The sequence below is a fragment of the Pinus tabuliformis genome, chromosome 3_2 (assembly GCF_031772625.1).
Source record: "Pinus tabuliformis cultivar Carrire ecotype Pingquan chromosome 3_2, CPIR1, whole genome shotgun sequence".
NCBI lineage: Eukaryota > Viridiplantae > Streptophyta > Pinopsida > Pinales > Pinaceae > Pinus > Pinus tabuliformis.
The window spans coordinates 133,307,674-133,596,031 of NC_142302.1; the positions used below are offsets into that span (position 1 = coordinate 133,307,674).

At 38.0% G+C, this 288,358-nt stretch overlaps 2 protein-coding genes across 2 annotated transcripts; both read right to left on the reverse strand.

Annotated features, from left to right (window-relative positions):
- Window positions 1-60,824: 60,824 nt before the first annotated feature.
- Window positions 60,825-61,250, reverse strand: LOC149180184 (uncharacterized). Its single transcript, XM_089413791.1, has one exon. It carries the CDS (start codon window positions 61,248-61,250, stop codon window positions 60,825-60,827), a length of 426 nt encoding a protein of 141 aa, XP_089269917.1.
- A 37,114-nt stretch (window positions 61,251-98,364) lies between these two features.
- On the reverse strand, window positions 98,365-231,032 carry LOC149180185 (uncharacterized). Its single transcript, XM_089415942.1, has 3 exons — window positions 230,523-231,032; window positions 225,622-230,399; window positions 98,365-98,859 (listed from the first exon to the last, which is right to left on the reverse strand). Exon 2 carries the CDS (start codon window positions 230,212-230,214, stop codon window positions 225,658-225,660), a length of 4,557 nt encoding a protein of 1,518 aa, XP_089272068.1. The 5' UTR covers window positions 230,215-230,399; window positions 230,523-231,032; the 3' UTR covers window positions 98,365-98,859; window positions 225,622-225,657.
- Between the last annotated feature and the right edge of the window lie 57,326 nt (window positions 231,033-288,358).

Below are 288,358 nucleotides of genomic sequence, written 5' to 3' on the forward strand. Positions count from 1 at the left end.
GAAATTCGAAAATAAGTAGGAAACTCAGCGGAGGACGATAGATTAAGCCGATTGTGGAAGCAGAGGATGTATTCTTTGAGTGAACATGATGCAAGTGCAAGTTGACTAACGGTCTTTGAATTTAAGCCGAGCGCTCAGTGATGTCTGCGTGATTTTTGGAGTGAGGTGGCACATACGTGGGCTGGCTTATGCGACTGTTTTGCAATCATGAACTGCAGTGGTCACTATTTGTTCTCTGCTTGAAATCTCATCGATTCAGCTGCACTGGAGTTAGACTGCCCATACTGTCCGTTTTTTGACTTTCACGTGCATGGCTGACCCATGCATGTTGCGTGACTTGCTAGAGAACTGGACATCAAGTGAACCTTCCTAAATTTGTGGCTTAATTCCATCACTCCATTCGTTCATGCAGTTCTTGAATTAGATTCATGCAATAGAGGAATAGGTTTTGTCACGTACCTGAAGCCAAACGGTTGCTTGTGAAGTTCCTTGCTGCTGCATGCTCTGATTCTGCTGCTGCATGCTTGGATCCTTTGATTGCTTGAGGCTTGGCTAATGATTTTTGATTGATTTTCCTTGTGCAGGTGTCCTCTGGCCGGATCTGAGCTGCATGCAATCGTTTCCACGTTCAACTCTGCCCGTTCAAGCTGCTGCTGCTGCATGGTCACAAAACCAGAACTTCTTTTTGCCATTTCTCCCAAACGGTAGATCGGATTGATCTGAAACTCGGTGAGCATGTTCCTATCATCGTTATGCATCTCCCATAGCAAAATCGTGATCAATGGATGCACAGATTTCGAGAAAAATGGAAAATGGCTGAAGATTTCAGAGCTCGATTTCTCGGAAACCGTGCATCGGAATCGGCTAAAACTGCTTGGGTAGGCTACTATCACCCATGTGCATCTCCCCATGAAACAGGTTTTGAAACGGATGCACGGATATGGAGAAAATGCAAAAATGGCTGATGGTGATGGAGGCTGATTTCTTGGAAACCGTGCACCGAAATTGGCTGAAACTGCTCAAGCATGTTGCCATCACCCTTGTACAATTCCCCATAAAACGGTTTGTCAAATGGATGCATGGTTTTCAAGTTATGGCAAAAACAAATTTTGTTCTATGTGTTTTTGCTTCAAGGCACTTTGCATGTGTTTGCATGGAAGGGAAAACTGAGCTTGGGCTGTGATGCAGGTATGGAGATGATGGAGGAGGAGTTGGAAGATTGCATGAGGGCTTCTGAACCCTTGAGGAAGCTACAATGTTCGCCAAACCACTTTTTGAAATCCATGTCTAGTTTCCCACAATTTCTACAGGAAGTTCCTGTAGAAGCACAATGAGAAGCACAAGGAGGTGGAAAAAAATGATGGATGAAGGCAAGGGATGGACACACAAGTGCTTGTAGGCCTAATCAACAGATTCCCACCATTAGATTCACTTTTGAAATTGGATTTGGCTCGTCCAAAGGTTCTACAAGATGTTTCCTGTAGAAATACAGAGCTTCCTGTAGAAGGCACAAGAACTCCTTTGTCTTTTTCTGAGTGATCCTCCTGACCTGCAATGTCATTACTGCAACATGAAATTATTCAATGGAGATTAGCTTTATTTTTCTTTTTCTTTTTCTCTTTTTTTTTTGAAAAACAACTAGGGCGCCTCATGGAGGTTTTCACCCTAATTGCCTGCCTTGGGCGCCTCCAAGGGAGGTTTTCACCCAAAGATCTTTTTCTCTTTTCTCTTTTTTTTCCAACCCATTGACCGCCTCATGGAGGTTTTCAATCAATGAGCCAATCTAAGGCGCCTCCGAGGAGGTTTTCACCTTAGATTTCTATTTTCCTCTTTTTTCATTTTTTCTTTTTCTTTTTTCTTTTTTATTTTTTCTTTTTTCTTTTTTCTTTTTTTTTCTTTTTTCTACCCTACCCTACTTGAAAAACAAAATCATTCTCAAGTATAAGAATACTTCCAATGGAGCCATGTGCACATCGAGATTAGAGAAAAAATGATGTGAAGGCTCGAAATGCATGCTTTGATAGGTATCAAGATCTCAGAGACCAAATGATCTGATCTTGAAGGGATCAAACATAGCTGAGGAAGAGAGTACTGCTGCAACTTAGTGACTATCTGGAACCATGTCTCAATATAGCTTTGATATCCTTGGTCCTTTTGCTGATCTGGATCATTCTTCATGTCACCTTCTATCATGATTTTCTTATCTTCCTCTTCTTTCTGATCTTTCTCTTGAGTACATGGAGGATTTGATGGTAACCATGAAGGAACTCTCTCGATCTCTGATTCTGATCTCTTCTCTTCATCAAGTGCAATCAATGGTTCTTTGATCTCCTCTTTTGAATATTCTTTTGCTGGATGTGATCCTTCAATGCTTTCAAGATGATCTCTTTTTTGCAATGCTTTTCCTGAGCTATGGTGAAGATCATTGAGCTCAAAAGGAGTCATTTGCACATGTTGTGCCTCAACTTTGCACTTGTGTTGAGCTGCTCCAATGTGTGGGTTTGGAAACGGTGGTATGGGTAGTTGAGTGGAGGTGTGTAATTGAGATGGATGTGGATGGGGTTGTGGTTGGGTAGGCATTTGGGGTTGCCTTGGTGGAGGAGGAGGCGATGGTTGTGGATGAGCAGGTGGTGGAGGACAATGAGTGGGATGAGAGTTGTATTGGGGCCTCCACTCCTGATAAGGTGCATTCCACTGAGGCTGTGGCTGAGCATAAGAGTGAAACGAATGAGCAGCTGGTTGGGCATAATATGGATCTGTGAAGGAACAAGGAGGAGGTGTGATCCAGGAAGGATGAGCAAGGGGACCCCAAGAAGGCATGAAAGTGGCTTGATAAGGGTCATAATAGGCCTCGGGTGTCCCTTGCAGTTCCTGTTGGTAAGATCTAGGTCCATGCGGCCAACTTTGGTTCATGTAATAGAGTGACTCAGTGGCTCCTTTGGCTCTCTGATATGCAGCTTTGAATCTGGGTAAGGAAGGGCACTGATCTGTAGGATGGTATTCTTCACAGACAAAACACACTTCTATGGAGTACAATGGACATTCATTCCTAGGATGCTTTCTAGTGCACCTAGGACAAAAGATGACCAAACCCCTCTTGGCTTCCTCTTGCTTCTATTGGATCCGCAAGGTATCCAGTTGCATGGCAAGAAACTGCCTCATATCACTCTTGAAATCTTTGATCTGATTTTCAAATTCATCTTTGGACAAGATGTTGCTCCCAACATTTCTGCTTGTAGCCATTTGCTCCAGAGGAATGTTTTCTTCTTCTTCTCCCCTAGAGGTTCTTCAAATATGTCTTGATGTCCACCCAGGGGTTCTTCAATCACAGCCATCGAAGAAGAGAGAAGGCTGTGTGAAGCAGTGGGGGTGTTTTGCAATCATTTTTCTAACTTATCTCTACTCCTACAAGGCATGAAATGAAATCTTTTTGCTTGATTTTTGCTTTTTTCTACTTCTACTTGCAAAACTGAAATAGATTGAACTGCAACTAACTATCTTGCTAAAATGAAAATGCGGAATTGAAATGAAAGCAGGAAAGGAATAATCTATTTTGCTCAAATGAAATTGCAGGAATGAAAAGCTAGTCTACACTTGCGGAATTGAAATGCTAATCTACGCTTGCAGAAATGAAATTGCAGAATGGAAATGCTAATCTATGAAAGCAGGAAAGGCTAATCTATGAAAGCAGGAAATACTAATCTATGAAAGCAGGAAATGCTAATCTATGAAAGCAGGAAATGCTAGTCTATGAAAGCAGGAAATGCTAATCTACTTTTGCATAAATGAAATTGCATAATGGAAATGAAATAAACTACTTAGCAGAAGGTTGTAGTAGAAAATAGAAGAATAGCAACAATCACCAATACTCTGCCGCTTCCCCGGCAACGGCGCCAAAAAGATGGTGGGCTCCAGTATTGTAGCAATAATGCTACAACTCCTGGGGCTCCCTATCTCTAATTTTATCAACCCGGTAGTTCGTACAAACTTGGAAGCGACGGTGCTGTATGCACAAGTACTAGCTCTTGTCGCAGCTGTCACTTAGTCAGCTGGCACAAGTCCGCTAGGGCTCAAGCCAACTTCTATATGCTCTTCAGAAGAAGCTTTCTAAATGATGGACGAAGGCTATCTCGAGGGAAATTGATCTACTTTGCAAAAGTGAACTGAAAGCCAACCAAAACATGAAACCCTAGTAAACCCTAATTTGACTAGTTTGACCTCTATGATGCAATAGTGAAAGTGCAAATGTCTAAAAAGGATGCCATTACCTCTAATGATGTAAAATGCATGAACTCAAACTACTTCTATGAAAAAGAACATTGTTTTTGTATTTTTGCTTAAGTGGATGGAGTGATTATGACTTTGTTTCTTATTAGGGTTTGGCTGTGCAGAGGTGGTGCGAAGGGAGAGAAAGCTTGGGAAAGGTCAGGATGGTTGGGAGAGGTCCCAGAGGGTCTCTAACATCTTCCCACAGAAGTCTACAACGTTTGAATGCTCAGCAACCGAGTTTGCAGGCTTCTACAGGATGTCTGCAGGGGATCCTACAGGAAGTCTCGGGATTTCTACAGGAAGGTCTGTGGTTGGAGTTTTGGGTGATGGAGGAGTGGAGGAAGTGTATGGGTGAATAGGTAGGATGGAAATGAGGCTTGTGATGGCTCAGGAACAGAGAACTAAAGTGGAGAAAGAGTGCATGCATGGATCTATAATTAAAATAACCATGTGGCAGCTTGCATGAAAGCATAAGACTGCGTTTTTTGGTGGTTGGTACAGACTGCACCCCAATCTCTAAACAGAGATGGCAGCGAGTGCACTATCAACCCTTTTTTGACTCTAATGAATTACAAACCTCCTACTCTAATCTAAACAACTAAAAACACTTGAACTGTAAACTAACTCAATCACATAAAAGAAATCAAATCAGCAGACTGTAAATTCTAAATGCATACCAAAACAAGGAAATAAAGTGCTGAAAGGACACAAGTAACAATACAAGGAAGGGGAGGTCTATTGCTCTCAGGTTGGGCCCTAACCTGAGAGCTATAGCTCCCTTAAAAACTCCGAATTGAATCCAAAGATACCTGCCTTTATTGAATAATCATGAGTCTAACATCATGCCAAAACTGGCTTACAAAAAGACTAACTGGCTAACCAAATTGACTAACTAGCTAACCCCAAAATGACTAATTGAAATGAGGTCTTGAGCCCTCTTATTTATACAATTTGAGGACCCAATAGTCCTCCTAAATTTAGGGACTTGGCTGCCCAAGACTTGTAGTTAACAGCAGTCCAACTTGACTTGCTTGGCTGCCCTTGAGCTGATTGATTCGGTGGCCCTTGAACTCCGAGCTGATGGTGGAGAATTCGAGGTAAGGGCCCATAAATGAGGGGGACACCTTCCTACAAATCCTCTAGCTTGTTCTCCCACGAATTTGGCTGCCAAGTGCTCATTAAGACCTTCAATTTTGTCTCCAAGTTGACCAAAAAGGCTACACAAAGCACCCATTAGACTTGTTGGCATAATGACTAACCAAATTCACTCTATTAACATAAAAATAATCAAAAACATGCAATAAACAAATGAGAATGGTGGACTAAGCCAAATTAGGAGGTTGAATGAGCCCAAATAATTGTACATTTTTGGGGCTCATCAGAAACTTCCATTCTTTCCTTCGCACTACTGGATTGATGATACTTTCAGAAATATTGGCAATGCCTTAGGCAAATACATCAATTATGCCAAGCCACAAAAAGGGTTCTTTTCCTATGCTAGGATTTGTGTCAAGGTAGATCTAGATAAGGGGTTTCCAGCAACAATATTTCTAAAATTGGATAATTGGTCCCATATCCAAGAGGTAGACTATGATCAACTCTCTTTTAAATGAAAAGTACACCATGAATATGGCCACTTCACAAGGAGTTGCAAAAAGAAGCAAGAGGAGTAACAAAAGTAAGGGGAGGAAGGAGATCAATGGAAACAACAAAAAAGTAGATGTCTAGCCAAACATTAGAATAATCCTCTAAAGCAACCAGTTTAGAACGAGAATAAAGGGAAAGGACCAACTTCCCCTAAATTCTCTAACTAAGGAAGCGAGGAAGGAACCAATAAGGGAAAAAACGAGATCAATAAAAACTATGAAGCTCTAAACTTGATAACAAAAGAGGGAGAAATCCTTGTCGATAGCCCCATAGTGCAAGAGAATACCCAAAAACTAGATCTAGTCATGAACCATAGAAATTCGACAACAACATGATGTCATTAAAAGGTGGTCCAATTCAAGTGCAAGAATCAATCAATTCTTCTTCAAACGATGAAGAATACCTCTCCCCAAAAATCATTAAAATGGGACATTCCATTCCAAGTTCCACCGATGAGAAGTCTAAGGTATAAAAGGAAAAAGGGGAAGAAAAGCTATAAAGAAATCTTTGGTCAAAGGGTCAACAAATAAGTTAGATAGGAAAAGATAGAAAAATATAAGGAAATGGGTACAAAGGAAATTCTAGATCCAAAACTTAAAGGATATAGAAATGATGAAATTCAACCCCTAACTAAAGGGCAACCCACACAACAAGCAATGAAGGTACTCTCCTAGAATTGCAAGGGATTTGGATCCACAAAAATGATGGAGGAAGTGAAATATTTAATTAAGAAAGAAAGGCCCTTAGCTTTCCTACTCTAGAAGACAAAAATGGAGGATCAAAACATCCTTCATAATCATCATAACATTTGGAATTGAAGAGTGATTTTCTCAGTTAGTGCCAGAGGAGATTTAGGTAGTGTCTAGAACAATCATCACTCAGACTACTAGATCATTGTTCGACCACACATTGGTTGGCTGCTAGGTTTCTTCATCTCCCTTCAAAGAAGGTATTCTTTGTAGTCAACATTTATATGCATGTTCATTTCAAAGAAAAACAAGAGTTTTGGAACTCTTTGCTAGCCCTTGGGGACACCATATTTGGTTCAAAGTGCACCTTGGGAGGAGACTTCAGTGCAACTATTCATTAATGGGAAAAGAAAGGAGGATCCTAGGTGAGAGATCATTTATAAAATCTCATTCAGAATCTAAATTTGTTAGATATAAAACCATCCACTAACAAATTGTAATGTCCACAACTACTTAAGCGACATAATATGGGGTTTTTCTAGCCTAATAAAGTTCTTGTAGGCTAAGGCAGGGGAAAAATTTAACCAAGGGAACATGATTTCCTCGGAAAAAACATTATGAATGTTAAAGTGGTGAAAAAGGGATCATATCTTAGGTTAATGAATAGTCACCTTAAATTTATAAAGTGAAAAGTTCCTAAAGTGACTTTATAAAATAAAAAAGGTCAAATGGTGGCAAAAGTGGTCACTAAATTATAAAAAGGGAAAAGTGAGGAGTCTCTCCTCATTCTATCACTTGTCATTTGAGGAAAAGAGATTTTTGGAGATTTTTTGGAGAAGAGCTTAGGGTTTGAGAAACCCTAGTCATCATTGTTAGCTTCAGTGTTAAAACTATACACCCTAGTTGGTCTAGAGAGTGGAATCACTCAGATTTCTCCTTTGTGCTATAAAGAAGAAGGAGATTTGTGGAAGATAATGGAGGTAAATGGTGCTATCAGTTGATTTTATCTTTTAATATAGATTTTTCTATCTCATTTTACAGGTTGAGATGTACCAACGAAGATACCAAGCTTCTAAGCCATTTTGTTAAGCAAAAGAGTCTCTATGGAGGTTGTATTATCTCTCAAACTAGCGAGTCTTATTCTGAATGATGGGTCTAGTTTTCTAAGTTTGTTGAGCCACGTTTCTCCACCATAGAGGACACATTTCATAGTGACGAGGACTATCATTTCTCCACGTAGTGACTGTATTTTATTAGTAAAGGAAGGGGGGTCGAAACACCTGATATCGCAGGACATGTTCCTAGTTATTTGAAGGGGTTGAGACAACCACTCAAGGGAACTAATATTCCTCTTTATCTGGTTGAGTTCTATATGTTGTTGGGTCTATGTGAGGGAAATAGTATCAAAGAGAAAGGTATCATCCTTATATTAAAGAGCAGGTTTAATCTTATCTATGGTGCCATTGGTAGCTAAGTACAAGTTTATCCTTAGAATGTGTCTGCATGCCAATTGTTGGAAGTGTCATTTATATATATACCAAACTTCATTTCTAGGTTGTGTGCTTCTTAGTGAGGTTAAGTCTAGTCTCATCTCCTTACTTGGTGGTTGTTGAGCACTCATTTCAGAGCCACATACAAAGGGGTGTCATTAATATTGCTGAAAAGGGATGTTGTCATATAACCTGAGGAAAAAAATCAGGTTCCTTTCACTTATTCTATTTTATTGGCCCTTTTATTATTCCCTTAATTAATGATATTTCACTATGTAGTTCTGAACTGAGTATCTTGGTGTAAAAGGCCAATTTTATTATGATATTGTGCATATTGAATGATATATGTATTGATGAGTATAATATGTGAATGTATAATTGTCTCGAGGCATGTTCATGAGTACATATATTTGGCATTAAAAGCATATCTAAAACCAAGAACCGAGAAACTACACCCATTAGAGAAATTTTGAGGTAAAAAATGGGCCTCAAAACAAAAATGTAAAACAAAAATAAAGTTTATAAGAACCAATAGGATTCAATATGATGATGTCAACCATGGGGGATGATTCACCATTTTTTGAGTACAAAGATATAAAAATAAATAAAAATAAAAACTACTTTTTCAACTCATATTTTCAACTTATCTCTTTATTATTTTACTCAAATTTCAAGTGGGAGAACTCATTGGATGCGGAATTTGATTTTGCACCTAAGGAGTACACATGTTGCATACTTGCGATGGACCCTACGACACAAAAATGTGAAATACATGGAAAATGTGATTACAATCACATTTTTTCATGTATTTTACATTTTTCCTATAGTAGGGTCCATCGAAAGTATGTAACATGGGTACTCCTCGGATGAAAAAATAAATTTTGCATCCAACGAATGCTCCCACTCAAAATTTGAGTAAAATCATGGGGAGATAAGTTGAAAAAGTAGTTTTTTCTTTTTTCCCTCCAAAACTTGATGACGTACTCTAATCTTATTTTTTTTTATTTCCACTATTAGTTTATAATATTCCTTAGGAGGCCCATTTTATACCTCAAAATTTCTCTAATGTACAACAATACCTCATCAAACTATTTGACGAGATACTTCACTCAAAAACTATACAAAACTTTGAAAAATATAGTGGGAATTTTGGGTAATTTACAAGAGGGAATCTTATAGTGGTATCAAAGCATGTGCTTGGATAATTGTGGGGTCTAAGGGAACATTATTGGTGATTTCATGATTTCAGAAGTCAATCATTTCAGTGGGGTAACCTATAGAAGGAGCTATCAAGGCAGAGATCCCACTCCCATTTGGGAATTAGAAGAGTCTCTAGAGAAGAGAAGAAAGTAAGAAGAAACCCCTAGAAGGGGAAAGGGGTAGAGGAGGCACCTAAAAAAGAAGATTCAAACATGGGGGATAAGGACACTCAAGCATTCATCAACTTTCTTAGTGCACTGAATGATTTGGCTATGTGCTAAAAGGAGATGGTGGATCTGATGGGCAGGATAGCAAACAAAGGGACTTCCATTGAGAAGGATTTTGTTAATGGAGAGGAGTCTAATAGAGCTGAGGGAATCCATTCGCATACTACCATGTAGAATGATTCACACTTATACAACAGAACACCTAGACCTTACATGCCTTAGTTCATACATGAGACAACAAAAGACTAGGAAAAGAAGATGAGTCAAGGGATCCCTTATGTAGATTATTTGGAGTATAGAGCATTGGGACATGAGTTTCAAACTTCTGTGAGTCTCACAAAATTATTCTACCTCCAAATAAAAATCAAGCCTAACGCATCTCAAAAGGCTTTGACGCAGAATCACAAACTACAAAAGACACTGGGGAAGGTAAACATTCCTTGCTATGATGGGCCATCTAAATGCTCAGTCGAGTCATGGGTATAGAAGTTGGATACATAATTCCAACTACATCATATGACAGAGGATGAGGCCATTAAGTTGGCCACATTGCACTTGGACGGTGAAGCCCACAAGTGGTGGTACAATGGGTTGGTGACATTGGGTCATACTAGCAAGAGCAATTTGACAAGAAGTATCTAGAGCTTCACTTCGGAGTTGGCCCAACTCTGGTAGATAGGTAGTCTGGAGGCATATATCTTAGAGTTTCAGAGATTAGAGGTTATGGTCACAAACATTTTGGAGGCTCGATTGGTGATGTTATTTATGTAGGGGCTATCTAAGACTCTATGTGGTTGGGTTAAAGGCTATCAACCTGCCACTCTTCGTGGTACATTTAAATAGAGTTAGGGACATGTAGGATGTTGTTCCTAAGAGCATATTCCCTCCTAATCCTTCCTTTCCCCAAAAGAGCAAATAAGTCAAACCTTTTCAAAAGAAGAGCACCAGGAAACCGAAGTTGGATGAGGAGACTTAGAAGGAGTTTTGAAAGAATAAGCTTTGTTTCAGCTGTTAGGAGCCTTGGGCACCAGGGCATAAGTGTGAAGGAAAGGAAAAAGTGGGTAAGGCCCATTATATTGAGGTGTATTCAGAGAGTGAAATCGATGATGAGGATGAAGATACAACACTAGAGTAGGCTAGGGAACAAGGAAACCAGACATTCGAGGGTGAGACTTCACAGGATGGCGGAAAAGTCCCTATTATTTCATCCATGTCAGGATTCCCCCGGGTATCATACTTTTAGAGTCAAATGGGTTTTGGCAGGGCACAAGGTGATAATATTGATTAATGGTGGGCCTTCTCATAACTTCATAGATGCATCCATGGTTGATCAGAGAGAGATTATGAAAGAGGAGTTATATAGCTTCCCATTGGCCATACCAAGTGGCCATTAGATGGAATGCACCATATATGTTCCCAAACTAAAGCTAACCATGGGGAATCTTACACAAATTTACCTATAGCAATAAAAGAATTGGTCTACACCACCTCACTGCTTGTTTAGATAGATTCTTATTATCAATTTTAATTTTTATTTTTATGTCTCAAAATATATTAGTATGTTCCAAAATTTCCCTTGGAATAGAGTCAGACCAAGGGCCAGTTACTCTTGAAATCACATAAATATTGATTTTGGATTGATCCCCTTTCACTATCGCCAATTTGGGGAAAATCGTCTAGCTTTGGTGAGCTTGTAAAGGTGGTTTAGAGTAAGTGGGTAAGGGGTAGCCTAGTAACAATATGGGAGCAAAAGATCAAGCGCCTTAAGGGGGTGTTAAAGAAGTGGGCCCGCGATCAACAATCACAATGAAATACAATGAGTCAGGAGCATGATTTTTTTTTGGAAATAATGCAGTACAAAAAGGAAATTGGCCTAGTAACAAAGGATCTGCTGCAAGAAGAAAAGGAATATTTTGTAGTTAAACATAAAGCACTCAAGGAGGAAGAAGAGATTTGGAGATTAAAGTCCAAGAGTATTTGGTTGAAGGCCAAAGATATGAACACCAAATTCTTCGATAAACAAGCGAAAATTAGAGTTTGAAAAAATAATATCAAAGAGATAATAACACAATGAAGTAAAGTCTTAGAGTTTTCTTAGCTCAAGGAGGAAGCAATTCATCATTTTAGCGATTTGTATAGTACCTAAGGACCAGGTGACATTAAAGAGAAATGGTGGAGCATTATCTGGACTTAGTATCTCAAGAGGATAATTCGGCTTTGATAAAATAACCCAATGAAGAATAAATTTGCTAGGATGTATTCTCCTTCAATGTGGATAAAGCTACAAGATTGGATGGATTCTCAACACATTTCTACAGAATTGTGGGTTATAATTTTAAGGATAATTGTATGGGTGGAGGAATCAACTCTTCATTTTTAGCTCTGATTCCAAAAGAATTAAACTCAACTTCCTTTACAAGATTCTGACCTATATCTCTACGCAATGTGTCATATAAGGTAATTTCAAAGAGTTTGGCCAATAGAATAAATCCCCTCCTACCTAAAATTATCTCAGGAAATCAAGAAGGCTTTGTACGAAAATGGAAAATATTGGATAATGTTATCTTGGTTCAAGAGGCGATTAACTATAGCCAGAATCGAGGAGACAATGGCATGATCATTAAACTTGATATGGCTAATGCATTTGAAAAAGTCATGAATTTTTATTCAAGGTAATGGCCAAATTTGAATTTGATGCTAAATTCATTGGAAAGATCTCTTTATGCATTAAAGTGACTTAATTTACTCCCTTGGTCAATGGAAGTGATGCTAAATTCATTGGAAAGATCTCTTTATGCATTAAAGTGACTTAATTCGCTCCCTTGGTCAATGGAAGGATGGTTAGATTTTTTAGAGCCTCCCCATGGCCTTTTCCAGGCGTTAATTTTTTCAATGTTCTATGTTGTAACAATCACTTTTAACAATTTATTCTTTCAGTAGCAATCACTTTTCTAATTAATTTCAATCACCCAATAACAGTAAGCAATTGTAGATGGAACAATAACCAATATGCACAACAAAAGACAACCAAGATCAATGAGAGACAAAGATTTAGGTCAAAGACCAAGGAAAAACCCCACAAAGGGGGAAACCTAACCAAATTATTCTTCTATTAGATGTTCATCAAATGTTCAGTAGAGATACATAGTCTAAGTACATCAAACCCTATTCAAAGGGAAAATCCTTGAACAAACAAGTCAATAATCCAATATCCAATAAAAAATGAGCATAAAAGTCAAATATGGCCAAAGTACCAGTCTTGTAATTTTGGCCCTGTCAAAGTCAAAGTCAACAACAATCAACATAGCCCTAACCAATCAAAGTCAACGGTCCAAAGTTCTCAGAAAATTTTAGTCAAAGCAGTAATAAATTTGACCTCTTTTGCTCAGTTAAACCCAATCCAAATAGTCTTCAAATCTGCTTCAAAAAATGGTCAATGTCAACAATTGACCTGTGGTTAACCCTTGCCTCAGATTTGTGGCCATTACTGGTCAAAGTTCCCATAAAAGTTCAGTCCTCTTCGCCCTAAATTCGGCCTTCCAAAACACATCCAAAAACTAAGTCAAGCCAAGTCAAATCACCCCAAGTCAATGCTAGTCAAAGGTGCCAAAACAAAAATTCAACACAATCAACTAGATTCCCTCTCTCTCCTTCACACGTGTGAACTTGGACCTTGCAAATTCAGATCATATCGAACCAAATGAAGAATATTGTTGTGTGATGATGATGCACCCAAGTGATTCCATCTTAGGTGTATTTATATGTGGTTTAGGTGGACGAATTACTCCTTTAGGTTGACTTGTACTTTTTGAGTTGACTTGGTCCAACAACAAATATAATATATTTTTCAAAATTCAATTTTTTTTTCCAAGGGCAAGTGGGGTCACCTTAAGGGATGTTGGGCTTTTCCAAGGAGGGAATTTCTCCCTCATCTGTTGATTTTCAACACTAGGTATGCCCATTATCTTCTTTTTTTTATAAATTATAATAACAGAATCTCTTAGCCCTAGATTAGAATATGAAAAAAGTTGTGAAAGCCTTTTAGGAATAAGATTTCTAAGAGGTATAAAAAGCATCAACCACTCCTAATTTGCAGATGATATGCTCTTATTGAGGGTGTTTCCACAATAATAGCCAAAATATTTAAAAGAGTTATGGACTCCTTTCTTGAGGCCTAGGGATGTCCAAAAAAACTCTTGGAAATCCTAGATTTATGCATGGAATATCTCATTATGAAGCAAAGGAAAATAGGAAGAATAATGGGCTTTCAACCTATTGAAACATGGAAGGGAATTCAGGTCCCATCTACTTAAAATCACACGCCCCTTAAGCATGGTAGGGAGTTACAACAAAATTTAAAGGGAAATTTGCCTCCTAGGGTGTTCGATGGTTGAATCTTGTTGGGTGGATAGTTTTTATCAAAGTAGTACTCTTTTCTTTTCCAATCTACCAATTCTCAACCCATATCACTCCATAAAGGATTCTTGAGGTTTTGGCAAAACAAATTCATAATTTCCTATGGGAAGGTGGTAAAGCAAGCACAAAAAAACTCCACCTACTCAAATGGTCTATGGTGAAGGCTCCCAAAATTCATAGTGGATTGGGTATTCGAGATCTGAAGCTAATGAACAAGGTAACAAGAGAAAAATTAGTTTGGTGATTTATTACCGAAGAATAAGATTGGTGGAAATTTGTTCTCAAAGAAAAATATATTCAAGGAGATAGAGAAAGAAGCTTGGACTCAATTTAGGTTTTCCTCGATTTGGAAATTAATTGTATCAACATCCCCCATCATTCATGCAAGGTTGTATTGGAAGCCTATAAATGGGAAACAAATTAATTTTTGGACTGATAAAATCATGAATCAGTGACCCTTTGATCAATTCCCGAATCTTCTTCCCTTAAGAGAATATCTCTACTCTCAAAGGAAATTTACTTTAGTGTATATTTCCAACTGGGATGAGGATGGTAACTAGAGTGGTTGGAACCTTAGAAACATTCCTCAATGTCTTTAGCACTTGGATAATTAACTTTGTGAAAGGTTGATTGGGTGTGCACTATGGAGGACAAAATATATGGATCAAAATGGATGGAACACTTCAATTTACCATATGAAGGAAGGATATACAATGGTGTTATTTCAGTCCTGAGTACCTCCAAAGATCAACACTTTGGAAAAAATATGGAAGAACAATGTTAAACCAAAGGTAAACTCCTTATGTTGGCTCATTGCTCACAAGAAAATATTAACAGTTGAAAATATTAAAAAGAGAGGCATTCATGGCCCCTCAAGATGCCCCCTTTGTGAGAATCAAGTAGAAGATATCTCTCATATTTTTTTTGAAGTGTGACTATACAAAAATGGTTTGGATGGAAGCAATCGTTCCACTCTACCATAGGATAAAATGGCCCTGTACAGTGCAAGAATTCTTCTCTTCTTGGGATAAAAAGTACAATGGAAGATCTTTATAGAAATCACTCTTCAAACTTTACTAGGAAGCCCAACCTAAATTTCTCTGTTATAAAGTATGGTTATCTAGGAATAATGCAATTTTTAATAATAAAAATATCCCTCTGCACAACGCATGATTAAAGAAAACCATTGTGTGCTAAGTTTGGAGCTCAAGTGCAAGTGAAACACTCCTCACAATGGGCCTTGGAACAAGGAGAATGGGTGACTCAACAAGTTTATTGCCTTGGACACGAACCTGCAAATCATAGGAGGGAATTAACAAATGATTGATTAAAATTGGAAGAATAAGGTGATAGAGGCATAATTAACAAGTTAGAATACTATGTGTCAAGGATGGATTCTTCATTTTGACATGACATCCAAGAGAAATCTAGGTGGCAGGAGGGGGAGGGGTTCTCTATAGCCCCAGGGAAGATAAAGCGTTCAAGTATTTGTGGGGTCTTAGACACATGAAAAACAACTAAGCAGAGATATATGGAATCTATCAAGAACTCTTGATAGCTAGAGACAATCAAGTAAATGACCTTACGATCTTGGGACACTCTATCTTGATCCTGAATTATCTAGTTAAAGGCTCCTCTTCAAAGGATAAATATCTAGAAAATGTTATGAAAAGAGTGAAGAAAATTGTAGAATAAATTCATAATAAAGCATATTTCCACATCCTTCGATAACAAATAATGAAGCCGACAAGTGCACCAATGAAGGATGCAAATTGGAGTTGCGAGAGTTAAGGATTAATGACCAAATTTGGCCTTTCATTACTCCTTAATGAGAACCAATAAAAAATAAAAAAATAAAAAAATAAAATAAAAAATAAAAATAAAAAAAATATCCTTCCCAAAGGATTAATCAAGAAAAATAAAAATGTGGAGGCACCCAAGCAACCCCATGGTAATCAACAAGGAGATCAAGTATGCAATGAGGCCAAGCATCACACTATTACATAAGTCACATATCATGAATCTTAATTTGGAAATCACTAGAAGTACAAAGTTCCATGTCGTCACTCTACGATGCCTCATAGTTAGTATCATATCATAGAAAAGAGCTAGTATGAATCGAAATGGAGATAAGACCCACAAAGGTGTAATATTATATTTCTTGAGGTTTATATGTGATCACCCCCCATGGTTATTGGCATTGAATCTCAAAAGTGGAAATTGAATTGGGCTACAAGGGAATGATCATCGGTTGGGAAAATCTCCATGTCAAGCAATATAATATCTAAGGTCATGGACCATAGTCTCAATATTCAAGTATTTCTCATATTTCTGTTAAGCAAAGAACCTCCTAGGGATTTATCAATCCATCGTATCCTTGCAGGATATCATTGGAACCATTCTTGTGAAATTTGTGGAGGTAATTGGTTTCTCATGTATAAATTATGGGGAATTTATGGGAGACATTGGGAGAAGAAATTTTGTGGTAACTCAAGTGGGTACATAATGAAGTTATGTGCCAACAAAATGGCAAATTATAAGGTTGTGAAGTCAATTAACATGGAGAAGGGTTGTAAATATAGAACTTTGATTGGCCAACTTGCTCACCAAGTTGGTGCCATCTAGTTGGATCTAATGACTCTCAACTTGAAATTAAAAGATCACGAGAAAACAATATCAAATGATTTTGATGACATTTAAAGCTTGAAATTTTGTGCAAGTTGCCATGAATATGAGATGGATGCATTGCGAAGGGAAATAGAGACACTCAAAGATCAAATAAAGAACCTAACACAATGCTACAATGATGTAGCAAGCTCAAGCCCCGAGTCAACCGTTAAATGTCCATATTTAAATGAGCCTCCACAAGATTGTAGCAGGTTCATTGTAATTAACGACTTTAGTATCAATCAATGATAGTCTATGTTGCAATTTTTTTTTTTGTTGGCGTAATTCTATAGGATATGCACCTACAAAACCCCAAATTTTGTAGCCAAGAAGTCTCCTCCTCATAATAGTCATGAATTCCTTCTAGAAAGGAGAAAGTAACTGGAAATTTTGATAGCCATGGTTTTTAAATGTTTGCTGTATTTGATGCAAACCAGGTGCATACTTATACAATACAAATTATCTTTTTGGTTTTAAAAAAAATATAATATTTGCAACAAAATTCACATAAAAATATGAAGCATTTAAATTTTCCTCGTCTTTCATTCATCAAAACACATATGTATGGATTTAAAAGGTTGAGGATTTCTCGATATAACTATAATGTACATTAAGCTTTAGAGATATTCTACAATCACATTTTGTGCCCTTGTGCTGGGATGAGGTGGGTTTCATAGACTTCTTACACAATCTTCTTCCTCCTTTACTGAAAAAGGGTGTATCTTAACAAATTGTTTTCATAAAAACTACATGAAAACATGCTTAATTACTTTTCAAAATTCCCCTAATCTCAACTCTTTGAGTTGTACCGAAAATTTCTATGGACTTATCTCAACAAATGCTAACATTTTAGTCATAATTCCTAAACGTTTTTACTCTAAAGAGGTGTAATCTACTCCTTTCACAACTAGGATCAACTTGCATACTTTTATATTTTCCAAATGTTTTGGAGCATATTTAGTGGGGGATGGGATTCCAACATTAAGGATGCTGGAGGGAAGTTAATTCCTCCTTCTACCATGAATAGAGGGGTTGTTTCTTGTTAGATAAAAACCAAAGTCGTTGAGGGTAGAGTAAACATTTTCCTCAAAGAAATTATTGAATTAACCTTCATCTTATATCTTAATTTTTCTGTTGCAAGGAGATCATGGTTGTAGGTCCAATACCCTTAAAGCATCCCTATTTGGGCTTCTATTTCCTTGTTTTGAATAGTTGAAAGCAATGTACCTTAGGGAAGCCCTTGGTTTGTTTTACCCCAAATATCTTGCTTATAGTGGGGGTGATTTGGTGGTGGGGGATGTCCAACTTCCTTATTTGGCCAACATAAAAAAACAGTGTTCTCAAAGAGTGGTTCGTAGGACCATGGAGACACATCTTAGTCCACTAATGCATTTATCAAAAGTCATTTGCACAAATCTAGTTCTACACATATTCTAGTGAAGGATTACAATGACGAGGGAGAAGTTCATGATACCCCAAAACCATAGTCCTCCATGAAAGATCCACTTCCTCACCTCTCATAGCTAGGATTAACTTCCTTACTTTTGTATTTTCCTTATGTGTGGGAGCATATTTAGTGGGGGAGTGGGATTCTAGCATCAAGGACATTGAAGAGAAGTCAATTCCTCTTGTTGCCATGATTAGAGGGGTCGTTACTTCTTGTTAGATCAAAACCAAAGTTGTTGAAGGTAGATTAAACAGTGTCCTCAAAGAAATTGAATTAACCTTCACCCTATATATTAATTTGTCTTTTGTGAGGGGATCATGGTTGTAGGCCCAATACCCTTCAAGCATCTCCATTTGGGCTTGCATTCCCTCAATGTTTTGAATAGTTGGAAGCTATGCAACTTGGGGAAGCCCTTGTTGCTTTTTACCTCAAATATATTTATTATAATGGGGGTGAGGTTGGGGGGGGGGGGTTGCCCAACTTCCTTATATGGACAACATAAAAAAGCAATGTTCTCAAAGAGTACCTCTTGGGACCACGAAGATTCATCTCATTCCATTAATGCCTTTATCAAGAGTCCTTTGCACAGATCTAGTTTTTAACATATACTCTAGAGAAGGATGACAATTGTGAGGGAGAGGTTCGTCCTACCCCAAAACCATAGTGCTATATGAAAGATCCACTTCCTCACCTCTCTATGTGAAAACAACATGGTCAAAAAAATATTGGTACACAATCTAAATGTGTAATCTCCACCCTAATTATATATCGATGAATTCATGAATGAATTGTAAGAATTTACAGGGTAAGTTCCATAGAAAGAATACCAAAAGGACACCGCTCACAACTTGATCTCAAATCAATACACCAGTATTTTTGACGTGGTTAAAACCCTCAGAGTGCAAGGAGGGAAACAGTCCACAGCCTGTCCCAACGTGGGTACTACAGGCAATTTATTAATCAAAGAATGAAAATTTACATAAGCTTCTCTCATGCACGGATTACCCGAACAATGACCCTCCATGCGCTTTAAATAGAACTCATGGACCAATCGGGTGTCAAGCCACGGATCAAGTGTCGGTAATACCGAGGTGAGAGTGAACCGTCGGATCACTACATATCGTGACCGTCGGATTGTAAGTTACAAAATGTACAACGGTAAAGAAACACACTTTACCTAACTCTAACCTAACTCTATACTAGACCAAGTTGAACTTAACTATATCCTATGTGTCGGAATATCCTAACATCCCCCCTTAAGAACAACTTGGGATAGGATTGAAGGATTTACAAATATGACACAATAGGAGAAGGAAGGAGGCACTAGAGCCTATCCCCCCTTAGTGACAACTTCCTGAACTCCAAGCATATATCGAAGTTTAGTGAACTTCGCCTCTGTGAGAGCCTTTGTGAAGATGTCTGCAACCTGATCATCTGTTGGACAATATTGCACTTCAAGAACATGGTCATGAATGAGCTTTCTGATGAAGTGCATGTGTAGTTCAATGTGTTTGCTGCGCTGATGCTGGACTGGATCTTTGCATAGCTGAATGGCACTTTGATTATCACACCAAAGTGTGGTTGGATGCTGCTACTCAAAGCCAAACTCTGATAGGATCTGACGAAGCCACAAGGCTTCCTTACTAGCTTCCACGGCACCACGATACTCTGCTTCTGCTGACGAAAGAGAAATGGCAGCCTGTTTCTTACAAGCCCATGTAATAGGTCCTGAACCAAGAGTGAAGACATAACCGGCAGTAGACTTCCGATCATCAGGGTCACCAGCCCAATCAGAATCAGTGAAACCAACTAACAGAGGAGCTGCTTTGGCACTGTAATGAATCCCAAACTGTACTGTACCTCGAACATAACGAAGTATTCTTTTAGCTACTTTCCAATGACTTTCACGGGGGTTTTGCATAAAACGAGCAACAAGGCCAACAGCAAAGGAAAGATCAGGACGAGTATGGGTTAAATACAAGAGTTTTCCGACAAGTTGACGGTATAAGGTAGCATCAACTTCAGGAGAAGTACAAGAGACTGAAAGTTTGACTCCAGACTGAAAGGGAGAAGGGGCTGGCTTACAGTCTTCCATGTGAAAATGACGAAGAATATCACAAGCATACTTGGACTGGGAAAGGAAAATACCCTCTTGGGATTGCAAGACTTGAAGACCGAGAAAATAGTGTAAATGTCCTAAGTCTGTCATTTCAAATTTCTTTTTAAGGCTGGACTTCACATGGTTTATAAGGTTGGGATCACTACCAGTAAGAATAAGATCATCAACATAAAGAACAAGGATGATAAGAGAGTTGCCCACTTTCTTGGTGTAGACAGTATTGTCAGAATGACACCTAGAAAAGCCAGATTCTAAAAGAAAGTTATCCATTTTGGCATACCAAGCCCGAGGAGCTTGCTTGAGGCCATAAAGGGATTTCTTAAGTCGACAAACAAGGCTGGAGTCTATTTGTATGAAGCCAATGGGTTGTTCCATATAGATTTCTTCCTGCAAGTCCCCATGCAAGAAGGCAGATTTAACGTCCATCTGATGGACTTCCCATTTTAAAGAGGCAGCAAGGGAAAGAACAAGGCAGATAGAGTTCATTTTGGCAACAGGGGAGAAGGTTTCAGTGTAGTCAATGCCTTCAACCTGTGAAAAGCCCTTAGCAATGAGATGAGCTTTATGTTTATCAACTTTCCCATCTGGTCCATACTTGGTTCTGTAAACCCATTTACATCTAACAAGTTTGCGTCCCTTTGGTAGAGGAACAAGATCCCATGTATCATTTGTCATTAATGAGTGATATTCTTCATTCATAGCTGCTTCCCAATGTGGATGGCCTGAAGCTTCTGCAAAAGTGTCAGGATCATGATTTACTGGAGCTTGAGCCAGTAAAGAAGAGGCTCTTTCAAACTGAGAACGTGTACGTCGCTGATCTGTAGGATCACCGGCAAGATCACCTGCTGCATCCCGAGTAGCACGGACCCATCTTGGAAGTTGAGGATCCTGAGAAGGTGGGGGAGGATTATCATCCTCGCTTTCATCATCTGAAGAAGAAAGGTTTTCAAAAGTAGAAGAGATAGGAAGAGGTGGCACATCCGCCGGACTAGGCTCGCAGGCCGATTTATTTTCATCAAATTTTACATCTCTTCTAATGATAACATTTTTGGACTTAAATGGAATAAGTCTATAACCTTTTACATCTTCAGAATATCCAACAAAAGTACATTTCTCACTCTTAGGTTCTAAAGCTTTATGCTTTTCATCTGGAATATGGGCCCATGCTTCACTTCCAAACACACGAAAGTGACTTACATCTGGTTTAATGGAACTCCAAGCTTCTTCTGGAGTGATATTCTCTAGAACCTTAGTAGGAGTGCGATTGATTATATAATTTGCACAATTAATTGCTTCGGCCCAAAAACTAAGACTGAGTCCTTTAGATTGCAGCATACAATTAGCCATTTCCTTTAAGGTGCGATTTTTCCTTTCAGCTACACCATTTTGTTGTGGAGTGTATGGAACAGTATGTTGCATTTGAATTCCATTTTCGGTGCAAAAGTTGATGAATGTGTTTTTAACATATTCTCCACCATTATCAGTTCTTAGCTTAAGAATTTGATGTCCAGATTGTTTTTCAACAAAGGCTTTGAAGGCCAAAAAAGTGTTAAATACTTCGCTCTTGAGTTTTAAGAAGTATACCCAAGTACGTCTGGAGAAATCATCAATGAAAGTTAAGAAGTACTTGCAGCCAGAGAATGAAGCAACAGGAAGAGGACCACATAAATCACTGTGCACAAGCTGTAAAGGGGCTGAGGCGTGCCAAGAGGCACGTTTGTCAAAACTGTCCCGATGATGTTTTCCGAGTACACATCCGGAACAAACACCATCTCTGCAAGATACCATAGGAAGACCTGTCACCATATTTTCTTTACATAGATGCTGAAGGGAGCGATAGTTTAAGTGACCAAATCGCTCATGCCAAAGTTTGCTCACTTCATCATTATGAGCAACAAATACTGAGGGAAGATTGGATGACCCAAAGTTGTGAAACTTATACAACCTTTTGGAATCATCAGCAAGACCAGTAGCTAGAATCTGTTTAGGATCTTTTAGATCCTTGATTACAACATCATGAGGTGAAAATTCAACAATTTTACCTTCACCTGAGTGAGTTATCTGATAGACAGATAGAAGGTTGCAGGATAAGGTTGGAACACATAATACATCATTAAACTGACCATTGTCTAGATGAACAGTTCCAGTCCCTACAACATTAAGAGATCTATCATCACCAATATATATATTTTTGGTGTTACAATCATTTAAAGAAGAAAACATGGCTTGGTTTTTGGCCATGTGACAAGAGGCTCCAGAATCAATGAGCCACTCATGAGAATGAGAAGAAGAAGAAGATACATTTAATGCATAACCAGACTGAGATGATTGACAATGAGATGCAGAAAGTGCCATTCCGGAAGTTGAAGTTGAAGTAGGCTCCACATGGATGTTATGTTTCTTCATTGCGGCTTCCAAGGCTTCCATCTTCTTAAAGCATTTAGATTCTAAGTGGCCATCTCGATTACAAAAGTTACAATGTCTATCAGTCTTCTTCCATTTGTTTTTATTGGTCTTATCATTTTGCTGAAATGATCTTTCATTTTGAGGCTGAGATGGTTTAAGACCATTCTTTTGAGGATATGACTTCTTAGGATTCTTTGAATTTGGTTGCTGTTGGGCGGCTAACGCTTTCGTGGAAGAGTTTTCAAGATTAAGAAGACCAAGGTGTAAGAGTTTTTCTTGTTCTCTTATTAAGGAATCACAAAAGGAGTCAAAGGAAGGGGCCTTGTAGTCTTGTCCTTGACAAATGAAAGCTTCCCTTGTAGAATGGAAAGTGGAAACAAATACAGAGTAGGCTGGTCCCAACTTAGTAAGGATGGAATAAATAAGGTTACCATCTTCTTTCTTAACTTTAACACCTTCCAAGAGATATCTAAGGGTCTTGAATTTGGACAAGAAATCTTCAATGCAAGAAAAATTATTAGGATCCAAAGTAAGCAGCTCATTTTCAAGTTGATGGGCTCTAATTTCATTTTTAATCCCAAAAACTTTAGCAAGTTTTTCTAATGCTTCATGAGGAGTCTCAAGTCCTGCAATGTGGAATCTAAGATCAGGAGAAATAGACATCCCTATCAAACCACGTGCTTGATCTTGTCTATTTTCCCATTTTGCCGCCTTGTCTTCATCTTTTGGTTTCTTCTCTTGGTTTGTGGCTATTCTGAAGAGACCTTTACTCCTAAGTAAATCTTCCATGTATTCTACCCATTGGAAGTAGTTAGTGCTGTCAAGAATGACTTGGCATGGACTTTCCATTTTAAAAAAAAACTGAAGCTGAAGATGCTGAAAGTAAGTGTTCCAACGGATAGATCTCGAAAAAATAGACGGTTTTAAAAAAAACGGCTCTGAAAAAGGCTTCCGGATGAAGAAGTTATGGCTTTTTGAAAAACAAATTGTTGACGTTGCCGGCAAAGTGCGCGAATGTGCGGGAATGAAAAAATCCGCCCCCACAAAATGGAGACTTGAACCCAAGACCTCTACTCTCTTAAAATAGCTTTGAACCAATTGATCTATACAAAAAATTTGAGAGAGAGAGAGAGAGAGAGGGGGGGGGGGGGGGGGTCCTTGGTTTGCGTGCTTGCCTTGAGAAAGCTCTTTTTCCCTACAAAACACAAAACACAAAACCCAACACGAATATGCAAAGAAAAACGAACCTTGCGGCTCGAAGTTAGCTTTAGCCAAAAAACTAGAAATTTTTAAAAAAAATCTCAAAGTTAGCTTTAGCCGAAAAACTAAATATTTTTCTCAATGTTTCTGATTTTCCGAGATCACACTAAGGTGCAGGGAAAAGAGCATACGCATGAGAAAAATCCTTCCTTTCTGTTTCTGATTTGCCCAGATCGCACAGAGTCGCAGGGCAAAGAGCATACGCAGAAACGAAAGGTATAGATCCGGTTAAAAAAAAAAGGCTAAATAAACTGAGACCGAAATAAGCAGAGAGAAAATAACAGTAAACTGCAAAAGAAACACTGTATACCTCCCGATCTGAAAAATGACGCAGCTGGGGCTACCGGAAACCTTTTCGCGTGAAACGAAAGGGGTTCCTCACTGGAACAGATGCTCCGAACGCAACAGAGCAGTCCTCTCGGCCCGAAAGCAGTCAGAAACAACAGATATAGGAAACGATAGCCGCATGCAGTTCTACTGGCTTCAGATTTGGATCACCAACGGACGCGGCCCTCAAATAGCTCTGATACCATGTAAGAATTTACAGGGTAAGTTCCACAGAAAGAATACCAAAAGGACACCGCTCACAACTTGATCTCAAATCAATACACCAGTATTTTTGACGTGGTTAAAACCCTCAGAGTGCAAGGAGGGAAACAGTCCACGGCCTGTCCCAACGTGGGTACTACAGGCAATTTATTAATCAAAGAATGAAAATTTACATAAGCTTCTCTCATGCACGGATTACCCGAACAATGACCCTCCATGCGCTTTAAATAGAACTCATGGACCAATCGGGTGTCAAGCCACGGATCAAGTGTCGGTAATACCGAGGTGAGAGTGAACCGTCGGATCACTACATATCGTGACCGTCGGATTGTAAGTTACAAAATGTACAACGGTAAAGAAACACACTTTACCTAACTCTAACCTAACTCTATACTAGACCAAGTTGAACTTAACTATATCCTATGTGTCGGAATATCCTAACATGAATCAACTAATGGTCATGGACCATTAAAATAAAAACCAAAGTCATCTTCATCCATAAATCTATATTTATGCAAATCCTATCTATTAGGAGGATGTGGATTAGTTGGGTGTCTGTGTTCTCCACAAAATAATATGCTTTGAACGCTCCTTAAAAATTGATGCATGGAACATTTCCTTGATTTTGTTGAGCAAAGCCTCTATTATCCTTCAACCTTATGGGTGAAGTACAAAAATTCATTAGGATGCCTTTAAAGCTTATGTTGAGAGCAACCAGAGTAACAGTGGTAACACCTTCTCAATGAAATGGGGTTGAATCTACTTAAACTAATCTACAAAATGTCTCTAGATTTAAGACCTAGGTTTACTCAACTTAAATCCTCCATTCTCTAGGTGGCCTAGGGCTCAAAGCATAGATAGAGTAAACATTAGTTGCCCCTTCTCATACATTTAACATTGGTGAAACCCATTTCATTCTTTTAGAATTATTGTTTTTATTTTAAATTTCCTCTTAAAATACACAATTCATAACAATATTCGCAGGTATGATATTTTTTGTTGTATAAATACAAACTAAATTTGTTTAATACTATTTTCATTTTTTATAATTGCACTGAGATGTTTGAGTCGAGAGACACTCTACAACCCAGTATATGAGAGATATTGTCACATAACCTTACATTAAACAAATTTAAAAAATATATGTCAGCTAATTAATGAAAAATAAAGAATAATATTGAATATATTGGTTTAATTAATTTTTCTAACAAAAACACATATACACAATAATATTATTGATCACAAAAGGAAATAAAGCTTAGACACAATTCAAATAAAGCAAAAAGAGTATAATGTCCAAGAGGATAAAACAAAGTTATAAAATTTTAGATAATTTAAACTACGCCAGATCCATCTTAACCGTGGATTTATCAAGTGTCAAGAGATTTGAGTGCAAATCTACAGAATGCAAAACTTGAGAAAAAGTTTGCACATGGAGAGATTTGATCCCTCTTGACACTTAATAAAATTGGATTTAAAATAGATCTACATTGATATTTAATAAATAAACTTTATATCATTATAATTTTGCAAGACATAATTATATAATATTTAATTATAACATTTAATGTTCAAAAATATTATTAAAAAACAATAAATAAATATAATAAAACAATGATATCAATTTTCTACATAAACATTATAAACTAATATAATAATGAAATGATAAGTGTTTTTAGGAGATAAGATTTTGTGTTGTTTACCAGGAATCAATTTTGATAACTCCAACTCACTTTCATAATTAGATTATACAAAGCAAGGAATATAGTAACCATCAAATTTATTTTTTCACAATAAAACTCAATTTCACACACTAATAATAATATACAAAATGTAACTTTACATAATAATAATATACAAAATATGAGAAACTTGGTAAACTCAAATTCACATAGTAATAATATATCAAATGTGAGAAACTTGGCAGTTCACATAGTAATAATACACCATATGTGAGAAACTTGGCATAGTATATGTAGCACAAAATAAAATAAATAAATAAATAAAAATTGAAAAACTTGATAATAATAATATACCAAATGTGAGAAACTTGGTAAACTCAAGTTCACACAATAATAATGTACCCTAAAATAAGAAAAGAAAGAAAGCAAGCTAGCATTCATATTTAGAAACTTGGTATGGTTTATACATATGAAAGCTATTTCATGCCTGGAGAAAGCTATTTCATTACTAATGATACCTGGGAGAAAAACTATTAATCAAACCCTTATGACCTATTCCATTACTTGGAGCAGCTTTGGGTAGACATTATGCTAAAACCCTTTTGATTTAACCTGAGAAAGGACAAACATCTCAAAACTCTAACCAAACTCCTTTCAAGATTGACCTATTCCATCACTTGTAGCAGCTTTGGGTAAACGTTTTGTTAGAACCCTTTTTTGAGAAAGGAAAAACATTTCAAAACTTTACCCAAACTTCTTTGAAGGTTGTCTTAATCCTTGAAGCGCGCCCTGGTTTTTAGGGCGTATAAAACTAAAATGCAGGAAAAAATTCAAACATTGTAAAAGAAAAGTACTTGATTGCAAGTTCATGGAATCGAGGTTTCCATCCTCACAATGAAACATTAAGCTAGTGAAATCTGGAAGGTTCAATTGATGTAGTTGATATTTCTTCCCAAAAGTTAATTCTCGGCCGTTTTAACTCTTCAGAAAATTAAATTTGATTTACCAAGGTGGTCCTGGTTTTTTAAGGGAGGGCTGGGGCTTTTTCAGGAATGCTAAGGCAAGGGTTTTGATCTGCCAAGTATTTCCAGCCGAAGGGTTTTGATCTGCCAAGTATTTCCAGCCGAAGGGTTTTGATTTGCCACAACATCTCTGGAATTGCTACACCTGGGAGGAAATAAGTATCGCCCTAGCGTAATTCATATGCATCTCCTAAAAAATCCTGGAAGAAACAGCGACACGTAAAGATTTGTGTGATTTTGGGCTTGGACAAACTAGTACCAGATAGGATTGTCTTGGAGTATGATGGAGGTCCATGGTGTATCGACAATTAGACTATACAGGTGCCTCAAGTTTAAATGTAACTTGCTTTTTGTTTCAGCGAAGGCATCTAGACAGGAACTTCCCAAAAGCCCCAAATCCAGAACCTCATCAATGCCTGGACAAGGATAGATTTATGAAACAAACGAAGCGAACCAAATGTGTTGGCTATACCCTGGTAATGGAGAAAAAGAAATATGGGGGCAGAAACAAGCAAAATGACCTTCTAAGTAGAATGTCCAGGGGAACCTCAGCGAAGAATTTCAGGAAGGTTGGTAAAGCCTGGCGCGTCCTAAAAAGCTAAAACGCCTTACATGATAGAGCCCAAGGAAGCTTCCGCTAGGAAAACCATAGAAGCCTTGGGCAAGAATCCATTGGATTTTGTAGCTTTAAAGATTGGCTCTGCAATGCTCTGTCAGGAAAAGAGGAATGAAATAATTCAAGTCAAATCTGGAAATAAAGAGGAGGCAACAGTGACATAAGAACTGACTTGGATCGAGAAATGCAATGAAGAGAAATGCAATGAAGTGCTGAAAAGCTAAAACAACAACCAAGTCTGAAGAAGTAGGCAGAGCTGGGTTCGGTATTTGCTATTTTGTGGGATGCTGCAAAGATGAATATTTATCACATTTTCAGTTCTCAATTTTGGATTCATTATAGAGTCCATAGTTATGTGGCCAGTGTATATTTTCTCTGTACAAGATGTCTACAACGCTCCTGATCCGATTCTGAAGAAGAGATGTTGGGAATTGTTGGAAGCGTTTCAATCCATTTGGAGGAAGAAAAATGGTTGTTTACAGAGATTTCAATGCAACTCTTATACATTCAGAGAAAAACAGAGGCTTAAGAGTCAATTCGGCCAACCTAGAGTTTGTGGACTTCGTTTCAACTGACCATCTTTGGCATCCAACTTCTACGAGGGGTGGCTTTGCTTGGACTGATTGAAAGGTGGAGAGGAATCACAATGCAGAAGGGACTGAGAGATTTCTTGCAAATTCCCAGTGGTTTTCAGGTAACTTTTATTTTAATCCTAATCCCCAAGAATTCCAAATCTAATTATAGAATGGTATTAGGAAATATGGTTACATCTAACCTTCCAAGTTTTTGCCTTTGATATTTGCAAACATGTAGATATCTCATCCTAACTTCAAAGACAGAGTAGAGGAATGGTGGAATAAACATATTCAGTTTGGATAAAAGAATGTTTGTAATGGCCCAAAGAATTAAACGTTTGAAGGACAAAATGAGTTATTAAAATAGAGAAGCTTCTGTGGCATGTTTAAGACTAAAAAAGCCATAGGGAAAAATATGGATGAATTGAAAATAGATATCCAGGCTAAGGATTGTCAAAGGACCTTCTCAAAGGCTCGACTCTGAGGACCTTGACAAAGTTCACAGAGAGGAGCAGATTCTCTCAAAGTATAAATATAGGGTAACCCTAGTTGAAGAAAGGTGACAAGAACACTCAATTTTTTCATTACAAATAGACTAGTCGATAAAATGAAATGCCTCTTACTCTCAAATGGAAGACTCTTTAAGGATTAGAAGAAAATTAGAAAGATTAATTGATTCGGAAGAGGAACAAGAGGAATTGAAATTAGAAGAAGTTCAGTTAGCACTTTTCTCAACGAAGAAGAACAAAGCTCTTGGTTTGGTTGGCTTCTGGACTTATATTTTCTAGGAATGATGTGACATCATCAAGGGGGGTCCTGGAGAGTGGTGGAAGAATCAAGAAGATCTGAGAGATTCCTCGGAGATTTTGACAACGCCTTTTATTCCAAGAATCCAAAGATATAAAATGCTAACTTCCTGGATGGCTTTAGGCAAATTGTTCTGTAATATAGTCTATAAGGTGATCTCAAAGGTGGTGGCAAATTCACTGAAAACTATTCTCGTTGTCTCATCTAGAAACCCAAAGACGTTTTAAAGGGAAGTATACTTTGGATGGCATCACAATAACGCATAAATTTATTCACACATTGGTTTCCAGGAAAAAGGAAGGCATGTTAATCAAACTAGATATGGCCAAATCTTAGGATAGGCTTAACTGAAACTTCTTAAACAGAGTTGTCCAAAAGTTTTGATTCTCAATGGATTGGAGGCATTAGGTGAAAGCGAAAGCGAGTTCCTCGTCTAAATTTTTAGTTTTGATCGATGGCTCCCCAACAAACTTCTTTAAAGCTCACATGGGCCTTCTTTGAGGAGACCTTTATCTCTATCACTTTACTATCATGGACAAATATTTGGGTAATAGCGTTTGGATATGCTAAAAACGTGGGGCAATATCAAGGGCTAACAGTGTCCTCACATTCTCTTCCCATCTCCCACCTGCAACTCATAGATGATACCCCATTATGTTACTCACCATCAGTTGGGAAACCTCTCCATCATGAAGGCGACCAAATAAAGTCAAGCGTATTATTCTATGAAAGAGCCTCTTCAGAGAAGATTAATGTTCAGAAATCTAAGATTCATTTCTTTAATGTCAACCTAGGTAAAACAAGGAATTGTCAACCTTTTAGTATATGATAAAGGACCTCTTCCATGTAAGTATTCTGGAATCCCCTTATTCTTGGGTCAGGCAATATGCATTATACATAAAACATAAACAAGTTGTCACAATGGAAAGGGTAATGGATCTCTGTTGGAGGAAAACTGACTTTTAAAATCAATCCTCCAAGCTCTGACAAATAATCCCTTCTCAATCCTGAAAGTTCATGTGGGTATCCTAGTCTCAGTGAATTAATTCTCTTTGGCAAGGCACAGAAGTGCTTTCTTAGAGAACTGTTTGCTTACCCATGTTTTAGGGTGGAGCTGGATTTAGATTGGCCAGTGGGGCCAACTCTGCTCTCGGAGGTTTGGAGACTTTTTTCTGAGCACTCTAAAATGTGGAGCATTCTGAGAGAAATTATGGAGACTAAGTGCAGTATCACAACTCCAGACCTAATCAAAAGGCTATGCAATCTGGTATCCGAAAAAAGGCAAACGTAGAGGTTGTCAAATGGAACTTATTAGAGATGGATCATTTTTTTTTTTCTGAATGAAGTCTAGATAAGGAGTGCACCCCTTTCAGAGGTGGTTGGTTGGGCAGCTCTTCAAGAAGCATTCCAACAGGGTTGGGATTCGGGAAAGAAAACTTTGCAACAACGAGATAGATCCAGGAGAAGGGGTACTACAGCAAAGGATTTGGAAGGAAGTCAAGGAAGTTGGCACTGAGATACATCCAAAGTCATAAATGAACTTGCAGACCTACTGGCTAGAGTTACTATCTCCCATGGAGAAGGAATTGATTCCTAGAGTTAGTATCTCCCATGGAGAAGGAATTGATTCCTTGAAATGGAATGAATATGTTTAAGGGGCACACTCGGACAAAGCAGGATAAGAATCCATAATAAGATGGGGAAAAAGGAAAGATAGATAGGTTTTCTAACAAGATCCGGATCAAAGGAGGTTGAATGAAGACTAAATCTTTTCTCTACTTCGTGGCTAGGAATAACATTTTCACTGGGGATAATAGATGAAAAGATGCATTCAAGGCCCCTCTAGGTGTGTGTTGTGTAAAGAGGAGGAATGGGCTAACCATGTCCTTTTGAATTGCCCCAACGCTTGGAGGTCTATGGTGGAATTCTCCAGCGTTTAGATTTCTAGTTTGTGGCTAGGAATTTTCACTGGGGATCGGTGATGAAAAGAGGGGCATTCAAGGCCCCTCTAGGTGTGTGTTGTGTAAAGAGGAGGAATGGGACGACCATGTGCTTTTGAATTGCCACAATGCTTGGAGGTCTATTGTGGAATTCTTTGGCTTTTAGATTTAGGATAGTCTTAGCAGGAATAATTTTTTTCAGTCAGTGGCAAGTAGGCCTCATCCCTTGAAAACAGAAGCATTGTCTTGCTTATGGAGGATATCACATTCAATGGTTTCTTTGAAAATATCGTACAATAGAATTTTCAGGAGTATAGAACTCCCAACTCACAGGATTATTCAAAAAAGTATTTGCTTTGATAGCCACTATAGCAGTGTTATTCATTCAAAGAGAACCCTTTTTCCTCAGAAGTAGCCATTCTCATTAGGTGGTGTGCGCAAATTCCTTGATAAAAAGATTAATGGAAGTGTTACAACATATATTGCACGAGGTTCCATCTTGTTATTTCCATCACATTGATCAAGATTTGCTACCGATACTCTTGAGCATTGGCCTGACTTGGGGGTACATCTTCATGGAGCCCCTTTCTATTCATTGCATTAGATCACTTGATGGAGATCATTGGTTGTGGGATCTCCTTGGTTGGATGGTGATTGTATTGGTTGCATGGTGGTCTTCTCATATGTGCTTGCCTTGTTGATCACCCCTTGGTTGCACTTTTGATGGACGTGGAACATACTATCTCATTATGGTGGCTTGGTATATATGCTTATCTTGAATCTGGATGACGGTTCTAGCCCGCAAGGGTTTAGATGATGATGGTTAGGAGACATGTTTCATGACCGTTGAAGTTTCCTAGTGACTTTTGCATGATCATGTGGTATTATTTGATGGCACTAGGAGGGGGTGTTCTACATGGTCCTTACATGTTGGTTGTGTGATGGGGGACACATTTGATGGTTAGCCTTTTTATTTTTCCCCTTTCTCTTATGAGGTTTGCTACGATGGGATGATTCATGTGGCCTATATGGGATTTTCTTGGTTAATTTAACATTATAATGTGACATTTATTGGAGATCACTTGGGGGGAATGTGTGTTATATTTCTTGAAACCAGGTCTGATTCTACACCCAATAAAATTATACTAAGAAAAGAAATAAAAACTATCTTTCAGATCTGAATTTTATGACATCAAATACACTGGGTTCTTAATTCAACATGCATAGTGTTGACTTTTGAAGCTTAAACCCCTTGTTGGCTTTACAGAGTCTTTCGTCAAAGAATCTTCTTCATTTGTCAATGAGTTAAAGAACATAAAGTTTGACCCTGGTGACATTCGTGTTAGTTTGATGTGTTTTCCCTTTACACTTGCATCCCTATTAAGGAGGCCATTGAGGTCATCAATCGCCTCACTGAACCTGATACCACTCGATTAGTAGTGTAATGTTCCCAAATTTTGTGAATGCAAAATTCACTAAAGAGTTTTGCCAATTTTTGGTGATATTAAATAAAAAGGAGAAAATATTATTTTGTGGGAGAAAAGTGGAAATTATTATTTTAATGAAGAATGGCGGCAAAGTAATATTTTATTAGTGGAAGGTGGGGACCACCAAGGGAGAGGACTAACAATTATAAATAGAGCTTGGAGGCCTCCATTTGGTATCTTTGATCATTTGACAATTCAACATTAGTTCTCTTGAGTTGCTTAGCCAAGACAACTGTGCTATTCAGCACAAGGAATTTCCGAGCGGGAATTCCACCCTCATTTCGGAGAACTTTGAGTGTCTCCCTAGTGAGGCAATTTGGGGAGCTCAATTCAGAGTTTCCATTGGGCATATTTGCAAGTTATTTCAGCTGGTACGTTTTTCTTCCAGGGTGCAGAAGTGGTTCAAATTGCTTGTGGGGAGATCAATTACGAAGAAGTAGAACACCGAAGGATTTGCAGGGGTTTTCCCCTAATTTAGTCAGAGGTTTTGTGGTGATTAGCAGGGCTGAGTTGAGAGAATTCTTGGGGCAGAAATTCTACATTTTTGGAAGTGCATAGGGGTTGGAGGAATAGAGGTTGAGGAGAGATAAAGGTCGAAGATTGGAGGTATTCCTCAAGGGAGAATTTAGCGAAAGTTGGGAGAGATTTCCAGTGGTAGATTTGGGCTTAATTTAGCAATTTTAGTTTTGTGGGGCGTTTTTTGGCCAAATTGGGCAATTTGCACTTATTGGGGGTCACCGGGGATTGGTGGATTGAGCCAAAACCCTTTCTGGGTTTTTTTGGGTTTATTGAGAGGAGTCTATGGCTAATTTTACAGAATTTTGAGGGCGATATTCAAACTTGAAATCCTAATTCTTATAGCGAGGCGAATTGCTAATTAGCTGAGGAATTTGCACCTTTTGTGGGTTCGACTTTGGCTTGGAGATAGGCCAAATCCTTTCTAGGTTTTTCTGGGTTTTTGGTGGAGAGCTCAAGATTAGTTTGGCAAAATTTTCTGAGCACTTTGGAGGCTCAAACAGGGGTTTCTTTCAGCCAACGATTGCAGAATTTCCAAGGCCAGCACAGAACATTGAGGAGAGGCCTTTCCTCTACATCTGGGTAGCATCTTTCTCACATGGGATTGTTTAGCTTGCTTTGGCAAGCTCAAGTGCACACATTTCATGTATTGTACTCTTCTCCATATATAATAAAATGGTTGAATTTTGGTGCAATTTCGGTGAAAATTGTGGGTGTTTGATTGCTGTTTAAATATTTCGGTGTTGTATGGTATTTTACTTTGTTTATCACTATTATTTCCTTTTTTAAACATTACAGTGGCATCAGAGCCATGATCTTGGCCAACTGTGGGGTAGCCATCTAGGTCATGGAAGATTTGGGCATGTATGCACAGTGACGGGTTAAACCATAGATAACTTATCGCTCAAAGAAGATTTAGTATGCAGGAATTCTGGGGTGGAATCCATTGGAATGATGAGAGATTGGCCTAGTTGAGGAAGGTGTCGAACCAAATCCATTTTCATCCTTACAGCAGAGACACTAGTGGTGCGTAGGCCGTGGGGGTGCAACCATTTACATTGTGTGGGGAAAGCCAACAAAATCAGGGCATCAGATCTCCTCAAAAGGAGCAGACGAGACAGGGATAGTTAGAGGGTGAGACCAAGGGGCCCTTTTGTTGGTGGAGACCTGGCTTTAGATATCAGGAACCTAAGGAGGAGGTTGTTTTGGGCACAATAGAGTGTGAGGAGCATGTCGATGTGTCCAGTGTGATGCAGGAGTCACCCTTGTTGGAGATTCCTTTGATAGCTCTGGCTGACACATTGGGGGAGAGAGTAGAGCACACACCCATAGGGCCTTCCATTGACAAGGTGCCAAGAGACACGAAGGTGTCCACGATTGAGGAGGTGCCATCTGTTGTTGAGGTATCCATTGATGAGGTATCCGGGGTTGTGATTAAGTACTCAGGTGATAGTAGCGCAACATAGGTTGATGAGATGTCGGGAGATATATCCACCATTGATGAGGAGCCGATAGGTACAGAGGCATCTATATCTATGCCAGAGTTATCGAACGACAATCACCTGTAGCTGATTGGCGAGCATGTCTTGCGTGTTGGATTGTCTATGGAGGAGCAGTTGGAGGCTCATGTTGAGTCCATGATGTAGGAGAATGTGCAACCATCCTTTGGGCTAGCCATTGATGAGGGGCAGCACAGAGACTGCACGTTGGGATTTCAGCACAGTTTGTTTCAGAGGCACATTGACAGGATCTACAACGTTATTAGTCCACCCTTATGCATTGGATTGAGGGAGGCAGCGTTGTCTAGACATACCCTAGAGGATGGTCAGGTTAGCAAGACTAAGCGACATGAGCTGAGTATGCCACTGCATCAACTTGGAGGGCTTGTTTCTTCCACAGGGGATTGTACATTCGATCCCTCCTTTGGGATTGGGTGGTGAGAGGTACTGAGTTGGTGCCCAATGGAGCAGGTTAGGCGATTGGATACATCCATGGCCACATTTTAGCAGAGACCATGGATTAACATAGGGACTCGAGGACCAAACTGTTGTTGGGATCCAGGTGGGATTTTCCATCACATCATATAGTTGTTAAGTGATGGTAGTAGTTGCGTGATGGATTTGACGTTTGGGCGCACACACATTTTCAAATCTCCATCAGAGCCTAGACAACACTAGTGACAAGATGGTTTGACAGGGGAGTAGACCAATTTCATGAGTTGTCTTGGCATATTGATTGTGCATGGAGTCACAGGGTGATTAGCTTACTCTGACAAGCGCTGGTAGGAGGAGGTGGCATTGGCAGACCACTGGACAGGGCATTACATGGAGACGATGCTCTCTCATTAGTATATTGGACAGTGGAGCTATTGAGGATAGGCACAATAATGTCATTCCCGTTGGCATGTGAGGAGTCAGACCAATCAGTTCTTTCAAGGAAGATGGGGAGATGTAGCCCACATCATGGAGGGATTACTAGCAAAGTGGTGGATGTGTTGGCGCATGCAGGATGGCATATGATACAGGGTGGTACGACAGTAGGCAGTGGTACCCATGGGTGCATAAGGATATGCCGCAGAGTCCATTCTTTTGCAGAGGGATGCGATCTGATGCATACAAACCCAATTTTAGAACCTAGCATCTAGTGTTGTATAGAGGTATGCAGTGATGAGTAGTGGTCTGCAGAGGAGCATGGAGATGTGTGGTTGTTTGATGTAGCAGGTTGGTTTGCATTAAGCGACTCACATCACATCGAGTACATGTGGGGAGAGTTAGGTACAGTGACACAAGTAGGTTACGAGACAATACAGGATGGTACAACAGTAGCACGGGGTATCCAGTGGTGTACAAGGATAGGCTGCAGGGTACAGTGCCAGGTCGAGGACTACAAGGATACTCGGTGGGATGCAGGGGCATATGGTGTTGCACAACGAGGTCTTGGAGGGTTGCCTCCAAGGAGACTTATGGACAGAGACACCGGGCATACCTTTGGGTGTAGTTCACCCAGGATCGACAGGGATGCAGATGAGCGATACTCGATGGTATCCATGGGGACTCACATGCCTGTCCCTCTTATACATCACTTATAGGCACAAACAATTTGGCTATTGTCCTTTGACACTTTGGGCGCGAGCAGCAGGGGACAAGGACCTCACCCGAGATATTGGTATGACACTCAACGCACTAGGGGAGAGACTTCTTAGTGGTGGTATTGGGTCGGTGCACGAGTTGACAACCACAAGTTGGGGGATGAGGTGATCATCTGCAGGGGTGGCATATCGTTCATCAGTGAGCTTACGCCTAGGGAGCAGGTCACGAGAGAGACATGTGTCACTCTCTGCACAGGGCATGTCAGGACCATGCATGAGCAGAGGATACCGTGTACGATTGAGGCAACTTTCCAGTATGTGTCTGACAAACATTGTATTGGCACATTATCGAGAGGGTGGATGGCAGACTCAGTGGTGATGGTTGGCATGAGCGGGATGGGTCTACATACACTAAGTCGATTGCGAGTATCAAATACCCATCTATTGGTTGCCTTCAAGGGGTAGTTATTTGGCACATGTGGCTTCCAACAGTCATCAGTACTACATAGTGGCAGGCACATGGCAGTTTAGCATGCATCATATTAGTTCATGATATATGGGGCCTATATGTCTGTTTCATGCAGGGATTAGGGACGAAGAATAGACAAATTCCAGCAGTTGTTAGAGGTATGTCGCAACAGGTTTGGCTATGGGATCTAGGGATCGAGTTGATTGATAGGACACTCCATTCTATGATGAGTAGGTTCATGGGAGAGTGATCTAGTTCACCTTGGGTGTGACGTATGGGAGATTGTTGAAACCTCCATTGTATGGTGAGGTAGATTTATCTTGTTGCTGTTTAGGATTGAGATTAACAGTGGATGGGTAGACATTGACATCATGGAGATCCTTGGGTAGGATAAGCTTGGCCTTCACAGATATCCCACCATCAGGTTTCGGGAGGGGAGGATACAGTCTGAGCATGATGGGAAGTTTGTCATAGTTAGAGTGGTGCAACGTTAGCATGGTGGCACCCTTCTGAGACTAGCATGGGATCCGGGTATAACAGGATTTGGCGGTTCATCTACCCTCAGGGGTGAGCTGCTTTCTACAAGGGGGAGATCATTCAGATATTCCATTGGAATCTGGTGATTTGTTGTTGACATGGGGATCGTCACTAGTATGGTAGGATGTTCAACAACGAGGAGTGGTTCAGTGGCACATTTGGGACCCTGGCATTGGCTAGGCCAACGTTTGGAGCAACAAGATATTGCTTGAGGACAAGCAATTTTTGGCAGGGAGGATTGTAATGTTCCCAATTTTTGTGAGTGCAAAATTCACTAAGGAGTTTTGCCAATTTTTGGTGATATTAAATAAAAAGGAGAAAATATTATTTTGTGGGAGAAAAGTGGAAATTATTATTTTAATGAAGAATGGCAGCAAAGTAATATTTTATTAGCGAAGGTGGGGACCACCAAGGGAGAGGACTAGCAATTATAAATAGAGCTTGGAGGCCTCCATTTGGTATCTTTGATCATTTGACATATCAACATTAGTTCTCTTGAGCTGCTTAGCCAAGACAACCATGTTGTTCAGCACAAGGACTTTCCGAGCGGGAATTCCGCCCTCATTTTGGAGAACTTCAAGTGTCTCCCTAGTGAGGCAATTTGGGGAGCTCAATTCAGAGTTTCTATTGGGCATATTTGCAAGTTATTTCAGCTGGTACGTTTTTCTTCCAGGGTGTAGAATTGGTTCAAATTGCTTGTGGGGAGATCAATTATGAAGAAGTATAACACCAAAGGATTTGCAGGGGTTTTCGCCTAACTTAGCCAGAGATTTTGTAGTGATTAGCAGGGCTGAGTAGAGAGAATTCTTGGGGCCGAAATTCTACATTTCTGGAAGTGCACAGGGGTTGGAGGAATAGAGGTTGAGGAGAGATAAAGGTTAGAGATTGGAGGTATTCCTCAGGGGAGAATTTAGTCAAAGTTGGGAGAGATTTCCAATGGTGGATTTGGGCTTAATTCGGCAGTATCAGTTTTGTGGGGCGTTTTCTGGCCAAATTGGGCAATTTACACTTATTGGGGGTCACTGGGGATTGGTGGATTTAGCCAAAACCCTTTTTGGGTTTTTGTGGGTTTATTGAGAGGACTCTATGGCTAATTTTACAGAATTTTTCGGGCGATATTCAAACCTGAAATCCTAATTCTTATAGCAGGGCGAATTGCTAGTTAATTGAGGAATTTGCACCATTTTGTGGGTTCAACTTTGGCTTGGAGATAGGCCAAACCCTTTCTGGGTTTTTCTGGGTTTTTGGTGGAGAGCTCAAGATTAATTTGGTGGAATTTTCTAAGCACTTTGGAGGCTCAAACAGGGGTTTCTTTCAGCCAATAGTTGTAGAATTTCCAGGGCCAACACAGAACATTGAGGAGAAGCCTTTCCTCTGCATCCGGGTAGCATCTTTCTCACCTGGGATTGTTTAGCTTGCTTTGGCAAGCCCAGGTGCACACATTTCATGCATTGTACTCTTCTCCATATATAATAAAATGGTTGAATTTTGGTGCAGTTTTGGTGTAAATTGTGGGTGTTTGATTGTTGTTTAAATATTTCGGTGTTGTATGGTATTTTACTTTGTTTATCACTATTATTTCCTTTTTGGAACATTACAAGTAGAGATGTGCCTTACTTCTACTTTTTTCTGCTTTGAAGGGGAATTCTATGAACAGACATGCGGGGTTGCCATGGGCTACCCCCTGTCCCCAGTTGTTGCTAATATTTTCATGGAAGACTTTGAATCCAAGGATTTGGCATCAACCAGTCTCTTGCCCAAGCTATGGAAAAGATTTGTGGACGACACTTGTGTCATATGGCCTCATGGAAAAGATGAGTTAGATCAGTTTTTCCAGCATCTCAACAATCAATCTTCCTCCATAATGTTTACTATGGAGCAGGAAGTTGATCGGTGGCTGCCTTTCCTTGATGTTTTCATTTCAAATAAAGATGATGGTTCTTTCTCCCACTAGGTGTTTCGAAAGAAAAGTTATACTCATCAGTATTTTCATGCCAACTCTCATCATTTCCTTGCTCAGAAGTTGGGTGTTCTCAACACGCTTGCTACTCGTGCGCTAAGAATCTCGGATGAAAAGAACCTGGATAAAGAGAAAGCCCATCTCCTTAATGTTTTTGTTAATAATGGGTATAGTAGGCACCAAGGTTTGAAATCTTTCCTTAAAGCTAACAGAGGTCCCAAGGTTAAGAAAGACCCTAAAGATCGAATCTCAGGGGTGCATCTCCCTTTCATCCAGGGGACCACTGACAAGATTGCGAGAATCCTTAGGAAGCATAATGTTCCTTCAACCTTTAGACCCCTTAACACCATTCGTAGCTCCCTAAGATCTGTAAAAGTCCCTGTTGACCCCAAGGACATGAAAGGTGTTTATGTTATTCCATGTTCTTATGGGACCCCCTACGTTGGTGAAATTGGGCACTCCAGTAATTATAGGATTCATGAGAACGCAGCCAACATCAAGCATGGGAGGACCTGGTCTTCAGCCTTGGCAGAGCACACGGAGAAGACTAAACATCATATATGTATTGAGGAGGCCAAGGTTATTGCTAAGATTGCTCCTTTTCATCATCATAAGTTTAGGGAGGCCATAGAAATTGAAGGGAGGCTGAGCAATCTCAACAGGGATGATGACTAGAAGATGAGCAGTTGTTGGATCCGTGCCCTTTCCTCTTAACGCCCCCCCTCCCTGTCTCCCCTTTTTTACCCCTCTTCGTCCTTTTTTGTTTTCTTTTCTGGTTTTATTCCCTCGTCTTCTGGATTGTTTTTCCCCTTTCTAGTGATTTGTTGTTTTTTGTTTGGTACTCATTACCTTTATTTATTCATTAATTTATTAATACTTGATTCATATAAGTTACTTATATTTCATTTGGTTTTAAATTGAAAATAAGAGGATAATAAAACTTACCTATTATTTATTTATTTTCTTAGTTTAAGTTCTAATAATTTTACTTTTTACTTAGTTTTTATTAATCTAGATATATAAATAAATAAGTTTAGTATTATAAGCATTTATATTTAGAAAACAAATCAAATAATTAATTGATAAACATTTAATTTTAATCCTTATTTATCCAATAATATATTTCTTTCATTTAAATGAAAATAAATAATTTTAATAAATGAATTAACTAATTAATTTATTAACTAGTAAACATTTATATATAATTTTATCTCAATTTATCCCATGATACCTCATATATCAGTGTTAATATGAATTTATATATTTTTATTTAGTTTTAAAACAAAATAATACATATTTGGTTACATATAAATTAGACTGAGTAATTAAATTAACTAATTAATTATTTAATTAATAATAATAATAATAATAATTATCCTATAATATTATAAGTTTATTTAGTTTTAAATTATAAATATAAAAAAGAGTATATTAAATTACTTATTAGGTTTAATAGTTCTTAGTTCATAATTTTTTTTAATTATAAGTAGATATATTTAGTTACATATAGATTTAAATTAAATTAAATAGATCTAACAAATTAACTAATTAATTAATTAATTAACTAAATTTCCCTAACTCTTGGTCCAGTCAAATATAGTTGTTGCCCAGTCAATTGTAACTGTTTCCTTTGGTCAATAGTAGCTGTTTCTTTCTAGCCGTTTGAATGATCGGTCTCTGTATTTAACTTGTTGCCTTGATCTGGTTCTTCATCTTGTCCTGACGATGAACCACACTTGTTGGTTTGAAACGAGTCGAAAAATGAATTTTGATGTGATTATCGCCGAAAACCTATCTCAAAAACTTGATATGGATCACAGAAGCCTTAATTCAATAATTCAAATAATCCTTTTAAAAGAAATTAAAATTATTATTTTTTAGCTCATATAGACTCCAAAGAGATAGGTCAGCCCCACCAATTGAATGGATGTGACCCTTGGTCAAACCCACTTGATTTGACCACTATAAATACCATTTGACCTCCCTCATTTTGACATCAATTCGAATCACACAAATCATCCTCTCTTTGTTCACACATGCAAAGGAGAGAGAGGAGAAAAAGACAGAAGTTTGACCGGCGTTGATCGAGTTTTCTGAGACTTTGAACAAGTCTGTAATGGGTAGTTTGACCACATTATGAGGCAGTTGACTGAGCTCTGTTATGGGCAATTTGAACAAGTTAATGTGCTGACCAGGTTTGACCTGTGGGATTTATGTGGTTTGTTTGACCTAATTTGACTTATGAATATCAGATTGTAACATTGTTAAACTGAAGAATTTCTCCTAGAAAAGATTGTTGGGTTTTCTTGTTGAATTTCCACGATAATCGAGAATCTGGTTTTGATCTTTGAATCTCAAACACAAACACACCCAAATGCCACAACAATACTACTTTGCACAACAGAAAACAATAGCAGTGAATCAACATGTACACAAGACACAATTTTTCAACCCAACTTCATTATATTAATAGTCTTTAGTAGAATAGTTTAGGGCTCCCGTACTAGGGATAATGGCCCTTGATACAAGACAACTAGGTCTTGGTATCAACAACAATTATGATAACCAATCAACCCTAAACAAAGTACAACTGACCTACTTCTATCAGTGCGCATCCACAGTCCTTTCGGTCCACGTACCTTGAACACTTTTGCTGGTCCTTTTGCTTCCCAACCTGCAACTCCTTAATCTGCCTCTATTAGTCAACACAACTCCTTTAGGTCACTGAACATAGTACCAAACACTTCTACCCTCCAACTCTTTCCTTTGTCCTTCAAGGTTTGCAACACATTAGGTCTTCTCTCTGCTGCCCACTTTTGTCACACTATTGCTCCAAGATGACAAGTCTAGGGCAATGGAGGCTGCCCACTTTCCACTGAAGATGTCCTTCTCAATACAGTGAACCAGGGTTGGTTCATTAGCCCTCTTGGTTGCCCTTTAGTTCTTCAAAATGCCAAACCTTAGGCTCCAATAACCCTACCTCTCCTATCAGTCTTGTAGTCCTTCACAAGGACTGAACTTAGGGAACTATAGACACCTTCTAACAACCCTCCAACTGTACTTAAGATGCCCAACAATTATGTACCAAACCTGGACCTCCAATCCTACACCCTTTTCTCCTTGAAGACGTCCTACCTGCTCTCTAATTTACTTAAGATCTGAGAAAATAATTTCTGAGGTACTTTGGGCTTGGCTAGGGCATCCCGTAGCAACTTCAAATCACATAGAAAACTCTCCCAAAAAACCTAATTCCCTATGTTGATGCTCCAGAAGAATGTGGCCGAGTTCTGGTAGCCTACTAGGCTACTCAACCTCCCAAAATAGGGTTTCATCCACCGGCACTAACACAGAAAATTCTTGGCCCTTATCATGGAGAGACTCCTCCTATCTTTGTTGAGAATCTTCCCTCACAAACTCAGCCAAATCTCCTCCTTGTACCTTTACCAAACCATGAGACATAAAGACAAAAATGTCACCTTCTTTCTGCTCCTATTGAGCTTGGCTACCTGAGGTATTTGGACTCCTTGCTCTGTCTTCTCTTGAGAAAAGATGTGATGTTGGATGTGCCAAATGAGGCCTCATTCGATTTGATTTATATGCTTCCTTAGGTTCAACGACTAGCCCTTTCTAGGGTACCTCTACAAGCCAATCGACGTGATTATTTTTGTCATTTAGCACATACACATAAATAAATAAAAAAATATTTCTCTCATTTGACAAAGCCTCCCTTGATTGTCTTAGCAGCCCCTTGCTCCATTAAGGGTGCCACACATGCTACAAGGGTCCAATCAAAAAAATAATTCATGGTTTTGGGTGCAAATCCCACTACTTGGGTACTTAGCCCACAAAGAGCTTTTGTGGTGCCAACTCACACAAGCCTAGTGCCCAAGGCTGTGGAGTACCTCCCAAGCTACAAAACTCAATATTTCTCCCTAGTTTGGGTCTCCCAAGTGAAAAATGTGTGTCTCTTTGTGTGTTTGGTTGTCTCTGTATGATCTTATTGTCATTATTGCATTATTGTTGAGAGTTTCCATGTATAATTTGCTTAATGATGTATGTGACATAAGACAACTTGATTAAAGAAATCATTGGAAAGTAATTATCAGTTTAGAAGATTTGATTTCTCTTTGAAAACTCAACATGGAATCATAACCTAGGTGAAAGCGCAGCCATCAAGTCTAGATCACAAAACATGAATCACAGAAGAAAGGTTGGATATAGTTTGGACTGTTGAACAAAAAGATTGAACATAATTCAAGAATGCTGACCAAGGGCATCAGTGTAGTTTATAATGTTCAAGAAGGGAGGGTTGAAGCCCTAGAAGGAGGCAAGAAGCCTCAGTTCTATCATAGGAGGAGGCCAAAAGGCATCAGGCAATGAACAGAGGGCCGAAAAAGCCTTAGTGCAAGTTGCAAAAGGCCGAAAAGGCCTCAGTCCGAGTTGCAAATGGCAAAAAGGCCCCAGGACTAGGCCGCAGCCTGCCTGAGGTAGGCCACAAGCAAAAAAGGGAGGCTGAAAGGCCTCAAAGGCTTTAACAATGGGTCTGAAGTGCCTCGGATAATTGAGAGGCCATCAAGCTAAGATTTGAAGGACTGATTTCATGATGTCTCCATGGGCAGAACTCAGGAGCCAGAGGAGGTTGAGGAGAAAGCCTCCTACTTTTACATAAAGAATAAATTTGAGTGAAAAGGAGGATCAAATTCATTTGGAAGTGCTCAAACCTTTGATAAGAATGAACATTGATCACAATTTTACCCTTGCCTTGGGATTCTAGGAATTGGCCTAGATCAAGTTGTTTCATTGATTGAAAGGGTTTTGGTTAAACTTTTTTTAGTGTGTTTTGTGGAAACCTTCCTTGAAAGTTGATTTGACTGGCAATGTGAATCTTGAGAAGCATCTTAGATTTTTCATACATGATCATACTTCTAGGACACTCAAGATGAAAAACTCTTAAAAATTTATGGTATAGGAAAATAGATGGAAATTAAAGAGTAGGATAGTGAATTGGAAGAAAAGAAGAATGAAGAGATTTGCATGTTTTTAAGTTCAATGAGCAATGCTTAGACCTTACTGAAATACCAAATTCAAACAAGTCCTTCCACTTTACTTAAAGAACTCTTCATGGCATTGACAAGTGTTTGTCATTTTCTCTCAAATTCACAGGTGATAAATATTCTTCAAAGATTCGAGATGGTAAATTTGCACATGACAAGTTTGTTGGACTTGCAAAGGGTTTCGATGAAACTTGAAAGTATTAGGGTTTGTAAACCCTAGAAAAAGACTTGAAGGTTATAATTTAGAGAGCCCTAGGGTTTGTGGACAAAACCCTAGAGCTAGACCTAAAGTGTTGAAAATCGATGAATTTGTTGAATGAAGAAACCCTAGCTCATATAATTCATGCAAGGAAGGAAAGGAAAGCTACATGCATTAGTAGTTGATGATGAGGACGAGGATGAGCATTTCTAGCTTGATGAGATTGTAGATGGATTTCAGTGATTTCTACAAGAAGGCAAGGGTCAAGAGGGAGTTGAGAATTCTCCACAATCCTCAGATAAAAATATAAGTACTTCATATCTTACTTCCTTGTTTATTATTACTTTATTTTTGGTCAGCCTCTTGTCCTTTATAATCGTTTCTTCCATGACCTCCCATTGAGGTTTGCAGGTACATCGTGAAGGCTACCAAGGCTTTGGCAACAAATGTAAGCATCGGGAAGAAAGAAGCAAGGTTTTTGACAAGAGAATTTTCCCAAGACCGAGCATAAACTCAACTAGAGTGATTTGTGTTCAAGAGGGAGAAAATGTACTGACATTTAGAACCATGCAAGATGTCCAAAAGAGCTCCTAGTTCATAGGGAGTAGACAACCAGGTAGTTTGGAAGGATGCCATCATGAAGAATGATGTGGGAAATTGTGTCGAGACCTAAGGGTAAGTCAATGTTGACTTCCAAGTGGATCTACAAGATCAAACATGTGGTGGATGGTAGCATGGAGAAGTACAAAGTGAGATTCGTGGCAAGAGGGTTCTCCTAGAAAGAGGGAGAGGACTATGAAGAGACATCTTTCAAGTACACTTCTATTAGAATTATTATTTCTATTGCTTCTGTTATGGGTTGAAAATTGCATCAGATGGATGTGGATATCGTTTTCCGCAATGTAGTAATTGAGGAAGAAGAAGTGTACACATAACTACCTCAAGGCTTTGAGGTACATGAGAGGGAATCTCATGTTTATAAACTGAAGAAGGATTTGTACGGACTCAAGTAGGCACCCCGAGCATGGTATTGTATGATTTGTTTATGACAGGAACAGAAGGACTCACGTGACAAAGGGAGTAGCAGTGGTAGGGGGACTTGCTTCCATGATAGAGGAAGCAGTCAAGCCATGCTTTAGATTAAGAGAGAGTTGACCTTTGAGTTTTAGGTGAAGGATCTAGATTTGATGCATTACTTCCCTAGTCAAGGGATGTATATTGTTGAGATCCTTCAGAGATTTGGGATGATGGATTGCAAATCCATGGACACTCCCATGGTGACCAATTTGAAGAAGCTAAGAGGCTTTGATTTAGATTTGGTAGAAGGACCAACCGTCTAGGTGGATGTCATGGGATTGAGATTGCCAAACTAGATTCTCAGAGACAAGAACTCTCTAAGAGCAGTATGCCTTCTATGAGTGGACCATACCAGACAACATATATGCTTCAATGACTAGGAAGCAACAACGATAGAGGGAGCAGCTAGGTTTGCCACAATAAGGGAGCACCCAATTAGGGTGACTAGAAAAAAACCGTGGTGATGGATCCAATGAAGGAAGCTCGTCAATTTATGGTTGAGTTGAGGCATGTGGCACATGTGTTGAGGTACTGACATGGTACAATTGGATATGGATTGAGATGTCTCAAATGATGAAGTACAGTTGTAGGGATATACATATTTAGATTGGGAAGAGAGTGCAAAAGACAGGAAGAGAAAATCAAGGTGTTGCTTTAATTTGGGTTCTACTATGATATCCTGGATGAGTCAGAAGCAAACATATGTCACACTCATCGTTGCAGAAGATGAGTATATTGCAGCTAGTTTGTGAATTGTGAAGTAGTGTGGCCTCATAAGCTACTCACAGGATTGTTTGACCAGGTGTTGGAGATGACCATGATAATAGGTCGAAGCACATTGAGATCAAGTACCAAGACATGGTATAAAGGGAGCAATGGGGCTCCAATACATTTCTACATACGAATAGGTTGTTGACATTCTCAAAAACCCTATGTCCCATGATGAAGTTTGTTTACTTCGGGGACAAACTTGGAGTGGTTGAGAATGCTTCCCTTGGTTAGAGGGAGTGTTATTGTTGTAGCATCAAAGGGAAAATATTCTCCCTAGGTCAAGGGTATTGACCATGAACCATGTAATGTGGCTAGGGAGATTGGCCAGAGAGCATTAGGGCCTGGAGTGCTCCCCTGGTCAAAAGGTTATGAACATAGTGCGAAGGGTTACTTGGCTAGTGGGTAGAGTGAGTACCCCATAGCATTGGGCACATGTTTTACCATTCAATATCATGTGACGACATGAAGGAATGGTAAATTGGCCCAGGGTTTCACCATTGGTTAGGGATATTGACCTGGTTCCAAGTGACGACTTGGATAGTTGGTGACCCAGGACTAGTCTTGTGTTTACTCCGGTCAGGGGGTACCTGACCATATCGCCAAAGGTTATTTGGCTAGTGGGTGACTAGATCCATTTGCAAAGGGTATTTGACTAGTGGGTAACTAGTTCCTTTGCATGATGTTGATGCAAGATGCTTTCCACATGGTTCTAGGATAGAACATGAAGTGGATGGATACATTAACATAGCGAGCTCATTCAATCTTTTCTTGGGATGGAGAAATTGTTCAACAAAGAGGACATTTGAGGAAGTCAAAGTGAATACCTCCCTAGCTAAGAGGGAGTGTTGAATTATGGTAGTTGTGCTTGGTATTCAAATCAGCCTTTTAAAAGAAATTAAAATTATTAATTTTGATCTCATGTAAGCTCCATAGAGACAAGTCAGCCCCACCAGCTGAATGGGTGTGACCCTTGGTCAAAACACACTTGATTTGACCACTACAAATACCATTCAACCTCCCTCATTTTGGCATCAATTTGGATCACACAAATCATTTGTTCTTTGTTCACACATGTGAAGGAGAGACAAGGGAAGAAGACATAAGTTTGACCAACATTGTGTTGAAAATGTAACTAGTGTCGGTCTTCATAATGTAATTCAAATGTACTATTTATGTATTTATTATATTCATTATTATTATTTTATTTTTAGTCAAAGCATGTTCTTCATGTTTATAGGGTCAATTGAGTCAAAAATAAAATTTATTATGAGTCAAAGAAATGTAATTGAGTCAAAGTCCCATTTGGACTTCTTGTAAGAAAAGGAAAAATTATTTTATTTTGACTCAAAGAATCAAAATGTCATCCACAAGACCAAGTCGGCCCTCCTTGGTCAAGTTGGCCTAAAGAGGTAGTTATTCGACCTCCTGGATAGCTATAAATATGAGTCAAATCGACCACTTGATAAGCAATCCATTCACATCGATTTATGTGCAAGAAGAAGAAGAAAATTAGTGGAAGTCAAAGGAGAGATAAAAACAAATTGTTTGTGCCCTAATTCTGCTCACACTTGCGAAAATTTTGTTTCTAAGGCTGTTACAGGGTCGAAATTCGGCTTTCACTATAGGTTCGAGATTTTCTGTACTTTGACTAGATTTTAGAATGGTTTTACCAACATTGACTTTTGTTGACTTTGACTTGGAGGAGGGATGACTTGGGGTCTTTGTGGCAGTTTTGGTCTTGGTCTTAGGTCTTGGATATCTCACTTTGATATGATTCTATAAGAAGAGGATTTCTTGGGGTTTCCCCCTTGTGGGGTTTTTCCCTGGCTTGGAGCCTAATTTTTGTGTCCTTTGTCTCTTTTTTATCTTCATGTTTTGTACATTTGGGTAATTTAATAAGAAGCCAACAAACATTCACAAGTAATTATCAAGTTAAGAGAAATCAATCCTAATCTGCTAGTATCTTGGTTTCTCAACATGGTATCAGAGCTAAGGTGAAAGAAAGGCAACTTGAAGATCACAATTTGCTGACAACTTGAAGGTTCTATTTTAGCATATATCTCTATCATGCACAAAACAAAAGAAGGTGGTTTTGAAGACTTTATTGTAGCAACTATACTTGTAGACATCATTACAACATTTACATCCCTTTCTATCAAGGCAAAAGAAGAAGACTTGAAGAATCAACCATAACTCACTTTTGAAGACGATCATTGAAGCAACATTGTCAAGTTCTTACTCATTCATCACCCATTATTGAAGGAGTCGTTATAGCATCTTGAAGACATTATTATAGTAGTCTTTGAAGACATCACTATAGCAACCACCACTCAAGAACAACTTTGGAGACTCTTGGAAGCATCATCAACATTCTTTGAAGCACTCTTATAACAACCTCTTCTCCTTTGACAAGTAAGTACTTTACTATACTCTATGTCTCAACCTCCTAGTCAAATGGCATCTATTTGTAAGGAAAGAAACAAACTTGATGGAGCTTCTAATTTCAAGGCTTGGAAAAAGAGAATTGATTTGGTTCTCATAGCAAATGAAGTCATGGATTTTGTTTTGGGAAAAGTTCTAGTACTAGACAAGAGCAATGCTCAAGAAGAGGCCAAATACAGTAAGGGAGAAATTAGGGCTCAACGAATCCTCGTTGAGTCTATCAAGGATCATCTCATCTCTTTTGTTTTAGATCTATGCACATCCAAAGAAGTTTATGACAAATTGGTCAAACTATATTATGTCAATACCACTGGTCAGAAGATCTCACTAAGGAATCAACTTTATAGAACAAGGATATCAAAAGATGAAGATGTGGCCTCATACCTTATTAATGTCTCAAAATTAAAGGATCAACTTTAAGGGCTTGGAGAAATCATATATGATTCTGAATTAATCACTTTCATACTCAATGTTGTACCTCCATATTGGAGTGGTTTTGTAAGTAGCATCTACTCAAGAAAATATACTCCCAACATTTGAAGAATTTTGGGCTATATGGGTTCTAGAAGAAGCTAGGTTGAAAGCTAAGGACAACACCGAACCCAATAATGAAAACTCTCAAGCATTTGTTGCTAGATTGAGGAGGAAGTTTGGAAGACTTGGAAGATTTGGACCTCATCATAGATCCAATAACAACAAGAAGTCACATGGAAACCGAGATATGTCTAAAGTGTTCTGCTATAAATAAAGTCTACATAAAATTCTAGAAGGAACACACAGTTCTAGTTACATGAGAAGGATGGAAGTTTCTCTTGAAATTTGCATGTATGAATTCATGAAGTGTATAGTTTAGAAGAGTTTGGGTCATCAAAATTCGTCTACACATTGTTCCCCAATCACAAGTATTCTATAGTCACCATAGCAATTAAAGATGTTAATTTCATCATGAAGATTTAGAAACAATCATTTAGCAAGCAAGGACTACAAGATTTACAATAGAAGCAGAATAATAGCAGAGTAAAAGTCATTATGCAACATTTAGAAGTCTGTCTAGCATGATATTTTGTTTCAAGCATCACCCTAAGAATACTAACAAAATTGTCAACGCATAAAATAAATACCAAAACAATGAAGATCACAACCATACAAAGATGAACACAAGATATAGGCTGCAGGCCAGGGAAAAACCTCTCTAAGAGGAAAAGTTAAAGGTTGTAATATAAAGTTGTCAATGCATCAACGTTGTTGGTTAACGCATGGTCAAACTGTCCCAGAATTTTGGTCAACACCCAAAACATAAATTTCATCCTCCTTTCCTTCGCACGTGTGAGAGAGAAAGTTGCCCAAAAATGCGTACCCAATCAATGAGGAGAGAGAGAGAGATGTGTGAGGATGAGAGTGTCCAAATGAGGCTAAGGCATCATGTATTTATAGCAAACGTTGAGGATGAATAGACGTGACTGTTGGGCTTCTGAGCCTACATAAGTTTGCTGGTCGACCTTGACAATTTGTCCATAATCAAAATAAATTCATAACTTCATTTGTACATGTCGGAATCGGATGATCTTTAGATCAATCCTACACCTTTTAGAGAGAGGAATCCAAGAAAAATATTAGTTGTCATAAATAAGATGACCCATGTGGAGTTTGGCCCTAGTTGCCAATTTTAACAAGTATGTGCCTAAAGAGGCAATGGTGTCCAAATTTATGCCTCTCAACATTGTGCTCTAATCTAGTGGAAAGATAGAGCTTGTTAGTTAAGGCCTTGCTATTTTTTTTTGACAATGCTGGTTATGATGATGCTTATTAATCTGAATCCCTTCTTATGAGAATATTTCAACTTGAGAGTATCCTGTTGTGTTATTTTAAATACCTCCCTAGTTAAGAGGGAGTTATGGAAATTTATCTAGTCTCAATTTTCATAATGTAATTCAAATGTACTATTAAATGTATTTATTATATTCATTATTATTATTTTATTTTTAGTCAAACCATGTTCTTCATGCTTATAAGGTCAATTGAGTAAAAAATAAAATTTATTATGAGTCAAATAAATGTAATTGAGTCAAACTCCCATTTGGATTTCTTGTAAGAAAAGGAAAAAATGTTTTATTTTGAGTCAAAGAGTCAAAACGTCATCCACAAGACCAAGTCGGCCCTCCTTGGTCAAGTTGGTCTAAAGTTGCAGCTATTCAACTTCTTGAACAACTATAAATATGAGTCAACTCAACTACTTGAGGAGCAATTCATTCAATCATCCATTCACATTGATTTGTGTCCAAGAAGAAGAAGAAAATTAGCGAAATTCAAAGGAGAGAGAAAAACGAATTATTTGTGCCCTAATTATGCTCACACGTACGAATTTTTTGTGGTTTTTGAGGTTGTTATAGGCCAAAATTTGGCATTCACTCTAGGTCTGAGATTTTATGTACTTTTATTAGATTTCAAACGGGTTTAACTAGTGTTGACTTTGACTTATTGAGGAGACTTGGAGGAGAGCTAACTTGGGGTCTTTGTGGCAATATTGGTCTTGGTCTTGAGTCTTGGATATCTCACTTTGATATGATTCTATAAGAAGATGATTTCTTGGGTTTTCCCCCTTGTGGGGTTTTGCCCTGACTTGGGGCGTCATTTTTGTGTCCTTTCTCTTTTTTGTCTTCATGTTTTGTACATTTGGGTAATTGCCTGATGAAGAGAATATAAATTTAATAAGAATCCAACAAATATTCACAAGTAATTATCAAGTTAAGAGAAATCAATCTTAATCGATTAGGATCTTGGTTTCTTAACACATTGACCACTCTTTGACCAAGTTGTTTTGAGGTTAGTTTGACTGAGTTCTCTAAGGCTTTGATCAATTCTGTAATGGGCAGTTTGACCGCAACTTTGATGTAGTTGACCGAGCTCTGTTATGGGAAGTTTTACCAAGTTGTTGTGTTGACCAGGTTTGACCTGCGGGATTTATGTGGTCTGTTTGACCTAATTTGACTTATGAATATCATATTGTAACTTTGTTGAACTGAAGAATTTATCCTAGAAAATATTGTTGGGTTTTCTCCCAAGTTTGGGTTTCCCAGGTGAAAAATTTGTGTTTCTTTGTGTGGTTGACTGTCTCCTTATGATCCCATTGTCATTATTGCATTATTGTTGAGATTTTCTATGTATGATTGCTTAATGATGTATGTGACATAAGACAACTTGATTAAAGAAATCATTGGAAAGTAATTATCAGTTTAGAAGATCAAATTTCTCTTTGAAAAATCAACACATAGCAAAAATAAAATAACCAAAAAACCAAACACAAAAATATCTTGATATAGTTTTACCTTGGAAACCCCAATGTAGGGAAAACCAGCAAATTGTGGGCTTCTATTCAACTTGGAAATTTTGATTACAACAAGTGTACACTTCAGGAAATTACAACAAAAAAGTACTCAACAATTTCCCTATCATGGCCTGCCCTATGTGGCCTAGTCAACCCAGAAATTATTGTTGTACAAATTCAAGAGAAACAACCTATACAACCCCGTGATTTCATCTTTTATGACCATGGTAATTTTAGCCTATACAACCCTAAGAATTTTGGCCTGTACGACCCAAATAAACTCAGTTTGCTTGTTGTCCAAACTCGGTTTGTTTGTTGCTCCTGAAACTTGACCTATTTACTGTCTTCTCTTGTTGTTAGTTCGACCTCCTATTTCTCAGCTGAATTCTAAGTCACTTGTGCCAAATTGATCTGCCTCTCCAACAACCTATTTCCCTCTTTATAATTTCTGACCTAATCTCCAAAGTGATGGAGGGTTGAGATTGCATGTTCGCACTTGAGATCTACAGTCACAATATAATCATTTGTTGACCTTTTTAACTTCATAAAAGTTGGCCAATAATATCAAAAATTTAATTAGTGACTTTATGAGTAAGGTCCAAACTTAGGAAATAATTAAATAATTTTGGTGTGAGAGAATTTCAGTGATTCACTGCATTTCTTGGCACTTGATATCGAATGAAGTGGTACTTGATATGAATGTGTTTCGACATCTCATGAAACTGTAGATTCTCCGAGAGCTTGATAAAACTTTGATTATCACAATGAACGATAATCAACTCCATCTCCTAATCAAATAGTCCCACGAGAAGCTTCCGAAGTGAAATTTCCTCACAAGTTGCCAAGCTGGCAGCCACATAATCGACCTCAACAAAATTTATAGCAATTGACTTATGCTTCTTGTTGAACCAAAAAACTACTTCTGGTCCTAAGCTGAAATAATACCCAAAAGTGTTTTTTCTATCAATTGTACTACCTGCCTAATCAACATTGATGTACCCCTCTAACTTCACTCCATCCAAGTATATCTCATCTTGTACTCAATTGTGCCTAGAAGGTATCTTAGCACATGTTTTGCAGCTACCCAGTGAACTCGTTTTGGCTCTACCATGAACTGGCTGAGTGTGTTAATTGCAAAACATTATCTAGTCTGGTGTTAACTAGACACATGAGAGAGCCAATCAATTGTCTATATAATGTAGGGTCTACTTCTTTTGATCTAGAAGCATTAATCTTCTTCCTGTTGGTCACTAGTGTCGTAGAGATGGGTCTGCAGTCCTTCATCCTAAATCGCTTCAAGAGGTCAACTATGTACTTCCCATGTCCTAGGAAGATCTCTCCATCTCCCTTCCACACCTTCAAACCTACAAAATAGTGTATTAACCCCAATTTTTTCATCTTGAACTCTGTTGCTAGGTCCCTCTTGCATTCTACTATGAGCTTCTCACAACCTGTGAGAAACATGTCATCCATGTAAAGTACCAAAATGAGAGGCTCTTCCCTTACCTGAAAGTAGTACAGGTTTGGGTCTGCTTCACTTTTGGTGAATCCCATGCCTTGCAAGTAACTATCAATCTTTTCATACCATGCCCTTGGGGATTGCTTGAGTCCATATATCGCTCTCTTCAATTTGCACACATGGGAATCCCTCTCATGCATCTTGAAGCCCTCTGGATGCTCAATGTACATCTCTTCCTCAACCACAACATTGAGGAATGTTGTCTTCACATCCATCTAGTTAATCCTCCAAACCATTTGCACTCTAATTACAATTATTGCCCTGATGGTCGAGTATTTAGTTATTGGGGCAAAGGTCTCATCATAGTCAATCCTCTCCTTCTAAGAAAACCCCTTAGCCACAAATTGAGCTTTGAACTTATTCACACTACCATCAACTACGTACTTAATCTTGCAAATCCATCTAGAGCCAACCACAAATTTTCCCTCTAGTTGTGGTACAACCTCCCAAACACTATTCTTCATGTGCTTGGATGCTTCCTGAAAGTTGGAAGCCTCGACCTCAATCAACTCACTTATGAACGTCATATAGTCGGAATATTGTAGTGGTGCCCTGCTTTGTCTGAATGAATATCTAGGAGTACCCACCTACTCTTGAGAATCTGTCAATGTCTGCTTTTCCCACTTGGCCCTTTTCCTCCTATGTTGGGAGTTTGATCTTGAGTGAGAGGAGCCCTCTGCCCCTCGCCCTATTCCTCCTACTCATTCTGCTTACCACTCTGTGTCCCAATATCTTGAGGTGTCTACACTGCTTCTATCTTTGGTGTCTCCTACTCTTGATGTTGAGAAATCTTAGGCAACTAGATTAGGTGATTTCTCTGACTTTGATAACTGCTTGTGATGTATTTTTACTTAAATTAATTAGCTTCTTTTTTCTCTTGATTATATTTAGTGTTCATATCATCAAACAACTACCAAATCATAAAGAACGAGACAAGATGACACAAGATGTAGGCGATCAACTAGGGCCAAAACCTCTCCTCTTGAGAGGAAAACCCACAAGAATTATTCTCTTTTCATAGAATCTTCAAATGATGAATTCCATGACCTACGACGCTTGACAAAGGCCCCTCCAAGACCAAGTCAAACTTTCTTCTTGATGAGCTTTCTTTCCAGCAATGTCAACCCCAACAACTTCTTTAGCAACTCCAACCCCAACAATTGCTTCTACAACTTTGACTTAGTAGTTTCTTCCGCAACTTTGATCCAACAATTTCTTCTGCAACTTTGACCTAGTAGTTTCTTCTGCAACTTTGATCCAACAATTTCTTCTGCAACTTTGACCTAGTAGTTTCTTCTGCAACTTTGATCCAACAATTTCTTCTGCAACTTTGACCCTGCAGTTTCTTTTGCAATTTCAAACCAACAGTTTCTTCTGCAACTTCGACCCAACAATTTCTTCTAAAACTTCGATCCCAACAACTTTTCAGCACTTCGATTTGCCCAACAACTTTCCAATACTTTGACTTTCGCAGTAACTTTGAAAACCCTAACACAAGAGGGAGAGAGAGAGAGAGATCCAAAACTTTGATCTTGCTTTTCTTCTTTTTATCCTAGAATTTTGTCCTTTTCCAACTTCTTTCTTGAGGAGATCGAACTTGCTTGTTGTGTGTCCAAATGAGGTCGAGTTCCTTCTTATATATAGCCTTTCTAGGGGTACGAATTGCTTCCTTGAGGACGACTTGATCTTTCATGTAGGTTGACTTGGTTGAGGCACTATGACAAGGTCTTGGAGGGTCTTTGACTCTAATTTGACTCAAAAAAATATTTCTTTACGATATGTAACATGCCCAAAAGGGTTTTCTATACATGATAATGACCCTTTATGACTTGTAGACCAAATGACAAGCCCTAGAAGCACTCAATGGGTGCTTGACCTAAAAATAAATTTCCCTTCAGAATGAAACCCATGCCTCAAGAATAGCAATAATAAATTTATTTTTTTCTTTACATCAAATACATAAAATCATGATTACATATGTCATTATGAATACCTAACCTAGTTACATATTTCAACACTTCCTCTTAACTAGGGAGGTATTCATAATCCATACGAGGTACTTGGACATTCTTAAACTGAAGAAGTCTCATAAAAAGAGTTGGATTAGTAAGCCATCTCATAAGCTATCAGTTCAACTTATCTCTTTGCATCATACCGACCAACATTGTCACATAGCAAGGCCTTGACTAACAACTCTATCTCTCCATAAGATCATAGCACAATGCTGGCGAGACCAATGACTGATAGACACCATCATCATTGTCTCTCAAGGCACATACCCCACCCAAGTGTTCACAGAGTATGTCCTTTTAGGACAATTCCTATCTTGGAATTAACACATCCTCAAGTAATTTCCTCTTCAACTACTCTTATCTTAATGTCCTACCTCATCCTCAAAGAGTATTGGAAGCTAGATGCTTACCCAATCCTCCGTTCTTTCTTCATAATATGAAGACAAGAATGATGTGTCTATCTCTCCCTCTCAACTAGGAAAGATGTACTCATTCCTATAAAAGGACTATACCCAAGCTCCCTCTTATCCAGGGACTTGCCCAAGCTCCCTCTTAACTAGGGACTTGATTCCAAGCTCCCTCTTAAATAGGAACTTGTTTCCAACAACAACTCTTTGTTCTTTAGTGGAGATCATGGTACCTTCAGCTGCTTCTATAGCTCCTCCTTTGATGTCATGAATTTCATCTTCATCATCATGGAGCCTTTATCTTCTAGTTTTTCTTTGTACGGCATAACCCATCCATCACTTTCCCTTAACAAACCATAGGTTTGAACCATTGGTCATGTCATCCTTCTTTTCATCGGAAAGTTGATCTTCCAGTCCACACCTAGCTTTTCTTCACATAGCTACCTTTTCCACATCATGTTTCTTTTAGGATCTTCTATCCAACCACATGAGTACTAGTTGTAGGTGACATCTACAACTCTCTTTCAGTAGCCCTGTATCTACCCATCCAGACGTTGTTTAAAAATAAAAATGAGCATCAAATTAAAGTTATCTTTTATGATGTCCTTTCATCATGACATCTGCTTGCTTGCAACATCAACATCCTGCACATTCAAAAACACATCTCCAAGTCATTCAACGTCAAGGTCCCCTTCTTTTACAAACTTTATAAGAGTTTTCATGCCTTCTTCATGGATATGTCTTAGCCAATTCTCTTAGTCCTCATATGTTGATCATGTATCTTATCTTACATGACCATAGTTGCATCTTTCACAGACTCTCCTTCCTTTCTTCACATATTGTTCCCCAGGAACTTCCGTACATATTTCCTTTATCTTTGTCAACCACCTCATATTCCATATGAGGACATATTATGTTGATTTCATCTTGTACGTATGTGAACTAGTTCCAAAACATATGGCTTCATGCATTTTACCAAAGGAAAAGATCCTTCTTCTTCGATCATGCTCATGAGATAGAGCATTTACCCATGTTATCTGCAACTATATGATGACATGACTTAATCTATTAAATACATGCATACATACCTCTTTTCTCCTTTTGGTCATCTAGACCTCCTTTGGCAACTTCCTTTCCTTGCTTGAAAGTACTTGACATGTTGCACTCCTTTGTCATCATACCATCATCCTTCTAAACAAAAGATCCCACACAAGGTGGAATGTAGACCATCAACGAGACACTTGCTTCTTCCAAGTAGAGGTGAACCTTCTAATGAAGATTCCAATGGAGGATCTTGATTATCCTCATCCTGCAAATGCTCCTTCCTATAGATGATGTATGATGATTTCTTTCTATGCTAGATGACTTTCTTCCAATCATATTACTACTTTGGTATGAGCTACTATCATTATGACTGCTACAACCATGTAGACTTTTACTTCAGCTATTCTTTCAAGCTTCTATAATGATGTCATGAGCTCTTTCTTCAATTGTATGCTTCTAATATGATGTCATCTCCTAATATGATGCATCCTATCATACTTACAATGCTTCTCATCTTGACAGTAATCTCTTAATCATAGTAGAGGTCTTTTCACCTTCTACATTTCCTTGCTATGTACCTGAGAGACCTTAATAGTGAAGATCTATTCCTTCCTTAGATTTCTTCTCATCGGGTTCTACTTCTTCGGTGTATGGGGTTCAATTTTTTCTTTCGTTTTTTTGTTGTCCTTCTTGAGTTTCGAACAATCTTTCTTGAAATGTCCATATCCTTGACAACCATAGCATTGGATCTTTGACATATCGATCTTCTTCTTTTTCTGAGAACCAAACTTTCCAAACTTTCCTTTCCTCCTAGTCATGGCAGCAAATGCTTGAACTTGCTCACTTGGTCCAACAACACTTTTTTCTTTTACCCGATTTCTTCAATCTTACATAATGACCAGAGTTCATTGAATGGAGTAGCTTCCCTCTTTCCATAGATGCTTCATACGAAGTTGCCCCATTCCTCTAGTAGTGCATTGAGCACAACTGTGGTTATTTCCCTATTGGACATTATTTCCCCCAACTATTGCAGTTGGTCTCTTCTTTGTGACACCCTCATAAAGTATGAGGCTATTCCTTCTTTCTTTGATATCATCGTGTTGTAAATCTCAATTCTCAATAATATGATTTCTCCCGCAGTGCTTACAGAGAACAATTCTACTAGCTTCTCATATATTTCTTTTGATGTCTCGAACTTTGCTACATAAGGGATAAGGGGATCCTTGATGGATTCTATAAGGATCCTTTGAGCCCTTATTTCCCCTTTCATATACTTCGACAATGCTTGAGCTTCTTTTTGTGATGGTTTGGAAACCTTACCATTGACATGACCAATAACTTCATTCTCTATGAGGATCAAATTTGTCCTATTTTTCCATGCAAGGAAGTTTGATGACCCAAACAATTTGTTTCTCTCATTGCAAAATGAAGTAATTTTGATAGTAGATTCAGTTATAGATACAAGGATACTTGTCAAGTGAAGATGCTCCTTTGATGGCGATATCTTCAACTTGATGCCTTCTTGATTTTGATGATGATTTTTGCTTCCTTGAAGAAGACAATACTTCTAGAGAAAATATGATTGATATGTGATCCTTGCTCCAATGAGAGGGAGATCACCTCGATGATGATGACAACTCTATTTCTTGCTTCCTTAGAATGTGGAGACTTCAAGATGCTTCTAATCTTTCAGTGGAGGTAGGGTTCTTGAGGTCTTTCCTCTCTTTGAGATGTGATGATCCTTGAGATGTGATGAATGGTCCTCCTTGATGCTCCTTAGATTTCTTGGCGCTTATGCATTCCTTCTTGATGGTCCAACGTCCTCTTTGATGCCTTGACCTTCCTTGATATTTTGATGGTCTATCTACATGCTACATTTCCTTGTCTTGTCACCTTAGCTTTGATACCATGTTGAGAAATCTAAAGTAGCTAGATTAGGTGATTTCTCTTACTTTGTTAAGTGCTTGTGATGTATTTTTACTTTACTTAATTAGCTTCTTCATTCCCTTGATTATATTTAGTGTTCATATCATCAAACAACTACCAAATCATAAAGAACAATGAGACAAGAGGACATAAGATGTAGGTGATCAACCAAGGCCAAAACCTCTCCTCTTGAGAGGAAAACCCGCAAGAATTATTCTCTTCTTATAGAATCTTCAAATGATGAATTCCAAGACCTACAACCCTTGTCAAAGACCCCTCCAACACCAAGTCAACCTTTCTTCTTGATGAGCTTTCTTTCTAGCAATTTCAACCCCAACAACTTCTTTAACAACTTCGACCCCAACATTTTCTTCGGCAACTTTTACCTAGTAGTTTCTTCTGCAACTTTGATCCAGTGGTTTCTTCTGCAACTTTGACCCAACAGTTTTTTCTGCAACTTTGATCCAACAGTTTCTTCTGCAACTTCAACCTAACAATTTCTTCTGCAACTTCGATCCCAACAACTTTCCAGCACTTCGAACTGCCCAATTTCCAATACTTCGACTTTCCCAATAACTTTCAAAACCCTAACACAAGAGAGAGAGAGAGAGATCCAAAACTTTGATCTTTCTTTTCTTCTTTTTAACCTTGAATTTCATCCCTTTCCATCTTCTTTCTTTAGGAAATCAAAATTTTTTGTTGTGTGTCCAAATGAGGTCAAGTTCCTTCTTATATATAACATTTCTAGGGGTACGAATTGCTTCCTTGAGGCTGACTTGCTTGAGGCACCAGGACAAGGTCTTGGAAGGTCTTTGACTCTAATTTGACTCAAATAATTTGCAGAATAAATGAAAAGCCCTAGAAGCACTCAATGGGTGCTTGACCTAAAAATAAATTTCCCTTGAGCATGAAACCCTTGCCTTACGAATAATAATAATAAATTTATTTTTCACTTTACATCAAATACATAAAATCATGACTACATATGTCATTATGAAGGCCGAACCTAGTTATATATTTCAACACTTGAACCTCCACTATGGAAGGATTTGTGTTGCAAGACCTCCTAAGATCCCTCTGCTCCTCAAATCTCACATCCTTGCATATCATTGTTTTCCTATGTAGGAATGTAAATTTTGTAGGATTTTGAGGTCTCACTATATCCCACAAAAATCCCCTTCTCCGTAGTAAGTTCTAGCTTTGTCCTCTTTTCTGATGGAACATGGCAGTATACCAAACACCCAAAGATGTGGATGTGTGCCAAATCTGGTTTCTTTCCTGTGAAAGCTTCCTCAGGTGTCAATCTGCCCAACACCTTATGTGGACTTTTGTTCTACAAATAAACAACAATGTTGCAAGCCTCTTCCCATAAAAACATAGGTAACTCTTGGTCGTGTATCATAGCCTTGGCTGCTCGAATAATGGCCCTATTCTTTCATTCCGCAACCCCATTCTATTGAGGGTTGTAAGGAACTTTCAACTCTTTTCTAGTACCCTCACTTGCACAAAATTCCTTGAAGGCATTCGAGGTGTACTTTCCTCCATTGTTAGACCTGAGTGTCTTGATCTTTCTCTTGGTCTGGTTTGCTACAAGGGCTTTGAACTCCTTAAACCAACAAAAAACATTGTCCTTATTCTTCATGAAGGATATCTTGGTCTTCCTAGAGAAGTCATCTATGAAGGTCACATAATAATGGTATCCACTTAAGGACATTGTTGACATCGACACACACACATCTAAATGAATTAGATCCAAAATGCCCCTGGCCATAGTATCGCTACTCGAAAAGGTGATTTTGACATACTTGCCCAGTGCCCAACCCTTGCACACATCATGTTGCTTGACCCTGAACTCTAACAGTCTTGTCACAATCTCCTTGAGCACATTAAGTGTTGCATGGTGTAAATGGGCCATCCTCCTATGCCATAACTACCCCAACTCTCAGTTGCAAGACACCAGTGTCTACGTTGATTCAAACTGAAGTCGGAATAAATTACCCTTTCTGACTCTTGTCACCTTGGTTGTCTTGGAATCTTTAGGACAAATGTACACCTTTCCATCCTCAAAGATCACAGTGTAACCCTTGTCTTCCAAGGTTGCAACAAAAATTAGATTTTTGGTCATTCCCAGAACGTACAACACATCCTCCACCAACAAGGGTTTACCAAACTCCCTCTTAAACTTGACGGTACCAATTCTTGTTGCCTTGTACTTGGCATTGTCCCCAAGTTCTATATAGAAGTCCATTTCCTTCTCCTTGAGGTTGGTAACTCCCGTCATGTGGAAAGAAGCCCCACAATCAATGTGCCATACGATGATGGTTATTGAACTCGAGAGATAGGCAATGAGTGAAAGCTCATTTCCAAATCTGGATGCAAATTCATCCATTTCAGTTGTGGCAACAACCTTCTTCTTTTGTTTTCCCTATTTCTTGTTAGGGCAATGGCTAGTGAAGTTTCATGGTTGGTGATAAGCAAAACAATTTACTTTGATATGGTCTTTCTTCTTCTCTCCTTTAGAAGTTGACCCATCACTTGGCCCTTTCTTTTCCCTTGGTTCGCCCTTATCAGCTAGGGAAAGATTTTCGTCCTCCTCAAACTTATTTTTTTGGTCACCGCATTGAGCCCCTTCTCTAATCGTTTTTTGTATATGTCATCCCACATTCTTTCCCAAGTGGGAAGGTGCTCTCAACCCATGATGTATTTCACGAAGCCATCCCATTATTTCGTAAATCCATTCAAGGCTATATGCACCAGTTCTGTTTTAGGGATTATCTCCCCTACAACCACCATCTCATCTTGTAGTTGAGTGGTCCTGGTCAAGTAGGAAGCTACACCCTCACCCTTAGACATTCTTTTGTTGTGTAATTGGTACCTTAGTACCATTTGTTGACTTTGGTAGTTGCTTTAGTACAACTTGGTGAGCGCATCCCTTATTTCTTTAGTTGTCTTCTTGTCGAACAAATGTGGAATCAAGTGGTCTTGAACCCCATCCAAAATAATGCTTTGTGCCCTCGCTTCTTTCACCTCATGAAGGTCTAGGGCAACTGAATCTGAAATTGGTGGAATTACTATGGTGTTGACAAGTTCCTATTATAGGAGAACCTTGTGGAGCATTTGGGGGTGATTCGATCATGGGTCATTTCGGCAATGATATCATACCATGATCCCATTTTTATCCAATGGTGTGGTGAATCGAATTCAAAGGGGCTACCCTTCAAATTTAACCATACGTGGTTGCAAAACTGTGATTTTTGTGATCTGGTTTAGTCTACATGGATGTCGACTCATTCCCACACTGTGCCATCATATATGGATGAGATTACCAGGAAATTAGCAATTCTAAAAAGAGTTGCGAAATTGGGTTCCGAGGAAGAAGAAGAAAAATATCGAAGAATTGTAGGACATTCATATAAAAATCTTCATCATATTTGATCCACTTGGCCCTGATTATTTCTCGGTAGCAAAAAAAATGGAATTGTTGGACTTGGAAGGCAGAAAGCGGGCGATCTTAAAGTCACAAGAGGAAGAGTGGTGACTCAAAAGTCGTGCGATTTGGATTAAGGTTAGAAACAAAAATACAGAATACTTCCATAATTTTGCTACACATAGATGACATACAAATACCATCTGGGAGATTTAGGATGGTGATGGGAGATATATATCAACACAATTTGATCTCCTCAAGGAAATAGTTAAATACTTCAGCAACTTATACTATGCTCGAGCGGAGGTGGACTCTGATAACCAATTGAAGGTCATCAATTTATATTCTAGAATGCTTCAAGAGTCTGACAATGAAAAAATTGGTAGACTTATTTCACATACAAAATTGGTTGTTGCATTAAAGTCATTTGTGAAGGACAAGAATCCACGCCCGGATGGGTGGCCTATATAATTTTTTCTTTTCTTCATGGATAACATGGGATCGAACTTAATTCCGTTGGTTGAGGAAGCTCAAAAAACTTGTACGGTTTTGGGTGCCATTAACTCAACTTTTACCACGTTAATCCCTACAGCTTCCAAACCTTCATCATTTAAAGATTATAGACCTATACCTCTTTCCAACATCACATACAAATTGATCTCGAAGATCATTACCAGTTGTTTAAAATAGGTGTTATCAAAATACATCACTCCATAACAATTTGGCTTCTTAAAGTATCGAAAAACCCAAGATGTTGTGGCTATTACACAAGAAGGCTTGCACACCATTAGGACCAGATCTCGAGAGGCTCTGATTATGAGAATTGATTTGATCAAAGCTTTTGATTGTATACACTGAGGTTTCCTGTAGATGGTTCTACTCAAGATCGACCTCTCCTTGCAGAGTATAGACTAGATCATGGCATGTGTTTCTACTGCAAATTTTGTTGTGCTAGTAAATTGCCATCTCATTTCTTCAAGGCTTCATAGGGACTTAGAGAAGGTTGTTGGCTATCACCATTGTTGTTTATTCTAGTTGTTGATGGTCTTAGTAGGTTAATATCTACGCATATGGGAGGGTCATTCTCAAGCCTTAAGATTACAAGGCATACCTCTATTACACATATGATATTCATAGATGATGTCCTCATCTTGGGGAATGCCTCCATAGAGGAATGGAGATTCCTACATTAGATTATTCGGGGATGCGACAAGATTACTCATGAACAATACTAAGTCACTATCAATCGATGGGACAAAGGGGGCGGTCTGTGATGTGGAGATTGCAGACATATATGGAGTTGAGTTGACCCAGCTAGATGAGGGTTTCAAATACCTCATTTTTCATATAAAGCCCAATAATTATGGAAAAACGCATTGGTGTTGGTTGATAGACAAATTTGAGCACAAACTCACCACCTGGACACATAGATGGTTAACTATTGGTGACAGATTGATCCTTATACAATCGGTCCTTTAGAGTATAGTTGTTTTCTAGATGCTCCTATATTTAATGTTGAAGCATATCATCATATAGATTAACTCTTGTATTTCTAATTTCCTATGAGCTGGGTTTAGGGATGTACATAAGATCCATCTTGTTCGACTGGAGGGTCATATCCAAGAGTTATGAGTAGGGAGGATGGGGAATTATGGAGTTTGAAAAATTTGGATGGGCACTTCTGGTAAAGAGTATGTGGCATGCAGTAAACGGATTTGGCATTTGGCAGAAGATCATTAGAGAGAAATATCTAAAAACTTTATCTTTTCCAAAGTGGTTAAAGGACAGGGCTCGAGTATCTTGCTCAGCGTCACACATCTAGAAAATCATGCAAAAGGTGAAGTAGTGGCTGATTAGTCATATGAAATGGGAGATCGATGTTGGATCCCGCATCGAGGCCGAACTTGATCTGATAACTGGATTTTATGGTAATCATACACTATCATCCCCTCTTATTTGCCACATTCATAATTTGGGGTTCTACTATCTTTAATCAAATATTGGCTCCTATTGAACATGTCCTATTTTCTACTTAGAGGAACTTAAGGGACCTATGACTATTTGGAGTATTGGCTAAGGAATGAGATAGGTATATCTCTGATCTTCACTTGGATGGCATTAATTTGACGCAGTAAGAGATCAACTTCGCTTAGGAGGGAAACCTTCAGCAGGGATAGATCTCTATATCTGAGATTTACATATACATCTCTTTTAACAATTCGCTCAACGAGGGAATCAGATGGTTCAATAAAATTTGGAAGAGGAATCTTCCACTCAAGCTCAATTGCTTTGTGTGGCTTGCTTGGCAAAACCGCATACTTACCTCGGACAACCTAGGCAGACGTTGATATGATGGACCTAGCAAATGTGTATTTTTTCAAGGGGAGGTAGAGGACGTGGTTCGCCTATTTGTAAATTGCCCTCATGTGATCTACATTTGGCATGGTGTTTTGCATATTCTAAACGTTCATGTTGATTGGAACTCTACATCCATTGAGGCATGTTTGCGGGATTGGATGACAGAAAACACACCATACCATGCCCTACCACTATACATATTTTGGGGCATTTGGAGATCCAGAAATGTTTACATATTTGAAAACATTACATAGGGCATCAAGCACACTTGCATAAATATATGTGCATATCTCAACGAATTGGGACCTATGAACAACACGAGACCTCCCAGGCACATCCATCTCTCTGATATCTGGGATAGATTCTCGGTCAGTGTCTTCGATGGGGCATCTTGTATGCATTTGTGTGGATGTGGGGCTTTCATTCTTGTTAGGCTTGGATTATATTATCACTTCAACTAGAATAGTGGGTGGGGTACAAATACTTGGGCAAAGATCATTGCACTTTGGGGGTTACTATTTTGTGCACACTGGTTATCTATTGAGACTTTGGTTATCTATGGGGACTCGAAGGCCATCATTGAGTAGGTGATGGCTCAGACCACGTTTGAGCCTCTTATGCTCACAAATTGGTTGAAGAGAATCAGAATAATGATGGGACTATTCCAGGGGGTGACTTTCACACATATACACCGTGAACAAAATGGTGTGGCAGACGCACTATCCAAAGTAGGACATCAATATCAGCTTGGGGAGATTGTTTTCACTGCATTTGAAAATGGCCACATGTTCAGGAGGGGTAAAATAAAATGTCGATAAGTTTCCTCCACTCCGAAGTTTGCATGACTGTCAATAAATTTTCTAGATTTTTCTGTTGTTTTTCTCTAATGTCACCGAACTCGGCATTGGGCAGTTTAGACTCTTTTTGTTTTGCATCACTGATAATATCTAGCCATGCAACATGCAATTTTGATAGATGGGAAGCTACTTGTTGACTATATGTTTTTCTATTTTGACTATGTTGACATACATCAATATATTTAATCTCGGAAGATAGTCATCCTATGGTGAATATGGTTGATCTTTGATATATGTAAACAAGACTTTTTCTATATATAAATACAAAAAGGCTATTGTTTTTTCTTCTTGAAAAAAAAAGTTCTGTTGTTTGTTCTCCTTAAGAATGATTGTGATTTGAACCCTACGTTGAAGATAGTTTGAGGACCCTTCTAGTTTGTCTTTATATCGAACACTAGTAGCCATGGTGGATTAAACCCTTGAATCACTTGTTTGTTGAAAGAATGAACTCCTTTGAGTTGGTACTTGTGTCAAATGCCCTTGGTTTTGTACTAAGAGACCACAACTATGATACCATGTTAGATTTATTAAACCAAGGTCAAATTTTATGCCCAATAAAATTATACTCAAAACATAAATAAAAAGTAACTTTCAAATCTAAATTTTATGACACCAAATACAGTGGGCTCCTAACTCAACATGCACAACAGAAATAATATAACCAAAAAACCAATCACAAAAATATTTTAACATAGTTTTACCTTGGAAGCCACTGTCAGCGCTCCTCAGTATCCCAAGGCTGAGAAAGGAGACCGACAAAGGTAACCTCAAACCAATCTTTAGATTTGGTAGCTAGCCCTACCAAATCAGAGAGGGCTCTCTCAAGAATATCACAACCAATAAAATCACTGGGAAGGAAAATAGATCTTAGGCTAGATATTCAACTCACTAGGGTTTGTTGGACGAAGGTCATAGGTCTAGGAACTAGGTCAGGGTTTCAAATGATCAATTGCAGAGATACAATGGGGCAAGGTTGGTATGATCAGTGACATATTGGAGTTGTCATTGTGGTATAGGGTTGAAATAGGGAAGGATTAAAATGAGCATAAACTTATGAATTCATTTATTAGAAGAAAGAACACATAACATGAAAATCTCATCAGAACAGAGCATAAGACTTATGAATTCTGTTAAACACCTATGAGATGATCACAAAAGAGCATAGATGATAAAACAGAGGAAAAACATTGTCACAAAAACATACCACAAGAATCCCAAGATAATAGTTGCAACTGCTTGTATTATTCCTACAAAGTGTACACTAGCTCCAAGCTTCTCACTCTCAAATGTCCAACCCCTCATTTCACTTGAAACCAACTACATATAGATGAAAAACTACACTCCCCCTCTCAGGGGTCAAATTCGTCATCATAGGAACTGTTTACATCAAAATATCTAACCATATCTAAAACTAGGGAGGTTAGAAACCAACTCCCTGTTTAGCTTAAACTAACTAATTTGAATTTACAAGCATTAATGACTATGAAATTTACATGGATTTGACTTTAATAATCGTTATTACATTCAATTAAATCATAAAAACACCTTGGAGGTCAAATTAAATCATCAAAAGTTGACTTTGACTCAAAAAACTCGAAATTTTGCCTCTTCCACAGAACCGCAGCAGAAGCACAACGTACTTGTTGTGAAGCCATTTTGGATCATTTTTATGCATCTTCAAGCTGATCCGAGGGTTGGTGTAGATATCCTTGGATGTCTAGTAGACCTTAGAACCTTTAAACCAACAAAAATTCACCTCCAAGCCACCTTAAACTTCATTCTCCCAAAAGTACTCCCAGAAGCGCAGCGCCTGCCTAAGAATAATGGCAGAAGTGTGAAAACAACGTGTTTTTTGAGTTTTCCTCCAAAATTGAGAGTTGACATGGAATACAAAGTACATATCTGTGTTTTAGGGGTCAAGAGCCATCCAACCATGTAAGTCACTTGTCATTTGGATGCCGTGAGGAAAAGTGCAGCGCCCTTCTGTACAACTGAAATTGCCAGAATTGACCCAAAATTCAAAATTGACCAAAATTTCTAAAAAATTGTTGAAACTTCATATTTATCATCTCTCAGTGATGCCCTAGACAACTAGAGTTGCATCGGCTAGCAAATCTAAGTTATCCCTCTTCTTTAGCTTGATTAGGGTTTTCTTAAGTCTCCTTTTCATGCTTCTAACCCTAATTTTGGAAAACTAGTTCATGGTGTAGTAATATCTAGCCATGTGTCTCTGGAGGTTTGTGGCTCTGTTTGCCTTCCTCAAGAGATTTTTCAGGTGTTCATTGATTGACCCAAGCCAAAACTCCTTGTCTTTCTCCAACTCTGCCACCAAATCTGCTTTGTTGGATGAAGCATGATCTCCTTTAGGCTTACTTTGCAACAACAAATTTACCTTGAGCTGCCTATTCTCCTGCTGCTAAAATGACACCATGAATTTTTCTTTGGCCAAGTCATATTTAAGTTCTCTGATTTCTGCCTCTTTCCCTCTAATTATCTTTTCAGCTGATTTGTTTTCCCCATGCTGGGCTAGGTCAGCCATGTCAAACTCAATAGGTCCCTGCTCTTCATTATGCTCTGGTGCATCATTTCCTCCACCTGACATCTTATGTATCATAGTGCTGGGTTGAATTCTTTCCTCATTGATAGTCATCCTAGGTTGCATTTTAGCTTGAGCCTTAGTGCTAGGTCTAGGCATGCCAGCTCTCTCAGGAGCAAACACTAGTCTTTTGCCTCTGTTGTAAGTCTTTATCACTGATGGCCTACTTGATGAGCCAACCTCTTGAGGCCTAGATGGTGACTATGGTGGTGACATGACTCCCAAATGGTTTTGATGATATGACCTAATAGTGACACCAAATGGATATCTAAAACCATGATTTGGACCTTTAAACATTCGCAATATGCATGATAATGATATGATGACCAAGATGACCAAGGCACTCTTTGATGACCTATTCCAAGGAATGATGACAAGACCATGATAGCATTTTATGACCTTGAATATGGAGGGAGTAGTAATGATCTAGACACTGACCAGTGATCAAATTTTATTTGAAAATATAACAATTTGACCTAATAACCCTATCAACCACATGGAAAGAGTACATTTGATCACTGGTGACTCATAGACACTAACATCGGCTCCAACTGGGGATGGCAGCTCCTTTAGGAGGTGTCAAGAACATCGTAGACCAAGTAGCCTCATCCATTGGGTGATGGAGTCAAAATAAAACACTTGACACTCAAAACACTGACTAACTAAACTTAAGGAAAATTGAAACCGACTTGACTTAACTCAAAAACTGACTTTACTTACACATGGCAGCAAACCATCGAGATCTTAGGGCCTTCATCTTGAGCTTCAAATCTTGATGATAACCAGCACCTGCTGAAGATATATATACAATCATTCGACATGATCCCTCCAGTGTAACCAATCTAACAAATGGCTACTTGAATCCTGCTCGTACTTTCCTTGAGGCAAAAAAAACAAAAGATAGGCAACTCCAAGCGTCCACTGAACATATGCTCATGATCCATAAATACAAGAAAAATAATCTTCCCAGATGACTGCAACAAATAGGCAATAGGGTCTTCAATAATCTAGAACATTACCACGTCTTGAAAGTTAGCAAAAATATAAGGGAACCCCTCATTTTCCAATGAAAATTTTTGTCAGGATGAAAGAAGAAAATATGTTCATGAAGTTTTTCATTCGCAAAAGGAGAAAGGGAAATTTGTTCTTGAAAATCTGTGTTTGAGGCAGCCATATTATCAATAGCAAAAATGTGTACATCCATAGGATCCGGGACAAACTGCTCTTCTTCAACAAAATCTTCATTTTCTAATCCTTGAGGAAGATCATCATGTGCAAGAGGCTCTAAAACAAACTCTTCTTTATCGTTGCTCTCTTCTTCATACTCTACTTGCAATGTTTGATGATTATTTTCTGCCATAATTACATTGTCTAAAACCTCCACACATGCCAATTTAAAATTATAATTTGCACGAAAATGCCCTTGAAATAGTGCTTCGGAAAATGGATAAGATGGAGAGACATACAAGTGGTGAATGTCTAGAGATCCTTGTTCATGCATTTCATCAGAAACCTCATCTTGGTCTTCACAAACCTGATCTTGAAATAAAAACCCAGAGAAAGAACAATCTGAAACAACAAGTGAATGACTATCTTCATACCTCTCATCAAAAGTCCAACAAGTCTGCTGCAAAGATTCATCAAACTCACAGGATGGAACATGACTATCATACATAAGCATCAACTCTTCATTAAAACAAGGCTGAACATTCCCTTGTTCTTCTGAAATGTCTACAAGTTGTTTAATGTTATCATTGAGATCCTGCTCAGTTTCACTTTCATCTAAGGGAGAAGACACCTTTTCTTCTTAGTGATGGAAAGGGTTCTCATACAAAGCCTCCAGGATCTCTTCATCACCACAAGAATTCTCTAGACTTTGGATGAAAACCTCAAAATGTTCACAACAATCCTCAACCAATGACAAAGAAGGATGAGATTCTCTATATTTTTCAAAAAATGTTGAATGAAAATCTTTAGGAGAATAAATACTAGCAGATGGAAGACCTTCATACCAAGATCGTGCTTTTCCTTCTAAGGTTGCCATGAACATCTTCATCATACAATCTTTAGGAAATTGAGCCCTCAACTTGCGTGCATGCATGTGAAATTTAACGAGATGTAGAGCAACATCATCTCCTTTCTCGTCTTTGAACTTCGGAAAATAAGTCTGCCAATCTACACAAGGCATGCAGTTCAGAAAACCTGGAATGTGATCTTGTTTTAAAGGAGCATACCTTCTGGATATATAACTCATCTCGAATTTTGGATCCTACTGCCAGTGGAGTCTTTGGATCAAGTTAAGTCGCTAGGTGAATGGTTCAGCCTTCATATGTTTCTGACTGTTGTCCACCATCAACAAATCAAATCTAAACTTTGATGATCTTTCCCGAGGAATATGAAATTGTTCGCTTCCCCAGTATGGTCGCCAAAAATGTTAGCACTCCTTAGTGTCCCAAGGCTGAGAAAGGAGACCGACGGAGGTAACCTCAAACCAATCTTTAGATTTGGTAGCTAGCCCTACCAAATCAGAGAGGGCTCTCTCAAGAATCTCACAGCCAATAAAATGACTGGGAAGGAAAATAGATCTTAGGCTAGATATTCAACTCACTAGGGTTTGATTTTAGGGTTTGTTGGACCAGGGTCATAGGTCTAGGAACTAGGTCAGGGTTTCAAATGATCAATTGCAGAGATACAATGGGGCAAGGTAGGTATGATCAGTGACATATTGGAGTTGTCATTGTGGTATAGGGTTGAAATAGGGAAGGATCAAAATGAGCATAAACTTATGAATTCATTTATTAGAAGAAAGAACACATAACATGAAAATCTCATCAGAACAGAGCATAAGACTTATGAATTCTGTTAAACACCTATGAGATGATCACAAGAAAGCATAGATATGGTAGTAAGGAGAAATATATATTCAATTTGATGATAAAACAGAGGAAAAACACTGTCACAAAAGCATACCACAAGAATCCCAAGATAATAGCTACAATTGCCTGTATTATTCCTACAAAGTGTACACTAGCTCCAAGCTTCTCACTCTCAAATGTCCAACCCCTCATTTCACTTGAAACCAACTACTTATAGATGAAAAACTACTTTCCCCCTCTCATGGGTCGAATCCATCATCATAGGCACTATTTATATCAAAATCTCTAACCATACCTAAAACTAGGGAGTTTAGAAACCAACTCCATGTTTAGCTTAAACTGACTAATTTGACTTTACAAGCATTAATGACTATGAAATTTACATGGATTTGACTTTAAACATCATTATTACATTCAATTACATCATAAAAACACCTTGGAGGTCAAATTACATCATCAAAAATTGACTTTGACTCAAAAAACTCAAAATTTTGCCTCTTCCACATAAGCGCAATGTACTTGTTGTGAAGCCATTTTGGATCATTTTTATGCATCTTCAAGCTGATCTGAGGGTTGTGTAGATAGCCCTGGATTTCTACTAGACCTTAGAACCTTTAAACCAACAAAATTCACCTCCAAGCCACTTTAAACTTCATTCTCCCAAAGTACTCCCAGAAGCGCAACGCTTGTCTGAGAATAGTGGCAGAAGTGTGAAAAACAATATGTTTTTTGAGTTTTCCTCCAAAACTGAGGGATGACATGGAAAAATAGGTACATATTTGTGTTGTAGGGGTCAAGAGCCATCCAACCATGTAAGCCACTTGTCATTTGGATGCCCTGAGGAAAAACACAACGTCAAGATGTCGCGTTTCTATACAACTGAAATTGCCAGAATTGACCCAAAATTCAAAATTGACCAAAATTTCTCAAAATTTGCTAAAAAATCATATTTATCATCTCTCAGTGATTCCATAGATAACTAGAGATGCATCGGCCAACAAATCTAAGTTATCCCTCTTCTTTAGCTTGATTAGGGTTTTATTAAGTCTCATTGTCATGCTTCTGAACCGAATTTTGGAAATCCAATTCCTGGTGTAGTAATATCTAGCCATGTGTCTCTGGAGGTTTGTGGCTATGTTTGCCTTCCTTAGGAGCTTTTCCAAGTGTTCATTGATTGACCCAATCCAAAACTCCTTGCCTTTCTCCAACTCTGCCACCAAATTTGCTTTGCTGGATGAAGCATGATCTCCTTTAAGCTTACTTTGCAACAACAAATTTACCTTGAGCTGCCTATTCTCTTGCTGCAAAAATGACACCATGAAATTTTCTTTGGCCAAGTCATCTTTAAGTTCTCTGATTTCTACCTCTTTCTCTCTGATTATCTCTTTAGTTGATTTGTTTTCCTCATGCTGGGCTAGGTCAGCCATGTCAAACTCAATAGGTCCCTGCTCTTCATTATGCTCTGGTGCATCATTTCCTCCACCTGACATCTCTGGTATCATAGTGTTGGGTTGGACTCTTTCCTCACTGATAGTCATCCTAGGTTGCAGTTTAGCTTGAGCCTTAGTTCTAGGTCTAGGCATGTCAACTCTCTCAGGAGCAAACACTAGTCTTTTGCCTTTGTTGTAAGTCTTTGTCACTGATGGCCTACTTGATGAGCCAACCTCTTGAGGCCTAGATGGTGACTATGGTGGTGACATGACTCCTAAATGGTTTTGATGATATCACCTAATAATGACACCAAATGGATATCTAAAACCATGATTTGGACCTTTAAACATTCACAATATGCATGGTAATGATATGATGACCAAGACACTCTTTGATGACCTATTCCAAGGAATGATGATAAGACCATGATGGCATTTTATGACCTTGAATATGGAGGGAGTAGTAATGACCTGGACACCTACCAATGATCAAATTTTATTTGAAAATATAACAATTTGACCTAATAACTGTATCAACCACGTGGAAAGAGTACATTTGATCACTGGTGACTCATAGACAATAACAACCATAATGTGGGGAAAACCAACAAAGTTTGGGCTTCTATTCAACATGGAAATATTGATATAACAAGTGTACACTTCAAAAAATTACAACAAAAAACATACTCATCAATTTCCCTTTTTTGTCTTACCTTATGCGACCTATTTGACCCACAAAATACTATTGTACGACTTCAGGAAATATGGCTTGTATGGGCCAACTATTTTAGCCTGCACAACCCTAGTTATTTCAACATATACGGCCCTAAGATTTTCGTCTTCTACGGCCTAGATAAACTCATTTTGCTTGTTGTCCAAACCCGGCTTGTTTGTTGCCTCTAAAACTTGACATGTTTATTGTCTTCTCTTGATGTAAGTTTGACCTCTTGTTTCTCAGTTGAAAGCCTAATCACTTGTGCCAAATCGATCTATCGCTCTCATAGCCTATTTCCCTCTTGGTAATTTCTGACCTAATCTCCAAAGTGATGGAGGGTTGAGATTGCATCTCCACACTTGAGATTTACGGTCACGATATAATCTTTTGTTGACCTTTTTAGCTCTATAAAAGTTGGACAATAAAGTCTAAAATTGATTAGTGACTTTATTTCTAAGGTCCAAACTTAGGAAATAATTAAATAATTTTGTTGTGAGAGAATTTTGGTGATTCAATACATGTCATGGGTTTTGACCAATCCCATCATCTAACTAGACGACAATTTCACTAGGAAAACATTGGGTTTTCTAGCATGATTTTGAATAAATCCGACAAAAAATTTGGGAAATCTTGGTTACAACTGTCAATCTATGGAATTTGGGGTCCCTAAAGGGTTTTTGATGGTGGTAAATCCATTTCTAGCTTCAAATTTTCAATTGAAGCACTATAAACTTCAGATTTTATATCCCAAAACAATCAAATTTTGGTGAAAAAAAAAGCCAAGCGAAATTGTCGCCTCGGTATATGGCTCCCTTGACGAATGTAGAATTACGTACCAAGCTATAGTTTCAACAATGTATTTCATAATGTTAATGCACTCATTGATATGTTATTTCTAAGTTTGAGTTAGAGAGGGGGTATTACATTATGATTTGATAGTGATCTAACATTTTCCTAAGGTTAGATGGTGATTTTGATTTAATAATCCCTTGGTGATGGTACACTTCAAATTGGACTTTATGTTTTGTTTTTGTTATGGAGAGGTTTTTCTAGAGAAAACATATTTTTTACATGGTACAACATTTTAATAAAGTCACCCATCATTAGCACACATGTTCATAGTGATTAGTTTGTTGGTGACTAATTGGGAGGATAACTATGGTTATATTTGAACATTAACCTTTGCACACATGTTGGAGGTTAATTTAACTATTCAATGGTTAAATTTATCTAATTTATTCAAATTAAGTTTGATAGCTTGGGAATCCTACTTTCTTGCTTCGTTTTCACACTTGAAGGGATAAAATGGCACAAGACATGCATATACTTGGTCATCTTACTACATTTGGGCATATTCTTGTAACAATATTATCGGAGGTGTATATTTATTTATTTAATGGAATTTGGACATAGTCAAAACCCTAATTCGACCTTATCTCCTTGGATTTTTTTGGAGGTTGTCCACTTACTTTTTTGGGGTTTGACTACTTCGTCTTGCACATTCATTTATGGAATTAGTCGGAAATTAATTAATTTATTGTTGTTGACTCATTCCTTCCACTATTCTTAAGGAGTTGTCACTGCCTTGGAGGTTATCTATTTATTTATTGAGGTAATTGTGCTTTGGAGAAAGGGATTTTGAGGAATCTTTCTATTTTGAGAAAGTTGTTGGAGGTTTGACCAAACCTTTCTTGGGACCCCTTCATCCACACACATGCATCCACAAATTTGGTTACCTTGGAATTCACACATGTGAAGTGGTTGCACCTTTGCACATTCTTGGAAGGCACATTTCATGTAGACACTTCGCATTTGATGTTTGTTTAATGTTTGTTTTTGATATGTGACTATTACATGAGCATTATTGGGTGCATACTCTTACAATTTTTGAATGAGACGATTGCTTTTGAGAGGCTATTTTCCTCATGTTGTAACATGATTGAACATGGATTTAGGAGAGATAACTAGTCCATTATTATAATATTATTTTGGCTTGTTATGGAGTTAGTTAGAAAGAATATATTTTATTGTATAAGAGATTAAATGCACTATCTATAAAGAGGAGTTTCTCTCCATTTTCATTGTAATTGAATAATTGGAAATCGGGGGGTTATGAAAGAGAGAAGTGAAAGGAGATTGTAGAACTTGGAGATGATTGATGTGGAACTCGCTTGTATATCAAATTCTTGAAGACTAATGAAGAAGCGAGGTATTAATACTTTGTTGTGTGGTTATGTACATTCTTCAATTTTGTTGTTAATTATGTGTAGAAAACCTCTTGCTATCATTTTAGTTTGAAGGCCTATTAATGAAATTATTTTTTCATTTAGGAGTAAAGCAATGTGAAAAGATTATCCCTCTTGTTTTCCTTGCCGTTATAAATCTATTTTATTTCCTTCATCTAAAAATTAAATCGTCGAGATGGAATTATAATTCATCCTACTATAAAAACACCTACAAATATCTTTGATGAGTAGCACCCCTAGCTCCAAGATGAAATTTTCTCGCATTAATTTCCAACAAACACTTCAAGTTTAATTGTATCAAATTATTTCCTTTTACCTAAAGTATACATCTGAATTATGAATGTATTAACAAGTTCTTTCATCCAAAAGGTTGAATGTGGCAATCTAACACTTTCTACCATACATCGATGAAAAGTAGTTGTATTTTGATAAGCTGGTTCCTCCATGTGATATTTCATGACTCCATTGGTCCCATATCATTCCATTTCCTTGTTCCCTTTTCTTCCTTTCCTATTTCATTTTTTTCCATTTTCATTTATTTTACATTTCACTAGAACCATTTGCTTTTCATAGAGTAATTCTTGACAAAATCACCTTGAGCTTCCTCTCCATAGACTTAGGAATCCTTTCTTTAGAGAAGGACCCTTGAGTTTGAGAAGAGCCAACCAAAAGTGTAAAAACAAGTAATTGAGGTGACAATGCATAGCCGTCCATAGTTACACACACTAGCCCCTTGATGCTTGGGACTTCACATCATTTGGTGGTACTAGATTTTGATGTCATTGCTAGGAATAAAGTCCATCTTCTCGAAAAAACATTCTTTGATGACGGCTTTATTTTGAAGATAGTTTTCCTATTTTGGCTATTTCTCAATTAATTACTTGTTGATTTTGGAAGTGAGGACAACAAACACATGCATAATAACTCACCTTGATGATTTCACTTTCAAATTTCATATGAGATAATATGGTATGCATGTATTTTTGTATTTCACCATTGGAAGGTTTGAATTGATAGATCCAACCAAAGGGGATTTTTGAGGAAATTTGTGCAACCATTTGGATTTTTTATGCATTCTTAGATCTCCACATCATCTTTAGCCTTGGGTTTGGAAGCACCATGCTCCAAAAGTTTGGGTACAACCCCATTTGGTTTCTATGCATCTTCATCATTCATGAAGTTTAGTAATAGTGTCCATGAAGATGCATTGATGATAATATTTGCATTATCTTAGAATGGAAGGAATGCTTGGGACTGGTGTTGTGATTTTACCCTAAAGAGATAATGTCATTTCCATATCTTCTTAGAAAATTTTAGAATTGTTGGATACATGGATTTAGTTATGAGAAGCATGCAAAAAATTTATATGAGGCATATTCTTGTGTTGATATTGTGTTCAAATAAAAGAAAAGGTTGTTGGTTTAATAATTGTACATGAAAAGAACCCTACAAGTCCTCTCTTGGTTGAGATTAAGATGAGATATGATGCTTTTGTTTGGTAAGATATTTTAGAAGAAAATATGTTAATCTTAGAAATGAATTGCAATTTTGTTCTCCATCTCATAAGCCTCTCTCATAGTATATTGAAGAAATGGGTGATGAATTTTTTGAAGAACATATGTATCCCCACATGTAGAAGGCATTGGTCATATGAAGTTTTTAAATGAGATATGATGCTTATGTTTGGGGCGTAACCTTACATCAGAAGTTTTGCAAGTTTGGAGAGATTAGGCTTTCATATACAATGCTTTCCATCTACCGGAATTCAAAAAAGAGACAATCTAAAGACATTGCATTACTATAGTATCTATTAGTATAAACTTGCTAAAATACACTTAAAAGCCTAGGTAAACATCTTAAATCTTAGATGCAGGGGTGTTAGGACCTCCATGAATTATGTCCCTATCTTGAATTGAAACATACATTAAGGTCAGTGATGTCTAGCTTTGATGGACTTATTGAGTTTTCTAGTGGAAGGGGACCCAAGTTGCCTTTGGTTTGGGGTTAATTGAACATCCTCTATCTATTGGCACAGGATGGTAATCTTGTCTTTTGTTCGTTGAATGTGTCCTTTGATCAATTAACATCTTCATGGATGCAATGAGATTGGAGATCATCTAATTATACCTCATTTGCAATTCCATGATTCCAGTCCATAGTTGCTGCAGTCACTCATGTATATGTCTTAAAATTGTGCCATCATTACCTTGTGTGCTAGCCATTATTCATCCACAACCAAGTAAGTCCTCACTACGACGAAATCCTTCAATCAACCCACTATGGAAAGCATATAGTTGAGCTGAGAATGTTGCATGCAATGCTGTTTCCAAGCCTTGATCCAAAAAGCTCAACTCAATAATATATAGCCAAAAAGAGAAGAAAAAGACACAACATTCCCTTCCCAAAGAGAAACCATGAAAGGAAACCTCCAAGCATCTATTGCGACTAAAACTAAGTTTAAAACAAGGTTTAATCCCATAACGATATACATGTACATGTAGCACCATGAATCATAATTACCCATCAAGCAGATTATTCAAGGGAGAGAGCTCGTCCAAAATCACATGTGAGACCATTGGCACAACTAAACCTCTAGATTCCATCTGAATTAATGATTCTAAGGCAAACAATAGTCACCATTCATAGTGTCTCCCCATTGTCCTCACTCATTTCCCACATTTCAACCAAATGACTCATCAATTTGGTTGTCATTCGAGCCCCTACCTTAATGCAATCTGACCTCAACACAATTTGCTACCCAAAACGAACTACACAGGCTATCCTGGTGTGCTTGTGCCCACCTCTATCAAATATATCGAAGTTGTGGAATGACATGCCCCGCGAAAATAGGCTTGGTCAATGCTTCCTCCTCCTTCACACTGTCGCAAGAGAAAGACCATGCCATGACAACCCGGGGGAGGCTAAGTTCACACTTGCATGCCTCATCACTTGTGACTTTGCCACCTATGGCCAACCATTAAGTTGGCCTATATATCTTAATTTTTTATCCAACGTCCTTAATGGATAGGGAAATAACTCTCTTTCCCATTGATCATCAAAATTTCAAGGGCCAAATATTCTCCCTTATTGGTTAGTTTATCGACTTGATTGTTTTGATGAAGAACATGATACAAAGAGGAAGGATGAATCTCATTTAAAATAATTATGATTTGCTTGAGTATGCCCTGTAGTTTGTTTTTCCCTATGCGAGTTCCAACTACTAGATGACAAATTAAATTCATGGAATCTCCTATGATTATCAAGTTATTGTTGTTATGGGAATAGGCCTAAACTAAACCTTGAAAAAGAGCATATCCTTTTGCCTAGTTGTTCCTGCCCTTTCCTAGGGCCCGTGCATATGATATTTGAACTTTTCCATCAGTGCAAAGAATAACCACCTCACCCCAACGACTCCTACCACCCTTGGATTTTTTTTTGAAGCTCCATCATAGAATATACACGATTTGAGAAGAGATCAAATGCTTGAAATATGTGTGAGATAGCCACAATTTCCAATTACTTTTATGAGGGTTATCCATGGAAATAATTTTACTTGAGCAAGGAACTAATATTAAATTGAGTCAACCATGCTTCTTCCCTCGCGTCAAACATTTTGTGGAGATGTTTCGCGTTATGATTTTAAGTGCCAATGTTCTGCTAACAAAGAGAGTGCACGAGAAACTATGGATTGGGGCTAAGATTTTTCTTTCTAAAATATAACTTTGTTTCTAGCTATCCATATCTTCCAACACATGAATTCGAGAAAGGTCAACCATAATTGTTTGAAGATCAATTTCACTCGAAAATTGCTTGCATAAGGTTTATCCCAAGATTCAAAGAAATGGGACACATTACATGGCCATACCATTCTAATATCTATTCTTTACAAGGCTCACCCCCATAGTAATTTTGCAAAAATGCACTCTATAAATATATGGTGGATAGATTCCTTGCTATTTTCACAGAGAGGACATTTCGGAAAGCCATTAATTCCTCTTTTTCCCAAGTTCTCAACTATTCATCACAAGGATCCAACATAGATGTTTATCATTGACAACCCATATGTGTTCCATATCTTTTCCCAGAGACTTGATTTTGGAGGGGGGTCTTGAGGAAAGAGTAGGGATAAATAACCCTCTTTAACTGTGTATTCAAGCATTCACCATCCCCTTGAGTCCGCTTCTTCTTGGTTACTTAGAGCACAACTTGAGAGGAATCCTTATAAAGAGCGAGCACACATTTTTAAATGTTCTAGTACCTCACCAAATGCCCATCCTTTCCAATGATCATCCTACATCTAGGAAGTGATATCTACCAAAGAAGATTTACCCATGTCATCAAACCATTCACGCACAGGTAGAAGGGACCTAATTCCTCCCAACAATGAATGATCCATTATGCCACAACTCCATATATTGATTAATCTTCCATTCCTAGGAATGCAATTAAGGTGATCCTTTATCAAGGGGGAAACAGCAGTCAAAAGCCTCTAGATTGACAATCCTCCCTGAGAAAAAACTGGAAATTCCATACATGACTTCATGTCCCTAGATGCAGTACTTTTGCATAATTACTTGTTTCCAACACTCATCTTGTTTTGATATCAGTCATTATGTGAGTTTAGCCTTGAGGGCTACATTAGTCAAGGATGGATCTCTCATACCCAACCTCCTTGATTTTTAGGAGTACGCTTAGTTGGCCATTTAACAAGATGGGATTTTTTAGTATTGGATTTTCCCCCTTGCCACAAAAATGTTCGTATTCCCTAGACATTATATGATGAACCCCAAAGGGAGAAACAAGGGTTGAAAATTGATACAAAGGTAAAGTAGCCAGAATTGCCTTTATTAGGACCACTCCTCTTGTTGGGTTCAACCAATGAGCTCCCCATTGCTCAAATTTCCTTTTCAATTTGGAAATAAGAGGAATATAAGAGGAATGGAGATATGGATTCAAGCATATTGGCATTCCCAAATATTTGAGTTCATTCCAAGCTCCATAAATTGGAAAACCTTGAATTCGCAAACACTGACCCTCGATCGACTGACATTCTAGGTAATAAGTTAGATTTATTTCTTTTTAATTAGTCGTCATGATGCCAAAGCAAAATTCTCTAGAACTGGTTTAAATCTTGAAGCTATGTTGATTTGATGCTCCTCCCAAGAGCAATGTGTCGTCTGCAAAGCGCGAGTAGTTAATTTTTTTGGTTCCTCTAACATATCTAATACTCGAGAGAGTTTCTCTTCTTCTTTTGTAATCTAATATTGTTATGAAACCAGCTCACAAAAAGATAGAAAAGAGAGATCAACGCCTTAGAATTTAGCGTCTTCGAGGGGGCAACCTCCTTTACATTACACAAATGAACAATTCTTGGATGATACAAATGAAAAGACCTCCTTTCTATATATAGGAGTCTAAGGGGTCATAACATAATCAGAGCCGACATAACAATAATAATGTAAGGGCACAATAATAACAATAGTGGGCTTCTATGGGGCACAATAGTAACAATATGGGCACTACATGGGTACATCAATATAATAAGTGGGTTGTACTAATAACAATAAGGAGTTACACTAGTAGTATAGGGGCCTAACATGCCACTTTCCTTCAAAATGCATTGTCCTCAATGCTTGAGTAGTTCTTGATACTTCTGTATAAAATTCTTGTCCTCCCATGTGGAATCTTCAGCGGGTAAGTTCTTCCACTTGATGAGATACTCTGAAATTGATCGATTTCGTAGTTGTCGGGTTCTTGTTTCTGTGACTGCTCCAGGTTCATATATGATTTTTCTTTCCTCTTCAATTTCTGGCAATATTGTTTGAATTGGGATCTTTTGCAACTTTTGAATAAGTGGCCATACTTCTTTGTCCTTCTTCCATTCATCCCTTGCTTCGTTTATCCAATCTAGTTGGATAATATAAATAGCACAAAACAATTCTTCCACATCCTCATCCTTGAAGAGTCTTCCCATTCGGTAAGGTTGCCATTTTTTAAGTGCATGTAGTATTGCCAACATTTCCTTCTCATAAATAGCTTGCTTGAGATGTAGCAGTAAAAATACCCAATCACCTACATCAAAACATTTTCCACTATGATGTTGATCTACCTGTTGTTTCGTTTGATTTTGCACCGAAGTGGCGTTATCCTTTAAAATTTGGAGAACTTGTTGTTGATGCTCGATGTGATATTTCACTGCTTGAACATTTTTCTTCTTGATATGTCGTTCTATCTTGATAGTTTGAGGAGTGGTAATTTCGACCAATGAATTACAAGATATGGTTAGATTCATTTCTTCCTTCTTGATGTGATCTTTCACTTCTTGCACCTTTTTATTCTTGATATGTCCTTCTATCTTGAGAGTTTGAGGAGTGGTAATTCTTGCCAATGCTTTACAAGATATGGTCTGATTCATTTCTTCTTTCTCTGGGGTGGGGTCTTGGCGTATATCTTCTTCTTTTGATGTTTCTTGATCGTTTTCTTTCTCCTCTTCATATTCTATGTAAAATAGTTTCTTCTCAGCACACTTATGACCTTTAGTGCATTTGCTATCACAATTGTAACAAAGCCATTTTTCTCTTTTTTCTTCCAATTGTTGTGGTGTAACCCTTGTAGGTTGTGGAAGGCTAGGAGAAACAACACTTCCATCTCTATAGTTGTGAGGGGTATGCTTCCTGGTTTCCATAATTTTGCTTTCCATTATGTCACAAAGCCCTTTTACTCTTTCCAATTGTTGTGGTGTTGCTTTAAAGAAGGTGCTGTTCTTTGTATCCTCATAATGTGCTATCATTTCCTCCGTGAAAATTGACCACGTAACAAGTTGTTTATGAGAAAAAAGCCCTTCATACCATAAAAAGTGATCTGGTTCTAAATATGAAGATGCAATACATACCTTTTGTAATAGTGGTACACCATGTAGATCAAAATATTGCTCCATCTGAAGTATCCAATTTACCGGATCCTTGCCATCAAACTTCCTCATCTTGCTTTTTCTTGATTTTAGGAGCTTGATCTTGAAACGACTATAACTCTGTACTTTCAGATTTTTTAAGTTTTGAAATTGTGACCTGTAGTAGGCCTCCGTGTCCTCTTTCCAATGCCACCAGTCTGATCCAACTTGGATTCTCCAAGAAAGGGTTATGCACAATCTCCCAAGATGACCTGATTATAGACTTTTCTAGAAGAGCTAACTTGTATGAAGTGCCACGTGTCACTGTTTTGACCTTTGGCACTGAAAAACATCTACAAGAAACTACAGTCTGTCTTCTTTCTATACCTTACGAAATTTCAATCCAATGCTCAGAGATAAAGTTATGATGATTTTCCCCAGGTCACCTATTTGGAATGTAATTCAGGAGTTTGCAAAAAGACCAACTTCCTCAGATCATATCTCCGCAAATATAGTGTGAAAAGCTCTAAAATTTGGATCTGAGATTCAGCGCACTTTCTTCCCAAATGGTTTTTTTTTTAGCTTCTGAAACGTCGCAGAATAAAAGTTATAGCGAAAATGCCACGATGACCTGTTTGGAGTAACGAAACCCTAGAATCCAACGCTCTGATACCAAATGTTATGAAACCAGCTCACAAAAAGATAGAAAAGAGAGATCAACACCTTAGAATTCAGCCTCTTCGAGGGGGCAACCTCCTTTACATTACACAAATGAAAAATTCTTGGATGATACAAATGAAAAGACCTCCTTTCTATACATAGGAGTCTAAGGGGTCATAACATAATCAGAGCCGACATAACAATAATAATGTAAGGGCACAATAATAACAATAGTGGGCTTCTATGGGGCACAATAGTAACAATATGGGCACTACATGGGTACATCAATATAATAAGTGGGTTGTACTAATAACAATAAGGGGTTACACTAGTAGTATAGGGGCCTAACAAATATCCTAATCAGTGAATCTACCATAAGAATATAGAGAATAGGAGAGAGAATGCAACATTGCCCTAGACCCCTTTAGAAGAAGCCAGACAACCACCCATTAACCAAAGGAGAGAACCAAGGACCAACGATGCAAGAAGTTATCCATTTAATAACACGATTCTCAGACCCAATTTTTTCTGAAACTTTAAACAAAAATCGATGATTTAACTTATCAAGGGAATTGTCCATATCTAATTTTATAATCATCCTTTTCTCCCCTTGAGATTTATTAGAATGAATCACCTCTTGTACCAGTACAATATTATCAACAATCTGTTGATTACTCACAATCCCCCCTTAATTCTTAGAAATCAAATTAGAAAGCATGTGTTTTAACCTAGACACAATAATTTTCGTTATAATTTATTATGACATTGCAGAGCGAGATGGGCATGAATCTTGAAAAGGAGTAGAGGTTCACCTCTTTGGGAACCAATGCCAAAAAGGATGAGTTTATTCCACCTCGCATTTTAAATGCTTATGAACCAAGTATACCATCCTACAAAGATCAAACTTAATAGCATTCGACATTTTTGATAAAATGAGTCGACAACCCATTTGTCTTGGGAGCCTTATCCGGTTCAAATGAGTTCAAGGTCTTCCAAACCTCTTGTTCTATAATTGTTCTAAGAATAGATTCATTATCTACATGGGAAACATTTTTTGAAATATGTTCCAATATGATCTTCACTCCTCATTGTGATTTCATGGATCATTATAAAGATTACTAAAGTGATTGATAGTTCTTTTTTAATTTTAGCATATTTTAAGATAATTTTTCCATTGACTATGATAGATTTAACATTATTCTGCCACTACCTCATTTTAGCCTGATCATGGAAGAATTTTGTATTTTTGTCCCCTACACTTAAACTCTAGGATTTTAAACGCCACATTTCCTCCTCTACCTCCATTGCCTTATGGTAGAGAGCGAACTCCATCTTGCCCTTATTCAAAGGCTTTCGGGGTATGTTCTATTGTTCCATTCATTGTTGAATTTCTTCTAATAATCTTTGAAACCACATCATGAAACCCTTGCCTTTGCAACCACTAGGGATCAAAATGAAAAGGCAATTGTCCATAATCCTATTGTGGGAGAAGAGAAAGAGATATCAGACAATGATTCGAGCTTCCTCATGCTAGATTCTAAGAGAAAAACGTAGAGTGTTGCTCTAAAAATTTACTATTAATTAGAAATTGATCCAACCTTACAGCGAGATGACCTGGTCCCACTCTTTTATTACTCCAGGTGAATTTACGATTGACTAGTTTAATATCTATCAATTCCTAGGTAGTAATAAAATCCTCCATCTTCTCTTGGAAAGGATCTCAAACTTGGATAACTCGGGTTTTTCTCAACAATGAAGGATTTTGTTAAGTTCCCCCCCATAAATATTATCATGCTTGTACTTTGAGTCTTTAAGATTAAACATATATGACCAACAAGGAACCTTTTCTTGATAAATCATAGGTATATAAACATTTATAATACTACATGCCTTTTGAATTGGAATATGCAATAAGTGAATTGCTATCTAGTGCAAAGATCTAAGCTCCAAGACTAGCTGGAAAATAGAAGAGGACCAAAGGGTGCACAACCCCATTTTTGTCTCGTAGAGGAGGATTAGGGGTTTTTCCTTTTTAATAGACTTTTAACTTCTAACATTTCTCTTTCTGATCCTAATCCCCTACAATTCTAAGAGACTATCTTCATCATTTTTTGGTAGTATTTGGAATTCCCCTTGTGCAAGCATTGGACCATTTCCTTTCCTACTATTTATCTGTCCTTTGCGAAGGCAACTTTTATTATTTGTTGTGTTCCCATTTCTTTGTCTTTGTCTGTCTACTCAATCTGAATGTCTCGATTTGGCTTTCAACCTACTTTTTTAAATGACCTACCCTAACCATGCTCTTTTTCCATTTCTCCTCCGAAATTCTCATTCATTAATCCCATTGAAAAGGGCCCCTAAGGGTTTCTTAGATTTTTAGGCAAGTGAAAAAACTCTTCTTCTATCCTTTCATTGATCGACATGTCTTCAATTTGAGGGATTTCCTCATTCCTACCACCAATACTTTTTTATTAGGGGATGGTTCTTGGTGGATCTCCTTATTTCCATTGATCTGATTTTTTGCTTTACCCCTTAGTTGTTCCAATACTATAGCCTTATTACCTTGAGAGCCAAGATCCTTATTTTAGCTTGATGAAGAAGCTAAGGTGCCTTTGATCCTACTATGTTTGCTTTTAGAACTTTTGCTGCAACATTTTGACCATTTGGGCCTCTTCTACATTTTGGTTGTTGTCATTGTTCACGCTTGTCAATCTAGTTTTGTTGATCCTCCAACTTCGGGCAATCCTTAACAAAGTGTACATATTCATGACACAATTTACACTTGAAAGGGAGTTGATCGTAATCAACCTCTTGGAGAGAAGTCGAGTTATCTAGATTAAGATGAATTGCCTCAAGAAAACCTTTATCAAGACCCACCTGAACACATATTTGTGCACATGCAAACATCCCTTCCCATGGCATGACATGATTGATATAACATCCTAGGGAATTCCCCATATTTCGAAATGTTTCTTCATTCCAAAAATGAAGTGGGAAATGAAGTAACTTGGCCCACACAAGAACTATTGAAGGGACATCATTTTTAGGATTGAAACCTGGACTCCACGCATCCAAATAGAGCTTGTGAATACCCATAAAATATGTCTTGCTTTGAAAAATGATATCTTGATCTACATTCTCTTTAAATAGAAATGTGAAAACCCTCGACCACAAAAAGAAACTAAGAGTTGACCCTAGATAAGGGGGCACCAATTCTCATTGATCTAGAGATTCAGAGACCTGGGAAGGGTTAGATCCCCATGAATTGTCCTATTAAACCCCATTCAACTAATTTTAGAGCCATAGTTTGGGATAGCTCAAGATTGGGTCACATTAACTAAGATCTTAGGAACATCATGAATTTTCTTCACAAATCACATAGACCTAGCTTTCCACACATACAAGCAGGCTACTACGAGAGCATGGAATGTCACAGTGTTAAGGGCAAGTGGTGGCAGTGAAGGAGAAAGCATTCCTAAGCCAAAGCCATTGCTAAAGTCAAGGCAATGGCTAGGGTTTCAAATGATAATCCTCAAACACAATCCTTTTCTCAGAGGAATATTAACAAGTGTATGCTTGGTAAAATATATTAGAAGAAAATTTGTTGATCTAAAATAAATCTTTGTATTTTTCTCCATCCCATGAGCCACTTTCATAGTATATTGAAGAAATGAGTGATCAATTTGTTGAAGAACATATCGTATCCCCATAATTAGAAAGCATGGTTCATATGAAGTTTTCAACTCATTCTCCCATGAAGACCAGGGTAGTGTGACTTATAATTTTTTTCAAAATTTAGAAATTGGTGATGCAAGTATTAATTTGGTGAGTGTTGCTTTTGAAGAGAAGCCATTAAGAAATGTTAAATGTATGTATTTCTTCTTGTGATGAGAATGATGGCAACCAAGTTTTTGAAGTTAATAAGAAAAAAATTCAGCTTGATAGCGATAGTTTATAAATGGAATTTTGGATCTAGTTTGAGAATCTTTTCTATATAACATTGATGGGGATGATTCTAGAGCGGAAAATGTTGATTATGTCCTTGGACAACCATATTTAGTAAGTGCATGTCCAAAAAAATCAATGATTAATTTTTAGTCATGTTTCATTGTGGATAATTCAGAAAATTTTCAAATTAAAGAGAATCTTAACTAATAATGAGAGTCCACCTTCTTCTTCAATTTTTATTTTTTTTGGTAAAGAAACATGTGAATTTTCCACTAGATATCATGTTTTTATTGCTAAAATTAAATGGGCAGAAATATTTAATGAAGATTTTATAACAATGATTTATCTATCAAATAACATACAAAATTTCATTTCTAGATCTGAAATTTCATCCCATGCCTTATCGTTGAGGTTGATCGAACACATTTCCATGTTAGAGCAACCCACATCCTCTTTTCTTGAGGATGTTGATGATGTTTTTGTTGCATAATTGTCTTTTAAGAGGCACATATTTGACATTTTGAAGGTTTTTTCTACTAGAAGAATCGACAATTGGGCCAGTCTCGTACTTGTGTGACACAAGGTCGATTCTAACCACTACCGTTATGACTCTAGTGAACCACATTGCCCCCAACACGTGGCCCGTGAAAAAACTGGGGGGATTTGAACCTCAAATATTATGGTATATAACACTTCATTATCACAACAATCACCAATTGTGTTGTCCCATGAGAGCTTTGACATTTTGAAGGTTGATGAAGGGTTGTCATGCTCTTTTTTCAAAACATATTTAAGCCCTAAGAAACATTGTATTGAGTTAGCATGTGTTGAAACATGCTATCATATTTCATATTTTTGTGTTCATTGCCATCTATGCAATGTAATTTCATTTTGCAACCATAATGTACTAGAAATTCTAACACATGATTTTTCATGTTTTAAGTGTCCTTATTTTATTTGATGATCAAAACACAAGAGAAGATGTAATGACTTTGATGGAGTGCTAGTATGACTTCACGGGTTATATGATTATACTTGGCACTTCATTTTTCCTATGTTAAGTATAGTAGGGTAAAAGAAATAAGCTCTTGGGAGCATTTGATAGTTAAACTACGATCAACATTTGAGCATTAGTTGTTTTTATGTAGTCATTGGCATTGTTGGGTTATGTCTATTCCTTGTAAAACCAATTTTGAGCTCTTTGTGATGTACTAAAACCAAAAATAGCATGTTGTGTTTGTTTATGTTGATATGTATCCATTCAACCACGTAATATTGCCTCTTCTTTCTTCTTGATAGGTTTAAGTAGAGATTTCTAGATTTTTTACACTCCCAAGAAGAGTGCATGTCCCTAGGTTGGACTCTATTGTTACAACATATATTGCATGAGGTTCCATTGTGTGTTTTTCATCACAATGACAGAGATTTCGTATTGATTCTCTTAAGCATTGGACAGACTCAAGGGATACATCTCCATGGAGTCCCTTTCTCTTCATTGCTTTTGATCACTTGATGGAGATCTTTGATTGAGGGAATGTCTCTTCTTCTTGATTCAAATGGTGAGTGTGCTAGTCTTCTCACATGTGTTTTCTTTGTTGATCACCCCTTCATTACACTTTTGATGGATGTGGACCATAATATCTCATTATAGTGGCTTGGTATATGCACTTGTCTTTGATATGGATGATGATTCTAGCACCCCAAAGGGTTAGATGATGATCTTTATGAAATGTGAGTTTCATGATTGTTTAAGTTCCATATTGACTTTTGTATGATGATGTGGTATTATTTGATGGCACTAGGAGGGTGTGTTCTATATGGTCCTTAATATGTTGGATGTGTGATGATGAACACACTTGATGGTTAGATCGTTTAGCCTTTTTAGGGTTAAGAGCATGTATTTCTTTTTAAGAGGTCACAAGTTCAAGTCTAAAGGGAGGTAGCGTATGTACACATCCATATACGTTAATAGTCAAATCACTCTGCACATCTCTTGTCCCACAAACAAGGGGGCCTCATACACCAATTTGTTGTCTAGCTTGATTGTGACATTAAAATTAGATTATTATTTTTAGGTATCTTTTGTATAGGAAGAGGTTAAACAACATGGAAGAGAGGTTTCCTAAAAATGCTTCTAACTCTAGCCAAAACCACTTTCCGCTAAAGCAGGGATAGCATAAGGATGACCAATCTTGGCTAGACTACCAAGAGATTAAAGAAGAGATCATTGTGCAAAATAAGGATGATATTGAAAATATTATTACATCAAAATTTAAGGAGAAATTATGGGGTGATAAAGAGGGAAAAAGGGAAACTAAGATATTACAAGGAGGTGATCAATCCAAATCTTGAAAATCAAAGCTAATCTACCTTGACTCTTGTCAAGAAGAAAATAAGCATTGTTAAAATAATAACAAATTCTCGTGAGCTCCATAGTGAAATAGGGTTTTGGTTAATTCCCAAAGCATCATAGGATGGAAGAGTACACCACATTTGTGACACTAGGATTGAAGATAAAAAGCATTTTTTGATAGATTGTCCAATGTATATTAGACATCAATTTCAAAATATTTGTCACAAAACCAACGTTCTTGACTTTTTAACTCAACAAAACAATGGTGATCTTGGGATGTTTCTCTTAATGTTTTTTTGAACATAGAAATATAATTCTAAAGAATTATGAGTAATTTCTTACCTTCTTGAGGTTTCATAGACCATATTCAATCATAGCAAACATTAATCATCATCATATCCCTTCTCTTATCAAATTGTTATGATGGGATGAGTCATGTTATCTTTATGGGATTTTCTTAGCCAAATTAACTTTATAATGTCACATTGTCAAACATCACTTAGGGGAGAATGTGTTTCATGATGTTAGTACCTTCTTTGATATGTCATTTCCAAAGTGCAAGTTAAAAGGGAGTATTACATTATGACTTGATGGTGATCTACCATTTTTCTAACGCTGGATGGTAGTTTTGATTTAATAATCCCTTAGTGCTAGGGTGCATGTTATGTTGGACTTTATATTTATTTTTGTTATCATGGAGGGGTTTTGCTAGGAGACCATCTTTTATTACATGGTACAACACTTTAAAGTGCGCTCCTACTTGGCACACATGTTTATAGTGATTTAATTTGTTGGTTATTGATTGGAAATGGGGCTATGGTTATATTTGAGCATTTAACCCATGTGCACACAATTTGAGGTTGATTTAACTATTCAATGGTTAAATTAATCTAATTTACTCAAATTAAGGTTAATAGCATGGGCACCCTACTTCATTGGCTTCCTTTTCACACATGAAGGGGAAAGGTGTCACATTACATGCATTGATATGGTCTTCTTACCATCTTTGGGCGTATCCTTGGAGGGTCAACTTGTGGATACACTTTCATGGAATTTTGGCATAGTCAAAATCTGAATTTTGTTCAAGGTTTCCACTTTATTATTTTGGAGTTTGACTACATCTTTCACATTCATCCATGGAGTTGGTTGGAAATTAATTAATTTAATATTGTTTAGGAGTTGTAACTACCTTGGATATGATTTATTTATTCACTGAGGTTGCAAATTGGAGAAAAAGCCTATGAGGAATCTTTCTATTTTGGTCTCTTGTAGACCACAACATCCACTTGGCATCTTGCATATTCATATAAGGAGTTGGTTAATGCATGCATAGTGGACACTTGGCATTCGACTTAATTTAATATTTATTTTTGATGGTGTGTCCACTTGATGAGCATTTTCTAGTGCATGCTCTTATTATTTTTGGATGAGGGAAAATTGCCTTTGAGATGCTATTTTCCACATGTAACGTCATCAAATATAGATTTGTAAGAGATCTAGCTATTCCATTAGTATAATAGTATGTTGACTTGTCATGGAGCTAGTTAGAAAGATAATGATTTTTATCATATGAGAGATTTAATTCACTATACATAGAGGAATTTCTCTCCATTTTCATTTATAATTGAGTAGTTGGCAATTAGAGGATTATGATAGAGGTGATAGAAAGGTGATAGAAATTTGTAGAACAGATGATTGATGTGGAGGTCCCTTGTATATCAAATTCTTGAAGACTAATAAAGAAGTGGGGTATTGATCTACTTTGTTGCATGGTTATGTACATGTTCTCCATTTATTGTTAATTACGTGTAGAAGACCTTTTTTAATCATTTTAATTTGAAGGCCTATTAATAAAAATAAAAATAAAAAGTCATTTAAGAGTAAAGAAATGTGAAGAGATTTTCCTCCTTTTCTTGCTAATATAATTACGTCTTATTTCCTTCATTTAATAAATTAATTGTTGAAATAAAATTACAATTCAGCTTAGCTCTTTTTTTTTCTTTTTATCTAATGGAGATGGAGTTCACATTTAGAGGGACTTCCATTCATTTTGAGAATGGTATCTAAGGCAAATTGATTGGTTGCATTTTTGACAACCTAACCCAACAAGGACATCGAGTGAGGCACAATAATATCCACAGAGGTAGCCAACCCAAGGACTTGACCACCATCACCTCTTGTTTGTAGTTCACATCACTCAAATGCTCAAGTGAACCCAATGGGCTTTAATTCAGCCTATTATAACAACACCTTCAATTTTTTTGGTGTTTGGGACACACCACTGACCAAGATGAAATCTTCACGTTAATTTCCAACGAACACTTAAGTTGCATCGAATAAGTTCTTTTCACCTTAAGTATACACCCAAATGATGAACGTATCAACAAGATTTTCCATCCTAGAGGTTGAATATGGCAAACTAGCCCTTTCTACCATATAGCCATCGAAAGTAGTTGCATTTTGATACATTTTGATACACTAGTTCTTTTATCCAATATTTCACGACTCCATTAGCCCATAAATTGAAAGGCTTTGATCCCATATCATTCCATTTCCTTGTTCCCTCTTCTTTCATTTCCATTTCCATTTATTTTTCTTTTCACTACAACTATTTGTTTTGCTTAGGCTAACTCTTCACAAAATCACCTTGAGCTTCCACTCCATAGTCTCATTAATCCTATCTTGAGACAAGTCCCATTGAGTTGGAGAAGAACCAACCAAAAGTGTGAAAAAGAACTATTGAGGTGACAAAGGCTAGCCTTCCATAATTACACAAACTAACCCCATGATGCTTGGGAGTTCACATCATTTGGGGGTGTTAGATTTTGTTGTAATGCAAAGGAAGACTAGTGCATAGATATCGAAGGCCCCCAAGGGTTTTGCAATCTTAACTTCATTAAATCATATTAATTAAATAATTCTAGAAAAAGGGGGGGGGGGGGGGAATGTATCATCCAATATGGGAATAGAGATTTAGAGACTTATTACACCTTCCAAGTCGAGTTAGAACTCTACTAGCATAGTTGAGGCAAAGGCAACGGCAAGAGGTATCAATGATGTAGATGGGATAGGTATTCAAAACCTCATTGTGGAGGATGATTTAGCTATTATTGTTAGGGGTTTATCTTCAGGATCAATAAGCCATTGGCACCTTAAAACAATCATTGAAAAATCAACACAGACACTCTCCTTTTTCCATTTTCCAGGAGGTTTAGTTTCTCCATTGCTAATAGGGGTGCTAATAAGACAGCTGATCCTTGGTCCTCGGACCAAGATTTTGCCACAGCAGGGATGCAAAGAAAGTGCAAGGCTTGAAGCCTTTCTTGAGATCTGACTCAGAATATGAAGTTTTTTTCTAGTTCTGATCTTCAGCAATGAGCCTTGTTATTCCGCATTTGTAAGATTTAGTATGGTCTGTCTCGCAAACCATTGATTGCCAGATGCTCAATGTTTCCAAGGGCAAAAGCTATTGTTTATGTGACTCTCAATGAGGAAAATCTCTTCCATTAGTCCCAGAGTGGTCTGTTTCAGAAACTGTCCAGTGTTTTTAGCCACAAGTCTATTTCTGTAGCGAAGCTTTTGGAATTACAGAGTTCAACTCTGCCTGCCTAATCAGATTTTGAGCCAACAGGTACATGTTTTCAAAGGCTTTTGCATCCATGGACAGGTTATGGCCTAGAACATCCCTAGGCGTTAACTCAATTGGTAGTCACCAATGTTACTGAACATTTGGCTAGTTCCATGCAGGCAGGTGACTGTTTCAAACTGCCCCAGGGGAGGCACACTAGTCTATGCCAACAGGGTTACTAGGGATGCCATTCGCAATTGGGGAGAAAAGGTTATGACCCAAAAGTGGCATGTAGAGCAATAACTTTCCTTACAGTTGTGTTTAGGTTGGGTTTGTCCTCCCTTTTGCAACAGTTTTCAGTTTTGATCAGCTACTTCTGTGCAGTCCTTGGTCTTGTTGCAGAGTTACAAACTGGTATTGTTATCTTGGTGAGCCTCTGGGATGAAGAGGCTACCCCATACTGTATTCTGTTTCCCGAGGAAACCTTGGGTGTAGTATAAAGGCTTTTATTTGAAAAACAAAAAAAGACAACAAATTATTAATGAAAAGTAAGTAATTCAAATGTCGTAGATGTTACCCATTTATCATCAAGCAATTAAATGAGAACGCAATAATGAAATTATTTACTCGATGACAACGTATTATGAGTTAAACGGGTAAATCGAAAATGTGTTGTCTTTGAGCATTATTTTAGTTGAATAAAAGTGACTTGCAAATTGCAAGTAAAGAAAGGATGCCGATAACCCAACTTGGTTAAATGCAATCAATTTAAACCCTACTAAGGTTGAGTGCCATAATGCTTACATGCTATAGTTCTAGTAAATTACGTTTTCTAAATGATAAAAGAATAAGAAATGAATCTCTGCATATCCATATATATAGTCAGTACCCCTTCATACAAGATCCAAATAGATACCAAATCTGGACCTGCGTATAGGCGTGGAATAAGAACTTGATTCCCCTTGATTGTTAATTTAATCACCTACGCTTCACTGCTAATAAATAACGGGGCAAATAAAAAACAGAAGACAATCTAGAAGCAATTTGTACGTGATTAATTTAAGCAACTACTACTATCATGAGAGAAATTCTCAGCACTGGGAAGAAAAAAGTTGATCTATCAACAGCCATACCATTGTCCCAAAAGAGGCATGGAATAAGAACTTGATTCCCCTTGATTGTTAATTTAATCACCTACGCTTCACTACTAATAAATAACGGGGCAAATAAAAAACAGAAGACAATCTAGAAGCAATTTGTACGTGATTAATTTAAGCAACTACTACTATCATGAGAGAAATTCTCAGCACTGGGAAGAAAAAAGTTGATCTATCAACAGCCATACCATTGTCCCAAAAGAGAGTGGAATGCATGGGCCCACAGTTGCAACAGAGGTCTGCAGATGGTTTACTCGTGGAATAACCATAGTCTCTCTAGAGGAAAATGTATGAAGCTAGAACTACTGTGATGGTCAGGTTGATCGTAGGGGCTGCTCACCCAGTCGGAAAAGTGTAATAGCAAACCCAACTATGATCCAGCTTATGCCTATGCAAAAGATTCAAGAGGAAAAGCCAACAGAAAAAAATGATATCTTCTACATGTAATTCTTGATAATAGAAAGAAGAAAAGCAATAAAACCCCATAACAACAGAAACTAACAATTAGACGTTTTAGCCAGATGGAAGGATGGGATTACACAAGCCATGAAACACCATGTGTGCAAAGTGGGAGCGCATCAGTAGAGCAGTAAGTTGCAAAAGAGCTCAAAGTGTAATTGAGGGAATACCAGGATGACTAAGTGGATGCAATAAAGAAATAAACAATGGCCAAGGAGAATCACTGGGAATAACTAAGTGAACAAAAAACAAAACCAACTAGCAACCACAGAGTTATTGGATAGATACCATCACCATGAACCCCACAAATATTGTGCAAATGTCACTTTCCCATTAGAAAGAGACATTCTGAAGCTAGTCCATGTGCTTTGAGGAAATGACTTGGAGATATACAACATTTATGTTTTAGATGAATAGAACCTCAATGCACAACAGGACAAGCTCATACATACTCCATCTTACTTGGACACTGAAGAATCATAACCATACCGATGAGCAAAATGTCAATTAAACTGGGGCAGCAAATGCACAAATCATTAATTGTAACAGAAGTAATCAAGGAAATTGTGAATGACTTCAAGTAAAAGATATGACGAGAAGACTGATGGGTTAGCTTCAGTAGTTAAGTATTTTTAAGTTCATGCAGGGGAGTCTTGGGGTTGGTTCTCTTACCAGTTGCCTATGTTGCATTCCTTGCTCAATGCCCCTGTCGAATCAGGCATTGTAATCAACATCAATGGGTTTGCACTAGGTACCATTTGCAAATGCTGGGAAGTACCTAGGAGTTTACAGACGAGTTGCTCCATAGGAAAATTTCAAATTTGTAATCAGTTAGTTTTTGGTTGAACATTGAAGAGTTGTCATTTTACATTGGAAGCACAACCCATGGACAAATTTGAAAAGGATATCCTTGTATGGGATGATATGGGATGTGCCAGGTGGGAGGGCTCATGGCAGCCGTCCCACCAAGCATACATAGGTGAGACGTGCCATGACACCCTCCCCAACAATGAAAGGTGGTGGTAGTAATTTCCAAGCTCGGAACACAATGCACCATAACTCTGGTTTGCCACCACACCACCCTAGAATTGATGTCAACGTGATGCTGCAATGTCACTCAGCCTTCATTTTATGGAGCCACTTGTGGGCAATAATTGGACATATACCTCCATTCTGAGTTATCATTTCTTGCAGATGAGGTCAATTGAAGCAAGTTGTAACAGCAATTCGCAGGTTTCAGCTGATTCATTCTGGCATGCGGCAATTATGGCTCTGCATTCATTAATGTGTATGGAAATTTAATTTTCTTTCTTGTCATGGCTGTATTTACTGGTTATCCCAAAGTTTATTCTGCAAACACCCAGTAAAGCGGATGCTTTTTCTTGTTTTTTCTGATTTATTCTCCACTTTGGGAGGCTTTACAGTCACTGGCCTATGGCCTTCATTCCCTGCCGCTCACTTGTCATATTTGTTTCAAGTGATATCTGTGTTGCCCTTACAGACTAACTTCCTCCTCGGACCTGTATCGGGCTCCTCTTCTTTACAGTCTTTGGGCCCACCCTGAGTTGTTCTTAGCACCTAACAGATTCTGGGGAGTAGATGTGTCTCCATGCCAAGATAGTGCACACATTGTCGTAGTGGGACAGGATATTATGAGCAGTGAGGAGCTCACGCATGTCAGAAAACGGAGTCCTCTGCTCGCCACTATCATGAGCACATGCCGCAGAACATTCAACTGGAGCTTGATGAGGCGGAGTGGGACATCACCGTTGAGCGAGTATGCATGTCAGAGTCTCAGACACGGGCATCCTGGCCGAAGTGGCTCCTGGATATCCAACACAGGTCACACGAGAGGCAGGCATAATCAATACATGCATGCAGTAGATCTCTACTGGCACATGAAGGCACTGCTGGTTCGAGTGCTATTGTACTGCAACGAAGTTAAGGCGGAAATTCTCTTAATGCTGGATGAATTACAGCTTTACATGAAGACCCTGGACAGGAGAATGAAGTGGTTTGAAGACCATCTCGGCCTCCCACAAGACCCAGACATTTCCCCTCAGCAGGGAAAGGAACCCATCAAGCTGAGGGCCTTTGGACTCTTCATAGCTTCATGCCCTATTACTCTTACTCCTGTGTTTACTACTGGTTTTATGTTTATCAAATAGACAGTTATAGTTGGATGGATAGCATCCAGTCACAAATGAGAACATTCTCAGTTTTTAACTTTCATTCTGGCTTTAAAACTCAAAGAGTAAAAGTTTATGGTTCTGCAATTGGTCTGGTTTCCTGAGTGGCAGACAAAGGTGAACCAAAACTGTGGTGTATGTATTTTTTTATCACCAAATAGAATTTTAACTCAAACCAAAAAAAATTGGAAAAAATACTAGGTAATAACTATGAGAATTTGGTAACAAAGAAGGATAGATTCCTAGGTTGAGTGACCCAGGCACTTTCACCAATGCAATCACAAGGGTATACTCAAAAGTACGTCATGCTGCATGCATTTAAGTAGAGGTATATGTGGAACTACTGTCAATTGAATAACAAGGAAACATAATGGCTTAGAAACACTCAAACCTTTGAATTTATCAGCACATTTAAGGCCCCCATAAATCTTATGCAAAGCTCAAAATCTTATATAATGTTTTCAAATAAGACCACGCTCTTCATAAAAAAACAAACTTTAACTGGTATAACCAAGTTCGTGGACAACAAGACTGCAGAATCTTAAGAATGGTAAAAAGAAAAATAGACCAGGAAAAATAACATAATAATGTTGAAGAGACTAAACTTACAAAAGAGGGTGAAGAAACTGCTTTCAAAACAAATATCCCTGTAGACAAAGATGAAATACGAACAACATAGTGATAAAATTTGATATAGGCATGCAGAAAGGCACATTATTATTATTTGTGCTGATATTTTGAAGACCTGATGTTTTGAACCATCTTTCAGTGAGAAGTTCATCATAGAAAAAGTTCCATATTTTATGCTCAAAGTTGCTTTCATTATTATGCTGGACACTAATCCCAGTAGAACATTGGGTCATGTTCCACAAAATAAGGAAAATGCAAATGATGCAATCTATAAAGAGCATCACCATTACAACTTCAAAAAGTTCTTGAGGTTCTGATTTTAAATCATGTTCCCATAGCAAAAGAAATGACAGAGGTGACCATAAAAGAAAAATTAATGGAAATGAAAGTCACCAAGGATGTGCTCAGATATCACCTATATTTTCTGTTTTTTAAAAGGATTAGAGTACAAAAGCTAAAAAGAGTAAAATGATATTTTGCAATAATATCTAAATTTTCTTTTCAATATTTTTATTGCAAAGATTTAGTACGAAAACCACTTCACAGTTTACACTGAAACCACCTTTGCACTGCCTTGGGACCCTCTGCAATGGAAATCACTCTTGATAGATTGCAAGATCTGGTAGAATAAGTACGTCTTTGTGGTTGGTAGCAAAGGCATACAGATTTCCAATTTAATAAAATTTGGGTTATACTAATTTGCAGAAATCAGCTTATAGATATAGGAATCATACAAGAACTAAAAACAAACAGCGGAACAGTTATGTATAGAGCAATCAAGGATCAAATACAAGTAACGAAAACCAGAAGTGTAAAAATATGTTATACTTTCACATGCATTTTCATGTCACCGATGTAAAATTATAGCATTGATCTCCTAGTTTTTCAATCTTATTTGTATGGTGTGCGGCCATTTTCCAATCATGTTTCCCAACATTTTGCAAGTGTGCTCTACCAGTTTTGCACAAGGGGGCAATTTAGTATTTTAATGAAACCTAAGTAATTAATGTACAAAACCATATAGTATTACACAATATATGATAGGACAATTACTGCTTACAAAGTTCAAGGAACCAAGAAAAACAGCTGGAGCTCAAGATCGTCACTATAAGCAACGAACAATTTAACCTAAATGAACAAGAGTGTGGAATAAAAGGGGCAAACATGAAACTTTTGCACTTAATTTTGATATTATAATGGAAAATTATGAAGGTCAAAATTATTAAAAACTATAAGCCCCTCATAAATACAATTCATGGTTGGCAATAGATATGAAATTGACTCAATATTTTCAGCATAGGAAAGATAGTCCTTCACCACCTCCCATCCATTATTTTACACCTGTCCATTCTTCAAGCCTTAAAAAGGAAGTATGCTACAGGAACTTAATAGAATAGGAATTAAATGTGTGCCTAACATAAATTATCTCTCCAACTCCTCTATACAAAGCAAACTCATCCTTTTATCTGTACTGAAGAACAAGAATATACATCGAAACCAGTGTTTGCCCCCAATGACTTTCACCCCAACAATGTAGATAGATGCAACAACTGGAATACTTCAAGAACAGTCATAGGAATGCCGTTTGTCAAATTGAGAGACCACGCCAAAACATTAGATTTGATTGTCAGATTCTTTTCCTGATAGACACAAATGAGGATCTTGTCATTACATAACACCAAGATATCTCCCCATGCTAAATGTCCAGAACAGTTGGCTTCTGAAGAAAATTGTTAAAACCCAAATAAAAGACCATATCTCCCGAGCTTGACATTAACAGCATGAATGGGAGCATCAATAACAAGTGGCTATTTAATGACAAATTCTAGTTGATTATTAATAATATCATTAAAAGTACAGCAGAATACAGATAATATTATTAACTATTTAGCTATTTCGAATTATACTTGGTATTTTGCTCCATCAAAGGCATATTATGGGATTTCCTAAATCACAAGCATATAAAAGAGACATTATTGTAGATTATACACATATTAAAATAAATCCACACTTTAGTTGTAAGGACCTTACAAGAAAGAGCAAAGAGTTAGAACTAAACAATGGGAAAGAACATGGAAGTGCAATTTTGACAAGTGTCCCTAAGAGTCTCAGAAAAAATCATTCACCTTCTCAAAACAATAAGTGCCTGGAGACTTCCTGAAGCAAAGGCACCTAGAACAATCCCCCGGAGCGACTACTAAACAACTACAAGCTTCTAATCTTGGAACATTATTAGAATAAAATGCATCGTTGTAATGTAATTGCAACATAGCCACCATTATCCATATTTTAGAGGTAGCCTATTACCTAAGAAACCGGATTCGTCCAAACCCCCCCTCATGTCCTGAATCCCACGAATCAGACACGATTCGCTGGGACACATGTCTAATTAGCGTGTCCATCGTGTCCTAGATTGTGGGATTCCAAGGACACACAAATCTCGAGCTCGTGTCCATCATGTCCCGATTTCAAGACATGTGTCCCACAGAAAGGCGTGTCGCGCGCCCAATAAAGCCCTATTTGGGCTCATTTGTCACTCATTCTTGAGTGTGTCTTCTGTTGTGGGTGTGTGGGAGCTTCTATCAAAGGGTTTGGGAGCATTTTGGAGGTGATTCAAGCAACAAGCAAGTGCATTTTACTTCTTCTTTTTTTTGCAATTTTGCTACAACAATTTGCATGTCCATTTTTTTTACAAGTTTGTGCATTTTTTCTTTATTTTTTTACAGCATTCATGGCTCAATCGAGGGCAGCAAGAAGGGGCAAAGGAAGGGGAAGAATGTACCCATTGGTGATGCCCCTCCTATTCCAATTTCTTCAGGGTCTGCAAGTGTTCCCTCTATTGGAAGTGGGGCTACAACAACAGCATCAAACGTTGAGGGCAGAATGAATTTAGAAAGACAACATGCTCAAGAAAAAAAATATCCCTTGTGGAAGTATGTCGCAAGAGATCAAGGGCCAAGTAGCAAGTTGAACGAAGGAGGCAATGTTGCTTGGAAATACAACTATTGCAACAATCATTTGAAGAGCACTTATTATCATGTGAAAGGTCATTTGTTGGCTTTACAAGGTTGTGGAATTGGAGCATGTACACAATTGTCTTTAGCGAAGAGGAAAGAAATGGAAAAAGAGGCCAATGTTGGTGTGGCAAGGGTGGTTGCATCATCTAAAAAAAACAAGAATGATGATCCCCTTCCATTCTTGAGGAAAAGCAACATCAAATTTCCATCTGAGAGCTTTGGTGGGGGTGTAGGTCAAACTGCGAAAATAAAGGCAATGACACTTGGTCTAATAGACAAGATTTTTTCAGAAAGAAAGACGGAAAGAGCTTGATCTCACCATTGGATTCTTTTTCTATCAAAACTTCATATCCTTTAATGCTGCACGCTCGCCTTTATTTCTTGATATGTGTCGAGCTCTAACTCAAGGGGATCCATCAGGGTATGTGCCTCCTGGGTTAGAGAAGCTTAGAACCACATTGTTGACTAAGGCGAAGAAAGAAGTGGACAAAATGCTTGAGCCTATTAAATCAGCATGGCCAACATCTGAGGTTACTATTGTCTCTGATGGATGGACAGATCCAACACACCACCCACTCATCAACTTCATGGTGTCTTGAAATCAGTGGATGCACTTGGACAATACAACGATGCACAATATATTGGTGAGTTGTTCATTAAAGTTATTGAAGATGTAGGTGTTGATTCTTGTGTACACAGACAATGCACCTATTTGCAAGGTTATTGGCATATTATTGTGGAAGCTAAATATCCACAAGTATTTTGGACACCTTGCATTATCCATTCCTTGAATTTAGCACTTAAATTTATTGCTTCTGATGTGCCTTGGATTGGAAGTATTATTGAGGATACATGACATATCCGCAACTTTGTTCAAAATCATACAAATGCCCTCACAATCTACAAGGAGTACATCAATCTATCATTGTTGAAGATTGCAGATACACGGTTTGCCTCTTCATTCATCATGTTGAAGAGGTTAAGGGAGGTCAAGACTGCTTTTAGAGCCATGGTTATTTCAGAGTTTTGGTCTTTTTGGAGAAAGGCAGATCAAGAAGCCTCAAAAAGAGTCAAGGACACAATGTTAGATGATGCTTGGTGGGAGAGGGTAGATATCACTATTAAGATCATAGACCCTATCATTACTTTTCTACGATTTGCAAATACAAACCAACCCATCCTAGCAAAGGTTTATGAGAGATGGGATTCCATGATTGAGTCTGTAAGGACATTTATTTTACAGAGTGAGTGCCCTGAGTATGAGACATCATCAAAGGACTTCTTCACCACCATACTGGATATTCTTGTCAATAGATGGAACAAGAATTGCACACATTTGCATTGTTTGGCTCACTCATTGAACCCAAAATACTACAGCCAGGAGTGGTTGAATGGTGGACCTACCCACAGATTCTCTTCTCACTCACATGGTGAAATTTCACAGGGGAGGAAGGCAAATTTTTCAAGATAGAGCATCCCTTGATGAGGTGGAGGATGCCTTTGCACTGTGCAGAGTTTTCCAATGGAACTAGGCGATTTGCAATCTATGATGTGATTAGAGACAAGGGGCTAAGAAGTCCTATTCTTGGTGGGCAACTTAGGGAGCAACAAGCCCTGCTTTAAATCAATTAGCCATGAGGCTTCTCTCTCAGGTGACTTCATCCTCTTGTTGCAAGAGGAATTAGAGCACATATGGGAATTTGTATAGTGTCAAGAAGAGCAGGCTTGAGCAGTCTAGGGCAGAGACAATGGTGTATGTGCACACCAACCTTCGTCTTATTTACAGGCAAAGGGATGAGTGGTTGAAGGGAAAGACAAAGATGTGGGATGTCTTTCCTGATGATATGGGTTTGGACAGCAGTGTTGAGTTGGCATTGGCCAACTTGGATCTTAATGACCCAGTGCTAGACCTTGTCACTTTTGATGATGGTGATATTGTTGAGGGGTCATCCTCCACACCAACAGATGCAAAGATGACATTGGATACAAAGGAGGATGTAGTAGAGGAGAGCAATGGTGACCATGACAGTGATGATGATTTTGATGATGATGATTGATGACTCATGAGTCATGAGCTACCTACTACCTTGTACTTGTTTTGTATTTGCTATTTCTATTTGCCATTAGCATTGCTACTACCTATGTAACACATTTTGATTTTGATGACTTAATGAGAAAACTGCAGTTTCTTGTCTTTCTCCTATTGGATCATTGATGAATCTGCCACAATTGTGTTTTTATGCATAATGTTACTTTGTAAAACTTACAAATTTTAAGTTTACAATGTAAACTCTAGATCTATGTCTAAATTTTTATAATGAATGAGAATTTGTGTAAGAAACACACACACACACACACACACACACATATATATATATAACGTGTCCTATTCTGGGGGGTCAACGTGTCCATGTCAGACACTCGAATTTTCATGTCTTGCGTGTCCCGTGTCCCCATGTCAAGTGACTTAGCCTATCATGCAATCCACTTTTTAGTATTTATAGCAGATCCTTCTAGATTTCCCTTAACTGCAAACATACATTGGATTAATATTCTAGAGAGATGTAGTGGTAGTATTTCATATTTCACCAAGTAAAAATGACAGAAATGCAATGTGTCATTTTTATAGTTTGTTGAAGCCTGAAACAAAGAAAGTTGTATTGGGCAAACATGATTAGTTCCGTGTTTTCTGGTTTCACAATGTGAGATGAAAACAACCCTAGCACCTTGCTTGACTATAAGATGTCGTGCATTTTGTTTTTGAGCCATTATCCATATTTTAGAATGAGCTCATTCTAATCCACTGTTTAGTGTTTATAGCAGACCGTTCAAATTTCCTTTAACTGCAAACTTACATTGCATTGATATTCCATGTGGATGTAGTTGCAGTGTTTTCCTATTTCACCAAGTAAATTTTGGTAAGAGTTTCAAGATGAATCAAGTAGAACGGTGGCGTTCAGAAACACCCTTAAACAATGAAGCACATATTCATAAGAAGATTCCAAAGGGCTCCAAAGGGCACAATGCATTGTGTGCAACGTGCATGTTGTACATATGATATGGTGTCAATGCCTCACCAATAAACAGTCTTAGGGTTTACCCCTAAGACCCCAAAGAGTGGGACCACAATAACCACTAAAAGGTCAATTTTAGTGAAGCAATCCCAAAGGTCCAACAAACTCCTCAAATTCAGTTTACATTAAATATTCTCATATCCTCCACACAACTTGGAAAATATTTGAAGGTGGTATTATCTCAATACCACCCCTTAATGACAACTTCATGTAGCTAAAATCATTATTGCAACATATTCTAGAAAAATTCTACAGATCATATTTCATTCCCCCTTAACACAACTAGTATAGAAATGTTCACAGCCAAAAACTACCCATGATGAGGTGTTACAAAAGAGTGACCTCCACAACACCTCCACCCAATCATCTTTGGAATGTAGTGAAGCAATCCCATACAGAAATGCTTACAAAAGAGACTTCTTTAGAACTTGAATATCCAAAACATCTCCACACACAAATGTGGAGCAACAAGAACATATGCATAAACCATCAAAACAGGGTTCCCAAAATAGCATTGTCAAGAATAGTACAAAATCGAAAACAAAATAAGCCTGGCTTTCTTTTCTCAAAAGCCTTTTCAGTTTTCTTGGTGTGTATCAAAAAGCAGTTCCTTGGTCTATCACTAATTTAAGCAATTTCTAGGCCTTCATTTGCTTATTCATCGACTTCCCCTCCCCACCTCATTGTTGAATAACGTTGTTGGTTTATGTCAGCCAGTTGAAACCACCAATGGGTTCTTAACAAGAAAGCTTTATATAGCCCAATATGCTCAATGACATTCCTCCTTTAGACCTAACTGGAGCGATCGCAACAGAGTGATTAGGGCTCTCTTACAAGGCCTTTAATCAAAATTCTCTGCATGCAAAACATGCCAACAATCTTGTTCAACAAAAGGGTCCAACAATAATTGAGATACCAATCAATCAATCAACAGGGATAAAAAGTAGCATTGCATGAGTGAACAATGGATGATACACATCTGTATGAAGTTCTCCAGCTCCTATTCAAATGTTGCCATGACCGATCATCAGTGCAACTACAATTAATCCCATTAATCAGCACTGATCCAAGATTCTTCCTCTTATGCCTCTTTTATATCAAGATCTATAAGCATCACTACCACCACACCAATAATTTTGACTCTTGACTGAATTCCTAGCTTGTATGATGAGGATGTCAATATGGCAAAGAGTCTCTTTTTGCTGAATATAAGGTGCTTGTATATGGTTCATGCTCAACCAAAGGTGGACAATGATTGTACTACAAATCAACATAATGGTCATCTATCTCTAACTCAAAGACATTATCATCAATCAGTGCAGGTGGTACCCTCTACAACTTAGTAGAATGACCTTCAACAATAAACAAAACAACAATGGCAGCAAGATAACCTCCATCTAGCAATGAAGTCTGACCATATCCGAGTCATGTTCTAATCAATCTCATCTCAAACTCAATAGGGATAACAATAACCCATCCACTCTTCCAAAATTCTCCACTTATATATTCCAGCTAGCACAACAAACAAGACTCAATGCCTCTAGCATGTTTCTCAAATTCAATAGAAGCTAGTTCATTAGTAGCCAATAAAGCATGAGAAGGTGCATCATCCATATCACCCTTCTTATAAACATCATCACTACTAGCCATAGTATTCAAAACCACTCGGTTCAAACTGGAAACCAGTCAAACTAGCTGGTTCATTACCAGGAGGGACCTAACCGATAGAAAACCGGTTTTTTCATGCCCGCGGGTTAGGGTTTTCCATTAACTAGCCATAAATTGGTCGGTTCCTGTTGAATTTCCATGGCACATGAGAATATGGTTTGGATCTTAAAGTCTCTAACACACACACTCAAATGCCACAATAGTAATACTTTTCCCAGTGAAATCTACACACATCAATGAATCAACTAGTGCACATGACAATTTTTAACTTTTAACACACACTACATGCTATATTACAAACTAGAATACAACAGTCTCGGGGCTCTCATACCAGGGATATTGACCCTTACATACAGCCTTGATACAAGGACACAACTAGGGCTTGGTGCCAATTGTCTATGACCACCAATCTACCTTGAACAAGATACTCTTGTCCTACTTGCTAATGTGGCGCCTCGTAGCCCTTTCAGTGCACGTACCTTGAACACATCTGGCGGGTCCTCTTGCCTCCCAATCTGTTGATCACTGCAACTGCACCTTCAGTTGCTCAGCCTACCACTATCAATGATTACAACTCCTTTTGTGTCACTGAACTTTGGCCCGCTAATCTGCCCACAAGTAGCCCTCCTCCATTAGGATGACTCTCATTGGGTCTTCCGAATCTACCCTCTTTTCACTGAAGTTTGCCCATCTACAACTCCTGAACTAGGGATCCAACAATCTACCACCTAACAATTCATGGCTCCCTTCATGACATTGTACTTGAAGCCTTCTTGACTGTTGCATACTAAATACGAGAATCTTTCTTCACAACTTCATTCGTGAACAGATCTCATCCGCCCAGATCTGCCCACTTGTCAACCTTCTTGCCACTTAAGAAGGTTAATCCTAAGGCCTCCAAAACTACCCTAACTTTGTGACAAATCAATTGCTTTTGTCACTCTCCTTAGGGCCACTAAATCTGCCCATATATAGTCACACATAGACTAATCTAGGGATGCAAATACAATGCCCTCTATTATGCAATTTGTTCTTCAGGTTGCACAAGTCTAGGGCTTGTAGAACTGCCCACTATCTGGCTCCTTCTACATAGAACTTAGGGAACTATTGAACATCCACTAACAATCAGCACCCTAATTGTTCTTAGGTCATCCTTCTCATCACATTAAACATGCTCTTCTTATCTACAAGTCATACCCAACACATATGTCTTGTTTGCACTTCTATCCAACATGGTATGCGACCTCTTTTATTTTGATACATCTACACAATCTTAGAGGAATGTGGCCCTACATACTGAGATAGTTTACCCTCTCTTTAGGTTCTAATCCCTCATACCTGTGCACAGAATCTGGTCGCTTAGGAACAAAACGAGGGATCTGACTTGTTCTTGAAGAAACCCTCAACTAGGGCATAGCATCTGTTGTCCTAAGCCCTTTAGGACAACCCTCTCCACACTAGCAACAACCCTCCTTGGCATTGACATACTTGGAAACCCTACCATAGACTTTATCACAATTTCGACCTCCTTTTTGTGTCATTGTAACCTACAACAAAGTCTCAGCCTATACTTTAGGTTTGCGACTATCTTAACCAGGCCTAGAGCAACCCTTATCTCGACCTTATCAGCCCTCCTACACCTACATTGTGTCTTGAGGCTTCTAGGGTGCCTTTTCTATGAGTAAATAGGCCTTACGGCCTCTTCTTTTGAGGCTCGACCCTCTCCACAGAATTGCGACCCTTCTCCTCTTATAGAATAAGGATCTCGGCCCTACCTTACTGAGCTTCTCGACTGTCCAAACTCTCCTTAAAATCGACTACCACTTGAGGATGGTTGCACGTGGATCAGATCTAGCCTTCTCTAGTAGCCCTACTCAACCTACTAACTCAGCCTCTCCTTGGCTACATCTCAACCAGGCTCTTTTATCAAATGAGGTCCCTCTCACTTTGTATTCACTAGGCTAGATCCTAGGCCTCTTTTAAATAGCTTTTCCTTAAGCCTCTTTGGAACCCTCTAGGTCTTAGGGTTTTAGTCCTCTTAGACCTTGGGAAATAATAATTTTCTTTTTAATTTCGTTTTAGCTTTTAAAGCCATTCTTGGGTCTAAAACCCTCCTCTTAGGGTATTTGCCCACAAAGCCTTTTGTGACCAAACTTCTCACAAACCCAACTCCTAGACTTGTGGAGTACCTCCCAAGCTACACAAATCAACACTCCCTCTTAGCGAGGGAGGTACTTCCACTAGTTGGAAGTATCCATCATCACTGACAACACTAGCCCATATGGCATCCATCACTGCAACATACCCTGTAGAATGGACCACACTTTCTCTATAGTGTCTCTACCTCAGCAGATGCTGAAGATCTCAAACTTCCATAAGGTTGTTCCCTCTAAAGCTAAACTCCCTCTGAGTCTACACAATCTCTACTAGCTCACACTCTGCACACTCTGATCCACTGACCCTTCAAAGTAGCTCTGATACCATGTTGAATTTTCACGGCACATGAGAATCTGGTTTGGATCTTAAAGTCTTTGACACAAACACACTCAAATGCCACAACAATACTACTTTGCACAGTGGAATCTACACACATTAGTGAATCAACTAGTGCACATGACCATTTTTAACTTTTAAAACCCACTACATAATATACTACAAACTAGAATACAACAGTCTTGGGGCTCCATTACTAGGGATATTGGCCCTTACATACAACCCTGTACAAGGGCACAACTAGGGCTTGGTGTCAACTGTCTATGACCACCAATCTACCATGAACAAGATACTCTTGACCCACTTGTTGATGTGGCGCCCCACAATCCTTTTAGTCCACGTACATTGAACACATCTGGTGGGTCCTCTTGCCTCCCAACCTGTTGATCATTGCAACTGCAACTTCAGCTGCCCAACCTTCCACTATCAATGATTACAACTCCTTTTGTGTCACTGAACTTTGGCTCACTGATCTGCCCACTAGTAGCCCTCCTGCTCCATTAGGATGACTGCTCATTGGGTCTTTTGGAACTGCCCTCTTTTCACTGAAGTATGCCCATCTGCAACTCCTGAACTAGGGCTCCAACAATCCTCCTAACAGTTCATGGCTCCTTTCATGACATTGTACTTGAGGTCTTCTTGACTGTTGCATATTTCATATGAGAATCTACGTTCACAACTTCATTTGTGAACAAATCTCATCCTTCCTGATTTTCCCACTTGTCAACCTTCTTGCCATTTCAGAAGGTTGACCCTAGGGCCTCCAAAACTACCCTAACTCTATGACAAATCAACTGCTTTTGTCACTCTCCTTAGGGCCACTAAATCTGCCCATATAGTCACACCTGGACTGATATAGGGCTGCAAATACACTACCCTCTGTTCTGCAATTTGTTCTTCAGATTGCACAAATCTAGGGCTCGTAGGACTGCCCATTATCTGGCTCCTACACAAAACTTAGGGCACTATTGAACAACCACTAACAATCAACACCCTAATTGTTCTTAGGACATCCTTCTCATCACATTAAACACGTTCTTCTTGTCTACAAGTCACACCCAACACATTTGTCCTATTTGCACTTCTATCCAACATGGTTTGCGACCTCTTTTATTCTAATACATCTTCACAATCTTAGAGGAATGCAGCCCTGCATATTGAGATAGCTTACCCTCTCCTTAGGGTTTGATCCCTCATACATGTGCACAAAATCTCGCTACTTAGGAATGGAACTAGGGATCTAACTTGTTCTTGAAGAAACCCTCAACTAGGGCATATCGTCTATTGTCCTAAGCCCTTTACGAAATCCCTCTCCACACTAGCAACAACCCTCCTTGGCTTCAACATACTTGGCAACCCTACCACAGACTTGATCACAACTTCGGCCTCCTTTTTGTGTCGTTGTAACCTACAACAAGGTCTCGGTGTATACTTCAAGGTTGCGACTATCCCTGGAACAACCCTTATCTCAGCCTTATTGGCCCTCCTACATCCGTGTTGTGTTTTGAGGCTTCTAGGGTGTCTTTTTGTGAGAAAACAAGCCTTACAACCTCCTCTTCTGAGGCTCGGCCCTCTCCAAAGAACTGCAGCGCTTCTCCTCTTACAAAACAAGGATCTGGACCTTGCCTTACTGAGCTTCTCGGTATCCAAACTCTCCTTAAACTCGGCTACCACTTGAGGATGGTTGCAATTGTGGATCAAATTTGTCCTTCTCTAGTAGCCCTACTCGGCCTACTAGCTCAGCCTCTCCTTGGCTACATCTCGACCAGCTCTTCTACCAAATGAGCTCCCTCACACTTTTTATTCACTAGGCTAGATCATAGGCCTCTTTTAAATAGCTTTTCCTTGAGCCTCTTAGGAACCCTCTAGATCTTAGGGTTTTAGTCCTCTTAGACCTTAGGAGATAATAATTTCTTTTTTAATTTCTTTTAGATTTTAAACCCCTTCTTGGGTCTAAAACCCCTCCGCTTGGGTTCTTTGCCCACAAAGCCTTTTGTGACCAAACTTCTCACAAACCCAACTCCTAGGCTTGTGGAGTACATCCCAAGCTACACAAATCAACAGTTTCGTCATAAACCATCCGGTTAATTACCAACTCAACTGCAGACCCCACGTAACTTGTTTTTTGGCTTTGCTGAGTTTTTTTTAGGAAAACTAAGAGTTATTTCCCTCCAAAAACAGCCCCTCCAAGCCTTTAAAAGGATGTCTCCCCTCTCATTTGCCTCACACATCTCAAACCTAGCAATGTTGACAATCAATGGTAATGTTAAATTCTTTAAGTCATTTTCATCCATTTACTTAAATTTTTAACATTACCATGAAATGACTTAAGATGTTTGAGAGTGGTTTCGACCTCATTGGATTTCATATGAAGAAACTATATTTTTAGATATCACTGGAAATCAAGTAGACTTAATGGTTTTCAGGATTTCAAGATTTATGGGATTGCAATGTTTCGAATTGATTCTATCATGCGTGAGGATCTGAGATTGGCATTTGATCAAGAGCATGAAGCCCTTTAAGTACCTTGACATTGGTGGCACTGATTGTTGAACTTCATTGATGTTGGTGGTATTTTTTGTTGAACTCTTTTACCATGGCGTTAACAAAAATGTACCCTTCACTCAAAGGAAAATAATTGGTTAGGCATGCTAGGCTTTTTCTACCATATTATAAGTTGAAGAGATGAACCCTTCACTCAAACCAGAATCATTGGTTAGGCATGTTAAACTTTTTCAATTTCTATCATATTATAAAGTTGAGCAATCCAAGTCTGAAGACTTTGAGCTAGATGGTGTTTATGTAGCTCTTGTTGATGATCCCCATTTCTAGTAGTGCTAAATCAATGATGAGTTTCATGAGTGATCATGTTGATCAGTGATTTGTAGTTTTGAAGTCTAGTTTTGATGCTACTATTACTAGAACTGAGGTTGCAGAGGAGTCTGGGGAGTCCATAAACTCTGAGCCAGATGATGTTTATGTAGCTCATGTGGATGATCCCATGTATAGTAATGGTGATGAGTTAGATCATGATGAGTGATCATGTTGATCACTAATATATAGACTTGTTGTAGGCTAGTGGCCCCATAGCTTGTAGCATTGTTTATGGACTTTAGAGGCCATTTAGAGCCTCATTAATTATGTATATTGTTGCTGATATGTATTGCACTCAATGCCATTTTGATATATTCACCTTTACATGGTATATAAAGGAGCAAACTCTGTATATTTTGTCTCTATTGGTTTGGAATAGTGGTTTTAAATCTTAAAAATAGTTTTTTCATTAAAAATTAGTTATGTCATGTATTTTTTAAAAGACTGTTTCATTGAGATCTGACCAATCCGGTTTTTCAGGTTCTGGTTTGAAAACTGGTTTCACAGGTGGGCGGGTCTAGTCACCGGTTTTGGTTTTGAATACTATGCTAGTAGCTATCTTTTATCTCTAGCTCAAATTTAACAATTAGTTGCTCCTTTGATTTGGGGCTCCTTGGGTATTCGATATGATGACTACTCCCTTTTGCTATTTGATATGACAAATTTGCTCATTCATAATGGTGATGCTTTACTTGTGGGCAGCAACAAAACTTGATAGCTCTTCTTTAACACTACAAACATAGTTTTCACCATCTCTATATTCTATTCCCCTATGGAAATCTCCTTCACCAATTAACAATTCATGCAATTAGCAAAAATTGTAGCGCTATCTGTAGAAAATCCACGAAAATTTGCAACTGCTAATATGAACAATCTGAAACTAATTTATTTTCATATAGACACATAATTTCTCTACTTATTTGCAGCAGAATAGGAACAGAAATAACATAGTCACACAATATCAAAAACACAATTTTTCTACGAAACCCAACTGGGAAAACCCTTTGCTTGATTGAGAATTTTATTGATAGAAGAATGAGCAATAGATCTCTTACAAAAAATCTTGTTTCAATAGAAACCAATCTGGTTTTCTCTGCTTGTACTAAGCTGAAACACCTGCAAGCCTTTGATCCCTGCTTCCCTTTCCTTGCATGGTTGAGCTACTATTTCCTTGCGATGATTTCTCCTAAATCCTAGTGCAACAGAGGCTCCTATTATTTAGGAATTACTCCTAAATTCTAGCACATTCCTCAAGTAATTTCCCTCTATCAATCTGCCCTTCCCACCACCACCTCCTGCACAAACTCGTACTCTCTATTGCCTTGTCTCACCAACTCGTGCTCACAAAACAACTGAATAATTTTGTGTCGTCCTCCTCCTTATAAGCTTTTCGAATAGGCTAAATCTGGCATGTTATATTTTTGGAACTCAAACTAGTGATTGATGACTTAACTGAGTCTAAGTCATGCAACTCGTCCATCCTCAATTTAAAACTTGAGACTCACTCGCTTGTCTTTTTCCAGAGATAAATTGCACTAGAAGACAACAAACTGAGCCTTCCACTCCTACACACCAGTCAAACTGCTTCATAATTGTCCTAACTTATAGGAATTTGTCTTGATTTTTAGGAATTTGTCCTAAATTTTAGGAACTTGTCCTAAATTTTAGGAACTCGTGCATGCTAAGGAAAACTGCTTCTTGGTCTCTTTGACTAAAGCACAAGTCAAAGAAGGACCTTTCTCGTTACTATTTTCAACACTCCCTCTTAGCGAGGAAGGTGCTTCTAGAAGAACCTCGTTCACCTAGATCTATCTCCAACACTATCGAGTTCTCCGTTGCTGCAATTGTTCCCTCTAAACTAGAAGACTTCCCCACTTTCTTCTACAAAACCTAAGATGAAGACCTGTTCTTTCCCACCATGTTCTGCGAGTCCATCACTTTAGCCATAAGTGCCATGTACCCTATGTACCTCTATTGTTTCTTCCTATGCTTGTATGTGATACTGGAAGATTCAACTCTCTTTTGATCTCCCTTAACCAAATTCTCTACCCACTTGGCTCGAACTCTCCCTATAAAATCAGTCTCTGACTGAGTGGCTGCCTCCACTTGCGCTGGGTTGTGGTGATCATCCTACTGGTCAACCCTGATGGAGAATGTAACTAGTTTCGGTCTTCATAATTTGTACCATTATGTAAAAAGAAAAAGAAAATTATTATTATTTCTTTCTAGATAAGCATGTTCTTCATGCTTCTAGGTTTTTGAGCCAAAGAGTCAAAGTCCTATTTTGGACCTATTATAAAAGAAAAAGAAAAAGAAATTTTAAATGTAGTTTTTGGGACAAAAAGCCCTCTAAATGCCAAGTCATCCTACATGTCAAGTCAACCTTGCCACAATGGACATGTCTATTCACACCCCTTCTAATCTATATAAATAGATGGTAGATGTAGCTCATTTGGACACACATACTTGGATGGTTTTGGTCTGAAATATCGCAAAGAAGATGGAGAAGATGAGGAAGGCCGAAGTCTAGAAGAAGATCTACCATGGTACATCTTTTGTTGGTTTCTTGATGATGAATTTGCTAGAAGGAAGTAAGTTTTGGCTTGACATCTAGAGGTGGATATTTATGTGGTTATGTGTCTTTGATATCTCATTTGATCTAATTCTATAAGAACATATTTTTCTGGGTTTTCCCCTTGGAGGGGTTTTGCCTTGTCTTGGAGCCTATATCTTGTGTTCTATTTTCTTTTGTGATCTTCATGTTTTATGGTAATTGCTTGATGATGGAAGAAAAACAATAAAAAAATGTTAACAATCTCACAAGTAATTATCATGTAATGGAAATATGTTAATAAAGTTGAACATCTCCTAATTTCCAATATGGTTTCAAAGAGTTGTTTGAAGATGGAGGACTGAAGATCACACTTTGTTGGCTTTTAATTCAAGACCTAATACATTTTTGAAGAATCTCTCTCTATGTGAAAGAATCTTGATGGTATTCTGCAATGATTTCTGTGGAAAATAATCTCGAATATGGGATGAATCTCTATGGAAAAGTCCCTACGATATATATATATATATATATATATATATATATATATATATACGGTGGTCTATATTATATCGTCTTTGTATGCTCGTTTGACTCATTGATTCGCATACAACGATGGACCTGTGGCTTATGCTCTTTTACAAAATGGCTCGCATTATTTATGGCACATAGATCAGATCACATCTCTCTTTGTTTACATTACATTACGTAACAAAAGTATAATCTCTATAGCTCGCAGTTCCTTGCTTTGGCATCAACAAACACATTCATATAACCTATGATTGTTGTGATTTCGCTTTAAAATATCTTTGTGGCTTTGATAGATCACTATCTCGACAGTCACTATGGTATTCCTCTAAGATGATTCGAATTACAGTGACATTCGTATGGTAGTTGTGGTTCACAATTTTTGATGGATCTGAAATTATAAATACGCAATTGTATAATAACCCACGTCTGAAATTTGTTAATGATATGAATCTGTGGATCACAGTGTCTTATTTGACACCTTCTGTGGATATGGCTCGCTCAATCTGAAGTGCTCGTATTAATAGATGCAATCTCAATGTTTATAAGATGAAATGCTCGATATGTACAACTTCAGTTCTTGTAATTTGAAGAATCCCTCGGTATAGCTCGCATGATATGGACCATAGAGATTTCACAACAATGGAATTGGTTATGGTACATGCATCATCGTATCATTGTGGCACCGCTGAAGCTGTATAGCATGCAATGATTGAACAATGGTTCACGATTCTCTTTATAAAATAATACATGCAATCATAAAGTTGGCCTATCTATGCAATAGGACGTATACACATACATGTAGCTTACGAGAGCACTGTAATCGGCTTTGACATTGCCATTGAATGCTCGATTTGTTGTTCGACTATAGCTTGGTTGCTAAGGGTCATACCAGAGTGGATCGCATTTCATCACATACAATTTTTGAAACGTGTATATGCCGACACAATTTCCATACCAGGTTCGACTTCTATTCATATGGCATTGATCTATACTCAATGGCTTGATGACTTGCAAGGATTCACAAAATGGGCAGAGTAGGAAGGCTCGTACGTTCTGAGATTTGTATGAGGAGCATACGAAGAGACAGTATACGGTGGCTAGCCCTCAAGTGACTTAGATTTTGACCTTGATGAAAGACAGTGATATGGTACATGAAAAGATGAACCTATTGATAGAAGAAGTTTGTGTCATCAGAAAGACAAGAACTTGTGTTCAAGGATGATTGGCTCTTGACAATTAAAGAAGGACCGAATCTATGGAAGACAAAGGTACGCATAATTTTTATGTGATTTTAGAAATAGTCATTAGAAAGGGTTTATAAAGTAATTAGGGTTTTTGTAGCTAGGGTTTGTAGATTTTCCAATATTTTCTTATATCTAAGGTTTGTAACCCTAGATGGGACCTGGATTGCAAAAACCCTAGAAAGATGAAAAACCCTAACCCTATTTCAGTTGTTCACTCTATAGAAAAACCCTAGCTCTGAACATCTAGGATTTGCAGATAATTTGGGGTATATGGTAAACCCTAGTGAGGGTTGAATTGGATAAACCCTAGGTTGTGACATCTAAACCCTAGGGCTAGTGTTTCTGCTAAAAGTAAGTCTCATCAAGGAACTTAGGTTTTGTATTTAAAAACCCTAGGAGTTCACCCCATGATATACCTTAAAAACCCTAAATTGACATAATTGGCATCATGCTCCTTTATTTGTATATTGTGCTTGGTTGTACTTATCAGTGAACATTGAGGGTACATAATAAAGGAAGCAAGACGAGAAGGATGGAAACGCAAAGCAGTTCTTGTGCTTGTTAATGACTTGTTGAAAAAGATAAGCATGATGGAGAGAGGGAACTGTAAGAACCTGGAGGGACAAGATGAATTCATAGGAATACATTGATGATATGAAGATGAAGCATGGCATTTTAAAGTTGCTTTGGACAAAATCATCTAGCTCTCAAAATTAAGAAGATTGCGACCACATTGCATATTAATGTTCATTCGGACATTTTCTAACATAATGTTGAGGTAGTCATTTTGTAAAGATGGATCATCAAGATCCTATGAGAACAATTATTTAAGAGGTTCTTGGAAGGAGCATTATGACATGACTGGTATATATTCCATCTAAAATGGAAACAATACAGTTGAAGGATGAAGGAATGCAGATGGTCAAGTTGCAATCTATCTTCGACAAATATAAGAAGCAGACACATTTAAGTTCAATGGCTAGATGGTTGTATGAAAGCAAGGATTACATAAGATATTGATAAACATCAAGAATAATCTTCAGAAGAAAGAGAGTTAACAATAACAACTCCAAGGAAGATATTGTAACTTGGTAATCAAGTTTGATCCTTGGGCACTCTGATGTATAAAGAAAGATTCATATGGAGATGGATCATGCGAAAGGATGTTGACCTCGAAGAACTCAAGCAAATTGATGCTTTGATGAGAGGGCCTTCATGAAAAGGTAAGTCTAATATTTTTGTTATTGGTTATTTGGTTAACATATTGCTTTGCTACCTGGAAGGATATTGCAGGAATACATGATGACAGTTGAGGCAAGTTCAACTGTATGGATTGAATATATGATTTTGGCAATTGAGAAGTCAAGATGTGTTAATCTTGGGATTAAGAGGTAGCAGTGCAAGAAGATAACCTGAAAGTCTAGTATATGAGGAAGCTATGATTAGCGTGAAGTTTGGAAAGGCTCAATATAATGCCTTCATTAATGATGACAAGATAAAAGAGATGTGCAAGATTGATGACTTGAACCCTATCACAAGATTGAAGGAAGAAGATGGCTCCATGATGTTCATAAAGGTCAAAGTTCACTCAAGATATGATGATGCAAAAAGGAGGAGTCCTAGTAGCTACTACTATTATGATCTCCACAGAAGAACAGGTAGCTGATGGTGGACACATCTCCCTAATTGAGAGGGAGCTTGGATATATTTCCTTTGTGTGTGGGGGAATGAGTTTGTCCTCCCTGGTTGAGAGAGAGTGATGATGGACATAGTTCTCTACTTCATGTGTCATGCACTAGGCCAAGACTAATAGTCGTACGTCTAGTGAAGGCCATGGAGAAAGAATGGGATCCGAAGGATTGAGTAAGCCTCTGAGACTGGCACTCCTTGAGGATTTGGAATCTAAGATAGGGAAGTAATCTCGTGGACCGACACTCTTTGAGGATTGGACAGGGTATCCAAGACAAGAGTGGTCGAAGAGGACCGATATTCTTTGAGGATTGGGAATCCAAGACAAGAATAGCCCTTGAAGGACATACCTTGTGAACATCTAGACGGGGTATGTACCTTGAGAGGTAGTGTGGCGTCCCACGTAAAGCCTCCTAGTATTGTGCTCTGATCTTGTGAAAGTTTGTCATCTTGCTATGTTGACAATGTTGGTTATAATGATATGATGTTGATGCTTAAAGATGGCTTACCAATCCAACTCTTCTTATGAGAATATTTTAGTTTGAGAATATCCATGTACTAGGTGTACAAATTATGAATACCTCCCTAGTTAAGAGGGAGTGTTGGAGAATGTAACTAGTTTCGGTCTTCATAATTTGTACCATTATGTATTTTATGTAAAAAGAAAAAGAAAATTATTATTATTATTATTATTTCTTTCTAGATAAGCATGTTCTTCATGCTTCTAGGTTTTTGAGTCAAAGAGTCAAAGTCCTATTTTGGGCCTATTATAAAAGAAAAAGAAAAAGAAATTTTAAATGTAATTTTTGAGACAAAAACCCCTCTAGATGCCAAGTTGACCTACGTGTCAAGTCAGCCTTGCCCCAATGGACATGTCTATCCGCACCCCCTCTAATCTATATAAATAGAGGGTAGATGGAGCTCATTTGGAGACACACACTGGATGGTTGTGGTCTGAAATATCAGAGAGAAGATGGAGAAGATGAGGAAGGCTGAAATCTGGAAGAAGATTTGCCACGGTACATCTTTTGTTGTTGGTTTCTTGATGATGAATCTACTGGAAGGAAGTTTCAGCTTGGCATCTAGAGGGGGGGATTTTTGTGGTTATGTGTCTTGGATATCTCATTTGATCTTATTGTATTAGAAGAGATTTTTCTGGGTTTTCCCATTAGAGGGGTTTCGCCTTGGCTTGGAGCCTATATCTTGCGTTCTATTGTCTTTTTTGATCTTCATGTTTTATGGTAATTGTTTCATGACGGAAGAAAAACAATAATAAAATGTTAACAGTCTCACAAGTAATTATCATGTAATGGAAATTTGTTAATAAAGTTGAAAATTCCCTGATTTCCAACAAGCCCAACTACCAACTAGCTTAGACTCAAACTGAGAAACTGGCTGAGGCTCCATCTTGAGAGCTCTATCCTGCTCTCACTCATCCACCACTTCTCTACTCTGAGCTCTCCCTGCCTTACTTCTCAAGGCTACACTTGTCTCAAAGACCGTCAACTCGTAATGTCTTCAACAAACTACCCACTAGCATTGACATGGCTACTCCATCATCACTGTTGTTATGGACTTCTCGAACTGCCCTTTTATCAACCATATGGCTCCTTTCATCAGCTGAAATAGGGCTACCATTCGAATATGCCTCCTAACAGCCCATTACTCCTTCCATGAACATTGTACTTGAGGTCTTCAACAAGGCTTGCTTCTCACAATAGATAAGTATATCTACCCACTGCATACTCGCACATGAGAAACATTGATCACAACTTCGTTTGTGAACAGTACTCTACTGCCTTCACACACTGTCTTAGCTATTCCAAGATAATTGTCATAAGGCCTTCCGAATCTACCCACTTGTCCACCTATTCACTTCAGAATGTTGATCCTAGGGCCTAAATCAACTAGCCCTTTCATCACAAATTTGATCCTTCAAGCCTCTGAACTGGGGTTGTTGACTTTCTGAGCAACTAGGGAGAAATTTCCCTAGAAATCACTTTATATGATTAAACCCATTCACCCTTGAAGTGAATTATTTCTCAAGAGAAAATTATTTTTCATAAGAGCAAAAGTTATTTCAAAAATATTTTATAAAGCAACTAGGCATGTGCAAAATAAAATCACTTAAGTGATTCAATTAGACATGTGAAAAATTTAACATGGTATCAGAGTTGTGGTGAAGATAAGCTCAAGAACAGTAAGTTGAAGGCAATTATCTGCTGAAAGACCTTATTTGTTGCTCAAAATACAACAGTAGATTAGTTCAGATGGCTACATCCCTCTTCAAGGACAACGAGAAATTGACAGGGGCTTCAAATTATGCTACTTCTGCTTGGAAACTCAGGTTGGACACCAACTTGGATGGAGAAGATTTTCTAGAGTATGTCCAAGGAGGTGTACCCTAGCCTCCTAAAAATGTCTTTGTTGTTGCTAAAGCAAGATACAAGAAAGGTGAGATCAAAGCCCGCAAAAGTATTATTGATTCTTTGAAAGACCATCTTCTTACTTGTATCTCCAAACTGAAGACATCTAAGGAAATGTATGACAAGATTATTGGCATGTTTGAAGTCCAAAATCTATTTCACGTCCTTCACCTGAAGAAACAGCTCAAAGATATCAAATTGAATAAGGGAGAATCTATTTAGTCTTATTTTATAAGGAGTAGTGAACTCAAGGACCAAATTTTGTCTGTTGGCAAGCCCCTGTCTAATAGGGAATTGGTACACATAGCCCTTGATGGACTTCTTGCAACTTGGGAAGTATTCATTACTACTATCAGCAATAACAATGTTTTGCCAACTTTTGATGAATTGATCGGAAGATGCAAGCAGGAAGAATCAAGGATGATTTCAAGGGGTAGAATTCAGAGACATGAAGAAGGAGAACCATCTGCCTTCATTGCACAAGCAAAGAAGAAGAAAGGAAAGAGAAAATCTTCTAAGCCAAAGTCCAAACCCAAGTTTTTCAAGAAGAGCATGAGGAATGTTGAATGCTTTAACTGTCACAAGCATGGGCACTATGCTCGAGATTGTCCAGAAAGAAGATCCTCTTATAATCAAAGGAGTAGCAACAACTACAATAATCAGTCTCCTAATCGAAAAAGGAGGAATTATGGAGGAAGAAGATATGAAGGAAGAAGCAATGCTCGCAGTGATCGTGATCAAGAGCCTCGTCCTCAAAAGAGATACAGAAATACAAGGTATGAAAATAATGTTGTTGCTTCTCAATTTGAGTACTTTCTGATTTCAGCTTTGTCTAGTGCTTCTCCTCCAGATTCTTTAGATAGTTGGTTAGTGGATAGTGGTGCCTCTAGGCACTTCTCTGGTTATAAAGAAGTCCTCTCTAATTTGGTTGAGAGGGAGACTGGTTTAAACATTATCCTTGGAGATAACACTACATACCTTGTAAAAGGGTTTGGTTCAGTTTCTTTTCATTTGGATCTTGGAGAAACTATTCATCTTCAAGATGTTTTATATGTACCTAGTCTAAAGAAAAATCTTGTATCTATATCTGCTCTAGAAGATAAAGGAATGAAGGTGGCTTTTATAAAAGGAAAGGTGTTAACCTGGCCAAAGAAAACAAACATGAAAAATGCTTTTACTCTTGGATCAAGAGTCGAAGGGCTTTACAAGGTCAATGGGAGACCTATTAAAGCTATGGCTCAAGAATGCAATTTCAATCAGATCAAGTTATGTCACTGCAGATTTGCTCATCTTCATTATAAGGCACTGCACAAAGTAAAGAAGATAGTTTATGGAATGCTAGAAATCCAATCAAAACATGATGGTGTTTTCCCTGGTTGTGAAAGTGGAAAGAAAACAAGAGGTCCTTTTCCCTCTAGAAGTACCAAATTGCATGACATCCTGCAGCTAATTCATCCAGAATTGTGTGGACCTCTGGCAGTGACATCCATAGGTGGATATTTGTATTATATCACCTTTGTGGATGATTTCTCTAAAAAAACATTGATATACTTTCTCAAGCACAAAGATGAGCCTTTGATATGTTTGAAAATTCCTAAGTATTGGTTGAAAACCAAACTGGAAAGAAAATCAAAGTCTCTAGATCATATAATGGAGGAGAATTCATTTCAAATGAATTCATTGACTTTTGCAGAGAAGTTGGTATCAAGAAAGAGACCATTGTACCATATAATCCTGAACAGAATGGTGTGGCAGAAAGAAAGAATGGAACTATCATGGAGGTTGCTCGTGCCATGTTACATGATCAGAATGTGTCAAAGTTCCTATGGAGAGAAGTTTCCAGCATTATCGTATATGTACAGAACAAGACTCCTCATCGAGCATTATATGACAAGACTCCTGAAGAAGTATTCATAGGCAAGAAACCTGATGTCAGTGATTTAAGGATCTTTGGTTGTCCTGTTTATTTTCATGTACCAAAAGAAAAGAGGAACAAGCTTGAGGCTTCAGGTAAGAAAGGTATGTTTGTGGGCTATTGTGAAGATTCTAAAGCATTTAGAATTTATATACCTGGTCAAAGAACAATAGACTTCAGCAGAGATGTAACATTTGATGAAGATGCAGCTCTTGAAAAAGACATAGTCCTCCTTCTATCTCTTCTAAAGAAACAAATGATGATGTGGATCCCTCTACTCATGAACCTAATCATGAGGACCAAGATGAACCTATTGAGCCTATGGATCCATTAGATCCTCCTCCATATAGGAAAAGGCCTCTATGGCTTCGTGATACTCTACAGGATGTTGAAAAACATATTTCTCCTAGGGGCACTTTTAGAGAAAGCAAGAAGCCCAGTCGATATCAAAACTATGTTGTTGCTATGAGTTCTATCATACAGAGTGAACCTCAATCATTTGAAGAAGCAGAAAAGCACCAAGTATGGAAGGATGCCATGACAGAAGAATATGAATCCATTATGCAAAATGATGTATGGGAAGTTGTTCCTAGACCTCAAGGCAAATCAGTTGTGACTTCAAAGTGGTTGTTCAAAATAAAACATGGCATGGATGGCAGTATTGAAAAATATAAAGCAAGGTTTGTGGCTCGAGGATTCTCTCAGAAAGAGGGAATTGATTATGAAGACATCTTTGCTCTTGTTGCTCGCTATACCACCATTCACTCTATTATTGCTTTAGCTGCTAGTCAAGGGTGGACTCTCCATCAAATGGATGTCAAGATAGCTTTTCTCCATGGTGCTCTTCAAGAGGAAGTATATGTTGAACAACCTCAAGGCTTTGAGCTACATGACAAAAGAACCCATGTATGCAGATTGAAGAAAGTGCTCTATCGCTTAAAGCAAGCCCCCAGGGCTTGGTATTCCCACATTGACAGCTATTTAGTAAAGTTGGGATTAACGAGGAGCAATGTTGATCCAAACCTTTACTTCAAAATTGTACAAGGTATGCCTTTGATTTTGGTATTATATGTTGACGATTTGTTTTTGACAAGTAATGAACTTCTGATGATTCAATGTAAGAGGGAGCTTGCCTCTAAATTTGAAATGAAAGACCTTGGGATGATGCACTTCTTTTTGGGCTTGGAGGTTTGGCAGAGACCTGGCAAAATTATTCTCTCCCAAGGGAAGTATGTTGTAAAGCTATTGGAAAGGTTTGGAATGGTAGAGTGCAAATCCATGAGCACTCCCATGGAGATGAACTTCAAGAAACTCTATGGTGATGAAGCTGGACCTGATTTATCTGATCCATCTAAGTATCGTCAATTGATTGGAGCATTGATGTTCCTAGTGAACACTCGTCCTGATATTTGCTATGTTGTAAACACCTTGAGTCAATTCATGACCAAGCCTTTACATAATCATTGGGTTGTTGCTAAGCATGTGCTTAGATATTTGCATGAGACAAATAATTTTGGTCTTCTATATACTGTTGTCAACATAAAGTTGCATTGTTATACTGATGTTGATTGGGCAGGCAACATTGTGGATAGAAAAAGCACTTCAAGATGTTTCAGTTTGGGATCTGTCATGATCTCTTGGATGAGCAAGATACAGAAATCAGTTGCTCTCAGTTCCACATAAGCCGAGTATATTGTTGCTAGCTTAGCTAGTTGTGAAGTTGTCTATTTAAGAAAACTCTTTGGAGAGTTATTTGAGCGAGTCCTGGATGCTATAGTGATATTCTGTGATAATATGAGTGGGATCTGATTGTCTGAGAATCTCATATTTCATGACAGATCCAAGCACATTGAAATCAGTGATCATTTCATTCGAGACATGGTACAAAGAGGAGCAATGAGACTCCCCCATATTCAAACTGATGAGCAGATTGTTGATATACTTACCAAAGCATTGCCAAAGAAGAAATTTCTAGTCTTCAGAGATATACTTGGCTTAAGGGATGTACCCCTTTCAGGTCTGGGACCCAGCTGATCAAGAACACTGAGATGTGTGCTCTTCCCCCTTGGTTGAGCTCCCAGGGATGAGGAATTGAGCTAGTGAGCTCCTGGGTATGAAGGACCTCCAATCAGGGGTATGCCCCAGTCATGCATCTTGTTTCCCACCCATCTGGCCAATGGGTGTTGGCTACTTGAGATCGGATGGTGATCCTTACCAGTCATGGTAAGTTGTATCTCGCTCAAGTTCGAGGACCGCTGGTGTTCTTGAACATGGATTCTTAGCCTTTGAGATGAGCTATTGTGGATTCTTAGCCTTTGAGCTGAGCTATTGTGGATTCTTAGCCTATGTGTTGAGCTATTATGGTTTCTTAGTCTTATTGACTGAGCGGTATTCATTCTGGGTGGTAGCATGAGTCTCCCCGATGGTATTTGTTCTAGGTTGTAGCATGTGACTCCCTGATTTCGGGTGGAAGCATTTGGCTCCCCGATGATTATTTGGACCAAGTTGAAGCTTGAGACTCCCTGGTGAAGGTTTCTTAGCCTTTATTTGGCTGAGCTTGGATTCAGGGTGGTAGCAGTAACTCCCCTACCATGAGTATTCTTCTTTACATTCGAGAATGTCCAACATAAGTCATGATGATTTGACAGGTACAACAGTTTTGGCTTTATTAATGGAAATTCCTCCCTAGTTGAGAGGGAGTGTTGAATTTTTAAGTAACTAGGGAGAAATTTCCCTAGAAATCACTTTATGTGATTAACCCCTTTCACCCTTGAAGCGAATTATTTCTCAAGAGCAAATTATTTTTCATAAGAGCAAAATTTATTTCAACAATATTTTTATAAAGCAATTACACATGTGCAAAATAAAATCACATAGGTGATTCAATTAGACATGTGCAAAATTTAACAGGTGCCCATAATATTATTGTTCAAACACTCCTATGAACGGACCGCTTCACTGTTACTTCCAGCACACTACTTGTGCTAGATCAATCCCTCATTGGTCATGTCATACCAGCCCTTCCTATTGTTCTTCCAGATCACATCACTGTGCAACAATCTGAGCACATTCGGCCCTCTTTAGGAACATATATGCCACAGAACTCTGCGTCCAATCCTAAGGTATTGCGGCCTCTTATCTCAGGTCTGCACCAGCATATATATTACCTCCTAGGGTCTCGGCTCTCTAGTCTTTAGCACAGAAATACAGTGACTATACCAGACTCTGAACAGTCTTCAAACTTGGGTTAGTATGAACATAACCAGCCCTAACTAGGGCTCTTGAACCAGCCCTCTAACAGCAGTAAGACAATCTTCTTATACTGTACTTAGGGCTCACATACATAGCCCTCTTATCAGTGATAAGTCTGCTACTTATCCACTAAACTAGGGCTATGGTCACTGTTGTTCAAACTCATCAAACCCTCAATCAACATAAAAGAGTAATTTATTTATCTCATTGTCCTCAGCTGATATAACCACAATTCTGAGCATACATGATTGTAATCCACATCCAAGTTACAGTTCGGACCTGAGGAAGGTTCAGGCCTGCGGCCACCTCCAAATCTGTGGATAACCAGTCACCCAACCTGTGTGCTAACTCCTCCAACTAGCCCGTAATCCCTGCACTGTCATGGAGAGAACTTCGGCCCTTTCCCAACCTCTACTTCTAGCCCAGAACAGAAGTCATGACCTTCTTTTCTCTCACACAAAAACTCTGCAGCCTGATCACAGAATTGTCACACTTCAAACAACTATGCCCAGAACATCTTCGCACAGGTCTCCTAGAGTCAATTTGCCAGAACTTAAGACAAAAACAAAACTAGAAAATTTGTCCTTATCTTCTTCTTGGCTTGGCTTCACTTGAGATCTGCAGTTGCTTCAGGTAGCTCCTTTCTTTTGATCGAATGCACTTGTGATGTCACAAAAATTGCTGCCCAAAAAAACTTTAGGATAGTCTTCTTCCAACTACATTCTCCATGTGTTGGTATGGATTCTCTTCACTGCTCAGATACCATGTAGAAAATCCACAAAAATTCTGATATGCTTGAATGAACAAATCTGAAACTAACTTGTAACTCAAGACACAGAATTTTCTGTACTTAATTTGCAGTGGAATAGGAACAGAAATAACACAGTCACACAATATCAAAAACACAATTTTTCTATGGAATCCAACTGGGAAAACCCTCTGCTTGATTGAGAATTTTATTGATAGAAGAATGAGCAATAGATCTCTTACAAAAAAAATCTTGTTTCAATAGAAGCCAATCTAGTTTTCTCTGCTTGTACTAAGCTGAAGCACCTGCAAGACTCTGATCCCTGCTTCCCTTTCCTTGCCTGGCTGAGCTCCTATTTCCTTGCGCTAATTTCTCCTAAATCCTAGCGCAATAGAAGATCCTATTATTTAGGAATTACTCCTAAATTCTAGCACGTTCCTCAAGGAATTCTCCTCTATCAATCTGCCCTTCCCACCACAAGCTCCTACACAAACTCGTGCTCTCTATTGCCTTGTCTCACCAACTCGTGCTCACAAAACAATTGAATAATTTTGTGCCTTGGTCCTCCTTATAAGCTTTTCGAATAGGCTAAATCTGGCAAGTTATATTTTTGGGACTCAAACTAGTGATTGATGAGTTAACCGAGTCTAACTGACTCATGCAACTCATCCATCCTCAATTTAGAACTTGAGACTCACTCGCTTGTCTTTTTCCAAAGATAACTCGCACTAGAAGACAACAAATTGAGCCTTCCACTGCTGCATATCAGTGAAACTGCTTCATGAACTGTCCTAACTTATAGGAATTCGATCTGAGTTTTAGGAATTCACCCTAAATTTTAGGAACTCGTCCTAACTTTTAGGAACTCGTGCATGCTAAGGAAAATTGCTTCTTGGTCTCTTTGATTAAGGCAAAAATGAAAGGAGGACCTTTCTCGCCACTATTTTCAACACTATCTAGTGGCAGCTATGAGCAATAACTCTTCTCCACGTGATTCATTATGATCTAACGACTACTTCTCATTGATATGATGACTCCCTATCCATGCTACAACTTCTTCAAATGGTGGCAAGGACGCCTTCTATCTTTCATATACTCGACATGAAGAAGTATAGCAACGTCAAACTTCAATGGTTGTAGCCTCTTGATATAAAGCCTCTCTCTTACCCTACTTCAACACCTGGCCACGAGTAATGGATAATCGACCATATTAATTAGTGGCTAGACGGTAGTCTCTTTCAATGAGCATTGTCAGAATTTGGTAATACTATCACGCCTTTCTAATTCTCTAAATCATCATGTGATGCAAGAGAACATAATACTTAGCTTTTCAAGGAAAACCATGCTCTCCTACTCTAATACCATATTACTAAATGTACTAGATCACTAAATGACAAAGCACTAGTTAGGGATTAGTGAAGAAGCAAACCATGTGAAACAAATTAACACAATATTATATTACGAAAATACTTCACACTATTGCAATGAGATTCACCTCCCTTATAGAGAGTTCGAGGGGTCTCGTTTCTCCAACACCCTAAAAGCTAGTAATAATTAAAACCCTAACTTTTATAGCACAAGTCACTAAGGTGACTTTAATAGACATGTAAGCCTTATACTCATCATATTCCCAAGATATTCCCGATAGCAAGTAGAATCACCATCACAAATAGAATATTGCCTATTTCTCTCTTATTTACGGTAATGAAATGACTCTTTGATGGTTTCTATAGGGGAAACAGGGAGGAAAGAGAGGTCACCCACTAGTTTCATAGGATATTTGCACTTATTAAAGGTTGTAGGGCTCCATCCAGATGATCTATTAACCTAGAGGCAATGTCGATAGCTAATTGTATCATATGTGCAATGAATTTGAAGCCCTCTTGACAAGTATGGAGCATGATTTCATAATACTACTCATGTACGACATTGATTTTGTAATACTACTCAAATATGGAGCATGACAAGTCTATTTGAGATCTATGATAGAGTTGTTAGAGTTGCTAAATTCAAAGAATCAAACTTTTGTCTCAACTATCCTCAAGGGAATTTAGAAGGCTTGGCAATTTGTGTATTAAGCACTCCAATAGAAATCGACTCCAAAAGCGAATGGGATCTAGCAACTAAGATGCTAGTTCCATTTTTGTAGGAAAGACTTTGCACAATGGATGTGGCTCAAAAATACAACTTCATATTTTTTCTCAAAGAGACTCCACTCTCACATCTCACAGACTTGAACTCTCAAGAGGCGCCTCCATCCACAACAATAGACAAGGCCTCAAGAAATAAAAGCAAAAGCTTTCCACAACAATGAGGACACCATCACAACTAATAGAATTTGGGACCTCTTGAATAGCTTGGTCTAAGTTGTAGGTACTTTGTTTTAGTTTTGAAGTAAGTTTGCATTGAAGTATTACATGGTGTAAGAAGTAAGACTATATTGTTGATTTAAATTAAGAACTTTCTAATCTGTTTTAATCGCTTCTTTCTGCTTTTTGTATAGATGAGCATTTTGACTATGGACAATTATGCAAATAACTAGCTTGGTCTAAGTTGTAGGTACTTCATTTTAGTTTTAAACTAAGTTTGAATTGGAGTATTACGTTGTGTAAGAAGTAAGAATATATTGTTGATTTAAGAAAAAAACTTTCAATCAGTATTAATTGCTTCTTTTTGCTTTTTATATAGATGAGCATATGGACTATGAACAATTATGTAGATAACTAGCATCTAAACATTATGTAATGTTAACCTCGTTGAATACAATTGCCTTCAATGAGGCCTGGCTACCACCTCTCTCTATAGTATACTGTCAAAGCGAAGGCCTTACCTCTTCATCCACTCAATTTTAAGTCTAGGCTAAGAATGTTCTTACTCTAGCTGACAAAGGTTTGAAAAAGCCACTAGTTGTTTGAAATTAAGCTTTCACTTGCCCACTTATGAAGATCCTACTAGGAAAGTAGACTTCTAAACCATAGAACAGCACCCTTTCATTTGGGAAACCACATCCTTTTCATGTCCAATCATCTTCTTCATTGTCACTTAAAGGCTAGTTGGGTTAACAACCTTGAGATTGTCCAAAACAGAAGATTTCAAACATTATATAAGTGTGCCTAGGTTCCTATCATTCTCTAACTAGAAAAGATAATATTTTGAACTGACATGCACCTTCTTCAATTAACCTACTCGTTTGAGGTGCTTCAAGTCAAAAAAATAATCATTTGATATCTTCAATCAGATATGAAAGTAATTTCTTTGGATAAGTCATCTTAAATCAAAATTTATAACAACAAATCTTCAACATCAAAATTAACCTTGTGCCATCATTCATGAGCAACTTTTTCTAGGTGGATGATTGTAAACCATATGTTCTCCCACTCGAACATTGTGTTGATCCTAAAATCTTGATTCAATTTATAAATCCACATTATTTCATGTAGTTCCTCATTTAATCTAGGAATCTCAATATTTTACATGGATGTATGACATCTCTAGGATTTAAGCTCATCTTAGGCCATTACAACACATAGTAATGCTCCAAACTAAGTATTGGCATACATGTCAAACCTAGTCCCCAGTATATTTATAAAGCCTTCTCAAGGCATTATCTTGGCCATTGCCTTCTGGTCATACATGTCAAACCTAGTCCCCAGTATATTTATAAAGCCTTCTCAAGGCATTATCTTGGCCATTGCCTTCTGGTCCATCCTTGTTCTCATGGATTCACACATTTTCCTCTAGTTTTCCATTCCTTGATTGATGATGGTATTAAATTTTTTGAGAGATTCTTATGTTGTTAAATTCAGCTATATAATGAAAATGATAGCATAGTTTCCATTCTTCCATTTCTTCTTCCCCTCTTTACATACCCATACTAAGCAGGAGAAGTACCACGAAGTCCTCCTTCCAGTGACTGCCTATTTTTCATAGTATATTTCTGTAGATAGTCGAGTTCGAATTGTGTTTCTGTAGATAGTGACTAGTCGGCTATAGGGATTTTGAGATTCCAATCCTAAGAATTTTGATTTGATTTCATCCTTACAAGGGTTTTTCATGTTGAACTTTCAATCAGGAATGATATAAACCTTCAATGTTGTTATTCTTACACTCTAATACCAATTTGTTATGATCCTAAAATAGAGTTTACAATCGTAAGCTCACAAATATCCAAAAGCTATATTTAGAAAAATAAAATTGAACATAACTACATATATTATACTACCATTATCTAGAAATGATAAATAGTGAATAGATAATAGTTCCAAAATTGTAATGAGAAATTCAACCACAATAAGCTAAAGCTACAATATATCCAGTACTTCAGAGTTTAGACATATTAAGATTCATCAGTGGACCACCCTCCAAATCAATCATTGGACTAATCCATTTATGAGTTATTTGCAAAGTAGAAAAATCATAAAAGACGATTATGGATAAAGGAAGCTCCCCAAAAATAGTAACCATAAGACATGAATTTGCTACAGAGTTGAGAAATCACCCATGGGGACCAACTATGCAAAAAAGACAACATGCAAAGTAGACAACATAAAAGTTGGGACCCTATAGTTACAAGAAGCAAAAGCAAATCAACCTCGAGATTCGAGAATAGAATGCAATAAAAAAAGGACTACAAGGTCACTAAAGGTAACTGAACCAGCCTCAACAACTACTATAGTGTTGTTACAACGTAGAAAACTATCACCATCATAATATGCTGACAAATACTGAGATTACAGCAAAAAATACCCAAAATAAAAGAAATATCACAAAATATTCAACAAATAGCCACAATAATCAGAAAATAACCCAAACATTATCAATCATGCACAAGGCACTTGATGTGCACTTGAAACATAAATAAATAATATCCACACTATTTTTTTATATATAAAGACAAATATATGCCAAACCAAATAGTAAGTAGATAAGCAAATAAAATTCAAATGATGCACAACTAAAAATCAAATATAATGAGCAGCATACTGCATATCAAAGACATTAGGGAAGCACGATGCTGCGAAAGAGAGAACACTTTAAATGAAGAGAAAGTAAAATAATACAGAACTAAAATCTGATGAACATAAGGAAACAGTAACCAAATGGCATGTCCACACACCATACAAAATGGCAGCATAGCACGACATGCCAAGTAATAATGAATGAGAACTAAAACAAATTAATATTGTAAATTTTGACAAGAAGACTAGCAATCAATAATAATTAATACAAATATTTGAAATATCATGGTCCTAGGAATACTTGTATAAATATATAGTATGTCAAATTGGAACCAGACCCACATGAGGTCCAACTGATGACTAATGATCAATAACAATTAATATAAATTAATATTTGAAATAATATGCTCCTACAAACACTGGTATAAATAAATAGTATGTCTGGGGCAGCAGGAGCAGGGGGGTGGTTCTTTGCCTCGGAGGACAAGTGGCACTTTCTTATGCTTGGAGTTTGGGTGTGGGAAAGAATAAACAAGCAGAAGCCTATGGTCTTCTACAAGGTATAATTCAAGCGAAGTCTCTAAAGATTCAAAAATTCTTTATTGTTGAAGATTCTAAAAGTATCATATCCTACCTTCTTAAGAATTCTAGTCCTAAAGATATAAGATTAAAATCCATTCAACAAAGAATAAGGCTCCTCCTGAATCAAGCTATAGAATACTCTGTTTTTCATGTATTAAGGCTAAACAATCAACAGGCAGATCAAATGGCAAACCAAGGAACCTTGATAATAAATGATACACCCCAATACCTTAATATATTTGATATGCATAAATCAAACCACTTAATTCATAGTCTCCAAGCGTCCTTGAGCGGAAGTACAAAGCATGCAAAGGTACAGTCAGTAGTTGGATATAAGCAGCAGGGGAATTTCGTCCAAGTGTGGATATAAGTAGCAGGAGAATTTCGTCCAAGCATGGAAGCAGAGCAATGTAATGGCTGAGGGGTGATTGACACGAGGGGAGATTGACACAAGGGGAGATTATCATTATGCATGACTAGAATTTGCAAGGGCCTCCATTCCATGTATCAGGCATGGATGGGTGTTATATAATAAAAGGATCCCTCATCATCAAGTAAATTCGGTTGGGTAATGGATTGGCAAGTACAAAATCCCTTAATTCTGTGATATGCAAGCTGTGAAAAGTGTGGGATCAGTCGATCCATGTAAGACAATGGCTGAAAATTGTAATTCGCTTCATTTGTTATAACTGTAGTATGAGACTCTTGGCGGAGAGAGGGCAATCCCTTTTAGTGCACTCTAAGGAAATAAGGGAGGTGGTTCCTTGTGAATTTGAAGCTCCATTCGCGAGGAAGATCTCCAAATAGTTTAGGGTTGCAAAAGATACAGGGACACTCTTTGCATTGGGTGTTTGGTGTTGTGCTTTCAAAACTCACTTGTTGGAAGGGATCAGGCTGCCAGGTAGCATTGCACTAACAACTACAACCAGGAGAGGGAATGGAGTTGGAGTGTTTCAATTGCATATGGCGCATAGGAAAGGAGCAAGGGGGTCAGAACAAAAAGAATGGGAAGAAGAGGTAAGTAACTTCAAAACGAGATATGGCAACTTTAGATACGTCATAATCAAACTGTCTCAAGTCTATCCTATGCTTTGGAGAAGATCATGGAGCATAGCACTAAATTTCAGACAACAGATGAAGAAATGGCTGGCATACGTCAACGAGTTGACCATAGTCAACAAAGCATGGATCAGCTTTAAGAAACCTCTCCTTCTTCAGGCAATTCAACAAGTAACAGCATCCTAGGTATCCCTGATCTCTACGTTTTTGTTCCTAGTTCAAACAATGAAGAAATTTTGATTGAAGGCACCAAAAGTGATGGAGGCCCTCAAATTAAAATTAATAGTAAACATATGCAAGTCAGATGTTGTAGACTTCTAGGCTCTTTTTGGAGGATATACCTCCAGTTGTTTTAAAATATTGGTACACTGGAGTCTGGACTTCCCTTCTTTTTGAACAGAGGCAGCAAAAAAAGAATGATAGAAGCAGCCTGATATGTAACCTTTTTTGTACTTTGTTGTATTCTTGTGCCCCCAAGCACAGATTTCTAATATAAATATTTAATGTTCTTATTAGAAAAATAAATAAATAAATAGTATGTCAACTTGGAACTAGACCCACATGAGTACTAAGTGAGTATTCATATATATAATAGACTAAGTTGCACGAAATGCCAAAACGTCTAGAAAAGTCCGAAATGGTCATGACCCGAAACACGACACCCAAAAAATTGAAACACCAACTGAAACATCACACATACACACACACATTATTTTTACAATTGAGTTAATACAATGTTATCTTGCAAGACAAAAAAGAATGAGACACATAAATGACATTTTAGAAGGAAAACCAAGTCACAAATGATTATATAATGCAAAAATCCAAAACTAGCCTTTATAGATGAGGTTGTACATCGAAGGTTCCAAAATCAGACTTTATACATGAGGCTATATGTGCTAAAACTAAAACAAAACATGAGCCAAAGACAATGATCAGCTACATTAACACATCATTCATCATAAAAATCCTCATTATCATTGACAAAAACAAACAGAATGTTTGTTCAGCAAAAGAAGCAACTCCTCTAGTACTTGCATTTGCATTTCCACTGGCACTAATATTAAGAGCAACAAGAGAAAGCTCTAAGTCTGGACATTCTACTTCCACATCCCAATCTTTATGAGGTCCATGTTGAGAAATCAATGCTAATAGTAATTAGGGTTTGATTCCTCTTCTTCGATAATTACTTGTGAATTATGTTGGCTTCTTTTACTTTTTTATTATATTATGTTTCATCAAGCAATTACCAATTTATGTGTATATGAAGATCACAAGAACAAGAGACACAAGATGTAGGCAGACAACCAAGGCAAAACCCCTATAAGGGGAAAACCCATTCAAAACACTTTCTTCAGTAGATTCAAAGATGAGATGAGAGTCCAAGACTCTTTTGATCTAGACACAGACTTCCTCCAATCACCAAGTCAGCCCTTTCTTCTTCTCCAAGTGTTGTTCTCCCCGCAACAACTTCGACCTAGAATTTCGACATGGCAATAGTAGAATTTAGGCCTCCCCAACGGCAGAACTTCAACCCCAACAACAGAACTTTGACCTACGGTAGAATTCATAATTTTGGCCCTAGCAATAGCCCAGTAACTTCGCACGTGTGAGAGAAAGATAGCCCAAAACTTCGACTTTGTTTTTTTGCAATCCTCTTCCTCTTGGAATTTTGCACATTTTTCTGTCTCTTTTTCTTGTGTATCGAACTTGTTGAGTGGGTGAGCAAATGGATCGAATTGCCTGTCTATATATAGCCTCTTTTGTGGGTCGAATTACCCTAATGTATGCCGACTTCATTATCATAGGGCCGACTTGGTGTGGAGGTGTCAAATGACCTATTTGACTCAAAAATAATCCCTTTTCCATGATACAAAAGCCCAAGAAGGGTCTAATAAAATTGACAAAGACTCTATTGACTCAATATAAAACCTAGAAGCCTACAATGGAGGCTTTGACCTATAAACATGATGACCCAAGCATGAAACCCATGCTTTAATATGTCATAAAAAACATATTTTTGACAAATAAATTACATTATACAATTATGAAGACCGAACCTAGCTACATTTTTCAACACTCCCTCTTAACTAGGGAGGTATTCATATATATATATATATATATATATAGGTGCATGGAAGATCTCAAAAACACATGAACTACAAAGAGTTCAAGCACACTCAGTGCCACAGACTAGATACTTGACCAGGGTTATCTATCCGGGTGGGACTAAGATGGACTAAAGTTTTCAGCTAGTCTAGGTACCATCGAGCTTACTAACTAACCATCAACCCAGGGATCTAGGTATGTATCCAAGGTCAAAGCTCCGAGACCAATGCCACCCTCCCTTCTTCAGGACCAAGACATCAAACACACATAGGCCAGCCAGATGTCCTCCCAAGCATCCACCATTAGATGCTTCATCTCTCTTTATCAACTAAACCTGCAATATCAACCAAACCAAGCATGCTTCTAAAATACTCAAACTTTTGATTTGGAAGAGACTTTGTCAGCACATCAGCTACATATTCATCTATTGGAATATATTGTAGCTTTACGACCCATCTTGTACCAAACTTCTAATGTAGTGTTACTTGTTGTTGATATGCTTCGTCTTTGCATGGAGTATAGGGTTTTCCGACATCTTGATGTTGCTTTGATTATCACAATTTATTATAGTAGGATCTAGATGCTTTACAAACAAATTTGACAAGACTTTTCTCAATCAAACAACTTCCTTTCCTACTTCACATGCAACAACGTATTCAACTTCAGAACTACTTAATGCAACAAGATCTTGTTTTCTACTCATCCATGAGATCATTGTAGCTCCCAAACTAAAACATCCACCGATAGTGATTTTGCCATCAGTCTCACTGCCACCCCAATCTGAATCTGTGAAACTTGTTAACTTAAATTCCTTTCCATCATATTTTAGGCAGTGATGTATAATGCCACGGAAATATCTAAGAATATGCTTAGCAGTTATCCAATGGTCATGATGAGGCTCCAACTGAAATTGAATAAGAATATTTACAGCAAAACATATATCAGGTCTTGTATTTACTAGATACATTAGAGAGCCCACCAACTTACGATAGTTAGTAGGATTGACGAGACTGGAGTCAGAGCTTCTCAACTTCTTGAGATTAGTGATCATGGGAGTAGTCATAGGCTTGGAATCCATCATACCAAATTTCTGTAAAATCTTGATTATGTATTTACCTTGACCCAGATATATTTCTCTAGGTTTCTACCAAACTTCCAAACCCAAGTAATAGTGCATAAATCCCAAATATTTCATTTCAAATTCAGCTACCAACATCTTCTTGCATTCTTGTATTTTGTGCTCTACACTTGTAATAAACAAATCATCTACATAAAGTAGTATAATGACTGGTTCATTGTTCACTACCTTAATGTAGAGATTTGGATCTACAGAACTTTTGACGAACCCAATTCTTAAGAGATATGCATCCATCCTTGCATACCATGCCCTAGGAGCTTGCTTTAAGCCATATAGGGCTTTCTTAAGTCTGCAAACATGTGTGTCCTTGCTATTTATTTCAAAGTCTTTCGATTGTTCAATATATACTTCTTCATCAATGGTCCCATTTAGAAATGTTGTTTTTACATCCATTTGATGAATATTCCATCCCATTATAGTAGCTAGCGAAACCAAAGATCTTATAGTAGTATACCTAGCAATAGGTGCAAAGGTTTATTCATAGTCTATACCTTCCTTTTGAGAGAAACCCCTTACAACAAATCTAATTTTGTATTTATCTATACTTCCATCGATAGCATGTTTGATTTTGTAAATCCATTTTGAAGTGACAATTGATTTGTCTCTTGGCCTAGGAACGACTTCCCAGATTCCATTCTTCATGATGGATTGATATTCTTCTTGCATCGCCTTCTTCCATTCTTCTTGATGAGCAGTTTCTTCAAATGTAGTTGGTTCAGCTCCTATCAATTTTGTCATGTATGTTGCATATCATGAATATCTTTTTGGTCTTTTGCTTTCTCTAAAAGTTCCTTTAGCAATTCCATGTCCTTCGACATCTTCAAGAGTAGCTTTCAACAAATTTGGCCTTATCCTTGCTTTGGGTATGATCATAGGTTGAATCAATTCACTTGGTCCTTCATCTTCTTCTTCTTGGTTTGGAGTTATCTCATCATGATGTTTTTCTTCTTCAAATAGTGGTGTATCTTCGTCATCGGAATCAATTGGAATATCCTTGGATCTCTTGTAGGCATGATTCTCATCGAATATAACATCCCTACTTACTTCAATTTGTCTTCCTTCCTTAATGTAGATTCTATATGCCTTTGAAGAAAGATTGTAGCCAACAAAGATCCCTTTGATGCTTGTAGAATCTAGTTTCTTTCGCTTGTCCTTTGGAACATGGATGTATGTGGGACACCCAAAGATTCGAAGATGGTCCACACATGGCTTCTTCCTTGTGAATGCTTCTTCAGGTGTCATATTCTCAAGAATTCTATGAGGACTTCTATTTTGTATATATATTGTTGTCATAGTTGCTTCACCCCATAGAAACTTTGGAAGGTCTTGATCAAATATCATAGTTCGTATGCATTCTTCAATTGTTCTATTTTTCCTTTCTGCAACTCCATTTTGTTCGAGATTGTAGGGAACAATGAGCTCCCTCTTAATACCTGCTTCTTTACAATATGCAACCAATTCTTTTGAAGTGTATTCCCCACCATTGTCGGATCTCAAGGTCTTTATCTTTCTTTTGGTTAAGGTCTCTACTTCAAATCTAAACTCCTTGAATTTTTCAAATACTTCATCCTTTGTCTTGAGAAGGTAGAGCCATGTCTTTCTAGAGTGATCATCAATGAAGGTCACATAATAAAGATGGCCTCCAAGTGATTTGTTAGACATAGGCCCACACACATCGGAATGAATGAGGTCTAATATTTCTTTAGACCTTGTATCACTGCTTGTGAAAGGCTTCCTTGTATTCTTTCCCAAAGCACATCCCTTACATACTCCTTCACGATTTTCTTTGATGTTAGGGATGCCATTTACCATTTGATTGAGAGAGGGAATGATCTTGTAGTGTATATGCCCATATCTTCTATGCCATAGTTCGATGGGATTGATTTCCATGTGAACTAGAGCTTGAGGAGATGGTGTTATAACTCTATATAGTCTTCCTTCACGAACTCCAATAACTTTTGCCTTTTCAATGCTTGAATCCTTTCCCCAAACCAAGACTTTACCATCTACAAAAGCAACCCTATCTCATTTATCTTCTAAACAAGAAATTTAAAGTAAATTCTTTTTCAAACCTAGAACATAGTTTATATTGTTGAGGTGTATCTTTGCTCCATTTTCCATCTTCAAAGATGTAGATTCAAGGCCCTTGACTACATAATTGTTATTGTCTCCTAGCTCCACTACACGAGATGATTGTTCCTTTGATAGAGTATGAAGTTGTCCGCTTTCTACTATCATACGTCTTGATGCTCCATTATCAATGATCCATGCATTGTCATCATCAAGAGTACCTTTAAGTGCAACCAAGAATTCTTTGCTTTTGACCTTCTTAACTAGGTTGTAGATGACCCTTCCAATCCAGCTTCCTGCAATTCTTGTGATATTGAACCCCATCTTCAAGTAACTTGTCATAGAGATAGTAGCCTTCCTTTTCAAGCCAACAAAGTGATATCCAACCTTCTTCGACCTTAGCTTTGATACCTTGTTGAGAAATCAATGCTAGTAGTAATTAGGGTTTGATTCCTCTTCTTTGATAATTACTTGTGAATTATGTTGCCTTCTTTTACTTCTTTATTATATTATGTTTCATCAAGCAATTACCAATTTATGTGTATATGAAGATCACAAGAACAAGAGACACAAGATGTAGGCGGACAGCCAGGGAAAAACCCCTATAAGGGGAAAACCCAGTCAGAACTCTTCCTTCAGTAGATTCAAAGACAAGATGAGATAGTCCAAGACTCTTTTGACCTAGATACAAACTTCCTCCAATCACCAAGTCAGCCCTTTTCTTCTGCTCCAAGTGATGTTCTCCCAGCAGCAACTTCGACCTAGAATTTTGACCTGGCAATAGAAGAATTTTGGCCTCCCCAGCAACAGAACTTCGACCTACAGTAGAATTCAGAATTTCGGCCCCAGCAATAGCCCAATAACTTCGCACGTGTGAGAGAAAGATAGCCCAAAACTTCGACTTTGTCTTCTTCTGCAAATCCTCTTCCTTCTCTTGGAATTTCGCACCTTTTTCTCCCTCTTCTTGTGTATCAAACTTGTTGAGTGAGTGAACAAATGGATCGAACTGCCTATCTATATATAGCCTCTTTTGTGGGTCGAATTTCCCTAATGTAGGTCGACTTCATCATCATAGAGCCGACTTGGTGTGGAGGTGTCAAATGACCTATTTGACTCAAAAATAATTCCTTTTACATGATACAAAAGCCCAAGAAGCACCTAATAAAATTGGCAAAGACTCTATTGACTCAATATAAAACCTAGAAGCCTACAATGGAGGCTTTGACCTATAAACATGATGACCCAAGCATGAAACCCGTGCTTTAATAAGTCATAATAAAATTTCCTTCTGACAAATAAATTACATTATACAATTATGAAGACCGAACCTAGTTACATTCTTCAGCAGTCCACTTGTATATTCTTCACCCCTATAAAACACAAGGCATAGGTTTGAATGAACACATACAAAATCCTCAACCTTTTGCGATCCCAACCTGTTGTGCTTCAAAGAGTGAATGAAACTATAAGTGTTGCGATTACATTCTATTGATGAAGAGCTTACCACTTGTGATAGAATATGAGTAGCAAGACTTTGCAAATAACACCATTTGCCCCATGACAAGTCCACCACTTAATCGAGTTCATGGTCCTCCTCTCTTCCAATGTTGATATGTCTGCAAAATCCTCTAATCCAGCAGCAAAACAGGAAAATTCCTCCCTTACATCAATTTGTAAAGAAGCTGGAAACAACCTTTAAAAGGCTTTCTTCACTCCATTGGCCTTCCTCTTCCCATTACCTTGAGCAATGAATTCTTCATCATAAAATTTTGGATTTAGAGCATGTGCCAAAGTGTGAAATGGAATGTTGAAGCCATTCCACCTTGTAACAATGATGGACCTCACTTGCTCAGCGAAATCAAAATCTACAAAAGCAAGAGTGGGAACCTCTTGTGTAATAATTTCCACGATTTTCTCAAAAAATGGTATACATGCCATCATAAACCTCTCCCAAGATTGGTTTCTTTGTGTTTGCATCTCAAAGAAGATCAAATGAAGGTAATGTGAACTTGAGCAAGAAATAATCTTGCTCCACCGATCTTCACCAATCAACACCCTCCTCAGCATACTTCCCTTCTTTGAATCTACCTACCTTCATTCTGACCAAATTGAAACCACCACCATACTCATTAATGCAATTTTAACTTCAACAAGGTGACTCAACATGATGAAGTTTGAGGCATACCTTGTCTCGACAACTTTTATTAGGGTCCAACCCTAACCCCCTTATTTATGTAATAGGATCGAGTCATAGTTATAGTTATGTAAAGAGTCAATAAAGCCCATATTAATAATTGTAAGTGGTTGACCCGCATTTAAAGAAGGGACCACAGTTAGTTGCAAATGGGCCATGGTATTAGATAGATGGTATTAATAAGAACCATGGTATTGCATGTATGAATCCTATATAAAGGATAGAGACTCCCCTCGAGGAGCATCGTGTCTTATTTTGTAATTGAGCCCAACTCTATTGGAGGTTGCCCCCTCGAAGAGGCAAGTGAACATTGCTTTCCTTTCTGAATAATAAAATACTTGCTGTTATTTCTTATTGTTCTGTGTTCTGGGTATATTTCTTCGCATATTTGGTATTCTGGTATCTTCTTGCAGGTCAAGAGCATAACAAGTGGTATCAGAGCACTTTCCAGGGCCGGTGGGATCTCCATTTTTAGCAAAAAAAAAATTGGCTAGAGACGTGTTCTGGCGTCTTTAAACCATGGGATCTGTCATTGAGCGCATAAACCTGCAGATTTGGGGAGGCATGCACGCAGAAAATACAAGAGGTGGTCACGCTTGTTGGACTCCCTTGTAACCTTTATGGGTACCCCTTCGAGTAGTAGCGCATTAGACAGAACTGTGCACGAACTATCTTCCAAGTACCCTCTAGGTATATCGGGAGCCCCTTAGGCTCTCTTGAAACCTCGCCATAGATAAACCGTCAGCCGTCTTGTTGCTACAATACACCGAGAACAGCACTCAAGGATATTACTCGCGCGTACGATAGGGTAGTCAGGTTGCACAGCTAAGGGTACGGTTGATCCTCCTTGGTTAGTGCCCTGAAAGATTGAGCCAAGTACCACTGTCAGACCCTTATGTATATTGCGATCTGTAGCACCTGACACTCCTTGAGACCATAGTTCCTGGGCCTCTCTCTAGATCACGCATCATCTTTGCCAGATCAGATCTAGCAGGTGGGATTCTGTTGCAGCCGCAACAATCAATTCCGCCATTTAGATCTATCAGATCCGCCAATCAGATTTTTTAGATCCGCCATTCAGATCTAGCAACAAGGGTTCGATCATTGCCACATTCCTACTCATACTCTGCAGTTGAGGGTTAGCCGACAGATCAGACTATTTGTGTGGGCCCATATACCTGGGCGTGATTCTCACAGGACATTGGGCAGAATTGACTTTTCTGGGATTCGGCTACTACTGCAGTATTCCTAAGCGAGGCGTAAAACTGCTTTCAAAGGAAAAAAAAGTTTGAGACCCTCCCGGGACGCTTATAGGAGACTTAGCCCATAAGAATCAGGTCAACAAGCTGAGCAAGGTGGTACCATTCACTTGTTAGCGTCAAAAAATTCGAGCGGTCCCAAATTTTAAGTGCACCGGATCGGTGCATGGTACAAACTAGAGCTCAAGCTATGGCCAATGAGAAGATCGACACCCTTGAAACAAAGTTGGACGCAGTACTGACGTCACTCAAGACCTTAGCTGACACACTCACAAAGGGCAAGTCGGAGGAACACTTGGAGGCATATGCTTTCAATGAAAACATTGAGGGCAAGTCTAGCCATTCTCTTCACCTCTTTGGCAACCACCAACAGTCCCAGACGCGACCACCCAAGCTGGACATGTATAAATTTGATGGCTCTCATCCGGCCACATGGCTAGCACAAATGGAGCAATATTTCACACTGAATCACATCAGAGATGATGCGACTCAACTTAGTGTGGGTAGCATGTACTTGGACAATGAAAGATGGCAATGGTGGCAGTGGCATCAACGTTGCTATGGAAGGCCCGTGACTTGGCAGACATTCGCAAAAGCTCTTACGGATCGCTTTGACCATGAATCTAACTTTTTGGGTCGTCTCACTAAGCTCTAACAGACAGGAACAGTGAACGAATATATTATAGCCTTTGAAGCCTTAGCCTTCCACACAGGAGGTCTACACAATCAGTTCTACTTGGAATGTTTTGTCAGTGGTCTCAAAGAAGCCATACAAGCCCACGTCCGACTACAACACCCAACCTCATGGTTGGATGCTTGCAAGATAGCTCGTGAAGTAGAACGTGCGTTAGCGGCCTAGTCCAATCGCCCAAATTTCATAGCCAAGGGTCGCCCCACCCAAGCTCAAAGCACTACCCAAACACTCAAGGTTCAAAAGGTGTCACCAGCGAAAATGACGGAAAGAAGAAAGCAAGGATTGTGTTACTATTGTGATGAGAAATACTCCCCCGGGCATAAATGCAAGGAGCCCAAATTCTTTCAAATTGATGCTACTGATCACAGTTCATCGGAGGAAGCCCCACCACTTGAGGAACCAGAGGAGGAAGATGAGGACAACCAGCCAGACAATGTACCTGAAGAACCAGTTATCTCGCTTCATGCTTTGACATGGATTTCTTCTCCCCAAACTCTCAAAATCAGAGGTTCTATTAAGCATCGCCCTATAGTGGTCCTGATTGATAGTGGCAGTATGCATAACTTTATCCATCAAAGAGTCGCGGAAGCAGTGCATTGTTTTGTCAGAGCAGTCTCTAACTTCCAAGTCCAAATTGCTGATGGGGGGACAATGAAATGTGAAGGCCACTGTGAAAATGTCAAACTTCAAATGGGGGATTATCAGTTAAAGACCCACATGTTTGCCATACACATGGGAGGGTGTGACATTGTCTTGGGTGCTAAATGGCTCCGCACACTCGACCCAATCACAATGGATTTCCAGGAGTTATATATGAGCTTTAAGCAGAACAACCACACACATACCCTCCGCAGACTCCAGGCGGGTGATCCCTCTATCATCAGCTCACATAGGATGGAAAAATTGTTAAAAAAGGGCCACCATGGAGTTATAGCCCAATTTAATGCCATCCAGGCCTTCGAACCCACTTCTCTTCATATTCATCCTGAGATGCAACAAATCTTAAACAACCATCTGCCAGTCTTTGACAAGCCTCATGAGCTTCCACCCTCGAGAGGGGAACATGATCATAGCATTACTTTGGTCCCAGGGGCCCAACCACCAAATGTGCGCCCATATAGATATCCGTTCGCCCAAAAGAATGAAATTGAAAAAATCATCAAGGAACTCTTGGAAGCAGGCGTCATTTGTCCTAGCATTAGTCCTTATTCATTGCATGTGGTCATGGTGCTCAAGAAAGATGGGGAATGGCGTATGTGTCCAGACTTCAGGGCCCTCAACAAGTTGACGGTCAAAGATAAATTTCCCATCCCGGTTGTCGATGATTTGCTGGATGAACTAAATGGGGCTCAATTCTTTACTAAGCTCGACCTTCGCTCGAGCTATCACCAAATTCGCATGAAAGAAGTAGACATTCCAAAGACTGCTTTCCAAACTCATGAAGGCCATTATGAGTTCCTGGTCATGCCATTTGGTCTTTGTAATGCCCCATCCACTTTTCAGAGCCTCATGAACCACCTGCTCAAACCATATCTTAGAAAATTTGTCCTTGTTTTCTTTGATGACATCCTCATCTACAGTCGCACCTGGGCCACACATCTTCAGCATGTAGATCTGCTCTTGCAATTGCTCCGGAAGCATAAATTATTTGTCAAGATGTCCAAGTGCTCTTTTGGCATGGAAGAAGTTGAGTATTTGGGCCACATTGTGGGGCGTGAAGGTGTCAGGGTGGACCCCAAAAAGATCCAAGCAATGCAGGATTAGCCTCAACCAAAGACCTTGAAGAGCTTGAGAGGATTTTTGGGTCTCACGGGCTACTATCGCAAATTTGTCCGCAATTATGGTCGCATTGCTAGACCCGTCACTCACCTCCTCAAGAAAAATTCATTTCTCTGGAATCATGAAGTGCAACAAGCATTTATAGCTCTCAAACATGCCACGTGTTCCACTCTCGTATTAGCACTACCCGACTTCAACAAATCTTTTGTGATTGAATATGATGCTTCAGGTACAGGTATTGGGGCGGTCTTAATGCAGGAATGTTGACCCTTGGCCTTCACTAGCCAACAACTAAGTGGGACAAATTTGGGACAATCTACCTATGAGAAGGAGATGATGGCCATCTTACATGCAGTAGATACCTGGTGACCATACTTATTGGGGCGGCGTTTCCAAATCCGCATAGACCATCAAAGCCTTAAATATTTTTTGGAGCAACGCCTATCCTCGCCACAACAAATTAAATAGCTCGCCAAAACGTTGGGATATGATTATGAGATAATTTACAAGAAAGGGCGCGAAAATGTCGTAGCAGATGCGTTATCACGCCAATTTGAGGAGGAAAGCACCCTGCTCGCAATCTCCCTTCCCATTCCAGAATGGATTGAAGAGGCTCGCAAGGAATGGTTTTCACATCCTTTGCTCTCCCAACTCATTAATAAATTGCAAGCGGATCCAAATTCCACAACGAGCTACTCTTGGCAGGATGAGATTCTTCACTACAAGGACAGAGTCGTGATATCACCAACATCCACCCTCAAAAGTCGCATTTTGGCGGAGTTGCACTCATCTCCCACTGCAGGCCATTCAAGCTTTCAAAAGACTTATGCTCGCACTCAACGTTCATTCTTTTGGACAGGCATGAAAAAGGACATTCTTACTTTTGTAGTTGAGTGCGACGTATGTCAGCACCACAAAGGAGAAACAGTCAAATCCCCAGGCACATTACAGCCATTGCCCATCCTGGCCTCAATCTGGACGGAGGTTTCTATGGACTTCATTACGAGTCTTCCGAAGTCAGGCAACAAGTCAGTCATCATGGTGGTTGTGGACAGACTTTCTAAGTATGCTCATTTTTGCGCCCTACCAGGTCTTCAAATTGCATGGCATGCCCACTTCCATTGTGTCTGATCGTGAACCAATCTTCACCAGTAACTTTTGGCAGGAACTCTTCAGGCTACAAGGTACCAGCTACAACTCAGTACTTCCTATCATCCCCAAACTGATGGTCAAACTGAAGCAGTCAACAAATGTCTGGAGACCTACCTTAGGTGTTTCACTTCAGAAAAGCAACATCTATGGGTACAGTGGTTACCTCTAGTTGAATGGTGGTATAACACCAACTATCATGCCACCACCAAAATGACTCCATATGAAGTAGTTTATGGTCAACTCCCTCCTTCACCTACTTCTTATATCAAGGGATGCCTGAAGGTACAAGTAGTGGATCAACTCCTACAGAACCGCACAACCATGCTGGCCCACCTCAGAGAGAATCTCCATCAAGCTCAAAACCGCATGAAGTAACAGGCAAATCAACATCGTTCAGAACGCCAATTTCAAGAAGGGGATCAGGTATTTTTGAGGCTGCAACCATATAAGCAAACATCACTCAAAGACAAGGGTTGTCAGAAATTATCTCCAAAATTCTACGGACCATATCAAGTACTTCAGCACATTGGAGAAGTCGCTACAAGCTAGCTTTTCCACCCACTACAAAAATCCATCCAGTGTTCCATGTCTCATGCCTCAAGAAAGTGACTGGGAACCATTGTCGAATTCAAACCAATCTACCTGAATTGGATGAAGAAGGGTCAATCTGGCTCCAACTTGAACAGGTTCTTGACACACGAGAACGGCACCTGCACGGCCGCACGATCAAGGAAGTCCTCGTCAAGTGGAAAGACACCTCTTCGGAAGATGCAACCTAGGAACCAACCACTGTCCATCAGCAGTTTCTGCAACTTCAGCCTTGAGGACAAGGTTATTCTTATGGGGGAGGGCATGTTAGGGTCCAACCCTAACCCCCTTATTTATGTAATAGAATCGAATCATAGTTATAGTTAAGTAAAGAGTCAATAAAGCCCATATTAATAATTGTAAGTGGTTGACCCACATTTAAAGAAGGGAACACAGTTAATTGCAAATAGGCCATGGTATTAGATAGATGGTATTAATAAGAACCATGGTATTGACCCATGGTATTGCATGTATGAATCCTATATAAAGGATAGAGACTCCTCTCGAGGAGCATCGTGTCTTATTTTGTAATTGAGCACAACTCTATTGGAAGTTGCCCCCTCGAAGAGGCAAGTGAACATTGCTTTCCTTTTTGGATAATAAAATATTTGCTGTTACTTCTTATTGTTCTGTGTTCTGGGTATATTTCTTCGCATATTTGGTATTCTAGTATGTTCTTGCAGGTCAAGAGCATAACAACTTTAAGCAACTCCAATTTGGAGTATACTCAATATATTGCTTGAGATTAGTGATGGTAAGAGATGAATTTTATAATCTCCCTAGCCTGCCCTATGACCTCCTTAATCCATTTTGTGTTTGCCTCAATCTCTTCTAAAATCATATTCAAATTGTGGACAATGAAAGGAGTCCAAAATATGTGTTTGTATCTACTCTCAACAATTAAGCCTGCAGCTTTGCAAACAGGTGCATTATCTATGATAACTTGCACCACATTTTTTGCCCTACTTGTTCAATAGCAACAATGAACTTACTATCCTTTACCTCACTTGAACAATCTTCTGCTTTTTTGAACATGGTTCATTTTGGTGATGATGCAATGACATTATTCAATTACCTACGCTTTGTATCAGTCCATCCATCTGAGACAATGGAAAACCCTGTGTTACCCATATTATGAATTGGTTTCAAAACATCATCAATAAGTCATTTCTCTTTCTTGAGCAAAATTGTTCTAAGTTTTTCATAGTTTGGACCCTTGTAACTTTGAGGGGTTATGTTAATCATTCTCACCAAATCCTCCCAACATGGGGATCAAACAACATTAAAGGAGATGCCACAAGCAAAGATGGCCCTTGCCATTTTTAGGCGCCCCCTCTACTACGAGATCAAAGAGCACTATCATTGCCTCTATAGAGATTTAGGAGGATCCCTCTCTACCCTCTCCTGGTATCTTGACCAGAGATGCCTAGCCCTCTTCATCAAGGAGATTTTCAGACACAGATCTCAGATCCTACATACCTTGCCTCACTTGAGAATGATTTGGACGATCATATCATATTTTTAGCTTGATCTGAATGATTAGAGCAACAAGTAACGAGATGAGATCCAAAATATTTCAAACATCAAAGCAATGAGACATCATGTCCCCTGGGAGGCCAACCAATATCCTCGAGAGCATTACGGAGGTATCAAACAGCACATCAGTTCACTCACACCAAAAGAGTCAGAGGGATTAGTTCCAAATGATACCCGACAAGGTGCCCCCCCCCCATTGGACGAGTCCCTCCCCAACCCCAGCGAAGCAACCAAAGAATTATCCAGAGCTTCTTTCTTTTGGCTTTGGATGCTAGGAAGATCCCTTGCTCCTACATTCCCCAAGGATCGTGCAGCCAGACTCCTCGTTTGGATACAAAGGACTCTTAAAGTGAGCCAACACCATTGTCGCCCCCCTCGCCGTCAACTATTAGACTCAAGCATTCTTGACATCATTGACCTCTAGCATTGGACTTATTAACTTCGTCTTCTACATCATTGGGACCTTTGATCCAATTATATACATGTTTATGAGGTTGTCTTCTTGTTATATTTCTTCTTTACTTCCTTTATCCTAGATTTAGCTTTGGCATTTTCTAATCCCACATCGTACTCGTACTAGATGTATCTTCTAATCCCATTGACCTATTTTTGTGGTCATTTGTTGGACATTAATAAAATTATCTTATCTTATTTCCCTTGATTTTCAAGCATTTTCAACAACCTAGTATCTTTAATTGGATTTGATGGCTTGGATAACTCTTCTTCTACAATTAGCACCCTCATTGCTAGCACCCAAGCAAGGATTGCTAGTGCCACCTGTTAGTGTCAGTCAGTTCAGCCTATCACAAGTGATTAAATATGCCCTTACAAGGTGTTGTTAGGGTGTGAAGTCAAATTTTTGTTATTTCAATGAATCTTCAAATAAAAATTTGGTCATTGGTTGTTGTGTCTAGGTCACTACTGCTCCCTTCACTTACTCATGGTCTTCATCACTCATCATGTTCATTGTCTTCTTCGAGGTATCATATCTTCATTTAAGTGTCTTGGGTCATGAAATGGTTAAATTCCTCATTTTAGGTCATGGTCTAGGGTTTCACTCCATGTGTCATCACGATACCATATGTTGCCAAAAACATGTCCATCATGTGATTAAGTGGGTAAAGGGAGTTAGCAGCTTAGGGAAAGAAAAATAAAGGTAAAGGTAATGTTTTATTTCAAATAAGACAATGTTGCAGTACACTACCTCGCCTCATCATTTCTCATAGGGACATGTTTGCTTCAAAATATGTTTCCAACCAAATGGAGAAGAATTTTACAAAAGTGAAAGAGGTTTTTGTCCATTATAGTCCAAGGAACAAAAACCTCCTTCATTTTATGCACAGGTGTTATGATTTGAAAGAAATTCCCAAAATACACTTGCTACGGGAGAGTTGTTGCACTTCTGGACAGCTTGACTTCAAGACAGTTTTTCAGGGGTTTGGAGCAGGTGTTGGCAGTGCTTAAGGACTCTATTGTGTAGCAGACATCCTAAGCTTTCCAATGGTACCTTCAGATCATGATTTGGATTAGTGGAAGGCATCAAAAAGTGCTCTGCAAGTTGGAGCTGCTCTTTTGTCAAAGACACCTTGGGTTTTGGAGTGACCTTGGGAAAATCAATTTTTCTCCCTGATGGAGTGTCCAAATTGCATGCTTGAGGAGTCTATCTTATAGCAGACTTCAAGAGCTTTCCAATGAGCTATCAAGCTCTCAATTTGGAGCAGTTTAAGGCCTCCAAAAGCGGTTTGGAAGACCGGCGTTGCGCTTAGGAAGACTGCGCTGCGCTTGGAGGCCTGGCGCTGTGCTTGGGCCAAAGTAGCTAAAATTGCCTGAAACTCACCCAAACTCAATTTTTAAGCTTGCTCACTTGTTTTATTGCAATCCTAAGCTGAGCTACAAGTAAGTACACCACCTTACTTACCTTTTTAATTTGAAAAATCAATTCATGCCAAAGCTTTCTTCAATTAGGGTTTTTCAGTGAATTTCTCATGCAAAAATGATAGGGTTGATGATGGCCATTTTCCTTTCTTGATTTTTAACATGTAAAATCTTACCCTACACCTTTATACATGTTTGATATGCCATGTAAACCACTCAATCAACCTCAAAACATAAATTTACCTCACTAAGATTGAAACCCTAGTTCATTCCTAGGGGTTTTGGGCACTTTCCCTAAAAACTCTGTTTTTTTCCCTTTTACAAGCACATTGTTCCTTCATTTCTCTTCCACTCATTTTCATCAGCTCTCCAAATTTCATTTCCACCTCTTTCAAACCTCCTTTACCATTTTGTCAAACTCCACCTTCACATCACTTCATTTTCCACTCATACCTCACTGCTTTTTCCCTTTTCCTATCATCCAGGCTTTCAAAAATGAAATGAGATTGCTTCACCAAGACACATCAACACAGCCTATGGAAGTAGGGTTATCAAACAAATCAGAGGAGGTTCCCAAGGCACCTAGACCTGAGGTGACCAAAACATACCAGAGATGAAAAGGACTTGTGTTTGCTTCTCATGGAGAGAAAGGGGCCAAGCCTTCTTCATCAACAAAACAGGGATCGGCAGCAAAGGATAAAGACATAGTTGAGCATGAGTTTGAGCTTATTGATTTAGAGGCGGAGGATCAGACTTCAAACATGCAACAAAGAATCAGGGATAAGGACTATCAAATCAAGGAGCTAACAATCAATTTGGAAAGAGCAAAAAATGTCATATCATTCCTTGAATAGGAGAATGGTCATCTCAAAGCAAAGGAGTTGATCATGGAAAAGGAACAAGCCAAGTTATTGTAGCAGGTTGGCAAAGGCAAGGGGATCATAGAATCAAGCGAGCCTGAAGGATCAAAAGGGAAGGGAAAGAGGAAAAGGCCAAGAACAAGGGGCATAAAGAAGGCATTGCAAGAAGAGGAAGAACACATTCTCTTAAATGAAGACCTAGACCTAGAGGATAGGATTGCTCTTAAGATCAATCAAGACAAGGAGTATTGGCTCAATAGGGTGAATCAACACTTGGAGAAGCTACTTGAGAAGGCAAACAAGGATAATCAGTTGCTCAAACATATGGCACACCACTACCAAGCTCAAAACATGATCGCCAATGCCAAGGTTAAGCAGCTTGAAAACAAGCTTAAGAAAGCCAAAAAAGACCAAAAGGATGGGGGAAACTTGGAGATGCTTGTTGAAGCATCTATGAAGGTTTAACAAACATATTTTTACACCTTCCCTCCAATTTTGAGCAAATTCTGAGCATTTTGAGCTTTTTGAGAATTTTTAGGCTAAATTCAAAAAATCAGCTGCTCCAGAAGGCGCTGCGTTTTTTCCTTAGACCTCCATTTGAGGAAAGGTCTACATTTTTGGAAAGTTATTGTCATCCTCTAAAAACCCATTTGCTCAGATTTTGCAAAGGTGGCTCAATTTTGGAGAAAAAAGCAAAAAAATGGCAAAAAACTAGCATTCTGGACCATTTTTTGACAAGCACTACGCTTCTGGAGCGACCTTGGGAGAATGGATTTTTGAAGGCCTTCCCATGGTCCAAATTCAGAAATTCAAACTATTCTGGAAACTAGACTTGAAGGGCTAGTTGACCATTCTCTCAGTTTTGCATTTTGACCCCTGGAAGGCACCTAAAAATCAGCTCAAAGTTGGCGCTGCGCTTTTGCACTTTTCTATGTTTCAAATTGTAAATTACACTATGTAAATTTCTAGTTTCTAGTTTGACTTAGTCAAAGTCAAGATTCTCTATGTAATGGCACTAGTTTCGAGGCTAGGTGATGTAGGCATGAATAAATGTACATCATAGGTTGTTTTTTATGTTTATTAGGCCTCATAAAAGAAGCAAACTCCTAAACAAACTCTCCATGAAGTGTTTGAGTTTCACCTTCTCACTCTCACCTATTGGTTGAGAGAATCTTGGAGTCAGTTCCTCCACCAAGGAATTCGACTCCTGAAGGTGGGCAAGTGGTCTAGGAGAGTCTATATGTATCATTTCTCTTGAGGAGAAGAGGGTTGAACTTTTTGTGAAGGAAGCTTGCATGTAATCATCTTTTCAGCTAATACAGAGACAGGTTGCAGCTATTTTCAAGGAACTCTAGCCCAGTGAGTTCATGGTGCTTATACTTCATTCTTTTTGTTTTCTAATGGCCTAAACATCTTTATCTACATTATATCTCTTCTTTCTAATGCCTTACAATAAAATACACAGAATTCTTGTTTTTCAAGCTCTGTTATCTGGTTTTCATAGTTATGTGTATGTCTTCCCAAGCTAATGAAATCATGTTTATTTATGCTCATTAGTTTCTTCCACGCTATATCCTCTATGCTACACTGACAATACTCAAAATACACCATGGCTTCTGATATCTAGCTCCTTCTCATATTTTCTCCTGAACTCCTACAGCCTAGACCTATTTGTGGCTCCAAACCCTAAGTTCAGCGAACCCTAAAACTAAATTTTCACAAGCAAACAAACAATTACACAAATCTAGCCTAAAATTCATTTTCTTTAAAGGCGTATCACTGACAAGAGACTTAGAGAGATCCCTCTCATGCTCAGTAGGGCTAGCTACTGAGCTGAAGTGGTTTGAGGTTACCCTACTCAATTTCCTTTTCAGCGTCGGAGATTGTAAGGACTAACATTTTTGGCGCCGTTGCCGGGGAACGAAAGATCATATCTTCCCTGGGAAAGAACGACAAGGATCAGATCTGATCGTTGATGGTGAACAGGGATCAGACACAAGAAAGGTTGTGCATCATTTACCTGGTGACTCCAGTGTCGAAGAATCCAAAAGTTCTGAATTTTCATGGCGACTCCACTATTCAAAAACTGGTAGTTTGAAGAACTTCTAGGTGTCTTAATTGTTTTCAAGATGGATTCAACTGCTCGAAGGTATGCTCCTATGAATCAAGCTCATATTCCTGGTTTTCCGAATCGAATTCCTTGCATAGATTGGCAAACTAATTTGCCCAAATTCATAGATGGAAACGAGGATGAGGCTATTCTGCATCTAATCAAATATCATTGGCATATACATAAGCTCGGGATTAAGTTTCATGAAGATTGTTTGATGAAAATGTTTATGGCTACCCTAGGAGGAAAAGCAAGATTATGGTATGAAGGATTGAAGCCATGTAGCTTATTCTCTCTTAAATAATTCCACACAACATTCTTTGAGTTTTATGGAAAATATCATCATTCATTCTTGTTGTTCGAAGATTGTTGTGAATCCTGTGAAAACTTCATTCAATACCTTGAAGAAACTTTTGGTGATGAAGAATGTCTAGATTATGAGATCATAGAGGCCCTTTATGAATATTCTTCCCAACAAAAAATAACAGAGATTAGTTGCTTTGATACAAAGGATCATTCACAACACACATCAACTCCTTCTTTGCTTGAAGATGAAACAGATCTGCATCCTAACAGTCAAGAAGAAATTGGTCCAAGTGAGAATTCTGAAATTGCATGTACAGAAAACTTAAGCAGTGAACCATCTAATGACAATGATCATCTACTTTTGCAAGGAAATAGTGAACAAGAAGTTGTTTCCCTTGATTCTTGTGGCAGTCAAATTGATATTCTTCCTGTTGAAGCACATGAGGAATCAAACATACTTGAATTGGTTGTTGCATTTAAAGTTTTCCATGAGCATCCAAAACCTTGTCTTTTGGATGAGAGGTATGAAGATAGTCATTCACTTGTTCTTTCAGATTGTTCTTTCTCTAAGGTTTTATGAGAGGTATGAAGATAGTCATTCACTTGTTCTTTCAGATTGTTCTTTCTCTAAGGTTTTATTTCAAGATCAGTTTTGTGAAGACCAAGATGAGGTTTCTGATGAAATGTATGAACAAGGATCTCTAGACACTCACCACTCATATGTCTCTCCAGCTCATCCATTTTTTAAAGCACTATTTCGAGGGCAGATTCATGCAAATCATAATTTTAAATTGGCATGTGTGAAGGTTTCGAACAATGTAATTATGGCAGAGAATAATCATCAAACATTACAAGCAGATTATGAAGAGGAGAGCAGCGATAAAGAAGAGGTTGTTTTAGAGCCACTTGCACATGATGATCTTCCTCCAGATTCAGAAAATGAAGAGTGTGCTTGTATTTCTTCTGACTTTCAAGATATGCTAATGTTCCAGATTATTATAGACCCTATTGCCAATTTGTTGCAGCCATCTGGAAAGATGAATTTTCTTGTATTTATGGATCATGAGCACATGTTCAGTGGACACTCGGAGTTCCCTAGCTTTTGTTTGTTCTACCTGCTCAAGGAAAGTACAAGCAGAATTCAAGTAAGTAGCCACTTGCTGGATTGGTTACACTGGAGGGATCATTACACATGAGTGTATATATATCTTCAGCAAGTGGGCAGTTATCATCAGGATTTGAAGCCCGAGGTGAAGGCCCTAAGATCCCGATGGTTTGCTGCCATAAGTAAGTTTAGTCAGTTTTAGAGTTTTGTCAAGGTCAGTTAGTCAGTTAGTTTTTAGTTTGAATTTAGTCTTTGCATTTTGACTCCATGCCCAATGGATAAGGCTACTTGGTCTACGGTGTTCTTGACACCTCCAAGGAGCTACCATCCCTAGTTGGAGCCAATGTTAGTGTCAATCAGTTCAGCCTGTCACCAATGATCAAATATGCTCTTACAAGGTGTTGTTAGGGTGTGAAGTCAAATTTTTGTCATTTCAATGAATCTTCAAATAAAAATTTGGTCATTGGTTGTTGTGTCTAGGTCACTAATGCTCCCTTCACTTACTCATGGTCTTCATCACTCATCATGTTCATTGTCTTCTTTGAGGTATCATATCTTCATTTAAGTGTCTTAGGTCATGAAATGGTTAAATTCCTCATTTTAGGTTATGGTCTAAGGTTTCACTCCATGTGTCATCATGATATCATATGTTGCCAAAAACATGTCAATCATGTGATTAAGTGGGTAAAGGGAGTTAGCAGCTTAGCGAAAGAAAAATAAAGGTAAAGGTAATGTTTTATTTCAAATAAGACAATGTTGCAGTACACTACCTCACCTCATCATTTCTCATAGGGACATGTTTTCTTCAAAATATGTTTCCGACCAAATGGAGAAGAATTTTACAAAAGTGAAAGAGGTTTTTGTCCATTATAGTCCAAGGAACAAAAACCTCCTTCATTTTATGCATAGGTGTTATCATTTGAAAGAAATTCCCAAAATACACTTGCTACGGGAGAGTTGTTGCACTTCTGGACAGCTTGACTTCAAGACAGCTTTTCAGGGGTTTAGAGCAGGTGTTGGCAGTGCTTAAGGACTCTATTGTGTAGCAAACATCCTAAGCTTTCCAATGGTACCTTCAGATCATGATTTGGATTAGTGTAAGGCATCAAAAAGTGCTCTACAAGTTGGAGCTGCTCTTTTGTCAGAGACACCCTGGGTTTTGGAGTGACCTTGGGAAAATCAATTTTTCTCCCTGATGGAGTGTCCAAATTGCATTCTTGAGGAGTCTATCTTATAGAAGACTTCAAGAGCTTTCCAACGAGCTATCAAGCTCTCAATTTGGAGCAGTTTAAGGCCTCTAAAAGCGGTTTGGAAGACCGGCGCTGCACTCAAGAACACTGCGCTGTGATTGGCCAGAGTAGCTAAAATTGCCTGAAACTCACCCAAACTCAATTTTTAAGCTTGCTCACTTGTTTTATTGCAATCCTAAGCTGAGCTACAAGTAAGTACACCACCTTACTTACCTTTTTAATTTGCAAAATCAATTCATGCCAAAGCTTTCTTCAATTAGGGTTTTCAGTGAATTTCTCATGCAAAATGATAGGGTTGATGATGGCCATTTTCCTTTCTTGATTTTTAACATGTAAAATCTTACCCTACACCTTTATACATGTTTGATATGCCATGTAAACCACTCAATCAACCTCAGAACATAAATTTACCTCACTAAGATTGAAACCCTAGTTCATTCCTAGGGGTTTTGGGCACTTTCCCTAAAAACTCTGTTTTTTTCCCTTTTACAAGCACATTGTTCCTTCATTTCTCTTCCACTCATTTTCATCAACTCTCCAAATTTCATTTCCACCTCTTTCAAACCTCCTTTACCATTTTGTCAAACTCCACCTTCACATCACTTCATTTTCCACTCATACCTCACTATTTTTTCCCTTTTCCTATCATCTAGGCTTTCAAAAATGAAATGAGATTGCTTCACCAAGCCATCACCAAGACACATCAACACAACCTATGGAAGTAGGGTTATCAAACAAATCAGAGGAGGTTCCCAAGGCACCTAGACCTGAGGTGACCAAAACATACCAGAGATGAAAAGGACTTGTGTTTGCTTCTCATGGTGAGAAAGGGGCCAAGCCTTCTTCATCAACAAAACAGGGATCGACAGCAAAGGATAAAGACACAGTTGAGCATGAGTTTGAGCTTATTGATTTAGAGGTGGAAGATCAGACTTCAAACATGCAACAAACAATCAGAGATAAGGACTATCAAATCAAGGAGCTAACAATCAATTTGGAAAGAGCAAAATATGTCATATCATTCCTTGAATAGGAGAATAGTCATCTCAAAGCAAAGGAGTTGATCATGGAAAAGGAACAAGCCAAGTTATTGCAGCAAGTTGGCAAAGGCAAGGGGATCATAGAATCAAGCGAGCCTGAAGGATCAAAAGGGAAGGGAACGAGGAAAAGGCCAAGAACAAGGGGCATAAATAAGGCATTGCAAGAAGAGGAAGAACACATTCTCTTAAATGAAGACCTAGACCTAGAGGATAGGATTGCTCTTAAGATCAATCAAGACAAGGAGTATTGGCTCAACAAGGTGAATCAACACTTGGAGAAGCTGCTTGAGAAGGCAAACAGGGATAATCAGTTGCTCAGACATATGGCGCACCACTACCAAGCTCAAAACATGATCGCCAATGCCAAAGTTAAGCAGCTTGAAAACGAGCTTAAGAAAGCCAAAAAAAACCAAAAGGATGGGGAAACTGAAGCGAACAAAGTTCCTTCTACAGATTAATTACTCCAGAAGACTTGGAATATCAAATTATCCATTGAGGATATAAATATTATATTAAATATGTGAATAATAATAAGAATGATAAGAATGAATGAATGATTTACAATGAGAACGAGAGGCTTGCTTATATACCACACAAGTGTCTCTTCATGAAGAGTCATGTCTCATTTAGACATGCCTCTTCAACCTAATTACTAATTAACTAATAATTATTTATGTTTATTATCATTTACATTATTTTACATTATTTATATATATTTTATTCATTACACTGCCTCCTTCCTCAAAAAGCTTTGTCCTCAAAGCTTGTCGATGAAAAAGGCTTGATCTCTTTTTCGGCTTCGAAAGTCTTTCTGTCTCGGAATAGTCATCCTCGTCGATAGAAGCTGATATGATCTTCTAAGTGACAAACAAAATTGTCGGATTGAGAAGGGATCAGACCATCTTAGATTAATCTTCTGTGTAATATTTTGATCACTGGAAATTTGTAACGACTTGTTAGCATAAGACTGGATTGAGATTACATCACTATTATCTGGAACATCAGTTTGTTGTTTCTGGTCTGAATGGTCCTGATATGTAGCTTGGTTGATTTGTCTACTCTCGTGATTCGGATGTCGATATAGGACTTTACTTTCCCTTATTGGGCATGTGGCAATTTTTAGATTTTCTTCTGGCGAAGATGTTGTTGAGTTGGTTATGGAACATTCACTAGGGATTCTCTGCCTATCTATTTAATGTGCTAAGTGAGATCTGCTCATTCAACTTGTCCTGACGATGAACCACACTGGCTGGTTCGAAACACGTCGACAAAAGTTTTTCTATGTGATTTTCGCCAAAGATTCCTCAATAAATTCACTAGGGATTTTCATTGTTTGAAGTACAACATCTAAGTGTGTCGTTTCTTCAACTGACTTGTCTTCTTCTTGAATTGTGATATTCACTGGATCGGTATTTGTTCCCTTACTTTCAACTTGAACTGTTGCGACTGTAGATTTCGATACTTCTTCTTGAGTGAATTGTTCTAACTTATCTTTTAATGCCTTCTTATCATCCTTAAGTTTCTTAATTTGAGTGAGTAGACTTTGATTATGGTTTTTCAGTCGTAAAAGTTCTTTGATTTCTGATTTATCAACTTTATTTTCAATGTTTTGAATTTTAAGATTTTCATCTTTTAGATCTCTGATTTGTTCTAATAATTTTTTATTAAGGTTCTTTAAACGCAAAGTTTCATCTTCTTGTTCTGATAAGTGCTTCTTGAGTTCATTTTTTGTGACCTTAGTCTTCTTCACTTGCGCCAGTAATTTTTTGACGTGATCCTTGAGACGAGAAATTTCTTTGTCCTTTTCCATTATTTCTTTATAATGCATATCCACAAGATCTTTATGTTCGTGTTCTAACGCTTTCTTGTTTTGTTGACTTTTGGCTATTTTGCCATTCTCTTGATCTTTTAACTGCACCTTCTCGGTACACTAGATTACATCATTCTGTGGGGGTGATGATGGACGTTCAACTTGAAATAGAGATTCTGTTTTCTTCATTTCCTTTTAGCTTGCCATTAATTGCCTCATATTTCTTGCTAGCAATTTTTTATCTGCATCACTTAAAAGTTCGACTAAAGTAAAAGTTTTGTAACATTTTGTGCAAGAAACATTTTGATTTCTGAATGATTCTTGACAATTAGGGTATCCTTCTGAACAAAAAGGACATAGTGCAAAGAAACCGTTGTTCTTTGTGGACGACATCCCTTTTTTTTTAAATAATTTTTTTTTTATATATAATTTTTTTAACTCTCTTTTTATATAATTTCTCTTTTTATTTTATATATATCGCTCTTTTTTTTCTTTTTTTTTATATATTCTCTTAATCTATAAAATGTATTTCCACTTCTCTCTTATAAAAATCTAATATTAATATATGGATATATATTTCAAATATTCTCTTCTTCTTCTTTTTTTGTTCACTCTTTTAATAAAAACTTTTATATAATAATAATTTTTTTTTATGTATAATTATAAATTATATATATTATATAATTATAAATTATATATATTATATAATTTTAATTTATGTATATTATAAAATTATAATTATATAAAATTTATATATACTTTTTTGAGACCCACTTTTCCCTTTATATGTAACTATATAAGGCTTATATAGTATTCTTTTTTATAATTGCTGTCACAATCTTTAGATTTGAATGATTAAAATTATTCAGATCACACCTTTTTTCTCCAATGTTATCAAAATATCTTTTACTTTTAAAATACCATGGGCAATTACCATGGGTTGTTTCTAAAACCTTGGTTAATGTTCTCCACGTAAAATGTAAAACTTACCATTGGTTTCTAAAACCACGGGCAATTACCATGGGTTTCTAAAACCATGGGCTTCTCCACATAAAAAGTTATAAATATACTTGAAAAGATTCCCGCCTATCTTTATTATGCACTCTTTATCAATAATGTAAAACCTTTTATATATATATATATATATATATATATATATATATATTCACTTTTTTTTTTGTTCACAATATATTATTTCCTTTCCTCTTTTTTTTATATACCCTTCTTCTTTATTCTTTATTTTTTTTTTTTAATTGTTTTTTTTTTTTTCTTAAGAAAATGGACAAAGACCTAAAAAATGGAAAATCTCCCAATGTGTGGCGAAACGCTTCAATTATGACAACAACAAGGTTGATGATAGGTTGATAGCCAAAGCCCTGGTGATCAGCGAAATGTGGCTCTGATACCAAATGAAGAGAACAAAGTTCCTTCTACAGATTAATTTCTCCAAAAGACTTGGAATATCAAATTATCCATTGAGGATATAAATATTATATTAAATATGTGAATAATAATAAGAATGATAAGAATGAATGAATGATAAGAATAATAAGAATGATAAGAATGAATGAATGAATGATTTACAATGAGAACGAGAGGCTTGCTTATATACCACACAAGTGTCTCTTCATGAAGAGTCATGTCTCATTTAGACATGCCTCTTCAACCTAATTACTAATTAACTAATAATTATTTATGCTTATTATCATTTACATTATTTTACACTATTTATATATATTTTATTCGTTACAGAAACTTGGAGATGCTTGTTGAAGCATCTATGAAGGTTTAACAAACATATTTTTACACCTTCCCTCCAATTTTGAGCAAATTCTGAGCTTTTTGAAAACTTTTAGGCTAAATTCAGAAAATCAACTGCTCCAGAAGCACAGCACTACACTTTTTCCGTAGCCTTCCATTTGAGGAAAGGTCTACATTTTTTGAAAGCTCTTGCCATCCTCTAAAAACCCATTTGCTCAGATTTTGCAGAGGTGGCTCAATTTTGGAGAAAAAGGCAAAAAAGTGGCAAAAAACTAGCATTCTGGACCATTTTTTGACAGGCGCTGCGCTTCTAGAGTGACCTTGGGAGAATGGATTTTTGAAGGCCTTCCCATGGTCCAAATTCAGAAATTCAAACTGTTATGGAAACTAGACTTGAAGGGCTAGTTGACCATTCTCTCAGTTTTGCATTTTGACCCCTGGAAGGCACCTAAAAATCAGCTCAAAGTTGGCGCTACACTTCTGCACTTTTCTGTGTTTCAAATTGTAAATTACATTGTGTAAATTTCTAGTTTCTAGTTTGACTTAGTCAAAGTCAAGATTCTCTATGTAATGGCACTAGTTTCGAGGCTAGGTGATGTAGGCATGAATAAATGTACATCATAGGTTGTTTTTGATGTTTATTAGGCCTCATAAAAAAAGCAAACTCCTAAACAAACTCTCCATGAAGTGTTTGAGTTTCACCATCTCACTCTCACCTATTGGTTGAGAGAATCTTGGAGTCAGTTCCTCCACCAAATAATTCGACTCCTAAAGGTGGGCAAGTGGTCTAGGAGAGTCTATATGTATCATTTCTCTTAAGGAGAAGAGGGTTGAACTTTTTGTGAAGGAAGCTTGCATGTAATCATCTTTTCAGCTAATAAAGAGACAGGTTGCAGCGATTTTCAAGGAACTCTAGCCCAATGAGTTCACGGTGCTTGTACTTCATTCTTTTTGTTTTCTAATGGTCTAAACATCTTTATCTACATTATATCTCTTCTTTTTATGAATGCCTTACAATAAAATACACAGAATTCTTGTTTTTCAAGCTCTATTATCTAGTTTTCATAGTTATGTGTATGTCTTCCCAAGCTAATGAAATCATGTTTATTTATGCTCATTAGTTTCTTCCACGCTATATCCTCTATACTACACCGACAATACTCAAAATACACCATGGCTTCTGATATCTAGCTCCTTCTCATATTTGATCCAACACTCCTACAGCCTAGACCTATTTGTGGCTCCAAACCCTAAGTTCAGCTAACCCTAAAACTAAATTTTCACAAACAAACAAACAGTTACACATATCTAGCCTAAAATTCATTTGCTTTAAAGTCATATCACTGACAAGAGACTTAGAGAGATCCCTCTCATGCTCAGTAGGGCTAGCTACTGAGCTGAAGTGGTTTGAGGTTACCCTTCTCGATTTCCTTTTCAGCCTATGAGATTGTAAGGACTAACACCACCCATGCCAATTTTGCTTCTATGATCCTTCAACCTTTCAACATCATCTTGCTCTCTCTTGAATGTAGCCCTCACCCTTGGATTTCTGGCAATGTTCCACCAAGTCTTCAGGACGAGGGGACACAGGTGCAGGGAGACGTGTGTGGGATTACCCTCAAATTTTAGAGAAATTTAAGGGTAACGGGGAGATGTCAAGATATATATATATATATATATATATATATATATATCAATAATGAAACCATAAATATATTGATCCATACATAATTGAATTAAGTAATGAAATACATTGATCCATATTCATCATTCTAGAATCTACATTGATTTAAAAATTAAATTCATCATTCTAGAATGTAAATTGATTTAATCCCTGAGGGTTAGCTCAATTGGTCAAGTCCCTATTGTTAAAGTACCTTTGCTATTGAGAGGTCACAAGTTCAATTTTCTCGACACTCTTGAGGTCAAGTTTTGTGGTTGAGCGAACAAGAAGTGATCCCTTTGGGTGGGTCTTCTTGGTACAAATATTCCATGGATGTAGCGATCACTGATCTCCAATGTCTGTGAACCATATAGAAAAAAAAAAGAATGTAAATTGATTTAAAATTTGAATTCACCATTCATCATTCTAGAATCTAATTAGTGCTAAACAAAATGAACTATAGTAGATACTTTGGTATGAAGATTAGAATAGGAAACTGATATAACTCAAACTCAAATGGGGTGGCTTCTGAGCGTACCCCCTCAAAAGGGGTGCTTTTAAGTGTCCCCCTTTTGAGGGGGGCGCATCCCCCTTTTGAGGGGATGTTCCGAGAAGCACCCCTTTTGGGGAAATGTGTCCCCCACACTAGGGAAACATTTCTCCCTGCATCTCCCCAAAGGGGGGCATGGGGAAACGTTTCCCCCTACATCCCCCCGTCCCAGGTGAGTGTGAGTGTGAAGCGTGCACCCCACCTTGGGGGACATGTCCCCATGGAACACTGACTTTTGGCATGTGTTCACACTTCAATACCCTTTATCTCTTCATGCAAAATGTGAGCCTTAACTCTTATGTAGGATCCCTTGAAGGTCCTATGACTTTTGTATAAATTGCAATTCCATTCCCATGTAACACCCGCACCCATTTGTTTGACTTTGGAAACATACTTCCACCAAGGATAGTATTCTTGTTGCCCATTTGCTAAAGTAGATCTAGGGGCACTGGAAACACAACTTTGAGAAGCCATGAATGTTGCAAAAACAAAAAATAAATCACTCACCAAAACAATTGTTGCCCATGCCCTTCTTCTTGCTAAAAAAGCACCAAAGCTTGCTCACGATGCTCCAAAACACAACTAAAATGCTTGCTGCTACTACAGGAAGCTCCTCTTGCAAAAGAATGTGTGAGAAATGAGTGAATGAAGTGCTTTTTTATAGAAAAGAAGAGGTTGATAGGTTTCTAGAGAATTCTAATTTTTTATTTTTCTAGAGAATTATATTCCTAATTTTTTTAATAAAATTTGTTAACTAAGCATCTAAATTTAAAAAAATGTTAAGTTTGCATTTTTGGGCCATAGAAGGGACCCATGTCGTTCTTGGTTGCTTGACCGGACCCAAAACAAAGCGAAACGCGGCTGATTTCGGCCGAAACAGCCTTGTTGTACCGTACAGTGTTTCAAAATTATGAAATGCCATACAATGCAACCGATGGCACTACAGAGCCATTTTGGCCATGTTTCGGCATTTCGTCGAGTTTTGGGTACCAGTACAGCCCCTGGCTAGACATGTCGTGCAACATAGATAGGAGATTATTAGTCATTCTCACACACAATTGACACAGTTGCATGTGATTCTTTAATATTATTATATTCTAGGATTCACTGGGAGAGATTCTCCTATTTATTATAAGATGTGTTGAGAAATCTATGGCAAATTAGATAGGGTTATTATTAATTAAGAAAATATTTTCGGTAGTAATCACATAGGAAAAAATTTTGCCGACGCATTTTGAACCAACCAGTGTGGTTCATCGTCAGGACAAGTTGAAGAGGTAGATCATGGCACCAGCTTAAATAGAGAGCAATGTAGAGACCCTTAGTCGAGTTAACGACTATAAAGTTATGGCGGATTAGATAGGGTTATTATTAATTTGATTTCTCTTCTTTTGACACTTTCTTGTGATGTTTATTAATTCTTCCTTGCAATTTATTACATTCTTATCATCAAGACAAATGAACAGGCAATGAAGATCACAAGACAGAACACAGGATGTAGGCACTCAGCCATAGCAAAACCCCTAAGAAGGGGAAAACCCAATCAAACTCTTCGTTTAGTAAAATCATATCAAGTTGAGACAAACCAAGACCCTTTGACCATGACACAGACTTTTCCTCCACCCATCAAGTCAACCTTCCATGAAGATAGATCAAATTTCCAAAATTATTTCATGCCATCTAAGATTTTGGTCTCCTTTTCTTCTGTAAACTTTGGTCTCCTCCTGTACTTCTGCCACTTTTCGGTCTCCTTACTTTTGCAACTCTTGGTCCTTATCTTTACATCTTCTCTTCTAACAATATGACAAACTTCTCTTTGTTTTGTGCTCCATCTACTCTTCTTACTGCAATATAATCGAATGGATGGATAGGGATATCAATAGGTTGAATGGTCCCTGACATATAATCTAAAAAAGGTGGACGTGTCCTTTCATGAGGTTGTGTTAATTTTAGTTAACAATGGTATGTTCTATGCTTAGCACAGTTACTTCAATGTTCCTTTAGCAGCCTAATGACAATTTCCAATTTAGTTTTCCAATAGAAATTACATTGACAGCAACCACAGATAGAACATGAATAACAAAATGCAGAAGACAAGCCAAGACAAGAGAACACCATATTTGGCGGATGCTAGGGAAAAACCTCAAGATTGGGGAAACCCTTTGATCAATTCTTCTTATTATTATATCAAATGTTTAGCGGAGAGAGAGTACAAAAAGTCAAAATTGACTTGCCAAATCAAAGTCAAAACAACCCTATCAAATTTGCAGTCAAATTTAGCCCTAATTAGAAAGTCAAAGATGGTCAACGCAATAGCAAAACATCTCCTTTGAAGCTCAGTCAAAGGTAGTCAAACTCGGCCTCCTTTGCTAATCAGACAATAGTCAAAACAGTCCACTTTTGAGCAATCAAACTTGGTCAACACATGGAAGAGGTTTGTGGTCAAAGTCTGCAACTGCCTGCGGTCAAAGTGCCCAGACTTCCTCGATTTCTGTGCCAGATAGTACGGCCTACCCAAACAGAAAACTGCCCAAGAGATCAAACTCAAATTATGCCCAGAAAGTCAAGGTCAACGCAAGTCAATACCGATCAAACTGCAGGAGAATTCTGAAATTTTCAGCCCTGTACTTATGTCTTGAAATTCGTCCTCCTTGCCACACGTGTGAGAGAAAAGATATGCCCAATAGTTGTACGAAACAATGGGAGAAGGAGGGAAGAATGTGTGAGAGAGTGGGGTGCAAAATGAGGTTGGAGGTCACTGATATTTATACAAGTCATTGAGGGTGAAGTGACATGTCTCTTGAACTTCATAAGCCTACGTGATGATGTGGTCGACCTTGACAATTTGCACATGTGTGGGCATAAATTCAAAAACACACTTCTTCTTGTCCAAATTTGATGATATTTAGGTCAATTTTGGTCCTCTCAAAAAGAGCAATTCAGTGCAATTATTATCTCCATCAAATGAGCTCTCCAACATGGAATTTGGCCCTAGTTGTCAATTTTAACACTCCCTCTCAACTAGGGAGAATTCCACCTACCAATCCATCCATCGTCGTCGATCATCATGCCATCCTGTCATCATGTACCATCTTTGTATCTCATCTCTACTCTGTGAACACTGATATAGATAATGAAGAAAAATCGATCGAGAGTGAGTCACAAGACCTTACCACTCTTCACTGACAAAATTCAGTCTAGGGGTAGAACCCCAATTAGACTTGATCCCAGAGCAAGTTGTTGAACACCATGCATCCTAGACATAGGGAGTACGGTAGTACAAAATGTGTCCACCTGTAGTGTTATGGTCCCTATCCTCTTTTCCCAACTCATTGGCCAGATGAGAGGTACTTCCCATGAGTCCCGAACTGCATGGGTAGGATGTATGTTGGGGTATCCGCAGAAGAAGGTGAACCACTCATCCTGCTCATATGCCATAGGAGAAAGTGAACCACTCATCCTATACATATATCATCAATTGTAGGGGAAGGTGAACCACTCACCCTACACACATGTCAACCATCATTTGGTATCACAGGGGAAGGTGAACCACTCACCCTGTACACAGCGCACCTATAGTGAAGGTGAATCACTCACCCTATGGTCGCTCATAGCTCCAAGAAGTACCCCAAGCCCCCAGGAGTTCCTAGATCTCGATGTCCAACTCAAGCGGGACCCTCATGGGAGGGTCCTTCCATGACTCCAAGTCTCTCTCGGAAGGCTAAGAATTTGACCTTCCCCAAGGGCTTCATGAGGATGTCAACAACCTGCTCAACAGTACTGATGTGTTGGAGCCTTATTGCTTACTGTTGTACCATATCCCGAATAAAGTGTTCCCTGATATCAATGTGCTTGGAGCAGTCATGAAACACGGGATTCTCTGAAAGGCAAATCCCACTTTGGTTATCGCAATAGATCACGGTGGTATCTAGCACGTGCTCAAATAGCTCACTGAAGAGCTTCCTCAACCAAATAGCTTCACAACAAGCCATACTAGCTGCAATGTATTCGGCCTTGGCGGTGCTTAGAGCAACCGATTTCTGCTTCTTGCTCATCCAAGAAATTGAAGTAGACCCAATGAGAAGCAACATCTTGATGTGCTCTTTCAATCCACCACACTGCCAACCTGGTCAGCATCAGTTTATCCATGTAGCCTCAAATTCCCGACAGTGTATCTCAACCCATAGTTGATTGTGCCACGGTGATATCTTAAGAAATTCTTACCAGCAATCCAATGTATGTGGTAAGGCCCAACCATAAATTGACTCAACGTATTCACAGCAAAGCATATGTTTGTACGAGATTTTACCAAGAACATCAGGGCCCCCACAAGTTGTCCATACTTGGAAGGGTTTGCCAATTCAGGCCCAGTAGCACTTTCACATAGCTTCTTCAAGTTGAGTTCCATCGGAATAGACACAGACTTGCAATCCGCCATCCCACATCTCTCTAGAAGCTTCACAATGTATTTTCCTTGAGAAAAGAAAATCTCATCTAGATTTTGCCAGACCTTCAGGCCTAGGAAATAGTGCATCAGTCCTAGGTTCTTCATTTCGAACTCGGAAGTCAACTCCCTCTTGCATTGATAAATGAAAGGGTCTGCACCTATTGGAAAGAGATCATCAACATAAAGAACCGAAATGAGAGGCATGTCCTTTTCAACCTTGAAGTATAGGTTTGGATGAGCATAACTCGTAAATCCCAACTTCACAAGATAATTGTCAATCCTCTCATACCAAGCCCCAGGGGCTTGCTTCAACCCATAAAGGACTTTCTTCAACCTGCATATATCGTTCGATCTTGTACTTCGAACCCCTGAGGTTGTTCCAAGTAGACTTTCTCCTTAAGCGAGCCATGCAAGAAAGCAGTCTTTATGTCCATTTGTTGTGGGCTCCATCCTTGAGTGGCAGCGAGAGCAATAATAGATCGGATACTGGTATATCGAGCAACTAGAGCAAGTATCTCGTCATAGTCCACTCCTTCCTTTTGAGAGAAGCCTCGAGCAACGAACCTGGCCTTATATTTTTGAGTACTCCCATCGGCTCCATGTTTAATTTTGTAAAAGCCATTTAGAGGTGACCACGGACTTGTCCTTGGGTCTAGGCACCACGTCCCAAACATCATTCTTCATAATTGATTTGTATTCTTCATTCATCGCATCCTTCCATACTTGGTGCTTTACAGCTTCTTCAAACATGCATGGTTCAGCTTGAACAATAGTACTCATAGCATCCAAATACCCTTGATACCTGTTCGGCTTCTTATTTGGCAAAATGTCCCTCTTGGAGCAATATGTCTAATAGCATCTTCAAGAGTATCTTTGAGCCATACAGGTCGTTTCCTAGAGGTAGAGATATCACTCAGAGTTTGATCAATAAGATCCATTAGACCATCAACATCGAGCATAGGTTCATTTGTCAGAGGTTCATCTTGATTTTTCGCATCATCATCATTGTCCTTTCTTGGGATTAGGGAGATCTCTAGCTTTCCCAAGGGCAGTATCTTCATCAAAAGTGACATCACGACTTATTTCCACATCTATTTGACCACGCACATAGATTCTATATGCCTTTGAATTTTCACTATAGCCAACGAATATACCCTTATTCTTGGGATGCTTCCAACTTGTTTCTTTTCTCTCTAGGCACATGAAAATACACGGTACAACCAAATATTATAAAATGAGAAACAACAAGTTTCTTACTAGTGAAGACCTCCCCGGGTGTCTTGAAATCCAATGCTTGATGCGGGCTCCTGTTTTGAACATACACAGCAGTGTTGGCAGCTTCTTTCTGTTGAGAATTCAATAGGGCAATGAATATGTTAATTCTCTTAACTTGATAATAGTTTGCGTTATCGTTTACTTATTAGCTTTTGTTCGTTATTATTCCAATGTGCAATACATCAAACAACTACCAAAACAATAAGAATAGTGACACAGTATATAGGCTACAAGCCAAGGCCAAAACCCCTTCTCTTGAGGGGAAAAGTCGTAAATCTCTTCTTATCTTTCAGATCTTTCAATTGACGAATACCATGACCTAGACTCAGATCAAGTCTACCACAGCATCCTGCTGCAATTGTTGCTTCTCTAGGAGACTTCGATCTCCCTCTAATAGCCTTCCTCTTGACTTCGCTTGCCTTGTCTTGAGTCTTAGGGCTACTAAGATGCCCTAAGAGACCTTCGCTTGCCTTCCCTTCTCTTCTGCTTCCAAAATCGAACCACAAGAGATCCCAGTGCAAAAACCCTAACTTCGATCTTCCCAAGAGAGATAGATAAGGCCCAGAAACACTTCGACTTCTTCAACTTCCTCTTCTTCGCACTTCTTCTTTGACTTCTTCTTCTTCGCATAAGAGATGAGTGAGTGATCAAAGTGGAGGACGAGTTCCTTTATATATAGGCTTCTTCAAGGGTGGATGTGGCTATTCATGTAGGCCAACTTGACAGCTCATTAGGCCAAATTGATCTTGGAGGTATTTTGACACTTTAAAGATAAACTAAATTTCTCTTTACAGTTTACAATGTGCCCATAGGGTCTTCAATATATGACAATGACTCTTATACCTAAGACATACCCTAGAAGCACTCAATGGGTGCATGACCTATAAAATAAAAGAGCTTGAGCATGAAACCCATGCTCCAATAATAATAATAACTTCTTTTCATTTTATATTTACAAGAATACATTTTTCAACACTTTCCATACGAACTTTGGTAGACTTTGATCATGGAGCATGGCACGAGTGGCTTCCATGATTGTTCGATTCTTCCTTTCAGCAACTCCATTTTGCTCAAGAGTGTATGGAACAGTTGTCTCCCTCTTAATGCCAGCCTCTCTGCAAAAGTCATTGAATTCATTTGATTCATATTCGGTTCCATTGTCAGTCCTCAATATCTTGATCTTCTTCCTTGTTTGATTTTTCACCAATGCTTTGAAAGAACGAAACCATTTGAACACTTCATCTTTCTTCTTTAAGAAATAGATCCATGTTTTGCGTGAGTAGTCATCCACAAAGATTGCATAATATAGGTATCCTCCCAATGATGTTACGGGCAACATAACAGACATGTCAGAGTGGACCAATTGGAGAATATTGGTGGTCTTACTTTCACTAGAAGGGAATTGTCCCTTTGTAAGTTTCCTAGTTGCACAACCTTGACAAACACCTTCATGATTCATATTGAATTCGGGCATACCTGTGACCATCTTCCTTACCCTAGGTAAGGCTTTGTAATGTAAGTGGGCGAACCTCTAGTGCCATAGCTCAGATTGAAGAGAAGTATCGCTAGCCAAAGCTCCCAAAGGACTTCCTCCAACTTGATAAAGACCATCAACCCTAAATCCAAGAGTAAATGCATCTTTAGGGTTTCTTTGCCAAATACATACCTTTCCATCAATGAATGCTACCTTGAAGCCTTTATCTTCCATCGCAGAAATAGACACCAAGTTCTTCTTCAAATCAGGCACATATAATACTTCTTGTAGATGAATGGTTTGACCTTGATTCAAGTGAAGAGTGACAGTACCTATCCCTTTCACGGGGTAGGTGGCATTATCTCCAAGTATGATCTTCAAATTAGTCTTATTTTCAACCAAATTTGAGAGGGTCTCCTTGTACCCAGTGAAGTGCCTTGAGGCTCCACTATCAATCAACCAATGATCCAAAGTATCTGGAGGAGAGGAAGTAGATAGAGCAGAAATAAGATAGAATTCATCTTGTTTTTCTACAACATTACTTTCATCATACTTGGTATTTCTTGTCCTTTTGGGAGGTCGACCATTTCCATTTCGAGTAGCGAGAGCACTCCTCTTTCCTTTGTTGTTGAACTTATTGTTCCTTTGATTTCCATTGCCTTTGAAATTGTTCTTGTTGTTATTGTTGTCATCCCTTGGAGAATTCTTCTTGTGAGGACACTCTCTAGCATAGTGGCCAAACCTGTTGCAATTGTAGCACCTTCCTTTTCTTCCTTCTTTGAATCCCTTCTTGAATCCTTGACCCTGTCTTCTTGGACCAGCATCAGTCTTCCTCTTTACACAAGCGAAGAAAGCAGTAGGTTCATTTCCATTTGAGGGCTTGTCCCTCTCCCTCATCCTAGTCTACTCTTGAGTGCTTCTAGCCAATAACTCATCGAAACCAGGTATCTTGTCATTGTTAAGAATGATGGTGACAAATACATCCCATGGTCTTGGAAGACCTCCTAGAGCAATAAGCGAGAGCTCCCTGTCAAACATAACTTCTCCAATAGATAGCAAGTCATTCTTGATTTGCATTATTCTCATGAAGTAGGATTGAATATGTGAAAATTCAAAACTAAAATCCTATTGCAGCAACTAGAATTTATTCTTCTAATTGTTATTTAATTCAACAATTTATTTTCTATGGCAAATACCAAATTAATCACACTGCAACCTTCACAAATAAAAATGCAGAAAATAATAGTGCTGGAACTCAGAAAATACTAGCACACACACATAGAAAATGACATCGTTATTTTTGGACAATTGTCCCCGGAAAAACCCAATATGGGAAAATCGGTGCAGCAGATGAGGGTTTTATTTTATTATGCAGCAGTGAAAATCTAATTACAATCTGGATGCTTGAAACTGACAATCCTCAGCAAGAAAATCTAGGCAAAATTATTGAAGGGAATTACCTTTCCTCCCCAAGCAATCTCGGCACAACCTTCCTTCAAAAAACTCGGCCTCCTTTACCCTCTGCATCAACCTCTACGTTGCTCTGCGCAATCTCTATGACGTCAAGCCTCCAACCAGTCTCTTATGAAGTCGTTATGTCCGCCTCTGCTAAGGAAATCGTCTCTCTGACACTATGGGACCTTTGCCCGACCTCTGGAACTGAGAACGAATTTCTCTCCAACAAATCAAACTGCCAATCTAGAGCAACTGCGCAGTCCTTTGCGCTGCCTCATTGGGAGTAACTCGGCCCTCTTGCTGCTGCCTCTCCGGATCTGGAAAACTTCCTCTGGACTCACTGTCCCTGTCCCTCACTCACTGCTTCAATCTCTAGCTCTCCAGCAGCCGACTATTGCTACTCTGGAAATCGATCTGCCAAGGAAATCGAATTTCTGATGTTCTCCAATGTATTCTCCAAGTGCCCATCGACTTCCTCTTATAATCCAGTGTTGGAGCACCAACGGCCAAGACTAAAACTTAATCGATGGCTAAGATCATCTTGGAATCGATCTGTGTGAGTTTCTAGATGATTCTCACCTTGACTTAATTAATATTGATTAATTAAACAGTTTTCCTAAGTTTAGACTTGGGAAACATTAAAAAATTGGTTAATAATCTAAGTAAGTCACTTCTAGGTGGAATTTCCAGAAACGGTTTTTGGGTCTTGGAGATCTCATGTATTCAAGCCTCTCCACCAAATTGCATGGCTAGAACACATCCAATACTACAAAAACTAACAGAATAGACTCCCCTTTATCCATCTTGATATCCTTCAACTTGTTTTTGAGAAAGAGGATTCGATTTGCATTGTTCACTTTGAACATCCCAACCAGCGTATCATATATCTCCTTAGAAGTTCCCAAATCATAAATATAGGCAACCAAATGCTTTTGAATAGAGTCAATCAAATTTTTCTTTGCTTTGACCTCACCTTTTCCATACTTCATCTTAGCAACAGCTGATGCATTTGAAGGAGGCTCCACCACTTTTCCCTGCACATAGTCCAATACTTCATACTCCTCCAAACTCAGGTCCAAAGTCATCTTCCATGCATGATAGTCAAATTTGTCATTGAGCTTGTCCTCAGTCTTGAAGTAAGATGCAGATGACATGGGGACTTGTTCAATAGCCTTGACTAACGAATCTCTCTTAGTGATTGCTTTTCTCTCTCTTGCTTGGGCTTTGTCTTCCCTCAGCTCTGATACCATGTTAATTTTAGTTAACAATGGTATGTTCTATGCTTATAGCACAATTACTTCAATATTCCTTTAACAACCCAATGACAATTTCCAATTTAGTTTTCCAATAGCAATCACATTAACCATAAATTACATTGACAGCAACTGTAGATAGAACATGAATAACAAAATGCAGAAGACAAGCCAAGACAAGAGAACACCAAATTTGGTGGATGCCAAAGAAAAACCCCAAGATGGAGAAAACATTTTGATCAATTCTTCTTATTATTATATCATATGTTAAGCAACGAGAGTACAAGAAGTCAAAATTGGCTTGCCAAATCAAAGTCAAAACAGCCTTGTCAAATCTGAAGTCAAATTCAACCCTAACGAGAAAGTCAAATATGATCAAAGCAGCAGTAAAACATCTACTTTGAAGCTCGGTCAAAGGCAGTCAAACATGGCCTCCTTAGCTGATCAAACAACATTCAAAACAGTGCACATTTGAGCAGTCAAACTTGGTCAACGCATGGAAGAGGTCTGCGGTCAAAGTTTGCAATTGATCCACCGATTGCTATGCCAGATAGTACGGTCTGCCCAAACAAAAAACTGCCCAAGAGATCAAACTCAAATTATGCCCAGAAAGTCAAAGTCAACGCAGGTCAACGCTAGTCAAACTGCAGGAAAATTCTGAAATTTTCAGCCCTGTACTTCTGTCCTGAAATTCTTCCTCCTTGCCACACATGTGAGAGAAAAGATATGCCCAATAGTTGTACAAACGAATGAGAGGAGAGAGAAGAATGTGTGAGTGAGTGAGGTGCTAAATGACGTTGGAGGTCACTTATATTTATACAAGTCATTGATGGTGAAGTGACATGTCTCTTGGGCTTCATGAGCCTACATGATGATATGGCTGACCTTGACAATTTGCACGTGTGGGCATAAATTCAAAAACACATTTCTTCTTGTCCAAATTTGATGATCTTTAGGTCAATTTTGGTCCTCTCGAAAAGAGGAATTCAATGCAATCATCATCTCCATCAAATAAGTTGACCAAAGTGGAATTTGTCCCTAGTTGCCAATTTTAACAAGTTGACTAGACAGTTGAAAATATTGCCTTGATAGTTGACGAGACCGACTTGATAGTAGACAAGGTTGACTTGATGCATGAGAGACAAGACATAAAAAAATTAATTTTTTTGACATAATGGGCCCAAGAAGGGTCTTTTCTGTAATAATTTTGACTCAACAAAAATCCTAGAGCACACAATGAGTGCTTTGACCTATTGACCCAAGCATCAAACCCATGCTTTAATAGGTCATTTTTATTTTACAATAAAAAAAAAAAAATTTTTCTTTCTTTTGAAAAATACAATCATGAAGACTGACATTAGTTACATTTTTCAACACTCCCTCTTAACTAGGGAAGTATTCATATTTACATATATACAATAGGTACATGAATGAACTCAAAATGATATGTTCTACAAAGAGTTACAACACACACAGTGCTACATATTAGATACTTGACTAGAGTGTCTAATCGAGTGGGACTAAGGTGTGTTCCAAGCTTCAGCCACTATAGGTGCCATTAGGCTTCAGCGCTAACACCAACCTAGGGATCTAGGTATCATATCCAAGGTCAGAGCTCCACAAAACCAATGATGCCCTTCCTACTTTGAGATGTAGACATCATCACAAGCCAGCCAGATGTCCACCCAAGCATCTTGTTGCCCCAAGATGTTTCATCTCTCCTTATCAACTAAATCAGATATATCCACCAGTGCAAGCATGCTTCAAAAATTTTCAACCTTTTTATGGAAAGATCCAGCACAACCCAAATTAGTAATAAACTTTCAACATATATATATATAGCACAAACCTTTGAGGCCCTCAATTGTTATGATATTGCTAAGATCATCATCAAATCATTCAAACACATTTCGTCAGAAGCTTTCTTCTTTAACTTCTTCAGCAACATCAAACACACCCTTAAAACTTCTTCCAAAAACATCCAAGTCTTGTTCACAACTTTTGTAGTGCTTTAGCCATTCTTCAATCTTTATTCTTTCTTCAAGGTCTTTATCGTAGTTGTCACAATATGCCCTCCCTCTCAACTAGGGAGATATATACTTTCTTTTATCAAACTAATTGTTAACTAATAAACCTCTTTCTTTTAGTCACACAACTTCTTTCTTTTGTATCATCATATCATCAGAGAAGTTTTCCAAAGCTTCATTCCTTTAGGAACATTATCTATTCATCTTTAATCTCATCATCATTCTTACAATTCCCTCTTTCCATCATGCTCATCATTTTTTTATCAAGTCATGAACATCTTCAACATCTTGAAGATCATGTACCTGCAAATCTTTCAACAAGTACAACCAAGTCCAAATATATATGAGCATGAAGTTAACTTTATCAGATTAGAGTTAGCATGTCATTATAATGGAAGCATCAAGATAATCACGCTTTAGACATCTAAACCTAGTTAGGTTTACAATCAACAAGAGTTACATCTTTTCTAGACTTCAACTTTGCTTGAAAAACCTTATAGATTCCATCATCAAGATTTAAAGTCTTAGATATCAACAACTAAATCAAGTTAGCAATCATTACATCTAGGGATTCAATATTATGCCCTAGAATTGCATGTCAAACTCTACTAGAGTTTTGTAACAAACCCTAGATTTCATCAATAAAAGGACATTAAGTTAGCATACTAGCATTTCATATCTGGGGTTTAATTATTATTTTCTTATACCAATCACTTACTTGGGATTTTATCGTGAATCCTAGATACACACATCAAACTCCAACAATTTGACCAGACTAGGGTTTCAATTATGTGGAAGCTCATACACCTAGGGTTTCATTCCTACAATTGGCTATTGCTAGGGTTTATAATAAACCCTAATTTACCAAATCCTAAAAATCTAGGGTTTTATCATATATTTTGGACACTAGCAACAAACCCTAAAGGTTAGGGTTCTGTCATGGCATATGTCAAAACCCTAAACATTAGGAATTTACCATGTGATCTAACTTTTATCAACAAACCCTATGTGGATTAGGGTTTCATTATTAACATACCCTAAGCTTCAAAAGGCTAGGGTTTTATAGTGAACCCTAAAGATTAGGGTTTCACCAAAATGAACAAATGGTAAGAGATAGTATGACAAGGGTATATTCAATCTAATGATTAATCACCCTAACAAGAATCTTTATGATTCAAGACCATAGGCATAAGAGAGTTAGTAATACGAAGCAAATTTTAAAATGATTGTACTCTTTTAATGAAAAAGATTAGCTACAAATCTTGTGGTCTTAAACATACCTGACGTTGCTCCTTTTACAAACCTTATAGGGTTTCCTATATTGAAGAGCTCCTTTTGAAGACTTTCTCTTATTCTAGTCACAATCTTTATATTACAAGCTTAGTCCTTCTAGAATATAAATGCAACATTTTCTTTGACAAATACCAAAAGTATACAAGTGTAGGATTACAAACTCCAAACCCTAAAGTTCAATTCTATACTTACTAAGGTTTTCAATTTCTTCTTGGACTACGTCCAAACCCTAGAGATCAATAGCTAGGGCTTCTATGAGAGAATAGAATAGGGTTAGGATCTCTTTTTAGGGTTTCCTAAAAATTAACAAGGTTTCACAAAAGCTTGGATTGCAATAACATCCAACAAAATGAAGATTATAAACCTTGAAAAGAAATCCATCCTAACCTGATTTTGTTGAGAAATCTAGAGTAGAGAGGAGATGATTTCTCTAGCAATGATAACTGCTTGTGAAGACTTTTTACTTTTCTTAATTAGGTTCTCCTTAACTTGATTATTATTATGTGTTCCTCATCTAACAGCTTTCAAATCATAAAGAACAATGAGACAAAAGACACAAGATGTAGGGTATCAACCAGGGACAAAACCTCTCCAAACTTGAGAGGAAAACCCAAATGAATTCTTCTTCTTATAGAATCTTCAATTGACGAATTCCAAGACCTAGACCCTTGACCAACAACCCCTCCAAGACCAAGTCAAAGCCTTCTCCAAGATGTGCTTCCTTTCCACAATGTCAACTTTGGTCAAACTTGCTTTCTAATGGCAGCAGTTGCTCCTTCAACCTTCCTTTTGGACCTGCAACTTCTTGACTATAACTCGGCCTTACTGCAGAAACCTTAGGCCACATGTGTGAGAGAGAATATGGAGAATTTGTCCTCTTTTCTTCTTCACTTGGAAGGATACTTCTTCTTCAGCAATTCGGCCTGCAATATTAACTCCCAATTTCGGTCCTCTTAGAGTGATTGTAATTTTCAGTCTTCTTGCTGTAGAGTGATGCCCTTGACTTCACACGTGTGAAGGATTTTTGCCCTAAAACAGATCAGAAAGGTCTTCGCTCTTCCTCCTTCCTTCTTCTCTGGATATTAGGCTCTTCCTTATCTCTAGATAGAACTTCTATATTGCTTTTGTGAGTGCCTTTGGGAGAGGTTGAGTCCTTCTTTATATAGGCTTTGCTAGGCTTCAAAATAGGCTGACTTCACTAGTAGGCTGACTTGATGATGCATATGGGCCAACTTGACTTGGAGGGGTTCCTTTGACAATCTTTTTGACTCGAATAAATTTCTTACAATATGTAACATGCCCAAATGGGTCTTCAATACATGACAATGACTCAATGACCAATCCTAAGAGCTCACAATGGGAGCTTGATCTATAATAAAATTCCTTGACCATGAAACCCATGTCTTAAGCAAAAATAATTTTATTTTTCTTCATTACATTAATTACATAAAATCATGATTACACATGCCATTATGAAGACCAAACCTAGTTACATATTTCAACAAATTTAAGTTAGACCTTAGAAGAGCAATTATACATACCTCAAGATTACTTACCTTTGTCTTCCAAGATCTGCTGCAAGAGTTTCTTCAAGATGTCATGATCACTTATTTTTGAAGACTTCCAAAAGCTTCCTTCAAAGGTACTGCAACCTTTACTAAGAGCAACGCCAAACCAAAATATTATCCTCAAGGTAACCAACTCTAGCTTCTCAAACTTTTGATGATTATACTACAGATCACAACCTTCCAACATACTTCTTTTATAGGTATCCTGGTCAACGAGCTTTCCTCAATGTGATGGACTGCTTCTACCATGTTTTTCCTTCCAACGAGTCTACAAAAGTTAAACAAGAATATTTTTCAAGAGAACATTCTACTAACTCCTCGACTTTAGGTTAGGGTATAATATGGGGGCTACAACAGATCCTTTTAGAATCTTCCTTTCTTTCTTCTCAACAATAGGGCTAGTTCCTATTATGAACTTTATTTTCCTTAACGTTCTCTTGTTAAATCATAGAGTTGCACCTAGTCTTCTGCAAAGAGAAATATAGATTTGGGATTGTAACCCTCTGATTAGGGATTCCTCAACTACTGAAATTGATTCCACATACAGACTCAATATGCCTTATAATCACAGAGGTTATCTTCTTAGGTCGACTATTTTATAGGCTCGGTCCTCTGTTTAGATATGTGTGCCCAGGTCCTTTATTTCACAGAAGTCTCGACTCCTTCAGAAATTATGGTGACTGTGGCTTGGTAACAGTCCTTCAAAGTAGCACTTCATCTGTTTCCTTGTTGGTTGTCTAGGGCTTCTTCTAGTCCACAATGAGACTACTTAAACTTGGATTCAGTCGCCCAGAAATTGAGCACATACTTCTAGTCTTTAGGATCTCTGAGATTAGAGAATTCAAATCACTGAGGTATCACAAATTTTAGGCCTTTCGAAGATAATTTCAGAGTTAGTCTTATAGCCACTGGACTTTGCTATCCTTATGAAAGTGCTTGGCCTTGAATGGGCTATTGAACTAGACTTTCGGACTTCTGAAACAGGGCTTTTATGCTCCTCGAAAACTTTCCTTTCCTTACTCAGGCCTGCGGTCTAGACTCTGTGATTAGGGCTTATGAATGTGCCCAGAATTTTGATTTTTCTTTTCCTAGGAGCTCAGTCCTAGAGAACTAACCTTTCTTACTTGTTTTGAGGCCTACGTGACCTTCTTACTACCCTTATGCAAGTGAACCAAGCTCTGATTCCATGTTGAGAAATCTAGGCCAAATAAGATAGGGTTATTATTAATTTGATTTCTCTTCTTTTGACACTTTCTTGTGATGTTTATTAATTCTTCTTCGCAATTTGTTAGATTCTTATCATCAAGACAAATGGCAAACAATGAAGATCACAACACAAAACACAAGATGTAGGCACTCAACCAGGGCAAAACCCCTAAGAAGGGGAAAACCCAGTCAAACTCTTCCTTTAGAAATCAAGTTGAGACAAACCAAGCCCTTTTGAGCATGACTCAAACTTTTCCTCCATCCATCAAGTCAACCTTCCATGAAGACACATCAAATTTCCAAAATTACATCATGCCATCTAGGATTTCGGTCTCCTTTTCTTTTGTAAACTTCAGTCGCCTTCTGTACTTCTGCAACTTTCCGGTCTCCTTACTTCTGCAACTCTCAGTCCTTATCTTTGCATCTTCTCTTCTAATAATTATGGCAGACTTCTCTTTGTTTCATGCTGCATTTGTTCTTCTTGCTGCAATAGAATCAAATGGATGGATAGGGCTATCAATAGGCCGAATGCTCCTTTATATATAATCTATACAAGGTGGACGTGTCCTTTCATGAGGCCGACTAGACAATTGAAAAGACTGACTTGATAGTTGAAGAGGCCGACTTGATAGTAAGCAAGGTTGACTTGATGGAGAAGAGACAAGACATAAAAATATTTTTCTTTCTTGACACAAAGAGCCCAAGAAGGGTCTTTTATATAATAATTTTGACTCAACAAAAATCCTAGAGCACACAATGAGTGCTTTGACCTATTGACCAATGACCCAAGCATGAAACCCATGCTTTAATAGGCCATGTTTCTTTTACAATAACAAATATAAATATAAATATATATATATATACATAAATATAAATAAAATAGAAAATAAAAAATAAAAAATCTTTCTTTTGAAAAATACAATTATAAAGACCAACACTAGTTACATTTTTCAACAAGATGCAAGTGCAACTCATCATTATTATTCTTGGTAGTTGTGCCCCCACCTATATTTGGCATATTTAGGGTTTATTATGTGGTTTTAGTTAATTTGGTTCAAAGCAAGTGGTATCAAAGTAGGATATTCTCATAACTACACCTTAAGAGTACCTTCCACTCTCAAAACTATGACATAAAATGTTAATCAAACATGGACAAGGAAGTTGTTGAATGGATGTTCAATGGAACTGTTACCGCTCAAACTAGCAGGGGTCCTAGGAGGGGATTCTATAGAGAAACTACTAGGTCAGGGGGCAACAATGGAGCAATAGCCCACTGTCACCTCAGTTAAGGCTCCCTTCTCTTTACGGACTTTCACCAATGGGAGGAGACCCGGTATAGGGGGAATCACTAAGAAGGATGGACCTATGAATGGATAGAGAGTGATTCCTAAGGCCTATTCACAAGAGAGGCTCAATTAGATAGTTTGCTTGCTTCAAAAGCAAGGTGATGGGCTCTCTAGGAAGGGTTAAGAGGATTCTTAAGCCTAGGTTTGGAGGATATACCTTAACAAGGGGCTTCCTAGACCTAAGGATCCTTATGGATAAGAGGCTTCTATGTAATCCTTGTGGAATTGGAGTTACAAAGTTGTGGGACCACACAGAGCCAAGTGGACCCAAAACTAGGTCAAGGATATGGAGTTGATCAACCAATGAGGGGAGGGGCTTGACCTAATTAGGGTAGAGAATAGGATCAAAGGACAAGTTTTCTTTAAAATTTTAAATGCAAAGATCCCAATGAGGACACTAACCCAAATCAACCTAGGGCAAGAATTGGTCCTACAATTAAGGCTTGCTATATCTCGGGATTCCACTGTTGGATTTGCTTGAAATTTGGAGGGCCTCTAGAGATAACCCTAGCGCAAAAGTGGACCAAAAATTGAGGTGTTTGGGTGGCTACAATAAAATTCATTGGATGTCGTAGGTGACCCTCTAGGATTAGGCCTAGAATTTGGACAAGTGAAGATAGAGAGGTAAATTTGACCACCAAAGGGATACGAGGATCAATGCCTTATTGCTTGGGCCTAATGGAATCAAGATACACGTAGATTGAGAATTTTCATGAGTTAGGGAGCCCTAATTGATCTTTGCTAGCCTCTCCAAGGGAAGCAACTAGGTCAATAGGGAATTATACTTCAAATTTGCGAAGGAGACAAAGTTTCGAGGTCTTCAATCTAAGACGTGCACCAATACCTCGAAGCTCAAAGCATGCATTTAATCACTTGTTCAAGGTCCCAAAAGAATTTCACATTACAATAACCCATACAAGAACAATGATAACAAGATACATGCATTTGACAAGATAACAAGAATAGCATCAAACTTTCGACTTACATGAGAGGGAGAGTATATCCATTCATTAATTTCTGTTAAAATTGGCAACTAGGTCCAAACTCCACATGGGTCATCTTATTTATGGCAGCTCATATTTTTCTTGGATTCCTCTCTCCGAGAGGTGTAGGATTGATCTAAAGATCATATGATTCTGACATGTACAAATGAAGTTATGAATTTATTTTGATTATGGACAAATTGTCAAGGTCGGCCAGCAAACTTATGTAGGCTCAGAAGCCCAATAGTCACGTCTATTCATCCTCAACGTTGCATATAAATAGAAGGTGACTTAGCCTCATTTGGACACACTCATATCACACATCTCTCTCTCTCCTCATTGATTGGGTACAGATTTCTGGGCAACAACTCTCTCCACACATGCGAAGGAAAGGAAGGATAAATATTTGTTTTGGACGTTGACCAGGTTTGACCGAATTTCCAAATTGTTGTTTTGGGTTGCATTGACCTATTTGGCTGTGTTTTTGTGAGGGTTATCTCTGATTGGGCAGGCCGGATTTTTGGGCACATAAATCAAGGCAATCTGTTGGCTGTTTGACCAGCGTTGACTGTGGTTAGGGTTGATCGCAAGTTGACTGTTTGACTAGACTTTGACTGTGCTGAATTTCATTGTTTTGAGGGTTGTTTCACCTTGCTGTTTGGAGGCCAAAGTTGACTGAAGTTGACCGAATTGTTAAGGGTCAAATCTTCCCTGTTGACCAGCATTGACTTTTCTAGTTAGGGCTCTTTTGTTGATGTTATAAATTATCAGATTTGTAAATTGTACTCTCTCTGCTGAACTATTGAAGACTATAATAAGAATTGATCAAGGGTTTCCCCACATTGGGGTTTGTCCCTGGCTGGTGCCACATCTTGTGTCCTCTTGTCTTAGCTTGTCTTCTACTATTTATGTTTATGTTCTATCTGCATTTTACTATCATGTTGATGTGATTGCTAAACTGGATATTGATATTGGGCTAATAAAGAATTTGAAGTAAAATTGCTCTTAAGCATAGAACATACCATTGTTGTCTTAAATTAACATGGTATTAGAGTTGAGGCGAAGACAAAGCCCAAGCAAGAGTGAAAGAGCAATCACCAAAGACAGTTGGACAAGGACAAAAGACTCAATGGGTTCCTCATCCTACTTCCCAGAAAGACAAGCTCCATGATAAATCTGACTATCATGGATGGAAGATGTCTCTTGATTTGGCCTTGGAAGAAAAAGAAGTGATGGATTATGTGCAGGGTAAAACCCCTGAACCTCCTTCAAATGCACCAGCTGCTGCAAAGACCAAGTACAATAGAGCTGAAGTCAAAGCGAAGAAGATTATCAGGGATTCCATTGACAAGCATCTGGTGCCTATATCTCTGAATTGAAGACCTCCAAGGAGATCTATGACAGGTTGGTCGACATGTTCAAGGTTAGTAATGCTAATCAAATTCTCTTTCTCAAGAATAAGTTGAAGGATATTAAGAAGGGCAAGGACAAGGACATTCAATCTTATTTCTTGAGGATTACTGGGATCGAGAATGATCTACTCTCGATTGGAGAAGTCATTCCTAATAGCGAACTTACTCTCACCACCATTGGAGAACTCCCACTTGAGTGGCATGTATTTAGAACCACTATACTCAACAATGATTGAATTCTAGGGTTTGAAGAACTGATGTCGAGATGCATTCAAGAAGAAACAAGAATGGTGGAGCAAGAAATGCCTTCTAATAGAAGCAACCCCACTGCATTCTCTGCTCATGCCAAGAGGAAGAACAATGCAGGTTCAAAGAAGCAAAGTCAAGGAAGACCGAGATTCAAAAATGGAAGGAAGGGAAGATGCTTTGTTTGCAATAAGTTTGGCCACTATGCAAGGGAGTGTCCTAATAGAAGGGATACACCTCGAGATGATGACTATCATAACAACTCCAAGGGCAACTTCAACAACAACGCTCAAAGGAATGGCAAGTCCAATGGCAAAGGAAAAAGGAATGCGAGACATCAAGGAAATGGTCGACCCTCCAAGAAACCAAGGAACTGCAGATATGAAGAATCCAATGTTGTTAACAATAAGCAAAAAGAGTACTATCTTATATCGACCCTCTCCACTGCCTCTCCTCCTAACACTTTGGGAAATTGGCTAGTTGATAGTGGTGCCTCAAGGCACTTCACCGGATACAAGGAATCCCTCTCTAATCTGATAGGAAAGGAGACAAACTTGGAGATCATCCTTGGAGACGATGCCACCTATCCTATGAAGGGAGTAGGGAATGTTACCCTTCAATTGAATCAAGGTAACACTATTCATTTGCAATAAGTATTATATGTACCCGACCTCAAGAAGAACCTGGTGTCCATTTCGGCAATGGAAGATAAAGGATTCAAGGTGCCTTTTTATCAATAGAAAGGTACGTGTTTGCAAAAGAAATTTTAAAGATGCTTTTACTCTTGGGTTCAGGGTTGACACTTTGTATCAAGTTGGAGGAAGTCCATTGGGAGCCATGTCTTGCGACACATCTTTACAATCTGAACTATGGCACCGGAGGTTCACCCATCTTCATTAAGGCCCTACCCAATGTAAGACAGATGGTGACAGGTATGCCCGAGTTCAAAGTAGAGCATGAATGTGTATGTTCGGGATGTATCGAAGGAAAACTTACAAGGGGACCATTCCCCTCAAGTAATAAAAAGACCACAGACATATTGCAATTGATCCACTCCGACATATCTGGTATGATGCCTGTAAACTCCTTGGGAGGATACTTATATTATCTCACCTTTGTGGCTGATTATTCTCGCAAGACCTGGATCCACTTCTTGGAGAAGAAGGATGAAGTGTTCACCTAGTTCCGACACTTCAAAGCCTTGATCGAAAACCAATTCGAGAAGAAAATCAAGATATTGAGGACTAATAATGGGACCGAGTACAAATCCAAAGAATTCCAAGATTATTGCAGAGAAGTTGTCATTAAGAGGGAGACTACAATGCCATACACTCCCAAACAGAATGGTGTCGCTGAAAGGAAGAATCACTCTATTGTAGAAGTTTTTTGTGCCATGCTTCATGATCAAGGCCTTCCAAAGTTTTTATGGGCTAAAGCTGCACATACCGTCGTTATGTTCAAAACCGATGCCCTCATCAAGCATTGGACTCCAATACTCTGGAAGAAATGTTCACTGGTAAGCATAGTTTTAAAAACCGTTCCGGTCTGACCGGTTACCGGCCTAACCGGCCGGTTGGGAGGCTCACCGGTCAGAACCGGTGAAAAAACCCGGTTAGAAGCCTCATTTGCCCAGAAAATAGACCTAACCGGTAAAAACCGGCCGGTTTAGGTCAAAACCGGCCGGTTTATTGCTAACCGGTCGGTTTTGTCCTAAACCGGCCGGTTTATGGACAAGTCAATCAAGATAGTCAATGCTGGTCAGAAATGTGGGGCCAACTTGTCTTCTACGAGGCTGACTTGGCCAAAGTCATAAATATTAAGTTTCTCCATTAATTTGCTAACGAAATTCTGACCGAAGCTGCCAATCTTCAACAAGATTGACAGTTCTATGATCTGACTGATCATATTCTTGTGAAATCAACCTCTTGATACATGTCTTTTATTCCAAGCCTTGAAATTTTTTAAGAATGATGCCAAAGCAAAATCTTTAATATTGATTAAGGTCACTGTGGGTAAATCAAGCCATGATGCATACCTTTCATTTGCAGACTTATAATTTTGTTAGACTCATTTATGGCTGTGAGTTATGAGATGCTGAGCTACCCATCATTGTAATGTCTTTTGCATGGAGATCTTAGAGTCCTTCAAACTATGAAATGATTTGTATTTCAAAAAAGCACAAAATAAATCTCAAAGAGAAATGAGGTACTTGACAGTGCAATTCAAAATCTGTTTGTAAACTTCACGACGGGCCTTCTTTAATATGTTTTGGACTTTGATTTCTGGCTTTGTTTCAATGATCTTTTTGTAGGTCTGCATTCTCATGACTAATTCATTACTTCTTTCCTGTATAATAAATTTTTGTCATGCATCTTCGCTTTGTGATTGAACCTTTTATTCCACAGGTTGCTGGCGTCAGTCCATCAACAAGGTGTCATCAATATGTTTTAAATATCTTGATCAAGTTCTGCTAGAAAATATCTGCAACAAGGCCTAGATTAGGCCCTTTTAGGAGAGTTCAGATTACACAACAATATTACAGAGATCTGGCTTTGAACTTCTTTCACGACTCAGTCTCAAACACATAGGTAACTCAGACCTTACTCTGACTTGTGCTGAGGCATCCTCAGACTCTGAACCAGATGATGTCTATGTAGCTCCTGATGATGATCCTGTGTCTAGTAGTGGTGATGGACTTGATGATTGATCATGTGTACACTGTAGACTTGTAGTAGGCCAATGGCCTCATAGCTTGCAGCATTGTTTTTGGACTTTATAGGCCATTTAGAGCCTCATTTCTTATGTATTTTGCTATTTTGTCGATGATATGTATTGCACTCGGTGCCATTTTGATATATTCACCTTTGCATGGTATATAAATGAGCAAACTTTGCATATTTTGTCTCTATTGGCTTGGAATCATGGTTTTACATCTTAAAAATAGTTTTGTTTCATTAAAAATTAATTATTTAATGTATTTTTTAAAAACCGGTTCGTTTAGACCAAACCAGTCCCGGTTAGACCGGTTCCGGTCGGTAAACCGGTTAGCTAGGTGGACCGGTTCGATCACCGGTTCCGGTTTTAAAAACACTGCTGGTAAGAAACCTGATGTCTCTCATTTTAGAATTTTTGGAAGCCCCGTATATTTTCATGTGCTGAAAGAGAAAAGAAGCAAACTGGGTGCATCTGGGAAGAAAGGAATCTCTGTGGGCTATAGTGAAAACTCTAAGGGATATAGAATTTATGTGGTTGGCCAAAAGGAAGTTGAGATAAGTCATGATGTCACCTTCGACGAAGATATGGCCCTTAGGAAGATCAACAACCTTCCTATCCTAAGGACAAAGAAGCTGACTCCGGAAATCAAGGTGAAAAAGAGAATGAAACGATGCCTGTTGTTGATGAACCTATGGATCTTATTGATCCTCCTCCTCATGAGCCCTCCTCCTCCAAAAGGAGACCCTCATGGCTTAGGGAGACTCTCTAAGATGCCTAGAGACACATTGCACCAAGGGGGACTTTTCGTGAAAGCAAGAAGCCGAACAGGTATCAAGGATATTTGACCGCCATGAGCACTATCATTCAAAATGAGCCTTCATTATTCGAAGAAGTCGTGAAGCAACAAGAATGAAAGGATGCTATGAATGAAGAATACAAGTCAATTATGAAGAATGATGTCTGGGATGTGGTCCCTAGACCCCCAGGACAAATCGATTGTCACTTCTAAGTGGCTCTACAAAATCAAGCATGGAGCTAACGGAAGTGCAGAAAGTTTCAAGGCTTGTTTTGTTGCTCAAGGCTTCTCCCAAAAGGAAGGTGTAGATTACAATGAGATATTTGCACCTGTTGTTCGATACACCACCATCCGTTCGATCATAGCCCTTGCTGCCTCGCAAGGATGGAACTTACATCAAATGGATGTCAAAACCGCCTTCCTGCATGGTTCAATCAAAGAGGAAGTCTATGTGGAACAACCCGAGGGGTTTGAAGTTCTTGATCAGGAATCTCATGTATGCAGGTTGAAGAAAGCTCTCTATGGATTGAAGCAAGCACCCCGGGCTTGGTATGAGAGGATCGTTAGCTATCTGATGAAGCTGAGATTCACTAGAAGTGAAGCCAATCCGAACCTTTACTTTAAGGTTGAAAATGATAAACCTCTCATTCTAGTACTTTATGTGGACGACCTCTTTCTAACATGTGCAAACCCTCTCATTCACAAATGTAAGAGGAGGTTGGCTTATAAATTTGAGATGAAGGACCTAGGAACAATGGATTATTTCCTAGGGTTGGAGGTCTGGCAAAAGCCAAGTGAAAATTTCCTCTCTCAAGGAAAATATGTTGTGAACATATTGGAAAGATTTGGGATGGTGAACTGCAAGCCTGTGACTACTCCAATGGAACTTAACTTTAAGAAGTTATGTAGTAGTGTTGCCAGACCTAAATTGGGAAATGCTTCTAAGTATCGTCAACTCATAGGAGCATTGATGTTCTTGGTGAACTCCCGTCCAAACATATGTTTTTCAATTAACACATTGAGCTAATACATGGTTGAACCTCATCATATACATTGGATTGTTGCCAAGAATCTTTTGAGATATCTTCGGGGCACAATCACTCATGGACTGAGATACATTGCCGGAGATGTGAAGCTGCATGGTTATTCTAATCCTGATTGGGCTGGCAGTGTGGTGGATCGCAAGAGCACTTTTGGGAGTTGTTTTTCTTTCGGTTTTGCTTCGATATCCAGGATGAGCAAGAAGCAGAAATCGGTTGCCTTGAGCACCGTCGAGGCCGAATACATCGCTGCTAGTATGGGCTCCTGTGAAGTTGTCTAGTTGAGGAAGCTATTCAGTGCGCTGTTTGGACATGTACTGGATACCACCAGGATCCTCTGCGACAACCAAAGTGGGATCCGATTATCAGAGAATCTCGTGTTTCATGATCGCTCCAAAAATATAGATATCAAGTACCACTTTATCCGAGACATGGTACAACGAGGAGCAATAAGGTGTTAGAAAATTATATATTACGGAGCAATGGAACACATAAAATATTGCAAAAATATAAACACAGAAAACGCATAAAACAAGAGAGACACAGATATACGTGGTTCACCCAGTTTGGGCTACGTCCACCTCGAACAGCCAGTCCTTCCTTTCTATTATCCAGCAAAATGAAGAGACACAACCTACAGCAGATCCATTGTAATATCCTCTGTTTTCTCTCACAGTCTCACCTCTCTGTTTCTCGCTCACAGAATACACACCTATTACACAGCCTCAAATACAATGCCCTCATACAAAGAGAGGGGTTGCCTTCTAGGGCAAAAAACCCTAAACTAAACATAAGTTCTACCGTCAGATCATCTGCCTAATGAACGGCCCAGATTGACTAGAAATTACTATACTTTTACAAGGCAATTTTACATCTGTTTTTAGCTTCGGGGGCGCTACCCCCGAGCCCCCGGACCCCCCAGCCGGGGGGGATCGGCCCCCCGGACCTCTGCGGGGGGGACAAGTCCCCCCCGCACGCCCTCGCGTGGAGGGGTGTACAAACTTCCTGGGGTATACATCCGGCTGAAACAAAGACCTCTGAACAATCATGCTCCACACACAACAATCTCCCACTTGGAGAATGATTGTAGCAACTCCATTGCTGCTTCATTTGCTGGACAATGACTCCTCTTTGGACCTGGTTGTTTCTCATCTTCATCGTCATCCTTGAAGACCAATTGAAACTGAGCATATTCTCAATTTCTCCCTGGTTACAACTTTTGTTAGCATATCTGCAGGATTCTGGCTAGTGTGTATCTTTTCCAGCTTCAACTCTCCATCTTCCAACACTGATCGTATGAAATGGTACTTGAGTTGTATGTGTTTAGTCCTGGAATGAAATGCTGAGTTCTTTGCAAGATGAATGGCACTTTGGCTATCATTGTATAACATGCCCATATCATGCTCCTTACCCAATTCACCCATAAACCTTTGTAACCAAATCATTTCTTTACTAGCCTCTGTAGTAGCAACATATTCTGCTTCTGTTGTTGAAAGCGCAACAACACTTTGGATTTTTGAAACCCAACTGACAGCTGTTCCACCAACAGTAAATACATATCTTGTAGTGCTCCTCCTGTTATCTCTGTCACCTGCCATATCTGCATCAACATATCCCTGTAGAGAAATGTTTGAACCACCAAAGCATAATGCTTGATTTGTGGTACCTTTCAAATATCTGAGAATCCATTTCACTACCATCCAATGTTCCTTTCCTGGATTGTTCATGTACCTGCTTACAACTCCCACTGCATGTGCAATATCAGGCCTTGTGCAGACCATTGCATACATTAAGCTTCCAACTATTGATGCATATGGAATTTTAGACATATAATCCATGTCTTCTTGGGTCTTTGGGCACATTTCCTTACTAAGTTTGAAATGGCTAGCAAAAGGTGTACTAACTGGTTTTGCATTATGCATATTAAATCTTTTCAACACCTTTTGTATGTACTCATTCTGAGACAATGTTAATTTGCGATTTTTCCTGTCTCTAGTGATTCTCATACCAAGGATTTGTTTTGCAGCTCCCAAATCCTTCATTGCAAATGAATTTGCCAATTTTCTTTTGAACACATTTATTTCCTGCATGTTAGACCCTGCAACAAGCATGTCATCTACATATAATAACAATATAATATAGCTGCCATCGTTTTGCTTTTTCAGATAAACACAATGATCAGAGTGACATCTAGTATAACCTTGTTCAGACATAAACTTGTCAAATTTTAGATACCACTGCCTTGGAGCCTGTTTTAAGCCATACAAACTCTTCTTCAACCTGCACACTAGTTTCTCCTTCCCTTTCACCTCATATCCTTGTGGATGCTGCATATATATCTCTTCCTCCAAATCCCCATCTAACTGCTCAAGATGCAAATCTTCAGCTGCTACTAGACTTAAAATAGTTCTAATTGAAGTCATTTTAACAACAGGAGAAAATATTTCATCAAAATCAATACCTTTCTTCTGTGCAAACCCCTTCACCACAAGTCTAGCTTTGTACCTCTGTTTTCCTCCATCTTCTTCCTTCAGCCTGTAAACCCATTTATTCTTCAATGTAGTTTTTCCTGCAAGAAACCTAACTAAGTCCCAAGTCTGGTTATGCATTAAGGAGTCCATCTCTTCTTCCATGGTTGCCTCCCACTTCTTCCTGCTTTCAACCTACGTTGCTTCTTCATAACATTCGGGTTCACCAGAATCAGTCAACAATAAATAATATAATGAAGGAGAGTATCGTTCAGGGGGTCTACTTATCCTGGTAGATCTTCTAACACCACTTTCAAGTGTTTGGGGTGCATGTTGCTGTTGTTGTGGTTGTTGATTATTATTATTTTCAGGCACCTTTACTTTTTCAGTGATTTCGTCAAGAACTGCATATTCCTTGTTTTATTTTTCTTGCTTCTTTTCTTGCAATTGATTCTTATACAAGACCTTTTCATTGAATATTACGTCTCTGCTCCTAATGATTTTGTGATTTTCGTAATCATATAAGCGATAACCAAAATCATTAACACCATATCCAATAAAGGTACATTTCTTTGACTTTGCCTCAAGCTTTGTTCTATTTTCCTTATCAATATGGACAAATGCCTCACAACCAAAAGGCTTTAAAAAGAGTAGTTTAGCTTTTTACCTGTCCATGCTTCCTTTGGAACACCACCATCCAAGGAACTTGAAGGCCCTCTGTTTATTAGATAAACAGCGGTATCTACAGCATCTGCCCAAAACTGTAAAGGCAATCCTGCATGCAATCTCATGCACCTTGTACGCTCCATGATTGTTCTGTTCATCCTTTCTGACACACCATTTTCTTGTGGTGTTCTTGAAATTGTCTTCTCTCTGCGAATTCCATGCTCTGAACAGTACCTATCAAACTCTTTGCTGCAATATTCACCTCCATTGTCTGATCTAAGACACTTCAATTTCTTTCCTGTCTCATCTCAACCAAAGCTTTCCATTTCTTGAAAGTATCAAATACATCAGATTTATTCTTAATACAATAAATCCAAGTTTTTCTAGTTGCATCATCAATAAAGGTAACATAATAACGAGAGCCACCGAGAAATGATACCTAAGCAGGTCCCCATACATCTGTATGCACAAGCTCTAATTTTTCGCTCTTCTTTTCTTTCCCAACTCTGAGAAATCTGACTCTCTTCTGTTTTCCGTAAATGCAATTTTCACAGAAGTCCAAATCAACATTTTTCAAACTCAGCAACAAATTCCTTGAGTGAAGAATCTTCATCCCCTTTTCACTCATGTGTCCGAGCCTACGATGCCATAATGTTGCATCTGCTCCTTTGGAAGTTAAAGCATTAACAGAGTTAGAAATACCATTGCATAAATACAATGTACCAACCTTTTCGCCTTTTGCTATTACCAGGGCTCCTTTGGTGACCTTCCAAGCTTTATCTGTGAAAGTTGTCACACAACCTTCACCGCCTAACTGCCCTGTTGAAATCAGATTTTCTTTAGATCTGGAACATGCCTTACCTCCTTTAGTAGCCATTGGTTTCCATTCTGCTGTTTTACAAGAACCTTACCCATTCCAACAATTTTACAGGGTTTATCATCACCCAAACGAACTTGTCCAAAATCTCCTTGAACATAGTCATGAAAGTATTTCTTATCAGGTGTGCCATGGAATGAGGCCCCTGAATCTACCACCCAAGAATCAGTAATATTTTCGAAAGAAAGAATCAAAGCATCTTGTAACACCTCACCTGTCACATTTGCTTCATGATTATTTTCTTGATGTGCATCTCCTTCTTTTCCCTTCCGAGATCTACAATCTTTCTTTAGGTGTCCTTTCTTTCCGCATTTCTAGCACACTATCCCCTATCTGGACTTGGATCTGCCTTTCCTTGATTTACTGCGATACCCTGAGCTCTTTCTTCTTTCCATTTTTCTTCCCCTAGACTCTACACTCAAAGCATTGCCCGATGTCTCACCGGAGCGTTTCCGTCGCATTTCCTCGCTAAGGATTGCACTGACAACATCATCAAACTTTAAAGTACTAGATCCAGAGACAGAGTTACTAATGGCCATTACTAAACCATTCCAACTTTCTGGCAATGAGCACAAGAATAACAGAGCTCTAACTTCATCTTCAAAGTTTACCCCTACAGAACTTAACTGACTTGTAACTGTATTAAAATCATTTAAATGATCTGCAACTAATCCACCTTCTGACATCTTCATATTAAATAACTGTTTCATAAGAAATACCTTGTTTAAGGCCGAGGGTTTTTCATATAGTTTCGACAACACCTAAATCAAACCCTCTGTCGTTGTTTCCTTCGAAATGTTGAAGGCCACTGATGCAGCGAGGCACAACCATATTGTTCTGAGTGCCTTTCTATCGAGAAGGTTCCATTCTTCATCTGTCATAGTCGTCGACTTCTTTGTTTTTCCGTTCAATGGTAGGTACAGATCTTTCTGATACAGATAATCTTCCATCTGCATCTTCCATAGCGAGAAGTTTTGGCCGTTAAATTTCTCGACCCTAAACTTACCATCTTCCGCCATTGCTCCCACTCGAACGAGGAACCCTTCTTTCCTGCGAGTTTATCAGCCAAATAGACCTTCGGCTCTGATACCAGTTGTTATAAAATTATATATTACGGAGCAATGGAACACATAAAATATTGCAAAAATATAAACACAGAAAACGCATAAAACAAGAGAGACACAGATATACGTGGTTCACCCAGTTTGGGCTACGTCCACCTCGAACAGCCAATCCTTCCTTTCTATTATCCAGCAAAATGAAGAGACACAACCTACAGCAGATCCACTATAATATCCTCTGTTTTCTCTCACAGTCTCACCTCTCTGTTTCTCGCTCACAGAATACACACCTATTACACAGCCTCAAATACAATGCCCTCATACAAAGAGAGGGGTTGCCTTCTAGGGCAAAAAACCCTAAACTAAACATAAGTTCTACCGTCAGATCATCTGCCTAATGAACGGCCCAGATTGACTAGAAATTACTATACTTTTACAAGGCAATTTTACATCTGTTTTTAGCTTCGAGGGCGCTGCCCCCGAGCCCCCGTCGGGGGACCGCTAGCCCCCAGACCCCCCAGCCGGGGAGGATCGCCCCCCCCCCCCCCCCCCCCTGTGGGGGGGGACAAGTCCCCCCCGCACCCCCCCGCGTGGAGGGGTGTACAAACTTCCTGGGGTATACATCCGGCTAAAACAAAGACCTCTGAACAATCATGCTCCACACACAACATAAGGCTCCATCACATTGGGACTGATGAGCAGGTCACCGATATTCTGACAAAGCCCCTAGGAAAGGTCAAATTCTTGGCCTTCCGAAAACGACTTGGAGTCGTGGAGAGACCCTCTTATGAGGGTCTTGTATGAGATGGGCATTGAGATCTGGAGCTCCGGGGAGCTTGGGGTACTTCTTGGAGCTATGAGCAACCATAAGGTGAGTGGTTCAGCCTTCCCCTAGTGGTTTGTTGTGTACAGGATGAGTGATTCAGCCTTCCCCTATGATACCATTTGGCGACATGTAGGCAGGATGAGTGGTTCATCCTTCTCCTGCTGAGACATCCTACCCATGCAATCTGGGACTCATAGGAAGTACCTCTCATCTGGCTAATGAGTAGGGAAATGAGGATAGGGACCATAGTACTACCGATGGACACATCGTGTACTACCGTACTCCCTATGCTAAGATGACAGATATTGATCTGGGATCAATGGGAACTGACCTCGGGTCAGTGAGAGTTGTATGAGACACTCTCTTTTGATTGGAACTAACTTCGGGTCAGTAAGAGTGGTATGAGACACTCTTTTTTGATTGGGACTGACTTCGGGTCAGTAGAGAATGGTATGATACATTCTCGATCACTTCTTCTTCGTAGTAGTTCAGCAAAACACCGCAGAGCAGAGGAGTGCAGAGCAATGCATTGATGGCAGAGATAGTACAGATTGGCAGATGGATTAGCATATGGAGTTCTCCCTAGTTGAGAGTGAGTGTTAAAATTGGCAACTAGGGCCAAACTCCACATGGGTCATCTTGTTTATGAGAGCTGATATTTTTCTTGGATTCCTCTCTCCGAGAGGTGTAGGATTGATCTAGAGACCATACGATTCTGACATGTACAAATGAAGTTATGAATTTATTTTCATTATGGACAAATTGTCAAGGTTGGCCAGCGAACTTATGTAGGTTCAGAAGCCCAGCAGTCACGTCTATTCATCCTCTACGTTGCATATAAATAGAAGGTGACTTAGCCTCATTTAGACACACTCATCTTCACACATCTCTCTCTCTGCTCACTGATTGGGTACGGATTTCTAGGCAGCAGCTCTCTCGACATGTGTGAAGGAAAGGAAGGATAAATTTTTGTTTTGGACATTGACCAGGTTTGACCGAATTTCTGGATTGTTGTTTTGGATTATGTTGACCAAGCATTGACCTGTTTGACTGCGTTTTGTGAAGGTTATCTCTGATTGGGCAGGCCGCATTTATGGGCACAAAAATCGAGGCAATCCGTTGATTGTTTGACCAACGTTGACTATTAGCGCTGATCGTAGGTTCACTGTTTGACCAAGACTTTGACTGGGCTGAATTTCACTGTTTTGAGGGTTGTTTCACCTTGCTGTTTAGAGGCCAAAGTTGACTAAAGTTGACCGAATTGTTTAGGATCAAGTCTGCCATGTTGACCACCATTGACTTTTCTGGTTAGGGCTCATTTGCTGCTATTATAAATTATTAGATTTGTAAATTGTACTCTCTCTACTGAACTATTGAAGACTATAAGAAGAACTGATCAAGGGTTTCCCCACAATGGGATTTGTCCTTGGCTGGTGCCACATCTTGTGTCCTCTTGTCTTGGCTTGTCTTCCACTGTTTATGTTTATATTCTATCTGCATTTTACCATCATGTTGATGTGATAGCTAAACTGGATATTGATATTGGGCTAATAAAGAAATTGAAGTAAAATTGCTCTTAAGCATAGAACATACCATTGTTGTCTAAAATTAACAATTTCGCATTAGAAAGAAGATCTAAAGACAATAGCAAAAATCCAAACATCATAGTGCATCAAGAAAGCTCCAAATATTATTCCAGCAAAAAGTGCGAAAATCTCTCAAGAGATACTAATCCAATCCAAGTGATAATGATCATCCTCTCATCTATTTATACAATACAATAGGGGATTTGAATAGCCTAATTTGTCTTATTTAGCCCCAAATAATAATAATAAAAATGCTCAATAATGACATGACTTGGTGACAAGCCCACCAAGATAGCTCAATAACATAAAAATAAGCCTCCCAGGAGGGCAGAATGATCAATATAATGAGTCGTTGGGCCATTGAAAAGGCCTAATGAAGTCCAAAGTGTGCCATGGTGAGAGAATGGACTCCAAACATAGTGGACGGGGGATTGGCCCCTTGTTTCCCAAGTAAGTCACATGTGGTGCTCCCAAGTGTTGAAAAGTGTAACTAGGTTCGGTCTTCATAATGACATGTAATTGTGACTTTTGTAAATGATGTAATGAAGGAAAATAAGATTATTATTGTAAGACTTGCTTCATGGGTTTCATGAGCAAGGGATTTTATTTTAGATGGCTCCCATTGTGAGCCTTTAGGAATTGTCATAGAGTTAATGTCATGTATGGAATGTATACGAGTCTATAAAAGTGTCTAGAAGCCCTCCAACAACAAGCACTAGTCCTCCTCTTGAAGTCGGCCTCAAGACAGAGAGAAGAACTCATGTCGGCTCACCTAAAGTAAACACACTTATTCAGATAAGCACAGGTCAGCTTATTTATGGGACAAACCACTATATATACGTGGGCAGGCTCTTTGCATTTCCACAGAAAAAAATCGGATATGTCTCAAGATTTTCGGATGACAATTAGAGTCAGAAGTTCGGTTGTCTCTCTGTGATTTCGAGAGGATAGTGGTTGTGAAGTAAGGTTTGAATATCTCTAAAGTTTGGGTGTCAAAAGAGCAGAGACGAGTTCGGGTATATTGTAAGAGACAAGAGCTCGGATAAAGAGACAACTTTGCAGAGATAAGAACGATGCTATATCTCAGTCAAAGAGTTCGGGTTCATCTCTGAGAATTCGGATGATAATTGCAGTGACAAATTTAGTGTCACTACAATTCGGAGCTACCACAACGAAGAAGAGTTTGAGGGGCTCACGGTTTGGTATCTTTACAGTTTGATGTTACCACAGTGAGAAGGGTTTGTTGCCTCTTCGCTTCGGTGCCATCATAGTTCAAGAATGTCGAAAGCGAAAGAGGAGTCACGAGAAAGAAAGAAGCAGAAGACAGTGAAGAGATCTAGTGTCTTGGTCTTGGAGTGGCTAATAGGTCAAGGGTCTTGGTCTTGGTATTTGTCAATTGGAATCTCTATAAGAAGAATTTGTTTGGGTCAGTGTTACTTGGGAGCGCGAGCGAAAGCGGGGAGTGGGAGCGAAAACAGGTGCGGGAGCGACATTTTCAGAAGCTCCCAGTTTGGGAGCGATTCCCGGAGCATTTTTTATATAATATATATATATTTTTTATATTTTGATACATATATGTCAACAAAAACATGTAGAATGATGAATTAGATATAAAAAACATGAAAAACATAGATTGAACCATATAACAACAATCATCTAGATTCTAGAAGTTATAATCTTCATCAACCACGTCCACAAGTTAGTAACGTAGTAACATACAACATATTGAGTCTCATGATTCATCAATCTTAAAGTTTCAAGCTTTCAAAATTCAATATATAACATTTATCATCTTTGATCACCAAAGTTGTACTTGTAAGCTAAGTGTAACCATTACAACAAATAATATCTAACATGAAATGAAATGTTATAAAATGAAACGACTTTCAACTTTCATGAAGCATCATATTCATAATTCATTACTAATGAGTTATAATTGCCAACTTCAAACTTAAATTGTCATGTATTGTTTAAAAAAATATCATAATAAATATGAAAGAGTCAATAGTTATAAAAACTACTAGAAACTAGAAAAGACAAGTAAATCTATTATCTATTGCTTATGCTTGGGCCTCTTGCCACCACGAGAAATGTCTAATTTTTTAGTCTTGTTGGAAAATCAGGATCTTTGTCATTAATATCACCCTCTAAGCATTAATATCCAGAGGTATCTTTGTCATAACCTCTGTATCTGTATAGGGATCTTTGTCATTAATATCGCCCTCTAAGCATTAACATAAGGTAGAAAAAGCATGGCATATCAAGTCAAGATTTTGTTTGAGTGATGCATACATTTTTAGGAGGGTCATGACAGAGGAGTTCAACAACCAATGTCACTAACATCAAGGTACATAGAGGGACTGGTGCTCTTAATTAAATACGAGTTCCATACCCTAATACATGACAAAATTCAATGGAAACATTGCAATCCCCCAATCCTGAAATCTTGAAAAACTGATAAGTCTGTTGGATTTTGAATGAAATCTAAAATTCTACTTTCTCCATATGAAATCCAATGAGTTCGGAACCACTCTCAAACATCCTGAGTCATTTCATGGTAATGTTAAAAATTTAAGTAAAAGGATGAAAACAAAGATTAAGGAGAATGTCACTTTTACTTTAAGAATTTAACATTACCATGAATCGCATATCAGTACTAGGGCCATAGGCTTGATCATTAAGCTGCCCCACTCAAAACTTATTTGTTTCTTTGATAAAAATTGCATTTGCAACATTACTACAAAAAAAATTGCAAAAAAGGATAACGCTCTTGAAAAGGCAGGGAGCAATTTTTTTTAGGGAGCGCGCTCCCGAAAACGCTCCCAAGGAGGGAGAGGAGGGAGCGTTTTGGGGAGCGTGCTCCGGAGCCGCTCCTGCTTGAAGCGCGAATTGGGAGCGGAAGCAAGAGGGGGGCAGCGCTCCCCCACAACCCTGGTGTGGGTTTTCCTCTCAAAAAGTGAGAGGTTTTGGCCCTGGCTAATAGCCTACATTTTGTGTCTCTTGTCTATTTATGTTCATGCATTGGTTACTGTTTGATGAAGAAGAACACTAATAATCTAAGAAGAAGAAGATTCTAATCTAAAGAAGTAAAAAGCATTCACAAGCAGTTACTAATCGAAGAGAAATCACCTAATGCTAATGCCCTAGATTTCTCAACACGGTATCAGAGCTAATGTGTCAAAGTCAAGGAAGGGCATCTTATCAAGGGACACTCGAGGATCGAATCTCGAGAAACGCATCAAAGCAAGTTGAAGGATATGAAAGTGAAAGTTAAAAGATCTACATTAAAGAATCAAACCCTAGATCAAAGAAGAAACTCTACTTCAAGAGAAGTCTTGGAATCATCAAATAATCAAGGCCAAAGCCTTATTTCTACTCAAGGCGAATAGATCTACAAATCAAGGCAACTAGAAGTCTACATCAGCATAAGTATTGGATCCTATAGTAATCATCAAAAGACCACAAAGACCCTCATCAAGATAAAGAGATCTACAAAGCAAGGTAGCCCAAAGTATAGACATCCAAGAGAAGCACTTTAAGGACGAAGATAACATCACCTTGGAGAAATTTGAAACCCTAGAAGCATTTCTAATCTAAACTCATTCACCACCGAGAAGTCGAAGTATCTTGAAGACAAAGAAGGCTATAAGGCAAGTTCCCTCTAATTGAAGCAAGGACCTCCCTATCCTTAAAGAAGATCATCCGAAGAAGCATCAAGACATCCTCATCAATCATCGTCATCAAAGGGAGCTAGATCAAAGGCATTGTCATCATAAAAGGGACAATCTCCTTTTATTGAAGAAGGGATTTCATTTGAAAGAAGATCATCCAAAAGGGCACTAATACATCTTCATCAACTACCATCAAAGGGATCAAGTTGAAAATTTCATCTTCACTTGTCAAGTAAGTATCTTTCATTCTATAATCTAATCTAGTAAAATGACTTCGTTTTGCAAGGAGTTCCAAAAGTCGATTGGTTCATCGAACTTCCTTGCATGGAAAAGGAGGATAAACATAGTCCTCGAAGAAAGTGAAGTCATTTCAATGGAAAAGTCTCCACACCATTCGAAGGTCAAGCATTATCTGAATACATGGAAAGGGATCAAAGGGCTCAAGGGATTCTTATGAAATCATTCAAAGGTCCCCTCATCCCTATATAACAGGATTGGATACATCAAAGAGATATATGATAAACCGGTAGAACTATTCTCTGAAGATGCGATAAAGAAGGTCACATCACTTAGATCTGATCTACACAAATTGAAGGTATCAAAGGATAAAGTGTTATCTTCATAAGATCTCAATTGCAAGTTCTGGGAGAGATAATCCTCATTGTTCTAAATGCACTATCTGATGAACAAGGTAACAAATGTCTATGAAGAAAAGAAGGCTATCCCATTCAAAAACTTGTGGTTTCTATGCAAGATAGAAGATTGGTTGACGGCAAAAAGTATTTTGACATTTGTTGGAAGGAGAGAAGATCACAGCTAAGACTCGATGCTATGAGCATTACAGGAAAGACTGTCCTAAGCTCAAAAAGGGAAATAACAAGGAAGATAAAGAAGAAGTCCATTTCACTGAAGAAGTGGAGGAAGTTGTAAGAGGAAAAGCATTAGAAGCAAGAGCTCGTGACATCACCATAAGGAAACATGAAGGACAGCTATGGCAATCATTGGGAACCTCATTGGAAACTTAAGGAAAGGAAGAAGTCATCCAGGACAAGTCTCATCATACATCAAGTCAAAAGGAAACCTCTGTTGAATAGGGATATGAAAGATCCTCAAGATTCTCTGATAGAATCCTCATCGGAGGGTTCACCGATCCAAAGAGGAAGCAAGTGTTTCATTAGGAACTCCAACTTGTGGAATTCATGGGATGATGACATAAGAGATGAAGCGGATCAAGGAGTTGAAGATCTTTTCAATCAAGGAAGCTACTGAAAGAAGCCTAGATGACCTAAAGGTAAATGAGGTATGTATGCTTGTATTCGATATTATAATGTTATATGGTTGCAGGTAACATGGATCACTACTCTATCTTGACAAGCGTGATCAAAGGAAAGTAATGTCCTCCTATGAAAGGATTCTGGAAGGCATGAGTCACACTATATGAAATCAACATAATATGTCCTCATATGAAGTATGAGGTGGTTGACTACAATTGAGGAACTCTGATTGGAAGCTCTTGGGAATGAAATGAAATGTGTGAAGAAAGGAAGGAAGAGATCGTGAGATATACAACCATGGTAAAGGAAATCAACATCTGGAAGACCAAGGAGATTTGACTAGGAAATCTCCCGGAAAGAAATGAAGACTCTGGTGGAAGTCTAGAAAAGATGGAGACCCTTGACAATGAATATCTTTGGGAGATATGTCAACATGTATGCAGGATGCTAATGCACACCAGAAAATGTCATGATGAAAGACCATCACAAAGGTAATTTTGATTTAAGTGTTCACTTCTTATTTTTTAACAAATACCTAGATGGGTTTATGCAGATCTGCGAATGGAAGAACTGTGGATGTCTTCCAAGAAGACCATATAGAAGGATGTAAGATCCTTCTGGAAAATATGGCATGAAGAAGGCAGCATGACATGAAGCAAGACCAAATGAAGACTAATGGATCACTTTCTGATGAAAGGAATAATGGATGGTTTGTGCCCCACGAAGAAGCCCCAAAATATGAAGACTCCTTGACAAAGAAATTCATGACATCCAAAGAAGGAGCTCTTTAAGCAGTTGGTTGAGGCGTTGTTGTAGGTCCCTAATTAAGAGGGACCCTGAAAACAAGTTTCTTACTTGGAAGAAACTTGGAAAGTCCTAAGCCAAGAGGGGGCTTAGGTACATTCCTTTCTTAGGAATGAGTACATTATGTTATTGGAATTAATATGTCCTCCCTAATTGAAAGGGAGAGATAGACACATCATTTTGGTCTTCACCTGGGAAGACAGAATGGAGGATTGGGTAAACATCTGGCATCCGATGCTCTTTGAGGATGAGATAGGGCATACAAGATAAGAGTAGTCGTAGAAGGTCGATATTCTTTGAGGACTGGCTATCCAAGATAAGAATAGTCCAAAGTAGATCATACTCTGTGAACACCCGGGTGGAGTATGTACCTTGAGAGACAATGATTATGGTGTCTATAAATCATTGGTCTCGCCAGCATTGTGCTCTGATCATGTGGATAGAGTTGTTAGTCAAGGCCTTGCTATGTGACAATGTTGGTTAAATATGATGCTAGACAGATGGATTACCAATCCGATTCTTCTTATGAGAAATTCTTCAGATTGAGAATGACCAATTACCATTATGAATACATCCCTAGTTAAGAGGGAGTGTTGAAAAATGTAACTAGGTTCAATCTTCATAATGACATGTAACTATGACTTTTGTAAATTATGTAAAGAAGGAAAATAAAATTATTATTGTAAGACTTGCTTCATCGGTTCCATGAGCAAGGGATTTTATTTTAGATGGCTCCCATTGTGAGCCTTTAGGAATTGTCATAGAGTTAATGTCATGTATGGAATGTATATGAGTCTATAAAAGTGTCTAGAAGCCCTCCAACGACAAGCACTAGTCCTCCTCTTGAATTCAGCCTCAAAACAGAGAGAAGAACTCATGTCAGCGCACCTAAAGTAGACATACCTATTCGGATAAGCATAGGTCAGCTTATTTAAGGGACAAACCACTATATATACGTGGGAAGGCTCTTCCCATTTCCACAGAAAAATTCGGATATGTCTGTAAGATTTTCGAATGACAATTACAGTCAGAAGTTCGGTTGTCTCTCTGTGATTTCGGGAGGATTGTGGCTGTGAAGGAAGGTTCGGATCTCTCTAAAGTTCGGGTGTCAAAAGTGCAGAGACAAGTACGGGTATATTGCAAGAGACATGAGCTCGAATAAGGAGATAAATTTGCAAAGATAAGATCGATGCTATATCTCAAGCAAAGAGTTCGAGCGGGTTCATATCTGAGAATTCGGATGATAATCACAGTGACAAATTTGGTGTCACTATAGTTCGAAGCTTGTTAAAATTGGCAACTAGGGCCAAACCCCATGTGGGTCATCTTATTTATGGCAGCTGATATTTTTCTTGGATTCCTCTCATCGAGAGGTGTAGGATTGATCTAAAGATCATCCGATTCTGATAAGTATTCATGGAGATATGAATTTATTTGTGTTATGAGACAATTTGTCAAGGTCGGCCAGCGACCAAATAACCCCCACTTGTGCTCAAGGTTTTAGTATAAAATGAGGTGGCTTGATAGTCATTTAGACACACACTTCACTCTTGATTTCTCTCCACTTGTTTTGGGTTTTAGTGGCAAGAGAAATCTAAGAGGATGAAGCCCTAGACGCAGGAGGAAAGGAGATGTTTTGGCCGCAATCAAGAAGGGGTATCTACGCTGCCCTAATGTAAAGAAGCTCTACGCTAAAGGAGATACCCTAACGCTGCCATGGTAAAGAAGGCCTAAAACGCAGCTATGGAGAAGAAACTATGATGAGGATGCCCTAGCTAAATGCAGTCATGATGCCCTAATCCTATACACTGTTATGGAAGGGTTTCTAATACTCTACGCTATCATGGAGGAGAGCCCTTAGACGCAGCAAAGAGGCAAAGACAACGAGGCAGTTTGGGGACTGTGTTAGTGCTCATTGAAGGATATACGAGTTTTTGTTAGATGGTCGAAGAGTTGGCTTGAGGGTCGAGTTTCAACAGAGGATACCGCAGGTCTGTGGGGCAGTTTTAAGGTAGGTACAGGATGAGAGTTGTAGTTGGAATCCTAAACGCTGATGTTTTAGACATGTTGTTGTTGTGCTAGGCCACAGGCCATAGCACCACAGCTGGGCTTGCGTAGGGTACCTAAGGACTGTCATATGTCCAAAGGTTTCAACGTAGAAAAGGAGGGGCTATCCTAAAGTATGTCGCAGTCTTTCAAGGGCTGTTTGGGAGTCTGTTGGAGAAGTCTAAGGCTATAGCCATAAGCCCTAACCAGACAGTCACAAACAACCATATGCAATCAAGGTTGGAGCAATATGGATCAGTTTGATATTAATGCCAATGTGTGAGGGTTGGTAGGACTGTCTTGATGGCCTAAACAGTCCATGATGAACGTTGTCCCGTCTACCATCCAATGCAGCAAATAGAGGTGAACTAATGCAGTCCATGATAAGATGTGATAGCAAGGTGCAGCATGATGTTGAATGCTGCTACATAATGATGGGCATCATGATGAAGTGTAGTGTAGCATGTTGTGTGCAGCACTTGTAACAGAGTGCAGCTCAGTGATAATAAATGCTACAATGAGATGCAGCGTGATGGGCACAGTGAGGTACAGTATGAGGCAGCACTGGGAGGTGCAACAGTATGATGTGTGCAACATGGTAATGAGGTCCAGCATGACGATTGGGTGCAGCACAGAAAGGTGCAACGCAATGAGGTGCAACATGGTGATGGAGTCACCTTCGATCAGTGGAAGCAATATGCCTTCAACTCAGCTCAAATCTGCTCCCTCATATGCTATCTTCTTAGAGAAGATCTCTGCTCTTATTTAGATAAGTCAAAAGGTTGACTTCTGATGTATATGTACTATCTCTCTCTCTCTGCTGAACTATTGAAGAACATATAAGAAGAATTGATCAAGGGTTTCCCCACATTGGGGTTTGTCCCTGGCTAGCGCCACATCTTGTGTCCTCTTGTCTTGGCTTGTCTTCTGCGATTTATGTTTATGTTCTATCTACATTTTACTATCATTCTAAATGTGATTGTTAATATGGAATTGATATTGAGCTAATATGGAAAATTGAAGTAAATTTGCTATCAGCATAGAACATACCTAAAATTAACATGGTATCAGAGTTGAGGTGAAGACAAAGCCCAAGCAAGAGTGAAAGAGCAATCACTGAAGACAGTTGGGAAAGGACAAAAGGCTCAATGGATTCCTCATCCCTCTTCAAATTCACCAAGGGTGAAGTCGAAGCAGAGAATATTATCAGAATGGCGCAGCGGAAGCTTCTGATGGCCTACCTAAAGATCACTTCAATGGGAAGTCTGGATCTAAGGGTGGAAGGAAAGGCAGATGCCTTGCTTGCAATAAGTTCGGCCATTATGCGAAGGAGTGTCCGAATGGTAGGGACACATCACTTGATGATGATAACAATCATTCCAGGGACATCTTCAATGATCAGAGGAATGACAGGTAATGCAAGTCATCAAGGAAATGGCCGACTCTTCGAAGAGAGCAAGGAACCCCAGGTATGAAGAATCAAATGTTGTTTCTGATAAGTTAAAGGAGTATGAAGCTCTCCCTAATTTGGTAGAGATGGAAACAATCGTGGAGATTATACTTGGAGTCAATGCCACCTATCCCGGAAAGGGTGTAGGGAATGTGACCCTTCAATTGAATGAGGGTAACACAATTCATTTACAAGAAGTTCTTTATGTACCTGATCTCAAGAAGAACCTGGTGTCCATTTCGGCAATGGAAGTCAAAGGCTTCAAGGTGGCATTCATCAATGGAAAGGTATGTGTTTGAAAATGGAATTTTCAAAGATGCTTTTATTCTTGAGTTTAGGATTGGCAATTTGTATCAAGTTGCAGGAAGTCCATTGGGGACCATGTTGATTGACACATCCCTTCTATAGCACCAAAGGTCTGCTTATTATGGGACCCTACCCGATGTGAGTCAAATGGTGACAGGGATACTTGAATTCAAGAAGAGCATGAAGGTACATGTCTAAGATGTACCGAAAGAAAATCTTACAAGGGGACCATTCCCCTCATGTAGCAAGTCCATAGATTTGGAACAACCCGAGGGGTTTGAGATTCATGATCGGCAATCTCATGTATGTAGGTGGAAGAAAGCCCTCTATGGCTTGAAGAAAAACACCCTAGACTTGATATGAGAGGATTGATAGCCGTCTGATGAAGCTGAGATTCACTAGGAGTGAAGTCGATCCAACCCATTGCTTGAAGGTTGTGGATGATAGACCTCTCATACTGGCACCTTATGAGGATGATCTCTTCCTGACAGGTGCAGACCCTCTCATTTGCAAAAGTAAGAGGGAGTTGTATTCTGGATTTGGAACAGTAAACTACAAGCCCATGACTACCTCGATGGAGCTTAACTTTCAGAAGTTATGCCGGACCTGATTTGGGAAATGCCTCTGAGTTTCATAAACTCATTCTAGCATTGATGTTCTTAGCGAACTCCCGTCCAAATATATTTTTTTAGTTAGCATGTTGAGCTCATATATGGTTGAGCCTCACTAGATTGGTGCCAAGAATCTTCTGAGATATCTTCGGGGCACAATCTCTCATGGATTGAGATACACTGCCAGAAATGTGAAGCTGCATGATTATTTGAATGCTGACTAGGCAGGCAATGTGGAGGATCGCAAGAGCACTTCTGGATGCTGGTTCTCTTTGGGTTTTTCTATGATATCCTGGATGAGCAGGAAGCAGAAGTCGGTTGCTTTGAGCACCGCTGAGACCGAATACATAGCTACGAGTATGACCTCATGTGAAGCTACCTGGTTGAGGAAGTTCTTCAGTGAGCTATTTGGACACATGTCGAATACCACCGTGATCTTCTGTGATAACCAGAGGGGGATTCGATTGTTAAGGAATCATGTATTCTATGATCGTTCCAAGCATATAGACATCAGGTACCACTTTTTCTGCGATATGGTACATCGATGAGCAAGAAGGCTCCGTCGCATTAGGATTGATGTGCAGATCACCGACATTCTGTCAAAGCCCCTGGGAAAGGTCAAATTTGTGACTTCCTGAGAGCGACTAGGAGTCGTGGAGAGACTCTCCTCTAAGGGTCCTATATGATATGGACATTGAGCTCTGGGAGCTCCGGGGAGCTTGGGGGTACATCGTGGAGGGATGAGCAACCATAGGGTGAGTGGTCCAACCTTCCCCTAGTGGTTTGCTATGTAGGCAGGATGAGTGGTTCATCCTTCTCCTGTCGAGACACAATCATAGGGTGAGTGGTTCAGCCTTCCCCTAATGATTTGTTGTGTACAAGGTGAGTGGTTCAAACTTCCCCTAGGATACCCCTTGCGACATGTAGGCAGGATGAGTTGTTCATCCTTCTCCTGCCGAGACATCCTACCCATGCAGTCTGGGACTCATGGGAAGTACCTGTCATCTGGCCAATGATCAGGTAAATGAGGATAGGGACCATAGTAGTATCGATGGACGCATCGTGTTACTACCGTACTCCCTATGCTAGGATGATATTGGTCTAGGATCAATGAAACTGACTTCGAGTCAGTATGAGTGGTTTAAGACACTCTCTTTTGGAACTGACTTCAAGTCAGTATGAGTGGTTTGAGACACTTTCTTTTGGAACTGACTTCGAGTCAGTAAGAGTGATATAACTCACTCTCTTTTGATATTAACCTGGGATCAATGAAACTGACTTCAGGTAAGTAAGAGTGATATAACTCGCTTTCTTTTGACATTGATCTGGGATCAATGAAATTGACTTTGGGTCAGTAAGAGTGATATAACTCTCTCTTTTGGAACTGATTTGGGATCAGTAAGAGTGGTATGAAACACTCTCTTCATATGGGACTGACTTCGGGTCGGCAGAGAATGGTATAAGACATTCTTGATCAATTCTTCTTCTTCATGGTTCAGCAGAGCAGAGCAAAGCAGAGTAGTGCAGGGCACTGATAGCAGAGATAGTATAGTCTGGCAAATGGATTAGCAGATGGAGTTCTCCCTAGTCGAGAGGGAGTGTTAAAATTGACAACTAGGGCCAAACTCCATGTGGGTCATCTTATTTAAGGCCGCTGATATTTTTCTTGGATTCCTCTCATCGAAATGTGTAGGATTGATCTAAAGATCATCCGATTTTGATAAGTATTCATGGAGATATGAATTTATTTGTGTTATGAGATAATTCATCAAGGTCGGCCAGCAACCAAATAACCCCCACTTGTGCTCAAGGTTTTAGTATAAAAGAAGGTGGCTTGATAGTCATTTAGACACACACTTCACCCTTGATTTCTCTCCACTTTTTTTGGGTTTTAGTGGCAAGAGAAATCTAAGAGGATGAAGCCCTAGACGCATGAGGAAAGGAGATGTTTTGGCCGCAATCAAGAAGGGGTATCTACGCTACCCTAATGTAAAGAATCTCTACGCTAAAGGAGATACCCTAACACTATCATGGTAAAGAAGGCCTAAAACGAAGCTATGGAGAAGAAAGCCTAAACGCAACGATGATGAGGATGCCCTAGCTAAACGCAGTCATGATGCCCTAATCCTATACGCTATTATGGAAGGGTTTCTAATACTCTACGCTGTCATGGAGGACAACCCTTAGACACAGCGAAGAGGCAAAGATAGCGAGGCAGTTTGGGGACTGTGTTAGTGCTCATTGAAGGATATACAAGCTGTTGTTAGATGGTCGAAGAGTTGGCTTGAGGGCCGAGTTTCAACAGAGGATAACGCAGGTCTGTGGGGCAGTTTTAAGGTAGGTTATCTATGTGTTTGTGTGGGCCGTATGTATAGGAGGAGAGTTGTAGTTGGAATCCTAAATGTTGTTGTTTTGGACATGTTAAGTTGTTGTTGTGCTAGGCCGTAGGCCATAGCACCACAACTGGGCTTGCGTAGAGCAGCTAAGGATTGTCATATGTCCAAAGGTTTCACTGTAGCAAAGGAGGGGCTACCCTAAAGTATGTCGCAGTCTTTCAAGGGCTGTTTGGGAGTCTGTTGGAGAAGTCTAAGGCTACAACCATAAGCCCTAACCAAACAGTCACAAACAGCCATATGCAATCAAGGTTGAAGCAGCATGGATCAGTTTGATATTGATGCCAATGTGTGAGGGTTGGTAGCACTGTCTTGATGGCTTAAACAGTCCATGATGAAGGTAGTCCCATCTACCATCCAATGCAGCAAATAGAGGTGAACTAATGCAGTCCATGATAAGATGTGACAGCAAGGTGCGGCATGATGTTGAATGCCGCTACATAATGATGGGCATCATGATGAAGTGTAGTGTAGCATGTTGTGTCCAGCACTTGTAACAAAGTGCAGCTCAGTGATAATAAATGCTATAATGAGATGCAGCATGATGGGCATAGTGAGGTACAGTATGAGGCAGCACTAGGAGGTGCAGCATGATGATAAGATGCAATAGTATGATGTGTGCAGCATGGTAATGAGGTCCAGCATGACGATTGGGTGCAACACAGAAAGGTGTAGTGCAGTGAGGTGCAGCATGGTTATGGAGTCACCTTGGATCAGTGGAAGCAGTATGCCTTCAACTCAACTCAGATATGCTACCTCATATGCTATCTTCTTAGAGAAGATCTCTGCTCTTATTTAGATAAGTCAAAAGGTTGACTTCTGATGTATATGTACTATCTCTCTCTCTCTGCTGAACTATTGAAGAACATATAAGAAGAATTGATCAATGGTTTCCCTACATTGGGGTTTGTCCCTGGCTAGCGCCACATCTTGTGTCCTCTTGTCTTGGCTTGTCTTCTGCGATTTATGTTTATGTTCTATCGGCATTTTACTATCATTCTAAATGTGATTGCTAATCTGGAATTGATATTGAGCTAATATGGAAAACTGAAGTAAATTTGCTATCAACATAGAACATACCTAAAATTAACAAAGCTGCCACAACAAAGAAGAGTTTGAAGGGCTCACAGTTCAGTATCTTTACAGTTTGATGTTTACCACAGTGAGAAGGGTTTGCTGCCTCTTCACTTTGGTGCCATTATAGTTCAAGAAGTAGTCTTAGTGCTAAGAATGTCGAAAGCAAAAGAGTCACGAAAAAGAAAGGAGCAGAAGACAGTCAAGAGATCTAGTGTCTTGGTCTTGGAGTGGCTAATAGGTCAAGGGTCTTAGTCTTGGTATTCGTCAATTGGAATCTCTATAAGAACAATTTGTGCGGGTTTTCCTCTCAAAGAGTGAGAGGTTTTGGCCCTGGCTGATAGCCTACATTCTATGTCTCTTGTCTATTTATGTTCATGCATTGGTTACTGTTTGATCAAGAAGAACACTAATAATCTAAGAAGAAGATTCTAATCTAAAGAAGTAAAAAGCATTCACAAGAAGTTACTAATTGAAGAGAAATCACTTAATGCTAATGCCCTAGATCTCTCAACACCAAGTGGGTGTGGGGCACAAGGACATCCTCATGGGTCTTCAAGTGGATCGATGATGCCTGTAAACCATCTGTAAGGGCTAGGATGATGACATAACCCCTCTCTTTGTCTCCTACAATGAGACAAATCCTCATCTAGACTCTGGAACATCTGCCAAGTGTATGGTGCAAGTGTAGAGTCGGCTAGGCATGGTGAACTAAACGCATCATCCTCATCCAAAAAAGGTGGAACACGAGCAATCCCTAAGTGGTGTTGGGGATCCATGAAGTACTCTATGTTATGGCGGAGGCCCATGGCTCTCAACGTTCACCCTACAAGTGCCTATGTGGCCCTCTAGAGGGCTTGGACCCCATATAGGGAGACCAATCCCCAAATGGAGACCCACCTGCAATCTTGCATAAGATCCAATGTGTCCCCTTGCCCTCCAATACAACAAATCATTAAAATAATAAAGTAAAAGAGCTTAAAAATCATGAAATCAATCGGACACTTCATGGTGGCATGCCCTTCCATAGTGAGCTTTGGCATGTACAAGTGTCTCCAAGCTCAATAAGGGGGTTAACGAAGGACCCTATTAGGTGGTTTCGATCTTTAAAGGGGGTGACATGTCCATGGTACATCCATCAGGTGGTAGGTGGCAAGTGATATAGTCATGGAACGGAGTGGGGATCAGGGGAATGCTCCAGGTGACATGTAAGGGTAGCTATGATGTGGAAAGCCACTTGGGTATATGAGTGTAGGAGGGAGCAAATCATGGTACATAAGTTACCCTAGCCTTTGTTTTTCCACCCTTCTTCATATTCCTTTTGCCTTTAATTGGTTTTTCTTCATAACTACTTGGGGCTCCAAGGGATGAGAGCATGACGCGTAGGATATAGCAGTAGGTATCACTTTTAAGGTGGGGCATTTCATTGCCCACTAGGGGTTGGGACAATCATAGGTTCCTTAATGTGGAGGGGGATCATCTAGGGTCCATAGGAACTAGGGTGATGGCCATAAATAAGGGGTAGAGTTCATGTTTGGTTTTTGCCCACATGCTAAATTTGTATGTCCCAACCATCTTTTTCATTTTGTGGTACATTTCCTGTTGAGAGTGGACAAATTATACTTTTTCTTTCTTTTTAGCTACATCAACCTCCAAGCATCATTCCAGGCCCGACCCAAAGTGTGGACAAGGGGAGGGGGAGGCTAACCCTATGTGGACCCAGAGGATGTGGACCCGAATGGGAAAAGAGATGAATGGGGCTGAAATGAGGGGAGGGGAGTGATGTATATGGTGTCGGGAAGCGGGACCACCAAAATCGGGATTTCTCATGTAGTACCAACCCTGAAGCTAATGGCCAGTAAAGGAGATCCCATGGGACTAGGATACAAGGCTAGCCACCAAATCAGGAAAAGGAGACAAGAGTATAGACCTAGCCCATTGTTTCCGTCGAATCTCTCCAACAATCCATGCCCAAAAGTGCCCATTGACAAGTAAGGAAAATTACTCAACTATACCAATGAAAAGCCATACATTCGGGGTAAGGAGGCCCACCTTAAAACATACAATCATAACAAATGGGCGAGGGAGTACATGGTTGGTTCAAGTGGCAGAGATAAATGCTTAGTTGTCAAGATCCTTACAGCCATCATGTAAGCTTTGAAAGCCATAGACTTTCCAAAGACATTCTAAAGGTGGGGTATCTGTGGTTATCTTTCATATGCAAAAGGCAATCTTACTAAAATTGCTTCACTCTAATGCTAGGCATCATTGAGCAAAAAGTTTACTAAAATTGTCTTAAGTCTAATCATAGACTTAAAAAAAACGTTAACTAATTTCCAACTTAGTAAAGTAGAGAACAAAGTACTAGTTCAAATCAGTAATATCAAAACTGGTCAGCTCAAGCCAAACCAGCCAATGTGACGCAGTTTTGGGGTAGCATCAGTTTGGGCCAGTTGCTGACTTAACCTCAGTTTGGGTCAAGCAATTCATCCCATCATTAGTCAATAGGCCGATCCAACCCAAAACATGTCAATCAGTGTTCAATGTCTGAGTTGGTCAGTCCTGATAGGTGTTATGTGTCACCTACCATAGGCCTAAGTTAATAAAAGAAAAAAAACCCACAGCTCCCATAAAATTGTAAACCCAAGCTCATAAACAACATTCTTTTCCAGTTCACCACCTTCAACCTAGTCCTTCCTGAAGAAATTTTAGTTTCCTGTAGCCCTCCCCAGTTTTAGTTTTCTTTGCATAAGGTTTAATGCCCACAGCCCCACATAATCATATTGATATGTAAACTTGATGCAAATTTAAAAGAAACATTACAAGCTACCACTACTACTTCACTATTCACTTTTCACTTTTCAGCTGATAAAGAACTTTTAGAAAAGCATTCACACAATTTTGAGACAATTATTTTTGGTCAAACATAGACCATGGAAATATTGAGAAATCCAAGGAGGGTGGCAAGATATTCGATTTATCTTATTACAAAATTATCTTGTGATGTTTCATTATTATTATTCTTTCTTTTGATTTATCTTTTCCTTATCATCAAGACTAATGCCAAACAACAAATAGAAGAGGACACGAGATGTAAGCACGCATCAAAGGGCAAAACCCCATTCTAGGGGAAAACTCAGTCAAGAATTCTTCCTTCAATAGATTCAAAACAAGATGAGATGACCAAGACCCCCACAACCTAGACTAGAGACTCCCTCCATCAAGTCATCTTTGTTTGATCTTCTTCAGTTCTGTGTGTAGTATGATCTGTAGTCATATATATATATATATATATATACTTCTCATCTAACTTCCTTTCATTGTCTTTGCACCGAACTCATAATCAGAGATATACCGAAATTCATGTCACTGTGTGAGCACCGATTCCTTGTCACTGTGTGAGCACCGATTCCTTGTCACTGTGAGAGTACCGAATTCTTGTCACTGTGTTAAGGCATCGAAACCTTGTCACTGTGGTAGCACCGAACCCTTATCACTATGATAGCACCGAGACCTTGTCATTGTTGACGCACCAAAACCTTCTCTGCAATTTATAGCGAAGTTACATCTTCATTGTACTGTGACTTCACCGAACTTCTATGAACCCATTCTCTGAAAAATGATCGGAACTGTTTTTTTGTAATTTGTGCTAAGTCCTTATGCTCATAGATATAGTTGTTTCCTACTGAAATGAGCCGACATGAGTCAATTTGATGAAGCTGACTTGTTGACAAATAGTTTGAAGGCCGACTTGCAAGGAGACTTGATGGAGGAGTCTTTTTGACCAAACAAAATTTGACTTTGACTTAAATAAACAATCCTAAAGCCTACAATGGAGGCTTGAACTATAACAATTGACCCAAGCATGAAACCCATGCTTTAACAAGTCAATTCAATTAATAATAAAAATTCTTTTGCTTTCTTTTAACAAGTATATTTCATTTTGACTCGTGTACAATTATGAAGATCAAACCTAGTTACATTCTTCAACACTCCCTCTTAACTAGAGAGGTATTCATACTTACATATATCTATAGCGGTACATGGAAGACCTCAAAACACATAATCTATGAAGAGCTTAGGCACTAAAATGCCATGGACTAGATTCCTGACTAGGGCAATCTATCCAAGTCGGACTAAGATGGACTAAAGCTTTCAGCTAGTCTAGGTACCATCAGGATTACTTGCTAACCATCAACCCAGGGATCTGGGTGCATATCTGAGGTCAGAGCTCTACGACAAATGCCACCCTCCCTACTTTGGGAACTAGACATCAACACATAGTGTCAACCAAATGTCCTCCCAGGCAATGTCTTACACAAAGCCTCAACTTCCAGATTGTTCCAATCAGTAACAAATCCTCCTCAATCAAACATATCGACAACAAATCTCTCCCAATCAAGTTGATTGACAAACCTAAACATGTAAAAACATGTTATCAAGCCTTTGAGAGATTTACCTGTACAAACACAACCCTAATCAGTAACAAACTTTCAAATGTGCATAAATGAATACAAACCTCCAGGGTCTTTCAAACAACTGATGTTGCTTCTCAATTTTTTCACAATAGGACTTAGAGCTTTCCAAATGAATCTTGATAGAAGACAGCTTCCTCTCCTACTTTTCATGCAGCAACTTGTTCTACAAATCAATCCAACTCTTATTATCTCAACAACCCTCGAAATACATTCTTCAATTTCTTCTCTCACTCATGGCCTTCACTAAAACTTACAGCGATTAGTCCTGCTCTAGTGCATGACACATGAAGTAGAGAACCATATCCATCACTCCCTCTTAATCAGGGAGGATCTAATATACCCAAGCTCCCTCTTAACCTAGGGAGATCAACTTTCATCCAAGCTCCCTCTCAACTTAGGGGGCTCAACTTCTTTTCTACGACATCGGAGAATCTTTCATGGCTTCCATCCTTCTCGTCAGAGTTATCATGAACATCATCATTCACATCATGCTTATCATATCAACTTTACTTTACGAACATCTTCATCATCTTGAAGATTATGTACCTGCACAACTTAGATAGCAAGTACAACCAAATATATAGAAGCATGAAGTTAACCATATCAAAATCATGGAAGCATTCGACTTTATATATAAAATACCCAAACTTAATTACATACTCTTCAACTTCTTACTAGCGTTTTTGTCATAAACCCTAGACTATATCATCAAGACTTTGAGCATTTCATAACACCCTTCATTACATATAGGGTTTCAAGTTTTCTTTCAGAGATATGACATACCTTATTACATCATATTGCACACCCTAGAAACAATTCAAACAAATATAGAACTGCAATGTATCTAACAACTTTCAGAATTCATATGTTAGACTTATAACTAGGGTTTCATACAAACCCTAGATTTCATACATGAGATTCAACAATCAAAAACCAATCACATCTCAATCAACAACATGACTAGCTTCCACTAGGGTTTGTTGCAAACCCTAGATTTTCTCAACCAATCGGACATCAATCATAACTAAAACTCAAATTTCAACAATCTTACACAAATTTCAAATTATCACATAGTCATCATATATCAGAGATTTGGACTTCTATTAAGGTTTAGTTACAAAACCCTAGAATTTACAAATACTATCATCCTAGAGAATCAAACCTCGACTAGGGCTTAGTTCCAAACCCTAGAAATCATGATCATCAACCATCAAGTCAACTTATACATCTAGGATTTCATCATCATGCACAGACATCTCATAACATGTGTTAGTCAAACCCAACTATATAAATATCAATAAGAGTTATGTTGGAAAATCAATGTAAATAGATTAGGGTTTGATTCTCCTTCCTTGATAATTACTTGTGAGTATTGTTGGCTTCTTTTACTTCTTTATTATCTTATCTTTCATCAAGCAATTACCATATTATGTTTGTATGAAGATCAAAAAACAAGAGACACAAGATGTAGGCACTATGCCAGGGCGAAACCCCCCTCGAGGGGAAAACCCAATCAAAATTTTCTTCCTTTCAATAGTACTCTTTGAAACTCTTCACCCTAAACAAAGACCAAACCTTCCCTCCACACCAAGTTAGCCTCCCATATCTTCGACCTCTCTTCCAGCAACTTCGACTATGTAGCAGTTTCCGGCATCAGCGAAACTTGGAAGACTTCGATCTTCGAAACTAGGGCACAAAACAAAGAGCGAGAGGCACCAAAAGTTCAATTTTCTTCTTCTCCTTAGACTCCACCCAACTCGCACTTTGTTTAGCTTCTTTTGACCCACTTCACACTTCTCCAACTTCCTTAGAGATATCGAACTAGCTTGAGATGAGATGCTCCAAGGCTCAAATTGAACAATGGTGCTCATTGCAGTTAAGTACGCTTCGTACCTATTCAGCGTCTTGCTTTCACGAAATGTCCCCCTAGGTGCAACATGTCTCTCGGCATCTTCAAGAGTCTCCCTAAGCCATGAGGGTCTCCTTTTTGAGGAAGAGGGCTCATGAGGGGGTGGATCAATGGGATTCATTGGTCCTTCAGCATCGGGCATTAGCTCATCCTGCGGTTCTCCCTGCTTTCCTGAATCTGCTTTTTTGTCCTTCCTTGGAAGAGGAAGGTTACTAATCTTACCATGGGCAACATCCTCATCGAAGGTGACATCATGAGTATATGCGATAGTATATGTGGTAGTAGTCTCCCTCTTAATACCAGCTTCTCTACAATAATCTTTGAAATCATTTGATTCGTATTCGGTTCCATTATCGATCCTCAATATTTTGATTTTCTTCCCGATTTGATTTTCGACCAAAGCTTTGAAAGAACAGAACCATGAGAATACTTCGTCCTTCTTCTTCAAGAAATATATCCAAGTCTTGCGAGAAAAATCATTTATAAAGGTTGCATAATATAAGTATCCTCCCAACAAGTTCACAGGCATTGCACCAGATATATCAGAGTGAACCAATTTGCAAAATGTCTGTGGTCTTGCTATCACTCGAGGGGAATGGTCCCCTTGTATGTTTTCCCTCACCACATCCCTGACATACACCTTCATGCTCTATTTTGAATTCGGGCATAGTTGTAACCATCTTCCTTGAATCGGGTAGAGCCTTGTAGTGAAGATGAGCAAACCTATGGTGCCATAGTTCAGATTGAAGAGATGTGTCGCAAGACATAGCTCCCAGTGGACTTCCTCCAACTTGATATAAACTGTCAACCCTGAATCCAAGAGTAAATGCTTCTTTGAAATTTATTTTCCATACACATACCTTTCCATCGATGAATGCCACCTTGAATCCTTTGTCTTCCATCGCCAAGATAGAGACAAGATTCTTCTTTAGATCAGGTACATATAGTACTTCTTGAAGATGAACAGTGTTACCTTGACTCAATTGAAGGGTGACATTCCCAATTCCCTTCACGGGATAGGTGGCATTGTCTCCAAGGATAATTTCCAAATTTGTATCCTTCTCTATCAAATTTGAAAGAGCTTCCTTGTACCCGTTGAAGTGCCTTGAGGCACCATTATCAATCAACCAATTTCCCAAAGTATCCGAAGGAGAGGCAGTAGAGAGGGCAGATATAAGATAAAATTCCTTTTGCTTAGAATTTACAACATTAGATTCATCATACCTGGAGTTTCTTGTTCTTTTAGAAGCTCGATCATTTCCAAGTTGAGTAGCGGAAGCATTTCTTTTCCCTTTGTTGTTGAACCTGCCAATCCTTTGATTGTTGATGTTGCCCCTAGAATGATTGTGATCATCATCATGAGATGTGTCCTTTCTATTTGGACACTCCCTGACATAGTGACCAAACTTGTGCAAACAAAGTATCTTCCCTTCCTTCAATGAATCTCGGTCTTCCTTGACTTTGCTTCTTTGAACCTGCATTGTTCTTCTTATTGGCATGAGCGGAGAATATGGTAGGATTATTCCTATTCGAAGGCATCTCCAATTCCATCATCCTTGTTTCTTCTTGAGAACATCTAGTCAGTGATTCTTCAAAACCTGGAATTCTGTCGTTATTGAGAATAGTAGTGTTGAACACATGCAATTTGGGAGGAAGACCTCCAAGGGCAATGAGAGCGAGCTCCCTGTCAACAATAGCTTCACCAATCAAAAGAATATCATTTTTTATCTCGGTAATCCTCATGAAGTAGGATTGAATATCCTCACCTTTTCCCTTTTTCTTTATATCCTTCAGCTTGTTCTTGAGGAAAAAAAGAATTTGATTTGCACTGCTAGATTTGAACATGCCAACCAACCTGTCATATATCTCCTTTGATGTGTTCAAATCGGAAATGTAAGCAACTAAATGGCTTTGACTTCACCTTTCTTGTATTTGGTTTTAGCGGCAGCCGGTGCATTAGAAGGAGGTTCTGAAATCTTTTCCTGCACATAATCCACCACATCTTGTTCTTCTAATGTCAAATCAAGAGACATCTTTCATGCATGATAATCAAACTTATCATGAAGCTTATCATCAGACTTGAAGTAGGATGTGGAAGCCATTGAATCTTGTCTTTGATCAGTGATTGCTCCTCTTGGTGATTGCTCTTCTCACTCTTGCTTGGGCTTTGTCTTCACCTCAACGTCGATACCATGTTAATTTTAGGATAACAATGGTATGTTCTATGCTTAGAGCAATTTTACTTCGACTTCTTTATTAGCCCAATATCAATATCCAGTTCAGCAATCATATCATCATGATAGTAAAATGAAAATAGAACATAAACAACAGCAATAGAAAACAAGCCAACACAAGAGGACACAAGATATGGCATCAGCCAGGGACAAACCCTAATGTGGGGAAACCCTTAATCAATTCATCTTATGATTCTTCAAAAGTTCAGCAAAGAGAGAGAGCAATTTACAATATTCACTTGCCCAATCTGATCAGTCAAAACAACAGAAACAAAAAGCCCTAACCAAAAAGTCAATGTTGGTCAACAGGGCTGAAATTGACCTCCAAAACAACTCTGTCAACCTTGGTCAACTCAGCGTCCAACAGCAAGATAACGCAGCCCAAAACAGTGTGAAATTAACTAGTCAAACCTAGTCAACACAACAACCAAAACTAGGGCAGTCAACACTGGTCAACCACATGGGTTAAACTGCCTCGATTTTTGTGCCCAAAACGGCGACCTACCCAAACAGAAGTCTCCCTCACAAAACCGAAGTCAACACTGGTCAAAGTCAGCCTCCTGAAATTTTGACCTCTTGAAATTTCGATCTCCTGAAATTCCAGCCTCATGAAATTTCGATCCCCTGAAATTTTGGCCTCCTAAAATTTCGGCCAAATCTAGTCAACGCAACAGCTAGAAAATCAAACCTTCCTTTGCACGTGTGGAGAGAGAGAGAAGCCCGAAAATTTGTACCCAATCAAGATGAGATGAATGAGAGTGATGCCAAAATGAGGAGGAGGCACCTTGTATTTATATGCAACGTTGAAGGCTGGAGGAGGCTAATTTGATGGCTCGCCGACCTTGACAATTTGTCCATAATCAAAATAAATTCATAACTTCATTTGTACATGTCAGAATGGAATGATTTTTAAATCAATCCTACACCTCTCGGAAAGACGAATCCAAGAAAAATATCAACTGCCTCATAAGAGTTGTCCAAAGTGATGTTTTGCCCTAGTTGCCAAATTTAACAGAATTCGACTTCCTTCTATTTATAGGCTCCAAGTGAGGTCAAATTGGTGTCCTAAGGCCGACTTAATCTCTTCTAAGCCAACTTGGTGTGGAGGATAAATAAATCATATTTGACTCAATACTAAACCTTTTTACATGATTCAAAAGCCCAAGAAGGGTCTCTTTGAATATACAATGACTCTATAAACTCAATATTAATCATAGGAGCCCACAATGGGGACTTTGACTAATATAATGATGACCCCAGCATGAAACCCAATAATAAAAATTCTTTCCTTTATTCTTTTGACAAGTACATTTAATGATGGCTCAAATACACTAAATGAAGACCGAACCTAGTTACATTTTTCAACAAGTTAAACATATAACAAACTTGATTAGGGTATGATCGAACAAACACACACATGCCAAGGATTTTATTTATAAGGGTTTTGCTTATACACCTTACCAAAGACTAATGATCTAGGGTTTCAATACAAAATATAGCAAACCCTAACTTATCGAAACTTCAAAGGTTCAAGATTATCATTCAACCCTAATAAGTTGGGTTTCCATACCCATACCAAAATCCCAAACATGACATCATGAAAGCATCAAGCATTTTCTCAAGACTTCAACAATAACCCTAAGCAGGCTAGGGTTCCACACATAATCATCAACATACCCTTAAGTTAGGGTTTTTCACAATGAACCTTTCTAGGGTTCCACAAAAGTAATCAAAGATATGAAGAGGGTAGATTTATCTAATGATGAATCACCCAAACAAGAATCTTTAAGATTCAGGAAAGCTAGACATAACGATGTTAGTAATGTAGCACAAATTTAAAAATATGATGAACGTACCTTTTATATTAAGAGAGTTTTATAAGGTGTATAGTCTAAAACATACCTAGAGATGTTCCTTGACAAACCTTGTACAAATTCCTTGGAGTGTTCTCTCTGTATTAAGCCATGATCTTTTATACGTGTAATAAATACTTTCAAGCAAAACATGTGATACCAAGAACATGATTTTAATTTCTCAAGTTAGATTTTCTATGTAACAATGGAGGATGGAATCCTATGATATCGAAGATCAAGTTATTCCTTCTTCCAATCAACATTAGGACTTTTACTTGACATCCTAGATTACTTGTAAACTCTAGAAGATAAGGATTAAGGTTCTTGTATGTCATTTAGGGATTACATTTTGTATCCTAGACTAATTGTAAACAAGAATTATATTAACCATCTAAGATTAGATATATTGAAAATCTAAAAGCTCATGCATATACGTACCTTGTGTTTACATACCTTTGATTTGATAGCCCATTAAACTTGTTGCATATGCATCTTGTTAAGCAAGGAGTAGTGACAATACTTACTTGATTTCTTTGAGTTGGTTCCTTGTGTTGGTTATAGAGAGAATAGGCTCAGACTATCAATCTAGATCTTCCTATCAATTTAGATCTTCCAAGAGTAAGGCTTGAATTTCTTCTCCACAGATCAGAGTTCGGATCCCTTTCACAATCCTCAAATGTAGGCTTTAGATCTCGAATTAAGTTCACAATAGTGCTCAAAATTCTTAGATCACCTCATAGAAGTAATTTGGACTTCAAACTGCTCTTCAAGTGTAGGAGGACTGCTACTGTTCTTGTAGCATGATGGTGATAAGTGATAAACTCATGTTCAGCCCTTAAATGATGAACTCCTGCCTATAGTGAAGGTTCCTTCAAATTTTATATCTTAGCTATGAAGGCTTTAGTCCTTTGTTTGTCTTGGATGCTTCGATCTATTCTTGACAATGAATTCGATCTTTGATAGTGACTTTACTCCAATTCCAAAATCTTCTTGCCAATGAGGTGATTTTCAACCTTCTTTCACCATAGCTCTAATACCATGTTGAGAAATCCAAGGAGGGGGGCAAGATATTTGATTTATCTTATTATGACATTATCTTGTGATGTTTCATTATTATTATTCTTTCTTTCAATTTATCTTTTCCTTGTCATAAAGACTAATGCCAAACAACAAATAGAAGAGGACACGAGATGTAGGCACACAACCAAGGAAAAACCCCACTCTAGGGGAAAACCCGGTCAATAATTCTTCCTTCAGTAGATTCAAAACAAGATGAGATGACCAAGACCCTCACAACCTAGACTAGAGACTCCCTCCATCAAGTCATCCTTGTTTGGTCTTTCTCAGTTATGTGTGTAGTATGATCTGTAGTCATATATATATACTTCTCATTTGACTTCCTTTCACTGTGTTTGCACCGAACTCATAATCAGAGATATACCAAAATTCATGTCACTATGTGAGCACCGAGTCCTTGTCACTGTGATAGTACCAAATTCTTGTCACTGTGTTAAGGAACCAAAACCTTGTCACTGTGATAGCACCGAAACCTTATCATTGTGATAGCACCGAGACCTTGTCACTATTGAGGCACCGAAACCTTCTCTACAATTTATAGCGAAGTTACATCTTCATTGTACTGTGACTTCACTGAAATTCTATGAACCCATTCTCTGAAAAATGATCGGAACTGTTTTTTGTAATTTGTGTGAAGTCCTTATGCTCATATATATAGTTGTTTCCTACTGAAATGAGCCGACATGAGTCAATTTGATGAAAGCTAACTTGTTGACAAATAGTTTTGAAGGTCGACTTGTAAGGAGACTTGATGGAGGAGTCTTTTTGACCAAAAAAAATTGAGTTTGACTTAAATAAACAATCTGAAAACCTACAATGGAGGCTTGAACTACAACAATTGACCCAAGCATGAAGCCCATGCTTTAACAAGTCAATTCAATTAATAATAAAAATTCTTTTGCTTTCTTTTGACAAGTATATTTCATTTTGACTCATGTACAATTATGAAGACCGAACCTAGTTACATTCTTCAACAGGAAAAACCCACAAGGGGAAAACCAGTTATGAGGATTTTATTTTTTCTTTTCTCGGGAAAATATTATAGCATTAAATATACATAAGATACTTATCTCCCTTGGAAAACGTGCCACAATCCAGCAATCCCAACCTTGGAATGAGTGCCTCAGGCAGTCCTTTTCTTCCTCAAATTTTGGGATACAGTCGATACTCCACTGCTTAAATTTTCGGGCCACTATACAACATTAATTGCCTTGAAATTTGAGACACGGGTCTGACTCTTTCTTCCAAGAAAATTGTGCCACAAGCCTACTATAAATGCGCTAAATCTGCCTCGATTTCAGTGTTGTCAAACCAACATTAATTGCCTTGAATTATATGTTGTATGTCTAACCAAACTCCCTCGAAAATCTCGTTGGAAGATACCTTAATAGATCTGGAAATGCGTGCCTCTGACAGGCTGAATCTCTGCATCGAAAATCACAAATGCAACGTTCTCTTCCTGCCTCAAAAAATGTGTTGGCATCTTCTACCTACACATTCTAGAAATTGGTGCCTCTCCCAGCTTGAACTCGGTCTGCCTTGGAATTCGAGTTGTTGTAGGTGCTTCTCCTACTGCAAAAGTTCTATCTCGAACTCAAACCCTTCTCTTTTTCCTTGCTCCTCTTCTCCAACAATGCACATGAAGAATAATGAGCTCTATTTGCCTTTTTCCCATTTTAGTCTCTCATAATGCAGAGAGAACCCTAACCCTTTGATATTTGGCTGAGATTATATATCAACTCTCATAGATCAATGGTGGAGATCTAATCTTCACTTGACCCCCTCTTTCATGCCCTCATTAATGAGCTCCCTAGTCACTTTAATGTTGTTTTTGTACCTTGTACCTTTTTCACATAACATCAACTTAAAAACATAAAGTGACTTTAATAATATAAGGTACATAGTACTAAAGTACCTCAGAAAGTGACTTTTAAGTCACATGACTTTTATAATTCATAAAGTCGCTTACTAAAAAAGTGTTCTTATGTGTTTTCCTAGGCAAAAAGGATAAAAGCACTAGGAAACACCTCCTTGGTACCTTTTCTAAACACTCCCTCTTAACAAGGAAGGTGGTTTCTCACCACTCCCAATTTGTCTTTGAAACATACATGCTTGCCCGTTGGCAATGACTTGGTGAGAATGTCTACAACCTGCTCCTCAGTAGATATGTACTCAAACTTCACTGCTCCTTTCTGAACCCAATCCCGAATGAAGTGGTACCTAATCTCTATGTGCATTGACCGATCATGAAATACTAGATTCTTCGTGAATTTAATGCAACTCAGATTATCACAGTATATCATAGTCGATCTCAGCCTTTGACCAAATAAGCCACACAACAACTTGCGAAGCCAAATAGCCTCGCAACCGGCCTAACTGGCTACAATGTACTAAGCCTCCGCAGAACTTAGTGCCACTAATCTTTGTTTCTTGTTGAGCTACGACACCACTGTCAAACCCAACTTGAAACAACATCTGGAAGTACTCTTCCGGTCACTAGCACTACCATCCCAATCTGAGTTTATACAACCTGTCAACCTGACTCCATCCCCCTAGATATAGTCCAGTCCATAGTCCACTGTGCCCTGTAGGTACCATAATACATGTTTCGCAACCACCCAGTGCACCCTACTGGGCTCCATTATAAACTAACTCAACGTGTTGATTGCAAAATAGATATCTAGACTAGTGTTAACCAGATACATCAACGAACCGATCAACTGACGATACATAGTAGGGTTCACCAACTTGAAATTTGAAGCATGCAGCTTGTTCCAGTTGGTGATCATCCGAGTAGCCATAGGCCTCCAATCCTCCATACAAAATCTCCTTAGTATGTCACCTGCATACCTACCCTAGCCCACGAAGATATGCCCATCCTCCTACCAAATCTCCAACACCAAAAAGTAGTGCATCAGTCCCATATTGTGTCATGTCAAACTCTGAAGCAAGGACCCTCTTGTAGTGTTGAATGAGTCTCTCCTCTCCTGTAATAAACAAATCATCGACATACAAAACCAAAATGAGTGGATCCTCACCATTCATAATGAAAAATAGGTTCGGATCTACCTCACTCTTCTAGAAACCCGTCTGCTACAGGTAAGCATCAATCCTCTCGTACCATGCTCTCGACGCCTACTTTAGTCCATATAAGGTTTTCTTAAGCCTACACACATGAGACTCTCTCCCATGCACCTCAAAGACCTGTGGTTGCTCAATGTACACCTCCTCCTGTATGACCCCATTGAGAAAGGCAGTGTTCATATCTATCTAGTGGATCTTCCACCCCATCTCAGTTGTTATGGAGATCACTGCTCTATTAGAGTTATAACAAGCAACTAGTGCGAAGTCTCCTCATAGTCAACTCCCTCCACTTGTGAGAACCCTTGAGCCACAAATAGCTTTGAACTTCTCTATTCTACCATCCACAGCATGTTTGATCTTGTAGAGCCCCCTGGAAGGCACCACTGACTTCCCCTCAAGTCTCGGCACTATCTCCCACACATCATTCTTCATGATGGATGCATACTCCTCCACCATGGCATCCCTCCAAATATGTTGACTCGTAGCTAGCTAGCACAATCTCCACAACAACTGACACATAACCACCCATCCTCGCTAGTGGTCTGCTCTCCCTAACTAACCACTTGGGTCTCCTCACTGTCTCATGTGCTTCCTTCAGGGTCTCACGAAGCCATCTTGGCTTCCTCTTCCCTGAAGTAGCCTCCTCAACTGGTATGGGAAAATCCTCCCCTGGAACCTCTCCTCCTGACGAGTATGCCCCTCCTATGGATTATGGTGAACTTGTACTCTGAGATCCTGTGCCCAGTGATCCTGAACTTTGTGATGATGTCACCACAGAAGTTGATGATCCTCCTGAGCTTGGTGAACCACCTGTAAATCCTGAAACCTGTGGTGTGGCCCCCTGCTGAGGAGCCTGTTGCTCTCCCCGATCATCCACCCTCGACCTCCTCAAGGCCCTCTCCTCCTCAAATCTCACATCCCTCCTCAAGACAACTTTCCTCTGTGCAAGAATGTATATGCAGTAAGCCTTGAAAGTCTCATTGTAACCCACAAGAATGCCCTTCTCTGCAATGGGTTCCAGCTTCATCCTCTTCTCCTCAAGGTTGTCTGAATATGTAACGCACCCAAAAACCTTGATGTGCCCAATTTCAGGCTTCTTCCCAGAAAAGCCTCCTTAGGAGTCTTACTCCCCAAGACTCTGTGTGGACTCCTGTTCTGCAAGTACATTGTAGTGTTACACGCCTCGGCCCATAAAAAGAAAGGTAGCATGCAACATAGCTCTCACTACACCCACTATGGCCATGTTCTTCCTCTCTGCCACCCCATTATGTTGGAGGTTATAAGGCACTACGTACTCCCTTCTGATGCCCACACTCCTAAAGAACTCCTTCATCTTATTGGAGGTATACTCACCGCCATTGTCTATTCTCAAGACCTTGATCTTCTTCCCCTCTTGGTTGTCCACAAGAGCCTTAAACTCTTGGAACCTCTTGAAGACTCATTGGTCTTCATAAAGAAAATCCAGGTCTTCCTAGAGTAGTCATCAATGAAAGTAACACAGTACTCAAAACCTCTCAATAATACATGAGACATAGGAACACAAACATCAGTGTATCAAATCTAGAATACCTACTACCCTGGTATCACTGCTCACGAAATGTGTCTTGGTGTACTTTCCCAAAGCACACCCCCTGCAAACATCATGGTGCTCAATGTTGAAATCAAGTAACCCTGTAACCATCTCTCTCCGCATCTTGAATGCTCCATGATGCAAGGGGGCCATCCTCCTTTGTCATATCTCACACAACTCACTATTGTTGGTCTGTGCCACTAAAGCACTAATAGGGTGAAACATTAACCTGTAAAATCTCCCACTCCGGACCCCAATCACTCTAGCACAAGTGATGTTGGATCCCTTGGGATACATAAGCACATGTCCATCTCGGAATACCACTACATATCCCCCGTCCTCAATGCTCAACACTGAAATTAGATTCTTCTTCAACCCTAGAACATATAAGACCTTTGTCACTTTCAGGGGAGGCAATGACTCCCTTTGAAAGGATACAATCCCCACTCCTGCTGCTCTGACCTTGGAGTTATCTCCAAGCACCACTTCCAAGTCTATGCCATCCTCTGTAAGACTCGTAAAGTGCTCCCTCACTCTAATCATATGGCAGGAAGCTCCACTATCTACAAACCAAACAATAGAAGACGTGACACTAGTGGCAAGACTCACCACTAAAGCAAACTCTACGTCAAACTTGGCGAAAAATTCATCCACCTCTGTTGAAGTTGTTACGCCCTTACTCTTCCCACTCTTGTTGGGACATTGAAAGGCATAGTGACCTATCTTCTTACATGCAAGGCATCTCACTTCGTTGATGTCCTTCTCTTTGGCCTTCTGCTTCCCCTTCTACTGCTTGGCCCCACTAGAAGACCCCTTCTTGGCCTTCTTCTTTCCCTTAGCTGTGAGGGCAACATTCTCCTCCTCATCTACCCCACCACACTGGCTGCCACTCTTGGCACTCCTCTTGGTCTCCTCCTGGATGAAATCATCCCACATCCTCCTCCAATCAGGAAAATGCTCTCTGGCAACAATGCCATCTATGAATCCATCCCACTGCTTGGGAAAACCATCCAATGTTGTCCTAACCAACTGATCCTTAGGAATAATCTCTCCCACCGCAGCCAACTCATCTCTCACCTATGTGATCTTGGTGAGGTATGAGGTCACCGTGTCAGTGTTGGTCATCTTGGTGTTTCTTAACTTCTGATGCAACACCATCTTCCTATTCTCATTAGAGCTTTGGTGAAGTGTTACTAGGGAATCCCACATCTCACTAGCAAACTTCTTCCCTATCACATGAGGGAATAGGTGGTCTTTAATAGCATTGAGAATGAATCTCCTTGCCTTCACATTCCCTCATGTGATAATAGCATTGAGAATGAATCTACTCGCCTTCACTGTGTTGCGTCAGTCTTGGTCATCTTGGTGTTTCTTAACTTCTGACGCACGACCCTATACCCCTTCTTCTCCAACCTTTGAGATAGAAATTGTGGGATTCTAGGATTGTAACCTAGAAGGGGATCACGGTACCCAATGATGCTAACTAATTGAAACATATAGGCTGCTCAGTGGTACCAACTGATTTAAAATGTCAAATGGCAACAGCTGTTGAAAGCATTTGGCAATGAAAGCAAACTTCAGATTCCTTGACTTGCATGAGTCAGTCTAATGAGCTAGAGTTCATATTAAGCACTTCAAACCAGTTTGATCCAGTGTTATCTCCAGTGGTCTCAATTGTCACTCACAGGATTACAGTTTTATGATTTTTGGACTTTGGAGGCATTTAGAGCCTAATTGCTTGTGTATTTCGTTCTCAGAAGTTTAATTTATGTATCAGAACTATGTATCACAATGAGGTTTTGCCTCTTTGCAACCTTACATGCAACATAAATCAGCAAACTTTTCATATCAGGTGTCTAATGGTTTGGACTTACATTGATGTGCATCAATATATGTGTGTGTGTGTGTAAAACTTGAATATTTTATGTAATTTTTTGTCAACCAAGTCGTTTATCAGTTTGACAGCCAGTTCCAGTCCAGTTCTGGTTTGAGCCATGATTTGGAGGTAAAAATGTGCTGCTTCAGTTCCAGTCATGATAAATCAAACTTAACAATTCAATGTCGAATAGATAAAACTAGGTCGTATCAATATTGGAAATGGATGTTAGGCATCTCAATTTGCACACTACACTTGGCAATAGTGTAACCCCCTTTACTAGGAAATTGGAAGCATATACCTCAAATAAAGAACAATGGAGCAACGATATATTGAAATGTAAGTCAACGTGAAGGTGCTTCAGTAAGATGAGTAAGAGCTCACTTCAAAGGAACTTTTGTTTCAGATTGTTAAAGGCAAAAAAGTCCTCAATACTGGAATTCTTCCCAAGATTTCTAAGTCAAATGCCTCTAAACTCTGGAAGCATACAAACATAAGAAAATTTGACCGAAGAAAGGCTCATGCCAAAGGCACAAACTAGAAAGAAGGGATAACAATCAACTCAATACTAGATCATTGATCTAACAAAGCAAATAAGTGTGATGTTCAAGATCTATTGAAACAAGAAGCATCCTCCAAAGCTCAAAAAAGATATCTAACCAAGTACTCTGAAGTAGAGCACATACAAAAAATGCCATAGGTAAAGAGTAAACGAAAATTAATCCTCTCGATAGGAGGTTATTAGAGTCAAGCTTGTCTCTGCATGGTGTGCACCCATCACAATCATTTTCTCATGGATAAAGGATAGGCTTGAGTGTATAAGTACATCTTTAATAATCCTTATCTCAATGAATGAGTGTTCCTTATAAGCCCCCATTAGAGAGGGCATTTGCTATAGTGTGAAATAGAACTTAGCACTTTCCATAGTTATAACTTATAACTATTTGATTTTATATGAGAAAACGTATTCATAATGATGAATTTTGATTGCATGGTCATATTCGCACATTGGAGTGATATCACGATTGTATAAACCTGATTGCAGATGACTCCAAGCAGATGCTAGGGCTTTACTTTTTGAATTGTTTATAACCGATTTACAATTTAGTTATTCCAAATTTCCAACTGAAGAAAAGGGGGCAGGAAAGCCTGCTAGAATATGTTCAACATTTTGTGCATGTTGACCTTTAAGTTATGATAAAGTGGTCATCTCAGATTAAAGACTCAAAGTCTTTGATCCAGATGTCACGGCTACGTATAAGTTTGGATATGCATATAACAGAACTAACTTCCTAAAAGTTTCTAGTTTATACATTATCTGACGAGGAAAAAACATTTACAAAATGACAACACATGAAGAACTTTCTGTTTACATAGTCATATAATACTGCTATCTAGCCCCAAGGATAAATGGCCTAGAGCCAGACATGAAGTTCTTTGATATTGTTGCTACTTGTTGCAGACACGGGTTCGACTCTCTTCGATTCCCTGAGGGCAAGGCCCCATAATCAAGGCTGACAGTTTACCCGGTTTATCATCCATGAAATGTGGGGAAGTATTCAGGGGTTTCTCATGCTTTCATTCCAAGTATATATATATATAATGCTGCTAGCTAGAGTTTCTGGTTTAAACATTATCTGACAAGGATCTTCCTACTACTAAGCCATGCAAAACAAAACATTTACAATAAAAGCAAATACAAAAAGCTCACAAAAGAAAGAAACAATAGAAAGCAAATATACCTTTAGCATCATGGATGGAAGTAATCATTAGAATCCTCATAGCAGGCCGGCCCTTAGGAGTTCAATTGGTCTCTCTCTACTAAATGTGTCATTATCAAAGTCCTTATTTGATATGTGCTCTTGAGATTTAAGATTTGACCCATGACCCAATGGATTTAATCCAAGGACCTCCCACCCCATCGGATGACTTTCATGCATACTACCAGGAACAGAATGTATAGATGGAGGGAGATCTATAAATGGTACCATACCATCATCCATATTTGACCCATTGAAACCACTTCTGAGAACACGAGGACTAGTCAAAGAACCATTCTTATTGTACACAAGTTCTGCCTTGCCACCAGAATATATAGATGATGAGTCGCCATTATAATCAGGAGAGCAGAAATCAAACCCAAGGCCTGAGCCACAACCATCCTGATCATCCATGCCATGATAAGTACCATCATTACAAGGCGCAGGGTCCAAATTCTCGACATTGTCCTTCTTTTGCCTTTTCCATCTCTTTGTAGAAGATGTCCCGTCATCCTCAAAATCTTCTTCAGCTCTTTCAGAGTGTAAGTAAACCCACAATTTTCTATCTCCATAAAATTGCACACAAGGATCGCGCTCATAATGCAGGCGATCCAATGCTCCACTAACAACCTGATTAACTTGTGCATCTGATACATCTTCTACAATGTACTGAGAATCCCTGATAAGTGTACAAACATCTGCCCTTGTGCCGATGCTCCCAGGCAATCTAGCAGCTGCATCTCTCACAAGGCATAGTATTGTCACATGAGGGGGCCTATCAGGCTTCAGCATAAAATGGTCCCGAGCCTTTGAGGTAGGTTTGCCACCACATCTCCTCAGTGGAGCAACAACTGCCTTACGCCCATCTACAGCAGTGTAAGAGAAGGCCCTGTCAGGAACAGAGTATCGAAGAACTTCTTCTCTACGGAAATAAGCTCTCATATCAGCAGAACTTGGGGTGATAGTGATTGAACTTTTCTGAGCTCTCAAGTCCCGAAATCTTTCCTTTTCATCTATACATGTTGGCATTGATGGTGGTGGTGGGGTAGGCAGAAGAACAATCTGCTGAAGAGTTTCTTGCCCATTTTTCAGCCAATTTGCAAATGCTTCCACCAATTTTAAAAGCATCTTCTGAGAAATGCCCCATGCTTCTGGAGAACTCTGGACTTCCATGGACTCGTGCCTTGGGGAGCTAGATACCACTGGACCAATCCATGACCAGCTCCTGGTAGATTTATCATAGACTGCAAGGGGCTTCCAACCCTTGACTCCTGGAGGTGCTGTCTTTGAAGCAAAAATTTTTAATGCTCCACGAACTAGATCCTGAAGTGGCTCTTGTGTTTCAAGGACACAAGGATCCCCCGGATTCATCTGCACCCGCTTGACAATTTCTTGGAAAGGAATAGAGGATGGGCTGGCTTGTCTTTCACGTTCTGGATAACTGGGATCTATACCTGTTTTACACATGTCAGGATGGCCATCAAGGCGGCAATTTAAGAACACACAATTTTGATCCTCAGCCTTCCCATCAGAAGAAAATGTGAACTGACCCTCCTGGTTTGAGCTCTCTCTCTCCCCATCACTTTTTTCAGAATGATTGACCACCTCTGAAATATCTTCTGCAGAGGGGAAAAGCATAGTTGTTCTAACAGCAGAGAGAAAATGTATAACAGAGAATGAAAAACTGGAAGCAACTGATGGTATAGCCATAGGGGGGAGCTTCTTTGAGGGTTTTGTGTCTGTGGTTACTTTATCAGCTATAATAGCTTGTTTGGAAGACAAGGTTGCTAAGGATACAATATTATCCTCCTTCACTTGTTTTTTCCCATGCTTACTTTCATCTATCTGTTGGCAGTTGGGCTGATCACTATTGTGCAAAGCATTTAGCTCTGACACCCTACCAAGGATTTCAGCATCAGCTTTTACTTTCCTTGATTTTCTATTTCCAGGCTTGCATTCATCTCCATCCAAGCACATAAGGGGCTGGGCACTACCTTTAATTCCATTAGACTCTGCCATCCTATCAAGGATTTTGGCATCCTCTGCCTTCTTAGCACCTCTCTTCAATGGCTTTGCTCCAACCAATTCCTGGCATGAACCAAACCTAGGGTTAACATGCAACCCATTCAATTCTTTCCCTTCAGTAAGGACAACAGCATCTGCTTTTGACATCTTCTTCCCCATTTTCTTCAATGGCTTCTCCTTGTCTGTCTGCTCATGTAAACCATACTGTGAATTGCCAACTGATCTATTTGAAACTACCCCAACAACTATTTCTGCATCCTCTTCCAAGTTAGTCTTCGCTCTTTTATGCAGAAACTTATCTTCACCTGACTGCAGATATAAACTCATTTGAGCATCATTGTGAATGCTTGAAACCAGTTTTGTATCACCAATTTCATCAACATCCTGATATTCTTCTGTCTGAGATAGAAGAATTTCATCTGTCTCACTTTTCTCTGAGTCCTTGAATTTTCTTTGAAACCTTTTTGGAATCTCCGTATGCTCTTTGGGGTTTTCTGAACATACTAATTCTTCAGGCTCGTTATCAATTGGTCTTTGATTTCTTTTCTTTTTCTTCCCTTCATCAGATCTTGGGTTATCCAAAGACAAGCTAACACCCAATGCATATCTTCTATTCTGTGCAAGTGCTGACTGAACTTCTAGACACTCTACCTGGTGCTCTCCCAAGGACTGTTCAATTGATTTCTTTTTCTTTGCTGAGATCCTCAACAGTTCTTTTGATGATTGATTGATTGCTCCATTCTTTCTTTTAAGTTTCTTCGAGTTTTTAAAATAGTCAGTTGTCCCTTTCTTCTCTTTGCATGGTTCTGGTTGTTTCATGTCCTCTTTGTTGGAATTTTGTTTTAGCAAAAATGGCAAGGACTGTTGCTTGATACAAGCAAAATCATGATCAACTGGTAGTCTGTACTGTTTAGTTGGGCTTTTCTGATGCTCAAAAATATTTCTTTTCATTTTTTCTGAGTTTTGTCCTTTCTCCTCAGCGTCTGAATAAAGATCAAACATGACTCTCTCCTGGGGATATTTCCTTGAATTTTTTGATGATATTATATTCACTTTTTCCTTTGATAGTTCTTGTGGGTGCTTTCTTGTGCCCACTTCCAATACTTTTGTCCTTTCTCCTCTTTTTTCAGAATCTGCAAAAATTGTCCTCCCTCTTGCAAGATTGCTTTCTTGCTTGAATCGTCCAATGTTTTCACTGAACTGTGAAGGGGCCTGGACACCTATCCTGTTATACATTTCTGGCTCCTTTATCCTTCCCAACTTTCTGCCATGTGGTGAGCTACTTGTCTCTTGACCTGCATTGCTATTTGAATAATTCCAAGATTGGTTTCCTTTTGCATGACTGAAAGATGTTTCTGAGCTGTTAATTTTGGTCCTACTTCTTGTCTTCCGCATTGTAAATGATGTCTCTCCAACAAAGTCATCAGCTTCCCACTTGTTGACAGAAGGAAGCAACGACAATGGTTCAGATTTAATTCCTAAATCCTGTAATTCTGAAAATTGTGCATGTTGACCGATTTCAGGCCGCAATCCAGTCCACCCATGCTTCATCAAAACATTTCTTTTTCCTAGTTTCGGCATTTCTTCTGGAAATCGTTTTCCAAATTTTTCAGTCTCTTTCGATTGCAATGTCCTAGAGCTGTGGACCTCCAAAGAAGTCTTAGCATGCATCTTTCCTGCCAATGAATACTTGCCATCAAGTTTGTTAGTCGAGGCCTTTTGTTTCGGAGGAGGCTCAACTACTTCCAACAAGTTTTCATCCCTAGTTAGCTTGGGCATTTTGATCGAGCGTGTCAATGGTCCTATTTTTTCATTTAGTAAATGCTTGAACTTCTGCTTTTGCTCTGAAAGCCTTGGTGGCAAAGCTTGCGGTTCAGCTCTGAAAGCCTTCCTACATTTCCTTAAATTCCAAATGCTAAGCCTATCATCAATACTTAGGTGGCTGCAGCGTTCCCAAGTTTCCCTCATTTCAAGAAGATTACTGACCATGTTATCCTGATATGTTCTTAAAAAGTGATAATGCTCTTTCCTCTCCAAATACTTCAGACCTTCCCGGTACCGAGCCACTTGCGGCTGACAAAGACCCCCTTTCAACATATCAAAAAGTTCAACCAGAGGACTGCCAAAATGGATATTCTCTCCAGCCAGCAATTCTTTCAACGTATGCATGAATGTCTGCTGATCAGCATCGGGGAGATAAGCCGAAAGTCTGAAGCGCTCTTCATCTGTAAGGAAGTGATTCCACGTATCAAGGGACAATACAGGTCTCAAGTCTGGCAGGTCGAAAAGCTCATAAGGGATATTACAATTCTGCTCCCCAACACGGCACAATTCTGTGCCTCTCTCTCCAACGTCGCAACCATCCGACGACTCCGACGACTCCGACGCAGAACTGGAGTCTGCATCATCGTCGCCATCGTCGTCGTCCTGATACGGCCGACAGTGCTTCCCACTAAACCCGTCGTCATAAATAGAAGAATTGCACGGTGCCTGACATTGGGATTGGCTGCTAACCCCAGAAACCCTATATCCTCTCTTAACAATAGCCATTGGACATAAAACGTACACCTTGCAAATGCTATGAAAGCAACTCTTATCCACACAACAGGGCCAACACAACCTCCTACAGAAATTAAACCGAACTCGACCAGAACTCCGTATTGTCTCCAATACTCCGATTCAAATTTTCAGACATCTTGATACACAAATTGCTGACGGGAAGATATTTCGGACAACTTCAAAAAGGCAAAAAGAATTACAGTATAGTAATCATGGATAACCCCTAAAGAATTGTTCAAATGACACATTCTAGCAAAATTCGAACAAATTAAAAGCATAAAATAAGAAATCCGACATACCACGGAAATGTTTCTGCCTTTTTCTCCGGCGGGACCTTCTTGTGTTGAATAATTCCGACTTTCGATGAATTCGGTAAAACTAGAAGTGAATTTCCGCAATAAAAGATCATTCGGACATCTTCAAACCACGAATTGAGCCCGGCCTGCGACCTCGCAACTTCCTGCTGGCGTCCATGATTACAGAACAGGTTCGGGAGAGAGCCCTAGATTCTGTATCGTCCCATAAGAAAAAAAAAAAGAAACGAAGCAGCCGCATCCGGGGCAATTAAGGGCCACACTGAACAATTGAAACGCTTCAAAATGCAAAGAGAAAAAAACCGTAGGCGCTAAAAATTGCGGACTGGTTGTGCTACCACCATGAAAAACCGTTGAGGACGCCCAATTCCAATTGCAACTCCACATCCAACTCGCATGGTGAGAGAGGGAGCCGAATCTTAGCATGGAATGTTAACATTTAATGCTATAATCATCCATCTCATCTTCTCTCTCCTTTGGAATTAACAGTAGATGTTAATGTTGCTTAACGGAGTCAGTGCGCTCAATGAGTTACCCTCGCGTTAAACTTTACTACAAGATATTTTCCTTTTTGGCCCTCTGCCTAGTTACCGTGCGAGCATCTTGGTTCGACACGGCGTTCTCTTGTGGATGTTAAAAGTAATAAATGAAATTAAAATATAATGTGAATTACTTTGAAAGAGTGTTGGTAAAGGTATTATTATTATTATTATCCATGGGAATGATGTACGATCAATTTTTTAAGCTTTTAATATAATATAATGATGTTCAAACTTCTATTTGTTTATGCGTTCATTAAAACTTATAAAATTATATACATATATAATAATAACGTTTTAACTCATAATTATTCAATTATGGATTAAAAGTTATAAAAAAATTATGAAAACTTTATGTTAGAACATGTATTTATTTAGTTGTTTTGATATGCATATGGATTCGCATATATTATACAATAATAATAAATATTGAGAATCTCATTTCTGGATGATTTTTTAGGTTTTAAAATTTGTTAATGAAGTTTCTACATTCAACGAAGTCATTAAGCTAATGTGATGAAATAAAATTTTCTACATTCAACTGAGTCATTAATATACTTTGATGAAATAAAATTTATAATTGATTTAGATGCATCTTATAATGCGATTAAGAAAAATGTTATAAATAAAATTACGAGGAGTGATTTTTAATAATTATTAATTTTTTATTTGATAATTTCCTTTAAGTGATTAATCAAAAAACATTAAAATGTAAAGTTTTAAAATTTTATAATGTTATAAATTTTGATTTTCTTAAATCCATGAAAGAAAATAAATTAATATTGAAATGAAAAAAAATGTAATCTATTAATGGAAAATTTGTAGATAAAAGAATTAATAAAATTGAGAAAGAGAAGTAAACGAATGATAATTCTTTGTCGGAAAGGAAATTGAAATATAACTGAATCTAATTTTAATGATAATAATTATAGCGTTTGTTGTCCTCTAAAACCAATAAATTTTATTAATTAAAAAAATTGTATTAATTGTTTTTTTAGTATTTTTATTTTTAAATATGGTAGAAAAAAAATGTTAGAAATTATTAATTTTTAATTGTGTTTAAAGGCACATTTTATAACTCATTATGAGAATAGTGTGTGATTGTCTTGATGCTTAACCTGGAGTTGAGAGATGTTCAATATTAAAATTACAAAATTACAAAAAAACAATATTAATTATAAAAGAAAAAAAAATGGATATATAAGTTTTAGTTAGTTATAATTAAAACTATTATTCATTTTGTTTGAACATCAATAATCTTATTCTCACTTTTATGGTTGGCAAGGGATAAATTTGAGATGTACTCCCAACTTTCTAGTAATTTTTTTATGATGGATTTTCTTGTTTCCCTTCGTTAGACATTTGATATTTATTTTTACTCTCATTTAAATAATATGTATTATGTGTTTTTGTTAAATTTTTTTGTTGTGAATGTAAGGTGAATGATAAGGATTTAACCTCCATGCAATATTCTAAAATATTCATAATAATACACATAGATCAATGTTTGAGATTTATCTTCAAAGAGGTTACTATTTTCATCGTTTTAATTAAATTGATTAATTTAAGAAAGTGTCATATCAACGAGCCTTATATGGAGTAAGTTATGGTTTTTGGGCATCATTTTAATTAAATTGATTAATTTAAAAAAGTGTGATATGAACAAGCCTCATATGGAGTAAGTTATGGTTTTTGGGCATGTGGTATTAATAAGACATGGTATTGGCTCATAGTATCCTAACAAATCCTATTTACAGAGTAAGAATCTCCATGGTAAAGTGCACATAAATCTCCATGATTAAAAGTCTTGTTCCCTGTTTTTTTATATGTATATATGTTTAACTTATATATTGATTTTTTTACAAATAATAATAATAATTTAAAATAACTTTGTAATTTAATTATTTTTGTTGGACACCTAATCCGCTAAGGGTTATGGTGTGGAATATGAACAATGATTGGAGTCTAGGAGACCACTTGGAATATGAATGTATTAATATGTATATCTTTGTGAATAGAAAATGCATTCAATGATTTATCAATTTTGTCATACATTCCATGTGTTTGTTTAACATGGTATCAGAGCAAACGAATTCTTGCCCTACTCAAATTTGAGCCACTAATTTTGTGACCTTCAAAGTGTGTGACCACTAATTTCGTGGTTTTATGTTGACCTAGGCACTTTTCCTTAGGTAACAGAGTGATTATTCAATTCTCTATGCATGTCTCATCTATCTGTCGCATTTGTCATTCTATGATCTCCTGTGACCTGGGGTTACACTCAATCCTCTGCCAAGAAAAGCTCACTGCCATTGCAAAAGCGCATCTCTAACATTTTGGGCACTACTCTGCCATCCTTGTGTGACAAATCTGAAACTGATTAGGTGTTTCGTGTCAGCAAAGCCCTCCTCATTTTTCTAGCCTAGTATCGTACATGTCCATTTTTCCTTGTGCGTTACTCTTACCATTTTTCCTTCTTGTGCATTTCTCCCTTGTCCTATCCATAGTTGGATACAGTTCGACTTCATTTGGATTCGAAAGTGTGTAAGTATTTGATTCCAGTCACATGGTGATTTATATTGCTCGAAAATTTGCAAATGTGAGATGGTTCACTAAAGAAACTTATATGTGTTTCCACGTTTGGTTTGAACGATATTGCTTTGCTTATTCGAGGTGAATATTCTGTTGTGCTTTGCTTATTCGAGGTGAATATTCTGTTGAGCACCTGTTGAACTCGGTATTTTAGTTTGCCTTAGAGGGATTGTTACCACGTTGTTGAGAAATCGCCTTCTGGAGCATACAAACTTGCAACAATCATATCAAAAGGGCTTTCGATGACGTTTCCATCCAAATATTTTTTAGGAAGATGCTTGAAACAATAATTTTTTTGGGAATGGGGATTTTCCTTTCTTTGATACCTCACTACCATAGAGCAATTAATGTGAATTATGTGTTCTACTCTTCATCAGAGTTCGATCTGGCTCTGGTTTGGCCTTTGTCATGGAAATTTGACCGTTTGTTCAGCAATACAACGTGTGGAAGTGAAATTTCGTACGCAAAGTTTGGTTTTGGTTGCAATAAAATAAAAATTGTTGTTTGTTTACAAAAATAGCATTGGAGTTTAAGTCGATTTACCGCTAGCAGAGACTAGTTTGGCATGATGCTTAGGGCGGTATGTTACATGATATGACATTGTTTGGGAGGCATCAATGGCACTAGAATTGTGAAGGGATTTCAATCAGAGTTAGTATGAGGTTAATGAAAAAGACGTTGACATATTGGTGCATGGATACACAAAGGGAGGCATCAATGGCACTAGAATTGTGAAGGGATTTCAATCAGAGTTAGTATGAGGTTAATGAAAAAGACGTTGACATATTGGTGCATGGATACACAAAGGGAGACAACTTGAGGACCAAGATTGTGGGCACCTACGTTCTAGTTTACATAGTTGTTCTAAATTTTTTCTTCCTCAATTTCTATTATTTAAACATTCGAAAAAGCCTGGAATGAGCAACATTGATTTATATATTTTTTCTTCTACAACAAAACCCTCCTTGAATTGGTAGTTTATAGTTTTCAATGGCCTGATTTTGAGTGATTTAATAATCAATTGGGATATTAAGTGAAAGAATGCGGGTGCTGAAAACTTTTTAACAAAATGATATGTGATAGTCACTGACTATTTTTTAACTCAAAGTCAAGTATCAAGTTGCAGGTGTACATTTATTTCACCTCCCTATTGTATAATCCAATTGCAATGATATTGTATTGTGAGTGGGTGTTGCTTCTTCCTCATTGGTTCATAATTGTGATCAGTTTTTAAAGTGTAAGTTTGACAATGGAGAAAATGGGTCGAATTGGTGAAGTATTAGAGTTCCTAAAAACTATAATATTACCTATTGTTGATGATACACTAAAAATTAGCAAGGCTTTTCTCACTGATATTCATATTTTTTTGCAAAATGCACAAGACAAAATTGAATTTTTGCAGCTCGAATCACAGCGTTAACAAGATGAGTTACAATAGCATAGTCGTCATTCTGAACTAGTTTTTGTTCAGAATAATCCTCTGTTTGAGATCGAGACAGACTCCCATCAGTAGCGAGAAAACAAAATTGAGGATGATTCACATGAAGTGCCCATTTCAAGAGCAGTTTTGCACGAAGACGCAAAAGTTCAGGTTGCACTTCCTAAGCCCATCGTCAAAACTTGGGAAGAACTTGTCAGAAACAAGCACAAAACTAGTCTTGGATATGATAAGGATGTGTCCTTTTGCATTCCAGATTATTCCAAGCCCATCAAGTTTCAGAGTGTTGGGTTTCTTCAAGGTGGTTCATATTCATCTATTCCACATCCTGCTCCTCTTTCACAGCAACCACACATTGTCAAATGCCAACACTGTAATCGAGTTGGCCATATGAAAGATAATTGTTTTGGGCTTCACCCATGTGAGTATTGTCGTAAAAATACTCATCATTCAAATAGATGCTTTAGAAACAATCCTCCTGCAAGAACAAAGATTCACTTTGGATGGATCGCCTTTTAGCAATGGGCTTCAACAACCAAGAAGATATTTTGGTCATACCACATAATTTGTTCTTGAGTATTGACATGTATTACAATTGGTATTCCTTCATCTTCTCACCTTGTATCTGGCAGGGGGGAATTGATGGTCATTTACAAGCTTCAAAGATACATCAAGTGAGCCTGAGCTTGCTGCCTAAGCCTAGAGCCAGAATCAACCATACCTAGATTCAGAGTTGTAGGCAGAGACAAAGCAATGCCTCGTGAGCATGCCTTTGGTTGGCGGTCTTCCTTAAACCACCACAGGTTGAGACCTCAATGGTCTCCCTTCACATAACACTTCCTCGAGCAGAAGACTTCAGCTTCTAGCCATATTTGGAATTGTTCTATGAACTACATCAAGTGTTCCAGGTTGAGACCTCAATGGTCTCCCTTTTTACAACATTAGGGAGCACTTACTCTAGCAGAAGACTTCATCTTCTAGCCATATTTGGAACTGTTCCAAGAACTGCACTAAGCATTCTAGTCTTGGTGGTCAACCTTAAATGACCACCAATTGAGACCTTGAGTTCTCCCGCCTTATATCATTATTTCAGAGATCATATTCAACCAATTTCTACCATGCATTTTTTTGCATTATTTGTATTTCATCTCTCTTCTTGGACTCATATATACCCCTTCAAATTTAGGGGGGGTATGTTGGACACCTAGTCCGCTAAGGTTGTGGTGTGGAATATGAACAATCATTGGAGTCCAAGAGACCACTTGGAATATGAAACCAATGGTCATATACATGTATTAATATGTATATCCTTGTGAATGGAAAATGCATTCAATGATTTATCAATTTTGTCTATCATTCCATGAGTGTGTTTAACAATTTTTTATGATCTTTTTAATTTTAACAACGTGATATGTGCATGAAGTAAGTGTTTTGATGTTTATTATGGATTGATGTGGTGTTTACCACCCATTTAGTTTATATGGTCATGCTAGTATGACTTTCAAATTATTAAACATATTCAAACCATGTTCATTCCTAATGCTAAACTAGCCTATGATTTGGTGCAATTATGTATAGTTCGTAATTTTAAATATTTTACAAATTATGCTAAACCAATCTTGAAAAGCTTTAAGCAGCTTGGTCAAACCCATGAACTATAATGTATTTTGAAGTTAGCTTTGAATTTGATGAGTTGGACTTAAGTTTTGAAATTCAATTACAATGTTGAATTTATGATCAACATAATTTCTTGTGAAGATATTTATTGTTCATTTTTAGTTCTTCTTCATTATTCATCAAGCAATTACCAAATTAAACATTTAAGTACAAGAGAAGTAATGATCATAGTGCACAAGATACAAAAGACACCAAAAATTAGGCTAGAGGCCAAGGCAAAACCCACAAGAGGAAACGCATCAATCCTTTCCTTATAGAATCTTTTGTCAACAAGAGAAATCCACATCGTAGACCAATTGACTAGTAACCCAAGCGCCAAGTAATCCCTCAATCAATAGCTCAAATTCTACCAAAATTATGTCCACATGTTGTATCACAAGATGCCACATTCTTGTCTTTAGATATCACGTCCCACAAAGATAGATTGTCTTCAGAAACTAACCTCGCATTCCACATAGATATAGTCCTTCAAATAGCTTGCATTCTAGAAAATGTAGTCCTTCAACCAACTCGCATTGATAGAAATACATTCCTTCAAATGGCTTGCATTCCACGGGAATATAGTCCCTCATCTAGATCACATAAATAGAAATACAGCTTCAAATGGCTCACATTCCACATGAGTATTTCACAAGAGTATAGTGCCTCAGATAGCTCATATAATCAAAGAAGGTTGTACCTCAAATATCTGAATTCCTTCACCATGGAGGAGTATCAAATTGCTTTTTAAATGGTGGAGAATAGATGCTAATATATAGTTGTTTCCATGTCAAATAAAAGGTGCCTCTAAAGGCTAGGCCAACTTGGTAGTTGGGATTTGACCAAAAGGTACATAAAAATAAATAAATTTTCTTTTTCTTTCAAATGTCCAAATGGGACATGACAAAAATATTTTTTCTTTTGACTCAAATAAATTATTTTTGACTCTTTACAACATTATACATTATGAAGACCGAACCTAGTTAAAAATTCAATGCTCCCTCTTAACTAGGGACGTATTCATAATGACTCATTGAGATATTCTCAAGTTGAAATATTCATATAATAAAGGATCCATATTGATAAGCATCATTGATGATAACATCATCATAACCAACATTGTCAAATTACTAAGGCCTTGACAAGTAAGCTTTATCTCTCCACTAGATCAGAGCATAATGTTGGGAGGCATTTAATAGGACACAACACTGCCTCTATGAGGCACATACTCCACCTAGGTTCATTGGAGTATGTCTTTCACAGGACCATTTCCTACTTGTCGCAAGGAAATGTCAATCCACCGAACTATTCTTTAACTAAGTCCATGTACTTGATTTAGGGTGTTAATCATAATCGACCACAATACATGACTCAAGAATGTCTGTCCAAGATGCTTATCCAATCCACCATTCTCTTTATATGTGTTCATGTACTTGAAGTACGTCTGTTAGTCCTAGACACAGTACATGACACATGGAGAACTAGGTGTCCATCCTCACTCCCTCTCATACTTACCTTACATCAACTACTTGTCATCCATGGAGATCTATTGTAGCTTCTCAGCTCCTATCTGAACCATACTCTCGAATCATAAAGCGCTTTGACCTTCCATGAAAAACCATTTTTCTTTTACAATATTTATAGACATTATGATCGAATCCAACATGTTGTCAAATAGTCCATCAAACGTTTTATGGAGCCAAAGTGCTTCACAACTAATTGTACAAACCGACATATTTTCTATCTTCATACTGCAACAAAATCTTGCTTCATGCTCTTCCAAGAAACCATATTATATCCCAACCATCAATAGTGTCTCTACTCATCATTAGCACTGCCAACTCAATCGATTTATCCTCAAGTCCCAAGTTGTAGTGTAAGATCCTTCATGTCAGATTTTTCTTCCAACTCCCTTTGAAGTCGATATTTCTTCCTTAAAATCGTGGGTCATTCTTTTCCAAAGTACGAGGTCTTCTTTAATCATGAGGATCCTTTAAAATATGGAGTGACTCTTCTAACTGAGGCAATTGTCTTAACATGACCCTCTCCCTCTTACTGGGAGAACCTTCTTGCTTCCATGTTGTCATTTGGTGCATGCTAGATTTTGACTTCTCTAATGCATACTTCAAACCGCTCTCTTCTTTTACATTCACGTTCTTGCATAATTCAAGGGAGTCCTCATTCTTTACTATGTTCTTCCATTTCTTTCTTCTTGTTGCCGAAGTCTAGGAAACCCTTCCCATTGACTTGCAATCCTACTAGGAGGCCATACTTTGTAGACAAAGACATCCATCATAGGATAGTAATTGTAAATGTATATTGTATAAAAGAATTGATGTGGGATGATACAAATGAAAATGAGGGTCCTTTATATATAGCCAGGTAAGTACCCTTTCACGAACAGTTATGTCCTTTAGGGACATACCTTTTCATTAATTGCTAACTAATTAATCATTAATCATATTTGTTGTTTTTAACATTATTTCTGTTTATTTTTATATAAGTTTAGTTCGTTACAAAGAACAAATACAACTAATAAAAGTGTATATAGATAAGAGACTATTCAAAGATAAAGACAACAATAACAGTAATAATCAAAGAGGAGGGTACTTATCATTTGAGAAAAGTCAACTCCCTCTTAATCTTGGACCCTTTTGTAATTTTCACCAACCTTGTCCTATAGCATGATGTCATATCCTTCTTGCAAAGGCTAGGGTATCTTATTATAACAAAAGCTATCATCCCTAGGGTACCAACCCTAGACCTTTCTTGTTCAAACCCTCACTACGGTTTATACACCAACACAATGATTGTAGCTTGATACTAATTTTTTAGTCTCTTCTCAATTTGCTAGGGTTTTTTTGTAAACCCTAGATTCTCAATATGCAAGTGCAAGAATGGATTCCACCTTGATCTTGTTTGAACCATGTCATGATCCAAGAATTTATTCAAATCAAGTTAACTCTCTGTAATGTATATTTCATCCTTTTATTATGTGTATAAAACAATACCATGGTCACTTTATGGACTTGTACCACATAAAATGTTTTCAGAGATAAAGAGGATTGAATTTTTGTCACAACATTGCCACTGTCAACACATACTCTGCAACACTTAATTAATGGATTTAAATATGATCTCTAATGAATACCTCTACACATGGTGAATAGAACAGCCTACGGGTGTAACCTAGAATTGCAATCGTCATGCCTTTTACACTGGAAATGGATCTCATCAAAGTTTCATTCATTGATTCCCTTTGTCCTTTGGCTAAGAGAGGGGAACACAATCTCTTATAAAATACATTATAGAAACCCTTTTATAATACTTCAACTGTCAACAAATGGAGCATGAAATTGCTAACTCATACTTCATGTTATTTGACTACACCTGAGTGTGATTCCTTCATAGCATAGTATCTAGTACTCCTTGCATTGTGATTGATGTAGTTTTTTAATAGCATAGTTCTTGGAAATCATCTCATTCTTTTGTGATATACTTCAAAATTCTTTCCTCCATGCAGAATGTGAGAATTAATAACTCAACCTTCATTTTGAGTAGAGTGCCAAATCACAATTTATTTTGTCTTCATCATATCTTTGATTCTCAAACTTAATCACCTTTAGATACTATAGAGGATTCTTATGCCATAACTCGAAACATTACAAACTTGATTACTTCTATAATATAGTTATTTTGAAGGCTCTATCTTTGCTTAGAGAGAGTACTCAGATCATCCACAGAGCTTTGACCACTTCTTCCATAGTTCAAATTTAGATATAGTTCCACAAAGGTGACAAACTCATACTGTAACCTCACAAAATCTCATACTTGATCTTTTTATGAGTTGAGGAAGTTAAGACCTGCTTAGGACTAAGGAAAACTAGGGTTTTAATGATACCACATATATATATACCAATAATCCTTCAATTCATATGCCAAAAAGATGCAACTTGAATTTGTTAGTATTCCATAAAAATTACCCAGTTTGAACTATTTCAACATAGATATGGATATGATATGAACTTGATCATAGACTTCACTCCACATATAACTTACATTGACTTATATCTTCAAGAATATTGCACAGGATTTGATTAGTCTTTCTGAGATTTTTGGTCTTGTGTTCTTCTTAGAATTTCGGGCTAAGTTAGCCTTCCTCAAACTGATAGAAAGAACAAAATATTTTGGCTTCTTTTTCCACAAGATATGAGACTATTTTTACATAGAGACAAACCTTAGAAGCTTAGTCCTTTCTCACATAATATTAACCTCTTATCACAAAGATAATCCATAGGGTCTTGTTCTCTTGCACAAAGACATTCCGACTACTTTATACAACGATATACTTCAAACTTTCAGACCTCTTCCTTAGATACAAACCACAAGTAATTTGACATACTTAGAATAGAGATAGATCACACAAATAATTCAGCCTCCTACACCTTCGATCTGCTCCTCATCTTCCTGTGTATGCCCATAAAATGTTAATTTATGCTTAGAATTTTGGAACAATCTTGGATATCAAAGTGCAAATCGCACTTATCATAATTTCATAGAAACGTGTCTTAGAAAATCCATCATAGATAGAACTCAAATCACTTCACAGAGGTAATTCCAATCACAGACTGCTCTTCAAAACTAGCTCTGATACCATGTTGAAATTCAATTGCAATGTTGAATTTATGATCATGATATTTACTTGTGAAGATATTTATTGTTCCTTTTTAGTTATTCTTTGTTATTGATCAAGCAATTATCAATTTAACTATTTAAGTACAAGAGAAATAATTATCACAGTGCACAAGGTACAAAAGACACCAGAAATTAGGCTAAAGGCGAGGGAAAAACTCACAAAGGGAAAACCCATCAATCCTTTCCTTATATAATTTTTTGTTGGCAAAATAAATCCAAGACATAGACCAACTAACCGATAACGTAAGTGCTAAGTCAACCCTCCATCAATAGCTCAAATTCTATCACAATTCTGTCCACAAGTTATATCATAATATGCCACATTCCTGTCTTAAGATATCACATCCCACAAAGATAGATTGTCTTTAGAAACTAGCCTCACATTACACAGAGATATAGTCCTTCAAATAACTTTCATTCTACAAAAATGTAGCCCTTCAACTAGCTCGCATTCACAAAAATATAGTCCTTTAAATGACTCACATTCCACAGGAATATATTCCCTCATCTAGCTCGCATATACATAAATGCAATCCTTCAAATGGCTTGCATTCCGCAAGAGTGTAGTGCATTAGATAGATCATATAACCACAAAAGTTTGCGCCTCAGATATTTGAATTCATTCATCACAGAAGAGTACCGAATTGTTTTTTAAACGGTGGAGAATAGATGCCAATATATAGTTTTTACCATGTCCGAAAAAGGTGCCTCTAAAGGCCCGAGCCCTAGATGAGTCGACTTAACAATTGGGATTTGACCAAAAGATACATAAAAAAATTGAGCTGCCTTGTCATCTGGAGGGCCGACTTGACAGTTGGGATTTGACCAAAAGGTACATAAAAAAAAGTATTTTTTATTTTTTTATTTTTTCAAATGTCCAAATGGGACGATAAAAATAATTTTTCTTTTGGCTCAAATAAATTATTTTTGACCCTTTACAACATTATACATTATGAAGACCGAACCTAGTTACAAATTCAAAATTATGGAGGACTTTATAAGTAATAAAACAAGTTTGAAGCCACTTTTAAATGAGACTTTGGGAGGATTATAACATTTCAAGCAAAAATAACATGCATCCATGGATTTTGAAGAAATTTATAATCTTCTATCAGGGATGAAGAATAGAACTTTCGCTAACACCTAAAAGGCACAAACACAATGGTTGCATCGAGAGACACTCTCCAACCCAGTATGGAAGAGATGTTGTCTTGTTCTGTTATGTTATGTAGACATTTTGATTTGGTCAAATTACATAAAAGTAAAATTTAAAAATAATTTAATAAAATAAAATAAAATAATAACTATAATTATTAATTAAAACATTTTGACTCCATAAAAATAAAAAATAAAAAAATAAAAATAAAAAGATTATATATAATTATAATTATAATTAATAATTAAACCAGCCTATATCCTTCTTAACTCTTGATCTACCAAGTGCCTAGAGGGATTAAACACCTAAAAGGCACAAACCCAATTGTGTTTAGATTCAAGTGTGAATGGATAAAAAACATCATAGCCTTGATAACCACACATTTAAGATCCGTTTTATAAAAAATGAGATCTATCACTGGTGTGCCAACACTAAATAAACTACATAATCTCTCAAAATTAAACGAAAAAATATATATTTCACATACATAAAAAAAGGGAAGACGTTAGTGAGTGTTTTATATAGAATACCAATGACCCATGGGTGTGGACATGTTGAAGGAGTTTCAACCTTTAAGCTTCAGGCTTCATTGTTCTATAGAAATTCCTTGTAGATTCAACTGCTAATTGTAATTTACTAAAACAATAGACTTGAATCTACTCTACCAATTGTAGAAACAATTAATCGATCGAGAAATCATGAAGCATACAAGAGAAATAATTCAATCAACACATTACACAATGATTTCCCGGGGAAAGCCAAAGCTAAAAATTGTAGAAAATTTATGGTCTTCTCTCTAACCTCAGTGTACAATTTTGCATGTGTTCATTTGACCCAACCCACATGTTTTGTCATGCTGATATAAATTTCAGAATGCATTTTTTGTAAGCATTCAAAGAGTTCTTCTACTATTTAACACATTTCCTATCAACTAAAATTAAAGCTAAATTTAGGCAAGCATTTCAAGCATGAGAGACACTTATTTTTGGTCAAGGTGACCCCGGAAAAACCCCACAACCTTTTGGGGAAAACCGGTCTTCAAAGGATGATTTTATTTCTTGAGAAAATTAGTCTAAGTACATAAAAATTAACCATAGTACTTATCTCCTTCAGCGAAAGCATTTAATTCAATTTCTGGAAAATTTTGCCCACTTAAAATAATTTCCAGATTTACAAATTTCATGCCCATAAATGTTGCCTTAGTGCCAAATCTGCCTCGAAAATAATGCAAACTCAGCCTTGAAATCTGTGTTATAGATGCCTCGAAATTTGTGCCTAAAGGTGCCTTGATTTATGCACTGGAGGTGACTATTGTCCCTCGATTTTCATGCAAATAAACCACCTCGAAATCAATGCTTCTTGTAGCAGCAAACCCAAAATTTATGCCTCAAAATTCGGGTCCAATCAAGGTAAGAAACATCCTCAAAATTTGCACACAACAACCTCATAACTCATGCCTCTGCCCTCAATTTCTATATTGTTGTTCCCTCGAATTTCGTGCTAACTGTTCTTCGATTTGTGTACTTGTTTCCTCCTCGAAAATCGTTCTACCGTTTGCTCTCCTTCTCCTAGAAATTTGAAATCCTTCCTTGGCTGCAATTTCTTCTCTGCAAATTACGTTTCTCTCATTGAAGTTTCTCCTCTCATCTTCTTCTCATACACTCTCAAGTGTGAGGTGAAGAGAATGAACCTCCCTTTTCTCCTTTTGTCTTTTTGAAAAGATTGAATCCCTAACCTTAGGATTCAATGGTTGAGATTTAATCTCCAAATCTCAAGATGTGTGGTTGAAATTGCTTTTCCCAAATGACCTCACTCACACATTGGCCCCATTACTTAAAATCCTCCTAGTGCCTTTTTCAAGTTGTATACATTTTTTATTTTTCTCATAAAGTGATTTTCTTAACTCACTTTAATAAAATAAAAAAAAATAAAAATGAACCATGTACTTTACACATAAAGTCACTTTATAAAGTACAAGTAAATTTAATATTAGAAAAAATATATGGTACACCACTTTTAAGTATCCCTTCCAACCATGACATTAATATAACTCATAAATGTCACCAAGTCAAAAATTATTTGTGTCTACTAGGCTAAAAGAGATAAATGCATAGTAACACCTCTCCTTGGTATTATTTTCAACACTCCCTCTTACCGAGGAAGGTGTTGCTCACCACTCCCATCATCTAATGAAGTGGTATATGATCTCTATATGCTTTGATCGGTCGTGAAATACTGGATTCTCGGAGAGTTTAATACAACTCTAATTGTCACAATAAATCATAGTTGGTCTCAACATCTGACCAAATAGTCCATGAAGCATCTTGTGAAGCCATAATGCCTCACATCTTGCTTGAATAGTTGTCATGTCTCTGCCTATATGATGCTCAATGCCACTAACTTTTGTTTCCTATTGAACCATGACACAATTGCCGAGCCCAATGAGAAACAACATCTGAAAGTGCTCTTCCAGCCACTGCCAGCCCAATCTGAGTCCGTCCAACCAATTAATTTGACCCCATCACATCTGACATAGTCAAACCCATAATCCACAATACCCTGAAAGTATCTCAACACATGTTTTGCAACCACCCAGTGTACTCTCCTGGGATCCATCATATATTGAATCAATGTATTGACTGCAAAACAAATATATGGTCTAGTGTTGACCAAAAACAACAATGAACTGATCAGTTGACGATACAAGGTGGGATCCACCAACTCGAAATCAACATAATGCAACTTCTTCTAGTTGGTGATCATAGGAGTAGTCATAAGCCCGCAAGCATCCATATGAAATTTCCTCAAGATATCTCCTGCATACATGCACTAGCCCACAAAGATGTGCCCATCCTCCTGCCAAACCTCCATCCCTAATTAGTAATGCATCAACCGCATATTAATCATATCAAACTTTGAAGCAATATCTCTCTTGCAATGTTGGATGACACTTTCCTCCCCTGTAATAAACAAGACATACACATACAATACCCAAATGAGTGGGTCGTCCCCTGCCCAAATAAAGTATAGGTTCAGATTTGCATCACTTTTATGGAAACCTAGCTGCGCAAGTAGGCATCTATCCTCTCGTGCCATGCCCTCGATGCTTGGTTCAGTCCATACAAGGCTTTCTTTAGCCTACATACATGAGAATCACTCCTATGCAACTCAAAGCCCTCAAGTTTCTCAATGTACACCTCCTCTTGTATAACATCATTGAGAAAGGCAATTTTCACATCCATATAGTGAATCCACCATCCCATCTTAGTTGTTATAGATATAACTGCTAATGGAAGTATAATGAGAAACTGGTACAAAGGTCTCCTCATAGTCAACTCCCAGAACCCCTGCGCCACAAACCGAGCTTTGAACTTCTCAACGCTGCCATCTGCAACATGCTTGATCTTGTAGAGCCACCTAGAAGTCACAATTGAATTCCCATCAGGATGTGCCACAAACTCCTAGACATCATTCTTCATGATAGAAGAATATTCGTCCATCATGGCATCCCTCCAGATCTATGGTCTAACGTCCTCCTCAAAACAAATTGGCTCAACCTCTACAACATCTACCACGAAGCCACTCAACCTCTTTGGTGGTCTTCTCTCCCTCACTGATCACTTGGGTCTCCTCACTACCTCTTAAGCCTCCTTCAGGGTCTCCCGAAGCCATCTTGGCTTCCTCTTCCTTGCAATAGTCTCATGTGGAGGTATGGGAAAATCCTCATCTGGTGCCTCACCTCCTGGAAATGAAGACTTTGAAATAGCTAAAGGAGATCCTGAACTCTAAGATATTGTGCCCGATGAACCTGCACCAGGTGATCCAGTACCAGGCAAATCTATGCTCTGTGAACCTGTCACCCCTGAAGAAGGTGAACCTCCTAATCCTAGTGTACCACCTGATGCTCCTGAAACTTGTGGTGTGGCCCCCTACTGAGGAGCCTGCTCCTCTACCTGATTAATCTCCTGAGAACTCCTTAAAGCCCTCTCTTCCTGAAATATCACATCTTGCCTCAAGACAATCTTCCTCTATGCAAGAAGGTATATGTGGTAGGCTTTACTGGTCTCACTATAACCCATCAATATACCTCTCTATGTTGTGGGTTCCAGCTTCATCTTCTTCTCCTCAGGGACATATGAATATGTAAGGCGCCCAAAAATCTTAATGTGCCCAACTTTCAGCTTCTTGCCAGTATATATATCCTCGGGATAAATAAAAGACTCTGTGTGGGCTCTGGTTCTGCAAATAAACAACAATGTTAACCGCTTCGACTCACAATAAGAAAAGTAAACTGTGATCATGCAACATCGCTCTAGCTGCACCCACAATGGTCTTGTTATTCCTCTCTGCCACCCCATTCTGCTAAAGATTATAAGGCACAATGAGCTCCATCTTTCTGTCGACACTCCCACAAAAGTCTCTCGTCTATGTTGAAGTGTATTCACCCCCATTGTCTGATCTTAACACCATGATCTTCCGCCATGTATGGTTCTCTACAAGAGCCTTAAACTCTTGGAATCACCGGAAGACCTCATCCTTAGTCTTCAGAAAGTAAATCTAGGTCCTCCTGGAGTGGTCATCAATGAGCATCACATAGTACTCATATCCTCTCAGTGAGACATGGGACATGGGATCACATGCATCAGAATGGAGCAAATCAAGGACACCTGTAGCTCTGTTGTCATTGCTATGGAAAGGTGTCTTGGTGTAATTTCCTAAAGCACACCCGATGTACACATCATGATGATTAATGTTGAAGTCTGGTAACTTAGTAACATCTCCTTCAACATCCTGAAAGCTCCATGGTGCAAGTGGGCCATCCTCCTATGCCATAGCTCACATAAACCACTACTACTAGTTTGAGCCACCATAGCTCGAAGAGGCTGAAACATGAGTCTGTATAGTCTCCCGTTGTGAGCTCCAATTACATGAGCATACTCGATACTGGATCCTCTAAGATACAACAATACTTATCCCTTCTAGAACAATACCTCATACCCCTTATCCTCCAAGTTGGAAATTGATATCAAACTCTTATTCAACCCTGGAACATAAACAACATATGTCACCTTCAGAGGAAGTAATGACTCCCTCTGAAATGATATTATCCCCATACCTATCGCCTTGACTTTGGAGTTATCACCAAACATAACCTCCAAGTCAATGTCATCCTCCAAAAGGCATGTGAAGTGCTCTCTAACTCCAGTCATATGGCAGGATGCTTGACTGTCTATGAACCATGCACATGAAGATGTGACATGAGTGGCTAAACTCACCACCAAAGCACACTTTGAGTCAAACATTGTTGCAAACTCATGTACATATATTATAGTTGCAACTCCTTGTTTCTTCTTACCCTTCTTGTTGGGACATTGTATGACTTAGTGACCCATCTTCCCACAAGCAAAGAATTTCACTTTACTCATGTCCTTCTCCTTAGAATTATTCTTCCCCTTATCCTGCTTTGCTCCACTAGAAGACCCCTTATTGATCTTCTTTGTCCTCTTTCCCTTTAACACAAGAGAAACATTCTCCTCTTCACTTCCCCCACCACTCTTCCTACCATTGCGCATGCTTCTCTTTATCTCCTCCTGAAGGAAATCATCCTGCATCCTCCTCCATTAAGGAAAATTCTCTTTAGCCACCAAGTTGTGGATAAAACTATCTCACTTCTTGGTGAACCCCTCTAAAGCAATGCGAACCAACTGCTCCTCTGGAATTGTCTCTCCAATAACAACCAACTCGTCTTTTACCTGTGAGACTCTAGTGAGGAAAGATGTAACACTGTTTGTCTTGGTCATCTTGGTGTTGCGTAATTTTTGTCTCAAAACCATGTTCATGTTTTCATTAGAACTCTGGGGCAAAGAGACCAAGGACTCGCACATCTGATATGCATATGTCATTTTTGAAACATTAGGGAACAAATGATCCTTGATGACATCTAGAAGGATCCTATTTGCCTTCAATTTTTTCTTAACTCTACCAATTGAGATGGATCAGTGGGCGATTGCACAACTTCTTGTACAATATCCCACACTTCCACCTCCTCCAGTAAAAGCATAATCCTCTCCTTCCATGGGCCAAATTTTTCAGCCCCCGCCAATCTGTCTTCTACTCTCAACCCAGTAGCCATGACCCCACAACCAACCAATTGAAGCAAATATGGAAGCTATAACTACTCTCCCTCTGAACTGTTGAAATATTTGGGTTTCTGGCAAAGTTTCAAAGGTATGGTTCACTGTTTGAAAATTTTGATAGCTTGTTGGCCTCTTTATCAGTTGACTGAAAATGTAGATATGAGCCTCAACTTGGCTCAACTAAGCTCTAATACCATGTAGAAAATTTATGATCTTCTCCCTAATCCCAATTTACAATTTTGCATGTGTTCATTTGACCCAACCCACATGTTTTGTCGTGCTAATATAAATTTCAAAATGCATTTTTTGTAAACATTCAAAGAATGCTTCTACTATTTAACACGTTTCCTATCAGTTGAAATTAAAGCTAAATTTAGGCAAGCATTTCAAGCATGAGAGACACTTATTTTTGGTCAAGGTGGCGTCAAAAAAGCCCCACAGCCTTTTGGGGAAAACCAATCTTCAAAGGATGATTTTATTGCTTGAAAAAATTAGTCTAAGTACATAAAAATTAACCATAGTACTTATCTCCTTCAGCTGAAGCATTTAATTCAATTTCTGGAAATTTGTGCCTACTGAAAATAATTCCATATTTACAAATTTCATGCCCAGAAATTTTCCCTTGATATCAGTTCCAAATCTACCTAAAAAATAGTGCAAACTCAGCCTTGAAATATGTGTTGTAGATGCCTCAAAATTTGTGCCTGAAGGTGCCTTGATTTCTGTATTGGAGGTGACTGTTGTCCCTTAATTTTCGTGCCAGGAAACCACCTCAAAATCAACACTGTCTATAGCAGAAAACTTGAAATCTCTGCCTCAAAATTCGAGCCCAATCAAGGTAATAAATATCCTCAAAATTTGCACACAACAACCTCGAAACTTGTGTGTATGCCCTCGATTATTGTGCTATTGTTCCCTCGTTGATTGTTCCTCGATTTATGTGCTTATTTCCTCCCCAAAAATCGTGCTTCTATTTACTCTCCTTCTCCTAGAAATTCAAGCTCCTTCCTTGGTTGCAATTTCTTCTCTACAATTTCTCTTTCTCTCCTTGAAGTTTCTCCTCTTCTCTTCTCCTCATGTTCTCTCAAGTGTGAAGTGAAGAGAATGAACATCCATTTTCTCCTTTTGTCTTTTATAAAAGAATGAATCATTAACCCTATGACTCAATGGTTGAGATTTAATCTCGAAATCTCAAGATGTGTAGTTGAGATTACTTTTTCCAAATGACCCCTCTTACACATTGGCCTCATTACTTAAAAGTGTCCTAGTACATTTTTCAAGGTGTATACATTTTATATTTTTCTCATAAAGTGATTTTCTCAACTCACTTTAATATTAGAAAAGTGGACTATGTACTTTACACATAAAATCACTTTATAAAGTACAAGTGACTTTAATATTATAAAAAGTACATGGTACACCACCTTTAAGTATCTCTTGCACCCATGACATTAATATAACTCATAAATGTCACCAAGTCAAAAATCATTAATGTGTCTACTAGGGTAAAAGGGATAAATACCTAGTAACACCTCTCCTTGGTATTATTTTCAACAAAGCCCCATGTTTATATTAACCTCATTTTTTCTTCCCCTCTCCTATTTATTCTCTCACTATCTTGTTCTTCTTCTCTGGACATGCTTGTCCTGATGATGAGTCTAGTTGGTGACTCGAAATGTAGACCTCAAAACTAGCACCTGTGGAATCAATTATGAAATATAGTTCTTCAAAAACTCCAATATGTATATATTGCATTAGTTAAAAAATGTGAGAAGATTACAATGCTTTGCTCAAGCCTGAGCAACCTCTACATTATCTCTATCTGTCTCATTGCTTCCTAGGCTGACTTTGGCCAACACTTGGCCAATTTCCTAGCCTTCCAAGCTCCTACTTCCTTGCGTAGCTCAATGAGGAATTAGGCTCCTATTTAATAGAAATTTTCCTCCATTGGATTGCGCAATTTTTTTAGGCTCTTCCTCTGACTACATGCACCATCTGTATAATTCAGATAATTATACAACTGATAGTACATTGTCCATGAACTTCAATCTCAACTAGGTCTTTCTCATATTTGACATGCATGAGTTAATTATGAGTGAATCTTTAGTTTATTGGTCAATCACTGCAGGCAGCACCACACTCAACTGCAGGCAATACGACACTACACTTTAGACAACACCACACTACTAGACCTCCCACTAGTTCCTCCAACAGTTGGAGCTAGTTTAATTGACTTTAACTCGGTTAAATAGAATTAATTAATTACAACTCAAAATAAACTCAACCAGGGATCCTATAATGTAAGAGACAATCTATATGACTCTAGTTAGACCCTTGACTTGAATTAATTGAGCCAACTAAGTCAAATTAACTTAGTTAACTAATACAAGTTTTCATGAGATATGTAATTACAAATTTATTCCCAATTTAATTCAAGGACAAATTAAATTAGGATTTTCTTGATGATATTTTTAACATTTCTTATTGCAATTTTCAACACTCCCTCTCAACAAGCAGGGGATTCACATCTATCATAATCTAGTACCTTTGGAATGTTCTGCATGAAACACGTGTCGCTGCTATTTTTGCTATTGCAACATCTGCAACTGAAAAGCATCCAAAATAAATAAATAAAATAATAACTTAATCAATCTACAACTATCTACTCGGAAAATTATTTTCTTGTTGACTCTTCTATTGAGCCTTCCTGCTCTGCTTTTAGCACTTCTCTGCACTCCTCAGTATCGGATTGACACTGATCCTCCTACTATTGAATATTGTGGGCCCCCGTAGCAAGGTAATGATCCATGAGACAAAAACACCTCAATGGATCCTACCCAAATTTCTGAAACACTTGGGACTATTGCTTCACGTCACCCAACCTCTCACATGGAGGTATGGTTGAATGTACTCCTTCTACCACTTGGCTCGAACTCTCCTCCTGCTTGAGGTCTCTTACTGGTCCTCTTCATTATCATCCTCTTGGTCAGTCCAACTGCTAACTAGTTGAGGATTCCTCTTGAAAGCTAAATCATGCTCCCTCTCGACCACAACATCTATAATCCCTGCCTTACTCCTCAAGGTTGTGCATGCATCTTCCTTTAATGTGTAGAGGCTCTCAAACCTGACACGAAATTGCTTGAATTGACATGAAGCAAGATGCTTGAGGTAGGCCTTCACATCTCTGAAGACTACCTCATACCCATTGTCTTCAATCCTCAATTTCTTCATCACTTCAAGTTTCTTAACTTCATTGTTATTTATAAATAACTCATTGAGATTCTTCCACATAGAAAAGGGAGTCTCTTTTCCATGTAGTTTAAAGACTATGTGGTCTCTCACACCCTCAAGGATGATCATCTTGGCTCTTGCTACACTCTTTTTTCACACTGCTAGATCTTTAGCATGAGATGTTGGAGGCTTCGAGATATCATGATCTATGAATTCCTTTAGCTGATTATATTCCAACATTGCCTCCATCTTGTCCTTCCAAGCAATATAATTCAAACTACCCTTAATGGCATATTCGAGTCTAATCTGTACGACATCCTGTTATCTTTGAAGAATGATTATGTAAATTCTATTCACCTGCAAGCACAATTTCAAATTCTTATCTTTTATTGTGATTTCAACTTTGATACCATGTAGAAAGTCCTTGTAGATTCAAACAACTAATTGTAATTTACTAAAACAATAGACTTGAATCTACTCTACCAACTGTAGAAACATTTAATCGATCGAGAAATCACGAAGCATACAAGAGAAAGAATTCAATCAACACATTACACAATGATTTCCTAGGGAAAGCCATAACTAAAAACCCCTGTTATCTTTATATTGCATTAGTCAGAAAATATGAGAAGATTGCAATGCTTTGCTCAAGCCCAAGCAACCTCTACACTATCTCTATCTATCTCATTGCTTCCTAAGTTGACTCTAGCCAACACTTAGCCAATTTCCTAGGCTTCCAAGCTCCTGCTTCCTTGCATTGTTCAATGAGGAATTAGGCTTCTATTTAATAGAAACTGTCTTCCATTGGATTGCACATTCTCTTTAGGCTCTTCCTCTAGCTTCATACACCATCTGTACAATTCAGATAATTATACAACCGGTAGTACACTATCCCTGAACTCCTATCTCAACTCGGTCTTTCTCAGATCTGACATGCATGAGTTAATTATGAGTGAATATTTAGTTTACTGGTTGATCACTGCAAACAACACCACACTTGACTGCAGGCAACACCACAATTCACTTCAGGCAACACCACACTACTAGACTTCCCACTAGTTCCTCCAACAGTTGGAGCTAGTTTAACTGATTTTTTTTTATAACTCGAATGAGTATAGTTTGTATTAAAAAAATCGCGCCTGTTCACAACAAAATCGGGTCTTTACATTGATTTATCACCGCTTCAACAAGTTGATAAAAATTTCTTGGCCCATCTAGACTATTGAAGTAGCTATGGCTATCCTGCTTACAAAAATTTCCCATTTTGGGATATCTACAACTATAACTTCGACATAATTGAAATAAGAGGTATATACATTTATAGTTCATCATTTTGATAAAACAAAAAAAAAACCAATACAGAGATGGTCAGATATCCATAGGGGTTGGGCTATTTAGATCCAGGCCCGGGGAGGCCTCTTCTAAGTCTTTGGAATTCTCTTGGTCTGTCACTCCCTCCATGTTTTCCTCCAAACCATCCTCCATTGCATCCACCTTGAGCTTCAAATTTTCCAGCTAGTGACGCAATGCATCCACTTTGTCCTCAAGTTTCCGGATACGTTCCTTTTTCTTAATTTCCCTTTCTTGCATGGTCATATTCTTGTGCATTTGTTGATGCATGTTGTATTGGAGTTCTGACAATGCTTCTCGTAGGTCCCAATGATCTTGTACACATGCGAGATAGGAGGGTTTGTATATGCCATCTTGCACCGAGGAACTGACTCTCAGCCCACTAGACCTCGGTTTGTGGCTTCCCCACATGTCCAACCAAGAATTGTCTTCAGACCCCTGCATGTTGGCTTCCAAAACCGCGTTTTTTTATCGATCTCCAGAAATTGGCACTATTTTCCCTGATCTCTCACAACCAGGCACCCTCTCACACCCACAACAGACTGCCCTGCTCCTTGGCAAGAATGCACCGTCCAACCTCACACCGACTCCAATTCTCCTCCCTCTTCCAGAGAGAATTACTAACCCATCCGGTGTCCCAAATCCAGTCTGACTGCAAACACTCTACACAACCCAAATCCAACACCTGTGACCTTCCAATTATGCTAAGAATTTATTGATTTTCCTTAAAAACCTCAAATATACATACCTTCCTTCCCTCATTTTGACTCTTCACAGCATAAATCCCAACCTCTGTGACACAGAAACTGATACACAACAGCCTTGGCTGTAGCCACCAGGCTTTTGTAGAGGCCATCATCCCACTCTCAAACCTCAGAACATATAAAATCCACATACTGATTTGTACTTTATACCTGCTCCCTGACTTGGAGGTGATGCAGAGATGAGTAAGGAGATTGCTCCAATTGAGATCCCATGAGTAATCCATCATAAATCCACCCTTCTCCATTAATTTCCCACCAAGCTCCTAATCTCGATCAGTCATTCCCACAATTCTCCCACGAACGAGCCCAACTTCACTGAGGTCTTGAATTAAATTTTGCTTCGTAAAACTCAAATCTTTGCAGACGCCCAAGGTGCTGCGCCACCCAATTCTCCAAGAACCAGGGCCAAAATGGTGAGGCTGCACGCTGTGACTTATTCTTGAAATAAGTGTGGTACAAAATTTCCATGGGATGCCACGTTTCGAGCGAGTCTAGATGTCCAGCTTGCCACGAGTCTGCATGGCTGGCAGGAGCTTGCAGAGGGTGATGCGATAGGGGGAGGAGGATCCCAGGGTGAGGGTTATAACGCAGAGGTGGAGGTTAGAAAGGGGAGGGGCCACAAGGAAGGGGGAAGGGGAGGGAAATGAGGAAGGGGAGGGTAAATGGGAGAAAGGGGAAGGGAGGTGAGGGGAATGGGGGAAGGGTAGGAAGGGGGAGGGGGGAGATGACAGGAGAGAGCTAGGGGGAGAAAGGTGGGGCTTCATTTCATTATGGTATGATAAGGTCAACTTGTCCACCTCCATATCTATCCATTGAGGCTCTATTTATGGACTACATATAACTCTCTTCATTTTCTTAAGGAATTTTTGTCAAGCTCACGATGTCGTTGATTACACATTTTTCCTCCTCTAGATGGCTTGCCTTATTGGCTAGTCTATCAACATCATGATTATTTCCCCTCAAGACATGATATAAGGTCACCGAATCAAAAGCAGGGATCAAGTTTTGGGCTCTCATAATGATTTGATTCAGGTTAGAGATCTTAGCTTTTGAAGTGTTAATCATATGCCTTATAACGATCATGGAGTCTCCTAACACCTGAATCTTTTTTATCCCACTTCTTTGTGCCAAGAGGAGTCTCGGGAGCATTCCATAAGCTTCAGCTTGGTTATTGGTCTTTCGGCCTAGCCCCCAAGCATAACAAAATTCAATGATTCCTTTAGCATTAATGAGATTCCTTCCCCCTCCTGCCACCCCATAGTTTAACTGATTTTAACTCAGTTAAACTGAATTAATTAATTACAACTCAAAATAAACTCAACTAGGGCTCCTATAATGTAGAAGACACTCTACATGACTCTAGTTAGTCCCTCAACTCGAATTAATTGAGCCAACTAAGTCAAATTAACTTAATTAACTAATACAGGGTACCCGGAGGTGACCAGCGAGAGCGAGCTTCGAGGTCTAGGGTTTAGTGCTGCAATCCTGCAGGCTCAGCAACAGTTCTGGAAGCACATAGAGACAGATTAGCGGATCTACTTTACAGAGGTCGAGGACTGACCCGACAAATGGTAAACGGGGGGTCCACTGGGACCCCATCCTTCAAGCAAGTCGTAATGCAGAAACAGAAAGCACAGGAAGGATTTAAAATCACTGGTTATGGAGAGCGTAAGGAATACAATGGAACCAACAAAGAAAGGACACAGCAGTTGCAAAAAGAAACAAGAAACAACCCAAAAATGAAAGAAAAGGTAAACAATGGACAGGAGAATAACGACAAAAGGGCAGATGCAAGCCAAAGAGACACAGTACCAATAATTATCCAAACAAAGGGCGAAGAGGAACATGGGGCAAAGAAGCACCCTCGAGAGGAAGAGGAGAAAGCAAAGGCCTCGAACCCCAGCTCCAACAAAGCAACGCGAGGAGCATGCAAACCGAAAAAAATCGAAACCCTCCGAGTGGTCTTCTCAGATCCGGACATTCAAGCTTATAGAGACCACATGAAGGAACATGCAATAATATGCAAGTTCATGGGACTGTGGCCAACGAAACGAGCGCTCTGTCAATGGATCAAGCAACATTGGAAACCTAAAGGTGATGTTAAACTACACCTTGGGGCAAAAGGTTTTTTTACTGTTGTTTTTACGAACTTAGAGGAAAAGGATAGGGTCTTCGATGGAGGTCCATACTTCTTTGCCTCAGCAAGACTCTATATGAGACCCTGGAAAGCAAACTTTGTGCCCAAAAAAGAAACCTTCACACAGGTTCCTGTGTGGATCTGCCTATTCTCCCTACCAATAGACTATTGGGGACTAGCGACGCTTAAGCAAATAGGAGACCGTCTCGGAACCTTCATCAAAGCTTCAGAAACAACGATGCAACGAAGATACACTTCCTATGCAAGAATCTGTGTAGAGATGGATGTCTCAGGAGCCCTGCATGAAGGCCTATGGCTGGAATTCAGAGATGAGGACTATTATCAAGCCATCGATTATGAGCAAATCCCCTTCCGATGTATAAGGTGTCATGAACACAGACACCTTGTCAGAGAATGCCCTTTAAACAGAACAGGGGAAGAGCACAAACCAGAGCAAGCAGCAAAGAGCAAAGAAGCCTTCACAAAGCCAAAAACAAGACAAAGAGCTAACAGAAAAAGAATGTACATAGCAGAGGCAGTCCCAGGCATCACCAACAACACCTTCAGCATTCTGGAAACCGACACAGATTCAGAAGGAACAAACAGGGAAACGAAACTTAATGAAGAATCAAAAGACAAGCAAGGACACAAAACAAACGACGGGGAGGAAAATATAATCATAACAGAAGTCCAAATGCAAGAGTTAGAAGACGAGCGCGATGAAGATACTGATATGCTAACCAGCGATGGGGGTAGTGAGGAGATGGAGCTCAATGAAGTTCTAGAAAAGGAAGGGGTGAACCTCCTAGATATGGAAAAAAATTGGAGAACTCAAGGACTAGAAAATATTCCGGAAGAAGAAATAAGGAAGATCAGTGATCTCTTCATCGCAAGACAAAAGGCGGAACTAGACAGGCAAAATAGGAGATTAGGAATAGCAAAAGGCACAGGAAATCATTCAAAGAGCATCTCTCTTAATCCAACAGGTCTGAAGCAAAGAAAAAGAAGAGGTCGAAGAACAAATGGGGAGGTATTGCACGACTTGGGGATTCTAATGTTAAACTCAGGCAAAATGAAGGCCCTAAATGCCTTCTCGTCTTACCAATAATATATCTAGTTATAAATGAAAATCATTTCATGGAATGCAAGAGGGCTCAATAGCCAAGCCAAACAAAGACTTCTTAAGAGAAAGTTCCAAAAAGAAAAGCCAGATATTATGTTCATACAGGAAACCAAATGTGCCATTAATCAAATGGAGAACATCAGCAAAAGGCTGGGTAAGCCTATAGAATTTATAGATGTAGCTAGTCAGGGATGGGAAGGAGGCATAGTTACTCTTTGGGACACCAGAGTAGTAGGCATCCTCTCAATGGAAGCTACACGATCGTTCGTCGCCACAGAAGTTCAAATGATAGGTAATTCTGAAACTTACCTATGCATAAATGTTTATGGACCGCAAAGATTAGAAGATAAATTTTCTTTTCTTAATTCTCTCATGAGTTTAAAGCTTAGACACCCCACCTCAAAGATAATCATGGGAGGGGATTTTAACATGATAAACTCTCTCCTGGAGAAGAAAGGAGGAATCAGAAGGCTTAATAAAGATACAGAACTCTTTGCTGAATTCATTGAATCTGCCAAACTAGTAGACATCCTTCCCAAAAATGGTTCCTTCACTTGGAACAACAGGAGAGGAGGAGAGAAGTTGATTGCCTCTCGTCTGGATAGATTTCTGATCTCAAAAAGCATTTTACTCGAAGGAATAACAGTGGATTCTGACATTCTTCCCAGTGGGGGATCAGATCACTGGCCAATCTCTTTGGAGGCAGCCTTCCTAGGGACCCCTAGAAACAAGCCCTTCAGATTCGAAAAGTTCTGGTTAACTCACCCCAACTTTGTACATTTGCTGAAGAAATGGTGGTGTGAACCATTGGATATTAAAGGAACAAGAATGTTCAAGCTCCAAAGCAAATTAAAACACATCAAAAACAGAATTAAAGATTGGAATGCAACTGAATTTGGGAACATCTTCCAGGAAAAAACCATCATAGAAGGCAAGTTAAATCAAATTCATAAAGAATGGGCTTCAGGGCACTGCAATGAAGACTCAAGGGAACAGGAGAAGGCATTGATGCAACAATGGCAACTCCGTTGTCAGCAGGAAGAGACACTTTGGAAACAAAAATCAAGGATCCAATGGCTAAAGGAGGGAGAACAAAATACCAAGTTTTTCCATAGATCCACGTTGGACTACAGGGGGGCAAATAAAATTCTTCGGCTCAATAATGAAGCAGGGGAAACTCTTCAAAATCACAAGGAAATATCAACTTTGCTCACCAGGCACTTCAAGCATATAGCTCAGGGAACGCAAGAAGAAAGATCAGAGGCCATAGAGGAACTAACCCAAGCTATACCCCACATCATAACTTCTGAGCAAAACTCAGCTCTGCTAAGAGAGGTTTCGATGGAGGAGGTGGAAGATGCTGTCAAGAGTATGCCGAATGATAAGGTACTTGGGCCTGACGGTTTCACAATAAATTTCTACAAAGCATGCTGGCCTACTATTAAAACAGAGGTATTGTAAGTTGTCGAAGATTCCAGACGCTCTGGTTCCATTCTCAAATCCCTAACTCCACCTTCCTAGCTCTAATTCCTAAGGAAGAAGAAGCCAACTCCCCAGAAAAATTTAGACCTATAGCTTTATGTAATGTGATATATAAAATCATATCTAAAGTTATAGCCAACAGACTTAAGCCTATTCTTCCTGACTTAATCTCAGAAGAGCAGTCATGCTACGTGGAGGGCAGACAAATTTTAGACAACATCCTTTTAGCTCAGGAGATGGTTCATACCCTTCAGACAAGGAAATTACCAGGCATGATGATGCAGCTAGATCTCTCCAAAGCTTTCGACAAAGTCAAATGGAATTATCTGGAAGCCATTCTGAATGCTTTTGGCTTTGACAAACAATGGACCAAATGGATCCTTGCTCTGATTAAATCCACCAATTTTTCCATCTTGGTCAATGGCTCCCCCTCTGAACCTTTCTCCCCCTCCCGAGGCATCAGGCAAGGAGACCCTCTCTCCCCATTCCTTTTTGTGATCCTTATGGAAGGGCTTAGCAGGCTCATTCACAAAGCAAGAGAGGAAGGGAAAATCAAAGGCTTACATCCTCTTCCCTCCATACTTGCAACAACGCACCAGCAGTTTGTAGATGACACAATGTTGCATGGCACTCCAACTGTGAAAGAAGCCAGGGCTTTCAAGAACATTCTAAACCTCTTCAGCAAAGCTTCAGGTATGGAGATTAATCATGCTAAATCTACCATTTTCTTCTTTAATACTCATCTAGCCATTCACAACCATCTCTCCAACATTCGCGGCTTTCGAAAAGGCAGTCTACCCTCTAAGTATCTGGGAGCCTCGCTCACGACTAAACCTTGGCAAAAAATTCATTGGGAAAAAATCTTAGAGAAAATGGAGAAAAGATGTAAGCATTGGACTCATAGGGCTCTTAATTTTGCTGGAAGATTGGTCCTCACTAAAGCAATACTGCAAGCCATTCCGCAGTATCTGCTTTCCATCATGCCGGCTCCTAGTGGAGTCCTACAGAAAATTAGAGCTATTCAAAGATCCTTTCTGTGGAGTGGCAATGCTGAGAAAAAGAAATGGGCACTGGTGGCCTGGAACAAATTATGCAAATCGAAAGCAGCAGGGGGCTTAAATCTAGTAGATCCCTACACCATCAATATGACATGCGGAGCCAAGCTGTGGTGGTGTTGGCTGAAGGAAACCAATCTGCCCTGGGCCAGAAACTGGAAGGAGAAATACACTCCCGACTGCAACGATCAGGACTTAATAAGGTTACAGGAAGTGCCTGAGGGTTCTCCAATATGGAATTTAGCTAGAAGGAATCGCAACTTAGTTCAGGACCACAGTTTCTGGGAAATCCGGAATGGGGAAACCGCCCTCTTCTGGGAAAGCTGGAAAAACCAGAGCTCGAAGATTTTAAAAGAGAATGCCAGAACAGGGGAAAGTTCACCGTCCACCACTACTGGAGTCATAGCAGCAGCGACCAGGAATGGAGAGAATGGTCGCTCCATGACACTGAAAACCCAATTGAGGAAAACAATAATACAAGGGATCTACTAAACCATCTAAACAAAAGAAAAATGAAAAAGACCACAGAAAGCGACATGCTAAGATGGGGTATGAAAGGGAGTGGTAATTTCACTCTCAAAGAGGCTAGAGAGCAGCTAGAACATTCAGAGCAGGTGGAGGTTATGCAATGGAGTAACAAGGTCTGGGATCCCATGTTTTGGCCTAAAATAAAAACCTTTCTCTGGCTCCTAATGCGGCGAAAAAATCTCACCTGGGAGAACCTGCGCAAAAAAGGTTTCAAGGGCCCTTCCAAATGCCCTCTGTGCAATCAAGATGAAGAAACTATGAACCATTTATTCAACACCTGTGAATAGGCTGATCACCTTTGGCGAGGGATGGAAACTATAATGCAACAAACTAACAGAGATAGGGACTCCATTCAAAATACCATTATGAATTGGCCAAGCGAGTACTCTAACAACTTAAGAATCAACAATATATGGAAAGTCCTGCCAGGCTTCATAACTTGGACCATATGGAAAGAAAGAAATAGAAGAATTTTTCAAAATGAGCACAGAAATATAGAGCACTCGCAAATTACCTTAACCCAAAATATTCATCAATTAATCTTGGTAAAATGCAGAGCTGACCCTGACAACCAAGCTTCGGCCGAGGACCAAAGAATTTTGAACGCCTTCAACCTGATCAACGAACAAAACATGGGATCCACAGAGCGCCCAAAAACTAAACACTGTGCCGAAGGGCTGGAGTCGTCCGCCGGAAGGGTTTCTAAAGCTAAATTTTGACGGAGCCTTGAGAGGCAATCCTGGCCCGGCAGGCAATGGAGGAATCATCCAGAATCATGAAGGGGAAATTCTTCACATTTACAGTAAAGCTCTAGGGGAAGGCACCAATAATGAAATGGAATTTGCAGCCATGGAAAAAGGACTAAGGATACTCAGAATGAACCAAACAAGCAACGCAATGGTTGAAGGAGATTCAGAGGTAGCCATAACAGTGGCCAGGAAAATCTACGAGGGAACGCCAGCCAGCAGGGTCACAAAACATTGGTGACTGTCCAAGGTCACAGACAATATTGCTAAACTGTTAGGGGAAATGAAAGGCCTCATCTTTCAGGCGGTAAGGTGAAATGCAAATTCGGTTGCTGACCACCTGGCAAATCATGGGATTGAACACCCCAACACAATGTGGGACAGCTGTTGGCAGCATATTGACAACCCACAGTTAAGAGAAAAGTGCATGCAACTCTCCGGGTTAGATATGGTGACGGCAGAGGAGTCCGACCGGAGGGTCGAATAACTCAGCGCCATAATTGATTAGCAGACCTCAAAGGACAAGCGGGATGAGGGCAACTATGACAAAAGCAGGTGACAAAGATTTTTGTAGTTTCATGATCTGTGGTGATATGAGCCGCCGAAACATAATAAGGAAGAGGGACACTTGGCCAAATATGGAGCAAGCAGGGAGCGGTGACCGTAAGGGGATACAATTATTCCACAACCCAACCAAAATTCCATCACGCAACAATTATGGTGATCTAACGTGCAAGTTGCACAGAGATAAGTGATCACACACCGGTAATCTCCCCGGAATTCATTATTTAACCACTATCAAAGGCCAAAGGAAAAACATTGTTTTAGCGTGTATCAAGACAAAACCTCCTCACTCTGCAGACAGAGCTCAGGAAAATGCTAGGAGAGTTAGAGATACAATGGCAGGGGAGGGCAGCCGCAATAAGTCTGCCAACAACAACCTTCGGCAAGCGAGAGAGATGTATGAGACGCGAACCTCGCAAAGGAACAAGCGTAAGATTATCGACTTAGAAGCCATAGTCCAGGAAGAGGAAATCAAGCTTTCAGACCAGCAAATTGGGAAAGAAGTAGATTGGATCCAGGACCCTGGAACACTCAGCACTCGCGCCACTCAATTTGTCAGAACTCAAGCTGAGAGCTGGCGTATGAAGACCCTTCTTGCGAAAGCAATGGATATTCAGGGTGAACACGCGGAGCAGCTGCGAAAGCTTCAACAGTTCACAGAAGCCATGACGCATGATCATATGGCGGTCGTGGAGAGCAGTGAATTCAAGCTGAGTGCGTTGCACCAACAGGTCGACACAATTGACAAGAAACTCACGGTCCTGATTAAACTTTTACGACAAGTCATTGGTCAAGACAGCAAGCCTTCAGACATGCAGAAGGGAGATCCGACTGGAGATCAGCAGGGCAATCCTCCCAAGCCAGGACAGGTCAACATGTCAAGGTCTGCACCGGTCCTGGAGATGTTTAAACGTATCTGACTCTGAAGTCTCTCAGACTCCTCGTCCTCGGCGGCCTTCTCTTTTGTTTCGCGGCTTGCTATCCTCGCTTCCCTCTTCTCAGCGGGTTGATATGTTCACTGTCCAGGTTTCCTCTGTTTATGTCTTTTTGTTAGTTCTAGTCCTCTGCCGCCCTGCGTGGTGTGCTGGCTTTCAGTTTTCTGTTCCTCTGTCTTCTCTAGTTTTCAGTTACTCTGTTCTCTTCTAGTCTCCTGTGGTAAGGCCTGTTGTTTAGCGGCCCGTAGTCTGCTGAAGCAGAAGTTTTGTACTATATTTTCATTTTGTTAATATCAAAAGCTGACTTACACAAAAAAAACTTAATTAACTAATACAAGTTGTCATGAGATGTGGAATTACAATTTTATTCCCAATTTAATTCAAGGACAAATTAAATTAGGATTTTCTTGATGTTATTTTTAACATTTCTTGTTGCAATTTTCAACATGCTCATACTTTATGCTTAAGTGTGTATAATGTGGGATTATATGGTGCTACTAAGCTTTTTCTAATAAGTCTAAAGATTCATTATCATTGAGTTTATGCTTATCTTAAAATTCCATGTTAAAGTTTTAATATTGTGAGTGTTGTATAGTAGGGTACTTTTCTATAATAAAATTTGCAATTGTGCATATATATATAGTATGTAGTTGGGTTAGAGAATGTATGCCTTCGTAGACTTAGCAGTCAAATAGGTGCATGAAGGTGGGCTCTCATACACGAATTTGGTGCCTGGCTCGTGACTTTAATATATATATATATATATATAGGGGTAAATTTTTAAGTCACTCATAAAGTTGATAGTTTGAAAATTTTGATGTTAAATAAGTAAAATTTACCAAAAAACAAGAAAAAAAAATAATAATAAATGTTTTTATTAACTAATAAATAATCTAAAACAAATGAATGAATTATAAGTATTGAATTAAAAGAATCAATTAAAATTAAAATAATAAAATTGACATAAAGGAAAGATATTTTTTTTTTTACCAATAATAATAAGGGGTGTGTTGGCCAAAATGAAAAAAAAAATATTAATTAATTCAAATATGATTGTGAGAAGAAAGAGGAAAATTGAAATTAATAGTAGTAATAATTTACGACTTATAATTTAGAAAGGGTTAAATATGATTGTGAGAAGAAAGAGGAATTAAATAATATAGTAATAATTTAACTTATAATTTAGAAAGGGTTAAATTACAATAATATAATTAAATAAATAAATAATGAATAAAATAAAGAGGGAAATAAATATAATAAATATATATATATATATATTATCAAAATGAAAAAGAAGAGGGATTTAATTATATATTGATTTTTTTTTTATTAAATAAGAATTAAAATATAGAAATATATTAAAGTTAAAGAGAAAGGTTTAATTATATATTGAATTTTTTTAGTATTAAATAAGAATTAAAATATAGAAATATATTAAAGTTAAAGAGAAAACGATAATTATTTAATTAATTAAATTAATTATAGATTAAGGAAATATTTTTTCTTAATCTAATTTAATTTATTTTATCCTCGTCTCTTTCTCTAAGGGAACATGTACCAATTTATATTAATAAAAGGTTGGATTTAGGTCCTTTACATATTCTTCAAGATCTAAATAAGTATTGCTTTCAAAAGTCCAAAAAGTAAGAAATCTAGTTCTATGATGACATTTATCCACTATTCTAAATAGATGTCACCTATAGACATGACAAAAGATTCCTAATAACTTCCTATATTTACATAACATGAGAAAATTTGTGACTCCTAATAACTTCCTATATTTACATAACATGAGAAAATTCAAAATGTTGCATGATTAATTAACAATGTAGATTCCTAGAGCACGTGACTCACCATGGAGCTAAGGCTTTATTCTATCTAGTTGTCCCAGTCTCCTAAGTGCATTTGATCTTCTTCTTCTCTATCTCCTAATTGAATCCCACCACATCCTCAAAGAGCATAAGCCCATTATTGTCATTTCCTTTAATTTTTTCCACCGTGACCTCCAATGTTATTAGCTAATAGCGAACTTCAACCTTGAACTATTCCAGTTGACCCTGCTAAAGCTCGTACTTTGTGTTCATCAATAATTGATATGCTTTTTGTTCTTGCTCCTCCACTAAAGTCTTCTTTTGAAGGGTAGACAATATTCGCTTGACCGATTGTAGCAACTTGGCGTGCAGCCTGTTAGTTTTGACCCGCCCATATTTTGGTGATTGACCTTCCATATTTGTTATCGCAATGTAGTTGTATTCCACATATGGATCTTCATAAAGAAGGGGCCACCTTAATTCACATTTATGGGTGCTCAACAACAGAGCGTTGCAGGGCCTATTTTATTCTCTCTTAATCATACTATTGTTTACTTATTTCTTCTTCATTATAATAATATAAATTAATAATTTATTTCTTATAATTAACCTTTATCAATTAACAATACTATTTAATAATCTAAAGCGTAGTCTAACTTATAGATGAAACAATTTTTTTCATTGGAATCCGACAATACAATTTCAAGCAAAAATGTGATTTTTTTAAACTTAAAATATATTTTTGAATGTATAAATGGATTCTGAAAAACCTCTGTGATGCAGGAGCAATCAGCTCAAAAAAATCATTGTATTTTAGTAGACATAGGGGGTCTTGTGTTTTAAGGAAGTTGGTTTCCTAAGTGTTGAATTAATGTAATTATTAAGGTTTTTAGTGATTTTAATGAGAGAAGCTAGAACAAGGATTTAATTAAGTATTGTGAGGCATATTTGTAAATGTTCTCGAAAGTTGGAGAACATGAGAGATTCAGGATAGTTGAGAGATTTGAGAATCAGTTGTAAATCTTAGATTAGAAGTTGGTTTCCTGATTTGTGGATTAAAGAGGATCCTTAGAGATAAGGAAGAGATTTTAGGATTTTGTTGAGAAGGTTATGGATCTAAACCAGGAATTGGTTGTAGAATCCTTTTGTATAAATGTAAGCCTAAAAGGCATAGTTAGGGGTTAGCTGGTTAGTCAAGTTAGATAGTTAGAGGTTGTGAGTTAAAGGTTTGATTGTAAGCCTACGGGCAGGTAGGAAAACAGAGGCCACTGATACTGAAGATTAGGCCAAGGAGAGAGTTCCTGTGTAAATACTTGTTTATTAATACAAACAACTCGATTTTGAGTTTATGTGCGTATGGAGTAATTGAGTTATAATCTGTGTGTGAACTAGAGTAGGTTCTATGTAACAGAGGTTGCAGGTGGAGTTCGAGCATAACACAGAGAGGAAGAATGATATGAAGGATCGTATTGGATCGCTTAAATCCATTCGAAGGATCATAGTTGAGATTCAAGAGTGGTTGTGTTAAGAGCATGCGGAGTTAAGCTTAGGAGGAAGTTGTGATGCAAGACGTCTAAAAACCAAAAACCCTGAAGTAAACCCGAAACCACAAAGAACTTTGAGAAACCACGTAAAGGTCAAATGAATGAAGTAACGATGAACGGGAACTGTCGGATCCTTGCAATCGACGGATATTAATGTCAGAAAAAAATGGCGGAGGAATAGATATGGATCGTCAGATCGACAAATCTATTAGATCGACGGTGATAGCAACTGCGGGGAATAAGAGTGTTCAGATGTCTTGATCATGGTTGAAGCTCCACACTCACTCCTAGCCGTCGATCTCATATTCAACATTTTAGATCACAGTCAACTGCGGGGGGTTAAGGTGTTTTTAAACCATGTGTTAGTTGAAGACCCGTAGGCCATAGATTTGATGACCTCGTATATCCAACGGATATTGGGTCTTAAAGTGATCAGACGTTAATCTCAGAATGGACCCGAATTTTTATAGATTAAGGATTTATAATCCTTATCGGCTCCGTAAGGGCAGGTAAACATCGCGCAAGATTGCGTGTGATATCGTTGTGGACTGTCGGATCAAATGGGTTTTGATCTACGGCGCAGGATCATCGAGCATCTTTGTTGATCGGGGAAGACATCAACCGTCGGATTAGATGATGAGATCAACGGTGGAGATTGAAGCCGATAAGGCTTGGGCCTGAGCGGACCCGAAAAGTTTATCGACGCGAGTTAAAGTTATTTGAGTTCCAGAGGATGAGTGGAGATCACGCGACAACCGTTGATATGATGGAATGAAATCAACGGTGGAGAGTGAACCCGAATAAGGTAAGCATCAATAAATGTGAAAAGGCCGAGGAAAGGTGAAAAAGTAAGTTTACGTGTGTTTTATGTGTATTTCTATTATACGAAGGTTATAATAGAAATAAAGCGGATTAATGTATTTTGGGATGGTTAAACGAGCAGATGTTAAGAATTAACCAGAGGGTTAAGTAATGAGGGTTAAGGATTAATTTAAGTTTAACGAAGATGGAGTATAAAGTCCCGATGGAGAGGTTAATTAAGGTTTAGACTATTGAATAGTCTTTGAAACATTTCCGCATGAGATTAAATGAAGGGGCCTTAAAACTTAATTAAGAACATTAGACCTTGATTTAGGAAGGTTTTCACCATGGATCAGGTGATTAAGGTTTGAGACCAATGACATGCAATTTTATTTGCATAATGTGGTTATTATCGGCTTAGGCTGGCATCATTTTGGTATCAGAGCAGAATTATGGTTGAAACATTTGGTATCGGAACAACGCAAAGAAATTATGTGTGAAAATTTCTTTGAAAAGAATTTAGAACAGAGTTATGTTTTAATATGTGTATGCAGGCAAGAAGTGATCAGATTTTAATTTGACAACCAGTAGGCACACAGAGATAAAGTATAGCAGAATATTGGGAGAATTTGCAGATGCAAGGGAACAGAGGACAATCCATTCAAAGTGCAGGTGAATGGTAGAACAAGATCATGCAGAGATCTTGAAGGTGAGATGATATGTTTTGTTTTAATTTGATTTGAAGACTGGAGAGTGTGTGGTTTTTATATTGTTGCACAAGTAGCATCAAAAGAAGGTGAGAAGATTGCAGCAACCTAGAGCAAGTAGTGTCCAATTGGTTCTAGAGGAAAGAACTAGAGAAATGCTAACAGACTAAGCTAAGAGGAAAGAAGCTTAGTGAGGCATATGTAGCAAGAAGGAGACTTGTTACTGCAGGGGTATTGTTGCAGCTCACAAAAGCAATTCCACAGCGGATGTGGGTAGATTTGCTAAGTAATGAAGGAAGCTGGTAATAAGTGAAAGAAGAGGTGGTCATAACCAAGTATTTCATTGTGATTGAAATACAAGATGACAATTGTGTTCTTAAAAGGTGCAGATGAGTTGAAGCCAAGAAAGAGCAGAGAGAAGTGCTCAAAAGAGGTTCTAGAGATAGAGAACCAAGGGCTTGCCAAAAGACCAAGTATAGAGGAAAGCTTGGTGAGGTAAGTGGCAGCAGGGAGGACTTGCTATTGCAGAGGCTTTAATGCAGCTCATAGAGAGTGAGTGAAGAACTCATAGAGATGGAGAAGAAAATGACTACTAATAGTCATAGCAGAGGCTCTGAGGAAGACCATAGCAGAAGAAAAGTGAAGAAGGAGGATGCCAAGGCAAATGGCAAGAGAATGAGTCAAGAGGAGCTTAACAAAGAGATTTTTGAGATAAAAGAACAACTCAATATATTGAGAATGATACTTGAGGAAAACCAAAGACTAGGTTGGGTATTAAAGAAGAAGCCAGTAAAGTGGCATAAGTTACAGAGAAGGCTACAACAGAGGCAAGTAAAGTGGCTGATGGAAAAACTCAGAGAAGCTGAGTTGGAAATGGAAGTTTCTATTTGTGAACCAGAGCAGGGTGAAGTTCTGGGTGAAGAAGAAGGAATTATTGATGATTTTCTGAACTGTTGGACAAATGCAGACCAACAGGAGAATGTAAAACCTTATATTGTTGAATCTAATAATTTTGATGTGATTACAGGTTTTGCAGAGGATGAGCAATCTTTTGAAGCTATCAAAAGTATGGAAGAGTATCTTTCAGAAGATAAAAACTCTGAAGTAAAGAATGATGGAGAATGTCTCTTGAATGAGAAAAGCAGTGAATTATTGCAGCATAAAGAATTTAGTAATACATTGATGTTTGAAGCTGTGACAACACAGGAAAAATTTCTTGTGAAAGGAGATGAAATTCAATTTGAAGAACTGATATGTGAAGCAACAGTTGAGAATGTTGAACCTTGTAATTTTCAAACTGATAATTTGTGTATAAATGCAGGAATAATAAGTAGTAATGAAGTAATTATGAAGTGTCACAGAGAAATTGAGTTGCTGGAGTATTTGCTGGGAAATTCAGAGTATGACAGTGTGATTGCATAGGAAGGAGTTCACTATAGTGGACAAGATCAGAAAGACATCATTAGAGTAGATGATGTGGAAGGGAGACTAACTGATAGTCTTGAGAGTACATTAGAGAATTCTTTAAAGAGGTTGAATCAGCATATTGATGTGCTGATGGAAGAGGAGAAATCAGAGTAGCATACTGAAGTGTTTCCAAAGGAAGAAGAGGCATTGAGGCCTTATGTTTTTTATTTTAATAATTGCTTTGTGAGTGCAGGTTTAGTAGTAGATGCTAGAGGAAATTTGGAACAGATGAGCAACCAAGTAAAGACGGTAGAAGAGGATACTGTGTAAGAACTTAATCCATGGAACAAAGATGTTCAATTGCTGGAGAGAATGCTGGAAAGTCAGGATTCAATGCAGAAAGAGATAATCATGAAAGAGGGTAAGGATGAAAGTGAGGTAGTAAGAATAAGCAAAAAAAGAGTAAGAGTAAGAATTCGACAACTTCAAAGAGAAGAACAGTTTGAAGAGTTAGTGAACAACAGCAACAACCTGAAATAAAGAGAAAGAGTTAACAGTAAGTGGCAGAGTATGGACTAGTCCAAGGATGTGCTGGAGATGGAGATTGAAGAATTATGGTAGTTGATGATGAAATAGTCCATATGGAGAAGATTGATAGCAGCTGGAAGGATGATCAATCAGAACTTGAACCTGATTGACAAGGAGAATAAGATGAAACAAAAGACAACAGACATACAACAACAACAACAAAGGTGTAGAGCAATCAGACAACTACAAACTAAAGTTTGGGACCATGGAGGTTTTTTATCAACATATGAAGGCACATGATCAGGAGATCATGAATTTGTTCTACCTTGGGAGTCTGATGCAGGAGTAATCAGCTCAAGAAAATCATTGTATTTTAGTAGACATAGGGGGTCTTGTGATTTAAGGAAGTTGGTTTCCTAAGTGTTGAATTAATGTAATTATTAAGGTTTTGAGTGATTTTAATGAGAGAAGCTAGAATAGGGATTTAATTAAGTATTGTGAGACATATTTGTAAATGTTCTCGAATGTTGGAGAACATGAGAGATTCAGGATAGTTGAGAGATTTGAGAATCAGTTGTAAATCTTAGATTAGAAGTTGGTTTCCTGATTTGTGGATTAAAGAGGATCCTTAGAGATAAGGAAGAGATTTTAGGATTTTGTTGAGAAGGTTATGGATCTAAACCATGAATTGGTTGTAGAATCCTTTTGTATAAATGTAAGCCTAAAAGGCATAGTCAGGGGTTAGATAGTTAGTCAAGTTAGATAGTTAGAGGTTATGAGTTAAAGGTTTGATTGTAAGCCTACATGCAGGTAGGAAAACAGAGGCCACTGATACTAGAGATCAGGCCAAGGAGAGAGTTCCCGTGTAAATACTTGTTTATTAATACAAACAACTCGATTATGAGTTTATGTGTGTATGGAGTAATTGAGCTATAATCTTTGTGTGAACTAGAGTAGGTTCTGTGTAACAAAGGTTGCAGGTGGAGTTCGAGCATAACACAGAGAGGAAGAATGATGTGAAGGATCGTATTGGATCGCTTAAATCCATTCGAAGGGTCATAGTCGAGATTCAAGAGTGGTTGTGTTAAGAGCGTGCAGAGTTAAGCTCAGGAGGAAGTTGTGATGCAAGACGTCTAAAAACTAGAAACCTTGAAGTAAACCCGAAACCACAGAGAACTTTGAGAAACCACGTAAAGGTCAAAGGAATGAAGTAACGATGAATGGGAACCATCAGATCCTTGAGATTGACGGATATTAATGTCAGAAGAAAATAGCGGAGGAATAGATCTGGATTGTCAGATCGACAAATCCATTAGATCAACAGTGATAGCAACTGCGGGGAAAGGAGTGTTCAGATGTCATGATTGTGGTTGAAGCTTCGTACTCACTCCTAGCCGTTGATCTCATATTCAACCTTTTAGATCACAATCAACTGCGGGGGGTTAAGGTGTTTTTAAACCATGTGTTAGTTGAAGACCCGTAGGCCGTAGATTTGATGACCTCATATATCCAACGGATATCGGGTCATAAAGTGATCAAACATTAATCTCAGAACAAACCCGAACTTTTATAGATTAAGGATTTATAATATTTATCGGCTCCATAAGGGCAGGGAAACGTCGCGTAAGATTCTGTGTGATATCGTTGTGGACCGTCAGATCAAATGCGTTTTGATCTATGGTGCAGGATCACCGAGAAGCTCTGTTGATCGAGGAAGACATCAACCATTGGATTAGATGATGAGATCAATGATGGAGATTGAAGCCGATAAGGCTTGGGCCTGAGTGGACCCGAAAAGTTTATCCACGCGAGTTAAATTTATTTGAGTTCCAGAGGATGAGTGGAGATCACGCAACAACCATTGATATGATGGAATGAAATCAATGGTGGAGAGTGAACTCGAATAAGGTAAGCATCGGTAAATGTGCAAAGGCCGAGGAAAGGTGAAAAGGTAAGTTTACGTGTGTTTTATGTGTATTTCTATTATACGAAGGTTATAATAGAAATAAAGCAGATTAATGTATTTTGGGTTAAATCGAGTTAAACCAAAGTTTAACCATGGGATGGTTAAACGAGTGGATGTTAAGAATTAACCAAAGGGTTAAGTAATAAGGGTTAAGGATTAATTAAAGTTTAATGAAGGTGGAGTATAAAGTCTCGATGGAGAGGTTAATTAAGGTTTAGACTATTGAATAGTCTTTGAAACATTTCCGCATGAGATTAAATGAAGGGGCCTTAAAACTTAATTAAGAACATTAAACCTTGATTTAGGAAGGTTTTCACCATGGATCAGGTGATTAAGGCTTGGGACCAGTGACATGCAATTTTATTTGCATAATGTGGGTATTGTCGGCTTAGGCTGACATCACTCTGGGACACTCAAATTCTACAGATCAAACAATTTAAAATCAATTTTTTTTTTTTTTTTTAAATCATAAGAAATATCATTAAAATTAACCAAAAATATCATTTTCTATGTAAGTTGGACTACAACATTATTTAATAATTACCCACTTTTCTTTTGGTTGAAATGCAACAAGAAATCCTGATTTAATTTTCCCTTGAATTAAATTAGGAATAAAATTGTAATTCCACATCTGAAGACAACTTGTACGAGATAACTAAGTTAATTTGACTTAGTTGGTTCAGATTGAGGGTCTAACTTGAGTCTAGGAGCTCTAGTTGACTTACTTTGAGTTGTAATTAATTAATTAATTTAGTTTAATCGAGTTAAAGTCACTTACACTAGTTCCAACTAATGGGAAGAACTAGTACGAAGTCTAAGAGTGGGATGTTGCTTCATGTGTTCAACTAGTTAAGTGATGATTCAATCATAAATAACTCATGCATTTCAGATATGGATTTGAGAGCTACCCAGTTGAGATTGGAGTTCAAGGGTAGTGTACTATCAATTGTATAATTATCCGAATTGTACAGATGGTGCATGCAGTGGGACTAAGAGCCTAAAGGAACTGCGATCCAATGGGGGAAATTCCTATTAAACAGGGGCCTAATTCCTCATTGAACAACACAAGGAAGTAGGAGCTTGGAAGACCCGCAAAATTGGCTAAGTATTGGCCAAGGCTTGTCTAAGAAGCAATGAGACAAATAGAGATAGTGCAGAGGTTGCTCGGGCTAGCAAAGCATTGTAATCTTCTCATATTTTCTCACTAATGCAATATACAGATAGCAGGGTTTTTACCTGTGGTTTTCCCTAGGAAATCATTGTGTAATGTATGATTGAATTCTTTTTCTTGTATGCTTCATGATTTCTGGATCAATTAATTGTTTCAGCTTAAGAGTAGAGTAGATTCAAGTCTTTAGTTTTAGAAAATTACATAAGCAATTTGAATCTACAAGGAATTTTTATATTTTCCTATCAATTAACAATATTATTTAATAATTTAGTAATTACCCTTTCTCTTTTGTATCACTTTCATTTAGACCAATCTTTTATTTAGCTAATTTAATTAAACCAACATAGATCTATCTTAAGTACGGATCTAACATGAGCCAAGAAGGATCAAATTTTTCACATGCAAACTTATTTAAAGTGCATTCTTCATGTGCAAACTTTTTTAGAGTGCAAAATACAATGTGTTATTTTTTATTGTTTAATAAATTATATTTTTGAATGGTAAATAGAGTATGTATAGGACCAAATAAACTTTTTAACCATAAAACTTATTTTTTTCATGATATATACATATTTTTTTTTTATGATATATAATATATACTTAATTTAGATTAAAATATTTTACATCACATGTACATCGAGACATTCTATCATGCAAATTAAAATGGTTTTTTATTATTAATATATTTTTAAATGTATGTCAATCTTAATTCTTATTAAATATTTTATTGATAACCCACATTGATTTTATTTTTTTCTATATATGGATATATATGAAGTTGATATCCACATATATTAGTTGAGAAAGATCTTCAAATATTTTATTTAGATCTCTTGTTGAAATATTTTTGAATAGTATAAGTTTATTCATTTTTTATTATTATATCAACATTACTTTTCTATTTAGAGCATAATTTTTATTTTTTATGTTCATTTTAAAGGACGGATGGATGGACAAACTTCCACATCCCCTCATACTGGGCTGTAGAATGAGCCTCTTGACTCAATAAATAACTATAATTTTCTCTTTAACTTTAATATCTTTTTATATTTTAATTCTTATTTAATACTACTTAAAAAAAATTCTTATATATAATTAAATCCCATTTCTTTTTCATTTTGACCAAAATCATTTATTTCAATCCATACATTTTTATTCATTATTTTATTTGTTTAAATTAATTTATACTTATTCATTTTATTAATTACATTTATTCTGCATCTTAAGATATCTCAAAATATTTGATCTCTCTTGGCCCTTGGTAGATCAGTTAAGATGGATCTATGCTGGTTTAATTCCCCCTTTAAATAGGCTATATTCCACATGAATACCATGGGCAATACCATGGGTTCTCATAAACCTGGAGCTCAAAAACCACTCGTAACTTGACAAAATCAAGTTTACGTTAATTACCCAACAAAAATTAATTAAAAAAATAGGGTTATTTTTTTTTCAAATTTACCTTGACTACCTAACAAAAATTGATAAAAAAATAATAACATATAATTTTTATTTTAACATAAGATTTATTTTATTTTATTTTGACAAGTCAAAAAGTTTACATAACATAACATGATAAGACAACATTTCTTATTTTGACTGATTCATATTTTAATTAATTAATCCCTTCTCTTTCATTTTGACCAACACACTTATTATTATTTTAATTTTAATTGACTATTTTATTTCAATATTTATAATTTCCTCATTTATTTTAATTTAATCTAAATTAAATAAATATTTATTAATTGATAAAAATTATTAAATCATTACCATTATTCTCATGCTCCCTAACATTATAATCTTTCTTTATTTAATCATGACCTTGCATTCTTAGTATCTTCATTCTTAACTTTCCATCCCTCAAAGATGGGTGAAGTGTTCGCCCGAAAACACATCAATGAATGAGAGCATACACTCCATAAAAACTTATCAACAACATCATATACTTTTTGTCATTTTTTTAAATCTAGTAAATATTGTTATAATTGCAATATTAACTTATGTAGTCTACACAATCCAAGTGGGGAATGAAATTGTCAAAATATTAAATCCATTTATATATTCAAAAATGTAGTTTATATATATATATATATATATACCATTAATTTATCAAGCGTTAAGAATGATCAAATTACTTGAAGTGCAAATCATTTTTTTAATTTTGCATTCTTAAAAATGTTTGTATATCAAAAAACTTGATTTCTTTGAGCTTTAGTACAATTCTGGTTAAAATTAATCTATATTAATAATAATAGAGTGGTAACCTTTTATAACATTATGTCTTATATTAAAATAAAATAATATTCATTACTAATCTCCTTTATATTACATTTTTTTCCAAATTGATTTTAAAATTTCTATATTAATATTATTATAGAAGATATTAACATTAATCTTAGGTAATATTTATTTTATTTTTAAAATTTAAAAGGTTAAAAATATAGTTTTGATTTTTATAATTAAAATTGATAAAATTGATAATATTTCAATTTTATTTTAAATATCAATGTTATTATGGTTGTTTTGATATGGAAAATTGTATATAGAAATTAAGTTATGAGATATGTTACTTAAAACAAGTGCTATGTAGTTGCTAGTTTGTGAAGCTTAGTTTAAATATAGTTAACTGGAGTATGAATTGTTGTCAAAGTGTGAGATGATTAATTAAAATCTCCATAAAAAAATAGAAATAAAAGTGAAAATGTTGTGCTAAAATGTTGCTTTTTAGTGAGCCCCTACCTCATTGTTGTCAAAGTGTGAGATGATTAATTAAAATCTCCATAAAAAAATAGAAATAAAAGTGAAAATGTTGTGCTAAAATGTTGCTTTTTAGTGAGCCCCCTACCTCATTGGTTGTAATGAAGTTTTATAACTTTATTTGTTTGGCAGTGTTTGGCTCAAATTTATATGGAGAAACTTAGTTGCAGCTCAATTTGATGACAATTCCAAGAAACTTGTTTTGCACAACCAATCGTTTCCTACAAAGTTCTTGGGAATTGAACATGATTGTTATAGACTTGAATAAAATTGTGTTTGTGGTAGTGAAGACGTGTGAACATGAAACAAAACTTTTATTGTTATCACTCAAATGAGGTCTCTTTCTTTGCAGGGCAAAATTGAGTTGAGATGCTCTATAATTTGTGATTTAGTGTTAAATTAATTTGTAAGACATGTTAATTAATATTTATGAATAATTCGTAATAACAATTGTTTTACTATTAATTTAACAATTAAATTATAACTAACACAACTATATAAATTAAATCACTAGTAATTATAGATGAATATCAAAACACTTAGTTTCTAATCAAAATACTTAGTTCCTAAAGCATTTCTATAGTGAAAAAAACCATTTAAAAAATTTAAATATTAAAATAAATAAAATATACCATCAACCCTTTTCAATTTTTTTCTAAATATTATACGTTTGTCTTTGTGATTTAGTACTAAATTGATTGAATTTGACATTCAATTTGAATAAAACCATGAACAAAGTTGCAGTAGATTAAATCGCTTTAATAAAATTCACACATTAACTTTTTGCATGGTAATTGAGACGAAAGAAGATAAAACAACTTTAACAAACCAATTGAAACATATGAGAAATTGAAGACTAACCTCCCAATAAATGAGGAACAATCTTCAACGACTTGAAACAAAGTATGGAACTTCAAAGTGGGATCCTCATAATATCTCAATTGGAGTTTCAAATCCTTTGACCTCCGAGAATAATAGACATTAATCACGCACAAAAAATGAATTCAAGAAGATTAATTTCTTGAATTATTGAATTCAATTTCTTGTTATAAGACCAATTTCTTGAATTTTTTTATATACGTGGAGGCATAAATTATAAAAATTATGCTTAAATAAAACAAATTCAACAAAGTAAGGAAAAAAATTCTCACGAGATCCTAAAAATTAGTAATTATACATCAATAAAACTTCCTTAATTTAAAATTAGGAAAGAAATGGATTCTAAAAACTAATAACTAATTATCATAATTGTTATTAATTATAAAAGCTATTTGTAAATAAGAAAAAAAAATAGCAATTAATGTAATTGGAATTGAAAATAGAGAAAAAAAAATATAAAAGGATAAAAAGAAAAATATAAGTCAAATTAAAAAGTAAGAAAACTAAAAAAAATAATTGGGAAAATATTTTTTAATTATTTTTTCCTCTTTAAAATTTGTCATCTTAAAAAAAACCATAGAAAAAGACAAACAAAAAAAAAAGAGTCAAATTAAAAGGTTATAAAACTAAAAAAAATTAGTGGAAAAAGTTTTTTAAATTATTTTTTTTCTCTTTAAAATTTGTTATCTTAAATTGAAATTGAAATTATAGAGAAAAAACTATAATTCATAAAAATGGAAGTAATAGAAAAATAAAAAAGTTAAATAAAAATGAAATAAAGCTAAAAAAAAAAAAAAAAAATTAGTGACTAATAAAAATGGAAGCTATTAAACAACCAAATAAATAAATTTAAATAATAATAATAAAATAACAAAAAAAATGAATTTTCAATGTTAATATTTCAGATTTTATAATTTTACATTTGAAAATAATATTACAATTTTTTCAAATTGATTTGTTATAATTAATACTATTACAGAAAATATTAACATTAATTTTGTTTATGGCTAATATTTATTCTGTTACATTTGAAAATAATATTACAATTTTTTCAAATTGATTTGTTATAATTAATACTATTACAGAAAATATTAACATTAATTTTGTTTATGGCTAATATTTATTCTGTTTTTTAAATTTAAATGTTAAAAATAATTTTCTATCTTTATAATTAAAATTATAAAATTTATAATATTTCAATTTTATTTTAAAATATTAATGTTATTGTGGTTCCTTTGAACTGAAAATTTAAATAGAAATTAAGTTATGAGACATGTTACTTAAAATAAGGTATATTAAAAAGAAATGATAAACACAGTCAACTTTCTTTATATCTCAAATTTTATAATTTTACATTTGAAAATTTGATGTTCTTAATGTTGAGATGGCTTTTTGGGTTTTTTTGGTTAAATTGAGGATAATATAATTAAGGATTAGGGCATGATTCCTTTCTTATAGGTTATGTTTTGATTTGAGATTTTCGTGATTTATATAGTTATTTATATAGTTATTCAGAATGCATTCTAGATTTCAGATTAATTATATCATTAGATTAATCATATTGTGTTTCGAATTATTTAGTGTGGTTTATCCTGTGACAAGGATAAAAAACCAGATCAAACATTAGAAATAAATAGTGAAGATGCATCAAGTCTCAGAGTTAGCATTGGAAATATTTTATTTAATAAAAGTTATAAGATGCATTAGGTCTCGGGACTAGCTGTTGGAAATATTTTATATTTTATTTAATAAAAGTCATAAGATGAACGTTAGAGAGGAGAAGTCAGAATATTATTAAAGGAAGTTTCTAGTTAAATGAGTATATAAATAAAAAATGAATGAATATATATATATATATATATATATATATATATATATATATATATATATATATATATATATATATATATATACGGTAAGAAACATAAGAGGTTTGATTAGAAAAAGGAAACAAATTCCATATTTTATTAACAAACCATAATAACAAAATATAAATAAAAACCCAAAGGGAAACATCACAAAGACCTAAAAACATAAAAATAAAAATAAAAATTAGAAAATGATTAAAATAAGATCAGAATTGAGAAGGCTATATATATATATATATATATAAAACCCAGAAATTAAGATGAAAGGGTAGGAACCCAACTCTTACTCAATTTCCACCCATCATCCCTATTGAAATTCGTCGCATGCTTCTCAATTTCGATGGCTTCGCGCCACTTCCTATGATGGAAGTGATTTATTCTAACGATGACCTCAGAGTCCTCAATGTAGACATGGTGCTTTGTTTTCTCTGCATGCTCAGCAATAATGAGGAGCAGGAACGCCTGTGTCAAATGTTTGTAGCCTGCTCCTAAATCCTAAGCTTAATGGAACGCTTAGTTCCCCCAGTGTAGGGTATCCCACAACAACACAGGATTGAATAAACCCCTTTCATCCCCTTAGGGTCAACTGGCTCTTTAATAAATCCGAGGGAGTTTTTAATGGTACTAAGGGGGTTAAAGGTTTCTAAGACTTTATGCCTTTTAAGAATGTGAGCAATCCTATCGGTGGTCTCATGGATAAAGGGAATTTTAATGAAGAAACTGGATCATTAAAAGTCTTTTTTTGTCTTGGGACCCTTATAGGCTCTTTGAAAAGCTTTAAGACCTTGATGCTTGCTATAACCATTCTTCTCAAAAACCTTCAAGGTGATTAACATCAGAAATCCTTAAGGCCCGGGTAGCTAGAGTGTTAAAAACTCCAAAATTTTGGGTGGAAAAATGATGAGAACTCGCATGGAGATATTGATCTATGTGAGTCTTTTTACGGAAAACACGGTGTGAAAGGGATTCGTCATCTAGCTGCAGAGGAGAACATAAAGGAAAGGGAGGCAACCATCAACATCAAACTCAATGGTGAATTTGATGGAGTCAGATAGGGAGTTAAGATGATGAAGGAAACAACCTAACTTCTTGCGTCCGTGTTGCCAAACGACACAAGTATCATCAACGAACCTCTTCCAAAGCTTAGGGCAAAAAGGAGCGAAGGCCAGAGCTTTGGTTTCAATTTCTTCCTTGAATAAGTTGGCAACGACAGGGGAGAGGGGGGATTCCATAGCAACACCACTAGTCTGTTCATAGAACTCCCCCTGGAAACTGAAAAAGGTAGAGGTAAGGCAAAGGCCCACTAATTTGACAGTGTCGTCATCGGTGATTCTTTTTATGACACCAATGGCCTCATTAATGGGGATTTTTCGTAAAAATGGACACAACATCAAAGCTAACTAACAAATCCCCCGGTTCAAGCCTTAAATCATTTAACTCATGAACAAAGGAAGCGGAGTCCTTAACGAAGGAACTAGTGCGACCAACCAAAGGCTTGAGCTTCTGGGCAAGGAATTTAGCAAGAAAATAAGTGGGACCACCTATTTTGTATTGACGATAGGCCTTAGAGGGGCCCCTTCCTTATGGATCTTGGGAAGCCCATAGATATTGGGGAAAGAGGGTTACTCCCAATAAGATTCTTGCTAAGAGGGTTCAAAACATGACTAGATTTAATGGCACACACAACCTCTTTAGTAAATTTTTAAAGGGGGTTCTTATTGAGTTTTTTGTAACTCCCACTATTGTGGAGATGGTCCAACATCTTGCTAATATAGTTAGATTTGTCTAGAATGACAATGACGCCTCCTTTATCGGCTTTGAAGATGACAACGTCAGGGTTATCTCTAAGGGATTTAAGGGCAAGGAACTCAACCCTGCTTATGTTACTCTTGGGAGGCTTAGCTTTCCTAAGGACAATAAAGCAATCTTGTCTAACGACCTCCTTAATACTGTTTGAAAGGTCTCTAATCCCAAATTCAATGCTACAAATAATATCCTCCACGAGAATTTTTCTTGGGGCTAGGGCAAAATTCAACCCTTTTTCCAAGATGTGAAAAACATGAGGATCAAAATTCATACTAGATAAATTAATTACAATCTCAGGAAGGGAATTATTATTATTATTATTATAACATAAGAATGTATTATTGTTATTATTATTGCATAATAATTATTATTATTAATACATAAACCAATATTCAAAGCAAAAAGATTTATTATTAAATTTAGGGGAAGAATGCGGGGAAGAAGGAAAATGATGAGGGAAGGACTCTGAGAGGGGACACACGACAGAAGAAGATGAGGGATGAATGGAGGAGAGCGGTGAATTGAAAATGGAAATTGATTCAAACTTCACGTAGGGGGAAGGAGGAAGGGTGGGCGAAGGAGGGAAGACTGGATCTGCACAAGTTTGAACTGGAAGGGCAGCCATGGGACGAGGCAGCAAATGAGAGGGATAATGCATATCGGAGAACGGTAATTGGAGTTGTAACGAGCAGGTAGGGATGAGGGCTGTGGTTTGGGGGTGCGGAGCAAGAGACACTGTAGTGGAGACAATGGAGAGGGGAGCTGGGGCGACGGTTTCAGGGAAACCATGCCTTCAATGATCATGTTGCTGACAGGGCCGAAAGGAATGATTGAGAATACACCAAAGTGATCGACAGAATAAAAGGAAGCCAAAGGCGAAGAGCCCAGGATGATCTCACCACCACTGTCAGTAGGAGCGAAACCATTCAAAAACCCATTCGAAGAATTAGAATTCAAGGCTGATTGTGGAAGGTTTGGAAAAGAATCGCTAGACAAGACATCACGAGATTGCAAAGTGAAGGAAGACTTTGTGCTGGCCTGCGAGGGATTTAGAGGATCAGAAGAATCATAAGCTTGATGGACGGAGTCAGAATTGATGATTCTAACCCAAGAATCAAGTGTTGCGACCTGTTATCTGCCAATCTGGGATGAAGATGAAGCCGAAATTGTCGATCTACTTCGGAAGTGAGAATTCCCACTTTGCAGCCTAAGAAATTTGGAGCAATGTTTTCCTTTGAAATCTCTTCAAGACAAAACACTTTTTTTTTTAAACCTATCTAGGTCTTTGTGATGTTTCCATTTTAGTTTTTATTTATATTTTGTTAATGTGGTTTGTTAATAGAAATATGAGATTTGTTTCCTTTCTGAATATAAATAATATTATATAAATATATTATTTATATTCATTTTTTATTTATATATTCATTTAACTAGAAACTTCTTTTAATAATATTTTGACTTCTCCTCTCTAACATTCATCTTATAATTTTATTAAATAAAATATTTCACGCAGCTCAGACCGGATGCATCTTTGCTATTTATTTCTAATGTTTGATCTGGTTTTTTTTATCCTTGTCGTGATGATGATGTATCTCTCCTATTTATTTCTAATGTTTGATGTGGTTTTTTATCCTTATCCTAAGATGAACCACAATAGATGGTTCGAAACGTTGTCTCAAAAATCTGATGATGTGATTAATCCAGAATGCATTCTGAATAAGACTGTATTTTGTTTTTAGTCTTATAATGACGAGAGAAGTGTATTTTGGTATATAGAATATGATATAATGTTTTGTGAAGCACTACATATACTAGTAGTTGGGATAAATGGTTTACAGGACTATATAATTAGATTGAGATGGACATCTCTCTGATTTATTTTGAACAATTTCTGATGTATATATTGGATACTATTTTCATAATATATACCAGTGTTTTTTTTTTTTTGGGAAAAAAAACTTTACATTTAAAAATAAGAGGTATTCCAGAAAAGATTTCATTATAAAAATTAGCATAGATCCATTTAAGTATGTATCTAACGTGAGCTGAGAGAAATCAAATTTCTTCACATGGAAACTTCTTTAGAGTGCAAAATACAATGTGTTAATTTTCATGATTTAAATTGTATTTTAAAATATATACAAGTCTAAATAAACATTTTAACCATAAAAATTTAATTTTTTCATGATATATGCAATTTTTTTAAAATGATATATAATATATATGTAATTGACATTAAAATATTTTACATAACATGTACATCAAGACATTTTATTATGCAAATTAAAATGATTTTTTATTATTATTAATATGTTTTTAAGTATATGTCAATATTAATTCCTATTAGAATATTTTATTGATAATCCACCTTGAATATTTTTTTATACACCACATTAAAATATTTTGATCTGACCTTCCTAGCCTTTTACAATGTCAAAATTATAGTGAGCTCGAGATGCTTCTCTCCAAGCTTTTTGAACATAGGAATAAAATCTTAAATCAAAATAAATAATTTATCTCTTTAGGTCGGATAGACCAATGTTTGGTCTCAGCGGACGTTAACCATCATCATCATCATCATCATCATATATGAAGTTGATATCGACATAAATTAATAATATAGATCTTCAAATAATTTATTTAAATCTTATTATTATTATTATTATTATAGCCGACATTATTTTTCTATTTAAAACATAATTTTTATTTTTTATCTTTATTTTAGTGTTAATTGGGACTCACAAACATACATCCCCTCATACTGGGTTGTAGAACCATCATAGATCCATCTTAAGTACGAACCTAACATGAGCCGAGAGGGATCAAATTTCTTCACGTGCAAACTTCTTTAGAGTGCAAAATACAATGTGTTATTTTTCATTCTTTAATAAATTGTATTTTTGAAAGGTAAATAATGTATTAAAAACTTAAATTTTTCATGATATATACATACTTTTTTTAAAATGATATATAATATATACTAATTAATATTAAAATATTTTACATCACATAGACATCCACACATTTTATCATGCAAATTAAAATGGTTTTTTATTATTAATATATTTTTAAGTATATGTAAATTAATTCTTATTAAAATATTTTATTGATAACCCACACTGAATATTTCTTTATATACAATATTAAAATGTTTTATTTTAACAATAATTATATATATATATATATATATATGAAGTTGATATGGACATATTAACATAGATCTTCAAATAATTTACTTAAATTTCTTGTTGAAATATTTTTGAAAAGTATAAGTTTATTCAGAGAGGCAAACTTACATATCCCTATATTGGGATATAAAATGAACCTCTAGACTCAATTATAATAATGAAATATTTAAACTTTTAAAATATAAAATTTAATATTATTAATGTAAATTTATTTAACAAATTTAATATTATTAATGTTAATTTATTATTATCATTGATTTTATTAATTTGATAGATTTTATTAATTTAATATTAATAGTTGATTTAGTATTTAATTAATGTATTGATTTCAAAATTGCAAAAGTTTTACATATTTTGTAATAATTTTATATGTTTTTTACAAGGATGTGACTACTCATGAGTTTTAAAGTGATGACTTTAACTTATTTGTTTTTTACAAGGATGAGACTACTCATGAGTTTTAAAGTGATGACTTTAACATTAAGAAGTATATTGATATTACACTTAATCATTGTTTATTTAAAATCCCTCACACATTAAATTTTATTTTTAATATAATATATATATATATTAAATTTAATTTTTAATTATATATATATATAATAATTTTTTGAATGTATGATGTTGGCTTTAATGGGGTCTTTACATTTAGGTAATGTGTGTATGGGTTGATAGGGACTTTTTACTATACTTTTTTTGCATGTCACTGTGTATTTAAAATTAATTTGCTTCACTTACCAAGAAGGATAGCAGAGCGCACTTCAAAGGTTTTGATTTCCATTTAGGCCGAGACATCTAAAGCCTTTGCCACTATGATTTTCCTCTTTGGCAATTTCTTAGATTTTCTGCTACTTCTCCACCACAACATTACGTTGTTCTCTATGCCCACCAGGACTTTTGGCTAGGGCTCTGTGTCTTGGGTGTTGTTGAACAATTTCCCTCCATTGGCTTTCCTTTTGCCTCAATTGGATTTTCCCAACAGAGAAAGGTTTTCCCAAGCCACCTTTGTTTCACTACCCTCCTAGCAAGACAATTTCTTTATCTTCCTCAACCAATGTCTTGTACATTTCCTAGTCTCGAACCTTCTCAATTTGGCATGTGTTTTGTCGCCTCCAATAGTCATGACTCGAAAATGAGCCTGTTGTTGCACATGAGGAGTAGGCTGAGGCACTGTGAGTGGCTCTAGAGTGTGCTTTTAGGTGGGGTCCTCAACTTGAAGCTACTAAGAGCACACTCCTCTAGAGATACAAGTTGAAATTTAGGACATTGAAGAGGAAATTCGTCAGAAGAGCTAGGAGATTCTTGATTTAAAGGTAACGGTAAGGGTAGTTTTGTGGGTTTCAGACACCGACGATTCATGTGAGCATCAAAACCATTACCTCCACACTATGGATATCTACTGGCATGTAAAGATGCTTCTTGGAAAGGTTCTTATGAACAAGCTCCAAACTCGAGACAATTTGATGCACATGTTGAATAAGCTAAATAATTTGTTCTTGGATGTAGAAGGATGCCTAACCAGGCTCGAGATGGGTTCACCTCCCAATTCTCCCATTCCACCACCAAGCAAGGTGAAGGAGTAGCCCAACAACTTGGACATCGCTTTGTCATAATGATGCACAAGTTTTTTTATTGTATTTAATGTTTAATATGTTGGGAAGTTATGTTAGTTCTCATAGGGAGTCTCCCACCATCTCCGAGTGATTTTTCTTTTCTCTAGTATTAGGCAAACCTCCTTAGATCTGCGGAGTTATGGAGCCAATTTTTTTTATTATACTTAAGCGTTGGTTTCCTCATCTATGAAGCAATAACATAGTTTCTTATTCTCTCGTGTGGTCATGGTTTTTTTTCTTTGATTTTGGTATACCACAATCTGTACTTTTTTTGCCTCTAATATGGTTTTTTAAGCACCCGGCCAGAGACAAAAACACATGATATAATTTTTTGAATCATCAATAAAACCTCCAACTTATAAGAAAAAAATGTATAATATTAAAAATATAAATTTTAATATATTAAGTTAAAATTAATAATATATTGATAATATTTCAATTTGGACTGATGAACAATTTTATTATCATTAAATATTTAATCTTAAATCTGGCTTATTAATTATCATTAAATATTTAATTTAAAGTTTGGCTTATTAATAATTTCATTACAGTAAATATTTAATCTTAATAATTTCATTACAGTAAATATTTAATCTTAAACTTTATAACGTGTAAAACTCCATATTTTATATCCATTTTTACTAACTTTTAGTTAACATTTGAATTAATTAAAAATATATAAACATTGGTTAAAAAATTAAATCTAATTAATTGATTTAATATTCAATTATTTTGTTTTCAAAATTATATAAATTTATACATCTTTTCTTTTAATTTTTGGTTTACTCACTCTCTATAATTCGTTAATTAATTAATTAAGAGAACAATACCTTATAAACCTCTTAAAACTAGTCATCCAAAACAATTTTCCAAATTGTTTGCCAATACTAGTAATTTTTTTCCTTAAGTTAAGCTATTATATTATTGCAACTTTCATGAATGATTATAACATACACTAATGAGTGTATTTCAAAGCACCCTTACAATGATACTTAATTCAAAATTCTATCTTTTATTTAATGCAAATTCTAAGATGAAATTATTCAAGTTAATAACCTTGATACTTGAATAAAAAAATCTATCTTTTACTTTATGTAAATTTAAATATTAATTATTCAATATAGTTACTTATAACCATCATTGTTTTTACAGCGAAACATAATTATTTGACATAAACACTCATCATAAAAATCACAACAAAATTTCCCCGATTGGGGTGAGAGCTCGGAGGGAGGTAATGGTGGGATTCGTGCCATGGTGATCGATGAGTGGATGGACGACTACCTTCACAAATTCCTTCCTAGGTATAAGGTGGTGATTTCAGGTTTCGACATTTGGAATGTTTTGCTGGTAAGAACACATGTTTTATGGTGGGTGACCTAGACCGACTTGCTTGCTCTAATACCGACTCCTTAGGTAGCGAAAGACAAAGTATAATCATCTAGGTAGTAGCGCAGGGTCTCTCTCCGACTTGGAATCTAGTTGTAGGTGATGGAATTATCCTTCTCAGCAACTGTAGTCGCGGGTATGTTCTAGGTATATATCCTTCATGAATGCTTTGTCCCCTGTGTTTTGCTAGTGTTTTTATAATCAGTTGATGGATTTTCGTGGTGCCTCATTCTGGTTAAGAATCAAATATTTTGGGTATATATGGGGAGTAAAGACCGAACTTTATACTTGGTTGTATGGGACTTTATGGCCCTTAATTAGAAAGTTTGCAATTTATTTTAGTAACCCGTCATATCTGGTTTGCATGCAATCATGGAGTTTGGTTCTAATTATGATGTTAATTCATTGTTCGGGGGCATATGTTCTCCATTTTGGTTCTTAGAAGAACCCTTCGCCTGGTTTGAGTCAGGGAGGGTTTATGAGGGTATTCCTGGGTCTACAAATTATCTTGCATTTATGGATTTATAATGTATGTTGGGCCAATGCGAGTAGTCTCCTTGATCACTCTCATGCCTCAAGGGTGGGGAAAAACTGGTTTCATTAGTCTAATGTTCTCTGTCTGATTGCATGTGTTACTCTAGTACATGTAGGCTCAGGTCTTGACCTAGTTAATTGGTACCATCTAAGGGGTCATCATCCAATGTGTTGGCTTACATCGTGGATGAGGGCTTTGGAGGCTGCTTTTTAGGTGTCGGAGAATAAGTGTTATCTCCATCCTTGTGAATTGTAATGCCATAAGATGGCTCTACCAACTTTGAATCCGAGGGGCGGAATACGAGGGGAGGTCATGGCCGCAGGCATGGTCAAGTTCGTGGTCGTGCAAATAGTTAATCCCAGTCTCAACCTTCCAATAGTCGAGGCAGGATAAATATTAGGGATTTAATTATGGAAGCAACTCGGTCCTTCAGGACGAACAATCATCCTTGGGCCTGTCGATAATTTTGGTGTGGGAGAGTGAACTAAAGAAAGAATTGAAGGTAAGTGATTTGGATGTTGATGAATGGGAGAATCTCAACCCAGATCCGGGCCATACTAGAGGTAGGTACACCCAGTTCCAGTAGACCATCTTTCTGTTCTAGATAACGAAAAATATTTTAGCAAAAGATGTAGCGAACACCTTTACAACAAGCTTAGGATCAACACTGGATATACAAGAAATCCACAATGAATTCCATCTTATTCAACTCCAAATACAACAACAAAATGCTCATCTAAGCCACATTGAGAAGCATATTCCATGCCTTCCTCAAACAGAACTGTTGGGTTCTAGTGCCAAAGACCTGACACTAATAGAAGCTCTGTATTTAGGCTTCTGTGATCCATAATGAATTAAGCAAAGTCTTTCGGTAGAAATCACATAAGAGAAATTTTTGGCTGACGCGTTTCAAATCAACAAGTGTGGTTCATCATCGGGACTAGATGAAGAGGCAGACCATGGCAAAGGCTTAAATAGAGAGCAATGTAGAGACATAATTTCAAGTAACGGCTATATTTGAACAATAATATTTAAATTATGATATCAATTTATTAATATATTAAAAATAAATATTATTAAGTAACGACTATATTAAATAGCTAGTTTTTGAAAAATAATATTTAAATAATGATATTAGTTTATTAATGTATAAAAATATTAATAGGTAACGACTAGTTTTTGAAAAATAATATTTAAATTAATTTATTAAAACCAAATATTACTAGTTTTTGAAAAATAATATTTAAATTAATTTATTAAAAATAAATATTATTAGTTTTTGAAAAATAATATTTAAATTATGATATTAGTTTATTAATTTATTAAAAACAAATATTAATAAATATCCGCTATATTAAACAACCAGTTTTTGAAAAATAATATTTAAATTAATTTATTAATTAAAAAAAAGTCAAACTTTAAACAAGGCGTGAAGTCAAAATTTATAAAAAGGAGTCAAGACCCTAATCGAGACCAGATCATTTAATAAATAAAATGATTAATGGAAATAAAATAAACTAAATTAAAAATAATTAATTGAAAAATAAACAAAATAAAACAAAAATATACACAAGTCAAAAGAAATATATATATATTGAAAAAAAAAGTAATCAATAAAAAAATAGGGTCAACAATAAAATGTGGGGTTGAGGCTCATTAAACAAATAACAAAAAATACTAAAAGGAGTTAAGAATGAATAAGATGATAAAATACATAAAA

Excerpts from the sequence above, each read along its gene's own strand:
- LOC149180184 (XM_089413791.1), bottom strand. The coding sequence starts at position 61,250 with ATGGATGAATTTGCATCCAGATTTGGAAATGAGCTTTCACTCATTGCC.
- LOC149180185 (XM_089415942.1), bottom strand. The coding sequence starts at position 230,214 with ATGGCTATTGTTAAGAGAGGATATAGGGTTTCTGGGGTTAGCAGCCAA.